The 247,921-nt window shown below is 40.9% G+C and overlaps 20 protein-coding genes across 36 annotated transcripts; 10 read left to right on the top strand and 10 right to left on the bottom strand.

The window, feature by feature from the left end:
- The first annotated feature begins 40,604 nt into the window (after positions 1–40,604).
- apln (apelin) lies at positions 40,605–63,649 on the top strand. Of its 2 annotated transcripts, none has more exons than XM_069170916.1 (3): positions 40,605–41,164; positions 54,999–55,171; positions 59,190–63,649. In XM_069170916.1, the coding sequence occupies exons 1-2, from the start codon at positions 41,098–41,100 to the stop codon at positions 55,163–55,165; spliced, it is 234 nt and encodes a 77-aa protein (XP_069027017.1). In that variant the 5' UTR covers positions 40,605–41,097; the 3' UTR covers positions 55,166–55,171; positions 59,190–63,649. The 2 variants fall into 2 exon arrangements, with proteins under 2 accessions (XP_069027017.1, XP_069027018.1); XM_069170917.1 differs by lacking the exon at positions 40,605–41,164 and adding an exon at positions 47,861–49,315.
- A 21,366-nt stretch (positions 63,650–85,015) lies between these two features.
- On the bottom strand, positions 85,016–102,803 carry vimr2 (vimentin-related 2). 2 transcript variants are annotated; one of them, XR_011179306.1, is made up of 11 exons: positions 102,642–102,803; positions 101,659–101,803; positions 101,397–101,555; positions 100,962–101,081; positions 97,697–97,792; positions 95,527–95,655; positions 92,707–92,838; positions 89,276–89,386; positions 88,948–89,072; positions 85,865–86,032; positions 85,016–85,599 (listed from the first exon to the last, which is right to left on the bottom strand). XR_011179306.1 is itself a non-coding variant. In XM_069170585.1 (10 exons), exons 1-10 carry the CDS (start codon positions 102,749–102,751, stop codon positions 85,930–85,932), a joined length of 1,230 nt encoding a protein of 409 aa, XP_069026686.1. In that variant the 5' UTR covers positions 102,752–102,803; the 3' UTR covers positions 85,016–85,929. The 2 variants fall into 2 exon arrangements, 1 of the variants encoding a protein (XP_069026686.1); XM_069170585.1 differs by having other exon boundaries at positions 85,016–86,032.
- A 215-nt stretch (positions 102,804–103,018) lies between these two features.
- On the bottom strand, positions 103,019–122,964 carry ocrl (OCRL inositol polyphosphate-5-phosphatase). 4 transcript variants are annotated; one of them, XM_069170581.1, is made up of 25 exons: positions 122,841–122,964; positions 122,505–122,763; positions 121,873–121,952; positions 119,159–119,250; positions 118,838–118,876; positions 118,341–118,454; positions 116,034–116,228; positions 115,671–115,926; positions 115,319–115,492; positions 115,117–115,218; positions 114,893–115,007; positions 114,643–114,759; positions 114,108–114,289; positions 113,606–113,717; positions 113,128–113,237; positions 112,737–112,872; positions 112,428–112,538; positions 112,066–112,231; positions 110,555–110,790; positions 109,803–109,826; positions 108,150–108,269; positions 106,882–106,966; positions 106,417–106,544; positions 106,157–106,268; positions 103,019–105,132 (listed from the first exon to the last, which is right to left on the bottom strand). In XM_069170581.1, exons 2-25 carry the CDS (start codon positions 122,544–122,546, stop codon positions 105,008–105,010), a joined length of 2,973 nt encoding a protein of 990 aa, XP_069026682.1. In that variant the 5' UTR covers positions 122,547–122,763; positions 122,841–122,964; the 3' UTR covers positions 103,019–105,007. The 4 variants fall into 4 exon arrangements, with proteins under 4 accessions (XP_069026682.1, XP_069026683.1, XP_069026684.1 ...); XM_069170582.1 differs by having other exon boundaries at positions 122,505–122,759; XM_069170583.1 differs by lacking the exon at positions 109,803–109,826.
- Positions 122,965–124,622: 1,658 nt separating this feature from the next.
- Positions 124,623–130,168, bottom strand: LOC138211644 (protein eva-1 homolog C). 2 transcript variants are annotated; one of them, XM_069171618.1, is made up of 8 exons: positions 130,030–130,168; positions 128,368–128,573; positions 128,131–128,254; positions 126,839–126,991; positions 126,417–126,560; positions 126,264–126,335; positions 126,097–126,177; positions 124,623–125,365 (listed from the first exon to the last, which is right to left on the bottom strand). In XM_069171618.1, exons 1-8 carry the CDS (start codon positions 130,124–130,126, stop codon positions 124,980–124,982), a joined length of 1,263 nt encoding a protein of 420 aa, XP_069027719.1. In that variant the 5' UTR covers positions 130,127–130,168; the 3' UTR covers positions 124,623–124,979. The 2 variants fall into 2 exon arrangements, with proteins under 2 accessions (XP_069027719.1, XP_069027720.1); XM_069171619.1 differs by lacking the exon at positions 126,097–126,177 and having other exon boundaries at positions 130,030–130,167.
- Positions 130,169–133,632: 3,464 nt separating this feature from the next.
- clic2 (chloride intracellular channel 2) lies at positions 133,633–139,464 on the top strand. The gene is made up of 6 exons (XM_069171604.1): positions 133,633–133,950; positions 135,188–135,297; positions 135,849–135,974; positions 136,076–136,176; positions 136,919–137,100; positions 138,395–139,464. The coding sequence occupies exons 1-6, from the start codon at positions 133,897–133,899 to the stop codon at positions 138,554–138,556; spliced, it is 735 nt and encodes a 244-aa protein (XP_069027705.1). The 5' UTR covers positions 133,633–133,896; the 3' UTR covers positions 138,557–139,464.
- A 154-nt stretch (positions 139,465–139,618) lies between these two features.
- Positions 139,619–142,102, bottom strand: urp1 (urotensin-related peptide 1). Its single transcript, XM_069171603.1, has 5 exons — positions 142,000–142,102; positions 141,567–141,701; positions 141,427–141,467; positions 140,862–140,967; positions 139,619–139,834 (listed from the first exon to the last, which is right to left on the bottom strand). The coding sequence occupies exons 1-5, from the start codon at positions 142,100–142,102 to the stop codon at positions 139,803–139,805; spliced, it is 417 nt and encodes a 138-aa protein (XP_069027704.1). The 3' UTR covers positions 139,619–139,802.
- Positions 142,103–145,047: 2,945 nt separating this feature from the next.
- Positions 145,048–148,542, top strand: c1galt1c1 (C1GALT1-specific chaperone 1). The gene is made up of 2 exons (XM_069170444.1): positions 145,048–145,143; positions 146,265–148,542. The coding sequence occupies exon 2, from the start codon at positions 146,279–146,281 to the stop codon at positions 147,230–147,232; it is 954 nt and encodes a 317-aa protein (XP_069026545.1). The 5' UTR covers positions 145,048–145,143; positions 146,265–146,278; the 3' UTR covers positions 147,233–148,542.
- Positions 148,543–148,625: 83 nt separating this feature from the next.
- mcts1 (MCTS1 re-initiation and release factor) lies at positions 148,626–151,321 on the bottom strand. The gene is made up of 6 exons (XM_069170445.1): positions 151,125–151,321; positions 149,659–149,811; positions 149,455–149,552; positions 149,240–149,373; positions 149,022–149,089; positions 148,626–148,927 (listed from the first exon to the last, which is right to left on the bottom strand). Exons 1-6 carry the CDS (start codon positions 151,133–151,135, stop codon positions 148,846–148,848), a joined length of 546 nt encoding a protein of 181 aa, XP_069026546.1. The 5' UTR covers positions 151,136–151,321; the 3' UTR covers positions 148,626–148,845.
- A 1,745-nt stretch (positions 151,322–153,066) lies between these two features.
- Positions 153,067–165,662, top strand: cul4b (cullin 4B). 2 transcript variants are annotated; one of them, XM_069170439.1, is made up of 20 exons: positions 153,067–153,997; positions 155,786–155,901; positions 156,024–156,127; positions 156,248–156,317; positions 157,306–157,379; positions 157,470–157,632; positions 157,865–157,954; positions 159,445–159,527; positions 159,612–159,679; positions 159,800–159,918; positions 160,057–160,249; positions 160,358–160,462; positions 160,548–160,658; positions 160,771–160,841; positions 161,670–161,777; positions 161,874–161,987; positions 162,077–162,182; positions 162,292–162,464; positions 162,554–162,706; positions 164,427–165,662. In XM_069170439.1, the coding sequence occupies exons 1-20, from the start codon at positions 153,502–153,504 to the stop codon at positions 164,520–164,522; spliced, it is 2,613 nt and encodes an 870-aa protein (XP_069026540.1). In that variant the 5' UTR covers positions 153,067–153,501; the 3' UTR covers positions 164,523–165,662. The 2 variants fall into 2 exon arrangements, with proteins under 2 accessions (XP_069026540.1, XP_069026539.1); XM_069170438.1 differs by having other exon boundaries at positions 160,771–160,856.
- Positions 165,663–165,921: 259 nt separating this feature from the next.
- lamp2 (lysosomal-associated membrane protein 2) lies at positions 165,922–179,338 on the top strand. Of its 3 annotated transcripts, none has more exons than XM_069170440.1 (9): positions 165,922–166,085; positions 168,902–169,014; positions 169,781–169,991; positions 170,084–170,245; positions 170,383–170,654; positions 170,780–170,899; positions 172,196–172,250; positions 172,342–172,512; positions 177,261–178,099. In XM_069170440.1, exons 1-9 carry the CDS (start codon positions 166,040–166,042, stop codon positions 177,404–177,406), a joined length of 1,296 nt encoding a protein of 431 aa, XP_069026541.1. In that variant the 5' UTR covers positions 165,922–166,039; the 3' UTR covers positions 177,407–178,099. The 3 variants fall into 3 exon arrangements, with proteins under 3 accessions (XP_069026541.1, XP_069026543.1, XP_069026542.1); XM_069170442.1 differs by lacking the exon at positions 177,261–178,099 and adding an exon at positions 173,804–177,017; XM_069170441.1 differs by having other exon boundaries at positions 165,924–166,085; positions 178,006–179,338.
- Positions 179,339–181,049: 1,711 nt separating this feature from the next.
- atp1b4 (ATPase Na+/K+ transporting subunit beta 4) lies at positions 181,050–186,992 on the bottom strand. Its single transcript, XM_069170443.1, has 9 exons — positions 186,809–186,992; positions 186,564–186,629; positions 185,690–185,906; positions 183,960–184,088; positions 183,718–183,822; positions 183,183–183,382; positions 182,392–182,448; positions 182,179–182,271; positions 181,050–182,097 (listed from the first exon to the last, which is right to left on the bottom strand). The coding sequence occupies exons 2-9, from the start codon at positions 186,624–186,626 to the stop codon at positions 181,936–181,938; spliced, it is 1,026 nt and encodes a 341-aa protein (XP_069026544.1). The 5' UTR covers positions 186,627–186,629; positions 186,809–186,992; the 3' UTR covers positions 181,050–181,935.
- A 3,794-nt stretch (positions 186,993–190,786) lies between these two features.
- Positions 190,787–201,462, top strand: tmem255a (transmembrane protein 255A). Of its 2 annotated transcripts, XM_069170739.1 has the most exons (10): positions 190,787–191,162; positions 193,827–193,969; positions 195,197–195,259; positions 196,863–196,952; positions 198,122–198,187; positions 198,361–198,449; positions 198,643–198,714; positions 199,079–199,241; positions 199,317–199,454; positions 200,006–201,462. In XM_069170739.1, exons 1-10 carry the CDS (start codon positions 191,096–191,098, stop codon positions 200,147–200,149), a joined length of 1,035 nt encoding a protein of 344 aa, XP_069026840.1. In that variant the 5' UTR covers positions 190,787–191,095; the 3' UTR covers positions 200,150–201,462. The 2 variants fall into 2 exon arrangements, with proteins under 2 accessions (XP_069026840.1, XP_069026841.1); XM_069170740.1 differs by lacking the exon at positions 198,643–198,714.
- A 1,347-nt stretch (positions 201,463–202,809) lies between these two features.
- zbtb33 (zinc finger and BTB domain containing 33) lies at positions 202,810–206,598 on the bottom strand. Its single transcript, XM_069170738.1, has 2 exons — positions 206,288–206,598; positions 202,810–205,244 (listed from the first exon to the last, which is right to left on the bottom strand). Exon 2 carries the CDS (start codon positions 205,240–205,242, stop codon positions 203,335–203,337), a length of 1,908 nt encoding a protein of 635 aa, XP_069026839.1. The 5' UTR covers positions 205,243–205,244; positions 206,288–206,598; the 3' UTR covers positions 202,810–203,334.
- Positions 206,599–207,998: 1,400 nt separating this feature from the next.
- On the top strand, positions 207,999–211,342 carry nkap (NFKB activating protein). Of its 2 annotated transcripts, none has more exons than XM_069171423.1 (8): positions 207,999–208,590; positions 209,038–209,118; positions 209,264–209,328; positions 209,416–209,511; positions 209,599–209,638; positions 209,712–209,903; positions 210,533–210,682; positions 210,874–211,342. In XM_069171423.1, exons 1-8 carry the CDS (start codon positions 208,148–208,150, stop codon positions 211,046–211,048), a joined length of 1,242 nt encoding a protein of 413 aa, XP_069027524.1. In that variant the 5' UTR covers positions 207,999–208,147; the 3' UTR covers positions 211,049–211,342. The 2 variants fall into 2 exon arrangements, with proteins under 2 accessions (XP_069027524.1, XP_069027523.1); XM_069171422.1 differs by having other exon boundaries at positions 209,413–209,511.
- An 832-nt stretch (positions 211,343–212,174) lies between these two features.
- ndufa1 (NADH:ubiquinone oxidoreductase subunit A1) lies at positions 212,175–214,081 on the bottom strand. The gene is made up of 3 exons (XM_069170862.1): positions 213,870–214,081; positions 213,677–213,766; positions 212,175–212,337 (listed from the first exon to the last, which is right to left on the bottom strand). The coding sequence occupies exons 1-3, from the start codon at positions 213,969–213,971 to the stop codon at positions 212,317–212,319; spliced, it is 213 nt and encodes a 70-aa protein (XP_069026963.1). The 5' UTR covers positions 213,972–214,081; the 3' UTR covers positions 212,175–212,316.
- Positions 214,082–215,970: 1,889 nt separating this feature from the next.
- On the top strand, positions 215,971–219,469 carry upf3b (UPF3B regulator of nonsense mediated mRNA decay). Its single transcript, XM_069171333.1, has 10 exons — positions 215,971–216,239; positions 216,454–216,560; positions 216,653–216,759; positions 216,862–216,960; positions 217,198–217,308; positions 217,421–217,464; positions 217,549–217,737; positions 217,829–217,986; positions 218,070–218,388; positions 218,476–219,469. Exons 1-10 carry the CDS (start codon positions 216,129–216,131, stop codon positions 218,611–218,613), a joined length of 1,383 nt encoding a protein of 460 aa, XP_069027434.1. The 5' UTR covers positions 215,971–216,128; the 3' UTR covers positions 218,614–219,469.
- A 550-nt stretch (positions 219,470–220,019) lies between these two features.
- rpl39 (ribosomal protein L39) lies at positions 220,020–222,435 on the top strand. Its single transcript, XM_069171529.1, has 3 exons — positions 220,020–220,108; positions 220,415–220,518; positions 222,219–222,435. Exons 1-3 carry the CDS (start codon positions 220,106–220,108, stop codon positions 222,265–222,267), a joined length of 156 nt encoding a protein of 51 aa, XP_069027630.1. The 5' UTR covers positions 220,020–220,105; the 3' UTR covers positions 222,268–222,435.
- Positions 222,436–222,650: 215 nt separating this feature from the next.
- sowahd (sosondowah ankyrin repeat domain family d) lies at positions 222,651–224,504 on the bottom strand. The gene has a single exon (XM_069171528.1). It carries the CDS (start codon positions 224,383–224,385, stop codon positions 223,411–223,413), a length of 975 nt encoding a protein of 324 aa, XP_069027629.1. The 5' UTR covers positions 224,386–224,504; the 3' UTR covers positions 222,651–223,410.
- A 527-nt stretch (positions 224,505–225,031) lies between these two features.
- pttg1 (PTTG1 regulator of sister chromatid separation, securin) lies at positions 225,032–228,319 on the bottom strand. Of its 2 annotated transcripts, none has more exons than XM_069171295.1 (6): positions 228,070–228,319; positions 226,972–227,064; positions 226,714–226,844; positions 226,524–226,605; positions 226,174–226,335; positions 225,032–225,177 (listed from the first exon to the last, which is right to left on the bottom strand). In XM_069171295.1, the coding sequence occupies exons 2-6, from the start codon at positions 227,057–227,059 to the stop codon at positions 225,092–225,094; spliced, it is 549 nt and encodes a 182-aa protein (XP_069027396.1). In that variant the 5' UTR covers positions 227,060–227,064; positions 228,070–228,319; the 3' UTR covers positions 225,032–225,091. The 2 variants fall into 2 exon arrangements, with proteins under 2 accessions (XP_069027396.1, XP_069027397.1); XM_069171296.1 differs by having other exon boundaries at positions 228,097–228,319.
- A 550-nt stretch (positions 228,320–228,869) lies between these two features.
- On the top strand, positions 228,870–247,632 carry septin6 (septin 6). 5 transcript variants are annotated; one of them, XM_069170759.1, is made up of 11 exons: positions 228,870–228,978; positions 231,109–231,223; positions 233,520–233,715; positions 235,242–235,428; positions 237,397–237,558; positions 238,257–238,353; positions 239,836–240,004; positions 240,257–240,389; positions 240,485–240,675; positions 242,027–242,066; positions 243,370–245,266. In XM_069170759.1, the coding sequence occupies exons 1-10, from the start codon at positions 228,949–228,951 to the stop codon at positions 242,028–242,030; spliced, it is 1,284 nt and encodes a 427-aa protein (XP_069026860.1). In that variant the 5' UTR covers positions 228,870–228,948; the 3' UTR covers positions 242,031–242,066; positions 243,370–245,266. The 5 variants fall into 5 exon arrangements, with proteins under 5 accessions (XP_069026860.1, XP_069026862.1, XP_069026857.1 ...); XM_069170761.1 differs by lacking the exon at positions 242,027–242,066 and adding an exon at positions 241,636–241,688; XM_069170756.1 differs by lacking the exons at positions 242,027–242,066; positions 243,370–245,266 and adding an exon at positions 245,817–246,391.
- Positions 247,633–247,921: the final 289 nt, after the last annotated feature.

Below are 247,921 nucleotides of genomic sequence, written 5' to 3'. Positions count from 1 at the left end.
CCATGCACTGACACACGTGTGTTTATATGTATTTGCACATGTACTCACAACCAAACAGGCGCTTCGTCCCTGCCCCCTTTTACAGCGTATAAAAAGCGAACTTCTGTCAAAGTGGAGTGCAGTGCACCTTGTCTCCCTTGCTTCGTAGTGCGTTTCCCATGATTCACCATCCTCTCCTTAGCCCCGAATTCTCAGAGGTAAAGAACACTTTGTTTTTGGGTAAAGGTCTGGGTAAGGTAGGAGTGAGTGTGCTTGTACTGTGTGTGTGTGTGTGTGTGTGTGTGTGTGTGTGTGTGTGTGTGTGTGTGTGTGTGTGTGTGTGTGTGTGTGTGTGTGTGTGTATGTGTGTGTGTGTAGGCCCACACATAAGTTCAGCAGTGCAGTCAGCTTTCAAACTGCATACATCCTACTGGGCTGCGCTCCAATCAGCAGGATTAATGAAGCGGTATCACATTTTACAGTAAAGCAGCATGTGGGGCTCTGGGGAACAAATGGTGAGAGTCTGCAATCCCTCAAGTCTGTCTTCAATAATGTAATCGACTTTCAGGTTATGAGATAGCATAGTTAAGGCAATTTGCAGAACTTTGTGGCACGGTTGAGTTATGTTCCTTAACAAGACCATCACATGCAACGTGCTCCTTTCCGTAGACCGTAGACCCTCATGAATACCTTCTGTGTAAATACTGTGCTGCAGAGTAGAAGCATGGTGGCGTAATGTGTAAGAAGGTATTTGATGAAGGAATCCATGATACTTTAATACAGTTTGTGAAAAGAATTAATACCTGAAAAGTGTTTCATTCGGTGAAACTGCCTCAAAACAATGAAGCCTGCGATTACTTTGTAAAACTAAAACAAGCCAGGAATAACCACAAAATTGCTTCCTACTAATAGCTCAGCTGCAGTGAAGAAATACAAAAGGAAGACTGACCACAGACAGTATTTCATCACAAGGCTTGTCCTGTGGTGAATCTCATGGTTAGATGAGGTTAATGACACACTACTTTATGTTTGTTTGACAATAATCATGCCCACATTCAGGGACTGATTTTGGGAAATGAGACTGACTGTGGCTTGACGCAGACTGAGGCCAGTGTATAATTCCAAGAGCCACTCAAGAAGAAATGGAAAACCTCTGAGCTGTTTCTCTGCTAAAGTTTAATTTAAGTAATTTTTCTGGACTAGATCCCACTGCCAAGGCGGTTCCGGTGGCTCTGTCAAGGGCACAGGCTGCTGTCATTCTGGGAGGCTAAAAAACGCTGGCTGATCCAAGTGCAGCTGGTGAGGTGGTGGCATATTTGGCGGAGTGCAGGATGATAACAGTGTGTGCCTGGTGTGAGGTGACAGAGTCTCGTTCCAATACTCCGGGCCTCTGGACACTCACCAGGGAGACTTGTTACGCATCCATTCGTCTCTCAGAATGTCAAATTCCAAACCGATGAGGGAATAACCCGCCTTGTGTCAGTCGAAGGGGAGAAAATATCAGTGGAGAGTAAATTAGATGAGTGTTGGAGTAGCAGGTTTCAATTGATAGATGATGGAATGAGTGTAGGACAGCCTCGTGCAGAGCAATCCTGCACAAGGCTGACTAATCTTTCATTATCATAAGAGATTGGCAGCTGGTTGACATGAAAGTAGCAGAGCTTTGAGGTGTGTAAGCAAACACAGTATTTGTGTGTATTTGTGTGTGGGCATGTGATTTGTGCCGTCTGGGTTCTCAGTTGTGTCTGATAACACGGTAATGCAAAGGTCACACGGGAAAGGACCAATCAGTGACCCAAATACTGAGTGTGAGAGAACCGAATCCGAGCGATGTCACAACCTGAGGTCAAGAAGGCCATCAGGAGTGAGGCTCCGAAATGTCAGTGGACCTATGGAGGATTCAACTTAATCCCTGAAACTGATAGCAGTGTGTGGAAACACCACAATATGAAACCATAGGTGTTCAGACTGAAACCAGGCCTGCATTAAAACAATGCAAAGGGCTGCGATGTTGAAAGGTGTTGCTTCGGGTACCAGGACACATATATCATCCAGAGAGTCCTGTTTGATTATAACTGGATTTAAATGTGGAGGCAACGGTTTAACGACAAGGGTTTAACCTGTGAAGGGCTTAATATAATGTTGGGCATCAAATTTGATCTTTGTTCTTTCACTAATTTACAAATCGCCTATGAGCACTTAATAAAGAGTAATAGCTATAGAGCTGCATCTAAGTAACGTTTAATGTTATTTCACAGCACCTTGTTATTGATTAGGAGTCTACTACTGTGCAGTCACTGGTTTCATGTTCATTCATTCATACTGAGTTTTTCCTAAACTTAATTAAAGTTGTCTTCACTCTTAACTGTAGGCTGCAAATAAAAAAGGACATAGTGTCTGGTTCTGAAAAGTGAAGTCAATGCTGAAGCATGTTCAAGTGCAAACCACTGAGGGCCTCTTAGGACTGGCTCCAAAAAACCTCTGGCTCTAATAGACTCCCGTTCAAAAAGTGTCAACTTCTCTCATGAAGTACAAAGTCAACACATTTTTCCACAAGTAATATTATGTTGTTATGGTTTCACTCCTTCTGATCAGTGCTCTGGTGGTCCTTCTGAAAATAATTCCATACTTAATTTGATATTAGACCTCAAACATAGGTATGTTTGAAGACGTGCCCGGTTTGATTGACATGCCTGGGAGGCAGCCAGGTTTTCCAGTATAGAGGGTCAGGTGTAGTGTCTTCGGGTTCTCAGTTAGATCAGCCCCTCAGCTCCATTCTCTCATCCAAATATGGTCTCTTCTGGCACCAAAAACCAAGGTGGAGATGGCTAAAATGCCAGACTCAAAGCCTCAGAATGGCAGTTCCCAAACCAATAGGCGTTTGCCATGCTCATAATTGTGAAAAGCACTTCATTCAAAATGCAGTTGAAGGGGATGCCATTAGTTTGGTATTTGGTTATAAACCAAAGTACAAATGATGACCTAATTATGGAGCTCTATGAACACTAAGGGACCACCAGGGTTGCGACAACTCATACTGAGGGACACCATGAATGCACCAAATTTCATGACAAACCATACATTTTTGGGGGGATATTTGACCCTTAACCAAAACCATTGATTTTCCCAGGATAAAGCACATAACTAATCAATAATTCTGATACCTGATATTCTGATTAAAAAAAAAAAGTATCATTTTGATGTACATTTGTGAAGTTTGTCAGTCACTCCAACACTGGACAATTTTTTTCAAACGTCTGTATGAAATTGTTCGAGTCAAAGTTGTTTCTCCGGAGACAGGAAATGAATTTATACTTCAGGAAGTCCTTGGAAATGGTATTGTTTTATTTGGCAATGAAGGCACAGGTGGAAAATAACTACTTCTTACAATTGAATACAGTTAATGTGCAGGAGGCAGCTCTGTGGCTCCAGAAATAGCTAAACCTCAAAACAGCATGATTTCAAAACAATGCACCGCACACTGGACTCCATCAGACTTCCCTTGGCCGATATTTTGAGCGTTATTAATGACGTCCGGTGGACAGAAAAGAGCAGTGAAGCCAGGCGAGAGCGACATGGTCCACAGGAAGATATTGACTTCAGGGACCAAAAGAAAACAGCCAAACAAGCAGGCAGGCGAGTCGGTAAACAGGAAAATACACAGAGGAAGGCACCTGGTTCAAGTGCAGAGAGCCTTCAGGGACAAGGGACACACTGAGCTCATGCTGTGTTGTTTCCTATTGACACACCGTTTCCTTACTTTCGGACATCCTGCGTGTGTGTGTGTGTGTGTGTGTGGTGTGTGTGTGTGTGTGTGTGTGTGTGTTCGTTTGTGAGTCAGTAAATCTGTCATTGTGTCAGCCTGGTTGTTTAACAATATCTATAATTGGTATCATTAATTGCACTTTGGAATTTGCTCCTTTTTTAATTACGTAGGATGTTGGTGTGTATGGAGGATTGCCATTGTGTATGGATGAGCGAGTGATCGCCCACCAACGGAGGTGCTTCTGCAGCCCAAACAGACATTATGTGGCTCAATTCCTGCTGCTTGATTAGAAGTGGATATTCTGCTTTCCCACAAATCCCTAATCATGGATAAGTTTTAAGTAAATTAGGGACAGCAGGTTGGAAGCAAAGGAGGAAAAAAATCTAATGAGAAATCAGTGGAAACATTTGGTGTGCTAGCTAATGAGCCACAACTCTGAACTAATCAATAATTTTACAAAAACAAAGGATCAGATTACTGAGTAATGTGAGGAGCCCACTTGTAGTGATGGATCTACGGAAAATGAACAAACAACTTCAACACTACTAAGCTTTTCAGTGTCTTTCAGTTCATTGTTTTGTTGGTGAATATTGGATATTTGTCAGGTGGTGAGAAAATACAAATATAATAGGCTATAAGGTACAGTAACTGTTTGCTAACTAGTTTGATATACAAGATATCAGTTTTGCATTTTCACGATGTCTCTGCTGCCCCCATGTGGCCAAACAGGACTAACGTTTATAGTCATGCTTGCAGCTCTGTAAGGCTGTATTTAGACATAGTGCTTTCGACTAAACGCAAAAGAATACAAACTAACACGGCCACAACAATAATGCCAGCATGATGATGTTGAGCACGTTAGCGTGCAAACAATTGACACAAGGTGCAGCTGAGGCTAATGAGAGAGTCAGAATTTTAGTAGATATCTGTTCATAAACTAAAGGTTTAGGTAACCAAACCTTTTGGCCTGACTTCAAAGTATCAAAGTCTTTACAAATTATTCTGATGTCTGCACCAGATTTCACAGAAATCCATTCAACAGTTATCAAGATATTCCAATAAAAACAGGAAACGTTGGGAGAACACATCATCAGGGAAGCATAAATGTCCAAAACCATTATTAAATCGGAAATTTTGACCTACTGGTGGCGTTGAAGGAAACATTAAGAGAACACCACCAATATTAGAATTCATCCTCTGGAGACCATAAATATCTGTACCAATGTTTCCGTCCCAAGTAGAGCTAGAGCGTGCCATTAACTAAAAGAACTTAACAGAAAACCAGCTGAAGCAATGCAAATATATCCAAGGCTTTGGTTACGACTTGAAGTATTGCACAGCTCGTGTCTGTACATTCAGGAGCTCATAATAGGCTTGTGAAAGGATTAGTGCAGTGCCTAACTTGACCTCTTGACCCTTCCGAATAAGGCTTCTGCATGACTACGAACAGACAGCAGCTGAAAAAAAAGGGAATCACTTCTCAGTTGCAGGGACTTTTGCCTTGTCCCCACAAATTCCTCTTCGCCTCTGACACTTGTAAACTGCTCCACCATGGCAGGCTCTGACCCCCATTACAAAAGGGAGGGCTGCACGTCAAGTTGGCCCATTATATGCCCTGGTTGGGGGTTAAGCTGTGCTCTGGTAAACACTGAAACAGAGCTGAGGCTGCTGTCACAGGGAGCTTTAAGCCCATGAGCTGCTTTTTTGATGCAGATAGGGCATATTTGGAAAGTAGCTGAAGACTTGACAAGGAAAAATACTGCAAATTCTTATTTTTTTGCTTGTTTGAAAGAAAGTGAAATTTATTATTATTATTACCCTCCACGGAGGCTGCTATTTTACCAGAAAAAGATAATGAGCAAACTTGGGGAAAAACTTGCAGAGAAAGCAAAATCACCTCAAAGTAAAGATGAAATCTTTATAGTAGTGATGACTCACTCCTTTTTAGGGAAAGAAAATATTCTATTTCTGAATAAAGAACAAAATCCAGCTGTTTGATGTTTAATGTAAAGCTACAAATCATTCCACAAACCAAAAATCTCATATTGAGTGGCATATATTGCACATTATAAAAAAACTACAATTAAAATGAACACTTTTACTTGGCTTTACTTGTCATGTCAATCTGACAGAAGAATAGAATTTATGTGAAATCCAGCCCATGTAATGAATGAAGGCACATATTTTAAAGCCTCTCTTGGAAGGAGAATAAAAACAAACCTCTGTGCGATGAGACACTGCTGCTGCAACCCTGTCATGTGCACGACTTTTATGGGTGTCAGCGGTGACCGATGGAAAAATGGGGCTGCTGCAGGCGGCACGCACACGCTGACCTCAGTCGACATGTCATCCAGTCTGCCTGTTTGCTCAAACACCTTCTTCTCCCGTCTCTGATGGCAAATGCTATTTATAGCCGTGTTATTACTGAGCTATACCTTCCAGTGTACCCTTATCTAACATTTTAAAGTGATTAAACCCGCCCACATTTCCAGGCGCTATCACTGGGAACAAATGTTATTCTAGCCTTTAAAAAACTGCCAACACCTGACAGTCTGACAAGCCAAGCATAACACTGAATTTATAACTGGGAAAGAAAAGAGTGGTGAATCTATTGTGTCTGGCGGCACATTTCATTGATGCTTCACCGTTGGGATCTGAGAGGCTGAAGTGAAAAATAGTGGCTGAAGTGGTGTACTGAGCCGGTGTTGAAGACTCTGTTACAGTGCTGCAATTTCACAGATTCATCGTATTTCTGATTAAACATGACTGCCTTTGCACGGTGGAGTTACAATTGACCAAAACTTTTCTATACTGTATATGTATGCATTGCCAGTTTGGTTTGGCAATATGTAAGTTTATGTCTCAGGACACAAAAGACTGTGTTTCAGATTTAGGATTTCAACTAACAGCTACTTTCATTATTGACTAATCTGCAGATTATTCTCTTGATTAATTGATTATGTGTTTTGTCTTTAAAATGTCTGAAAATAGCATGAACTCCCAGTTTAAAATTTTCTCCAGCCCAAAACAATCTATTTCGATCGATAACAGTCTAAATTCCCAAAATATTTAGTTTACAATCAAGAATAGTATTAATACCTGCAAATATATATATATTTTTTCCCATAATAACAATGATGGTGATGGATCACTATATTCTATGATGTGATTGTAACCATGACAAAGACTAAAAGGGAAATTCTGGTTCAAAAGGGACTCCTTGATAAAAGGGCTGAAGCAAAATTCTCTGAGATGATGAGATCAATTGAGCCATACGATCATGAGTGCTCTTTAAATGACATGGTTGAACACTTCAATAACATTCTGTTGTCTGTTTTAAATAATGTTGCTCCTTTAAAGGTCAGAAAGATGTCGACTGGTCGAATTTCCCCGTGGTTAAACAATGACAGTGTGAAAAAGAACAAGAGAAGTTGTCGGGCAGCTGAAAGAAAGTGGAGGAAAACTGGACTCACAGTTGACTGTGATATATACAAAGAAGCCATGGCTTCCTATAACAAAGCAATACGTCTCACAAGAAAGGATTACTTTTCTAAGATTATTACAGAGAATGCTGGGAACTCAAGAATATTGTTCTCCACTATTGAGCAGCTGCTCAACACTAGCTCCGCCCCCCCACGCAGGTCTCGGCTGTGAAGAACTAGTACTCTTTTTCAGAGACAAATCCGCTTCAATCAGAGCCAGTGTTGCTGCTTATGTTAACACAGACGGCCTCCAAAAATCTTGTAACACAGATGCAGGCCATGGAAAAATTCACCTCCATCACATTAACTGAGCTTTGTAAGACTGTCACTGGGTGTAACTGCTTCACTTCCTGTATTGACCCAATACCAACAGCGTTTTTTTAAGCAGGTATTCAACAGAATTTCAAGTCACGTCCTCGAGATTATAAACACATCCCTTCAAACAGGCATTTTCCCAGATGCCTTCAAAACAGCTATTGTAAAACCGTTAAAGAAACCCAACCTTGATGTCAATGCATTGACCAGCTATAGACCAAATATCCAACCTTTCATTTATTAGTAAGACACTTCAAAAGATAGTTTCAGTACAAAGAAACTCCTTTCTTAAAGAAAACAACATCCTGGAGGAGTTTCAGTCAGGCTTTAGAGGACTGAAACAGCACTGAAACAGCACTTACTAAAATAATCAGCGACCTCCGATTAAACTCTGATGAAAATAAGGTCTCGATTCTGATCCTCTTAGACCTCAGCGCAGCCTTTGATACAATTGAACCTGATATCCTGATCTATCGTCTTGCGAAATTGGTTTGTCTGCTTGACAGTGTCTTAGACTAGTTCAAAACATACATCAAAGGGAGGAAATTTTATGTCAGCATCAAGAGATCAAGTGTCAGAGAAATATGAAAGCTGCTGTTGGGTTCCACAGGGGAGCTGCTTCGGTCCTTTACTGTTCTCACTCTACAAGCTACCACTTGTCTGTGTCCCTGCATGGCATGTGTTGCAAGTAGATACCCAATGCTCAGTGAGAAGAGCAAAAGACAAACATTTACCTTCAGGTCTTCGGTTGGTTCTCTAATTTGGCAGCTTGTCAATTTTTAACCACAGAAACAAAACAAGAGTCCACAGCTGAAGCTTGTCCAGTGGCTCAACAAGGACAAAAGCTAACTTACTGATGTCTTCAGGTAAAATGTTTATCATTTTTTGTATCATAAATCAGCATGCTAACAGTTACTGTTTGGCACAAAGTACAGCTGAAGCTGATGGGAATGAGTTAATGGTTATTGGGTCATAAAGCAAAGCATCAGGCAAATTCACACATTTGACAGGAAGCGAAGGGATCACCAAAATTATTACACCTAATCCAGAAAAGCACGTGAATGTATGAATCTGTCTGAAAAGTTTAATGTTAATGCTGGTCGAATCAGACGAAAAGAGAAGCCATAACTTCTAATGTGTATTTGGTAGAATTTTCTGTGTTTGTAGTGTTTTTTTAAAGGCTGCATCTGTGTTGTCGAAGCAGTATTTTCTTAATTTGCTTCTATTTTGTCTACTTGCATATTTTTCAAAAGTGCAGTGAGTTGCAGTATCTGCACTACTGTACTAAAGCCATGACACTAGCATGTTTAAAAACTGAGAAAACCATCATTATCTGAGAGCAAATTTGTACAAAGGAAGCAAATAATAAAACTGGCTTCATAGTCTTTCTTTATTGCAGTCTGTAGTGATGTCTTTATTAAGCGTATCAGCAGAAATAAATCTGATGATCTGAGCGATGATGTTGGAATAAACTACTTATTTACTAAATCTAATCCTGAAATTTGTATAATTACAGTCTCAAAACCCTTTGAGTATATTTATAATTGAGTATTTGAGCTTTAACAACAATCTTTTTTATAATTTGTTTTTCTAAATTAAAACAAAATCGCAACTGTAACTGAAGAAGATGGTGAAACCAGGTGAGCAGCGAGGACAGGCTCTCTGTGGATCTTTAACCCCAGTCCTGTCTGTTGAGTCATTATCTCAACCTGTAGTTTCTAACAGTGAAGCAAAAATAAGCATGACATCTTGGCTAAACAAAAGTATGGCACTCATAAATCTCCCAGAGGCCCCTCTGAGATCCTCCAGGCCATCACTGCAGCACGCTATACCTTCTGGGTTTGAGGGTCATGGAGGAAAGGGAAAGGTATGACACTGTAACAGCAGGCCATCTGACCCACTGCTGAGCTGCTGCAAACCATCACAGAGAATTTCCTGATTGTTTGTCTAACCTTGCAGCAATTTTGGCAGCGGCCTGCAGTGTGTAACATGTTTTTTGTCCAGGGAGAGCATGTCTGCCATGTTACAGACAGGGCCGTTCAAAATGAGGGAAAGATATGCTCTCAAAGAAAGTGATAACATTAAATAATCCATGAACTGAAAAAGTCAACTGTCTGCCCTAGGTAGGTATTTCTATCCAGGGCAATTTTTTCATCCTGAGTTTTTGCAGAGCTGTCAAAGTCTTCATTGAGGGTCTCATAGGTCTATTTTGACTTGTAACACTCGTTCCAGATTACAGAACCAGGTGTCTGTGGAGCCGTTACTGCCCATCGCAATATCTAAACACGGTTGTAGAGGCCTGCACGTTTGTCATATTCAAATTATTATTCTGACAGATTTAATTGCCGATAGCTCCAGATTTGATGCTCCACGTTACTTCAATAGAGACTCTTTAATGTTTGACTGAGCGGGACAAAATAAATCAGAAACAGTGATGATCAGATGTACAGTAGCAGCTGTTACAGCTCAGACAAAATACTAGCGGTGGTGTGGGGCTCAGGAAAGGTGCCATCACGTATCAAAGTCAAATACGGTAGCTATCATCTGACTCTAATCGTCACAGATGCTCAAACACATGTTGGCAGGGAGGAAGCAGAAAGCTGTACATCTTTATTCGAGGCACAGGTGAGGCCTCTGATGCAACCAGCTGCTTTTTGTCTTTGTTTATCAGAAGCTTGTTTACCCAAACCTCTGGCGTGTCTGTCCTCATGTCTACATCAAACACTGCAGCCAATTTTTATTATACAAGTTTTGATTTGTGTTTTGAGCACATACCTTGTGAGGTAATAATGTCATGACATTTTCCCTCTTGGCCAGATGATGATCAGAAGAACAGTAGTAGTGTAAATTACACTATTAAAGACTGAAAATCTGTGTCGCCAACCTAATGCAATAGCTGTGCCACCATTTTATTTATATTAATATTATATGTTATTGTGACGGTAGACTGCATATTGTGTTAGATATAGGACATCATAATATAGTGATAGAGCTTAGTAAGTAAAATTATGTAATTTTCTGAATTCACCAGACTGTTCTAGCTGTTTTATTATTTGCCTTTACATTACTAATATTTATTTATCGAATATCTCATCGTGTAAATACATCAATTGTCTTTCCTACATTATCGATATCAAGATATTTGGTCAAAAGTATTGTTATATTTAATATTGTACCCTACCCGTAACATACCTTTGAGCTTAGATTGTCTTAACAATTTTAGTTATGGCTAGTGGGGCATCTAAACACCCTTGAAGTTGGGCTTACATTTAGAAGAAGTTAACCTTTGGCCATGGTCAGAAAGAAAATCTGAAAATATAAAGTCAATTCAGTTTTTATGAATTGTCATCTGAGCTTAAACTAAATCTGTACGCTCATCCCTCACTCTGACTGCCTTCTCTTTATTTTCCACATCATTTCAAATCCTTAATGGCAACCATCTGTGTCACTTAATCCATTAGTTCAACATATTGAGAAATACGCTTATTCACTCTGCAGAGGGGGATTAAGATGACACGATCAATACCACTCTCATGTCTGTGCAGTAAACATGACAATAGCCAACAGCTGGCTAGCTAAGCTTTGTATAGGGACTGGGAACAGGTGGAAACAGCCTGGCTCTGCCAAAGGTAACAAAATCCCTCACCCAGCACCACTAAAGCTCACTAATTAACACATTTTATCATTTTTGATTAATCCATACAAAGACTAAAGTGTATTAACAAGAACTGTTTAACGAGGTGTTATATGTTGTCATGAACGTTAATATTTTGTTTATTTAGCCATTGGCTGTATTTTTCAGGATACAACTTGTCACAGTTGTGGATTCAATGGTTGTCTTGGCAAACTTTATGAACACAATATTTTTCCATGTGTTATTAAACAATAATAAATCATCTATCATGCTTCGGTCATCACAAACAACCCTCTGACCTTTGCCTCCATATCCCAGTCAAAACAATACCACCACAATTGACCTCGAAAGTATATTAAGTCTACAGGTGCTCAATATCGATGATGAAGAGCCCATTTTTATTAAACAATGGCTGCATTCTTGGCTGTCTTGGTGGATGTGGAGTCAATGCTCGGGTTGACATTCCTCACCGTTTCCTCGACGCATGCTGCGCTACCTTCAGGGGTGTCCAGCCACCCGCATTTTTTCCAGGCAGCACATCCTCAACAGTGATGGAGCAGAGATTCCAGCAGTGTACAAGCAGCAGGTGTGGGGCCAAGGCGGACTTTCCAAGGATGTTAAGTCAATGGAAGACTCATTATGTCCTTCCCCTACCTCTGCAAACAAAAGGACTGGAATGTAGGAGGATGCCTGTCGACATGCCACAGATGGAGGAGATACGATCCTCTGAATAGGATCCTGATCACTGGTTGTAGGTAGTTTATACACTGGGGACTCACTGGGACTTTTTCAGTTGGGCCATAACAAAAATAAAAAGTCCAAACTTCCGGAATAACACCCGTCTACAGCATCATAGAGATTCAATGTTTTTCCCAAAAAGTAAACTCAATACTTTAAAACTGTCCACTCGTAACCGTGGAGCAAAAATTCATTTAAACCGGTGAAAAGGATTAGAGGAAGGACTTATTTGTTTACGAATTGGTCAAACTTCAAGAGAACAAAGAGTGGTCCGCTGGAAAGGAAACATATTACCACTTTCTGTGTCGTCTGACTCTAACCACATTTTAAATATTGCCATGGTGATTGCTGAAGATGGGCTCGAGAGCTGAAATTGCACATAATTGCTCTATCTCTGTGTGAGCGAATTCTCAGAGGGCTTAAAGTGCAGGGAACAAACAACAAGGCTCATTAACAGCAACAAAGACAGAAAATTTATTTTTTTTCGCCAGCAACACATGCGAGTTCTTATTCTAAAATGTTATCATTTCATTTATTAATTCATTTGATCTGCTTGCTATCATCGGAGGCTACAGACCTGTTAAATCAACTAAACACCAAATAATTTTGCTTTAATCTGATTGGAAGTGTGACTGTGTGAAAGTAATTTGTCTAAACTGTATAGACTGATTCTAAATTTTCAGTTTGAGGAGATTGTTTAATGCTCAAACCTCAATAGTGTTAGTTATAAAACCGCAGACAGCTGCGACCAACACACAATCTAATCGAGATTGTAGTGCACACGACCTGCCCAGAGCAAAGTGGATAAAACAAACATTTAGCTGGTGTAGAAAGCTGAAGCAAACTGAGGTACCAATTTACTTTTTCAGGAGTTTGGCAGTCCAAACCAGTGCTGAAAGTTGAATGACTATTGAAAAAGAGTTGGTAAACTTGGAAAAAAAAAAAGAGGACTCAAAAATGACTTTCCATGTTGCTCTGTGTCTGCTGGATAAACAGCATGAATTACTGTTGTTTGAGTCTGTCCACAGAAGAAAAAATACAGCATCAACAAAGCCTTAAAACAAGCTATGTTTACGTTGAACGATGAATGGCGGTCTTGTCTCTGTGGCTGAGACCGAGCTATTGTGACATACAATGCTGTTTGGGTACATGTGTGTTATCTAACTGGGGACTCTGTGCTCAGTCTTTATGTACCCATGTAACCTGTTCTTATGCTGGGGCATCAAATAGGGCCGTTTTGTCGAAGCCCGCTGGCGTCTCCTACATGCACAGGGTGCCTCAGGTTTAGGCACCAAAAAACACGTGGTTCGGTTTAGGAAAAGATGGTTTGGGTTAAATTTGACACGGTTGCAATTTGGTTTTGGGTTTGGCACCGAAACTACAACAAATAGCTATGACAGCAAACATCTTTAACAAAATGGCAGACTGGCAGAAAGCAGGCTGGCCCGTGTTGCCTGTGCCCAAACCACTTAGCTATCGGGTCGTCACAAGACTACAACCACCTCTAACAAAAAGTAGGTTTAGTTGAATATACATTAACATACAGGTGCTATTAAAATGTATGACACGTTAATTACCAGGTAATTTGTCTACTAACTGAACACATACAGGAGTGTACAAAAGGTTAATAAAGAGAGCAAGGCTGTGTAATTTATGTCAGTGACAGTGAATTATTGCTTTAATCTTGGAAGGGAAGTCATTTTTGTAGAAGTAAACACACTAAATGGAATAACCACTAAGATCTCCACTAAAGCGATTACTGACTTCCCACAGGTACAAGCTTCTAGTCACACGAGAGGATTATTCACACAAGATCTAAACACAACAATAAACACAGCAAAACAAATCAACAGTTCCATTTCAGCAGTGTTGTTTTGACACTGACTATTTCTGCAGAACAAACATCAACCTTTCGAATGGTCACCGTGGCCACTGGAGTGGCCTCAGCTGGCTTGTCAAGGTGTTTTAATGGGGCTTGTTGATGGATGACTCCATTACTGTACCACAGCATGCTGTGTCACCTCCAGCTGCACACAGCACTGGCATGCTCCCCTCCCCATCCGAGGATGTTGTCTTATTGTGTGGACTGAAGGAAACAAATATGATTAAAAACAACAAAAAAGATATCTCCTACAGAAATACTTCCTGGTGATAAGAGCTTGATTACAGCGGCCGGGAGATGAGGCGAGCTTTGTTGACCGCAGCGACGACGAGTTGGGCATCCTGTTGGAGACGGCCTTGACATGTCACTCTGTCATGAGGAGCCAGACCACAGCAACCAGTCTGAAAAGAGGTCAGGCAGCTGTTCTTTCATTTGACTGAATCACTGAAGCAGAGCAGCAGCGAGGAGTAGAAAAAGAAGAGTAGAAGGTAAGAGAGAAGTAAAGCCGCCACAACAGACAAGGTATGGCCCAGATCAAGGTGCTCCCCCATCGTCATCCTGCACGCTATCTGAACCATATTAGTCAAGCTTGAAAAGACTCCCCCCTGTTCCCCACAAGAGCCCTGAAGATGTACGAGCAGCAGGGAAGCAGATGAAATGCAGGTAAAGCAGCAAAAAAAAAACAAAGCAGACAGAAAGTTAAAACTTTTCTTTTCTGTTCGAGACACAAAGGCCAAGGCTTTTTGTCTGCATGCAACCACATGCGCTAACTCACTAATAAATCCCATGTGCTCATGTCTGGGAGGTGTTAAGTCTGAGGGGTCCTGCCCTCTGTGGCCCCGGGGCAGTGCTGAGCTGTGCAAGGCGGAGGACCCAAGAGACCTGACCGCACTGTCACACAACATCACATGTTGCATTTATTCTGCGGCTTGGAAATTGAATAAATAGAGCTCAGACGTCGTACACAAGATGCTTTGCAGCTCCTTGTATTTTGTAAAGTGTGTGAACTCGTTGTGTACCCAGATGAAGACCACTGAAAATGCTAAAGGGCATTCACTCTCAGATTGATACAGCTGCACAGCCGACCATCAGGGGTCCTCCGAAATGGGGTGATAAAAAATTTACTTCTTTCCAATAAATTTTTCACTGACAAAAAAAAACTAGGTGAGGACTAGCAAAGTAGAAGATGACGAGAGGATTCATAAAACCTCAAAATCAAGTCTTCATATTTATTGATGCTTAATTGAAAATTATCTGCTACCAAAATCTTTCCATTCATCCAGAAACTTTTACCTTCTGTTGATTGATGGTTTGTATACGCTGTCATTTTTAGAAGGAGAACCAATCAGAGCATGACTATAGGGAGCAAATATTATTCAACTTGCTGATTAGATCGTCGGGATAGGAAGCTTAAATGCATGTGGTCAGGAGACTCCTAAATTCCCTCTCCGATCAATGCTGAGGCTTACAATAACACGTGTTTAATTCATTCCTTTAGGCGAACTCAACAATGCAAACATGTAAATGAAGATGAGAAACCAATTTCCTTTTCCACTTATGCCTTTCACTGAGACTTTTTCCAGTTTGTTACGTTTGCCAAAAAACTGCCTGTGTAATTCAAACAGAAATAAATCAAACGTATCTCGGCGACTGCAGGCCAGGAAACGCGCATTTGCTACAAAATGTTAAAATTTCATGGTGAAGGAGTGCGTTGCTTATATTTACAGTTTGTTACAGGCTGATATGAAACAAGGAAGTGGTAGTGCTGCACTTTCAGTCGTGTTGATGGTATTTGCTGCAGGCAGAAACGTGTGAAACTGAGCCCTACTAAACCCAGCTGAACCCCACTGAGCTGTCGGGGGCACCTGTTCTCTGCAAATGCCAGCATGCTTGCCGACGCTCCCTCCCCTCGCCCTGAAACACTGAAATCTTTTCCTCAGGGGATTCTGACTCCTCTTATCACAATTCTACGGCTCCTCTGTCCTGGATTATTCCCATCCTGCACAGTGACTAGCGGGTGCCAGCAGGCCACGACTGCTGACACAGATGGAAGTGCAGGCCTGTGATGGCTTCCATATGTCACATCGCTCTTGTGAGGTGTTGCGTTTTTTTTTTGTGTATTGTTTTTCTTTCCATCTCTCATGTCTTTCTCTGTTTTGCTCTTTAAAACGGCCCGGGCCGGGCAGGGAGGGAGAGGTGAATGCCGCCGAGGTTGGAGAGGGTCAAACGTGATGCCCATTAATACATTTCAGTGCGAAGTGGGGACCCGCTCCCAATTTGAGGTCTAGCTTTACGCTGAAAGATTATTGTGAGGTTAAAGACTGCCAGGTTAAAACGACCACATTTTACTGCCAAAAAGTCGACAGGAGATAATTTGTACATTTTGGAGTGCCCCTGGTGTCCGCTGGGGCCTTGGAATTGGACCCATGGTGAGATTTCCCACCATAACTCCTTCCTCCATTAACTATCATGGGCTTGAGACGTCTTAAAGCCACCCTTGGGACGCTGTGACATGGCTCTGTGTTGCTGTATGGTAAATATGAACCGATCGGAAGCTGAAAATCTCACTCTGACACCACGATACTGGGAGGTTTCCCCCATCTTGACTGACACATGAGAACACTAATATTCCCTGTCTGATTATAATCCCTGTAGTCGACCTCATTAGCCAGGCATCCGCATTGAACCCTGGCTGAGTAGGGTCTTGGAGCTCAGCTGTCAGTCAACACCTTTTTCTTCAAACAAAGGGCATCAGGGAGAAGTAATCCAGCTCTCTCTCTCTGGAGCTTATGAACAGCCTGTTTTGGGATTTGTGCAGATTTATGCATGCAAGCATGCATGCACTTATGACATCTCTGTGACTAGTTGTTTTGGGATGAAATCAAACAAAAACACTTAACACACATGTGCAGTGAACAGAGAAAACCAGGGTAGCTCACTGACCAAGCGCAGTAATTATTTTCAGTTCCATTATGTTTGTACTTGGCACCCAGAACACGACCGAGATCTCTGCAAAAATGGTCCAAACTAAAACCCACTACCGTTTTCGCTCTAAACCTCTCCTATGAGCCCTCACACAAAGTAATTCATTGTACATAAAGCTCATGTTAATGCAAGTTAACTTATACGTTCAGGTTCACATCCTCAAAGAATGCAATAAAGCCTCCACTTTCCATACTAAAAGAATTAGCTGAATTCCTCGAGGTTCAGATTGTGGACAAAGGTTGGATTGAGGTTCCCCAGTGAACTTTGGGCCGTCTCTCTGTATATGTCTCTCCATTCATTCCAAGTTTGATTCACCACATACAGCAAACACATCAGCATGTAAAGCAACGTGATTTCAGAGCCCTTCTCCCTATAACATGGAGTGAAATAACAGCCTATAAAATGACACCGGCTACGGGCAGTCTGTCGCTTCAAAACACAGAGCTGCCAAGGTGATTTACGGCACACTCACTTTTCCTAAGGGTGACAACAGAGACAGAGGGAGGAAGAGTGATTCGGGCCTTTGTGAGGTCTTCTCATAAAAGGTTGAGCGATGAGACCCCGACCGCTCTCATAACATTCCTTTGTTGTTTGGGTAACATACCCAAACAGAAAATGATATGCCATTTACGGCGTTTGCAGTGTCACCAAACACTCACGCTGCTCACCATCCTGCTCGTCTTCATTAATGAGAGCTTTTCATGGGAAAATCACAGGGAACCAACAGCTTAACGCAGAAACGCACAGATAAAACAAACAGTTGTACTTGTACTAATTCAATAATCTCAATTTTCTGCCTTCTCTGTCTGCATTTTGTAACTTTATGGCTCGGCAATGTGGAGCACATTGTGAATGTGCCAGTCCTCTTTCTTGGAGTCGAGAGGGTGCCACAGACATGAAAAACAGACAGACGATAGACAGATGGGCAGTCTGAGTGGAAGCAAGTTTTTTTTTACATATCTGTGTGTAGCCTGAACGAACCCATTTCGCCTCTACAAACAGACATGGGCGGCCAGCACACACAGTTATGTTAATATGAAATGATGCAATGCCAGTACTGTGACACGGTGGGCTGCTCCCTACTCCCTCGTGCGTGTGCATTCAACGCAGCACTGATGGACCGCCGCCTGGGAGACAGATGGCAGGGAATAACACTGTCACCCACCCTGAACACTGACATCCTGGGCCAGGCCTCTGCCACGCACTTTGCTATCTGTCTGTTTGTATCGCCTCTGAATCCCCCCCACCCCCCTTATCATCCCAGACCCATCACCACATTAGGAGACATACATGAGTGAAACTGACTGGACTGCTGAGCCTAATTAGCCAAACATACGCTTCCATTCTACAATGACTCCGTTTGATGGAAGCCGTTTCAGTGGTACGGGCAGGTCCACTGGGTGGGTGTTGTTTTTGGTTTTGGACAATGGGACTAATGACCAGTGAGCTAGCCCCCATGTGAGCACGTCAAGAAGGAGGAAGAAGGAGGTATCCTCACTCTCCGTCTGGATTTAAACAATTAGACAATTAACTGGTTAAGAAGGACCAATTGGTCCAAGGATTAAGACGAATAGGAAAAGCTGAAACACTTTAGATTAGAAGAAGATTACAAAGGGAACATAATGTTTTAATACTGATTTAAAATCAAATAAGCCTCCTAACATCGATGCGAGACAAACATTTGTAAATGAAGCTACAGCTCACAGTCAAGCTGTCAAAAATGCAAGTACTGGGATGTTTACTACAGAAATATGCTAATATTCATTTGTATATATGATATATTATTATATAAAATACATTTAACCAATGTGCTGGATTTGTAATACTGCATTTGACTGAAATCAAAGACTGGCATCACATTTTTAATCACTTTTTTTTCTTCAAGATACACATGAATAATGTTTATATCAACAAAAATGATTACATCTACCCACAAAGAATTGGAGCACTGGAGCATTGAGAGTCTTTTTCAGCTCAATGTTTTTGGTTTTATGCTTCACAATTTTACTGTTTTGGTTCATTAGCTCTTTCTTTTTTCAGCCATTTTATGCAACTGTTCTAAAAAACTAAAGAAAGTCCTGTACACTACCTGCCAGCCCCAAACAAACAAATTCTATTGTTGCTCCATGTCTACTGGAAGCAACTGTTTCCCATAAAGACATAATATATCAGTGTTGTGTTTGCAGATGGTTCCACATATCCAAAAATGTATTATTGAACATCTTTTTACAGAAAATATTCAAATCTAAAAATAGACATCAAGATGTTACATTTTCATGGCCAAAATAAGTTGTTCTGGGATAAAATAAAAGGAATTTAAATGTGTGTTGGATCTTTGCAGCCCTTGTTATACTCCAATAAGATGTGACTGAGTTCATGGTATAAAAAGTGTTAATTCATCTATGCCTCGAAGATAACAACTAAAGACAAACCAGTGCACTCTAAATTTCTTACTTGGAATTATTACTTTTTAATTAATGATTAATGTTATAAAAACTGTGAACAATCTTAATATTAATCATAATAGTTAACGCAGTATTACAACTTTGCCTAATGTGACCACAAAGTTGGACAGGAAGTGTTGAAATGAACTCAAACAATCCAGTCATATCAAACAAACGTAGACCCTCCCCTCCCCCAAGCCACTCAACATTAAGCACATATATGACATGACAATGAATGTCTGGTACACCTGCCACTGTTACTGACCAAAGGTTATATGTGTTGTTTTGGAAAATAACTTTTCATTTAGGTATGAGGACATGTTGGTCCTAGAGAGGCACTGAAAAGACTCGTCCTTTCAGTATGAGGACGTGTTGAACAAACAACAGAGACACAGACTTCAACTGAAGTCACAACGATTGTTTTTCTGTCAGATTTTCTTCAGAGCAGTTTTTGGGGAGCAATCTTTCCTGAATGTAGGTTGCTCTTGTTCAAAGACTTAGCAGCAGCAGCATGGGTCCTTTTTAATATCAGCCCGCTAAACCTCTCTTTGCCCCCCACCAGCACTTCTAATCTGGTTGGCAGGAAGTGATTTCATCTTGGTGAAAAGCAGAGCGTCTGAAAATCTAATAGACTGGGACATGAAGTGCTGCCCTGGCTATTTGACCTTGTGTGTTCATGCAGGGTTTGAGAGTGGGCGATGGTGACAGCAGGTGGTTTTTCCTCCTGGCCCTCTTAATGCCCTTTGGCAGCACTCTCATCTACCTCCTACATGTGATTTCTGTCTGAGGTCACAGAGGCAACAGGTAAACACAGACCATTCAGAACAATAAAGTGACAAGATATTGTCAAGGTTTGTGAAACGTCATCAGACACAGCTCAGGTGCTGTTCCAATTCAAAGAATTCTTCCAGCCAGGCCCTGATATTGTAACCAGAAGTATTTTTTCTCTACTATTCTATCCAGATATTTTGGGAGTTGACTGTTTGGTCTTGGACAAGTATCTCAGAATTTCCCAGATTTCATGCCAGGCTCAGAGCTGACAACAATTTTGTCTTAGAAGTGCTATTATTAAATTATGCTTCTCTGTTTTTTTTCTTCCAATTAAATTTGGCTAACCTTTGGGCTAATTTAAAATTTAATTGTCTGATAGCTCATTTTACTTAACCTGTTTGACTTTATCCCCAGATTTCCAATCCAAGGCACCACCAATTAACTTGATAACCAGTAGGAATGACTGTCAGAAATACAAAAATAAAGCCCAAGTTGTAACAACTTGGAATTATTCTTCAGCTACATTATTAATGTTACGTTTCAACCATACCACAAAAAGACGATTTCTGGTTGAAGTCAAAAGTCTCAGAAGCAAATATTGTAAGACCACAATAGACAAAACAAAACAATCTCAGGGCCTGAATTCCACTGTAGGATTGCTAGTACAGCACATAATTGAATCGATTCCTGCAAATCTAGCATTTATAATACGGGAAATTCACAGACACATCTGCAGCGATGTCACATTAAGTTCAGCTCACGTCAGCTAATTAAAAGTGCCAAATGGGGGGCGACTGCCTGGGACACTGTATCAGGCAGACTGACTTTCAACCAGCCTGACCCTCTGCTGTTGCAGTAGTTCTGTCTTGCATACACACACAAGTTTCAGTCATGTAAACTTGAAAACATGCCAACATGGACTGCTGGTTAAAACGTAAAGCTAAACCATCCTAACCGGAACCCGAAAGATCTAACGTTTGTGCAAGCGGCAGTGGCAGTGATCTTAACGTTAATCCTTTGGACAAGTAACTGTCAGGTTACTATGAAGCAGCAGTGCAAAGATAAGTTTCAAGATAACTTTTTTAAATATATCCGTGGCTCGAACTTACCAATGGTGAAATGAGCTGCTCAAATTGTAAAATGTGCGGCGCATCACTCTTCACCAGCCAATGTTACAAAACATCAACTTTAAGTAACCACTCAGATGGCGTTTCTCATACAGCAGCCTTGAAAAGGAAAAGTGAGGCAGATTCAGCACAGAATGTGATGGCTAACGCTATCCAAGTTGCTTAGTTGCAGTGTGAAGAGGGAACCAAGAGGCTTCTCAAAACCACCTACTTTAAAGCAAAAAACTAAATGGCCAATTCTAAATTTGGCCATCTGGTTAAATTAATAACAGATATACGGTGTCCTTTTTTTTTTTTTTTTTTTTTTTAAAAGCTGAACACATCAAGTTATAGAAGCTACCTTAATGAGAAAGGTCTGTCAGAAATGCACCAAGCTATTGCAAGTACAAGTCCATGCTCACAAAGATTACCACTAAAAAAGGAGAAAGAGACAACAAATGACAGCAATGTATATAGTTGAGAACTTTAGTTGGAGGAGAGCAATGAAATCCAATCTAAGTCTACAGGTCTTACTTGTCCTACAGAGACACTTACTAGATTGCATTTCATTCCTGTCCTCCAACTAAACTTCTCTGAACTATATACACTGCTGTAATTTGTTGTCTCTTTCTCCTTTTTTAGTGGTTAGGGTCCCAAATCTTCCCTTTGTGAAGCATGAAAAGTGAAATTCAAGCACAAAATCTACATCAGTGTATACCAATAAGTCTGAGCAAGAAAATATGTAAAATGTATTTGTGGTTGTGACCTAAATGAACTGACCCTTTAGCACAACAAAGTTTTCTTATTAATCAATAGATACTGTACACGCAATATTGGCAAAGTGACTCATTTTAAAACCTTCCAAAAGCCACTTGCTCCAGTTTTACTCAAAATCAGCCAAAACACACTCATAACTGCAAACAAGCCATATTTTCACACCAGCCAAATGAATCATATCCCACCAGCTTAAATAAACAAAAAAATACTTCTGACTACACTCAAAGTTGTCAAATGCCAAATCCCTTCTCTGTTACTTTCCTCTGGTTAGTATGTATGTGTATATCAACACTTCTGAAGCGTTAAAGGTAGTGTAACATGTCCTCTCATGTAGGTGCCTCATTCAGAGCTGCCGCTTCCACTTTTCAGTTGGTGTTTGAAACTTTTCAGATTCACTCAGTGAAAAATGGCAGAATACCACAATGGCAGTCTCCATGTTTCATTTTCCTCCGGACCTTGACAGGAGACACTGCAGTGTCTTATATCTCTTGCCTCCCCAGTTTCCGTGTAAACTGTCACGCCACCAGAGAGGCCGAACTCACCTGAAAACCATTGCCACTCAGACCACCAAAGGTGCCCTTGACTCTAAAATGTTGTTCCTTGTACACAAATCATCAGGGGAGTTACAAGTCGAGAGTTATTTTCTGGAGGAATCTTCTCTGGCTCTGTGGCAGGAAATCAGTGTCCCCTTTTTCTCCACAGGTGGCTCCACATCTGGAAGCTCCAGCTGCAGGAGAGCGCGGATCCGGAAAGGCAGATGGATGGATGGATACACCGTGGCCGGTGGAAGTCCTCATTACCCGTCCACATCCTTCTCGAAGAGGCCATTAATCCTTAGCTGCTTCAGGGGTCATGTGTCACTTCTAGTCCATCACTCCCTCGTCTACCACGCCATGACACACACACACACACACACACACACACACACACACACACACACACACACACACACACACACACACACACACACACACACACACACACACACACACACACACACACACACACAAAATGTCTGGCAGGCCCAGAGAGACAGGCTTGTTGTGATGGGTCTGAGTTGACCATGCGTGATGAGCCAATAGGATGTTTTCATCACTGAGAGAGGTACACTGACAACAGACAGAGTGGTAACCTCAACAGGTCAGTCAAACTCATCTGCTACACCCACAGTGTCTCCTCAGATCAGTCACCGAGTATGTTACAAACTTTGGAGAGATTTTCTAAATACCTACAGTAATTTCTCAACAGATACCCGGCAAGAAGCGAGGATACAATTTCCAAGTTGCAGATATGCAGGAAAAATTCAAAATGTATTTGCTCCTTTAACCTCAAAGCAAAGATGCTCTTCATAACTCATCATTACCACGAAAAAACATGGGATTTGTAGACCGACCTCGTTGCCACAGACACGTTAAACACCAGTTTGAACCTTTTAAGGAGAGTGAAACACACTGAATCACAAAAGATTCATCAAAGTGTCACCACATCATGTGGGAGTGAAAAACTACAGCTCTCGTATTGTGCCAAGTGTGGATTCAGATTAAAGATAAGCGAGCAAAGACATCCAGTGTGAACAGGAGAAAGTGGATCATCCTCCGTGCGAAAAGCTCACTGCTTTTGTAGATAGTTTTTCTTACATTAAACAGTTCAAAAATTTAGCTTTTCAACAAATAAATATTTACGGGACAAAATATTAAATATGGTGTTAATACATTCGTTTAGTAAGCCACTAAAATGTACAGCTGGTCCTACATGTGCTTGTGGTGCCTGCCTTTTTTTTTTTTTTTTTTTTTTTTTTTTTAAATAAAAAGCTACAATGCTACTAAATTACAGATACTGTAGGTTGTATTCAATTGTTTGCTAAATCCATCCCACAAACAACATACGGTAATATAAGCAGTAATTGTTAAGTGACCTGCTAACTAACTTACTCCCCACAACAGAAACCCAACCCAGAGTTACTTCCCAAGGCCGAGGAACCAAACCGGCCGACAAGGTAGATCCAACAGTAGCAACTTAGCTGCAGTTGATGAAATCTGCTGAAGGTTTATGTCTCAGTGGGTAAAATAGAGTGAATGAAAACTTACGAACATCTTTAAGTGGTAAATATAGCTACATATGTGTCGGGCAAAGAACAATATCTGAGGGGGCAAGGTTTAGTGATTACATTTTAGTGATCAATCACCTTGTACGTTTCTGACTGAGGATTTTAAAGAAAAATACTAATCGATAGTCATTGGGTCCTATTCGACTATCATTCGATTTAATACATGAGGACGGGCCTGGGTAATTATATTTTTTTTTAAAAAGAAGATCATAGTTGCATAAAATATTTGACTTTTTGTGATTTCATGAAAAAAAAATTAAAGGATCATGCTCCATCCGTACTTCTGACCACATTAAAATAAAATGTCCACCCCCTACTGAGATCCACATCGTAATGATTAACATCTTCAGGCTAAAATCACTTTCTAATTACACCATTATGTTACAAAAATAGATAAGGCCTTGAGCTACTTTAGAAAATCCTGTTGTTCATTTTTAACCAGTTCTTGCACTGTGCTCATCAGCTCTCTGGCAGAAACAATCTGTCCCTGGAGATGTTAAAAGCTCAAGACACAGCAATGCAGATGAGTGAACCAGCTGTCCTTTCTGCGTCTTAAGCCCCGTGTGGAAGTGCACACACACATCTACCTCTCATCTGCCTTTCTGCTCCCCTGATCTCCCACTTGTTTAATGTGTGTCTGCTTGAAGGGAACAGAGTAATCTTACTTCAATGTCAAACGCGGCACATCCACTCTGATCCATCTCCCCTCCCTAGTGTAAAAACTCCTGTCTTGGGAAACACGATATCATGTCAAAACAGTAGAGGAACAGAAGTAAGTTATGGGCTGAAAGAACCTGGGATCCCTTGAAAGTACTCAGTGACACTCGAAAAAAAGATGACGGTCCTCTGCTTTCATTTACAACAGGCAGCTGCTCTTGGCCTGTGAAACTCTAGATAATTGGTTTTGTTTGCAGCGGCTGAATCATTTTTTTCATCCCATTTTTCATCAGGACTGTGGTTTAATCCTTCACCTCAACATGGTGCCTCCTACATGATGCAAACATATGAGGTGCTTTAATAGATGGAAAAGTATTATCTCGCATACTTCTCACTTTTGGCCCGGCACCACACCATGCACCAATCTGCACGTAGTCAATGAGTGAAATCTTAACACTGCACTCCTGCAGTTATTACTACAGCAGGCTGCTCTGGACTGGGATTTGAATTTTACTATGTTTTGTGAGGAAATTAAAACTATATTGCAACATTTGTGCACACTTTTATGTTTTTAAAGGCATTTATATAGTTTTTAGACATATTTATGACAACAGTATACAAACATATAGTCGCTCAGTGGGAAACATCTAAAGGCAGACATTTCTAGGACACATGCTGCCAATGTTTTTCCTGTCATAACCACTGTTGTATGAAGTAGAACTGGACACCAGACTCAAAGATGATGCCCACTAAATTTTGTGAAATTTGTTTGTTTTATAGTTTTCACGTTACATGTCTCAGAAGACTTTTACAAATAAAAAAACTCCATGGATTAAGCATTAGTGATAGAAATAATCCAATTTGAACTTGTTTGTGGTTGCAGGTGTTCTGTCCACAGTTTTACAAAAGTATCTTTTATAATAGCAAACTATGGGGAAAATATTTTGTATTGCAATACCACAAGTTGCCACTGGGACAAAATGGCAACAAAAACAAGTGGCAACACACTGCGATGTGACCTATCAGTTTGTGAACTGCTGTTCTGGAGCTTCAAGTCCGACATTTTGGCATTCTTCGTTTTTTAGAGCTAAATGTGATCATATTTGGATGAGAGGGTTCAAATACGGAACCCAAGAACTCGCCGAACTATACCAACAACTTGACTGCATCTCAAGCATGTCAATCAAACCAGTCACGCCCCAAATATACCTCTCTTAGAGGCCTAATAGCTAATTAATTATGAAATTATTTTCATAATTAATGAATTTCAAAATGCAGACAACTACTGCTCGGTGGACTCCCTAATGGGAGGGAGGATGGTGGGTGGGTGAAGCTCAACACCAATGATAGCAAACTACAACTTAATAATTTATAATCATAATCAATGAGTCCGTAGGACATACAGCACGATAATGTGCTCCTGACTGGAGCGCCCAGAAGCCTGACGCTTAGAAACTGTTTTCACAAGTGTTTGACGTTTTTCTTTTTCTTTTATATGCATAAAAGCGGCAGCATCACCGGAGTTTGTATTTTCTTGAACAGAAAGTGAGAAGAATCAAAATTTTCTGTCTGACTTATTAACACAGGTGTTTCTTAGCAATCGCATGATTTCCAATAAACAGCATCCATCTTTGTTAAATGTTATTTTTCTCGCTCTCTGCGTGGTTCGGTGATAATTTAAGATTCTCCTCAGGAATTTCAGTCAGAACATTAACGCAGCTCATACATCAGCTGCTCACTGCTGGATTATCGAAGGACATCCTATGAAGCAGACATTTGGAGTGTGTCCAACTCATGAACAAAGAGCAGCCTATCTCCCTCTGCACTTGTTAAACTCTGCTGGACTTTTGTCTTTTCTGGCTTCCTGTAGGCCAGTATCGCACTGCAACCACAAACTTTTCGTCTTGCCTTTTTGAATGCGGTTTCTCTCCCCCTCTCTCTCTCTCCAGCTAATTTTCTGGTCACAGTTAGAAGCCAGCCAAGTGGGACTTGGTCAGTAATTGGAGTCTCTGCAGTGACTGCCTACAGCACAGCTCCAAATTATGCACTGGGGAGGCTTCCTTGGGAAAACTCAATAAGCTCTTCACACTTAAGTGTAGTCATCATTAGGATTTTTCCACTTTAGTGAACAGTACATGACTTGTTGGCTACGCCTTCCAATAGGGAAATGTTAAAAAAAAAAAAAAAAAAAAAAAAAAAAATAGATATTAGCATTGTTTGCTTTTGGGTGTATTTCTTTCATCTCACCTCTATTTTAAATTATCCTCCCTTCATTTCCCACGGCGCTGCTTTGTTGTTTGAAGTGGGTCAAGGTCCTTTCTATTCACAACATTGTCTTTTCCCAGTCTATCAGCAGTTACAGACATTTTAAGCACTTCAAAGAATAGAACACAATCACTTGAAACTCAAAACAGTTTTCCTGTCGTACTGTTTGATTCCATTTCAACCTTTCTGGCAATAACAAGGGAATTATGATTAAAACAATCTTGCCTTAAAGGAAGACAATTCAATACAGTTTATGCTTGTTTAAACAGGCGGGAGTTTTGAATTAGAGACCATAACTGGTAGAAGAGGAACACTAAATGTCTTCTGAAGTAGCACAAACAAACTTTCCCGACGCATTTTAGAACCGAGGTACATCACAACCCATTTTCCAACTGCTGGGACCGGCTCTACTCTTCTCGACTCTACTCGCTTTTCTGGATTTTGTTTTCCACTGCAGATAGTACACACACAATGCAGCGTTGTCACTATAGCGACGCCTCATGAAACGTCATCTTTCAGGCCAAATCTTTTCATCGGTGACAACACACCTCCTCAATTCACCACGACGTGGTTCTGCGGGTTGCCATCAATCGAGTAGTCCAGTTAATTAAAAAAATGTGTCGTGCCCTCAATGAAGCAGTGATTGTGATGATACTCTCTGACCAATCAGTGGTCTGCAGTGTTTTTACATGACCTTCAAGTTTAAAATGAGAGGCAGTCAACATTGGGCCAGTAACACTTGCACCTAATGCCACAACTAATTGGACCAAACTCCTCCTAAGTGCTGAAGGTGTGTGCTGTGTTAATTACAAAGACATGCACCAATGCAGTGAAAACACCAAACACAGCGGTTACTACCAATGCAAACCAGACAAATGCCTGGAAAATTAAATGAGACAGGAGGCTATTCTTGAGTGACGGTTATTCAGAAAGCATAAAATCCTTGCTTTTATATGATAATGTTCATGACAGAAAATAAAACCCCACATTATGAAGCATAACTACATGAAGTGTGACAGAAAAAAATTGCCATGTATCCTTTTAGATTCAGTGGCAACAGCCTAGTTGACAGTAATTTAAGTCTGGAATGTATTAAGGGTTACCATCATATGCATATTTTTCTGCTGTGACAGGGGTATTGACTGAGCTATACTTGAGTAATAAAGGGCATTAAATGGTGATGGCCCCTTCCCACTTTATGGATTATGTGCTTACTTCAGAGCCCAGTGGGCACAAAGTGAGAGCATAAACAAAGAGTTAATTGCAAAAAATGGATTCATTGCCAAGTCAGCAGTATGTTCATGCTGCTGCTCCTCCACAAAGATCTAACCCCCTCTTGATGACACAGAAAACAGTCTGCAGGTCTTGTGTGAAGGAAAAAAGATGAAAGAGAATCGAGTCCAAACTGCCTTTCAAACATTTATATTGTCCGGCCTCTTGAGATCTGTCAAAACTCTGGAAAGCGAGATCAGGTCTCCGCTCTGCAGAGGAAACTGATCCCAGCGGTGCAGGTATAGCTCTCAGGAGTGGGAGTATATATTTCAACCTTAAGATGCTGCTTCTGCAGCTCAGCATATATAGTATGACAACCAGACCACACCATGAATCATGGCTGGTTGCGATCATTTCCTGATTAAGAGCCCCTGAAATTCAGACCGCTCTCACACCTGGTAAAGCACGCTGAGAGTCCTGACACGCAGGCACTTGGGTCACATTGAGATGAATGGGTAAGTGATGAAACACAGAGGCTCCGTGACCCCCTCCCAACAAACAGTGCCGCCGCCCCTCAGGAGGACAGAACGTATTACATTCACAACCTTCGGCCTTGGAAAGATGTCAACATGATGTAGCAAAACTGCAGAGATCGCTGCCATTGCTCGATTAAGTCCTGGTTATTTTACTGGTGCTGACAGTTTCATGTTTGTAACTGAGCGGTGGATGTCCAATATAACGTGGAAACCTCCGACGAGAAAATTCAACTGAGGTGTTGAAATTTAAGACACTTTCACTGTCTGTCTAACACAACTTGTTGTCTGTAGTCACTGGTTTCTAATTAAAACAGTAAGAGCGATGAGTCGGCTCATCCTCAGTGACTTACCATTTTCTGGAAATGTCACTATGATGTGACTCAGCTCGCTACGTCTTCCTCAAGATAGCGGAGCTCATCGTTCAGGCTTCCTGACAGGACACATCCTGGCATGTTCACTATGGCGTCATCTCGACAACACACACCCTGCATCATCAAGACACACTGTGGTGCACAACTTGTTATGAAACAGCCACGATGACGCAACATTGGGAGCAATGCTGCCATAAAGGGTATAAACAAAACATTTGGCTGTGGAATGGCAGATACTGTAACTCCCCTCAGCTGAAGATTTAGTGCTCTGTGATTGAATCTTAGCCTCTGCAGGAAGTGGTGGGCGATTTTTGCAATTTTTGAGGTGTAAAAAGAATGCTGCCTGTACAAAATGCCCATAATTCACAGGCTATTTAAGGGCTGCTCCTGGTTTACATAATGCTTAATGAGTTGGGGTGTATTTAAACAAGAGGGTCAACCCAGTCGCATTAATGCAGTCCACTGCTGTAGCATTGAACCACGAACCCTGACATTAATCCTGAGGGTAATGTGGCCCTTCCTGTGGCTAATGAAATCTGAAGCTTTTAAATGGCTGTACCTAATGACACTCCCTGACAGTTTTTGAATTAAGCAGCCATGACTGCTGGGACTGGACTAAATAGCACACAGATGGCCCACACCAAAGTTTGGTCCACCCACCCCCATCGTTGTTTGCCCTGGGGCTGTTACATGTGATGCCGTACTGCCTGAGAATTAAAGAAGCAGAAATCTCCGCTTCAGTTTCTATCAACCGTGATAGATGAGCGTTGAAATTGAACTGTTATTTCTGGACACCTTTGCTCTATGAACGTGTTATAATAACCTACGAACCTGCACATCCACAAACATGTTTTCGCAAACACATTGTTTATTATTTTGAAAGTTGCATTGTTTGCATCCTGTTTGCTTTCAAGTCTTCTCTCCTGCTTTTACTGACACATTTGTACTTTTTTGGGGAATCCGTTGTGATGTTTTAAAGCCTCCAGTCTGACATTTTAGCCGTCGCAATACAGAAGTGACTGTATTTCGACAAGCTGGGGAATTAATTTTGCGAATGACATCATAATGACTTGTGGAACAAATTTAGTGACTTTGTATTTCATGAGAGAAGTTCAGGCTTTTGAATGGTAGTTTATTGGAGCCAACGCCTAGTGGTCCTCAGCTGTATTACAATTTATGGCATTTAATTGGCTTCACTTTGCTGACATGGCTCCATAGCACATGTACCAGTTGAAAACTACACAAAATATCTTCAACTTTATACTGTATAGAAAAGCCCTAGAAAGGCAGAAAAGAGGGATCCTGTTTCATAATTTCTTTTCTCAGCAAGCTTTCGTGTGTGAATGAATTTAAGAAAACATTGTCCTTATTGTGCAGTAAAGACAATACACATGTAATCTAATACAGAATATATCATACCCCCTGCTAATCTGTTGATTTTCTTCTCACTGGTGCTCGGATGTACTGAGACGAGAGCACAGTAAGAAGGGAATGTCAGAGTTGATTGCTAAAGATGTTCAGGAATGAAATTATCCGGGATCAACTGATGAGACCGATAAAGTTATGATTGCATAAAGATTATACTATATTTTAATACCAGTATGTATTTCTGTCACCTAATTACTGTTTTGTTATTATCTTTAGTCATGATGCCAGACAATCTGCCTTTTTTAAACAGACATCATATCCAGCCAGACTTGTCTGCAGTGTTGAGCTTGTCACAGCTGGATCCAAACATAAAATTCGAAACCACATAATTGCTGATTTGATTGCTCCAAATATGTGATGCACGCAATCTTTCCAGACCAAATAAATCAATTAATTTACAAACTGTCAACCACAAAGAAAAGCGGTCTCTTTCCAACTTTTTTTGAAGCAGTGCCATGGTGAATAAACATCTGCAGAAAACAGCTCAGACTCATTTCTTTCATGTGCAACAAACAAACCGTTCCAGCAACCCACAGAGGCACACTGCAACTGCTGCCAAGGGAGGCAGGGTGTGAAAATTACTTTACATGGGTTGAAAACATGTCAAAACCAGAAAATAGAGCTTATCTCACACACCTGAATAATAGCGGACGAGTATGGTTTCCAGAAATCTTTGAATGATGCCTTTTATTCTTTTGCTCACGAAGCTGCTTTTCTTTTTCTTTAATCTTTGCTGATTGCAAAGGACTCAAAGCCATGGAAATCCCCCACGAGGGAAAACCATGCTTTAGTTTCACAAACATCTCCAAAACTGAAAACAATGCTTTCAAACAACAGAAGCAGCATTTTCAGTGCACTGAATGCTTTTAAGTGACACAAACCTGGAGCATACCGGGCTTATCTGAGCTAAAGAGCCTCCCACAGCACAGTTCAGGCTCAGTGTCCAGATAATCAGCGAGCACAGAGGGGCTTTACCACTCATTTGATCACAAACACATCAGGACAAGCGGGGCAAAATGCTTCAGCTGTCTGCTCTCATTTAAACCAGCTGGAGGGGTGATCAGTGAGGGGAACGCGCTGCCATGCCTCGACCCACCAAGGCATCATCCGCTGTTTTCCCGTGGTAACCGAGTCACCTCACCACCTCCTCTGATTGCTCAGGCAGAGATGTCAGAGCGATGCAGTGCTGGTGCTGAAATCCAGACATGCAGATACTGAACCACTCAGCTGGAGAGGCTTATATTGTAATTTAATAATGTATTTCAGTTTTTCCAGGATTGTTTGTTTTTGGCTTTGTACGCACTGAAATAAGCAAATTTGAGTATTTACTTAATGTATCAGAGCTACAAATTTCAAAATACCAGATTTTTCCTGAATGAATGTTTAAACAGATGATGTGATGTTTGACTGAAAACAGCTGTGGTGTATTGGAAGTGACAATGGATTGCGTGTATGATGTGTCTTCAGTTCATGAGACTCAGGTTTGATGCCCAGCAATAGTATTCGACCCTGAACAAGGCTTTTAAATCAACTACTCAACTTTAGCATAACATCTAATCCATACCTTGATTAAAGATCCCCCCCCTCCAACCCTCCAACCCCCCCACCCCCTCCACTCCCCTGTATTTTATAGGATGACAGACATCAGGAGGTAACAAAAAAATTGTGATCTCAATATGCAGACTAAAATGTGGTTATCAAATTCTTATGAAAAGTAATGGAAGCAGGATATTTTGCCATTTAAGAATAAACTGTCCAAAAGGACATCAGTGCACCGCAACATTAAACATGACTGGGAATGTAGTAATCATAGATAACTATCAATAAAAATAAAAAAAAAAACATTTTTTAATTGAGTGCACTGATTTCCTGTCATTGCTGCGCTCTAATCACCCAATATGGTTAAAGAAGCTTAATGTACTTGAAAGTCATTCCATATCTCAAGTTCTTTTTATCTTACTTAACTTTTATTTTTTATTTTAGTTTAAGCTATTTAGAGTCAAGAGTTTGATTATTACATAACAACAAAGTGAACACCAGGAATTTGAAGCTGCTTGTTGTTGGTGTTTTATCAACGAGGAGAGCTGAAATGTGCTGCTAACACTTTCTCATAATGACTAGCTTCCCTGGCACCACTGCATGAGAATCAGTCATTTGCAAACTTCATTTCAGATGTTTTCCCTTCTTCTCAGAATAAAGCATCAACAAATGTAATATGGAGATTTGTGATGATGAAAATGTGATAATTGAATGTAGCTGTTGACATCGCAGCGCTAAAAGGCTTGGCTCCGGTGTGAAAGAGTCCAGCCTCCCAGCGTTGATATGTTAGAGCGATTGTGTGTGTACATGTGTTCTTGTGTGTTGGTATGGAGAGTTTTATACTGAGGCATTAGCCATTTGTTGGGCTGTGTCAGATCCAATGCCAGAAAAACAATGTCTGGCAGTGAGTGAAACCAAATAGCAGGAACTGTTCAATTGACCCTAAACACAATCCGAAGAGTTAAAAGAGCAAGTTAAAGAAGAAAAAAAAAAAAGTTATCCTTCTTCTTTAATGGAACACACGTCTGCTTTAGATTTATAGCTCTGTGCATTCATAGATAAAAATTATGTGAAATACAATTCCTAAAACCAAACGTCTAGTTGCTACGTAACTGAGAGAGGTCAGGCGTTCCCAGTGAAGAGACGCAGTTCCTTCAGAGACGTCCATTCATCAAGTGCTGCCAGCATGCCAGAAGTACAAAGGACGGCATATCCTTCGCTGGCTCCATTTCCCATTTTGTTTGTCTTTCCTGTCTCTTTTCTTCTTTTAAACTCTTTTCTCAGTCGTATTTAACTTCTTTCAAATTGCCACAGTACAAAGGAGCTACCATATTTCTTTTCTTTTTTTGAAAGGAAAGTATACTTTGTTGACGGAGACGCATCAGTAATTGCTTTACTTTTCCAATCTGATTTTAGAGCCGTAAATAATGTGTCCTACTATTTGTCGAGTAAGCAAACCTTCTAAAAGAGAAAACAATCTGAGGAATATGAGCTGTCAGGTGCTCTCCATCTGCATTTCATTGTGGTACATATAAAAGGCTGTTTAATGGGTCTGTAAGCTCATGTCGAGAATTGCCCTTCATCTACCCCAACTGAGGCAGGTGGTGACTGGACTGGGGTGGCTCGCATAAAGCTGAAACAAATTCTGCTCGGGATACTTCAAGTCCACCATAAAACATAATGTGTCATTAATAAAGTTGCCTTTTCTTGCCCTTTTCCCCTTTTTGTTCATAACAATAGCAGCTGGTGAAACAGTCACCAGTTATGCTTAAACTTAACAGTCTGTGCGACCATGAATAATTTACTTTGATTGCACATATCGGAAAAATAAAAGAGGGAAATCTTTTAAATGAAGGGTTGTAGTTTTTTTGTTTTTTTTTAGCTTCTCGGAAAGAGCAAAGAGAATTGGAAATGGGAGAAGGTGACAAGACATCAAAGAGAAATTTTGCAGACAGATAAGAGACCAAAGAACAATGACTTCAAAACACTGCCAGTTTCCCCACTTTGCTCTTTAGAGCCCTCACTTTTCTTTACGTGCTCACATTCACATAAAAGTTATTTTTCCTCCATGTATTTACAACTCCATCTCAAAGTCTGATGGCTTCAAGAAGCAATACAAGTTTAGATCATCTATAAGGATCACAGAAGGAACAAGGAACATTGGAGCTACTTTCCATAACCGTCATAATACAGCATATTAAACTATTGCTAGACTAAATACACTACCAATGATCTTCTGTGTATGAGTTGAAGGAAAAATAATTCTCTATTTTAATGTATGATAGAATAAAATCCAAAAAGTGAACTTCATCCATGTATCTTTACTGTACATTACTCAGTGCAATCTGGTCAGTGACTGCAGTTGACGAGTTAACTGCCAACACATCCCCCAGCCAGGATACTACCATTACACTTCCTCTCCTGACCCTGATTAAACCCTAAAAACTCATCTCTGTCATCAAAATAAGATATTTTGATATTTGACAGGCGCCCCCCTCAATCTCCACCCGCCCCTCTGCTGCTTGCCTGCAGCTCGAGCTGGTAGCTCGATGATAAGGAAAGTCCCACCTTGTAAATTTAGGGGATTGTTTCAGTAAGTATGTGATGTATGAAAGCATGGCTATCTGAATCAATGCTTTTCAGACTTTTTTTTTTTTTTTTTTTTTTTTTTTTTGGCGGGGGGTACCAATAGCTGTCCTGACCTTCCTTCTATTTCTGCGTACTGGTCTGTTTACCCCCTCCTGACATTTTGCAGCCTTTGCTAAGAAGTAGAAACAGCGACCTCTCTGTCCACAAGTGGTAATCACATAAAATTTGAATAGAAACCAGCAACAGCGCTGCACAGAACACATGTCAACACTAACAGACAAAAGCTAGCAAATTAAATCAACCTCACTAAACATGAATTCCTCCGACACAAAGTGATGCAAACGGGTGGAAACCTAGCAAACGTAGGTGAGTGGCAACCGACGTGGGAGCACATATAAGTGGTACCAATATCCGAGGTGCTTTCTAACATCACTTTGAGATGTCTTATTAGTCACTGAAACTCTGTTAAAACCGGATGACCGGACGGTTTTTGATCAATAAGGTAGCGATTCGACAAGTTCACGAACAGCCAAACACCAAGCAAGTTCCACAACACAAGCCAGCTAATATTACTTACTAGTCCAAGTAGTACTGTTTTACTCCTTTATATTTCGCAAAGCTCTCACCAGCTACTAAAAGCCAGTCCGAGATTTACTCTTCCTGTTGCTCAGCTACTCCCACTTTTTGTCTTTTAAGCTTCATCCGTCAACGTCCTCTTTGGTCCCTTCATTACATTTTTCCATTAAATGTATTGGTAATAAAAGAAACTATCACGAACTTACAGATTTCAGAAGATCAACGTAATCACATCATGTGATTTACAGTTGTAGGTTGAATAAATGTGAGATTTGTTTTGTTATTGTATTCTAACGAATATGTCGAGATAACACAAAGAATAAAGACCACAAAAAAAATCAATGGAAAACTGTAGACATGAAAATTTTGTTTGACAGTAAAGCGGTTTATGAGTCAGGGTTTTTCAGTTTCAAAAAAATAAGGTTTTCATAACAAGGTGAACTTCTCTTGCTCCGTAAAACGTCCCACAACTCGTACTAAGGCAGGAGAAATGAATTTAGTGGAAGGTTCAGGGAGTTGATCTTTACCTCCTTCTCTTGGCATTACAGACTTGAGCTTTGTGAGCTTTCAAAAAGACTTCATGTCTGTTTTCAGAGTCTGTCTTCTCCCCCAGAAAACATTTTCCTTATCTTTCATCTGTCAAGTCGCATTTCTCTGTCTCACTGTATGTCAGCGAGACCAAGCTGCAGCATGCTCAGTCCCGAGCACTTAAATAATAAAAAAACAGCGTCCATAAGAAACAAATCGTCCATTTCCAAACTACATGCCGCTGTTCAGACAGATGGAACTTCTGATAACTGCAACAATATTGGAAAGGAAGTGAGCGGTTGTCCACTTTGGATGCAACAAGCCCTCCATTTAGCTTGTTTTGACTGTTTGATCCTCTGCTACAATAAAGGGTGGATGATCGCTATATCTCCTGCATGCTCAGGAAAAAAAAACACTGCGGGAGAATAGCGCTCTCAGGGAGCAGAAGATTGGTATTTTTAAGTGCATGGAAGCGTGTAAAAGTCTGGCATGCCGCCACCGATTCTGCTCCCTGCAGCACATACCAGTGCACATCAACAGCAAAGATGTGCAGTGAAGTTAAAGGTGACAAGTCGAATTTGTTAACATTTCTGAATATTAAAGAGGCGTTCAGTGCTAGCAGTGAAACATAGAGCTGTAAGGGTGATGTCAGAAGGGCTGGTATCACCTGCCACCTGGAGAAAAACCCTCAGTAGATTATTATTACCGATAAGACGATGAAGAGTGCAGATGGATTCAAAAGACGTCCCTTGATTATTGTTTTACAATATCTAAGGAGAATCTGTTCTCGACAGGGTGATGAGGGTGGGAAGCGTGTTTTGCACATGCTTCTAGTCTGATCCTGCCATTGTTGCAAACCAGAATGACAAATAGTATAATATCAGACTGTTTCATGATGTGGAGAACTAGTCTGTGATGTGAATAGATAGTTTTTTAAAAACAGACATCCAGCAGGTGCAACATCACAGGATAAAAATCTGCCCTTCCAGCTTGCAAATCTGCTGAGATGGAAGTCACCTGACAGGGATATTGTGATTAATAAAACCGCTAGTGAAAAGAGAATCCTAGAAATAAAAAAAGTAGCCTTTTTATCTGTTGGCAGCTACAGTGAATTATCATCTCGCAGCGAATCTTTCTCCGATCTGTGGGCCACTGTGTTTCCAGAGACTGACGAGCCATATTGGACTGATTATACAGATAACTGTCTGAGTCACGCAACACCAGCGTTTACTCCCAGGAGATCATTTGTTTGGTCAATTCAGAAAAAGAGCAGCAGTAAAAACCATTTGGAAGCTCATGATAAAGAACGTAATCATTTCTCTTTGGTTATTTTGGATTTCAAATTGCGCTGCTGAGGAGGAAATCTGTCAAAGTAGAAAGAAGAGGAGGAGGAAAAACAGAAGTTAATTTGTATTTATATGATTACTGATGTGTAAATTGCTTTCCTCTCTGGACCGGCAACACTCTGATGTCAAGGGTTTGTGATTATTCTCAGTTCATGAGTTCAGACAAGATAAACCCCAGCTTGTGTGATAAAAGATTTCTTTTCTGTCACGATTTCTTCCCAAAAAGACAGCAACTTCAGAAGTCACTGTGTTATCTACAAATTATTTTGCAGAAGCTATTTAAGATAATTGTTCACTGCTGCATTTTAGGGCAACAGCACCTCTTTATAGGCTTTTAATGATTTCTAGGAACTCAATTCACGAAAGTATGAAATTATATCAAACATGCGCATGTGTGTGGTTGTTCTGAGAAAATACGGCATAATGACTGGCTGGCAGTAAATTGCTGGCCTATCTTCCAGGGAGGTTTTAGCGAGCCCAGAACATTTCTCAGCTGAATTTGCAGTCCTGCAGATAATGTCACGATTAAAGGCAGATAAGTTAATCCACCAAGCCTCTGATTCTTGACACTTCATGATATGAAGCACAGGCCACCTAAGGGGAGGATCGCATTTGTTTAAAGCTTCAGACGAGCAAAAACACGGCTCCGGTTCTATCATCTCAACTTTGAAACATCCTAATGAAGATGTTACACACTCTCTTCCATCGTTGCTGATTGCTCAAAAGAAGCTAATTAGCAACCCCGACCTGACCTCACATTGACATTGTGCATTCATTCAAGCTGATGACTGTGACTCTTATCACGATGGAGGTTTGATTTGTTTTCCATTTTAATAAAGGTGCGCCGTATCTGATGAATGCCCTGGAAATGGAAGCGGATGTGTTGAGTTGACTTTTGGACAAGAATAATAACATGAGCTGCATGCCACTGTTCATTCAATCATCACAACAACAATACAAACAAACATCCGCACACTTCATTAGCATTTCAGAAATCTTTGGCTTTATATAGAAGCGGATGACAAACAGGAAACGCATTAATTGTGAAGACGGTAAATAATGCAGCAAATCTTTTCGGAGATCAGGGTACTAATTTAGTCACAGCTGAGAGGCCACCTGTTGACAATTCCTGCAGTACATGTTGACTTCTATTCGTAAGGAAAACGTGGCTCAGAGGAAAGTCAGGGATACCGTTTCCATCATCTACGTTACACTTATCTTCAGAATGTCTGCCTGTTATTAAAAAAACGCAGGGATCAGGAAAAGTCGTCATCAGTGCCGGAACGTAGACATCCACCGCATTCCTTCATTCAACACTTCCTGTAAATAGCCAAGTGTTTCCTGTGTTGAAACACATGTGGCTGTATTGCTGCCCTGTGACTGCTGTTGCCCGTGTCGAGTTGCCAGGTCTCGCTCTATATCCCTGGATGTACAAAAAAGGGAAAAAAAGGCAATCCTCGACTGGCTTACGCTCACGTCATGGCACACAGTCCACTGATACACTCAGAGGAAACACCATCTGCTACATTTTCATTATGGGCTTTGCTTCAAGCTAAGACAATTAAAGCTAATAGAGTGCAAATGTTTGAGCCCGTACTGCCAACTTTAAAATGTCTCACACATTTTTATCCATATCCATAGTACATTTTAATGACTCGTATATCCAGACTCATAAATTATGGCAGGTCGCACCTGGACTCGGCACATGCTGGATCTCTGCCTCAGTTTCAGTTCTGATCCCCACTTTAACTGTTAATTTGAAATAACTCTGCAGGCAGTTATCCCACATAGCTTTGAAAGTAGTCCTGAATGTTGTATTAAATTGAATTTAGAATTACTCCTAACTACTAAGTGGGCTGGTAATGGCGCAATAATCCCTAGTATCTCTCATTATGTACAATTGGAAAGAATTGCCAGTGCTTTCTGCCGGTGATCAGTGAGCACCTCTGAGAAAAGGCTGTGAACAGATTCTTTTCAAGGCACTTGGGTGAATTATCTTTCGGCTAAAAAAAGGACAGGGTTGGATAAGCATCTTTAGCCCCCGGGGCTTGGCCACCCCTGAGGTGAGAGGATTGCTTCACATGAAGTGAAGGCTTCAAGTGCTGCCTGTAAAAATGGAAGGTGCTCTTGTTGTTGGATCTCAAGTGGGTGGCACATACATGTTGCCCTCTGGGACCCGGGGCCTTAGGGAGACAATGGCCAGGCTGTGTGAAGCGGGAGCTGCAGAGTCGAGGGTCACAGGGCCCCTCTTCACAGGTCTACACCACTAAAGTGACTGTTTAGTGACAACACATAGAAAAGGGGTTGTGTGGAAGACTATAGTAGAGAGGGGGGGTGAGGGGAGGGGGTCTGGAGGTTGTGACCAAAGGCGGTCCATCCATCATGTGTCACTGCAGCCCCTTGGGGACTCAGATCTGTGGGCCCTCAGTAAACTGACCCCACGTAAACAGTATTTCACCCATATTTAATTGTTCAGTGTATTGTCTAACATTTTCTTTCCTATTGTCTCTAAAGACTTTTGTTCACTTGTATTAGTCCTACTGAGTGTTGTTGGACCCCTGTAGTCTTCATGCTAGGGCGGAGTACAACATTTCGTAATTGGGTGTAGTTCAATGTTTCTTTTACATATTATGTATGCATAATGTAAAACATACAAAAATGTATGCTCCTTCCCGAACAATTTTATTCCCAAAAGGAGATGAAGAAACTCGTCGCCTTGATGTTGCTCTGTGGCTAAACGCGATAAGAAAAGTTGTTGTACTTCTCGTGCTTGCTTTACAGTTTTCACAATTCACGGCAAGAAATGCAACCTTTCCTGTTTATTGTCCGATAAACAAATGGAAAAAAACCAAGTTGACTTATTTCATAGCTTTGCAGGGTGGTGGTTTTCTTGCGGCTTTTGTTCGTGAAAAGAATATAATCTGTGTGACAAAATAAAACAAATGACTTCAGGGGCAGTGAAACAAATAGTGCCAGCAATGGAATCAGGCAGAGTCTGATAAGTTTTTTCCTGCAGTTATTCACAGTGTCACGGACACTAACTTCAAACGGCGCCAATGATTTAAGCTATACCTTTAGTAAAACAGGGCTGCCAGTGTCACTGGAGGTAAAGAATAGTGCGAGGAAGAAAGGTCCATACAGCTGGTGCAGATACAAAAGCAGGAAAGCATGAACCTCATCTCACACCTTCCCTTCTTTCATCTACTTCCCCTCATAAGCCAGTATTTTGATTCCTGGATTCCTGGCAATCGGCCCTGTTTGCAATTCAAAGACTTTTCAACAAGAGCATCTGTTTGGGTATTATCATAAACCTGCATGCACTCCCACCACCCACCCTTCACCTCCCTGCTCCCCCTCTCCTCCCTCCCTTCGCTACCTCAGCCATGTGCACTTGCATGTTTGTGGAAAAGGGGTGGAGATGGTGGGTGATGGTGGTGCAGGGGAGGGTGTGTGTGTGTGTGTGTGTGTGTGTGTGGGAGGGGGGGGGGGCTTTTCCGTGACCCACAGAGTCAATGATACATAAGCCACATGACCAAGTAGTCTTCTTATCCACGGCAAACAGGACTCGTCCACACATGCACAGACACTCGCCAACAGACAGACCTGCAAGCGGACTTTCAGCACATTCGCAGCTCCACTGAACTTGGCTCATGTCATTTCTCTGACAGAAGAAAAGAAGACACACACGCGCGCACACACACACGCACACACACACCTCCGTGGGAGAGCTCAAATAGAGACGTGCCTTCAGTCTTGGAGTGGCGCTGTCACACACTGATATACAAATACGCATTTAGACAAATACACAGGCACAGTCAGGGAGCCACCACACGCCACACACACACATACATATATTCCCACAAATTGGAACACACTTCACACACACACACACACACACACACACATACACACACAGGGGAGCAAACAGTCTCTCTCTCTTTCTTGCTCACTCAGCTGCTCTCCCTCTCCCTCTCCCTCTCTCTCTCTCTCCCTCCCATCCACACACACACACCACTACAGTATATCAGCGAGTGACTAGCGGAGAGCCAGAGGGGAGTGCAGAAATGAATGTGAAGATCCTGACGCTGGTGATTGTGCTCTTGGTGTCTCTGCTGTGTTCTGCCAGTGCTGGTGAGTACAGGAGCGGCCAGCCTTGTCGCCGGTCGTCTCCCTCTGCTTTCTATTTCTCTCTCTGTTTGCCTTGGGCTTGTGCAGGCAGCTGTAGTTGATCAGTTACCCAGCATGGTTTGCCTTGTGTAGGCTCTAAAAGGCAGGAATATCAGCACCTGGTTGTATACAGTACTGCACTGCAGTGGTTATACTGTCTGCTATTGTACTGCCATAGCTTTGATAGTAAACTTGAATATAGGTTCTGGCTTAGATTGATCATTTTCCTCTCTGCCTCACCTTGATGTATGCTTATAAGACTTGGAGATGAAATGTAAAGAGGTTTTTAATTGATGGATATTCATGTGTGGAGCTATTCCTGAGTGACAGATATGCCGGATGTTGGGTGACTGTTGTAGGTGTTATGAAATGTAAGATATGCATGGCACATGTTCTGTAAGGTGGAGTGAACCTGATTAATTTATACCTTGATGTATTCCATCTGATCCAAGTGCTATATGATTATTACACTGTGCAAGTGCAGCAGGGGAACAGGGAACCTATATATGCATGCGTGCCTCCTGTGGTGATGATAATGAGGACTGTAATTGTTGTACGCATCGATGAGGGGAATCACAGATCCCAGATGAATGGATCGTCTCTGGAGGGGCTCAGTCTTGATGCCTTGTCACAGTAAAATTATGCTGCTGCGTCTCTGGAACCATTGTTGGACTAGATATCAATTCCCCTGTGGATGTAAAATATGTATTATTTGGAACAAAAACATTGACTTGGGACAATTACTCGTGGGCAGAGCATATTCTCTCTGGTGGCTCAGGAATAAATGGGTTCTGAGAAATGTGGTTGGGGGGGTAGTTTGGAGACCGATGGGCAATCTGCAGATGTGATGCAGGTAACATTGTGGTGTGAAAAAACAACAGTTAGGCCTGTGTAAATGTCTAGACTGTTCTGGGGATTATCACCTACCCACCAACTACAGTTGCTCAGAAAACACACAGATGGGATGTGTTTTTATTTACGTGTACGATGCTGTACAGAAAATAATGTGCCAGCAATTATAAGATTTCACATAAATTACGATTATAAAATGGTACAAACGCTACAGCTTGGAAGATACAGGCCTAAGCTTTTACACTGGAAGATACTCTATAGGCTTTATGTTGCTAGGTGCTGTATGGACTGTGGCTGCAAGATGCTGTGTAGACTTTATGCTTGCAAGATGCTGTCCACTCTGTGTATCGATCCACGGCCACAGCACTCACAGTTCCCATGCTTCCTAGCACATTCGTTACAGCGACAAGCTATTTTTGTCTGAGGGTCTCAGCACACATGAGTAAAATGGGAAGCAATTATCTAGCATCATGGTCAGTGTCGTTTTTCACGCCCTGCGTGTGGCTAAGCATGTTCCACGCCTGAGAGCCCACCGTGCTGCACCAGCGACGGGGAAAACAAGGCTGCTGTGCCTCGGGCTTTCACGGGAGCTTATCCCTCTCAACGTTCAAGTCATGCCGCTTATGTGCCTCTCTGTTCCCTGGCTGCTACTGTAGTATCAGAGCTCCGTTGACAGAAGAGCAAGAGAGAGAAATGGAGTGAAAGAGGGGAAAGGGATGCAAGTGGGTTGCGGCGTTGATGGGTGTGGGGAGGGATGCTAGCTGGAGTGTGTCTGCGTAGCACAAGCCTCTGCTACAGTATGCGCTGTCGCGGGAAGGTGTCGGAAGAGGCTCTGCATGTAGGCAGTGGGTGTGAAGCCTTTCATCTTGAGACAAACGCTTTTCCAGTTCAGTGGGCTTTCTCTCTCTCTCTCTCAGGCATCTGTGTGTGTGTGTGTGTGTGTGTGTGTGTGTGTGTGTACATGTGTGCCTGAGAAAGAAGAGATAGAGTGAGACAGAGGAAGCGCGTGTGTGTGTTCTTGCAGGAAGCAATGAATATAGAGCTGGATCTGACTGATATAGGGTGGGGAAGTGTGAGCTTTGATTGTATTTACGGGTGCAAATGCATTTTAGCAAGAACTCCTCGCGCAACAGGCAATTCACCTCGACAACCTAAACATACTTACAATATTCATTCAGCACACTAAAAGAGCTGCTGTGGCCTTCTCTATGTAATATTAGCATCCTTTAGCAGCGCACTTCAATTACCCATCCTTGAAAAGCACTCTGGCTCAAGAGTGGGCTCCAGCTTTAGACATGTGGTATCCATAATTCATCCCGAGGCCGATCACTCTTCCTCCCTCTGGGTAACTCTTAAAACTGGCACATAAACAGTCCTTATTCTCGTTCTTGTGTCTGTCACAGCCTCTCACAAGATGTTAACGATCCATCTTTCTCTGCCATGGAAACACCCTGCCAATCTTTACCTAGGAAAGAGCAGGATAAAAACAATAGCAGCTGGCTTAGACACACACACACACACACACACACACACACATACACATATACACAGGTGTAATTGTGCAGCCCGGGTTGAACAGGTGAGGCAGTGGTGAGTGTGAGTGGGGCACGAGGCCCAGATCAGAGCCATTATCTGGCAGAGAAATCGTCTGCTTGGGAAGAGGGCGATTTTACGAGAGCTGTCAGCAGTGCTATTATTCCATATTAAACTTTGATGTATTGTTGGGGCTGGCTGCTCTGTGGCACCAGCATGCACACACACTGTACTCCTGCCAGCCACGCTCAGATGTTCAACCAAGTGTTACGGGTCAAAGTACAGCCCAGAAAAAAGGAGGGCCGCGGTAAATACAGCCACTCATTAAGGCACAACGAGGCATAAAAACCTCATAGTTATGTCTGAATATTTTGTCAAACAACATCTATAGATGTAAACCAAACGTAAACAGGAAGCTTCAAATTGTCATCCTCCGTTTTCTAATGTAAAGAAGGTGTTTGTGCCTGCGGACTTGATTATGGTGGCTGTGGAGAAAAGAAAAGCAGCTAAACTTTTCCAGATGTCCAGGGATAACATAATAACAGTGGGCAAACAGTTGTGTCAAAGGGGGAGCAGTGGAAAGGTTATTACAGGATTACTGTGAATCACAGAGCCTTTTTTTTTTCCTTTTTTTGGAGGCTTGTGAGGAGCACCTGGGTAACTCACACACACACACTCGCACACACGCACTACACAACAAACCCACAGGGTCAGATGAAATCCGTCTTATGAAGAACCTGGATTTCCTCTTGATGCGGCATTACAAGGAAATAGTGCCAGCGACCTGCAGCTTCAGTGTAGTTGGTCTGCTGCGCGCACACACACACACACACACACACACACACACACACACACACACACACACACACACACACACACACACACACACACACCGAACAGTCCATGAGTTGAGTTTGGAATCTGAGTAAAGTGTGATTTGTTTTCCTCTTGTTGATTTATCGCATTTATCCTCTTTTGGCTTAGAACTAGAACTATATTTCTGATCCACACACTATACATCCATGTTCTTTGGGTTTGGGAGTGACTGGTTTGACAACTTGTGATATAAGATAATATAAATTTATCAGCTGTCAAAGGTTTTTGGCATATTATTTATACTGTGGTAGCTAGTCCTTTAATATTTCTGGATATATTGTGCTGCATTCGTGTCAGACACTGTAATTAAGACCGGCCAAGAGGGAATTACATCAGGAAAAACAGACATCCCTGTGCAGTTATTATATCTGCTAGCAATCTCTAATCTCTCAATCAAACTGTATTAACATCATGAGATAAAATGATACATTCCGCAATATGAAATTTTATTCATATTGCCCAATCCTTTTGAGGTTTGTGACCTGCAACTCATTTTCTCTGGAGGCTTCAGTGAGGAGATTTTTAGAAAGATTTTCTGTCATAAACCACTACACATCTGTATAATATCACCCAAAATGAGCTCGGTGAATGGCACTTGCAAATAATTGCTCTGGAGTTGGAGTTGAGGAAGAGATTTAGAGAAAAATCATAACTCATTTGGTAGGGATATAAGGCTAACCTTTGGGCTAACTCTCCCTTGAGAGCTCAGCTGTTGAAGACTTTGTCATATGTGACTGCTGGGCTGCTGTAATGTAATTCAGAACCCTTTGAATGAATAAATCTACTCACTTAGATCTTCCCTCGAGAGCAAATCCAGCGAAGGGGAAAAAAAAGCAATGGGGGAGTAAAAGGCGGCTAAGGGACAAAAAAAATGAAAGATCGGACAGGAAGTGAGGTGAGATCTGGAGGCTCCAAGGTTGTGTGAGTTTTTCACAGTGAAGTAAGTTACAACTACATCTAAAATCGTACCGCTGGTGATCTTGTCCATCTTTACAGATTTTATATGTGGGGTAATGACATTTCTTGTCTGTGAAGAGAGCGTTTGTTCAGGTACATTTCCTTCCTTTAAGTCTATTGTACTCCAGACCCCCATTTGAATTTAGAGGGCACAACCCTTAAGGTTTGGGCAAGAGGTAGTGGGGCTGTGGAGGGGTTCCAGTGTTAACCAGACCTCGTGATTACCAGACTCTATCCTCAGGCCCAGGGCACTCCTTACAACTTAATTAGAGACAGATATTTTCAAAAATGTCTCTTTTCCACCAGTGTTCAATATTAAAGTGATTTATTACCCTCTTTTTGAACGTTAAGTGTTACATTTATAGTGGTTGTACCAGCAGATCAGATTCCTGATCAAGATCTGAGCGGACATTTTTATTAACGGGCTGCCAGACCACAGAATAAATATTGCGGTGTTTAAGAATGCAGGTACTTTAATTACTTTCATGCTCAATTTGTAGAAACCCAGAAGTGGAAGTTATGGCTTCTGTAGATTAGTTTTGAGATGTCATTTGTGGTAGAAACTCATACTTAATCAGTTTAAGAGGTATGTGGAAGTGGACCCGAAACACTTTGGAAAATCAAATAAATATGGTTCAAGGCATTGTCGCCATTAATGTCAAACCTCTATAGGCGCTATCATGGATCAGTGAGATTTCATATGTGGCTAAACATGCTGCACAGCTGGCTGTTGTTAGGCCCTTCTAAGTCAGACAAGGGATTTCAATGCTGTGAAGATGGCAGTGTGGATTAGGGCTATGGAAGTGTCGCGGGACTTAGTAGATTTCGGGTTCATTTAGTGACGCTCCCTCTGGGATCTGCCTGAACTCAGAGCCTCAGGCAACAGGATGTGCATGTCTCCCTTCTTCTCAGAGATTTATAGGATGTTGTGGTACACCTCATGCGGTTTCAAACTGTCATGTACCTTAGGTTCTCGCCTTAAATTAAAAGCTTTGAAATGGGAAACGTACAATCTCCTCCATCTTCCACATAACTGGGTCCCTTCTGTGACAACACAGAAATCATTCATTTATGAAATCATGCATTATGCATCACAATCGCTCCGTCTTTGATCACAAATGTTATTTTCCCTGGGAGACTATTTCACACGTGCACGTACACTTAAATGCTGGTCAATCCAATGATCTGCCACTGACTAATAGCATGGATCTCCCCACATACTGTTTCCTGGATCAGGACTGGGCCCCTTGCTGTGTCCCTATGTCTCATTCACTTTGGAGGAGAGGGCTCCCTGCCACAGTCTCTGAACATGAACAGATGTTTATAAAAACTAGAAGACCAAAACAATATATGGAATTCATAAACATGCATCCACATCAGGAAAACCGTTTATCCTAACAGCCGATGAAAACCTCGTGGACACAGAGGACCAATAAACACTGAACGTTAGCTCACCTGCAGCACTCTACAGCTGAACTTGTCAGTAAAAATCTTTATGATTTTTACTGAATCACTAAATATGTCTGACAAAATCGCTTATTAAGTTTCATTGCGTTGCCTTTACCCGAAGGTGGGTTTTTTTCTGTGCACCACATGCTCAGAATATCTGTATTAAAACTATGTTTTCAGAGATGGTTTTCATTACAAATACACAGAAGTGCTATGACAGCAAAACCAGTGTGCTAACTAAAAAGAATTGCCAACAATCTTTTAAAAGAAATTCACTAAAGCTGTATCTCAATTTATTTACATTTTTACTTAAATTAAAAAAAAATCTGCAATTAGTATATGTAATGTAGCCCAGTGATACAAAATTGTTTGTGCTACAAAAGCAGCGGTTCTACCTACTAAACAGCTTGTTACAGGCAAATCCTGGGCAATAAATCAGCTACTGTATGGGTATTGTGTTGATCTGGTCAATTTAGATCATAGTTTTGCATAATTGAAGGATTTTGTCTGATGCAATCAAACAATTGAGCACAGTTTATTGCATTAAACATTAATTAGGCTATTAAAGACATGATTTAATGTATTTTTGCCATATCTCATAAAAAGCAAATATCTGAAATAGTGACTGGGGGCGATGATACATTGTGTTGAGCTTGGGAGCTATTGTTTCGTATCTGCAGTGTGGTCGTGAGGTAACACACTCTGTTGTTGGTGCTAGTTTCCCTTAATAGTGTTTGGGGAGAGGTGATGGTCTCCTCAGGCTTTAAAAGCTGCAGTGAACCCTGTGCAGTGATATTAGTCTCCCTCTTTCTGTTTCCCACATCTCAAATGGGAGAAGGCACACAGGTTCACAGCATGGGGGGGAGTGATGACTCAGGAGAGGGAGGGGCTGTGTTTCACATCTGATTAGTGTGCCCATGGAAACGGATGGTTGAAGGATCCCTTTGCCCTTGACATGCAGTCTCTGGAGACTGGGGCAATGGTTGGTATCCTTACCTACCTACTGTGCCTGCCATGCAGAAAGGTTTACCCCGCTGCCGGTAACGGAAACAGCTACACCAGCATCTCTCTTGCTCCTGCCCTCTGCCGTTTGGGCACACCGACTGGAAAGCTGGGAGGAGAAATCTCCCCTTGGAGATATTTTATGTTTGCTTCTCTGACTGCTCGTGTTCAGTAGGATCCAACCTGCAATAACCTTGTAGCCACAAATTCACCTCTTCTGTTGGAGTGGGATTGTGAATAAACCAACGGGCAGTCAAGTGGTGAGGGGAGTCAGTGGCTTCATTAGCTGGCTCAATGCTGCTGCCGGCCCCTTTGAACTCACAGTGCTCTGATCATAGCAGAGTACGCAGTCTCACACCTCATCATTTCATACACTCTCTAATTCAGGAGCATATATAGCACCACACTTCACAGGCAGCTGACTTACTCAAAGGGACATCTGCAGAAAGCCAGCAGCCAAAAGGCTGCACAGTTTGTTTTTAATTAGCTGTGAACCTTTAGTGAGAGTTGGGGGTAACTTTCAGAGCAGGGTGGACAAGGGGTTAAGTCTAAAAGCTGCAGTAATAGGAGCAACTTTTCATGCACTTTGGTTTCCTCATTGTAGTTTGTATAGACAAAGCCAGCCTTTAGCTGAGCCACAAGCCTAGCATTATCACAGAACAACAATGCTGCATATCAAACAGCCCCCGACAGAAATAAAAGAAAGTGCTCACGACCAAAACAAACCCTCCCCGAGAGGAACTCTCAGAGGCCGAGTGCGGTGGCCCACAGAGGAGGTTAAAAACATGACAGACACAGTCAGGGGGCTGATCATGTATTCAGACTCTGTGCAGAGTGAGATTTGTAAATTGAGAACCTGGTCAAATTCAGCTGACAATGTCATTCTTTTTGCTCCAAACTGAGCGCCTTTCATGGTGGCTGCCATGGTAACGTGGTCTGAAAGTCGGCAAGCAATGGGTACCAGTTTCTGCCAAGGCCCAGACTTACTGGTAGGCACGCAATAAGCAGCATTTCCGAGACTAGATGTTGGATTGTGAGAGATGAACAACAAGGGACGGCCTCCTTAGTTAGGCACCAGTCCACGTGAATGTGTGGGGAGGCTGTCAGGCAGCAAGCAAATCCACTGTACGATGCTGTCGCAGTGCCGCGGCTTATTCCAGGTTAAAAGAATGTTTGGCTTGTATCTGCCACAATTAACACATTTCATCCTTGGCTTAATAACCCTGATCCCCTAATGTGCTTATGCAGCAGGAGCATCTCTGTTCATGGCATGTCACTGTCTGGCTGTGTGGGTTAGTATGTCTGTGGTAATGGCAGGCTATGGAGAGATTCATTAGCTAAAGCTACTCGTCTCCCTTTTAGTGAATGAAGGAGGAAGGCACGCGATGGAGACAGCAGGCCTGCTCATCCAACGTCATGGTAATAACCATGGCTACACACACCAGGGTATTTATTCTTCCTCTCTCCCACTAACACAAATATTGTTCCGTCACCCATAAGGATTATACATGCACATAATAAGCAACAACTTCTTCCCATATAGACACAAATACTGCAAGTGTTTCTTGTTACCGTGTATATGTAGCAAATACCGTATTGTAGTCCTAGATTTCTTTTTGCAATAGAAATGTGTTTTTAAGAAATAAGGAACCTTTTCCTATTATTTATGTTAAGTGCAAAATCACATGACATGTCATTGTGGAAAGAGGACAAAAGCTTTAACTGTGTCGTTCACTTAATCCAATCATGCTGCAAACAGTGAGGGAATCTCAGCCCTGACAGAAACTAGACGCAAGACTAAGAGTCTCCAGCTGTGTTAACAGTTCGGTAAAGCTGTACTTTGACTCAGCGGTGCTTGTAAAATGCTAATGTCAGCATTCTGACATGCTCACAATGATAATGCTAACATGCTGATATTCAGCATGTATAATGTTTACCATGTTCATTATCTTACTTCACCCTGTCAGCATTCTAACATTGGCTAATTAGCAACATACACATTGACAGGATTGTCGCTGATAATGGTGCTACATGGGGAGTTCATGAATCACCACAATTATTAAGATTAATCTCGAAAGGGGCATGAATGCATTTATTAAAGTAAATCTTTTTTGGTGATGTTGCGATTTTTTTTTGTTTACAAAAAAAAAAAAAAATGTTGAACAAAAGTCGTGGGATCTCCAGTGATTAGGATTCATCCACTGAGAACCATGAATGTCTGCATAACAGTTCATGGTAATACATCCATTAGTTGTTGACATATTTCAGTCTGGCCCACGGAGGTGGACCAACTGACGTCCCCATTGCTGCAAACATGGCTCAAGAATCGACTTATCCAGATCTTTTGATGCGTTACGACGGATGGAGCTAACACCGCCCCTCATTTCAGTACCCAGCTATTCCCATCCTCCCAGCTCCTTGTTTAAACCTCAGGACACATCTGTACAAACTGCAGCAGGCAAGACGCAGAGGTGTCTGATAAGTGATGTAGGGACAGGGGACAGTCAAAAAAAAAAAAAAAACACAAAGGAGAGATTAAATTTGAAAAGCTCAGCCAACCGTGAAAACGCATCGATGAGATTGCACCCAATTGAATCATAATCAGTGTGACTGTGAGTGATGAGCAAGACAAGTAAACAAACAGATAAGATTCAAGAGGCCAACAAATCAATTTGTGGTGACAAAGAAAATTAAACACAGCTAGGATTCAATTTTGACAGCCATTGTTCACTGTGCATGTTTACATTTGATGCAACAGTTTCTAATGAACACAGTCCCTTGTGTACTTGTTGCTGTACTTAGACTCGCAGGCTGGTATAGTTTAATCTCTTGTGTCCTAGTGGCATAAAAACCATTATGCTGTGGCTGCATTTACAAGAGCAGACATTTGTTATGTGGTCGTTTTGGCAGTCGATACACACAAATCAGCTTTACAACTATTAATAAGCAGCTCTGGCCCATTTGCCATGGTGTGTTCCTGCACTGACACAGCTCTGTGATATATTGTTTGCTCTCGCCAGCCATGAGGGCAGCTGATGAACTTGGCACTAAACCAGAGGACAGCCATTTCTCTTCCCTCTTCTGACTGGATGGACAAGTGCTGGAAGATGTATAACTCTCTAGGCTCCCCTGATGGACTGTTGCAGAATCAACAGGGATAAACTGTCAGTATCCCACTTTCTGCTGGGCCATAATAAGACAGAGAGCCGACCATTTGAAAAAGATGACATAACAGACATCACCTTAGGAGGTGGGGAAACTAGGGCGGGGAAACGGGGAGCGGCAATGCAGCTATTTATCATTAGTCTGGAAACTGGCCAGTTTGTGACACTGTCAACCACTCTCTTCTCTGCCTGACCACTTCTGCCACTCTTCACCTTTTAAAGGAGTCGGCAGCGACGCAAGTAGCAGCAACAATAACAAGCCATTCCTGAAATTCCACCTTTATGAAACTTTAATTAGGGAATTACCATGTGAGGGAAGAAGTGTTGAGATTTGGTGGGGGGGAAAAGGGCAAAACTGGGGCTCCCAGGTCATCAGAAGTAGAGATAAGATGTATTATTGTGAGACATATATTATCCTGCCATTTTACTGTTTTACCAGCTGAACATAAACATGGGAATCTCTCATGGGAAAAGATCAAATGTAGTACTACAGAGACTGGATCCAATTTCAGAGCAATAAGATAGGTGAGATATCTTTGTTTATGGAGATGAAATGTGCATTATCCAATGATAAACCTGCCATGGAAACAAAAAAAGATCTTATCCGGGAGCAACAGATTCAATCTATAGGTAGAGACACAAAGCTAGCTGTTGATGTGTGTTGTATCTGTCACATTGAGATGCTTTCCCTCCAGGCTGCAAGAGTTAATCTATACTGCCACTGTTATCACGGGTGCCCGGGCTTATTTTTAGCAGCTTTCATTACACTTTTCTATCCTGTAGCCAGATTGGATAGGTCGAGATTTGTCAGACGAATCACGAGATGTTCTCGTTTCAAACCCCAGTGTCGAGCAGTGGCTGACAGATCGCAATGGCAGGAGACATCTAAATTGTCTCATTATGGACCTGGGTTATGACAGGCTGAGCCATCCTGAGAGGAACGGCAGATGAATTGTGTGAGCCGAGGTACAATTACTTTTCCATCTTGCACTGCAGTGTGCATATGTGTGCACAGTGAGTGCAACTATAGGCGTGCGTTTGGTAAAGTAGTCCATCACTCATATATCAGCTGCACTTGGGTGTTGTGTAGCACTGTGTTTATTGGTAAATGGACTGCACTTACATAGCACTTTTTACCTTCACAGTTTACTCTACCACACCTTTCCAAAATTGAGATTGGGGCTCTGGATCCAACAATTTTTGTTTAACTTTTAAGTACTGACAATCGTGCTCACTTCATTAAGCTGTCCGACAGCTGTGTAGAAAGGATTTTAACTTCTTCCACAATCACTTTTTTTCCCTACAGTATGTACAACTGAGTGCATGTCTTTGTGGAGATTCTTTATGTCATTGTGTCTCGTACTTCTCGGTTATGTCAGACTTTTTACCCGACCTTCACCTGTGTCCATTTGAATTGGCTAAAACAATTTCTACCTGCAGACGCTCTCAGAAGAAATGTTATGCGTTGTAGTTAAAGCCAAGCGTGCTCACACCTGAAATTGTGAAGCCTACATCAGTTTGTTTTTGTGTGTTCTGCCTCTACATGCTGATGGTGTTTCAGGAGTGAAAATGGAGAACCAGGACCGCCCTGTAATACTTCTGTTCACCTCAAAATCTACTCAAACGCAGAGAGTATTAACATTCAAGCCCCTGGATTTGAAAGAAATGAGCTGAATGCCTTCAGAATGTGTCAACATCCCTCTTTCACTGTGTATCTGGAAGAATAACAAAAGGATAATGTGCAGATTAGTGTCCCCAGGGGCAAAGATGTGCTTTAGATGCGGAAATATGCAGCCAAGAATTTTCCTGCTGCAAATGAATTAGCCCACTGTTAGCCCACAAATACACTGTGTAATGTGCTTGCGGAAGAAGATTAGCGTGGAAATGGAACTTGAGACGTCTGGCGTTTCAGGGATATACTTTGAAAGCTTTCTGGCTCAGTCACACAGTTCACCATAATTTAAACCTGAAAGCTCAAAGCCCTTCTCTTTTTCAATAGAAGTTGTTCTTTTACAAATTATTTTATAAAGCCACAGCTGAAGGTCATTAATTAATAAAGGCCGCCCCGAGACACTGCCTTTCTTCTGAAGGTGTTTTGAATTCTGCTGTTGAAGAAAGCTGCCCTCTAGTTAAACAAATTGATCTTAGCTATGAGAGAAACTTGAGCGTTTTGAATGTAGTAAACGGGTTTTCAAGACGGAGTCTCTAAAGTTTCGGTCAGGGAAACATCCTTCGGGTCACAGCTGTTCCTTGTTCATATAACAGCGTTTAATATCACGACTCCGCCACAACTGAATACACCAAGTGGTGAAATAAAGCAGGGGACCTAGCATCATCATGGCTTTTCTAAGCCGCTCAACTGCTGTCCTCAGTATACTTTCTGCTTTTACAAGCCTCTGCAGTCAACTGGATGACTTATCTTAAGCTGTGTCCTCACCCGAGCTCTTGTGAAGCCAAGGAAGGTTATTCCTTGGGGAATTCAAAAAAAAAAATGGTGCCAGTCTCTCTGAGGAGAAGAGATGCGAATGTCACGACCTCATGTGAATAATCAATCAGCTATTTGATGGGAGATACCCAAGGAAAGAAGAACTGGTACATGAGCTTTGATGGAATCTTTTCCACACAGAGGGGATTATTGAACATAGTCATTTAGTAAAGAAAAGTGTGCTGTTAAAGTTGATGATTTCGGTTTAAGTGAAGTCTTTCTACCGTTTAAAAAAAAATTAACTCTGATGATGTCTTCATGGTGATGTTGGCTTGGGCTGGAGATGACATTTGAGTCAACAATATAAACTGAAGGTGTGGAGTTTAAAAGAGATAGTTATTTTGGAGTGTTTTTGGAGTCTGCCCATACAATAGACTAGAAGTCTCAATATCTTTATCTTTGCTGCTTTTATTCTTTATTCTTTAAATTTGTCTTTTAATCTGGACACTGAACTTCAGTACTTTTATGGCACTGACCGAATTGGTTCGCTAGCATCTAGTTAAAAAAAACTTTACAGAAGTCAGCTCAATCCCTGGAGTAGCCCTCTAACCACATGTACACAGCTCCATTTCAGTAACTTAGTATTTGTATGAGTAATGATGTTTATCATACATTAAAAAGTTGATTAAACTAAAAAATGCGTCATTCTATATCTAAAACCTACAATGAGGTCGCTGTAATATTTAACCAATTTGATATACCAGAACCAACCTTTTCTGCTTTTCTTCACAATGTACTGGACTAAAGAACTGAGTGTAGTCTGACAAATCACCCTTGTTAAATAAGATATGCTGCAAAAGATTTAAAAAAAAATATATATATATATCTGGATCTCCAAGAGGAGGCCTGTTGGATTGTGATAGGTTAAAAGGTCATGGAGACACTTGGGGTGGACCGAACCGTTTGGAAAAGTGGGGCTTAAGGGGATCAGGCCACACTTATTGAGAAGTGACTGAAAACATCTGGGATCACTCTCAAACACACACATTCCCACACACACCAAAGACATTCACACATTCTCTGAGACACACTGCTATTAAACTCATCCCTAAACTGGGATCAAACACTGTGATGAGTTGCACCTCCACCAGGTTTGGTGCTGTTGGTGTTTGTAATCTCGAGGGAGAGTGACGGAGACATGAGGCATGAGGGCTTGGATTTCTCGCTTCTGCCCGGGCTACGTGTATCTGCCGTGCGTTAGACCACACTTGACTTAATGAACAACAATGCTGGGTGGGCTTAGAGAGGCCCACACACTCTAGCACACACTTACTGTATCTATACATGTCTCTTGTTTCCTCATCCATTACCACTGACCCTGCCTTGGATCTTGCTACATATTTGCCTTGAGCACTGATGGACTTAGGCTCGTAATCAAAATGTGATAGCCTCGGTGAGAAGAAGGCTGTGAAACACCATCTTTGGGAGAAACCACTTTTTGGGTGTCTTAATTGGTCTCTTCTCTGTGTGTGTCCTCCAGGTCCCATGGCCTCCACAGAGCATGGCAGAGAGCTGGAAGAGGCGGCTACAGTGAGAAAGATGGTCCAGCAGAACCCTGCGAGGGGCGGTCAGACCCACAGACCAGCCGGCTGGAAGAGAAGACGCCCACGGCCCCGTCTTTCCCACAAGGGGCCCATGCCGTTCTAGAGCAAGGTTAGTTTCTAGCAGTCAGGGGTGAATAGACGTTCGTTAGGGTTTGTTGACAATAGAACCAACAAACCTGCAGTAAAACGGTCTGTGTCATGCAGTAAAAGGTTTCTACTCTACCATGCCTATCTTTGCTGTGTTAGCCCGTTGGACAAATTTTCTGTCAAGTCATTTCTCAAGAGAATTTGAGCAAAAGCTCTTCCTGATATATTAAATTACAACTGCTGACTAGTGGGGAAACACAACTCAATAGAGGAATTTCTAAGAGGACATTGATGTTGAGTCCTGAAATACTTTGTTGGCAGAATCAGTTCGGATGTTTTCGATGACAAATGGGAAAGTTAAACTCTTGTAGGAGCAGTGGAAACTCTGTTAGTCACCATTGCAGCCAAACCGAACTCCAACTCAAGGATGTTTTTGTTGGCATGGTAAAAAAAAGTGCATGTCATAGCAGGTTATTGGCTTTAGCCAAACAGCTTTCAGGCCTTCCTAGTACAACAAAGGTTGTTTTTAAGTCTTAAGTCATTTATTTCCTCATACTATAAACAGTTATACTTAGAAACCTCATCTTTGAGTCCATTCAGCTGGAATAAATCTTTAGTCTCCATCTCATTAAGTCAATTAAAACCTTTTTTCCAAAGATAATACGCTGTAGAGTTCGGTTTCGTAGCAGCACCAACTTTCTTTCGAGGGAATATTTAACCAGCTGTCAAGTAAAATAAGACTTGGTGTGAAACTTTTTCATCCAAAATGAGAGATAATATTTTACTTATCACCTTTTCACAGTTAGATTTTTTTTTTAATTCTAAACATGAACAAATTCTCTGTATTTCAATAAACCCAGTTCAAACTTCATTGAGAAACAAAACTATACTTCAGCCAATTGAACAACATGATCAAATGTACAGAATATACAGATTTAAACTCGCTAATGTCAGCATGCCACTGTGAATGGAGGCCAATAGCGGTATATCCATGTCTCTCCCAGACGCTGTGCCGAGACAGGGAAACTCAACAAGACACAATATCCCTACAGGAGGTGCCGACCATACAACACTGACCTGCAGAGGTCCACCATAAATTAAATCTATAGTGAGAGGAGGCTGCAGTCAGAAAGTGTGAAGGCATGGTTAATCAGTTTCTAGGAAAAGCGATCAAAGCTTTTGAAGTTTGGAGACTCCATTCTCTAAAGCAACAAGAGTTTTACAATCTATGGCGAATTATGGATGATTATTGTTTATTGTATTTTTATGGACTGGGTTAAAACTCTTTGGAGCTCACTCCTGCTTTCAATATGAGCTTCTGGAGGCTCAGATCAAAGGTGAAAACAATGAGGAAGGATCAAGCCAGGGTAGTCTGCACTTGAAGGACAACGTGGGTCTTACCACTTCCCTCAGGCTGCCAAAAAATGTGACAATCCTCTCTGTGAGTTGAGTGGTCAGAGCTTATGTTCAGTGCCAGAATGCTGGCCACATAATAAGGGGAGCTTCAGGAAGTTGTGAAGCTCTGTAAAAGTGAACGGCTCAGTGAGTCACAATGCTGTCCTCGCAAACACCACTTAAACCACAACACGCTGAAGATTTCCCTGTTTTTGTTCGCTTCCCTCTCTGGTTCCCCTCATTCTTGCTAAGTTCATAGTTCACCTCATTCATGGGTTTCTCGCCACATAGTTTGCCAGTTTACCCCAACATGACCACAGTGGGAATAAGACTGTCTACTAGCAGCATTTTAGTTATAGTGCTACCAACCTTCCCTGACTGAAGGACCCAAAAAAAGTCTGAACTTCTTTGGAAGATATTAAGATATTGAACCTTTTCAAGATCTGTTATCCGTCCAACAAGCCGCTCTTCTGAAACTTCAGCTTGAAGCGCTGTTTTACTCATGAGGCCCGCTTTCGTCTTCACTGTGTGCTGATGATGGGAAAACCACCTCTGGAAACAGCTGGAGTAGCAGTTTGTTTGATCAAAGCTAGAGTTCAATGGATACATCCAGCTGAGGACTGGGACTCACACACAGACTATGTGGATATGTCATTATTTAGCATAACTTCATTACTACACTGTTTAAATAAAGATGAGGAACAATGATTGCCTTGACACTGTCCATCCTCCAGCGCTATGCTACTTAGCAACATCACCTCATTACAGTGTCAAAAACAGCTCATCATTTATTCTCTATGACACCGCAGGCAAAGTTGGATTTTTCACCATTACACATTCCAGATGTGAGCAACTCTTGAGAAGAAAGATGGCGACCGGGGTCATCCTCTTTGAGCATCTGAGAGGACTCAGATCAAACCATGCTATTACAACTCTTGGATCTAAGCCATGCCAGTGACAGTCTAAAAGACGACAGGATATTACAGATTTAAAGCCGGAGGCAATTTGTGGAAAGCCCCAGTGGCCCTGAGTGTGAGAAAGCTCAGTGAATGAGTCTTTTAAAGAGTTTCCCCTCAAAACAATGTGTATCAGGTCTGCGTCTCTTCCCATACACTCTTGTGTGATGTAGTGTGACTTCAAGAGGGCTGCTGCTCTGAGATCATACCATGGACCCCAAAGCCCAAAGGACAACAACAAACAACAATACCATTCATTTGAGATTAGATATACCATACATCAGCTCTCCAGGCCTTACATGGCCACAGAAAAATGCCATCTTGTAACAAGAACAGGCTCCTATCAATGAATGAGCCTTGTTGTCTGACTCTTCTGATATTATCACAGAACAGGAGAAGATAAAAGACGTGGGAAGATAAAAGATTTCCTCACCGATGAGGAGTGATCTAGTCCCCCGAGCGTGGTATAAAGTTGTATTTGTGTTCCACAGTGAGATACACAATTGTTTTTCTGACTCCCTACAGCTCTTTCCCATCAAAGGCCGCAAAATCTGGTTGGAACATGTCTGGGACAGCCTTTTCTCCTGGTTGATCAAGTACAGGATGACATAGGCCATAACATAGGCCAGTAGAAACTCCCTGAGGGACACACTTAATGGAAAGGAAATTGAAATGTCTGCATAAGGCTTGGGGAGGATCATGGCATTAAGGGATACAGACGATGATCTCCAAAACTGTCAAAAACATACACTTTCTATCTCTCTTCTCTCTGTTAATGTGAAATATTGTCGTGCACAACAGTTCCCCCAATTGGCAGAGTAGGGAAGCAATCGAGCCGAGAAATAAAGTGAGCACCGGTGGGGATACAGGACTCCATGTTTGTGAATACTTTGGGTTCAGGTCCAATGATAGCGATGAGGAAAGCAAAACAGACAAGGCTTTGTGCACTACAGTTTTGCAACATGAAAGTTTGAAATAGCTATTGCCAAACCAGCCCACAAATACCACTATGTGAGTACTTTAATCTGAGTGAATATTCAGTACAGTAGAGAACAAAGTCACCACATTAAGGTCCCAAGTAAAACCAAGCAAAGTACATATGCTTCTTTTTTGGCAAAAAAAAATAATTAATGATTAGGTCCACAGGACCTGACCTAAACCACAAGATGATCCTTTATGTTTTGGATGAGGCTGGGTGACTAAATTATTGAGCCTGTCTTTAGTTTTTGTATCTTTTTCAGCCAAACTCCCGCAAAACTACTTTTAACTGAACTTAAAATATGCCTACACATAAGAAATCAATTCTGTTTGCTTATCTATATTTTATGTGTTTGGCATTGAATATTTATGAATGACAATCTGCAATCGTGTTAGGTAAAACATGGGAGGTTTCAATGTGTTTTTATCAATGGAAAGAGAAAACTAAAAATATAATTAAAAACAACAAAAGATAACTTGTGCTGTCCTTTACCTTGTTCAGTGATTTAAGCTATAGAAACAAATGACTGAATATAATCTAGTTTTTACAAATACTGTTATATAGTTTAGACACAGTTGAAATGTTGGGAACGTATTACAGTGTGAAAAAACTGATTAAGCCGAAGGCCTGTCTGCATGACTGAATGATTTTTAGGAAAACCAAACAACACAAGCTGATTGCACTTTGTCTGTTATTTCTCTGTTTTGCAGGCACTGCTTTGAGCGCCCTCCCCCAGGTTCTGATTTCTACGCTCTTCCTTTGCCTTGGGGGGCCTTGCAATGAAGGGCCTACGTTCGCCCAGCCTGAAGAGTGATGTTCATAGCACCTGCTGGTTCTTCAAGCAACTCTGTCCACAAAAAAATCAGGACAAGCCGCTCACCCTCAGCTCGAGGAGGAATTGGGAGCAGGGAAGGGGGGTGGGGGGTATTGAGCCCGAGCTATCAGACTCTATTTCTCTGTCTCTCTCTTTCTCTTTCTCCCTCAATACTTATCTATCTCTGTCTTCTCCCAAGTGTTTTTTTTTTCTCCTCAATTTCCCTATTGTTTGCTATAGAGCCCAATCATAGCAATCTCTTTGAGTGTCTCACACACTTTGCATGACATGTGGTGGAGAGGGAGCCCGATCAAAACAATCTGAGTCTTAAAGCATCTGTTACTTCTCCACGACGTGGTATTCCCATGTTTCAGATCCAAGGTTACTGCAGCCGCTGATTTCATTGCTGTGTAGCTACTTAACAGCTTTACTGACGGGTGAGGGCGCTAATCATGCAGAAGGGCAGTGTCAGTTTTAATAGTTGACAGAAGCAAATACTAAGTCCACTTATGATATTCTGGATTTCTGCAGCGAAAAGGAATAAAAGATTTTGTGTTCAAACTGGACAAACAAAAGGGTCACATCTGAATGACATTCTAATTATCGTTAATGGTGCTTTCCACCGCCGAATGACAGTACTTCCACATGCAAAGTAAAGTAAAAAAAAAAGAGAGCACATATTGTCAAAGCAATCTTAGTGACAAAATAATTCCTTCCTTTAGGAGATTCTTTAATCCAAAGCTATTTTAGTGTTTCTGAACTCATTAACAACTGGGTGGGGAGGGGGGAGTTTATCCACGTGCTCAAGGTTACTGCAACATGTCCCACCTTGGATGAGTCCTTTGACCCCAAATCCCAATCCCAATCCTGTCCCCAATCCCCAGCCCTCTAACCACACTGCTGCCCTGCGCAGCTGCTCTACACGACTGTTAACTGGCAGTGGCGGTCTGCTCCACCGACAGGCCGCCTTGCCTTTTAATGAAGTGCCAAATAATAACCTTCTCCACAATGCTGCCAGGAACGAAGGGATGAAAGGTTAGGGAGAAACGAGAAACACATTACCTCTTGTTTAAAGTCTTGATACACTGACACATTATGCATTTAAAAAATTCTGCAAACAGAAATCCCATGTAAAACAATACCAGTAGGGAGGACAAGTTAAATTAGACCGAAAAAAAAGAAAAAAAAGAAAGAAAAATAAACTGTTTCAAAGCAGACATCAGCTCAGTTAATATGCCACCATGATCAGCCTACCACTAGTGCTCTGGCTGTTTTTAATATTCAGCATATGGCTGGTTCGACCCTTTGACCGATATCTTTCACTGATGAAATGCTATGCCTTTCCATCATACTGGAATATATTACTGTTTATGTTTATCTCTGTGTTATAGTTTTATTTCTTTTTTTTCTCAGGGTGCTGTGATAGAGGCTTGTACTAGAGCAGTCTATTTTGTGCATTTATTTAACACAACACAAACATTCAGTACATTTAAGACTTATATGAGCATATTTTCGTATACTGTATCTTTACTCTCCCTCTATGTATCCACCAATATAGCCATGATTTATCCAGATTCAGTCATTAGTAGTCCTGAGCCCTCCCTTACATTATGTTAGGTACAGTTGCCTTTATAGTCTGCCCTTCCACAGCACAGGTGGTCGTGGCTTTGATCATTATGCTCATTAAATCCTGGAGTTAATCTTTCTCAGATGGATCTCCCCAAGGCTGGCCGGGGTCACTTAGTCTGAGCTCATTGTTAAATTGGCTTAGACTGAAACCACACCCCCTCCCCCTTTTCAATCTCCAAACCCCTGCTGATTCAGTGTGTAACCACGTAACATATTAGGACTGTGACCTGTGGAGCAGCCACCTTGCAATCGTTTGTCGTGTGTTAGGTGTCCCCAACAAATTCCTGATTTTTTTTTTTTCGTTCTAATTTTAGGCTAAAATCCGATTTCAATCGACTGCAATTCAATCAGCAAACTCCCTTATTTCAAATCAGTTTTGACCACATAAGCAACTGGCAAACAGTTAACCTAGATTTTCACCACTTTTTCCCTCTCGCCATGTCTCATGCAAATATTATAATAAAATGCAGTCTTCTCAGTCCCAGCATGAGAAGCTTTTATTAAGAGAGCATCTAAAATCACAGTGGTAATCCACCCAGCCAAGCTCACCTTGATTAAAAATGTATTAAATCCTCGGGCACTGTGAATAATAATAATTTCAGTTCCACCATTATTTTTTCATACCCTCTCAGACAGAGATGTAGATTTCATTAATGCTCCTCAGGAGTGAGACAGCTTTGCTCAGGATGTCTCATGTATTATTGGGGAAGATAGTAGGAAGATATGAGCTGGAGATGAAAGTTCGAAGCCGCAGGAGTTGGGATGCTGGAAGTAGACTGGGTCATGACAAGGGGTTCAAATCAATATTTCCCCATCTCAGAAGTTATTGTTATGGAGCCGAGCAACGTCTGTATCCGCACTGTTCTTCATGAATGTATCCTCACCATCTGCACCAGCCATGCTGCCCTTTCAGAGACCAGAGCAAACCAATGTTTATGTAAAGTACCCTTTTTAATCTTGGTCTGGTTATCAGTTGAATCCAAAAATCAAAAGCCAAATATCCCACTGATCCAAAGCCTCCGGTGTCAACTAGTCCCAACTAATAGACGTGGCTTTGCTCCAAGACTTCTCTGTATGGGTTCGCAAGGCTGCACTTTTGCAATTCCATTATGCTGCTGGAAAAATACACCCCGAAAACAAGAGTCTCTTGGTATGAAATGGTTTTCCAGTGTATTGTGACAATTTTTTTTTGTCTGATTCTTGTCTAGCTGGTTGTCCAAAGCTTACTTTTTGAATACAGTGTGAAAAGCTGTACCTTTTGTGGATGTAACAAAATAGAAAAGTAGTCTGCAGCACAATATGTCATGGACACGTGAAAGCTTTCAGGCATTCTTTTCTTGTAGATCATAGCCCACAGCCCTCCCCTGCACATCAGGTTAATGGGCCTTGTGGTGTGGAAGGACAAGCACGTCCAGGCTCAAACTGAAATGGTAAACCAATACATTATGCTCGGGGAGCAAAACCATTTTCCTTAATGGTCTTTTCCAGCAAGGCTTACACAAGAGAAACGATTCCTATCCTCTCAATATTTCCTCTCCAGTTCCTCTTCTCTGTGACCATCACAAGGCCTGAGTAATGTTCCTATGCACTTGTTAGCATGTTTTCCTGGTAGAAAAAAAAAAAAACGTTTGTTCTGAGAACTTGCCCCTCTGTGTTTAATTATTTTTGTCCAAATGCATTTGGCTGGAAGTGTGTAAGGAGTGGGGATGAGCAGAGATAGAAACGTGTTACTGGTGGAGATGAGAATAAGCTAGCAGCAGGTTTTAAAATATTAGGGTTAGCCATTGATCTGTTTCCCAATAGTTATAGACAAAACCACCCCACAAAAAGATCACAGAAAAACACAAGGCTTTTATGTTTCTTTTTTTTTTTTTTCTTCTTTTTTTTTTTTTTATCTAATTGTCAGTCAGTTCTCTACCAGATAAAAAAAAACAAAAAAAACTTTCACACTGAAGCAAACATTTCACTCGTTGTGGAAATGGAAACAGAGTTGGCACACAGCACATTCCAATGATTTTACCTTGTGAATCTCGAAGCCCATCAAACTGTATCATGTTGGCCTTCAGAGTGGGTGTCTGCAGGATCAAGTGGCTGATATCCAATCCAATGCGTTCACACTTTTCCACTGGCTGGGCAGTCCAAAGGATAACTAGATTTTCTCTCCCATGAGAAATGACTACGATCTGTCATTATCTTGGAGCCGCAAAATGAGACTTCGTACACCCAGAATAGCACAGGCCCCTCCTGCCTTGATTGCGACACATTCTCCATCTATGTAACCACTGTGTCCGAGATCAGCTACATTCAGAACAATCTTAGAGGAAACGCAGTCTGTAGGCTTACACGCCATCGCAACAGTGTTACTAGGTCTCAAGCAGATACCATTTGAAAGACAATGTATTACTCCTGAAACTTATATTCTGTTTATGGTGTGTGCTCATATTACTCACCAGGCCAAATGTACAGTCCCTGTCTCTGTTTTGATGTTGAACTGGGCAAAAATAAATGACATAAATAAATAAATAAAACAAGTGTATCAGAAATGGTTGAAATACTGTGTACATATTTGAACTTTTGGTTTCTAATTTATAAAAGATAAGCTTTAGCTCTTGGAGTACTTATTTTATTTTTTCCTTTCATGCGTAGCTTTGTGTTTTTATTTTCTATTTCTGTAAAGTGTGTAAATATATCTTTATGATAATAAGTAATATTAAAAATCTTATTTTAAGAAAACATGGTGTCCTGTCTTTTTTTTTTGAAAATTAGGAGTTTAGATTAATTAATTAAAACATAAAAAGACTTAACAAGAGTCTACAGCCACACTGAGTGACCATGTTGATAAGCTGAGGTTTATCATTGTCACCATCTCATGTTATTATTTGCTAATTACTGTAGTACAATGACCGATGCTGCATAGACAGCCAAAGCAGGGTTTTCTCCACCATTATAACACTTCAAAGCATCACCCAAGCCCTTTTTTCACAGCTCCTGAGCTGCTGTAGCTTCACTATAAGCTTTGTTTTACTAATGTTTGGTGATTATTATTTTCATGGCAGACAGTGCAGTTTTAAATAAACATCTTGGATCAAAAAAATGCCTTGCCATTATCTCCAAAACTTTGATTAATATGTTATGTCCATAATTTTGTATTAAAATGCATACTTTTTGCAACGTTAATGTCATCAATGTCAGTGAAGCAATACAGTATTTTACCATACATGAGCTCTACTTGAGTGGCCCGCCCAGGCAGATTAAAATCACTTAGTTTCAACTTCTGTAAATCTTTTCTTTTTATTTTATTTTTTTTATAAGGCCTTATCTCAGTCTTTTGAAATACATTTTTAGTCACATATCAGTCAGAGTTGCTTGCGCTGCAGCAACAGGAGACTGGAGGCATTTCTGTGCACGGCAGTCTAGTTAGTGTCGACCAAAGGCATGGAAGGTGTTTTGGGGACATCATTCAATTGGAGACACAGAAAGTAACCTGGGTTACAGTCTAATTCTACACTGCATGAAAGCTAAAGATTAGTATTCATCTGTGGTATCAAATGATGGCACAATGTTACATTTTTAAACACTTCCCAGCCCAAATTAGATGCTAAAACCAGACAAAAAAACAGTATAACACTTGCACTTGGCAGCATCATCAACCTCTCTGCTCAGTGTAGGAAGTGACACAACCTGAACAACATCACTCAACTGTTTAATTCAAATGAGGTGCTCTCATCACTCAAATGCTTTACTTCAAGTCAGCGCAGGTGTTTGTGTATTCTAGCTGTATGTGACTGAACCTGGTCTGAAACTCCAAAAAGGCAGACAAAAACAGTAACATGTTTACATGACAGCTCTGACCATTAACCTTTAGCTTCAGCTGATATCGTGTACAAAAATTCATCCGCTGCAGTGCATTGTGTTTATGGAAATGTAAATCAACTCCTCATCCATTAAGGAACACTTCAACAGTGACAGGTAGCCTTTCCAGAGTTTATAGTGCATACGGAGCATGCTGCACATTAATGCATCACAGCTGCTGAGCACGCATGGAGACTATGGTCTACATGCAATGAGATTCAGTGTGCATACACATCATATCCACACATGGGTGAGGCTCTTTCAGTCCTTAATGCTGGACAATCAAAAGCAAGAATGTAATGTAGTAATTCAAAACATTTATATTTCCGGATTATTTGAGACAGTGTTGAAATAACCGTGTTGATTAAATATGGGTAGATTGCTGCATTTATGATATGCATGCTTAATTCTTACATAATCATTCTATACATGTGACACAATTATAGATTTGACAGCACTATAAACGACATTTTCATTGTTTGGTTTATCTAAAAAGCAGCCTCAGTGAAGCAATGTGATGAAATGCACCAGGCCTGGCATGGGAGCCACTCTTCCTCCCTGACCCCCACTGGGACCACTCAGGGAAGTGTCTGGTTAACGCACAGAGCTGACATGTCATGATGGACAAGACGTGCACCCCTAAGCCCCGACAGAAACCAAAAGACGCCCAAGGTTATATCATCAAGCCTGGGTCAGCTGCATAATTGGGCATGGGGTCGCCAGGAGGATATGGAGCGTGACAATGAGGCTATAGAGTTACAGTTTGTAGCCAGCCAGCGAGGGACGCTGCTGGGGCATTACCGAGAGGCCAGACGTCCCTTTAAAGAGTTCAAGGTCCATCTGTGAGAGTGGCTCCAGTGCTGCCGGAATGTGTGTCACTGCCGGGACTGTGAGGGTGGGTGAAGGAGACGTTGGGAACTGTATGTTGGGTTTGTTGTGAGACAAAAAAAAAAAAAAAAAAAAATGTCAGGATAATGAGTGTCAGACACAGTTGGAAACTCTCGTGAGGTTCTTTAAATTCTCAGCAACATCCCCTCGGCTAGAGAGAGATGAAAAGCAGTGGGATTTACAAGTTGGAAAAATGCAGCGCGCCGTGCCATCTGTAGCGCAATGTATGTATATATGCACTTTATGTTCACCACAGAAACAGAGTATGGGAGGAACATCTGGTCCGCTCTTGGCACAGAGTCCCAGAATCAACTTCTGCCACATCATAAAAACCTTTATTGCAGTTGGCTCTCCGACAGTACCACCAACAAAGCCCACAGAGCCACTGACAAACCCACACTGATGGATGTTACCCAGCTCACTGCTGTCGCTCAGCCACCTGGACTCCACAGGCTCAAATTATAGAGAATGTGCAGGCTGTGATTGCAAATTAAGCACACATGGAACAAACAGGTGTATTATTTTTATAAATGTTATTCTGTCATCACGTAGCAGTCACATCGATTACTCAAAGGTGTGTATGCACTTTTTAAGCCAAGATTTTCTGGGAGCAATATACTTTTCAAACAATTGCCAAGCAGGCTATCAACAATACTGTGAAACCTATACATCAGTTAACTGCTACAAAATAATATTTAAAACAATTATGAGAAATATTATATAATTTACAAATCATGTCAGTCCTGATTCTGTCACAATCAGTGAGTATGACCCTCAGCCAGTATTTTACTCAGAACTGCAACTCATGATTATTTTTACTTTCAATTAATCAATCAGTTTTCTCAATTATTCCATTAATCATTTACAAACAGGAACAAATTCCATCACAATTTCAGTGCACCTCGGTGAGGTCTAAATGGCTCAAAGCCCCCCAAAACATAAAATGTTTAATCCTAAAAGACATAGGAAAACAGAAGATATCCAAATACTGAAACTGAAGATAGATATAATCTACATTAATGTCACAGAGTGTCGTTTCTCTGCAACACACAATCTTTGATTCTACGGTGGACAATACTGGGGGCAGAGAGGCTGTAATTCTGCCTTTATTTCTGAAGTGAACACAACACTGACTGCAAACAAAGCCTGGAGCCAGGTAAGAGGCCGGAACAACAGTCTGTGTAATGCACCTCAGCTGTGTTAACACCAGCAGCTCTGCAGCGGCGACGGATCACTGAAGTGGTCATAAAAACAAAGCGAGCACAAACACAGACCGGGGGGCAGCTGGTAAAAATGTAAAACTGGGATGGGGTTGATATATAGAAAAAGGAACCAGTGGCTGCATGAGTTGCCAAGAGTTCCCCCCTTGAATGTACACATGCTTGGGATTTTACTGTAATTTTCAACTTCCCCTGCTCTTCTACAACCTCAATTGGAAAACACGACAACGGTGTCGAGTGAATTTGCACGTTTCTTGTAACATCAGTCCCTTGTCAATGAGCCAAGACTTCCTTCAGGATTATTCTATACGGTGTGCGGCTTAGCCACATTAGCTTTAGCTCACAAGCCAGGAACAAAGCGAATGCATTGGCCCGTAGGCTAATATAATCAGGGTCATAACTTTCCCATCATTAGAACGTTACACATTGATGACGAATGGACTTAGGATGTAAACTGTTCGCATCCTTAAGCCCTTCCTCAAGTGTCCCCCTTTTGGGGCCAAGAGTACATTTCCTTTCCTTATGCAAAGGGAAACATTGAACCTTGTGCTTTCTTAACGGTGGTAACACAAGCATGAAAGTGTGTTATCCTTGGAGAGGTACGGGAATACCAGTGAAATCTTTACAGTCATATATGAGGTGATAAAAAAATAAAACCTTCGAGAAATTTATGTGACATTGTAAAGCCATTGTGTTGCGCTGTCATTACAAATAACATAATAATAATAATAATTAAAAAGAACCTAAGACTTTTCAGTGAGCACTGACTTTCTACAGGAATGTCTTCTCTTGTTTGAATACTTGTCACATTAAAACTTCCTCATGCCTTCCTGAAGGTTATATTTTTAACAACATAGGATGTAAACAGCTTCAAACAAACTTCGAAAGCATCCAGTTGTCCTTGAGGTTTTTCAACAGTAACCCTACGTATACGTGCACACTGAGCGTGCGTGCTCAGAGCCAGGAAGTGAGGCAGCAGATCAAATGGGTGTCACCCAAAACGACTTGTTTATCAGCTGTGTGCATGGCACAGATTATCTGGAAACACATCCTGGACTTTACAGAGATCGTTGATGACTTCCACTCAAGGTCACGTCAGTAAAGCCCACTCCTCTTCTCCTCTTACCCAAAGCATTTAAAGAAACAATTTGCTACTGATCAGGGGATCTGTGCAGTGTTATTATCTTGTTATGGCCAGTTAAGAGGCCATGTCTCCGAGGGCTGCGCCGACCCCGTCAGGGAGGCGTCGCTTTGCTCTGTGTGCTGCCATGCGACCACAGAGGCTTTAACAGTCCAAACCTCTCACTCAAGGAGACAAACACACACTCAAAAGACAGACAGCAACACCGAGTCACTTCGCTACCCTCGGGGTATTTCCCACATCTGTCAATAAGCTGCTGAGAGGCAGACCCGGCTCGTGGAATAGACGGTGCAGCCGCATGCTAGCGGTACGATGCATCTATAGGGGCGCTTCAAATGAGGGAAGAAAAAAAATTACCTTTATCTTGATGTTTAACTCATAATATTTCAATGCAATTGTCTCAAAATATTACAAAGAACGCCCACAACAACACATCTACATTGCCGGCGGCATCACCACACCACACCCAGTGACTGGTGGTGGAATTGGCTGAATGCAAAGGGCATAAGCTACAAACTGCGCTGCTGAGAGGAAATGATTAATCTTTTGACTGTGCATGCTAAAAATCTACAAAAATCAATTCAATTTGTGATCAAAATTTTATTACCAATAATTTTTTAATAAATTTGTAGAGCCTAAATGATCAAAAACAGTTGCACCAGTCATATTTAAGTCCGAATGTTTCGAACGAATATATTGTGGATGTTTCGCCATGCTATTAATTATGAAAATCATGTCTTATCATGCAGGTGGGACTTGGTTTTTAATGGTTACAGTGTCAGAACAGTTAGAAAGGTGGGAGGCACTATACTTGTGACAGATAATATCAATTTACACAGTCTGTATTGTTTCATAATTTTACTGTAAGAAAATATGTGATTTTATGCTGTGTTTACTTGAGAGGGGAATTGTAGCAGGTACCAACTGGTTGATCATGACAAGGACTTGTTTAGGTTTCCACAAAGACAGACATTTGTTGCTTTTTGTGTTACTTGCAACCATATCTACACCAATCCGCCATTAACATTAAAAGCACTGACTGCTGAAGCATACAAAGTGTAATATAACAGTCCAGCAGTAAATCTTGCCTTAAGGAGGATTATAATTTTCAGTTATTATTCAATCTGATTGAAAGGTGCTGATTTATTTTACTGGTCGTTTTGGAGACTGTAATTTGTGCTGTTATTGAGGTGTATTGGTTTATACTACGAAATGTTCCAAATGCTTTGTCAACACAATTCATTTAAATATGAGGGACAAAATTAAAGAAACACTCCTCAGTATAACTTGGACTATTGAGATATCATGATTTAGCTAGTTCACATATGATTTAGCAAATTACTTTTTCCTTTTCAATAAGACAATCTAGTCTACTGTAGATATTTTAAATTTTCCATCATTAGTTAGAAGTGGATTTCCCTCACTGACCTACAGGAGAAATATCACAGCTATAATGTTTTAGTCAACGAAGTAAAAGTAAAGTCAATGCAAATTAACAAAGTGACAAGTTTAATGTGAAAAGCAATTGATCTCAACTTCACACTTCAAATTACCATCAAACCTTTGTTCAATTGAAACAACAGGTTGCAGGTTTGAATTTCTCAATGTCTATTGATCAAAGTAAGAATCTGATCAATGCTGGAAGCTTCATACTGGAAGTATTTCACAGATTATCTTTAAAAGTTTGCTTGGAAATTGGCAACTCGAACAAAAGTAATTCAGAAAACAGTCATTACTGGATTTCTATACCACTTTAAATAGCAAAGACGAAAACATAACTGATTGCAGCGGGAGCTGGCCCTGAGTCATTCAAGGGGAAGACAACGATGTCGTGACACACACTGACCTATAATTGCCAACAGCAGAGTGCTGAGGGGCAGTGATTGGCCGGCTCTTAGGGCCCTATGGCCTTAGAGGATGAGAGCCATCATGCAATTGCACAGGATCAACAAATCACTGTCAGATGCCCACTGGTTCGACTACTCCAAACCAAGGCTATTTTCCCCTCAGCCTCAGACGGTTTACAGCAAACAATAAAAGCAAAATGGTTACAGTAAAAAGGAGAGAATCCTTGAGGCGTGTTTCAACAAAAAAGGGTTGAAGTCTTAGAAGAATAAAAGAGCGTTTGATTTTTCATACAGTGCAGTCACACTGCATGAAAAGTAATAGGGCTAAGGAAATGTTGGCTTGTGAGTTTCATTCATTCAGTTACACAGAAAAAGGCTGTTTGAATATGTCTAATAAATACATTAGTGTGGAGACAGGGACATCAGTTAGCCAGGAAGTGTTTGGGTGATGTCCAGGCATTTCTAATCTGCCAACACAGATTAGGTGAACTCTATTTAAACCATAATAGCAGATTTCCTTAAATCACTGCCAAAACTCCACAGTTTAACAAGCTTTTGAAGATTTTCTCAAAAACTGTCCCTATTAGCCCGTCAGGCAGTTTCTGATGTCTTAATGCAGGTCAGCTCCCAGACCTGCAGCTGCACAGTGAAAGACAGACCGGGAGAAGAGGGGATGTGGAATAAACCCAGAATCAGCAGCTCTCCCTCTGCCTCCTTTCTTATCTGCTCACGCAGCCAGTCGAGAAGCACACAGACACAGCACTCTCAGACACAGCCAAGCTTTACTGGCATCTCTTCCCCCCACTACGGAGAGATGAGTTTGTCCTCCCATCTACACCTCTGTGTGAAGCCCAACACACATCAAGTAGCAGCAGCAGCAGCCACAAGCCCATTTAATTGGCCAGCTGTCTGAGTGGTCAGAGCTACTAATTACTTCAGAAGCGGCAAACAGCAGTTTCTCAACAGCATCTCAAGACATACAGGAGCACACATTATAAGTGTTGATACAGTAAGAGTGCAAGCATGAGCCATATGCAAATATCGGTGAATTGTCCTTGCCCCTCCATCCCCACTGGAGCGAATCTGCACTTTCCCATTTCTCCTTCAGGACGTTAATTGATTAAAAATTCAACATATGGTAATACAAAGCTTGTGAGTGAGGCTCAGCTTGCAGGCAATAGATGCAGTCGAGTCCCCACACTAAATGAAAGTGACATTTTATCAACTAATTATCTCCACCGAAATGTTTATCAAACACAAACCCTGAAGACGTTTCTCTCCTCTGCTGCTGTTGTTAAATCGCTCTGTGAGCACATACAGCAGTGTCAGATGTGTATGTGTGGTAGGTGATATCTTTGGCTAACATTGCGTGTAAGGCTAATAAACACAGAGCTCAGCAATATACAAAGCACACTGACCGCGGATGCCACAGGGAGTCACAGTGGAGATGAGTCAGGAAGGCCGGAGGGTGGAGAAAATGATGAAGGGCCAGCAGGTTAATGCCGAAACGAGCACACGTCGCTTTTATATGAGATGCACTTACAACTGTTGATGGTGGCTGAATGCACTGTTTCCTAAGCTGTTTCGGCGCAATGTCATATACAGTAATTTTGTCATTTACGTTTTACACTGTACTGTCATCTTATACAACTTAGTTTCTCCGAAAAAAAATTCAGAAGTTTAAGCGCGTTTTCACACCTGAAAGTCAGAACCAGGGTCTTTCCACGCCCTTTCTAAAATATGACCCTTCTCCAAAGGCTGAGAAGAAAGCAGGGAAGGATCTAACCATGCGTCTGTGTTAGACTGTGCATATAGATGGGTCAAGTGCAGGTTAGTCTGTCACCGTCTTTGCTGCCAACGTTATGCCCTACGGGGAAAATTGCAAGCCAACACAAAGTAACAAGCAATACAGAATTCAGCAGAATATGACTGGAAGCGAATGATGGAAATACCACAAAAAAACAATTGACAGATGAGGTTGATATATAAATAGGCAATACCATGGGATTTATGCACAAGAAAACATTCTCCAACAAATTTAGTCTGTGCACAGATGGACTGAAGATTTCTCTGTCGGGCATATTTTACACCGCACACTTGTAGGAAAACTGCAGTAAAGAAAGCTTACAGAAACTTCAAACAGTTTACAATGATGCCATGAGAGTGATACTGTAGGGACCAAGATGGTGTGATGGGATTGGCTGCGGAAGTCAACAGTTTACAATCTGTGCTAAGAAACCTCAAGTATAAATTTATTTGTTGGCTATATAACGCTGAAAAATGAAATTATCTTGGTTTCATTACACATATTATACAGTGTGAGCTGTGGAGACACTGGTACAGCTGTTTCTTAGTGGGACACTAATATAACTTTTAGTTTTATGTGATATTTTTGTCTTTTATCTGGACCCTGACTTTGAAATAAAGTTATGAATTAAATTGAAACAAAGCTGAAACAAAGACTGGAAACTACTTAACGGCCGGGCGAAGCTGGTGAAAGGTGATTCTCAGAGTTTTTTGCATTTTTTTTTTTTTTTATTAGTTATATCTCAAATTCACACCGGGGAAAATACATTGTGAAGCGATACAGTACTTCACAGTCTCAAAAGAAACATGTGGCTCAAAAAGAGAGGTGCCAATCTGTGGATGAATTCCCACTGAAAGATGACAACCAGACAGATAAGGAAACAGTAGCCGACAAATCTTAACTATGTTGTGCAGCTCTACCAATCATACCGGTCAGCAGACTGCGGACGTAAGCCTGCACTGCACGAGACCATTTACATTCAAATAAAATATTTGTTTAGTCATTTAAATGCAAAGGCTTAACCTGAAACCTGCATGGTGTATTATGTGTTTATTTTCTAAGTTGTATGGACATTATATCAAAATTTTAGAATACCTCTCATCATTATGTCCCATACTGTCATACACAAACATACCCTTTGCCCCACATTTGGCTTGTTGGTATCCGGTTGACAAGATGGCTTCCGTTAGTCTTGATTGTCCAGATTTAAACACCTGTCCGTCCTCCTCGCAGGTAGACTCACTAAAACTCAGATATTAAAGGCTGCAGTTCAAACAGGATTCATCATGTGTACATTAACTGAGGAGAACTGAAGGGGAAAAACTCCTGAAACACAGGGAATTCATGCTAACACAGTTTCTTATAATTGCCAGAGAAGATCCAGATTCATGAAAATCTGGCAAGTAGGAACTTTCAGCTCTCGGAGACTTAAAGTACACCTGACCCCTATGACCTGAACCGCATGTCAAAAAACAGTGATATCTCACAAGGAAAGTGAGAGGTTTTTGAGGGCTCTGTGAAGTAGGTTGACATCACTTCACATGGCGGTGTTTGTGGAGAAAAGAAGGGAAAAAAACGTGCTCCCAAAATAAGGTGAAAGAGACAGACTTGGTGGGCCTATTTTCTCAAAGCGCCAGGAAATTAAAATTGAAATATCCAATTCCCTGTTGCTCCTGACTGCACCAAGAGTGTGCAAATAATATTGACCTCCTAAGGTCTAATTCGTCCCTTTGTTGGTTTATATGGATGATGCCCAGGTTGTTTATCACTTTTCTGTATTCTCACATATCAGTTCTGTATTTGGGAACTCAACTAGAACATTTCCAGCTTAATACACGACAACACCAACAAGATTCAAAGTGTCAAATGAGGAAAATTGACCAAACATGGAGACAAATCTCATTGATCAATGTTTAATTTCAATTATTTTTCAATCTTTTGACATGTAAACCATAACTCTTTATGTTTCACATTACATTAAAATTCTAATTTTTACCAAACCATGTTAAATGTGTATGCAATCAGTCATAAAAATTAAATATGTACATTTTGTTTGTTTGGAAGGCGCTATTTTCATAAAGTTTGACTGATAAACAACTCTGAAAATCCAACCTGACCAACCCACAGGTTTACAGTAAGTAACACAGGTTTAAACTGTTCATTAAATCTTGTGTTATGTGTGCCGGGTACACCGAGCACTGACAGCTGCTTTTCCTGGAGAACATCTGCCTGCAACGGGTAAACATTAGAGGAAAACCACATGGATCAACCTGCAGCCAGCCCATCACACGTCAGAAAAACGCTGTGGGGGAAGGTGCTAAGGCATCCAGTGTACACACTGGCTGATAAGGATGACACCGGATTAGGGATGATATGACATGACTCAGATCTCTAAAGGTCAGATGTATGGGCGCCACACATGTTCAGGAGGACCACAAAGAAGTCAAATATTTCAAGATTCGGCCCTTACTGGTGATATTCCCCCTGATCTCATGTCATTTATCAACATGACTGTTCAGTATTATGAGATTTTAAACACAGAAGACTTACATTCAGTGGTGTGATAAAGAGAATACATTATTTTGACCATTAAAGGTCCAGAATTTGCCTTGCAGCTTAGTAAAGTCGGACCACATGGAGCCAGCTCCTCCACTTATGTAAACATGACCTCTGTCAGACTAACAGCAGCCTGATATTTTTTTTTAAAGTAATCTCATTCCAAGAAGACTCGCTGTAAAACCACTTTGAAAATCCCCAAGTCTGTGTGGCGTGGCTCGGCAGAGACAGAGGCAGAAATTCAGCGACACGTTCTCAACTTAAAGATAAATGGTGTCTGTTTGGGTCAGCCAACTGGAGGTGAGCACCATGTGTTCCTGTCATCACGGGTTCAAAACCAGCTCATGACCTCTTCTAGACATCATCTGTTTCCTTCCCAAATTTCCTGTCATGTTCCACTGAGGACTATCCAGTGAAGCAGAGGTTTCCTTAACGGATAATACTGATGCCTCGACTCTCTTCACATTATTTCAATTGATGTTGGCACATCTTAAACGGAAGACATCTGCTATTATTCATTTCTGTGCAGCATGAAAAAACGCAGTGACGTGACGCTGACAAAATATCTTAAATACATTAATCCATCACACAAAAAAGCTTAATTTTAGTCTTTGTCACTGTCTAATATTATTCCACAGTGAATAAGTTGACTGTTTTCAGATCTCTGTGTATTATACTACACACCCCTAAAAAACATGTCAGCTTACAAACTTTATTTTCACATTCATGTCTTTTTATTGAGGAAATTACTGTTCTGTGAACGAGCAGTTCATTTCTAGCAAGGCACAGTAGAGGTGTGATATAGAAAGGTAGAATTATTCTGCTTTGTCCGACACATTAACTTAATAAACACCTTGTTTATGATGGCTGGCATTTTCTGAAGTCAAGACAGTATTATGTTTTTGTATCACGCAAAAGTCGGGTTGTCGGGAGAGCTCACAATGACAACTTGCTGATGTTTAGCACGTTTTCATCTTTAACCAGCAAGTTTTCTTGCATTTATTTCACAGACCAAATTAAAGAGAAATGGCCTACGTGCCATTGCCAAGCACTGCAATTTTTTTCCTTGTAGAAGGCCAACTTATCAAAATTATGGACAGCTAGGACTAAATAGTTGTTTTCAGTTTGTACCAAAATATTGAACGAACCGACTGAAAAAGAGAACAACACGGTCACCCTTATGGAGCCTTACTGCTGCTTAAAATGACATTACATTTTTCCCAATTGCTGCAGCAAATTGGATCAATATATATAAAAGTAAATCCTAGAAGACAGGGCACCAGGTAGAAGGTAGGGACTGCAGGGACAGTGGTTTAAACTGAAGACCATTCTTATGATTTTAAAGGACTTTTTCTCTCAATTACTGCCAAGATCTGCCAATAGAATATGTTCAGATACACTTCTCAGACTGCAGTAACAACTCCCCAGTGGAGTCCTGGTCGCACTGTTTGTATGCTTTGTGTGATTCAGGGAAAGTAACTTTGTGTTCACAGTTTACTAGAAACTTGCACTATAATGACCTCAGCCACTGGCAGCTCTCCACAGACCTTTCACCGTGTGACAGCAACACAACTCGAAAGGCAACAGAAGGGGCACTCAAACAACCTTTAGCATCTCCTGAAAAACAGGGCAACTCTATGCTCAACCTGGATATCTGACAGCTTGTTATCCCATTAGATACGCTTCATTTACAGTCCAGACAATATACGAAAGCACAAGCCAGCCAGGCCTAGAGATAGAGATAGAGATAGAGATAGAGGTAGAGATCAAAATGAATCTCTGTTTAGGGTAGAAAAACATTTTATCTGACTGTTTACGGTGGATTCATGGTTCAAAAATACTTTTATCTCACCTTCGCCCAGCAACTAACTTATCTACTACTCATTGTTTGGACGCACAATGTTTTTTGATGAGAATTTTCAGTATGTTTCAAGAGAACAAAGGTGTGTTTTTCAGTATGACAGTGGAAATTAACAGTGCACTTGTGTACCAGAAATCATTTTCAGGACAGGAAAAACTCTTCATTTTAAAGTCCCGTATCTCAATTGCACTACTTACATAGTTAATAGTGTTTGGCCATAAATCATATTGTCATAAATCATTTTTAAACCATTTAAAATTGAGGCCACTGCATGCGTTTCCATCACCCCGAGGTCATTTCATTTTCAGCACGAGCAAAACGTTCCTCCAACACTGAATGTTTGGGGACTCTGTCAGCATCAAGCTAATTGCTCCACCGTGTAGTGTGTAGTGTGTGTGTGTGTGCGTGTGTGTGCGCGTGGGCATGTGCATGCGTGTGGGCATGTGCATGCGTGTGTGTGTGTGTGTGTGTGTGTGTGTGTGTGTGTGTGTGTGTGTGTGTGTGTGAATGAGGCATGAGGTGGGAATGTAAAACACGTTAAAGAGTGCGGATGACTCTTGGATGCCGTGTATGAACAGATCCCTAAGATGTGTTTTGACACTGCTACATTACAAGATGAGCGAAAGTCAGAATCCTGAATGTTACATGAAGCTGGAAATGAGAAATGTCTGGAGGGGCCTTAGTTCCAGGTCAGTGACTGAAAGCATGTCGACGTATAGAAGATGAAGCGTATGAAATGTAACATAAATCGACTGGATTTTTGTGCAGTTTTTAATCTTTCACCTTTTAAAAAAGGGTTTAAGTTGTAGTTCATGTTGTTATCAGTAAATCAATCACTAAGTCTTTATAGATTTGCTCACCACTGTTGAGTCACTAACAGTCAAAAGTTGTTAACACAGTTTCAATGGGTTTCTCCCTTGATAAGAAAGCATGCAGTTAAAATGTTTTAAGGAATTTATAAATGGTAATAAACTTCAATTCTGCTTTTACTACTTTTTAAATAAACTCCTCAATATAACAAGTGCCTCCCTCTCTGTAACAAGCCACCAGCAAAAGTTATGTGCAATTATTACATGTGAATAAATAACATAAATCGTTGTTACAGTGACTTTAATGCTTTTCCACAAGGTCAAAGGTAAACTGTTCATTGGATGGGTTTCTTTATGATGAACGAATAGTTAAATAAACAAATCACGATTAACAGCAGCACCAACCTGGCAACCAAAAAGTAATTCTTACTGATGGGGTTTAAGTAATTGAGTAATTGAAAACTATATATATATGTATATATATATATATATACCGTAAAGACACACATATATATATAAAGTGAATTGATTCCCCTCTCATGTCTTTACGGTAGCCTGGTTCTGTCCAAAGTTTAAAAATTAAGCCTTAAAACAACAACATTTCACGTGTTGTCTTTGTTTCGTCTGAACAAAAACTGAAGAATAACAATGAAAGTCCATCATTTTATGTGCTGGACTATTTCTTGTTCCATTTTTGTGATTAAAAGACAAGATATCATGGTTTACCAAGCTGTTTCCCACCGTTTCCACCCTTAATGCTAAACTGTTGTTTCATATTTAGCGATATTAAGGAGTGATATCGATCTTCTCATTTAACTCTGCAAGATAATAATGAATGAATTAGGGTATTTCCCAAAGTGTTGAACTATTCCTTTCACAGCACATTATTTACAGTTCCTAGCTCCCGACATCAGATTTCACACATCACACATGTTGTGCAATGGGACACGCTGCACTCTGATGGCCTCATTAGAACATGTCTCACTTGGTCCACTCAACAGTAATATGGACATACACACAACCTGAGTCTCTTCTTATATCTAATAAATTGCAGCCCTCTCAATTCCCTCAAGACATCCTCTTCAATGGGGAGACAGATGTTTATGCAGTTGCCATGGTAAAGGGTGTCCTTTAGCGAGGGAGCTGCAGAGGTGTTGCACGATCCGCATCACCCTTTCAGAGAGTCATTAGACAGCCCTGGTTGTGTCAGCTGCTGAAATGCCGCTGCCTCACCAGGGTGGTCACAGCTGTTCGGGAACGAGGACACGTTCTGCAAAATATATACAGAATTTATTTTTTACATAAACTGCCATTTCCCCCCAAAAGTTATTGATAGCTTCTGCACATAATGAAAAATAAATATTCTCACAAATGAGGGCATGCCACTGAAACAAATACAGCTGAGCTTCAGTATTTTAGATTCTCTCTATTGATGTTAAGGTCTCCTACGATGCAAGGTATTGTATTTCCCAAAACATAATATACATACAAATATATTTTCTCAGAAATGAGTATAAACAGATAAACGTGGACTCCACAGAGGAAACTGGTTTGAGTTCCCTCTGCTTCTAAACTTAGCAGTGCCTGGGATATATCCTTAAAAATTCACAAGGACATTGTGTGGCCATATTTAAGGAGGCCATGGCTCTAATTATCAATTAACTAGGTTATTACTCTCTCTTGGCTCAGCCAGGCACCACATATGTGCTGTTATGTATGCAGGATACATTGATTAAAGCTAATAAAATTATTTTAGTTCTACCATTCACCAGTAATTCCCTCTATGGTTGCGGTGTATCCAGGTTTATTGTTCGTTTCATGGTGTAGCAACATATTTGTAGAAACTCACATGAGAATAATTCCTAACATATATAATGTACTCTATAGTGTAAAAGCCACGCTCGGGGCTACTGGCAAAAGCAGCAGAAAATATCCACCTCTGACCTGTCGTGCTTCGAGTTGGCCAATAAAAGTTGATGGTTTCAGCACCCTGAAAGATTTGAGTTGCAGATCTGGCGCTCTTTCTGGCCCACTCTCCAAACATGTGTCTTCATCTTCAGGATGTCTGCTGGCTCCTGCCTTACTGCCAGCTCCTCATTGCTTGTTTGATGATTAAATACATTTTGATTTTCCGGGCCATGTTGTAAACTTCCTGTGTGGTTGCACCGTCAGGTCTGTGTTCCACACCGCTGCTCCCCAAAGGCCTCGCGTGAACACCATTATTATCCCTGCAAATTAGCCCAGTTAACCTGCCCCTGCTCCAGCTCACTCTTTGTTAACCCCTCATTTTTCACCATGTCTGGACCATGGACCAAAGGATTTTAGAAGCTGGTTCCCCCTCCCCTCGGTCCCCATCCGCCCTTGTCCCGGCAGATCCTAACCCCTGTGAATATTAAACAGCACAGACTGCAGGAATGCCTCGGCTAAATTGGCAGCAGATGTTGTTGAGGGGATTTGGTTGTGAGGTGTTTTGTCTGCAGACTGAGCTGTAAAACATCGCAGGCCTGACAGGTCTTCTGGTGAGCCTCTAAGGTGAACTGGCACAAGGGCAATATAGACCTTTAGTAGCTCTACTGAGGCTCGCTGGTGGCTGAACACTCAACCATCCATTTAATGGTCACTTATGAAGAAAGGTTTCAGGGGACAAGCTGAACAAAGACGCCACTTTAAGCTGGAATACATCAAAGATGGAAGAGCTGTTACCCTTTTTATAAATAATGTGGTCAGCAAATCCAAGATTAAATTTGCGAATAATCAACTTAACACAACATCTTCCTTTGAGTTTGGTCCATGTTGTTGTCCTTCACACGGCACCAAAAGTTGTTTTTGTTAAATAAGACACGGATGTCCGTTTAACATGTGGGAATCCCGTCAATTTACCATCAGATTACATTTTAATGTGTGTTAAAATATACTCTAAAAAGCCTACATGTTATGCAGTGATGGAAAATGTTGCTTACCTGCTGGTCATGTCAGTTTGAGAGGAAGCAGGCCTGAGATGTCTGGGTGTCTGGGAAAAAGATGAATGACTGGTGCGCAAAGAAAATGATTTCGTAGTTTGTTCCAAATTCTAAACCAGCCGTTGCTCCAGGCTACGGCTGCCGACATAAACTGTGACACATGTGATTTCTTACTCCCAGCACAAATTATGATAGTTTGGACTACTGGTGCTCTGGCTCCAAGTCCTCAGAGGCTCAGGAAGAGAAATTGGTTGTGGGCCCAAACGAAACAATAGATCATAACAGAAATAAATGTTTTCATTGACTGAAATTTCACAAGCAAAACAAAAGCAGTTTAAACACACACATTATTTTCTTCGTACGGATAATGGGTCAATGTAATAACAAACCCACATATAAACATCACACAACTCTGCATATTTCAGCTTAGTTTGGGTTTCACAGCTCACAACCTATTGATCCATGATTCAGGCCTCGCTGTGATTGTAGTCTGGAATCTCTGCTCACATTAAGATTCGCTCCATCAATCTAAAGGGCGGACCCATCAGTCACCAGTGAGGGGGCTAAGTGCAATAACATTGAAGTCGAGTGGTTTTTTTTTCGAAATGTAGTTCCAACAACGGCGGCGGTGGTAGAGCTAGATGAAAAGAGACGAACCGTTGTAAAAATGCTCGCAAATATGTAAGAATTAAAGCCAGAGAACCAACAATATATATATATATATTTTTTTTTTATTCCAAGTTGGACATTGGACAAGGGTCACTTTCGCACGAGTACCTCATATGGTGGTTAAAGGCTGCTTCAATAGATTAAAATTGAACCCGACGTCTCCGCCCAGGGAGCGAAATTGGGTCTGCTGATATCAGAACCGTCCTGGTTTGGTTCAAGTCTCACTGTTCTGACGAGCTGTTTTTAGCTTTTCAGCACAAAGCTCTGATAAACCCATCTTACATGGCAGCTCTGCACTCTTGGTGAGTGAGAGTGTGTGTGAATGGGTGGATGGCAAACAGCGTAAAGCTATTTGACACTGCTACGGTGATAAAGCTCTATACGAAGGCCGACCATTTAGGCTACCAAATGACTAACAGACAATTTAGCAACAAGCTAACCAGCACTGGCTGTTCGCTGCTTCAGAGTGCATCAAATACTGTCGTTTTTTTCCAAAGCCGTTCGGGCCTCATTGTAGACACACAAGGTGCCTTCCATTTAGGCACCAAAAACTGCTTGGTTATGGTCAGGAAAAGATTATTATTTGATATAAATGTGACAGAGTTTGGTCAGGAACTAGAACTACTTGGTTCGGGTGAGGAAAAGATCATGGTTTGGGTTACATTTTCATAACCTCGAAACCCCCCCCCCCCCCAACCCCCACCCCTTCCCTATGTGGACTTCACCCCTCTTTGTACTTTGTCACTTAGCCTTCTTTGACTGGCCTCGTCACGGTTCATAAGACAACTGCGACCTTGTGCGTGTCTGGCAGAAACTGCCGTGACCAAACGGCATCATTTGAAGCTCTGCGAATGAAAACGGGTCGAACGAGTCTGAATTTTGGACCGACTTTCATCAAATGTTCAGAAAAATGACTCTAAACACAACTGAATGTGTAAATAGGCAACGTTTTTCCTGCGTTTGCCTCATAAACTGGAATTAGCTGATAATATACCCCCCCCCGAGAAGCCCAAAACTCAACTAATGCAGGTTTAATAAACTCAAAAAAAAAAAAACATTTTGGTAGTAGATCGCAGTGCATTATGTCAAACTGAGCACCCTGTTGGTGGTCTGCAAATATATTTATAATCTATAGTGTTCCTCCTAGAAGAGACGTCACTCTGTGCTGTATTTATAGTGTATTTATGTGCACTCACTGTCCATCGCAGTATTTTTTTTCTATCAACAAAGAAATTCCAGAAACTTAATCAGTTGAAGTGCAGTAGGTGGGAGGACCTTCTGCACAAACCATGTCAAAGATAATTTTTTTTACTGATAAGAAACCATTACATTACCGAGACATGAGTTCCCATATGTAGGGTAAGTGCAGGGAGCAGCCCTTTTACTGACACAATGAAGCTTAACATGAGAACTACATTCAAGGGTGGCCAAGATCCACGCAGGCCATCTGCCAAGAATCCAATACAGCAAATGGTTGGATCTATGTAAGCCCTAAGCTGAAAATAAAGTCACCACGCTTAAAAAGATGCCAACATCCTTTAATGGGTATGAAAGCCATTGCAGGAAAATACAGATCCAGGCTGTTTTCTCTCTTTGTCCCTGTAGCCCAGACTTTTATCCACTTCCATCCAGCATGCCTCGTGAAGCTGATTAATTGAACACTTTGGGACAAAATGGAAACTTTTATCAACTTTGGCCGCGACTAACTGTGGAGTTAGGGGAAATTAAAAAAAAAATCTGCTGTGCTTTTTTTTTTATCGCCCCGATCACAGGACAAGCCGCTGAACTGTTTGCCAAGACATAAAGGTATCAAAAATGAACATAGATGGCGGATCGAGATGAAGAGTCTCGTTTGGGTGGTGTTTGCTACCTGCTCTGGGACAGACGTGAGGGGAGTGTTGGGGTAAGCGTGGGGTCACGGCTGTCAGCAGTCTCTCAGTTATACAGGCCAAGTGGGACTGCAGATATGAGGAGGGCAGAAACTGCAGCGCTGACATGATGAGGGTTACACAACCACTACCACCATCTTCATTAAACGTTGCACGGCTTATAAACCCTGTGACGAGCTCTGTGTGTGTGTGTGTGTGTGTGTGTGTGTGTGTGTGTGTGTGTGTGTGTGTGTGTGTAAACATTCCTTTCATCAGTTTTCTCTCAGGACTCTGGCCTTGTCTCATGTGATGCTCTCACACTGGACGCCTGTCCACGACCCCTATAAAACGAGAGGGATGCCCACTTCCTTCTACCCTCAGGCATGCCAGTCTGGCCTCAAGGGAGAGGGGCCCCATAATTTATTATTTGTTCCCCTCTTGTTAAGGAAATACTTTCTCAATAGCTCTTTCTCCTTTGTATATTTTTACTCTTCTTATTTTCTTCCTTGATCTGACCCCGTCTTCTCTTATTTATTTGCTTTCAAAACACCAGCTTGGCTCGTTACATTCAAGCTGCCACAAAGAGACTTTAAAAAATGACTTTTGTCCTGAGCGAGGACAGTGTTTATTTGTCTGAGTGAACCTGAAGGGATAGAGGTATTTTGGAAATACCTGTGTAGGTGACAGCTGAGCCACACAAGCTGACCTGGGTTACCATTACCTCAAGCCTTAATCAGATTCCTCTGCTGCAGATTGAAGATATGTCAACAGACAGAACGAGCTCGGATGTCATAATTTATCAGCCTGGCCCCGCCAATCTTAATGCAAAGACATTCCTTCCCTATGTGAACTTAATGGAGTGTTATGTACACAGCATATGTTGGGTGAAATGGTTTCTTTCAGCAAAAGCTTGGTTGTACATTCAATCTTCCAACAAATTGTCGTTTATTCCCGACAGTGACTTCTTTGTTTGTTGGTGTTGGGTGAGTTTTGCTGCTTTTTCCAACCCCCACAGAAACCATCAGGGCTAAAAAAAAATTTTTTTTAAAAAAAGTTTAGAAAGGCCAGTGAAAAGGCCAGGCCACTGGCTGACCAGTGATCCATGACTCAGCTTTGAAAGTCTCCGCCTTCAAATCAAATTGTCCAGCTTCAAGGAGGAGAGGTGCCGCAGTCCTGCCCCGGGCCACTCAGTGTCACCGACCAGCTTTGAGGGGTTAATGCGCATTTTTCTCAGTTGTCAAGGACGTGTGATGGGGGCAAAAGAATACAGAGGAGCACAGAGGTCACCGCACTGCAAATATCAAGAGCCTTTCAACTGCTCTGTTGTCTTATAAAAGAAGCTGAAAATACCAACTTTACGAATCCAAACACAACATTTAACATTTTAGTTTCTGCTTTCATAAAAGCATTTCTTAATCTTGTTTATTCACTCTGTACTATGGTGGGTAAAGACAGCGAAATAATGACCAATTTAACATATGAGAAGTTATTAAAGTGATGGAATTACTCTGTCAGTGTCTATTGTTACTTGTCACTTTGCTGTGTTTGTGATTGTAAAGTGCTCAGGGATCATGTTGTATGGTGATTTTACACTCAAAATTCAATTTAATTGAATTAATGGGTAATTTGCCCAACACTGATCACCAGGTTAAAATTTGGATTGTCAAATACTGTTAAGATGCTAACCGTGCGTAATGTGATTAAGTAAAGCCTCACAGCTGGTAGCATGAGTGTGTTCGTTATTCTGTATATAATATACATATAATTATCCTGTTTACTTGTCGGAAATGTCTTTTTCTTTTTAGGATGTTCGTTGTTCGGTTTGTTGGCTTGTTTGAGGTTTGTTAATCATCTTAACATATTTTAGAGGCATACTGTTGGTAATAAACATAATTTTTCTATTATCATGCCCCGGTGTGTTAATACAATACTTGATTAATTGGTCACTAAGGTTACTTGTTTCATGTGAGAAATCACTAAAGGTGTGTAAAAATAATTTTTCCTGTATAGAATTATGACGAACAAAAGCGGGACAAAAATGTCAAATGTTACTGTCCAGAGTTTCTCTTTCACTTTTAAATGACCACACTGTCTACAGTTGAGAAGATAAAAGTGGGTACACTCTAAGAGGAAAAAAAAAAAAAAATGATGCTCATTTTTCCATTTTCTTCACAAATATTTGCAAGACAAATGAAATCAGGAACATTGTGTGACTTTATATTTGATAGATACAGACAGCGCGTCCTCTTCCTGAGCCGGCCATGTTTCATGTCGGGACAATTAAACAAGTCACCGCGGCCGCACAGCCCCTTCTCCACACACTGAACTCAATTATCACAGAGGCTAACTCCTCATCAGCACAAGTTCACAGAGTGTGGCTAATCTTATCTGATCCGTTATTAGCAGCATTTTTCATCTTTATGGCAGAGCTAACAAGCCTTTGAGATCGCTAATAACTGGGAATGTTAAAATCTCACGTTAAGCACGAAGATGAATGAAAGAAGGATCACTGAACATAAATCACTCAGCTTTCTACATAGTTTTACAGTGCGGGTAAAGTTTTAAGCCCAAAGATTCACAGGCAGTTCTCATGAGACAGAGGTTTTCACAAAAGGTGATCTCTCAAGCAAATACATTTATTTCATTTAAATCTAAAATACATTTTGATGCTTGTGCAGAGGCAGGGAACCAGAAATGATTTATCACAGACAGCTTTAACATCGTGTAGGAAATAAGGAAAAGATTACCGAAGAATGTATTACCAAAAGCTTATTTCTGGAAGAACAGCAAACTGGGACACTGAAATAATGAATCACACAGAGTTTTCTCGTAGAAGGATCCAGGTGCTTGTTTTGAAAGAGCCGAAGGAAAACAACTTCACGAACAACTGGAAAAGCAAACACGGTGCTGTGCACACTTGAACGTCGGGACCGACGTGAACGCACGACTTTGAAAGCAAAGGGATGCTTTGAGTTACTGAAAAGAGAGCTGTCGATACGTTTGTTAACAGTGAAGGGTCGCAGGTTAAGAGCTGGTAATCAGACGAAGTTTGAAGAATGGGCGAGGTGGTATCAGAGCGGGAATGTGTCCTCGGTGACGCCCAGTTTGGGATGTGACGTCTGTCGAGATGATCAGATTCAGAAATGTCTTTCAGATACGACAGGAAAGGTCTTCAAGAACATTCAGCAAGTCCAGTTGTCTTCACAGATGTGGTGTGTGTCCATGAGGGGACAAAACATTTATGAATTATCAGTGAGCTGGTAAAGATAAAAACCCACTTAAAAGAAATATCACTGCCAGACACTGACTGGATACACACTCCCACCCATTTTAGACAGCTCCATCTTTCTTGGAGTCTCGGGGTCATCTGCCAGCGACCTGTTATCAGTGGCCCGGCTCAGACCTCCAGACTGCATTAATCTATCATGATAAGTTTACATCTGCTCACGTTGCTGCATTCGTACCTTAAACCTCATCGAAGTGCTGATATGGGGTCTGTTTTCCAACGCTTGCCTTTTTGCCCTGTTTTCTAATCCTTGTGTCGGGGAGCATCCAGCAAGCCAGTCTGAATCTTCAGGCTCAAGTCGCAGGCAGCACAGCACAGCCTCCCCTCCTCTTCTTCCACCAGACTCCTGAACCACAGAAATACACAAAAACATGACACGTTAGAGCTCTCACAGTTAGTGAGGATAAGAACATTCATTCATTAGAGGTTATCAGAGACAGAACTGAAGATTATTTTCTCAATTATTTCGAAGTTTGGAATATAAAAGGTTCAAAACAAATAGTAAGCAATGCCCATCACACTTTCCTTACGGCAGAGTTGACATTTGACATTTTGCTTGAAAATTTTGTCTTTGATTTTCAAAATTTGAAATTAATATTTGCTGTCAGCTAAACATTTCAGTTCTAGTCTACTTGGTGGCTTTTCTGGAGCTTTTGATCATAAACCTCGAACATTGATCTTACAGTAACGTCTCCACGATCAACTTTGAAACAACTTTTAATCCATCATCAAAGAAAAGTTCCCACAGTGCTCATAAATAAATATCACACACATGAGAAACAGCAAACTTCATCTGTTGATGAAGATCAAAAGCTTCAGAACAGCTGGAAACAGAAAAACTAGAAGTGGAAACACTGGCGATAAAGGCAGTGAGATGAAACCTAAACAGTAAAGTTTGGGCTGTAAAACCAAAACAATGAGCCGAGAGATGCTGTGAAGTTCAGAGAACCTGAGGGGGAGTCACCTGATTCATTGTTGATGAAAACATTGATAATAGCAGGTTTAAGGACCCACAGTACTGTGTAAACTAAAAAGGATTTGGTCCTTAGCTGAGCTACTTGTTAGAGTGAGCAGACCACAGAGAACAGCAGAATGAATTACAGTATAATATAGTTCACATTAGCAGTGAGCAAAAGCAGCGAGCATCTTCCCAAACTGCTCCGAGATGCTTTCACAGGCGATAAGCTACCCAGTAATGGCAGCCTGGGGGTCATTAGGGTCTGTTGTGCAGACAGTTTGCCACGGCACGGAGAAAATAAACAGCCACCATTTTCATTTCTTATTCATTGCTTTAATCACGGATGACATAACATCCAGTAAATAAAGAAAGGAAGGCGAAAAGTTGGCATTGACTGTGTGCCTTTCCTGTGCCTTAAATGTCTTTGGGACAGTCTGTTGGGTAATGAGAGGGAAGTAAAACTGTGGCGAATTTGTAAATGCGTGTAAAGGGGGTGGGCTGACATTAACAGGCTGGCATGGAGAAGAGCTGGCGGTGGCCCAGCTCACAGTGACAGTATGAGGTCCTCTCTGCCCATTCTAATGAGGTATTTTGAGGGTCTGAGCTCAGGCCTGCAGCGGGGCCCCCTGGGGGTCAGATGGGCGATGGAGGGACCAGGAGGAAGTCTGCGGCATCGGGCTGGAGTGCGTCACTCCACATACCAGGATGGCAGATGGTTAAACAACCCTGGCGAACGCAGGCAATGACATGAAACGTCTCCAAGGTCACATACAGGAAATCGCATCATATTCAGGAGCTGCTTCCTGTGACCCCAGTCGGTCCGTGATGTCAGCCCTTTGTCTGCAGGAATATCTTGTGACGGACACTGCGGATGTCCAGGTGACATTGTAGGAGATGCTTGGACAATGCTGGACTTGTGCACAGGATCTTACAGAAATATTCTTTGCATTTTTCACAGTGATGCTTTTGTTGAAGGAGAACAGACACATCACTTTGTGTTGTTGAGGGTTCGCTCATATGTGAAGAATGTTAAAAGTAAACGGAGCATCAAGTTAATTTAAATCTAATGAAATCATCCCAGGACTAGTGTGTGCTTTGCCCCGGACAATTCCCTCCTCTTGACATGTATAAATAATGTGGCAACTTATTGAGCACCGTAGGGGACGTTTGTTTTCATTTAACCTCCTATGAAAGAGATGAGAATCCACAATACACATCAGGGAAGGCTCAAATTTTAATTGCAATCAGAAACTACAGCAGCTGACTTTATGACTCGAACACCTTTAACAGGGGAAGACAAACTAATCAGTGAAAATCACCTGGTGCAGTGTTTTTGTTGGAATGAAAAGCCTCCGTGCTCTCTGGCAGACATGGCTGTCCTCTTGACTGACAGTCTGACTAACAATTAAACCATCTCAAAGTCTTCTCATGTCTCGCGTCTGAACCTCGCTGTGCATGTCATAGTGAGCCTGTTTGAATTTTATCCAACTTATAACACAAGCAGTTCTGTCGTGAAGACACAAAGGATCACAGTTTAGCTTTGCATTTATTTCACCTCTTCATTTCATAATGTGCAAACAGAGTGCTTGTACATTTGGCTGCTTTTAATGTGTGATGTTGTGTGTTTTATACTTGTATTGCGTTGTTTTCTTTTATCATTTTACTTTTGTAAAGTGTCTTTGAGTATGATGAAAAGTGCTGTATGAATAAAATGTATTATAATTATGATAATGTTTTGTTGTAGCAAGTTCAAATGTAATTACTGCAGCAAAGTCAATTAAGTAGATTATAAATACAAAAGACGTGAATTTGTAAATGCAGCATATCTGAGGTAAAATTATCTAAAGTAATTATTCAAATTAAGTCTGTATTTTAACTTTTTTTCCAGAATCAGTGTTATTATTACATTAACATGTAGGAAAAAAAACACAGTATTATGACTACTATTGCACAATCACAACTAATATTCACATTTTTGTTTCATATTATATATATATATATATATATATATATATATATATATATATATATATATCAATGGGGAAGCTAACAAACGACTTACATTCAAAGTAACTATATTGGTGAGACAGTTTTGTGTGCATTTTATTGATACATTTTCTGGATTCTTATCAGTCTGTTGCTATGCAGAGTACCTTTAAGTCATCGCAGTGTTTCTTATGTATTTGGTACCGATAGTGTCGATCTTCTGATGGAAATCTTACCTGATCATCTGTTTTGTCCGTTATTCAGTGCGGTTTTAAACACACAACATTAAGAAGATTTACGACATCACACTGTCTGACCTGTACGCAGCGATCTCCATCTCTCTGGCCATCTTCTCACTGAGCAGCTCCTTATAGTCTGCACACTGCTCCTTCATCTGTGCTTTGAAGTCGGTCTCCTGCTGCCTCATTTCGTCTATAGTACACTGAATAGCATGAGCGCGCATACACACACGCACACACACACACACACACACAGAGAGAGAGAGACACAGACACAGAGAGGCGCACACACACACAGACACAAACACAGAGGGTGGGGTGCAGAGGATGATATTAAATGACAGAATTAGCCCAAACCACTGGTCCATTACAGGTTATGATTACATTAATCAGTCCACTCTCATACCTTCAACTCAGCAGCTTCGTCCACATATGCAGCCTTCTTCATTTCAACCTCGTCCTCCAGCTCCTCGTTACACTTCTCGAGCTCAGCGAGCTCCTTTTCCAGCTCTGAAATCTACAGAAATGCAGAAAAACGTTCAACAGCAGTAATTCATTCAAAATATTACCGGAACAAACATGTACTTATTTATTCTGTTAATAATAATCCAATGATGCTAGACTACCACATAATGTTACTTTCATGGTAATTTTCCATTTAATAACAGCAGCTGAAGAGCGCTTCAGCAAACAAGATGATTGACAACAAAGACTTTAAATCCAGGTGCTCTGCTCCAATGACAGCTTTGGCCTTAAACCCCATTTCCTCATTGCACGATAATGGAATATCCATCGTCTGGTGTATGACACTCAACTAGTTACTGTGTTAGCTGGTAAATCGCTGCCTATTTGAAACATCCAGCCGGCAGTGCTACATTAAATATAATTGGACCCGGACAAATATTTTTCTTTGGCCTCTCCCCAACGTCACTAGACAAACAAACTTGCATTTCCCAGCATGCCTTCTTCTTTTGTACGAATAAATCAACCAAAGAAAACGGTCTAGTAATAGAAGTATAAATATATATATATATATATATATATATATATATATATATATATATTTATTTCTAATAAAACGTGCAGTTTTGCAACATTTCAATACTGGAAGTGCCCAAGGTGGGAAAGTGGCATACATACAGTATCTATCACATTCAGTGGAGGTCATTGCAGAAATATAAAATGCTCATTTAAGCTACCAAAAGGTTCACTGCACAAAAGTGCACACCTAAACATGCACATGTGCCCCGATCTATATCAGGTTACAGTGTTGTTCAGAAGACTTAAAGTAACATTAGCCCTCACCCGAGTTGTGTTTCTGGCTGCCTGACAACTTAAAATCCCCCCCTCACTCTTATTCAGCTGTTATGGCATTAGTCCAGTATATTATCCATGCGACAATGGCCAATCAGTCTGGTCCCCACTGGGTATTTTGAATGGATTGAAATTTCACACAAACATTCATTGTTTTCAGATGACTTTGCTGATCCCTTGAAGAGTTGTCTAGCGCCACTGCAAATGGATGCAATTTTGGTTTTAGGGTGAAATATCTCCACAACTATTGGACAGATTTTATATCAAATTTGGTTCACACAATAGCCCCCATTTGTAAATCCTATCTGATGAGTTTTCATCTAATGCCAACATCAGGTCAACATTTGAATTTGTTCTGTAGTTTATGACTCAATACCTCCAAACTGAGGCTATTTCTTTCAGCCTCAGCTGAACTTTGTGTTTATCTCTAATTGAAAACATGGATAGACATTGAACTCAAACAAGCTAACACTTAAGTTTGCCAATTATCCAAGCCAGCACAGGTTACTTTACTTGTACCAGAAACTATCTGCGTAGCATCCCTCCCCCCGATGGCCGAGGCTGTGGTGTCCTGCCCTGAGTAATTACAGCAATCACAGAAGTTCAACAGTTAGCCGTCGCAGCCAGATGGGGATCCAGGCGGTTCTGCTTGTCTGTCAGCCACATCATGTGAGTAAAAGACGACCCGGTCACTACTCACAGAGTGATGACGACTGCTCAAACTGGTCGAGTCCCTTACCCTCCCAGACATGATAAGTGGCGTCTGGCCGTGTATGTATATTTGAGTCGTGGCGTACAACCCATCAGTGCCTGCTCTATTATATACATCTCTGCGTCAGGGCTGATTTCACCGCAATCTGTTTGTTTGGCCATGTTGTGTCTCAGTGAGAAACCAGACCCGAGGCATCCATCACAGGCGAGAGGGGAAACAGAGCAGATCAAGCCGTGCTGTCCATCCGTCAGGCTGGATGGAGCAGAACTAGGGCTGCATATTAGAGGAAAGTAGATGATGTTGGGAGAGTTCTGCTGTGGTTACAGAGACTCGCTGTTTATTTAAAGAGCTGGAGGTAGAGCCACGGCCACAGTAATGAGGACCAAACCACGATGTTTGTTACAGATGTGGTTAAGTGCCAGCTGTGGTCGGACCACTGATGGATCTTAAAGAGACCAAGGTGGACTAAGAGGAGGTCCTTTCTGTTTCCTGGAGTCATCTGGTGATTTTTTTTTTTTACCTGAGTCACAACTTCCTGGTTTGTCTTTCTATTGATGCTTCACTTTGCTGTCTGTTTCTTTCAAAGGCCCCCTTTGCTCTCCTGGCATTTTTTCGCTGGCTGGATGAAAAAATATCCGATGAAGGTTTATTTCCTCTTTTCGCAGAAGAAGTCAGTGTGTGTGTGTGTGTGTGAGTGAAGTTTTAAGACGTTGGGCGCTCTGAAAGACTGTACTTAATAACAGGACACAGAGGGCAATAAATCCCGTCTGAGCTGCAGCCGAGCCCTTCACATCTCCCGCTGAAAGTGTCCACAGAGTAAACACTCTGGTCAGCAGGATCTCCCACACTGTTGCTCTGCTGTCACTCAGCTGCTCTACGCTCCCCTCGCCTACTGTGGGAAACCATTCATTTTCACCATTATGCTGATTTAAGAGCTGATGGCCGATGCAGAGCCAGTTGTGGGCTGTAAGATTAGTCTTTTCTTTGTCAGTGAAGAGGTTAGGTTGAAAAAGTATTATGGGAAGATGTGAATCAGCAGGCAGTAACCAAAGGAATTGAATGATGTGCAAAAATGAGCCTGAAAGGGTCTATTCAACCCCACAAAAATACAGCTTTGATTTTATACTTCCAACATATGTCAAGGCAGAAGTCAAGTCAGTTTTGGTCATGGAGCTCACAGCATTTCAAAAACTACATTTAAATAGTTCAATTACAATATATAAATACTGTGGCTAAATCTCAGAACATACAGTAATAGTTCAGCAATCAGGAACTTTCTCTTTCTTTCCAGGAAGTAGAGGAGAAAATCAATATCACTCTAATGTCTGTGCAGCAAATATGAAGCCATGACGAGCAGTCTGCTAACATAGCTCAACATAAAGACTGGAAACAACCTGATGGACGGCAACGAATAAACTTCAGAAAGAGACTACAGCCAAAGAAGAAATATGCCGGTACATAACCCTTCATAAAACCACAACCAATGTTCATACTTAGGTGTTTATATGTATTAAACGAATAAAATTGATCATGATAATGATTAGTGAATCAACTGGAGATAGATCAAGTAAACAGCTTCAATTACTGCGCTCGCCTACGAGACACATTGTTTAGATTTGGAAAAACTCAAAGATGATTATCTCAATCGAGAAAAAATATAAAAAATTATTAACGTAAACCCCAAAATAAAATGTGCTGTATAGATAAAATTGCTTTGCTTTTGAAGGCTCAACAACACTTTTTTGTGATTTGAATTAAGGTATGCTTTAAAAAAAAAAAATTTTTAAAAGGTGGGGAGTGATCCGACTCACCAGCATCTTCATCTCGCTGGCGTCCTTTATCTCTGGTAAGTCTTTGACCGTTGACCCAACAGTTCCTCCCACTTCCAGCTCCTTTCCATCATCACGTCGGACCACAGCAGAGGAGGAAGCACCACACTCATACTGGAGACAGAAAATGAGGAGTTAGTGCAGTTGTGAAAGTTTGTATGTAAAAAAAACAAAACTAAAAAAACACAAGACCTTTCAGTTTGGACCTACAAATGCACAAGACCATGGAGGGTAAGGCTCTTTTGGGCGGTGAAGTGGACTTTGATAGGGGGAGCAAGGAGCAATCAGAGCCTCTCATACTGGCTGACGGTTGAAGCTCTCTTTTCGTGCACCACATTCATGATTAGATGGAACAAATGAAGCCGAAACAGGCAACATGAGGGGGCACAGGTGTGTGGGAGTCAGCCAGCAATCACCATTACTGTTCAAAACCAATAGCAATCATTTTAGCAGAGACAATTGGGTCTCATAATTGAGGCCAGGCGCAGACGGGACGGTGTCCAGCTGGCAAAGGAAGAGGCTGAGGGGGTAGGAGAGGGTGAATAGACGGGGCTTAAGAGGGGACAACAAACACATCGCCTCATCTAGACAGATGCAGAAATATATAAATACGGCAGATACCCTTCACCCATGTCTCTAAATGAAGGACACACACACACACACACACACACACACACCAGCTTCTACTCCAGTGCTGTTGAGGAGCCTGGGAAGGCGGCCTGCAGTCTGATTACAGCCCTGACCTCTGAACCGGGCAGACATCCCGACAGAGGGGGTCAGACCCACCGGAGCAATAGTCTGACCCCAATGCAGTACCTCTGCACTGTAACACACACACGCACACACACACACACACAGGTGGACAAAGGCATTCTGTTGGGGTCCAGAACTGCACCTCTAGATTCTCAAGTTCTCCCCTGGTGTTGTGTTAAGAGGTAAAAAAAACAAGTGGGAGCTTCGTTGTGTGATTTGTGAAAGCTGAGAATTACGTCTGGACCTGACCGGGCCGTTTCAGAGGGACAGACAGAGAGGGTAATGTGGTGAGAATAGAAGGGGGGGGGGGTCATGTGACCAGGAGGAGTGTGAGGAGCTGGTCTCTGCATAGCGGGTTTCAGATTTGGAAGAAGTACTCAAATCCCTTATATAAGAGTAGTAGTGAAAGCATTTCAAAGTAATCTATTACAAGACCTGCACGAAAAAATCCTACATAATCAAAGTAAAAGTACAGCAAAGTATTCGAATCAAAGAGTATGTAAAGTATCCAATGTAACAGCACTCGTTCTGAAGGAAAATGGTCTCCAGGACTGGCATGGTCTTTTGTAATACATTTTGAGTTTCTTAACACTGATGCATCCATGTGTAAGTGAAATTATACTTGACTTAATGGTGGAGTTTGTCTCCCTGAATGTACAAAGTAAGACTGTGTTTTCTAAAATAAGGGTCGAGTCCTTCCAAAACATCACAAGATAAATCTAAGGGGTTGGTATATTATCAATGACACAGGAAAGAAAGAAAACTAAATTGTGCAACACAACCTTGTTATTCCTTTTTATCTTTGCTTCTCTGAAATATTGGATTGGATACAGTAAATTAAACAGTTAAGGAACCATGTGAAAGCCTCAAATTGTACCGAACCATCTGAGAAGTCGTTCCTGGAAACTGTTTGGAACTTGAAAACAATCGATTGGATAAACCATCTGTCTGTCGTCATCAGTCACAGGCTGACTTTAACCAATCAGATTACTGCTGCTTTCGAACAACCACTTGCTTGTTGTTGACGTCACATCTAAACCATGCCAATAGCTGCCAGTACACTTTCACAGGATGCTGATCGGTCTGAAACATCGTGGTTCAGTCATAAACTCTTAACTGGAAGCCTGACAAGATGCGTTCTTGCAGGATCTCGTGAATCCAACTGCATCGCAGGATAAACTAGTGCGAGATAAGAGAGGAAATCTCTCTGTGGTATGAAAAAATTAATGTGTGTTCCCGCCTACCTGTTTGTGAATAAAACAATCTGAGTAAAACACTGCAAATCTGAAAAGGTGATGCAAACATCGCAGTACAGAGACTAAAAACCATCAGATCGTTATGGATGAGGAGACTCAAACATTTCTCAAGTTAACACAGGAAACAAACCGAGATGTCACATTTCCACTAAGTTTCCGTTCTGGTTTTCCATCCTTTGATTTTAGAGCTCTTTTAATTTCGTCACCTCATTGAACCGTCTTCATCTTGAAGATATTAAGCAGCTGGAGAATTATCTCCTCCAGCTATTTATAATGACGTGCACCGCTCGTAATATTCGAAACGGGCTGCAATTTGTATTTTCTTCTGCTGATTTTCTGGAAATTTTATTAAAAGTTTTTCGACTACTTTTGGATAGAAACATGAAGGACATCTGAAACATGACAAGCTGTTGCTTTTTTGTAAGAGTTAAAAAGGTTGGGAACCAGTTTAATCTTGAATAATGTATGATAATCTTATATCCATGTGGGGTTTTTTTACTATAAAATGTCAATCTGGAAAAGTGAAAAGTATCTACAGCTGTGAGATAAATGAGGAGGAGATAGAAAGTACGAGACTTCTGTCTAAGATGTTGTGAAGAGGGAAAGTAAACTGGTATGAAATGTAAATACTCAAGTAAAGTACACTTTGACACAGTACTTTAGTAAATGTACTTTCTGCCACTGGTGTGTATGACGTCTGTCTGAGTGCATTCATGTGTATGTGGTTTATCTGAAGCCAGAAACAAGATTTTCCACGGTATGTTTTTATGTCTCATGCTGCACTGTGTTGTACCTGGAGGTTGTCAGCCAGCTGGCAGTAGTACTCCTTTATATTCAAGGCCCGCGTGATGTCAGGGCTGCAAAATTTAAGAGCCACTGCTCCCGAAGTCCCTTCATCTGGCTCCACGAGACTCTCCACCGACTGCTCCGACATGTAACACATACAAAACACCCGGAGGTGAGCTTTATTCTCATCCTCTACTCAGTGCCTAAATGTAACCAAATACATTTATTCAATATCATGTACATAAATTCAGTTTTAATTTCATTTCTTAAATCTCAGAGAAAATGTTGAACTTTTTTATATGTATTTCAGATAGAGAACAGGTGACCACTTTATAAAACATGCTGCATTGCTGTTAATTAAAATAGCTCCCAAATGTACCAGCTACAACATTTCCTAAAATAAAATACGTGAGTAAATATACTTAGCTACATTCCACCACTGCACACTAAACATGTTGATGCATTTACACACGCAACAATCCCCTCGACATGTGTCTTCAGCTTCCAATATGTAGGCGCTTTAGTAAAAGCCTCACATCCATTAGAGGGAATAAACTGCTCCAGAGCTGCAGTGACAGTCTGACATTTTTCTCCTTTCCACTGCAACTAAATAACGACATGGCTGCCGATTTGTCAGGGGAATATGGGGTATCTGGAAGTGCTGATAATAACAACAGTTAATAAAACAAAGGGAACTTCTGTTTTCATTTGGTATTCAGCCGCATTTCCCGGACTGTGAGTTATCGACCGTGTCCCAGAGGGAGTGTGTTAAACGCCGGGCGGCCGGGCTTTGCAGAGAAAAACACAGAGTGATGGAGTTGCTCCTGCTTCAGCTGCCTCGCTCTCTTCTCTGCCTACAGCCTCTAGATCTGATACTGGGGCGTGTCTGTCATCTCCTGGTGAGGTGGAGAAAATTGTAGAAGTCGCAGAGAGCAGGGTGTGTGGGGATGCGATATAGGCGACGATGTGTGTAGGATATGGTTGCAAACATGTGCTCATTTTAAAGGAGTAGTTCAACATTTTGAGCTCTACTTACTGTTTTTCTTGCCACGAGTCACGGGAGAAGATTGTCTTTTTTTGTCTGTTCGATTTGAAGTGTGTTCAGTCAGAAAGTGAGGTAAATATTTTCTTCGCATCATTCCCATGAATTTGACTGCAGGACTGTTTGTGATTTGACTCAAACAGTCAGTGCTCAGACTACACAGATGTTAAGCCAGCTGTCAACAGACATCTGTATTCGGGAATTTCTCTGAGTGTTTGTGTCAAACAGCTACTACCACGGCTCGATGCTGAGGCCAGTGTGAAGTACCTGGAAGTGCGACGTCTCTAACTGCCACCAGAGTCATGATGGTCTCAATCGGTAAATTCAGGCCCTCAAATAAAGTGTGTTGGAAGTCATTTTGGAACAATCATTGCTTGCTTAATAGATTTGAAGCATTTTAAGTCTTCTGTGACTGCTGTGTGGCCACTGATTGAAACCTGTGATTAGTGATTGACTGCTGTTCTCTCCGGCTCCTGAAGGGACTTTCAGAGCTTCTCTTTAAAGAAGAAAGACATTTTTCTCTGGATTCATGTTCTATTTTGTTTATGGTTCAGTAGTTGAACCAGAATGACCCTCACGGGATGCTGTCACACAATATTTCGGTAAAGAATGTTTCTTGATGATGACGATACCTTATTATTTAAACAACAAGTAGGAGAATTTTGTCACAGTTGGGCAGAGCCAGGCTTTTCCCTGCTTCCAGTCCCTATGCTAGGCTAATAAGCGTGTTACTGGTCTTTTAACCAAACCTTTTGCAAAGCAAATAAGCACATCTCCTAAAATATCTTCCTATACTGTTAAAAGACTGATAATAATGACATTTAGGACAAAACCATTCAAATGGGCCGAATTCGGACTTGTGTATTTTATCCCTTTCTCCATATTTTTTCTGTTGACACGGTTGTTTTTGGCTGCAGCTCTTCAGCAAGGTGACTGGGGGTCATCACAGCTGTGTTTGTCCCCACAGATCTGGGCATTCCTCCAACACTCCTGTCTGACCTAAGTGCTACATTTTGAGCCACTTTCATAGTTATAAACTGTTCCCGTTTCATCCCACTGCAGCTCTTTCTCTCTCTCTCTCCCCTATCTCCCCCCCCCCCCCCCCTCGCCCCCCACTCCTCCCCCCCTCTCTCACCGTCTTGTGCTGGGCCTCCATGTTGGCCAGCTGCTCCTCGTAGATAGCCACTTGCTCCCTCAGCCCCAAACACTCAGCTGTCACAGCATCCACTTCCTGCAAAGCAAATCAAGTTGAACAGAGAACAACACTGAAAGTAAAGAAGTTCAACTTAATTTCTGGAGGTGTCTGACAGGAGCAGTCGGCAGATTGGAAACGAAATCAAACCACAGGTTGGAGAAACATAGAAAAGGTATTTATTTTTTCCCCCCACCCTGAACACCCATTTTAAGAACCATCAGCACCAGCACATCCACCCTGTCTCACTGAACAGCAAGTAGACACCGCAATGCAGAGGAAAGGGGAGGAGGAGGAGGAGGATGATGATGGGAAGGAGGCTAACTAGACACAAAAGCCCTGTCGCCCAATCCATTTGCCAGCAGGGGTTCTCAGCTCATCTACTCCTTTTAAAAGAACCAGATTAATTGGTGTTAGCTGCAATTGCTGTGGTCGCCTGCTTTTCCATTTGGACACATGAAGCGAATGTTTGGTGTTGCGGATCCTCGCTGGGAGGGTTGCAGGGTCACTGATGTACTGCAGCAGGCAAAAGTAGTCTGGTCCTGCTGCTGCACTCTGTTCAAATAGACACTTGAAAATCATATTTCTGTGCAACTTTAACACCGATGTCTGTGGCCAGTAGAACAAGCACAACACCAACATGATATCCACTCATAAAGTAACTTCAGAAAACATGAGCCTATTTATGTCCAATTCTCCACCAACTCCTGAGGGGAATATGTGGCTCTACCATGTTCACCAGCTATTCACGTGTCCATCTACTGGAGCCTTAAAACCATGCTATGAGAGCAGTGAGAGCGACAAACAGTGACGTCGTAGTGCTTCGTAGAGCTAAAGGAGCAGCAGTTCTCCTTTCACATTGCACCTTATCTTTTGAAAATATTGATAAGTGCTGCCTTGCACTAATGCCCCTGCTGTCCTTTTAGTTTTCAACCCTGATGGAGACCCTGTGAGCTTGATAACAGGAAGCGTGTTACCTGATGTTTCTCCCCGAATAAAGTCATTTAATGTAATTTCTGACCTTGTTTCACTATTGTGTGTCACTATAGCACCTGGACTCACTACATGCGAAACTGACTGGCTTCTTCATTTATCCACTCAAACTCACTGAAGGTTGAGCGCCTTGAAAATGGAGCTGGAGAGAAACAACACAAAAGCCATTATTATACTTTAAAACAAATCAAACATGGCTTGTTTATTATGTTGAGAGAACTGCAGCTTGTTGTGGGCTAATCTGCGTAATATTTGCTTCTCACTCTGCATCTCTGCACTTCCTCTACCTCTCTGACGATTTCCCACCGAGTCTTGTCACCCTGCAGCTGCTTCCAATTCAGAACCGAAGAACGGAGCCAGCATGAACATTACAGCACCGTAGTTCAGCCTGCGATACATCTGTAGGGGAAGAAATGAAAGCCTCCCTCGCATCTGGCCCGGCTGGGAGATGTGCTCTGGCATGTGTGTGTGTGTGTGTGTGTGTGTGTGTGTGTGTGTGGGGGGGGGGGGGGGGGGGGGGGGGGGGGGGGGGGGGGGGGGTCTGGAAAAGTTGGTGGCTCAGGTTGCAGTCGACCACCAGGCCAGACTGTGTGACTGACATCCATTGGGTTCCACTACAGAGGAGCAGCTGCGCCAAGTTTCGGCTCAATTATGAGGAGGCAGAGACGCATGACAACACTGCCATCTAGTGCTGGAAGGACACTATCACAACAAGAGTCTGATAATGTGTCATACCAGAAGTTTATACAGATGTTTTAAGAAATTGATTAATTATTACTATCTATTCACAACCGTCTCTATTAGTCACATCATTTTTACACGTTTTGAAATCTTCTGCTGGATCTTTAAGTCTTAACATTTGTAATTAAAACCATTTTGGAATAAGGTCTAATGTACGACGATCATGTTTGCACTATGGGAAATGTAGGATCAAATGTTTTTGGAGCTTGAACCACACTAAGAACTAAATAAAAAAGGCAGTTTCATCATTTCCTCCTCATATCTTGTCTCTCGCAGGTCTCCCAACTTTATGAAAATAAGATAATAAAAATATTAGTATCTGGTTTGGAGGGAGCAGCAGTCTATCGGATGTTTCTTGAACAGATAAGACTATGCAGGCCAAGTACAGGGATGATAGTTATAGTATTGAGATTAATTTGTATAGCTTATTTATTAAAATAATGAGGTACATTAATATTATTTGTAATATTGTTTTGCTGTACATCTGAATAACATTTTAGGGTTTGTGGCAACAATAAAGCTGTAAAATTAAACCATATGTGATCTCAGTTGCTTTACATATCAATCATTGTATATGTTTATCTTTGTCATGGTTGTATATTCAGGCAGTAAGTTATATTATGGAGAATTTGAGATTTTGGGAGCACAAATAACCCTAACCCTAACAGTTCCAGAATTATGATTTACTCAGTACAATAAACTACTTATGTTAACATGTATTATATATTTATTATTAATGTCCCTTTCCTTTCGGTAATTTTTGTTCATATGGGGTAGTTATGAGTGACTGTAACAATTGTAACAACTGAGTCGGGAGTCTGATTTGAACCCTGAGAAAGTGGAGCTGGGCGTTTACCGTCTTTCCACATAGTTTTCCGAATACAGAAGATTTTCTTGGAAGTGAAATTGTATCCTGATTATCACCCACAGCCCTAAATGATTGGAGACACCACCCCAGTCAAGGATTATGATGTTTGTGTGTTTGAGCCTCGGATCATTACATGTAATCCATTAAGATACTCAAACCAATACTGAGTCTCATGTGACCTCAAATCATTTACATGTGTGCAGTTGATTAGTCGCCGTAACAGTGAACACAGAATTACACATGAAAACAAATCTGTCCATCAACAGCTACTCTATATAAAATACATGGCTCATTTACGTTCAAGTTAATATGTCTGACCTTCACAGCAGTGTTTGGATTAAGTTACTCCAGAGTCTTTTTTAAGAGGGTTATGTGTTATTTCGTCTACTAGCTGTAGGTTAACAGCTTTTTTATTGAGGTGCTGGGCTCCTTCCTCGGGACGTAGCTGCATCTGAGAAGACTGAGGTCACATCCTCAGTGATTATTTATGGGAATTTGGGGTTTTTAAGAACTAATCTAAAAAAAAAAGTTCCATGTTTTCTATATAATCTGGTGTATACATTTCAAACCTAATACCCGTGGATCACTCCTGTTGACAACAATTACCTCAGCAACCTCCTGTCGTTCCTGCTGGATGAAGATCCTCTGCTGTGCAAACATCTCGTACTCTTTTTGCAGATGTTCGAGCTCTTTGTGCAGCTCCTCGGTGTCACACAGAATCTCATCCTGCAGGGAGACACACAGAGGACAGTGATGAATCCTGACAAGGTCATAAATCAGGCCTGCCCATCTCTGTACAATGTGAAGTGGAGCTGATGGAATGTGATGTGCTTGTGGATTGATGAGAAAACCTCATTTACTTCAACTTTAATGTCAATCCACCAGATGACATACAGATAGATCGAAAAAATTGTTTTTCACAGTCCTACAGTGTGCAAAATAAAAGAATAAAACAAGAAAAGTATAAATATATTATGATGAAATAATATTTAGGTGTGCCATCACAGAAATATGCGGCAGACACACCCCGCTGCACCCTACCCTCTGCCTGCGCAGTCTTTCCACCACTGCATCCAGACTGTAGTCAGGCTGCGCCACAGTGGACGTGATGCTGGAGGAGGCTTGTCGACTTTGCAGCTTCTCCTCTAGTTCAATGATCTGACACTCAAGGGACTCATTCTCCTCTTCAAAAAAATGGGCCTAAAGGGCACAGAGAGGTACATGCAGAACAAAGGCATGACACAGCAAAGGGAAAATAAAGTGCCGATGTGTCGTTGGCAGCAGTGGCGGTGTCTGTCCTCACCAGTTCAACAAGCCGGGCCAGGCGGTCGTTGAGGGCAGCGATGATGGTGCGGTCCTGGACAAACCGGTTCAGGCCCTCCTTGTTCAGAGTCTTAGCAGCCACGAAGTCGAACTTATCACAGTCACACTCGTCAACCGCTGCCCTCCTGAGAACCGGACACAATGCCCCAAAGACTGGACTCAGTATTGTTCAAGAGTTTGGAGGAAATTACCAGTTTTCACACAGTATACAGGAATAAATTAATTAGCCACAATTAGAGAGACTTCTGTAGAGAATAAATGAACTACAGCAGCATTCTTTAAATACTTCAGTGGATCTTTGCCCGACATCTCACATTGACTGAACATTGCACAGTACGAAGACATATTTTCTCCGTTAATACACAGGAGTCAGCAACGTTCAAACCTCCTGTTCTTAATTCATTTTTAAATGTCCTTTCTTTTGCCTTATGTTTTGATGCTTTTAATGCTTTTATGTGAAGGACTTTTGAATTGCTTTGTAGTTGAAATGTGCTAATACAAATAAACTTGCCTTGCCTCCCTTCAGTACTAATAATTTACTTTAACACCTTATTTAGCATTCATAATTTATAGTTTATCATTTATTAGTTTTTAAACACACTATTATATACAGCACCTCAGAGACATATTAGGACATTTAAAGGGTTAAATAATGAACATTCTTTATCAACAACTATTACTTGTGCTATGAAGGCATATTTCATATTTCTGCAATCATTGTAAATTATTATTCATTATCCGTTTATACCTTCACTTATGCGTGCCCATTATATGCACATATCTTAGTCACATTATAGTGTGGCGCTACCTGGTTTTCTAATGATTACATACTGCTAATAAACGCTATTTGCGGCAGTGGATGGGTTGAAGTGACACCCACATTCATGCTTTTGGTCAAAAACACATTAAATGCCAAATATATTAACATTTTATCGTCTTAAAACTAGTGAGACCCTCACTGACCTGGCGGAGGCCCGTACCGGTCCTGGACGCTGCACACTCAACGCTCCACTTCGACTCCAGCTCTGTTCCTCGAACAGCTTGCGGTAAGAAGACACTCGGAGCATGGCCATGGCTGCGGATCGGTTCAGACTGGGATGAAACACAACAGGCAAACAGTGGCAGCGGGTCCGAGGTGGGTTTTATAATCGCAGGGAACGAGAATGTAGCACTGAGGTGACGCAGACCAACTATAGCACGAACATCAGCCGATAACAATTTCTCATGTACCTGTGGAATAAGCACCCTAAATCTACTGAGCAGTTGTTGTTCTTCATAAGAGGCTGTCAAAAGGATTTTCAAACAGGGGGCGTTGAAATGGAGAACAAAAAAAACCTGATTTCTACATAGTTTTATTTCTTTTAAATAAGTTAAAAGTACCAAAATCGGAAAAGTTGAAAACAAGTGTTTCCTTGTGTACCTTAATTTTATGACAAACTGGAGACCGAAATCAGCATGAATCCACACCATTACATCAGTTGGTACAGTGGCATAAGACAACACTTAAAATCAGAGGATATTGATTATACTAGTTTTTCTGTTAATTGGATGAGGGTAATATTTCTCAAGACAAAGTGAATGACCAAATATGAATCACCGGGAACTATTCCTTCGGGCTTTAAAGCCAACAGAGGAATAAAGGGAACTGATGGTTGAGGCAGAAGAAACTAAAGAGGAGCAACTTCAGCCGAACGGGCATTTACACAACTGCCATGATTGTCAGCATTTTCACATTACGTCACGAGCTCACATTGTCTCCAAAGGTAAAATCTTCTGACATCCTGGGGCGTCTGAGAAGAAAACCTCTGGGCTTTATCTGGCATCACTACATTTACACAAGACACTGAGCAGAGGGAAATTTATATCATAAATGTGAAATGAATGCTGACATCTCTTGGGCTAAACTAGTAAAGAGGAAATATTCATTAGGCATGGATATTGGTTCCTTATTTCAATAACCAGGACATGTTTTGCAACAGTTACTACAGAAAAAAAAATTGTCCTCTGTGGCACAAATGAGAAAGGAGCACAAAGACTGGCTGTACCCTGCAGAGTAATGAGCCGTTAAATCTTGCTAAACTTGCACCCGGAAAATGCTGCATCACTTAAAGCAAGAGCATTATTCATCACGATTTATCATAACGTCCAGAATGGCTGCGTGTTGGCATCATACAGTCCCGAAACAATGAATAAAGAGCTTTAAGATGTGGCAGAAATGAGGAAAAAGACATGTAAACAAATAGACATCAACAGTACCACCTTCATGACAAACTGTAGACACTGGATCACAGATTCAGACCACCATACAGTCAGACACCCATGAACTAAGGAAACAATCACTATTTACACCATTTAAGACATCGAGAACCAGAGTTAAGAGTACGCACTGGATTCTGGTTGACCAGGAAGTTAGTGTCTTAACAGACGTGTTTTGTAACTCATGAGGAACTGAAAAAAAAAACTAGAGGTAAGGCTCACGGCTGAAGTTACACAAAAACACAGCAAACATTCACAACAAAAAGTGATAAAAACACGTGAAGAATACCTCCAATGAAACGTTTTAAAACCAATGCAGACCTAAAAAATAATCTGTGCTGTAGTAGAAACCAAAAAACTGTTCAGATGGTGCAAACTTGGAAGAAAAAAAATATATATAAATAACAGTTAAAATACAATGGATATGTTAACAAATAATTCTCAAAGCTATCTTAATATTGTCCCCTCAGCTATAATGCTGCAAAACAAATGATTGTCATGATGTATCTTAAACATTCTTAGTGACAGATTTCCATAATTATCCCAAACTATTTGATGCTTTAAACAGTATACTGGTACGTATTCAGTCTACTTTCAGGAAGTCATTTTCCTTTCTTTAGTGTAAGCGAGTCTTTCATTTAGCATCTATGATACATAGTGTTTTCACATTCATACCACTCACTGTTCAAGGGTTATTTTGGCATGAGCACCTACGATAAGAAGTGTCAGCAGAGAACGAGGACAACTCTAGTCTGGAGGCACAGGTCCTTTAGGTCATCAGAAAGTGCATAGGCATCAGTTCAAACATCCCCCAAGTGCTTCCAAATCCTGCAACCGGTCATACCGTGTGTGCACGGAAGATATGACAGTTGCTAAAAAAATCAATCAGAGCATTACTGGAAGTCTTGGGTACCTCTAATGTGATGGTTTGTAAAAGTAGGGTGCAGAACAGCTGCATTGGTCTCCAAAAGATGACAAAATACCAAGTGGATCATGTTACACGGTGTCCTACAGGTCCGGGTCGGGAATGAACTCCGAACCCAGCTGAGGCGATGAGGAACCCTCGACCTCGTTTACTCCTCATCCCCCGCCATGAGGAAACCCAGAACAAAGTCGATGGCTTTCTGCCGGTCGTGTGACGTCTGCCTGCCCACCAAGTTAGGAGGTGGTCGGATAAGGAGGCTGGCAAAGAGGGTAGCTAAAAATACAAGGACGGGGGGAAAACGATTAACTACATGTAAAAAAAGAAAACTTCCTCAGTTAACTATCAAGTAAGAAAACAATACGAGCTGTTCAGTAAACGTTCATGTCACTGTAGCCAAACATTTGTCAGGATATTTAACGGTCTGGATACAATGAAGATAAGGAGTAAAAAGCCAGACGTGCAGAAACTTGAGAGGAAGAATAAGTCAGCCCCCCCCCATCCTTACTTCAACTAAATCTGCATCTTCCACAATGCTGCCACGCTGCAGTGGTGAATATTAAGAGGCTGGTAATTGAATTTTCATCATGCCGTTGCCTGGTAATGAGTTCAAAGTCACCAAAAGGTATGCAATTACAGACTATGTGCAGAAATCTGTATTAAAAAGTCAGTTACGTAATAATGTATATACAGCTACAGTAGGAGAATCGAGAAAATCCGTCCTTCCTGACAATCCACAGGTGACTGATAATGTTTTGAGCTAAATACTCAAGTCCAAAATACTGGCTGTTATAAGTCTATTAATAGATCAGCATCAGCAGCATACAGGTACCAAAAATTGACTGACTAGTTTATTTTTTTCAACTGTAAAACTGCCCTGCTGAGAACATATCACGGTCAGGGTGATACGATTTTTTTTTTTTGATTTTTTTTTTTTTTAAATAATCACTCCATCTAGGTCTACTTAAAAAAAAAAAAAAAAAAAAAAAAAAAGCAGAGTCAGTGAGGGTAAAAAACAAAACAAAAACAAGGATCAGCAACAAACCAATTCACACACTAATGGTCTGATTTTTGTCAGCCAGCGTGCCGTTAGAAATAATTGAGACCGATATATTGATATCATTCTTTCTGTCTAATTCATACATCACACTAATTAAAAGTTTGTTTAAAATTGGATAATATTTACCACATTATACAATTTATTCCCATGTTTACCACATTATCCAATTTTGAACAAACCTTTAATGAGCTGTGAAGTGTGACGTATGGATTAGACAGAAAGAAGCAGCGTGTCTCTTACCTATGAGGCTGGCTGTTAGATTGTTGTTGTGTGAGTGTTTGAGAAGTTCCTTCAGAAAGGCCATTAGGTAGCGGAACACGTTGCGGTGAGCTCGGGGCAGCTGGGAGATCAACTGTCAAAACATCAAAGTGGACAGAGACGTTCATCTTATAAATATTTCAACAATAAACGGTTCCCATACAGTCGCATGAAACGAATGCTTCATTCGCTACAGTTCAGATGTTGCAGTGCGAACAGAAAAGAGTTTGTAATTGTTGCACCTGTTTGCAGAGGCGGCTGTCGTGGGTGCAGTCGAGGCACCGTTGGTAGAGTTCATAACACACCACCGGCTCCGGCAAAGCCTCCAGGAAGATGAGCAGGGCCTCAGCTACAGAGTGGTTACAACCAGCTGCATGGACGGTTAGGGAGGAACAAGCGCTTATGGAGACCAGTGATGGCATTGACACTGGATGGTATTTGTGCATCTATTAGAGCTACAAGACGCTTTGAAACCCGTTTCTGCCAGTACGACTTATCATTGTGTGTCAGGAGGTAGTTGGCAAACTCACTTACAATTTAACACATATCAACAAGTCAACAACCGGACGCAGGAGACCCAGGTGACCCAGGAGAGCCAGGAGACCCAGGAGACAGACCCAGGTTTTGTATGTTCTCTGCTCTGTGGCATTTGATTAAATGCAGGACTGGATGTCGGTGATATCTTGGCTCTGCACAAAAGAGGATACGGATGGAGTCTGGGATGCTGGTGTCCAGACAGTCGATGATGCTCTGCAGCTCCTCTTGTAGGCCTGGTGTCTGGAACAAGTCCTCCTGGAAGACAAATATGGAACATTTAAAACAGTTCCCACACCATCTGTGTCCAATAACAATCATTATGTTGTTGTTTTTTTGTGTCGTGCACATACACACCATAAACCGTAAAATACCACCGCAGTCGTGACACATCTTTCTCACTTTAACATTGCAAACAAAGAACTTCTGTCTCTACAAATAAAATCAACAACCCAAAACAGTTCTAGTATTAAATCCCAGCTTAAGTTTCTTATAAACATTCACCCAGAAGAACTCATCAGTTATTAGAGATGTTCTACCCTTAAAACATCATCATATCATGCGCAATAAAACTTTAAGTGTACTTTGTCTTCAGTCCCACCTTAAATCACAGAGAACAGGTTTTTTTCTTTTCAACGAGGCCAATATACCTGCTTGTCTCTGTAGCTAATGATAATTTACCTGAATGGAAATAGATTGTGGTCATTTTTTTTTTCCATCAGTCAATATGCTTGTAATTTAGATTTGTACCAACCATCATTGCCAAATAAATTGTGCTAAGCATCATGAATATTACACTATAATTCATTTTTTAAAAGTAAAAATAAATAACAACAATGCACTATTGACTCAGACTAAAGGTTTTACCTCACTAAATATCCCAGTTATGTATTTGTGATCTGTTGTTGCTGTCCAGTGAAATCCATCAATCTTCAAATTTGGAAGTTTTGAATTTACAGGATCAAATGTTCTTTTAAAATGATCCTAATTCTACTTAAACAAAGGATTTAAAAACGTATCGTCTGATAGTGATCTGAAAAATGAATAGTCACCGAACTGAAAACAAGGCTTTGTTTCTCAGCTCATAATCGTCCGACATTTTGGTGATATGCATTATCTGTGTTCTCTTGGTTTTTGAGGGCGGATTATATTAAAGCTGTTAGAACATCACGTGTTTGACCATCATATGTACATTTCTAATGTTCACTTCTTCAAATGTTTTGGTCTTTAAACAGCCTTTTCAAGCACCGATAGCCGTACCTTAAAATATCTAATCATGTACTAATACGTCCGCATCGATCAGCTTTACAGAAATATATCAAACGAATTTAAACAAACATTTTAGATGAAACACACAAGTGCAGGTATTGTCCTTTGTGCTGATAAGTTATCTCAGTCTTATCACTTCTCCGTAATAAACATCCTTTGTTGTGGTTCTCACCTGATCACAGGACCTGGTGAAGAGGTGGTTGACCAGAATCCAAACCTCCTTGGGGATCTTCAGAGGTTTGTCCTCAGTAGTTGCTCCATCCACCAACAGCGGGCTCATCTTGGACTTTTCCTGATTAAAGGAGAACCACAATGTTTTATGCCGACACATTGGAGCTGACATTGTAGCTTAGTTTCGGGAACAGGCAATATTTTTTTATATTTGCGTAATACAGTTAAGGATATATGAATAGGCAAGATTAGTCCCACGCAATATGATTCACACTGCTTTTATCAAGTGTAATAGAGAACATAAAAACGACTGCTTATGACACACCTGATCAATTACTGATGGAGCAGGAGCAGCAGCGAAGTCAAGATTATCTCTGGGGTCTGGAGCCATTTTACTAAGAGCTGGATATCACATTCTTTTTGTCTCTGCAAATGGATCTCAGAGACTCAAGAGAGACGTCCTAAAATAACCACAGCGACTGAGGCCGCTCGTACAGTACAGGAAGGGGAAACGAGGAGAGCGTTTAATGAGGGGCGATGCTAACATGCAGAACTGACGTGTGATACTGTAAAATGTTTTAAAACGCAAAGCTTCCGCTGTGATCCGTAAGCATATTTAGAGTGCAGTGAATCTTACAGAGGGGATTAAAGACCAAGAAAGATTGAACATAAAATATGTCAAGTTGCGACACTTTAATGAAATTGTGGCAAATTGCAATTGTCTCTTGTTTACTCATGCAGCGTCTTACTATCACTGATCAGTTTCTAGTTAATAGAAGAGGAGGCTTCGTGTGAGCTGCTCTGATCAGACTCCGATACTTCCTCTCACTGCCTTCAATCATGTACACGAGGCAGCCGTGCAGCAAGGCTGACCTGCTGTGAAATCACATTGAGTGTGTCCAACGCTGACTAAAGTGGTACATCCCTCTCACTGCTCTCAATGGCCCGTGGGAGATTGAATGGTTGACTGATCGGCGCACGCACACGCTGCTCGTATCAGCTTTCGCAAATGTAAAGCGAGAATGTACACATCCACACGTAGCTTTTACCGCCACGTTTTAGCACTTTAAGCTCCAAGTGTCAGCATACAAAATGGGAGCGGAACAACACAGCAAGTTACTAGTACTTCTACTGATTGTATAACAATATCATGTTTTGACAATGGGGCAACATGTGTTCCCAGAGCGAAAGAGTTTCTAAGAGCTCCAAAATGTTTTTACATTTTAGATCCTGAAAACTCATAAAAACTTACTTCTTTAATGATCATCAAAGATGTCGCTAAATAATTTTATGTCAAATTGACAAATACTTTCAGCTCGATTAAATTTCTAGTGGTTTAAATATGAAAGAAGCAAAACCCCATATCTGATAAAAACTGAATCAGTGAATGTTATTTGTAATTATTTCAGCACTATCTGAAATGTATTTGTCCAACAGTATGTGAAATCTTTTAAGTTACACATTACCAGGATGTAACCGACATCTGTTGATATCCATGACTGCTTCTATTCAAACTTGAAGCAGTTTATCTTTATGACATGGACAATTGAAGGTCAATAATGTGTTATAAAGCAGATATCAGATCACGGAAGTCATGTATCTGAGGTGATATTGACTTTGTTGAGCCAGATGGCCATCGGTGTTAATATTTTACCTTTTCCATGTAGCTGTCCTCTCCCTGAGCAAGAAGTCAGCCCACAACCACAGTGAAGAGTTGGAAAGGAATGATCAAGGCAAGCAGAGGCGATGAAGGGAAACAAAAGAAAGAACAGAGTAGATAGAAGTACTATGTATAAACACAGAACAGAAAAGCAGATCGATTATGGATCGTTCTTGCACAAATCATTTGATCAAATCATCAGGTGAGAAGGAAAATGAAACGGTTTAGGTTGAAATTAAAGCGTACTGAATGACAGAAACACTATCTTCCCAAATCAGATCAGATTAGGTCAAAAAATAGCATTATGGAAGCAGACGGAGGTGATTGTCTTGAGACCAGAAGACTATTTATATTTAACGGACTAAAGTGGGTCGAACCTGAGTCAAGTCTTCCTTGTTCTTCAGGAGCTCCCTCCTTCTGTTTTTGCCACTTCCTCATTCCCTTGGCCCATCATGGCCAGAAATATACTGGTTGAGAAATTGTAGACTCTCCAAATATAGACTTTCTCTGTGACTGCGTTTACCCTGAGGGAAGCAACAAGCCTGCACGTGTCCCCACTCAGTTTTCAGGTAGTGAATAGCTCACAGATTGCAATCCAAGCTAAGCTGGTCTGTGCAAGGAAGGTTTACGTTTCACATAAATCAGTTCCAACTAATCTGAGGAAAATATGCCTCTGATCACTAATCCCATTGCTTTTAACTGGCATTATTGTATTTTTCATGACAGCTGGATTAGCTTTCCCTCACCAGGTCAATGAGTTTGGTGATGGGGATCTCTCTGATGGGCTTCTTCATGCGGCACAGAGTATCCAACGAGGTGCCAAAGCAGCTGGGCAGGTAGTTGCCAGATATGGTGATGAAGTAGTCCTTGCCCCGGTCCAGATGGAGCACCAGAATGTCCTCAATAGAGTCTTCCCCAGAGTTCAGCAGCGTGACAGAGTCTTTACTGACATACACCTCCAGATAGATCTCCAGGGTCTCATCTGTTCAGGACGATAAGGGAGAGCTTCAGGTTACCGCAAACTAAAAGAACATTATCTTGTGATTAAACACGTTTTCAGCAACCGTTTGTAGTACTTATTATTAGAGCTGCAATCACACTAAGTTAATTGGTTAATTGTTTTTAGTGATTTTTAAAAGAAGAATTCTACAATTCTTTGATTGCAGCTTCTTACATGTGAATATTTTCGGCTTCTATTATTCCTCAATGAAAATAAACTGAATATCTTTTGGTTGTGACTGTTAAGTCGGGACAAAACAAGACATTTCAGGCTGCGCTGTAGCCTTTGAGAAACACTCATTGACATTTTTCCTCATGAAGCAACATGTAAAGTCCAAACCACTCATCTATGCGAGTTGAGAAAATAATCAATGGATTAATACAAGGTTACTCAAACTGTGGCCTGCAGGCCAGATATGGCCTGTTTTAATGTTTTCTATGGCCTGCAGGCATGATGATGCATGTTGTTGTTCTGGGTTTTTGTACCCTCATGGTTGAAATGCACTTATTGTAAGTCGCTTTGGATAAAAGCATCAGCTAAATGAAATGTAATGTAATGTCTGAATACTGCTTCACTACAAGCACCTTATGTTTGTTTGGGATTGTTTTGACAATATCAGAAATAGGCCCACACTGTTTTACTATGTTCAATTTGTATTTTGCTGTCTAAAATTGATACCATAAAAGGGATGTGCATAATTAGTTTATTCCATGTACAAATATATCTATTAACTTTAAGAGTTATTTGTGGCTTTTAACTGAAAAATATTCCAAGTGGCCTTCGATTCCCCAAGTGATCTTCCTATCTAGCCCTCTGGGTATTAACTTTGAATAGCCCTGGATTAATCCATAATGAAAATAATCATTATTTGCTTTTACAAAAAAGATAACAAACATGGCAGTTAACACACTGAAGAAACAATCAGACATGAATGTTTGAGCATATGATCATATGCATGTAAATCAATAAAAAAAAAAAAATTTTTTAAATTGAAATGAGAACTTCAGTCATTTAGTGTGTGAACCAGTTTGGTTCCATTTGGACATTAAATTCAGCGTGATTCTCGACAACATTCAAACTGACACTATCAGAGGCAAACTGCATATGTAACAGTACAAAGTTGTGGATATATAATCTTCCTTTTACATTTCATTACCAATAATTTAAATACGACATGTACACAGCATATTAAGAGGTAACAAGCCTTACGACTACAAAAAAAAAAAGAAGGGTGTTATTTGGATTAAAAGGACTTACTCGGCTCCAAGAATCCCTCACTTGGTTCGGCACGCAGCCAAGGCTTGCAGTACTGCGAGTCGTTGAGTTTGGGGATGAAGGTGAAGTGACAGGGAACCTGCCCGTCGTTTGTTATCAGGAAGCGCTCCTTTTGAAGCAGCCGGAATTTTACGTTCAAAAATGCAAACTGTAGAGGAAAAAGAACAACAACAACAACATTAATCACCCATTCCTGGCAACTCTAGCACACAAATTTTAGGATAAATTGTAGTAAGCTACTCTGTTTCTGAGAAAGGTTTTAAGGATTATTAGTGCTTTTACTGATTTAATATCGCTGAGGAAAGAGCATAACACAGGCCCTCAAGTAATAAGCATTTTATTACTTCTCTCCTGCTCAAGGACACAGATGGAAGGAAGTCGTTCTCCATTCTATCCATCGCCCGAACGATCTCCTCAAACACCTTTTTGTGGCGTTGCTCATCGACGACCTTCACCTGTTACACAAACACACACACAGGTCCAAACAAAATCCAAACTTAATGCAAATGTAAATGTATTGATTTTTAATCAATCTGCACATTAAAGTTCTGTGTCAAAGTCATACATACTATTAAAATCAATAGTAGAACCCTGAATGTTGCAACTCGTGCCAGTCAGTTCAGGGTCTTTTATTTGACAGCAAAGAGTCTTACCCCTAAACTGAAAAGGGAGCTGACAGGCTTGTGATCACTCGTTTGCAACTCCATGTGACTTCGGTATTTTAGCTGCTTGATATTGTTGCCCCTCCACAGGATTCTGTCACACCAAGCCGGGACACGGCACTTCCCACTGCAGGAAACAGACACACTTTCAGAGGCAGATTCAGTGATCGGACATCAGACACACACACACACACAGTATGTGCTGACTCTGAGTTAGTGTAACGATAAGGTCGGAAAAGATTTGCTTACAAGCATAATTTAATCAGGATCCCAAAAATGCAAACTTAGACTGTATTTAAGTTGGCAATAGCAATTCCAATCCTGGAGTAAGTTTGTGCTTTCATTTATCAAAACAAGATAAAACACAGGGATATGGTTTTACCTCGAGTCCCATCGGTCTGTTTTGGGGTCATACTTGTACGTGGGAATGAAGTTAATGTCTCCCTCCATGAAGTCTGTGAAGGCTCTCTTTGTCTGCCTCTGAATGTTCAGCTACACATCAAAAGTGGATAAAACTATTTCTTAGTTAAACAGCATCCTCATAAGCGGAGTTAAAAAGAAATCACGACAGATTACAAACACATCACATAATAATGTCTTTTCATACGTTGTATTTATGAAGAAATATTTTGTGTTTCAATAATGCTGGAGTTTTCTTTTTTAAGTGATTCTTTTCTTTATTCAATTCATAACTGTTAAACTGGTTGAAGAGTAACTGCATCACGTAGGTGGTACGAATGCTTGTCTGTGTTGTCAAAGTTAAAGGTTAAGTCAAAGTGGTGGTACATTTTTTTCTCAGATGTCTATCAGTGCACAACAATTAAGTGTAGAAAACATTGAGCTGGTTAACATCTCTTTACCTGATCAACCTCCTGGAGCTTCTTTAGTTCCTTCTGAGCTATGAGCTGTTTGACATCGGCAGCATCGTACATAAAGAGACGATAGTTTAAGTCGCCAAGCCAGACTACTACACTGAAACACACAAAAAGGACAGAGAAGGCTTTCAACAACAGCAGTACACTATTACAACAGCGCAAGTTTGCAGTGAATATTATTATTTTCACAAAGTCAGATATCTTGTCAAAGACATTCATAAGTGTCTGGTTTATATTCTAGGAACGATAACAAGGTCACACTGCTATTTAATGATACTTTTGCAGATACAGAAAGTAGCGATGGAGAATACTGTGAATGTTTGTATGGAAAACCAGTTAAACAGAATAAATTTAAAGAATTCATTTACAGTGGTGAAAAAAACCTGAAGCTGATGATGCAAACATAACCAAAGAGGGTGAAGTCAGACTTTGCACATTTATTCAGAGACATGTTTTCAGTCCGGATATAAATGACTGACAAACTCACTCGTGCTTGACGATACTGAGAGGGGGGTGGTCCAGTAAGTGGAAGGTCATGCGAGCACATATGTCTTTATAGTCCTGATTTCGGCGCTCGAAGTCTTCCACGTGTGCTGCTAGATGAGAGTTGACGATGCAGAAGCTGGTGTTGTGGAAAACAAACCTCACTGCAACGCCTCCTTTGTTCCCCTGAAACATAAAGTAAACAAGCCCTTATCTTCATGCACGCAAATACACGCCGGGACAACATCAATGCAAACTGCAAATAACATATTTATCATTTAATTAAGTCTAACAACAGTACATTATAAAGCGCTGTTAGTAAAAAAACTTATTTTTTTTATTTATTTTTTTTAAATGTAATTACCCTCGAAGTTGTCAAAGAGATATTTTAGTTTCATTACAATTTGGTTAAGGTTTTTTTTTAAACATTTTATGAGATTATCATGGTCTGCTGCACATAAAAATATGGCTTATTCATCCTGTGGTTGTGTATTGTTGTGTCTTATGAGGCAGTTGGTCTGAGTTTAGTGTGAACAAACCATTTTTCCCATGATTCCCGTCCCCACATGCTCTGCAGCCACTTCTTTTATGTGATGCTTGTGGATCTTTTTGACAAAGACCACAAGCATCATCCCAACGAGTCGTATGATGCGAATCTGCAGACATGAAAAGGAAAGTTAGTACTTTTACCACCGTATTCATCAACACGACAGGTCTAAATACATTTGCAAAGTGGGAGGGTTCCCCAGTCTCCACAGTGATTTGTACCCCAACTCCTTCCTGACTCACCCTCTTGTACTTGGCTTTTGGGTGCAAGCTCTTCTCCACAGCTTCAACCCACAGCTGCTCCTTGGATGAGTCCATATAGAAGAAAGCCTCAGTGCTCAGGTCCAATTCTTGAAAACTAGAATCATAAACAAAGTCATCACATTAGTTGTTATTCAAGCATGAGCATAATACAACATGTATGACTTCATGGTCAGAAAAGTGCTGGATGACTAATTCCTACTGACCCCAGAGCATAAATATCAGGAGGTTCAGTGTCACAGCAGAGCCACGGCTCAAGGCTGCTGTCTGGAGACTGTCCGTTAACGTTCCATGTACCTGTGAAAAACCTGCAACGCAGCAGTGTAAGGTTTTTATTGTACTAATAATATATCAGAACTATCAAAACAACAAAATTAAAGTCACACAGAACAGAGACACTTCTCTCACCTGAAGGGCCGGATGTCCACAAACTCGTTCTCCTTCTTACCCAGGCGGTGTTTGATGAGGTATTCTCTTTGTCCCGCCTGGCTGGAGGACATGGCCTGCCTCATGCTGTTGGTGGTGGGGCTGTCGCTCCAAGATGGTGACCTGTCCACACGGTCAAACCCTGACCTAAAACTACTGGAATTGAACAAAACGGGAATAATTAAACAGCAGCTAGATTATTGACAGATTCCGCATCGAGATATTGAGCATCCTGAACTCTAGTTATTAAATCAAAATCCAAAAATATTTAGCCGTGATAGCATTTTTCAGTGTTTCTATAAACCTGACAGTCTATTATGAGAGGCCAACTTACTCTGGCTTGGTGTTATACAAGGAGTTATCTTTGGCCTGTAAGGAGACAACTCTGTCTTTAGGGACCGGTGCAGGAGGCAGAGGATTGGTTGGAGTGAAGGAGGCTTTGCGAGGAGGTAGAGGAGGTAGCGGGGGAACCGGTGGAGGCTCCCGAGAAGCTACGATGCGATTCTGGTGATTCTTCTTTTCTTCCACTTTCAGAGTGTGGTTGAATTTGTCCTCAAAGCCAAAGTCTGTGGCAAGCGATTGAACTGGATCTAGTAAGTTAAAAATAGAAGATTAAATCTAACAGAAACAGAAACAAAACTGATGTGTTTATCATTTATGCATCTTTTTTTCTTCACTGCTAACTCACTGTATTTACCTGTGTTATTCTGACTTGCTGAAGTGCTGTTGTTGATGTTGGGAGGCTGTGCACTCATTGATTTGGGTGCGTGGACTGCAGAGCCCACAGAGTTAGCCGTCTTGGGTCCTCTTTGTGGTGGGATGGGGACTGGACCTCGGTGTCCTGCAGGTGTAAGGGGCTCCATCGCTTTGGATTTGGGGAGTTTGGATTCAACTGAGGAAATCAAACAGCACCGTCAGATGGCAATGCACAATGATCAACATAACCGTGCCCAATACATGTCCATGTATTCATGCAGTGAGGCATTCACGAGGAATAATCTTAAGCTATGAAATATAAATAAATGCAGATGCGACAGCTTGCTCAAGGCAAAGAAATACTGAAAAGTTACACGAGCTTCAAATTGTTTTAACAAATGTACATCCTGTTTCAATAGAGCACTGTGAATGTACACTGATGAAAATGAGCCAACACCCAGAGAAGCAATGTTGTCATTACAAGGCGTAGCGTAGAGGATACCAGCTCCCATGCAGCTTGTAACAAATACCACTGGTACCACTGTTACTATCGGACATTACAAGCATGACGCAGGAAATAAAAGAAAATGGTAGTCGTCATTTCCAAACCGGATGAACATGTTCTGAGTAGATAAATAATTATAACTTGACGCACCACCACTATCCTGCATCTAAATGTTTTATCTCGCCCGCATGTTGCTTCCTGAAGTGGCAACCAAAACATTGGTTATAACAGACACAGTTTGGGCTTGAGTGTTTTGGTAAAAAAAAAAAAAGGCAGACGAGTCTCCTTTCAGACTTCAGGCCGGCTGGACTTTACTGTATGTCACTCCACTGCTCTCTATCCCCACATTTCCTGTCTCTACTGCGCTTTCTAAATGAGGTTAATGCGATAAAAATTGTATAAGCCACAGACATCAAACGCAATTACACATTAAGGCAATATAACAACCACAGTATTTATCTATTTACTGTATAAATAAAGGCAATCAAAGGACCTTTGTACAAAAGTGTACTACAGCCCAGCCAAGACCTTATTCATGGTTCATGGTTTCTGATCTCTGTTGTATGGAGACAGATGATAATACACACTGTACTGGAAGCGATTTTTTTTTTTTACCAATACCCATCTTTTACAACTGCATGTGTGGTGTATGAGTACCTTCACTTTTGGCTGATAATATCTGTGGCGATCAGCTGTAAGCATATCATCGGCATCCTACAATTTGACATGGGGCTTATTTTCAAAGTATTACTCAACTCTAGATGTCAGGTGAAATAAAAATGTAAAACAACATGGATGTACAAATCTTTGCTTTTGTGAGCATCGAACGTGTGGGCTATAACTACAATACGCAGACAGCATAACTTCAAAGGTTATAAGTACTCTTTGGCTTTTCATCATTCAAGGAAAATAACACCGATGAACACATAGGTCCTGTAGTAGTTTACACGTCTCCATCCTGAAGTTACTACAGTTACTTAAATCAGGACATTTAACTGTGGAAACAATCATCTTACTGTTCTCAGCCAAAAGGTTGCTTGGAGTTCAGCAACAAGCATGCGAGTCAAACCTCTATGCATCCAATTTCCCAAAATCTGTGCCTAAAACAACAGATTTTCTAACCCCAAACAACCCACAAATATAGGTGTGATAAACCTCAGGAGGATGTGACTGAAAGTGAAAAACACCATTCTGCGACATAAAATGCAAAGCATGTTCCTCGTGCTCCTTTGGGTCAATTCAAATAATGCTAACACCGCCAGTGACTCCGTCAGTAGTCCAGCCTGCATCAACAAAACATTTTCATGTGTCTCTGTTTGAACACAATGAAAATATAAAAAGAAAGAAAAGTTAGTAGATAAAAGCAGTGTTCTTGCCCAGTACATTCTTTTGATATTTACTTCCTTCAAACAACTTTGTTCTAAAAATAAAAAATTGCAGACGGGTCCTTGAACGCACTGCCATTAATATCTTGTGATTCTGATGACAGATAAGTTATTCAACTTTACTCACTCATTTGAAAAGTTTCATTCACACAGAGTGAAACATAATGTAAGAGTGAACTCATAATAATGTAAACTTCAGTCTTTTCTGTCTGCTTTCAGAGGTGGGCTGGCACCTTTATAAGTGGATCTGATTTCAAAATGGCAGCAGGAGGAGTGTTTCCACCCATGTGTGGGTGACGAGAATACACAGGAAATCAGCGAGCGGAGTAATCTACCCTCTGTAAATAAATGTTAGATGAGTGATTAAATAATTTATCATCCCACTGCTTGAGACTGCTGACAGACAGTGGAGTCTTACCTTCCTGCTGAGCACTTTTCACCTGGGCAATGAAAGTCTGAGTCCGATCATCATCCTGGAGTTCCAACAGCAGGTCTGGGGCTTTCTCTCCTTTGATTCGTATCCTCACACGGGCTTGGAGGGGAACAAAAAACACACATGCATGTCGGACACCCTTAGACTTGACAAACATATTAGAAATGCAGACAGTCGAGGAAACAAAGCGAAGTGATTTAACGGTGAACGTATGCTGCATTCTTTCAGAAAGCCCTGGAAACCCATGACCCGAGTCTGCTACTAAATAAAGACATTGAGCTGCAGGCACGCACTAAAAATGTAGTAAGGATAGATAGGTGCTGTTTGCAATGAATGCCATGATTTAGCTCTGCAAGTTAAAATCATCAGCCTGGTTTGCAAGATAAAGAAAACAAAAACAAAAACAAAGCCATCTCTTACACACAATGTCCACTGAAAAAAACAAAGCTAAAGCTGAAGAGAAATTAAAAAAAAGTACTTACAATCTACTGAGAAATCAATGAGAAGAGCTTCTTCAGCTTCTGAAATGAAAGACGAATTCTCTTAATTTTTCCTTACAGTGAAATGCTCCCTGGACTTTCATTTCTACGCCACTGAGCTGTGACTCTGAGTAACACTACAATGGACGGGAGTTAAAGAATGTCGGGCTGCAATCATAAATATGTTTTAGAAGGACACACAGAATCCAGACAGATAACAGCATGAAAAATCCTTAAAATCCAATTATACTTTGCAAACAAAAAACAGTTAATACCACGATTTTATCATCAAGATAAAAAAAAAAAAAAAAAAAAGTTACATACCTCGAACAATTTCAAAATGACCATTGATGGGTATGGACAACTCAGCCACTGGACGAGATGCAACAGCATCAGGGGTCGCAAAAACACGCAATCTGGATGAGAACAGCACAGACCACCACTTAACATCAGCTCTGTGATGTTTAAATATCATTTGAATTTATCAATACAATTATTTAAAACACAAAGCAAATACAAACCAGCAGCAACAATTTGGCCTTTCTTTATTCTCTTGCAATTGAAACTGAGTTTCATGCACAGCACTCAGTATGAAAATATTAGAATAACTAAACATTTGGGATGCAATGTGGGTATTATTAGAAATGGAGGCTAATTATTGAGTGATTAAAATGCAAAATTAAGTAAAAAAGAAAAGAAAAGTCAAAAGCACATGCAGACATGCAAAACTTTCCTTGAGTCTAATCTGCAGTTAAGTTGCTTTAGATGAATAAGCAAAAAAAATGACACAAAAATAACCTAAAAGCATTGTGCTTCATTCAGGTTTTATTGGCTAAAGTCCACTGTAGCAACATGGAGATTAGCTTTGCGGTCGTTAAATAACAGACATAAACAGCTTTAAATCTATGATGTTGGTTAATGCGTGCTGGTTCATATTTCCCTTTCCAACAATGGCTGACTAAGAGCCAGGGTCAAAGCAGCACTCTGGGCACTGCCCACGCTTCCCCTCCACTTCACAATAAGTCTGGTTACGGTTGAGGAGAGGAAACTGATTCAGCCCTGCGGGATTTTATGTGTCAGAGACACTTGCAGTTCTTCAGAATCGGCAAAGAAACTTTTGATTTTGAAAGTTACATGACGTCCAACAACAGCAGAGGTTGGATGTCATGTGGTAGAAACACCTCACAAAGTAGTAACCCTGATTTCAATACAAACGTCGTGTCCCTCATGACGTCACGTTTTAATAGAGACTAACTGTCCAACATGCTGCTTCAATTTGATGTTTATTTTGGAGGCTTTATTGCATCTATCATCTGTCTTCTTTTGAAACTCTGTTGCCTTTACAAATAACCTGGAAATTTGCCTGTTTACACTTCTATTATAGCTGCAAATTGGTACTGGTGCATTAGCAGCGGAGTATGGAAAAGCATGAATTGTCAACAGATTCAGAAATTGCAACAATAAATGCCAAACACCAAAAAAACGACTTGATGAAGAAGATAGGGGGTCAAAAAAAGTCATTCCTCAGCAAAAACGGACTCAAAAGCACTTAACAGGACATTTCCTTAACAACACAAAAGCACCTCAAAAATCAATATCAAGTTCAATTTTTTTTTTTATTTTTTATAAGGAGTCTCAAAAAGAAAACAGCTATTTATGTTCACTCTATAATAACAGCGTCTTGTGCCATACAAGTCCTACCGATTCTACAAAAAGACTGAACACATGTTACTGACCGAGCATTACTAGTTTGTCTATAATATAATAGCTGTAGTAAATCCCTCTCTGCAGCTGGTCTCCATGTCTCCAAACCATTTTCCCTGTCAGGACTGCTAGGTTTTTAACACAGTCAGCCGGGCACGAAGCTTGTGTAACCATGTGAGTCTCATTACAGTCTAGGACTAAGTGAAGAAATTCTGGATTATCTGCAGGGAGCTGGCTGCTGGTGGGACCTAATGCTTCATAGTGCATACCACACTGATGACTTAGCATACCCCCTGCTGTGAGTCACAACATCCCCTTTCACAAAACAAGGACTGGAGCTGTCCAGTCGACATGGATGAGGTTTTGTGCACGTGACTTCCACTTAGATCCCAGCAAATTTGACTGGGGAGCAGGGTGTGTGTGTGTGTGTGTGTGTGTGTGTGTGTGTGTGTGTGTGTGTGTGTGTGTGTGTGTGTGTGCGTGTGTAAGGTGCACGTTCCCTCAGCTGGAGGATATGGATTAAAATCCTTTTGACGCACCACTAAACCAAATGACTACAGCTCCACGGAAAGCGTCGTCATCCAGTGTCTTTGCTGACCTCCGAAAAGGTCAATGAGGAGTCACTTATAACTGAGTCAACAATTTCTTTCAGTTGGGCTACACAGCACCAGTCTATACATGTAACTATAACATTCAACATTTGTTTCAGGTCCTTAGGTCTTCAGCACTTAACAGAAAAGTATTGTCTATTCACCTGAAAAATGCTATAAAAGGCAAACTTTCAAAATTACTGATGATTATCAAAAATCTCGTTATGTAAATATTTTGTGAAAGCAGTAGTCCTCCCTACATTTCAATATCGAGGATAATTGATCAAACAATTTGGATATTTGAGTTCGTCCAATAATTTATATCATCTCGTCCATTGCTCTGTGTGATGTTATCATGGCACAGATCATTCCAAAAAAAAAAAAAAACAGCATTTTGAGCCATACTGATATCAGTTCATATGCATGTTAAAAGCCGTATTTGGTTTGTAAAGCAGCGCAGCAATTGTTTGCTTGTCAATTGATGACAGCAGGATACATAAATATAGCTCCCAAAATTCAAAGACCGTCAGACACTTCAGCAAATATTCGCCCGCAACCAATGACGGCAGTAAAAAAAAAAAAAAAATCTTGTATTCAATCAGAATAAAGCAAAAAGAAGCGGATGTTACAGACGAACACCTTAAAACTGTTTCAACAACCCACGCCGTGACCCGTGTCATCTCACTAGATTCACCTTCTGCTTGACAGAAACACACACACGTTTTCAGGTTCTCTGATACTTACATAAACTCTCCACTGCCCTCAATTAGTGACAGTAGTCTGGGCTCCTTCTGGCCAGACCTCAGCTCCTGACCTCTTACAGTGTGAGCAGCACAATCAAGGAATTATTGTGACTGGGGATGAGAAAGGCGCTTGGACATCACAACTACAGAGCAACAAGACGTGTTCAGCTTTTTTTAAATAAAAAAAAAAAAAGGTAAGTATGGTTAAGACTGGGGATACTTAGAAAGTGTTAGAAGAAGCCATGCTGATTGAAAATTAGGAGGCAAATTAATGTGACACATGACAGGCAGTGAAAGAAGAGAGGAAAACATCCAAGTGAATTAAACCTAAACTATGACTGACGTCATTATGTTAAGCAATAGGTGAGTTTAATTAACATCAGGTCTATGACACTATGTTTGTATGGTTAGTATTGATCTGCATTAAAAAATAATAATAATAATAATCTGATGCTATATTATGACATGGATATTAAACCAATTGCTTACTAAAATATAGTTAACGTTCATCTTTCTTGTGATATTAAGTTTGCTGACGTTACCTTAGATTCAGGACCACTGGTAGCTAACATTAGCCAACAAGCTAAAGCAAACTAAAAAAAAAATAAAAAACATATTCCAAAAAAAGGATATTGCCAAACATTCCTCGTCGCAAATCCCCAAAGAGGACTCCATTCTTACCGGGACGAAATAAATATCAGTTTATCTTTGGCCAGAGGACTTTTTTTTTTTTTTTTTGGACGGTTCAGTTCAGACGTTACGGCCAGAGAAAGTTAGATCCCCGCCCGGTGCTGCGCTGCGCTGCGCCGCGGCGGCGGCGGCGGCCTCCTTCTCTCTTCCTCCCTTTCCCTCCCTCCTTCCTTCCTTCCTTCCGTCCTTCCGTCCGTCCTTCCTTCCAAAAAAAAAAAATAATAATAATTTATCCACACCGGGGGTTCGAGTGCTTTCAGAAAGGAACATTTAAAATACCCGTGTTTGTGCGTGTCCCGCTCGGTGTCAGGGAGCAGGCGGCTCGGACTACATAACGCTATCCGGCCGCAGAGTTTGCCGTGTGGACTTCCCTCCCTCGGCTGCACCTCTCTCTCCCCCTGCTCGGTTCATACGTCCAACTCAAGCTTCATCGTGCTGCTTTTTAACGGCAGAAGGCAACGAGAATAGAGGTATACAGCGCCATCTTCTGTTTCGGAGTGTGAAGGAGAAAAAAAAAACAAAAAAAAACCTGCAACATCATGCAACATCATAATTATTTTTCATATCCGAGATACACTCAGGTTTCAACACCTCTCCTGTGGGACCTTTGGATGATGGATATCAAACGCATGTGTGTTGCCCCAGTTTAAGGCAAATGTGCACTGAAGGTTTAAGCATCAATACAAAAAATGTAATCTGACTCAATTATAAGTAAAAGTCCTGCATTGTCTTGCATAGGTAAAAGTATTATCGGCAGATTTTACTCTCTACTTCTTTGAAGAAATGTGACCCCCTTAAGTACTCTATTACAATACATTGCATTATTAATAGAGATGCAACAAAGCCTACAAATAGTCACGACATGAATATGCTAATTGGCATATCAAGTTGCATAAATATGTAAATAGTCACAGCACAAACTGCCTTAAAACGTACTTCCCGCCACTGCAGATGTGTAAATAGTCATCATAAACGAACCATTAAATCATGTGTCTAATAGTGTCTCCTTTAAAACTTAACACGGTTTAGCTTTTGACTCCTTAAAACAAAGCAGTGTCCCCTTGTGAGTCCTCATCCCAGGTCATGTAATAGAAATGACAGAGGTGTGAGCAGTTCTGCTGAACACTAATTTTCTTTTTTCTACATTGTTTAATTTGAAGGGTTTTTAGAGGCATGAATATGTAAAAGTACAACGCAGGCTATTGGGGAATAAAGAAAGCAAATAAGCAGAAAAGTTTGAAATAGATTCAGAAGATTTTTTTTTTCCCTTTCTTCTCACCAAATGTGTGGTGATCCTTCACATTTCTCTTGGCCTATTCTCTTGAATAGGAAAAGTTCTTTATAAATCTGTCATGTATTTGTTCTCTTTCCAACAAATAGTGTCTATTGCAGTGAATGGCTACATCTTAAACCCAAATTCTAACTAAAATATGAAATGTATTGGAAGGTTACTGTGATATTTTAAAAGATATTTAAAGGGATCCGTGCAGCACACATGCTCCCTTCAGCCATTCAAACAATGTGATTGTTGCATGAATCGTTTTTAAAGTTTGCAGACGGCAATCAAAGACATTAGCCACCTGCGAAGACCTCTTTGCAAACTGCACAAGGTGCGTAGATATTTTTTTGTCTGATAATCAACCTGCGTATTCATTCATTTTCACATTTATTACCAGACTTACATAACGTTAGGATCTATTCAATCCTGCATCAACACGTGCAGATGCTTGCAATTTATTCACTGATTTATTCTTAATGTCTTCCTGAAATGTCAGATTTATTTATACCCTTACTCATCCAGGGACGTTTTGCTTAGAGCAACGTCCTGCTGTCTACGTCTGTTCATTTTGTCGGCTGAACTCGTTTTGCCAGCATCTTTTGTTTTCTCTACCACACATATCTGGGTTACGCTCGTATATCCAGGATTCGGCTTGCAAGATGAAATGTTTCCTGGTCTACTGTGATGACATCCCCCGTGGTGCACTGTGCTTTACTATTTGTAACAATTCAAAAAGTATTTATGAAACATTAAACAAAAGCGTCACAGTAAACAGACCAGAATCTGTATCCATCTAAATCTTTATTATTGGGAAGTACTTACATTGTATTGTATACTGTTCTCAACATTTTTATATCCTAACCAAACAAAAAATAAATACAAAAAAATTTAAAATGAACTTAAGCTGAATCACTGGCACCATGTTCTGCTGTTATTTCATAAGAGAAAACTTTATTTAACATTTATTTAAGCAAGAGTCTGACCACTACTAGGATTTCTTGTATTTCACTAGAGTTACTTGGCAACACCAACAAGGCGACACAATTAAACTGAAATCAAAAGAAACATCGGTCAGCAACTTACATTTTTATAGCAGAAGGATGCTTTAACCGGATCTTCACTAATACATGTGACTTTTCTCAATTGCTGTAGGTTTTAATCTTGTGAATGGCATAGGGGCTGGAGTCCCGGTGGGGCCAAATGTCTCCGTTGGGCAGCTCCCTCGTCTGTTCCACCTCACGATCAACCATCTCCACGGTCAAAGCTGCTGGATTCAAGATGTCTGTTGTGCGGTAGGACTGCGTGAGGCGGCGGAAGGACGACGTGTCTGAGACGTCGTCGTCGAAGAGGTCCTCCATGAGCTCCTTGCGCCGCCTGCGAGATGCTTTCAGCTCATCGTTCAGGTCAGAAACCAGATCTTTCACATCTCTCACGATTGTGGAGCGAAGACCAAACAGGCAGAGTAGGAAAACCAGACCGGCACAGATACCAGAGACAAAGTACAAGGCCACTCGCTCTGGGAGACCTGGAGGAGAGACGTGTGATGATCATTGATCAAACTAAATTCAAAACATGCTGGCAAAAGATACTAAATCACAACTGTCCACCTTGTAAAATATGCTGTATTTCTGCATCAAATTATTCCTTAAAACACCATAAATCAACCTATTTCTACAGATTGCTTATACTTTGCATTGCTCTTGACAATTTACAAAATAACGCTGTACTTTTTTATATTTTTTTAATGCACTTTTAAAAAAAAAAAAACTTCCTTTAATTATATTTATAACTTCATTTTCTGTTAGTGCTGGAAGAAAATAGACTTGCAGATGCCTTGCTCTCAATCCATATCGGCAGTTTATCACTGCAAACTTCTTTTTTTTTTCTTCTTCAGACGGAAAGTATTTTTGCCTGGTAATATCAACATTTTTAGAGCTGGCTCTGGATCGGCATTACAATTGCAAAAACCTGTACATTTTAGATCAATTTTTCCGCAAGTATCTACATTTCCTATTGTTTAGATTTTCCTCCAGCACACAAACACACCATCCAGAGCAATTAAAAAATAGCAGCAGTCCAAGCCTTCCAACTGTTCAAATTTATGATAATGTACCCTTAATAAAAAAAAAAGACCAGACTCTTTACTGATTGATCTTAATCGGTAAGCCTTTATGTGTTTGTGGGAGTTGATTTTATAAAAAAAAAAAAAAAAAAAAAAGATTCTCATCTGAGGTCGACTGGCATCAATACACATACCCAATATTTTTTCAATGATCTCCAGAGAGTTGGTTAAGAGCACGTTTTGAGGCCTGTAGTTGGGGCCAGTGTACCATCCACCTGAGGGTGAGAGGGGTCCGGGCTCAGACGCCAGTCAAAGTCTGCCGCATGCAACTAAACCTGTAAATATCTGGCGTGACTCTCACCGTGTGTGTAGTCTGAGATCATGAAAGGGTCTGTCGACCCTCGACCCACGTCTTCCAGGAGATATCGGGGCACTGAAGAAGAAATTAGACATCTCTTACTCAACAAACTATATCACCTCAGTCACAAGCAGTAACATCTGGTGTGTCACTCACCGCAAGTGAAGGACACCCGCAGGTGTTTCCTGGTGCCTGGGAAGCAGGGGTCCCCAAAGATTTGAGTATCGGCCAATACTGAACAGTTCGCTCTGCCATGACACCTGCGTGACACCTTCCTCAGAGCCACCGGTGACAAACACTCTGGAGTAAATCAAAAGTAGTGACATAAATGATTATAATGCAGAAATCAATCAAATGTAAAATTCAGATTTCGCATATCAGCTCTTAACAGAAACATTATAATGTAAATTAAAAACGACTAATTCTAAGGGAATGAATAATTATGATACATATATTATATTTATTTAATTTATAGCTGCTAATAAACGAATACAGCAGAGAAGCTGTTCTCCATCATGTCTATGCAAGACAACATCAGAAGTTCCACTGTTTTGCCACTAGATGACACTGTTTCAGACCCATGCCAGTCCGTGACCCGGGTTCCTGAGGGCAGTGAGGACTGCCGTGCAGCAGGTGCCCGAACGTGGCGGAGTAGATGGCGAGGACCGTCTGGTTTTTACACATCAGCCTCATACGCTCATTTTCACACACCAGTCGTGTGCGGTGGTGCTCTGAAAAAAAAAAAATAGACGACATGACTCATAAACATTTTGTAAAACATCAGGAACATTCTCTGCTTGTGTTTTTGCACGTCAGGTCTTTATTTGTTTCCATAAATCAAATGTCTGATATGTAATCCAGCACAGTGGACATCATGTCTCCTCATATTACAGCCAGAGCTGATATTATTGTGTGATATGTGTGTATATCACTATTAAGGTAAGCACACGTTCACCTGTTAAAGGTTAGGTTCAAATTTTTCTTAAAGTAGCACTCACATCTTGATCTCTGCACTGAAACGGTTTTTGCTTGCTCTATTTATTCCTCCTGCTTATACTGGCCATTAAAAGATTCATAAATAACATGTTTCCAGTAGAGGAGGTGGGGGACAAAATATACTTTCCTCATTAAATGCACAAATACACCGTATGTCAGAGTTGATCTGAAGTTAATGCGAGCCTTCAGCAGTCAGAGATGCACCTGCTGTGTCCATCTTTTAAAATTACAATGATTTTGAGTTAAAATGGGATTTTGTTATTAAAACATTGCAACGAACATAACATAGTAACCATATCATGTATTAGTAAAAAAAAATAATAATAAAATAAAATAAAATAAAAACTTGTATATTAAAAACAACAATAGTAAATAAATTAGCTCATTAAAGAAAAAACAGAAAAGTAAGAAAGAAAATTAATGATGATGAGCAGTTTCTGTCAACTTAAATCACTTTTTTCAAGTCAATTTTTCTGGATGGCTTTCAATCATATCACATGGCATTTATCAGGAGATGGAGTTTGATTAGATTTTTTTTTGTTGGTGTTTTTAATAATAATTTGAAATGGTTAATTTGCCAACTTTTACCAAATGTCCTAAAAGTGCCGGCTCGAATTTTCACTACCACAGATACATCACCATGATAATAGAGCAAATTCAGTCTGCTGAAATTACATTGTTTTTACAAACTATTTCCAGTTTAAGAATGTAGTTTGATGCTGAGCTATTGAAAATGGTGGACTTGTTGTTTTCAAAACGCACAGATTTGTTGGCTTAATAATCTCAATTAAGCAACATCAAAAACAAAATCTGTTCACAGGTGTTTCGGTGCATGGACTTTCCACACATTGAACCTAGCAGCTGAGTGGAGTACCTGGTCGACACTTGTAGGAGACGAGGAGGTACTTGGTGGTGAGCGGACAGGGGTCCTGGCCAAACACTGGACTGAGAACGGGGATGTGACATGACCTCTGATCCTGACACTCTGACAGCACTTTCTGCCAAAGCAGGACAATATGCGTTAACAACTGTCTTCTCCTTTATGAAAGCATGTTGGGAGGGCAGACAGCTTTACGAAAACATCACATTCATCTCACTGGATGGATTTTACCTCGACAGCAACTGAGGAAGTGCATTCAGTGTCCTCCTCCGCTGTTGTGTTTGTGCTCACTGAGGGACATAAGTACTGATTAGGAACGCGTCGTCCGTAGAAAGCTGACAGGACGGCCACAGACGTGCTGGAGGGACACTCGATGATGAGCGTGTCTCCTTCACAGGCATGAGCCGTGTGGTTCTTCAGGATGGTGTGAAGATACACTGAAAGAGAGCACAAGGTGATGCTCCACTTTATGTGTCTGCTGAATGTGAGAGATCTTTTTAACATTAGTCAGCATATACAGGTGGGAAAAAATAACACAAATCAGCAGGGAGGCAAACCCAGTGAATGACGCTAATTAAAATCTAATATAAAACACTACTCTCACCGCATTTTAACCCACCAATACGTTTAACTCGTGTTTGACTTTCATTAGCATTAAAATCATATTTAGTTTCTTATAAATGAGGTCATTTTCCATACATTAGAAATAACTGGTTGACTCAGTCAGTAATGTGACTTATTAAATACTTTTTTTGGTCCGTACAGCTCAGTCCTGGTTGTTGGCAGGGCGGTGTATCGGTCACTGGGTGTAACTCTCTAAGACAATGTTTGGACTGTGACTACACATACAAACATGCTCAGCAACAGCACACACACACATTGGAGCGAAGTCTCCCCTCCCATGCTCGGCCCCTGTGTTGTGTTGTGTGTGTGTGTGTGTGTGTGTGTGTGTGTGTGTGTGTGTGTGTGTGTGTGTGTGTGTGTGTGTGTGTGTGTGTGTGTGTGTGTGTATTACTCATGCTGGACATAAAGCTGTTGAAACAGCCCCATTGATAGGACCTACTTCCCTTTTAGAGACAAAAACAAGTCCCCATAATGCAAATTATCGGTTTAGGGGTTACAGATATTTGAGGTGGGTGTGTGTGTTTCTATTACTCATGCTTGACAAAAAGCTATTGAAACAGTCCCATTGATAGGACCTACTTCCCTTTTGGAGACAAAAACAAGTCCCATAATGTAAATTTTCAGTTAGGGGTTACAGATATGAAGTTGGCGTGGGTTTTAAGTCTTGAGGAAATTGATGTAAGTCGATGTAATGTCCTCTGATTGATGGAAATGTGTGTGTGTGTGTGTGTGTGTGTGTGTGTGTGTGTGTGTGTGTGTGTGTGTGTGTGTGTGTGTGTGTGTGTGTTCAGGGAGTAAACGTGACACAGTACCAGGCACTCACTCACAATGAGCTATTATTAGAGCCTGTAGCCACACAAAAAAATTTTGATTTCTGCTGTCCTCAGATACAGAAAGCTGACAATAGAGGTGTTTCAGACAAAAGCTACCTTTGGCTTTTTCCTTAGCATTGTTGCAATAATGTTATTAGTCCAAACAACAATGTAACTCAGCTAATAAACAGAAGTCAACTGTAGATTATTTATTGCTTTGGAAGTATCTGGTCTTATTCTGTGACTTTCTAAGTTCAGGACCTGTTCTGCAGCCTCTTCACCCTGATTCTGGTCTGTCAGCATGATCTTTGCCAGCTGCTTAGAAAGCAGGATACGCAGATATATTAGGAAATATTAAAATGTCTTCTTTAAAGCTTCCTTTGGGAAGCATACAAAACTGAAAAGCAACGTATCAGCATTTTGACTCAATTACCAATGTCAAAAACAAAACACTTACTAGAGAAGTCAGGAGCTGAACGGGCAGTGTGCGTCTTCAGAGCCAGAAGGAACGGCATCAGACTCAAATACCAGCAGAGGCTCCATGGCACTGTCATTTTGCTTGTTCTGCAACAGACCCCTGGGTTTTGTTGAAATAGCTTGTTGTGCTATGGACTGCCTGGGAGAGCACAGTCAGTAGGTCAATGATGCCATTGTGTATACAAGAGACAGCCACCCCCATTTAGCAATAAAAAAAAAATCACGGTTAACTGCTTTAAACGGCTGATGACTCAAATACACTGTTGTTTTGGTTGAAGTGAGATTAATAGATTTTTGTTGATGTTCAAGTACATTCTATAATGCACATTTGGTGTTTTGGGGTAGTGGTGTGTTGGTACAAAAAGTGTTATTTTTAATATGTTTACAGAAAATAGCCAAACTCTTTATTTCCACAAATTACATCAGAAGCTAGAAGCCTCTCTCATGTTTAGTAGAAACTGGGAGGTGATTATTTCTCATAAAGAAACAGCTATCTGAAAAAAGTAAAAACTATGCTAACACCTTTTAAACTGATGAATTAATCTGTTGTGTGTTGTGTTTTTTGATTTATTCACAAAATGCAAAAATACTTTGTGATTTTAAGTGAGGTTACACGTTTCAGCTTCTTTTTTTTTTGACTGACAGCATATTAAATGTCCATCCAGCATTTCTGACCAGCATCTCTGGCTACGGCATGGGTTGCCAGGTGTTACAGGTTGTGAACAGAGCTTTTAGTAAAGGTGTTTATACATGCATGATGGTACTACAGCCTTTCTACGGCGACAAGGCTCCACATAGTTACTGGCCAAGAAACAGTTCCAGCATGTAACCCCACCAAACAATGGCAGTGGTATCAATCTTATCATGTTGGAGAAGAGAACAAGTAAAGAATCCCAAATTTCACTTTTTCTTGAATGTCTGACGAAGGACTGCGATCAAAACATTGCTTTTTCCATGAAGGAGGCACAAGAATCCAAAGCAGAGCAGTTTAATTTCCAGGATAACATCTTGACCTTTTCTGTGTCCCTGCGTGTTTGTAATGGCAGAATCGAGTCTCATTCTCCTGGACTCATGTCAACAGCGTAGGTCCTGTTGACGGAGATAAGGCACTTTTTTCCAGGAGGCCACTTCCACGTGCTGTGAGTGTCCAGTGGAGATATCTCTCTCCATGAGAGGGCTTTCCTATCTTTTTGTCTGTAGAAGAGGAAGTGATCATTTCCAGAATCTTTCAGTTTACTATAAAAGCCGTGACTTTTAATTTCCCTTCAATACTTCCTCTTTTTCTCAATACTGTGTGAAGGCTGTTGTCATACCAACGACACAGTGACTCATAAGACACATGAAGTTATTAACCAGCTCAGGACATCATGCAGACGCTTGTGATGATGAATCAAAATTAATTTCTGAATAACACTCCAGTCATTTATCACACTAGTGCCAATAAACACTCCCTCCACTGCAGCACAGTGGACATACTACTGAAGGCTGACCTTTGAAATGGAGAGATTCATGTATTATTCATGTGCCTAAGTGAGAGCAATACTCCTACCATCTTCAGTAAAATTCCACTCCCATAGGAAGTGTGAATAAAAATGAATTAGTTATTCCTAACATGTGTCCACTTTGGCTGTTTTGGAGTAGAGCTTGTTCCTCTTTGTGCCAAGAGGAGGTCCGGTTTCAGATAGTTGGAAAATCTCCGGCCTTAACCTCCCTCACTCTCCAGACATTTAAAAATAATGATTTCCTCCCATTTTTTCTGCTTCAGTTATATTTCCTGTGATGGTCAAATCTTATTCATCAAAGTTCCAGGATTTGTGTGATGGGTTAGGTTTTCATCCTCTGCACAGTGGAATAAATTCCTCAAATCCTATCAAGCAGATAATTGAAGCTCATGGGACAGAGCTCCGTGTCCTTTGGTGTACTTTCGTATTTAATTCCTCGTGATACATTTCACAATCTTGCGTCCTTGTTATTTGTCTTAATTCTTTAGGGAAGTCTACACCGCAGCGAAGAGTTTTTGTCATAAAATTTCCCTTCCCTATTTACAGTAAATGGTATTATATTACAACAAACACTCATACTGAACTGAGCCCTCAGTCCTCTCTTCAAGGACATGTGGTCTTGAGATGAAAGCTAATTGTCAGATTAATTAATTTATCTTCCAAGACAACTTTACTAGTTATTACTAATCACCTTTATGAAACATATTTCATTCAATTGAAAAAAAAAAAAAAATCAATATACCAGTTACTGTAAAACATAAATATTTGACATTTCTGCAAACTTTCTTTGCGCCACAACTCATGCAAAACAAGTCGTGGAACCTCAGAAGGAACCTCCAACTGCTTCCTTTTCATGACTAAAACACTGGGGGGATTCCCACCACCAAATTACCTCAGAAATATTCCCCAAAATATCCCATCATTGTTTTAAAGAATTGAGACAAGTCCAACTACAGCTCTCCTGTTGCCATACTATAGTAGAAAAACACTGTATCAGCAAACTATACACTACACTGAATGATCGAAGGAATAATCAGACCTTTTATTGAAGTGAAAGTAAAACTGCAACACTGTAAATATACTCCATTCAGGCATTTGAAATTGGATCTGGTAGAAATATTTACATGATATCAGAAAAATGTACTGAATGTCAGGAAAAATAAACAGAACTGGCTATCTCAGTGTTACATTACTCTGTTAAGTAGGAACAGATGCACCGTGATAACCATGTGTTCAGCAGTGTTTTAAGCTAAATGCTAACATGCTGAAAACGATAACATCATTTTTCACAGGAATAATTTTTGCTGTGGGCACAATGTTAGTTTAAGTGTTTTAACGTGCTCATTTAGCAAAACAAGCACAATATACAGCTTAGATTGAAGTGTCATTAGTGGTTATAATATTTGGATATATATAACAACTTAAAATGTTGACCCAGTGATGCAAGAAAAGTCAGAGGATAAAACTGTAAGAATATCCCTGTAATCCACTACATTGTTGTTTAGTCTAAAGTGGTGGACAGACCTAAAGCCATGCCACTTAAACTACATATGACATTTTTATAAAATCATTCAAATGCATTTTTATACTGGTTAGTACCTAAATGTACCATAAGATAATAAATCATATTTAAACTAATTATAGCACTCTTAAGTGCACTTAAGTAAAATACTTAAGTAAATATACTTAATTACTGTCCATCAGCGACAATACTCTGTCTGCTATTCCCTTAGTTTTTCTTTTATATCTTATATTCCTGTAATCACAGCAAAAACATTGACTAATATTCTGTAATAAAATTAGACTTTTGTCTCCTGCTGTCTGTCAACACAGAGTAAGACATGTATGTACACAGTACGTGTGCATACATGTCTTCAGCCCTTTTCCTGAATTTCTTAGTGTTGGAATATGACGGCTCGAATTAGTCCGAATTTGTGTGTTTTGAGTCACTGTGTGTTATCATTTCCTGTATATTGCAATATCCAGATGGACCTATTTTAAGCTCTCCCCTCAGAGTTTGGCTCTGGGTATATAAGAGCGTGTACTCCACCCATCTCTGGATCCTCCCCCTCCCCTGACTTGTAAAGTATGCTCAGAGCATAGCCTCCAAGGAGCCCTCAGACTAACAGTGGCAGCCGTGAGGTGTGGTCTCTCTCCTGACACCCCTGACCACAAAAACACACTAGAAACCAGAGCAGCATTTTCTCAAGGGCTCTGTTATCAGCTTCTTCTCTCCTGCTTCGTGGATTTTTGGGGAGCACAAAACCACTGACTGAAGGAGAAGCTTTGACTGGAGCAACAACTTGGACTTTTAAAAAGTGAATACAAAGTTTTTTGGGGTCAACATGGCACTTCGGCAGAACTCGGACAAGGATCCAAGCATTGAGTTGTTCATTAAGGTCGGTCATGTCTTTTCAGTTTCACTTATAACTTACACCTGGATTCATTGTCAAAACAATGTGCTGTGTTAAACATGAAAGGTCTCCCAGTTTGCCTGTTTTATATCCTCTCCTTCTGAGGGAAAACGTGCAGGCAGTCACACAGTCCTCGTTACTGTCAAAGAGCAGAGATCTACACATGTTGCCTTATGAGGAACATCAATCAGAGGACAACTCTCCTCTTGATTGGTGCCACCTCCAGATGTCCTGCAGATGTAGAGGTGTTTGTGTCCCTGCTGCGGGTCACAGCAGGTTGTTATCAGTGAAGTCTGGCCACAGGCAGACAGTCCACCTTATCATGGCACACCCAGAAGGAGCGAGGCGCGGAGGGTGACAAGCCTCCAGCCCCAACCAGGCACACCCACTTTACCTACACCCACGTTCAGATGTCGTCATCTGTATCAAATAGTCACTTTAACACATAATTCTGAATCATGCATCAGGATTTCTTTCTTCTAGTACTGCTCCTGTACAAAAAAAAAAAGTGTATTTGATGTAGCTGGAGCCAGCAGCCAGCTTACCTTAGAATAAAGACTTGAGACCTCTGAAGCTCACTTATTAACATGTCTATCTTATATATTTAATCTGTACAAACGTGTAAAATTATAAATTGTGGTTTTACAGGGATGACACGACTCCAAAAAAAATCACTGTGCATTTATAACTTGGCACATTAATGCTCGTAGAACAACAAATGATAATTTTTACTCCTTACTGTTGGTACAGATTGAAAAAGGTTCAACATAATGAACTTTAGAGATCCTAGTTACCTTTTCACCTTTCACAGCTGTTTCTCATTGTTTTAAGTCTTTGTGCGACGCTAAGCTGACCAGCTGCTGCCTTTATTCCTATTTGCCAGACACGCATGAGAGTTTGATCATTTTTCTCACCCAAGTCTTGTCAAGAAAGCAAATCATTTCCAAAAAATGGCCCATTATTGCATTAACACTAATATGCTGATGATAAGTGGGGCTTTAACTAGACGGTGTTGTCGGGGTTTGAGGTGGCTGGAGGAGAAGACCAAATGTGACGTCTGTTCTTTTCCGCCACAACACACTGAGCTGCTTTTCCCCCCCACACAGAGGAAATATCCCAAACACGCCTTTCACTTCCAAAAACACTTTTTAAACAGCAGAGGAGATGAAACATTTGCGACTCATAAAACTGCATTTTTAACCCTGTCTCTTGTGTTTTTCAGGCTGGACATGACGGCGAGAACGTGGGGAACTGCCCCTTCTGCCAGAGGCTCTTCATGGTACTGTGGCTGAAAGGAGTCAAGTTCACAGTGACCACTGTTGATATGAGGAAGTAAGCACCCCTCCACTGGCAAACACACTTCCTGAGCATCTGGTCGTGGGGACTTTCACACAGAACGGCATTAAGACACAAACCAGAGAGAAATTGAGAAGTTGTTTTCTGTAATCCAAACCACTTCTCACTCGTCAATAGCTGTGTTGCGGATTCTGTTGTGCAGAAGTTGGAGGGAGGAGACCACAAAAGCCAAAGTGTACAAGGAGCTCTGTGTCACCCTCCAACCAACACTTTCTTTAATTGAGGCTTTATTGTGTGAATTTCTCAGGGTCATTACCGACAAGCAAATAAGATCAGGAAACTTTGAAAGGATGCTGATAGTTGAGTGATTCAGAACACACACAACAGGCCTTTTGAACAGGCGGCCACTCCCAGCAATGTGTATTTTCATAACTGAACCAACAGCCAGAGTTGAAATCCTTCATCCAGAGGCACCACGTTTGTTTTTCACCGACACGTTCTCAGTTCTGACAGTCTAAATGCAGCATTGAACAGACGTAAGACAAACTCTCTCCCTCCATGTCTTCCTTTCTCTGTGTCCTCTGCAGGAAGCCAGCTGAGCTGAAGGACCTCGCTCCTGGCACCAATCCTCCTTTCCTCCTCTACAACGGCACCCTCAAAACAGACTTCATCAGAATCGAGGAATTTCTTGAACAAACACTGGGCCCTCCCAGGTACTGCTGCGCTTAACCATTACACACATACCACTGAAGTGTGATATACTCTCACCGAACAAGTGTACTCCCAGGCTTCTCCTTTCTTCTCTCCCCCGCAGGTACCCTCATCTCAGCCCGCTGAACAATGAGTCCTTTGACGTGGGTGCTGACATTTTCGCAAGGTTCTCTGCTTTCATCAAGAACAGCCCGAATAACGCCTGTAAGTTTGGTTTCCTTTAATCTATGAATCACGTAACAGCTCATAAAATACCTGCCCATTAATACGATGTCGCGGTTTTTGTACTTTAGTTAAATATGTCCAGTATATGCAACTTTATTCAGTAAATTTATGTAGGAGCGATAGTTACTGTGTAGATTTAGATTTTATCCTGTGTGATCCACCTCTAAAGAGAGATGAAGCAGTAGTATATAAAGTAATTCAAATTAGCTTGTCAACCATTAAACTGAAATGCTGCTTACATGTTACTGTTTCAACAGTTATGACTTAGTGGTGTGATATTTGTTACAGTACCGCTCTGTAAAGTATGTAATTTTATTTTGAAATTTAAACTACGATATTAATACTTTTACTTCACTGACGGATCTGAATATTCATTCCAACACTGATCAAAAGTACAAGTACTTCAATTATAACCTACATATTACATTATTAGATTATTAATAGTGATACATCATGAAGTATTTTATGTAGCAGCTGGTTGAGATGAAATTAATCTTTACCTACACTATATTCTGTATGGTAAAACTATTGCAAACCATTATATCTTATAAGTCAGTGGGTGAAAAAAGTACTGTATAAAATGTATAAATGGAAGCACTCAGGTTAAGTACAAGTACCTCAAAACTGTATTTAAGTTCATTTACCTTATCACCATAAGGTACATCAACACTGTTACTTAGAGAATAAAGTACAACATGTCTTTGTGTTTCTGACTCTCCAGGCCAGAAGAAAAAACTGCTGCAGGAGTTTAAGCGTCTGGACGACTACCTGAACTCCCCACTCCCCGAGGAGATCAACCACAACTCAACAGAAACCGTCACCGTCTCCGAGAGGAAGTTTCTGGACGGCAACCGCCTCACCTTAGCTGACTGCAACCTGCTGCCCAAACTGCACGTTATCAGGGTGAGACAGTCGTGTTATTGTTGTTTTAGTTGTATGAGCGGCCTGAAAATGAGGATGTGTGCTCAGAGGTAGGAGGTAAAAAAAAATCAATCACATGATCATCTAAACTGGATTAAAAGAAGACCTGTGAAAAATGTCATCACTTAGCTGTTGAGGGGCCTGAAGGACAGACAGACACACGTGAATATTTAGCAGTAGTGTAAAATACCAAGTACTTTTACTTAAGTTTTGAGATAATCGCCACATTTCAGATGTTTCAGAGAGAAATGTTTTACAGCTACAGACTCCACGACGTATAATGAACCGTTACATCTCATTACATCTGCATTACATCTCTAATTAAGATTTTACATGCTAATAATGTTAAACGAAGAAAATATAATGCAATATTACAGATTAAACCAGTGGTTTACAACCTCTTTGATTTCTGAGGTGTAAGCAGTTCCACTCCAGAGAGCTTTCATCTCTAAATTCTCACATGGTTTCATTTAAACAGATAAAGGCCCAAAGAGACACAATTCTCCAACATTTCCCCAACAAAGCAATGACTGGAGTAAAGTCTAAAAAGGAATTTTTGTAGCAGAACTTGACTTCTTTTTTCCTACACTATTAATCAACTCACAATCCTTTGAATTTATCTTGAAACTCCTTGAAGAAGCCCGACACCTTGGCTGGAAACCACCGGATTTCACAACCAAAGTATAAATAAAACAGTTCAAACAAGCTCTTCCTCGACCAGATAAACCAGTGACATGCTGTTAACACGTCAATGCATCTGGAATAGAAATGTAATAATGTAACATAAATGTAATGTAATATAAAGTACATAAATACATGAAATAATATCTCAGTCACGAGAGCAATTTTCTGCATTCTTACTTTTGATTATATGTACACTTTGATGAGTTTCAATGCAGGACTCTGACTTGCAGGAGTATATTTACAGTTTACTTAAGTTTTGTGGTGTTTATATCAGAGAAATATTATAATTTGTTTTAATCCAATGCAGTTATTTGACCACCGTAGTAACTAGTTAGTTCACATATCAGGATTTTACAGGCCTATAATGAGCATAAATTTGTTGTATGGATGTGCAATGCATTAAACAGTATGTAATATAAAGTAATATCTATTGACATTTTACTCTGACTTGTAATTACATTCCTTTATTGGTTCTTTTACTCAGTTAATTGATGTCAGGGCTTCTTTCACCTCTGATCTTTACGTAGGCTACCTGGTGAAATCTGTGTTTCTCAAAATGCCCAGTTTTGATTTTCCTTTGCGTTTATTTCAGGTCGCTGCCAAGAAATACTGTGACCTCGACATTCCTGCTCATTTCACAGGCGTGTGGAGATACCTTCAAAACGCCTACGAGAGAGAGGAATTCAAACAGACATGTCCAGCCAACATTGAGATTGAGAAGGCTTACGTCAGCGTGGCCAACAGGAGGAGCTAAATTTTCATTCTGTCTATATAATGATTTCCTGTATTTATCAAGTGTAATCATGGTGATCTGTAGGGGGCGCTACACACAAGAATTAACTGAGTCAACAACCCCGACAATTTATTCCACCTTAAAAACCTTGAGGTGAGGTTGCAGTCGGACTCGGGGACATGACAAAGTAAAATGCTTTATTGGTTGTATGTACTGACTGTTCATCTACACTCCGTGGCCACTTTATTAGGTACACCTGTACAATCTAATGAAGTCTAATACAACAGCCTCACCAATAACATCTGGCTTTGAAAAGCTCATAATGTTCAGGTTTTTGTGACATTGTCAAAAATATGTCAGTTAAATTACCATATATGTTTATTATTTACAAGTCATCGTTAAAAGCAGAGTTGCACTGGACTTTCTTATAGTGAGAAGGGATTTTTGTCTTTGAGAGTGTCAGAATATTAGAAACACGTATGAATATGATGCAGTCCAGTGGAATTACTATGTCCTCACTGGAAAAACGTACAGGGTATAACAGAATTAATATATCTCATCATCAGCAAAATCTGAACATTATAGACATCATATAAGTAGACTTTATGTCACAACAATTGTGTAGAACTGCAGTATACAGCACACAATAAAGTGGACACTGAGTGTAAAGTGACTCACAGACAAAAGAAAAGGCCAAATGTGCAATTGATTGTTGATTGTTATTATTAGCAGAAGTTTTTGTTTATAGTGTAAATACAGATATTTTCCCATGCTTTTTCAAATCAAAACACCAACATTAGAGTATGTATGATGGTGATAGTGTAAACAGTTAATTTTTATGCAAACTATGAAATACTCTCCTGTATCTTACCATACACAAGTAGAGTTTGGTTGTCCCACTGTCACACTAATAAACAAAATCAAATTTATTTGTCATAATCTGGATTTTTATGTGGTTTATGTGCATGTGTCTGTTCTTAATCCTGAATTGCATCGATCTTTCTTTACTTCTCATACAGTAAACATTATAAACATAGATACTTTGAAATATCACAACTAAAACCAAATCACTTCGATGGCATTTCTAACATTCAAGTTTATTTTCAGCCACAAAAAAAGACCATTTTACAGCTTCAAAAATATATCTTCTGTTGATCCAGTATAGACGATAAATATGCAGTTTGATGGGAAACAAAAATGACGATGGAGAGTGAGAGTTTCCAACGGTGCCACACTAACATCCCACCAAATGTCCTGCTGCTGTGCTTTAGTTGGTCACACAGTATTTCCAGAAACATGCTGTCAGGACATCAGAGAGAGAAGTCAAGCACTTTTTACAATGAAGTCCTTGAAGCTATTAAACCTAATATTTCCTTTGATATTTTCCTAATATTATTGATCTGTTTCTCTGTATTTAAGTGTTTATATTATGCTTATAACATGCATACAGGCTTCTCCTTGTTTTTCGAAAGCATAGCTCCAAGGACAGGCTTTCACATTACATTTCATTTAGCTGACGCTTTTATCCAAAGCGACTTACAATAAGTGCATTTCAACCATGAGGGTACAAATTCAGAACAACAACAATCAAGAAAGTGCAATTTTCTTCAAGATAGCCAAACTTGAAAGTGCTATGAGTAAGTGCCATTTTAAGTGCTACTATTCAAGGTAAAGTCAGAAGAGGTGTGTTTTTAGTTTGCGGCACACACTATGATATCATTGTAAACAGATATGTTTCTTAAGTTATTAATTAACAACCATAGCAATAATAATTTGAGGCTGATGTGTAACAATGACAGTATAATAAAACACACTTCACAGGAGAAGTTATAGAGGCTAACATTAAAATTATAGAACTACATATTATTATTTTTTTTTAAATGCTTTTGCTTATATGCTTATATTAGCTTGCAGCTGCATTACACTCGTTGTTAAATGTTAATGTTTTTATAAATGCCAAACTGTGGGATGAATTAAAGTCTGTAGCTCATAAGCGAAGTCTTCACACATTAAAAGAATTTAAAATGAGGCACCGTTTTCTTATTCTTCTGCAGAGGTTTATAGCCATACATTTATTTCTCCTTAAGAAAGATGTCAATATCAGTTACAAGACTTCTACTTTCTGCTTCCCTCTCTGGCTGTTCAGATTTAAGTAATCTGTCTGCACTTTAAATGGCACAAGCCGAAGTGAAACATCCTTTTGATTAGAACACTTCATCATGATAACATCAGCTCAGATATCATGTCACGACACTGTAATGTGATCTGAACTGCTGGTTGAGCAGGTGTGAAATGTGCTTGACAGAAAATAATCAGAGTCTCTCACCTCTTTTGTTTGTTTTTGGCAGGCTCTGCTCTGATCTGACAAAACCCTGAGAACGAAGCTTGTCGGCCGCTGCCAGCTTCAGGACGACCTCTTTGAAGTCATCCACCTAAAAATGAGCAACACGATGACGGTAGATGCAGATGGTTCGTCCATGTGCACAACAGGATGCTGCAGCCTGAGTTTTAACTGTTACAAATCAACTCTCAGGTGATTTTAAGGTACTACTCCGAAATCAATCACATAATTATGAACTTTTTGGCCTAAATGTACCTGAACTTCAATCCTGCAATTAGATTTTGCTATTAAGCCCCCTGATCATAAAACTAAAGGAGAAGCTTAATCTTATGACCTCATTGACTTCCTTTAATTTCCACTAAAAACACATTTTTATAAACATGCGATTCTTCATTAATGACAGTCATACCTCCTGTTTTAATGTTTTCTTTTTTGTCTGTTCTTTTATGAACTTCTTACTTTGAAAAGATTTATACTTTTTTAATACAGTATAGTGATACATTATTTCTTTGTTGAGATAATGTACAGAGACGTTGATCGTCAGCCTTACCATGTTTGCAAATCTATCCTGTTGCTCTGAATCTTTGGCCCCTGAAGAAAAACATTCAATCAGAATGGAAACAAGGTTATTATTACCGTCACATTTGACTGATTTGTTTTTGTGCTGTAAGTGATTCATGTAGTTTTTACCTTTATTCCAGGAGTCTCTCGCTCCATTGTGCGGCTGCATCAGTAGAGGATACAGATTACTCGCCTCTCTCTGCTCCCCCTCAGCAGCGACGTTGGCTCCACTCTCCACTTCTGAGACTAATTTTTGAATGAAATCTGTCAAGATGAAACAACTTTCTCTTTTAGTTTTGGATTTTGAATGGCAAAAAGCAGTTTTCAAGAGAATATACTGAGATTATGATCAAAATTTATCCATTTAAAGGATATTTATCAATAATATGAACATAATTTGGTTGAGTTTATGTTGTCTGGCACAGCTTGAAATTGAAAACACGCTAAACTGCGGCGCGGAGCAAAGTTCTGAAATGTAAAATCTATCCAAAGTATTTTAACACTAAATAAGATTAAAGAAAAGTGATATTGAAAGCAGAAAACAGTCTAAAAAGAATCTCACCTGCCTGTGGCTCCAGGTTGGGCTCGGGGTACAGGGGCAGAGCATGCGTCCATGTTGCAGAACAAATCACAGCTACAAGGTAAAGCAGAGCTACAGACAGCATGGTGTCTCCACGATGACCACCAGATTTGGACTATTCCTCAAATCGGCCGAGAGTTTCACTTATATATCCTCAGCGGCCATCCATCACGATCTGATCAATACATTATCATCACACCCAGTCTCTTTCTTAATGGTTTTGACGCGATGGATCAGGCGTCATAGACACAATTTAGGAGACCCTGTCAATTTAGCCGAGGCCTATCTGTGCTTGTACAGAGCAGCCAAACAAATGTTTACTCTGCAGCAGTAATCAGCGGCTGTCCAGAGGAGCCCTGATGGTTTGTGTTTGACACCATTTCTGTGTGATGGGTTGTTCAAACGTGCCATCACTCATGTCTGAGATCACAGAGCCAGTGGAAGAGTGTCACTGCAGGTCTCATTTCATGTCGGATGACTAACATTTCTGAGGCCATCGGTTATGACTGGAGGTCACACTGTGGTGAATACGTTATATGTTTTGTTAGTCATGGGTTGTATAGTAAATATGCTTTGTTCCTGTGCTTTTTGTCTGTGTGGACAACAGACTGTGAGTAATTCCAGTTTATACAACTTTATATCTGAACCAAATTTCATCACGGCCCATAGCTGTTTTACTGCAAACTAAAAATGTAAACCCTCTGGTGGCACTACAGGACAAGTCAGAAAATCTCCAATGTCAGGAGGATTCATCATTTGGGCACCATGCAGATCTTTACCAAATATCACGTCAATTCATTAAAAAGTTGTTGAAATATTTCATTTTCAATGGAAGTGATGGATCAAACAGGGTGACAGACTGACATCCCTAAATCTATGCCACAAAATCATATTAAGTAAAACATACAAATGTGCAGAGCGGTGCAAAGGTTTGACTGAAGCGAATGTTCCAGACAAACAGCCAAGGAGATACACAGAGGTCAGATCCTGATGCTTTCAGAGAAACATTTTTCCAAACCCTGACTATGACTCTATACTATGTCCACATTTACCTGTTCCTGATGAAGACACAATCTAAGTTTGACATTTTTTGAAGAAGAAATTGTAAAGAAAGTGTCCAATGGTGTTTTTCTTTAATTGTTAATATATTTTTTCCTATTCATTGAGCCTTAAAATATAAGAACAAAGTCAAACCTAACTGTTTCAAAAACCTAAAAAGAATAAAACCAAGTTTTCAGCTGCTAAAGGAGGCTTTGGGCCGCAGGGCTTTTTGTCAAACTGAAAGGTCACTAATGCTCTTCAGATGAGCGTACCTAGTATCAGGTGATTTATTGTCTCCCCGTATGAGATTGCTGCTGAAAACAACAACATTTGATGCATTTGGCTGCTGAGCAGTCAAAGAAAACAGGCACAGACAGGGCAGAGTTTAGTTTTTAGGTCATTCAAACAAATGGACAAATTCTGAAAGAGTAAAGACACAGTGACATACAATGGGGAATTTCAAGTTAATACAGCAGTATAAAAATACTCCATTACAAGCAAAATTTGAAAAATATTACACATGACAGACACAACCTTTTTGTGTTTTCCCAATCATTAAATTCAAGCAGACACTTTCTGCTGAATCTATCTGCTTTATGATGTTTGTCTGAAGGCTTCTGTGGAAGTGTGTCCAAATTCAATCTAACATACTGAAACTGTAACAAATATGCACTACGGTAAGATAAATTTATGCTGCAATTGTTTCTGCAATTTGTTTACAATAAGATCAGCTACCACTCGTCACATGACGCATCAGCCTTGAACAACTCACAGCACACATCACAGCGTATGAATTATAACGCATGTGCACTACTTTCAGCGGCTCTGATAATGCCGTTAAGGAACAGATTTACTGCTGATAAATAATTACACAATGATATTACTAATTATTATAAATTAAGTATAGCAGATTACAGTGTGTCTGAACATTCAGTCACTGAAATGGATTTCTTATTTTATCATTGTCATCGTCTATCAATATTTCACACAAACCATTTCAGGCTGAAGAGAAATCGTGTTGCGTTGTCGTCACCTTCTGGATGGAACGAGCAAACCAAACACAGTAAGCAAAATCATGCTTAATCTTTTATTTTTCTCCTTTGAATTAGTGATATATACAGGGTGGTGCAAGATAAAGCTATATGTAAGGTACCTGCACTTCACTTTTCTATTTCCATCTTATGCAACTTTATACCTTCACTTTTCACTACACTACATTTGTCTGACAGCTTTAGTTACGAGTTACTTTTAAAATTGTGTAATACAGTTAACCCTGATATCAGATATGATATATGATATATGAGATAGAAGAAACATAAATAAATCAAAACCTTAAGATAATAGTCAAGCAACTAAGTGGTGAATAAGTACAATTACTATGTCCCAAGGATGCAATTACCAATTATTTTCACCATTGAATAATCTGTTGATTATTTTTTTCAATTAACTGTTTGCTCCTCAAAATGTCAGAACATGATGAAAAATGTTGACCGTTGTTTCTCAATGCCCAAGGTGCAACCCAAAAAGTCCTAAACAACAGTCAACAACCAAAAGCTACGTAGTTCGATATGCATAGAGGACCAAAGGAACTAGAAAATGATCACATTTAAGAAGCTGGAATCAGAGGATTTTAATATTTCAATAACAAAATGACCCAAATGATAAGAAAAATTATTAAAACAATTGGCAATATTTTTTTTGCTGGATCAACTGGCCTAATTAATCGAATTAATTGTTGCAGCACAACTATGTTATACTATTATTAATATTGAACCGCTTTCTAAGACGCTCATTATGGAGGTAAAGGTCATTTGACGCTTTGAAATGTCTCCAGCTTCAGCAAAGAATTCTTTAAAAAAACAAAAAAAAAAACAGCAGAGACAAACGGCCTGGGTAATGCTTTACTCTCGCCGGACGGTGGCGGTGTTGCAACAGCTGGGCTAATAGCTGCCAGTATTCCTCGAAAAAGAAGAAGAAGAATAGGCGGAAGAGGAAGAAGAACAGGTCCTGGACGTCAGGGAATCTGACCAAATAGGAACAGTGGGAGCTGAAAGACAGGCAACGAAGGAGCACTAACTCAGCCAGGTGTGTTAAATATGATTTATTTATCGTATTTATGTCGCTAAACAAGATTTCCGGAGTTAGCCGCGCAGTGTAACATGATGAAGACAGGAAGCTAACAGCTAGGTACAGTGTTATAAAGTTACCTGAGGTTAGTGCTAGCTACTTACAGCTGCTACTTTACAGGTGGACGCAAAAGACACCTGTTCGGACTGACGGATGTCCCGGAGGCCTCATTAAAACTGTCAGCTGCGAAATTGTTCTCAACACTTTTGACAATAACACGCGGAGTTGTGTTTATTTACACTCAGGAACTAAAAGCTGCGCGACATAAACCTGACAATTTGGGATTTAAAAAAAAAATTTAAAAAAAAAAAAAAAGTAAATAATGTTTAGGTGCAGTACACAAGCTGCTTTGGGGACCACCTAAGATGAATGAATGCAAAAGTCATTGTAGAGATCATCAAAACTTCCCCTACATGACTTTTCGTATGTTATAGTACTTATATAAGACTTCTTTAGCAACTTTTGTCTTTAAGCTTGTTAGGATGTTGTTTATTTCTTCTTTAATGTACCTTTTCGACATTTTTGGAAAGTTTTACACAGATCAAGTTCATATTAATGATACAAAAATGACGTGAGATGACATATATTTAGATGAAGAACATAACATTTTCTTGGGAGGATGACCCTCTCGCCCCCTGCCAAATATGGGCATCTCGTCTTCCACTAATTTCCATGAAGAGATAATTACACGAATCTAAACATGAGGACATGACAGTCTGTACAATGGTCTTCCTGCTTCTGCTTCCTGCTTCTTTTCTCGTCACATTTTGTGCATTGTTTGCCAACTAGGCGTTCTTTACAAACATTACAAAGGTTGCAACTAAAGTTTGTTTTCCTTACTGATTGCTCTGCTGAAGCTCAAGTTAATGTCAAATAATAAAAAATATATATATATACGTTTTTGGAAGTGTTTTTAAATTCACAAATGACAAAAAAAATCCTCACAATTTTGGTTAAAAAGAAATGACTCATGGCTGTAGCTATACTGATAATGTGTTCAGAAAATCTTCTCAGCTCTGAATATGATATAATTATTCACATTTCTTAACCTACAGTACCACATTTTCTCTCTTGTCCAGTGTCTGTTGCCATCATGTTGTCTGAGGGAAGCTCTTTCATGAAGGGGATGGTCATGGGAGGCTTCTTCTGCTTGGTGCTGTCGCTCCTGAGTAGTTTCAATCCCAGCACTGAGTCCGGGACAGAAGACCATCACCACCATCATGTCAAGGCCCTGAGTAAAGATGAGCTAAAACACCTCCCTGACAGTCGGGTGCAGGAGTTGAGCAATCAAGTCCAGGTCTATTGCATCATCATGGTCCAACCCAAGAACATTGTTTACTGGGCTACTGCTATGGACACCTGGAGCAAACACTGTGACAAGCCTGTGTTTTACACGTCGGAGACCTCCAAGGCGCTCGAGGCGGTGGACCTGAACGAAAAAGATGACTGGGCGAGGCTGCGTAAGGCTCTCGTGCATGCCTACGAGAATGCCGGCGACCTGCGCTGGTTCTTTGTGGCACAGCCCACCACGTTTGCCATCATCGAGAATCTCAAGTATCTTGTACTCACGAAGGATCCGAAAGAACCCTTCTACCTGGGCCACGCTATGAAGTCAGGGGAGCTCGAGTACGTGGCGTACGACAGCGGCATCGTTCTGAGCTTTGAGGCTCTGAAAAGGCTGGTGCACGTGTTCAAGGATGAAGAGAAATGTCCGGAGAGAGGACGTGCCCTGTGGAAGCTGAGTGAAGACAAGCAGCTGGCCGTGTGCCTCAAATTCACAGGCGTGTTTGCGGAGAACGGGGAAGATGCACACGGAAAGGGCCTGTTCAACAGCAAGAGTGTCAACAGCCTGATAACAGACAGCATGAAGGAAAACCCCACTAATGTCGTGGAGGGCTGCTGCTCTGACATGGCGGTCACGTTCAGCGGGATGTCCCCCAACCAGATGCAGGTTATGATGTTTGGAGTTTATAGACTTCGTCCTTACGGCCACGATTTTCACGACTCGTTAACATTTTACCCTCCTGAAGGTTCAGACAATGATTAGAGTCTCGTTCCTTAAAGCTGGATATGTTGTTTAAACGTTTTTGCTTCTATGATGGCAAACTTAACTTTGGGCAGATGGTTTTCTAAGTCTTGTTTGTAAAACTGGATCCTGGATGGGAATAACAATTTTATGTATATTTGTACTTTTTGCACTTGGCACAATCAGCACCTCATTCCTGTGTTGGGTAGGTAAACAAAGCCGATGGGTGTGCCGTCCTGAGAATTCATTTGGAGCAGGGAAATATATCAAACATGCGACATGAGACTAGATTATCTGCAGGTTTTGTTTTTTGTAGGATTGTTGTGTATCTTACATGTCTGCCATTTTTTGATCTTAAGGCTGCATTTGTTATGAAGTGAAACAAATTTCTAAAATGACTTAGCTGTTCTAAGTGCTTGGCCCTCTTTATCTCATTATGAATAACTTGTACTTTCTCCCTTCTGATTTAAAGATGGTCCTGAAGCACCACTAATCGGTATTGAGTCAGATACACCGTGGCCCAGCTCAGCTCTAAATGAATTGCATTTCCTCCCGTGTTATGCTTGTTATCTCCATATATGAGGGAATCGGCCTTTTAAAGCAAAACACATTCAACATACCTCACTGGGAAGGGTAAAGTATATTTCTCCTGACACACAAAAAAGATTGAAAAAAAGTGTCTCGGTTCTACCGATATTTTGAAAAACACACAGGCGTCAAAGTGACCAGATAAAGTGACTTTTGGATAATGAAAGTAATTAAAATTATTGCTGAATAAGCCTAATGTTGGTTTGTGGTTTTGAACGGTGCTAGTCGGGTTTGTGGAACGGGGAAATGTTTTTACAGTCCTGTGATTGTTTTCTATCGTTCTGACCATTTTCTCTTTCTATCCAGATTGTTGTTAAAACTCGTGAGTGCAGTGGTGGATCTTAAATAGCTGCCATCGGGTGAAAATAAGGACATGATTGTGTTTCTCAGTGATGCCCTGGTGCCTCTGAAATGAGGTTAGATTATAACAAAGGTGATTTATCACCATTGAGCATAAGGGACCAATTACATCACCCTGGTTGTCATAAATGGGGTGGACAAAAATATGAGCACCTCTGAATAATACAGTAGTTTGATGCTTCTCAAACAGCTTCAATCAAAACTTAACATTATAACATGCATCATTATAACTGTTATATTAGTTTCACTCTGGTGTACCTTTATAAACTGGCACTTGAAGACATAGGATTTTACAGTCAAAGACATTTATTTGCATTTAAGAGCAGATAAAACGGGTCCTAGAGCTGGAATATGAGCCGACCTGCTTCTCTCCGTCAATGTCAACATGCACACCAACTACATTTAAACTCTGTATAATTTTGTGCGTATAAATCGAAGGGTATCTTTAATTACACAAAACACCAACTGTGATTATGGCTTAAAGCAATATATTTCTTTTATTTTTGCACATTGATGGTTGATTCAAAGCCTTCAGCAGGTACACAGCTAAGTCTGTAGGTGTAAACAGTTGACTGGCAGCTCATGCCTCGCTGCCAAGAGCTCCATCCACACATTTTCTGGTTGGTTGGTTGGTTGGTTGGTTGGTTGGTTGGTTGGGGGGAGGGGGGTTGCAGACGCTGACATCTTCACTTATACGTCTTCATGTGCCACAAGCCATCATTCAGATAGTGAACGTTCTCGATGCCGATTCCCTTGTTGACTTTTTCTCTGTTTGCAAAGCACAAAGACAGTCTAAGATCACATGTGAAATGGAAAAGCAGCCTCGAGGGATTTGCTTTGGTAAAATATACTGAGGTCTTACATGCTTTCTGCAGACATCTTCATTACGCCAACACAAAGTGCATGTTGTTTCCCCTCTGCCATTATGGCCTGCATCCACTTATTAAAGACAAACTCAGGGAAAGACGGTGGCTTTTCAACATTGCAATGTTGGAAAGACAAATGCTTAAATCTAGACCACGGGACAATTTCACAAGTATTATTGACTGTATGGGGATCAAACAATGTCGTAAAGGATACAACTACCGTGTCGCCTTCAGCCGGGTAGAGTTTCGCGCCTGGTGACGTCAGCCCGGGGCACATGATGTTCGCTCCACTCAAAACAAATTTAATGGCCCCTTTGTCGACTTGCTGGTGTGGAAGAATGAAAGGATCTATGACGAGGAGAAAAATATCAGTGTGGGGTAATTAAAATACAACCGTCAAACCAGTCGGCATTAGGACAGCTCGCATACATTTATGCAACAGTCTGAGGGTTGGGTAGAACGGTCCCTCTCTCTGTCTGAAGAACAGCAGCTCTCCATTCACAGTCAGGATTTCAATGTGTTCGTGGCTGGAGGAAGAGAAAATAATAATAATAAAAAAAGTTAAATAAAACCCGTCGGAGAGAGCACACACTACAAACACACTGTTGAGAAAGATCAACAGACAAATCCTACCATCTCACTATTTTGACAGGGTCCTTTTTTGGCATTATGTGGTTGAGCCATGACTCGATGTCGGGAAACTGTTCCAACAGCTGATTTTTGATGCCTTTGATCACTGATGTTTTCAACTGGATGCAGTTGGAAACATTTTCCTTCTCATCGAATCTGAAACAAAGAACAAGAAACATGGTGAGAGCGCTGGAAAAAAGCTAGTACCTGCATATTTTTTTTTTTTTAGTTGAGCAAACATTGTCAAACTAGCAATTCCGTTGAACAGAAATTATCCTTTTTTTTTTTGTTAAATGTTTGTTTTAGAAAACAGTAAACATCTCTCAATCCATTTCATGTATTGTTTTAACCATCCTGTTAACTGTAATGTTCCCAGTTAAAATAAACCCAGAGCATGTTTAACTATCCAAGAGTAAAACGAAATTTGTCTCCGTGAACATTATGTTCACCTCAATAAATATTAATATAATCCATATTTAATTAAAGCAGATTTTTCACCTCTTACAGATCTTGATTTCTGAAAATTCGGTAATTTTTTTTAAAATATCAAAATCATTTCCTGAAACTGTTTTTGTTTTTACTTTGGCAAAAACTAGATGTTAAATACATTTTGTTTTATTGATTGTTATTTCATTTAGACTTTTTCTAGATTTTTTTTTTTGACATATATTCTGTCGTGGGGACATGATTGATTACAGGGTTTTCTCGAGTTTCCAGGAGGGACTTAAACACAGGAATTATATGACTTAAAAACGTATTTTGGACTAATATCATGCCAACATTTATCTAAAAATGGACCCTTTGGTTCCTTCACCGTACTTTGGCATCTTCATGGAGGCTGCTCATCCCAACCAGTATGTCTCCCCCCCCCCCCCTCTTTAAGGACAGGAAGACACCAGGGCGTTTGTAAAGGCAAACTTTAAAGCCTGAGGGGTCTCGTTCTTGATTGACAGCAGTTCATCGAGAAGCTGTGGTTTATTTTTTTTTTACTGTTTTGAAGATTGAAAGCTTTTCGCTTGGCAGACCCGGACATGTGGTGTGGAAGGTAAAAAAAAAAAAGCCCAGAATAAATCAGGAAAGAGTCTAGTTGGGGTCCAGGAACAAATTCTGCGTAAGTGCGTGCGTTTTGGGAGGCATAAGTCAAAAAAAAACATTGTGTCTCATATTTTACAAGGAATTAAATAGGTTTTGATATTTCTACATTTAATATTCTGCTTTCTGACTGCCGGATAAAATCGACCCAAACAGGATTGCGTGCAATACAAACATGCAGTTTAGTCTTATCACACCGGGCTCTCTAATAATATCAATAAAAATAAGGCTTTCTCTCAAAGTACGATAACTCGTGTCTGCTTGTCTCGTAAAGTTGAAATCAGCCTCCTGCAAACTCGCAGACGCGATGGCTAATCTGTTAGCCACCTAGCCGGAGCTACCTAACACTACAACAATGAAATAAAACACCGACGTACTTTTTAAACATCCTCGCTGGTCGCCGTTACCACGTTTATCAACGGTGTCAAAGCTCGTCCGAACTTTTTGCGGCCGGTCGGGAAGAGTAAACAAGAAGAGAAGAAAAAAAAAAATCACAAAATGTGGAATTCATCTACGGAGTAAAGCGTTAGCAGTTCCACGCCTGATTGCCAGCGGAGGGCCAGCGGTGTGGGGGTTGCGTCATTTTGCGACGGTTGTGTGGCTTACACGGCAGGTCAACTTCTGTCACCGGGGTAACTTCCGTAACTGAAATATTTCCGTTTACAAAATTATTATATTTTTTTTTTATCCTTTGCGGTTTACCTTTTATGTACAGTCTATGTTTTTTTTTTTTTTTTTTTTTTTTTTTTTTTTTTTTTTTTTTATCCTAAACAGACAGTTAAAACAGGGATAAGTCATGTGAACATTTGTTGAAAATGTTGCGCCTGTTCAATATTGTTACAGGCAGTTTCCATGGTGACAAAGCAGTTTTTAATAGCTCGCATACATAACTACACGTCATTATTACACCTCAGTTGTGACGTTATTACTATCTTACATTCATTTCAAAGTACAGCTGTGACATTTGAATTGATTATCAATCAAATCTGAACCATTTTCTAAATGTGAATAAACAAGGTTCACTTTTATACATCTGCCAGTAGTCTTAATATCCTAAAATAATAATGCTGAAAGAATGAACTGGAAGTGTTTCTTGTAATCTTACATTTTATATTGAATCAACTTTATTAATTGATAGCCCCCTTCAGAGTAATCACCTCATTTTTGAAGGGGTCCACACAAACCCACAACACCCACACAAAATAATGTAGATACCGCAAGACATATAGTGCATTAATAGCAATAATAATCATTTTCAGAAGATATGTACATATTATCTTGTGATACTTCACATTTTTGTCACACTCGCGCTCTTTTCCAAAGCTTTAAAGCAGTGTATTTCATGTTCACATTCAACTTAAAACACTGTTATTTGTTGGATACAAAAATTTTGCTGTAAAATAATTACCATCTACTAGACTGCTCATAGTGCAAGTCTAACATTAAATGTCACATTACAGAGAAATATACAAGAATATTTTGCACAGTAAATTTGGGGAAAAGGATCAAGAAAAATATAGGAACAAAATAAAAGTGTACAATGCTGTAAGTAGTAAATATAAGTCAGTTATTCAAAGTGACTATGGGTTAGGGTTGAAAATGTAAAACAAATTGAGAGTATGTCCACTGTGACAAAATGTCATATTATGAAAAGCAGCAGAAAAACATAATTAGATGTCAATTCTTGAAATGACATCCATTTGAGACCGCATCAAACATGGTATAAAATTGGTTTGACAAGTAACTATTTGGAAATTATAAAATCTTAGCCCATCAGATGTTAAATTGGCAAAATGTTTATTGCTATATACTGTTTTTGATAAACTGACAACATATTTTGTTTCACTAGTTCATCAACTATAGCTGTTAATGCAGTCAAGTAAGCACACTATTTATTTGTGTAGTGAAGTATAAAGTAAGACGAAATGAAAATACTACATTACAGCACAACCACCTCAAAATTGTAGTTTGATGTAATAATTTCTTTATTCACTTGTTTGATCATTTCGCTTTATTTTTTTTGTTGCACCCGCATTCTCTGAAGACCCGCCCTACTCTACCTCTGATTGGCTAGTGCTTTTTTGTTTTGTTGTTTGGATGTTTACGATCGGAACCAATCAGAGACAGAGTAAGGGTTTGGTGTTCAGCCAATGCGGGTGGGATCAAGACAGTGACGTCAAACCCTGAATCCATGGTTTCGCCGTGGCGCCATCTTGTGGTCGAAATAGTTGCAGCGGTATATATATATAAAAAAAAAAAAAAAAAAACACGCTTGTGCAAAAAAGTACTTTTGTACAAAGTACTTCCGGTGAGGTCACCGACTAGCTTTTATGAGTGAATTTTTTTCCCGTGTTTACCAACGGATGTTTTATTATCATGCGGGCCTGTTTTTGCTGTAGCGATATTTCCGTCTTTAAATAATAGTCTTTAACGGCCGCTTCGCTCCTTCACTCTCAGTACGAGGACTTTACGACGCGGTGAGACAAGCGAGGCAAAAGAGGAAGCAATAGCCGACCATCTTTCTTCTCCTGCCAGCAATAACAAGAAAGAGACAAGGCTAGGTCCAAGTGGGAGCTGTGTAGTTTGCAATTTATTGTCTGTTTTATACGGGATAAAAGACTTTGGGTGAAACCCCACCGTTTTAAGACAGTTAAAAGCTATCGGAGACTGAGCTCTTTCCCCCCCCCTCCCCGGCGAGCCTGGAAGTTTCGGATCAGAAGACTGGCTGTTAAGAATTAGTATTCCCGTTTTTTCATGTTTCCAACAGGTTTATCTTCCCCTAATCCCCCACCACCGCCAACCCAGGAGGCTAGACCCGCGGCTACTGATGTCAAAAACGACAGCGGTAACATCACATCTCCGAAGAAGAGGAAAATAAACGGCTCAGAGAGGGAAGACACTAGCGACACGATCTCCTCTTCGCCTCCCAAGACCCTGAATTCCTCCTCTTCTTCTTCCTCCTCCTCCTCCTCCTCCTGCTGCTCTCTCACTCCGCTTCACATCCAGAAGAAGTTGAGGTTCGAGGATTCAGTGGATTTCATTGGACTGGATGTGAAAATGGCTGAGGAGGCTGCTGCTGCCGCCGCCGCCGCCGCCGCTGCTTCGTGCTCCAATAACAAAAGCAAAGCCGCTTTCCTGGCCGGCGGCGTGGGACACCATGCAAACGGACTGACGAAAACCGCAGGCTCCGCCACCTTCTCCAACAGTAAACCCGGTGCTGCCAAGAAACTAGTCATCAAGAACTTCAGAGGTACCAGAAACACTGATGGATAATGAGATCCGAGCTAAAAAAAAAAAAAACAACAAAAAAAAACATTGCCAGAAATGTAAAACTTAACTGCAAACAAGTCCCTGCTATTACAGTGGTGTGCTCCCTGCAGGCCTGTACCTATATATACACACATATACTGTATATGTAGATAGATAAATAGATAGCACAGTAAAATATAAACTTAAAAATACAATAAAATTCAAAGTTAACAATACACAAAAATGCACATTGGTGTATACACGGGTGCCAAAATGCAACAGTTTAGTCCAATTCGGTCACCACTGGCCGAGCAATGGTAGATGAGTTGTAATCAGTAGCATCTGGTAAGAATAACTTCCTGTATCGCTCCTTTAAACAGCCTGGGTTGGATGAGTCTGTTCCTGAAGGTGTTTTTTAGTTTGTCCATCATGTTATGAATGGGATGGGAGACCTTGTTCAAGATTATCAGGAGTTTTTAATAGTCTTTGGTTGGTCCTAAGGCTGTTACAAGTAGCTGCTAAAATATGAGGGATGCCCAATGTCTGATTTTGTTTTGCCTATATCCAATGTGGCGATATTTTCCACCTCTTTTGGCCGATTGCGATACGGAAATATGTCGATATTCTCTTTGCTCATCACAAATGAATTGTAATGATTGAGATGAGGGTTCTTCAGATAGTGGTGAAGGTATGTGATGTGGCTCCACTGCTTGCATGACCGATGCTGAGCAATTACTACAAATATCAACTTTGCCATGACATTTGGGCACTTAAAAAAAAAAAAAAGAAAACTCCACACTACAGACATATTGTTTTAGTCTCATGCTTAACACAAGAGCTGCAAGTAAACCTTCTCACTGTGCACATTGTGTAGAGTATTCAATGAACCACTTAAGGTGTCATTTTATAGGCGTCGTATCGACTATAAAGTGTTAATAACTTATCTGAGTGAATGAACTAAGAAATGTTTAAAAAAATGTCATAAGTTCTTTCAAACTTTGACAAAACTATAAGTAGTCATGTCAGTATCAATAAGAACGTGACATAGAAGATGTAAGAACAAAATTAGAAACAGAAATTATTACTTATTTAAGAAGAGAAATTGATTGCACATTTAACATACCTGAAACACTGTTAAAATGTCAGAAAATTATAAATAATGTCGACCAAAGTTTCTCAAAGGTGAAGGTGCAGTCACCAACCATAAGATGTTTAGTTTATTATCATGGAGGACTGAAAGAATCAGGAAATATTCACATAGAAGAAGCTGAAAGCAGAGAACGTTTTGCAATTTTTTCATTAAAAAATGGCTTAAAACAAATGATCAATATCAAAATAGTTGGCAAGTAATTGACTAAATGTTGCAGCTTTTGGAAAATGTCCTGATTGATATTGTGATAATGGTTTCAACAATGTTTATCTTTAATTAAATAGTTTCTCTGAGATCAAAAGACAACCAAGTGGCAAGTAGAGTAAATAGTAAAAATATAAAGAGCCCTCAAGTGAATGAAAAAAAATAGCATCAGGAAGTTTTACAGTTCTTTCAGATTAAACGGAGATGTCATGGATCCTGCAGTTTGGTGTACTTATAAAATGAAAATAAGAGAAAAGATGCATCTTGGTTGATGCCATGTCTAATATTCAGTGACTAGATATTCGCTCGACTCAATATAGAAACAAACACAGCTGCTTTAAAATAGCACTGCTGTCAGTGACACTGGTGACACAGCAAAATGGTCCACTGAGGTCCTGCTGTCGTTCACACTTTTGTGTTTTGTTTTGCTCACAGAAAAGCCGAAGTTGCCCGAGAACTACACACAGGAGACCTGGCAGAAGCTGAAGGAGGCGGTGGAGGCCATACAGAACAGCACTTCAATCAAGTACAATCTAGAGGAGCTCTACCAGGTATCGCCACAGACCTGCTGACCTCTCAGAGGAAGCTCGCTGTGTGAACGGGCCGCCAGCAGCCGCTCTGTTGTTATCATCGCCGTTATGACACTTTTTGTTTTCTGTCTCTGTCCCCTCAGGCTGTTGAAAATCTCTGCTCCCATAAGATTTCTGCCAAGCTTTACAAGCAGCTGAGGGCCGTGTGTGAAGACCACATCAAGGCACAGATCGATCAATTCAGAGAATATCCTTTACAGTTTCCATCACTAAATCTTAACAGTTATTCAGTGTGGCGCAGTCGTGATCATAATGTGCTGTCAAACTCTTGATTTAAAGTGCACAGTTGACTTAACTCTGTTCTCACGGATGCTCTGGACAGCGTGCTTTTCCTGAAGAAAATCGACAAGTGTTGGCAAGATCACTGCAGACAAATGGTATGTTTCATACCTGTGATAAGTCCTGTGTTTGTTCTCATCATCCTTAAAACCCACAAAACCATCAGTTTGTTTTTCACGTGTAAAAGTGTATTCCACTGATTTAGTGTTGCATTTCCATCGAGATGAGGGATTTGTGAGAGACAGATTTGAATAAACAATTGTTAAAATTAAAGCAGCGGCATCTGTCATTAGTTCTCAGTTTTGCAAACATCACCATCTTGGATGTTCTCGAGCCAATGAGGCAACTAAAGTAATGCCAACAAAAGCAACCATACTAACAGACTGGTAAAGATGGACAGAAGATTTACAAAACGCTAATCTATTGGATAGTTCAACGGATACAATGAAGATAATCTATATTGTCATTATACATTTTTCACAGCATCTATGTAAGTTGTTCTGCCCGTCATACAGAAAAATACTTTTTGGTATTGTATTTTAATATTGTTAAAAAGCCAAAGGCTGCGTCAGCAGTGTGTTACAATGACACAGTGAAACACATGCAGGATGTGAACTAACGCATGCAAAAACTTCCCATTAATAAGTGATACATGAATTGATCTGCTGGTGCATCTTTCAAACTCCGTGCTCAGACTCAGTGGCATCCGGCGGTGAGGTTGCAACCAAATGAATTCCCCTCGCTTCATCCTCTCCTTCCAAGCACGTAGGAGGATCTATGGTGGCTGTGATTCTTAGCTTCATGTTATTATACCCTCACGAAAACGTAATTATGAATATTGTGTTCCCGCCAATAGATCCTCCTAAATTCTACACGGTGTTCATTTAAAAGCCGAAGTTTCAAACCCAGTTCAAGATCAGGGTTGTTCTCTCAGAGTCACAGTAACACTTCAAGTCAAGAAAACTTTATGTATACGATTGGTGGAATGACCCTTTAATCAAAAATCAAACAAGAAACCGGTTGAAAGGGACTAACGGTGTCATCAGTGCTCGTTTCTAACTGTGAATGTTTGTCATTGTTTCTCAGATCATGATTAGGAGTATATTTTTGTTTTTGGACCGCACCTACGTTTTGCAAAATTCATCGCTGCCATCAATCTGGTGAGTGTTCTGCGACGGTCCCGACCTTTAAATCGTTACGAGGCAGATTTGTGTTGTGGTGGGTGCTGAACCAGCTGCTGTGGTGTGCAGGGACATGGGTCTGGAGCTGTTCAGGTTCTACATCATCAGTGACCTGAAGGTCCAGAGTAAAACCATCGACGGCATCCTGCTGCTCATTGAGAGGGAGCGAAACGGCGAGGCGATCGACCGCAGTCTGCTGAGGAGCCTGCTGAGCATGCTCTCCGACCTGCAGGTAACACACCAACTAATTATCATCTCAATAATGAGCCAGACATTAAGTGATGAATGTGGAAATGTCTATTTAAAGCCACAGATCATTTTGATTTCTCCTTTCACGACAGGAAAAGTGTGTCTCTGGCAGCTGTGTTGTTTGTGATGATAACCTGCACGGGGCTGTGATGACCTGTCGCTTTCCTGTTGACGAATGGTTTTAATGAAACCTGTTCTCTCTCTCTGCCTGACAGATTTATCAAGACTCCTTTGAGCAGCGCTTTTTGGAGGAAACTAATCGACTGTACGCTGCGGAGGGACAGAGGCTGATGCAGGAGAGAGAGGTGATTTATGTCACCCGATACACTCGACACACATTCTGGTTTTTCTTAAGTATTTTTCATGTTTCGGTAATGTGAGATGGCTAAATCTGATTTTACATAATGATTAGAGCTCAAGTCATTTAGTTTAGCAAAAGAGAATTAATTGGCAGATATTTTGACAATCTTCGAATTATGAAACCGTTCACAGTTTTCATCTTAAGGGGTTGAAGATTTTCTTTGTCAGATATTATGCACTGAATATCTTTGAGGAGTTTTGGACTGTTGACTGGATAAAACAAGCCATCTGATTGGTTCATTTTGATGTGGGAAATTATAATGGGCACTTTGCACAATTTCCTGACGTCTACAGATAAAACAGTGAACTCATTAATGAAGAAAATAATCAGGAAATTAATGACCAATGACCAATATCATTAGCTCTAGCACTACATCTGATATTTCCAGTCCAGGTCATGTGTACAAAGCATCGGGTTTTAATTCTCTACACCTCAGAATTAAACAGAAAGCGACTCGGCATGTTGTGCAGAAACCAGGAATCCACCGTAGACGAAGAGAAAACACAAATGTATTCACTGTTCATAACTTCATGTTTTGAATGAAGGTTTTCTTTTATCTCAGCTTGAAAACCTTTTCACTTGATTAAAGTAGTGAAGACAGAAAAACATTCACTTTGCGACTGGCAGCTCTGTTGACATGCTGAGGCGCTGAGACTTCTTTTCACTGTTATTTTTATTTTGATCAAAAGTAGAACAGCTCAGAGGTTGTAGTTTCCCTAAAGGCTGTGAAAACTAATTTTTTTTTTATGTTAGCGAATATTGAAGAAAGCTAACTTTACATGTAGAAGGTAAACTGTGCAATCTGTATTTACCTGCTCAAATAAACATCTGATTAAATTTGTGCTAATATTTAAAAACTACAACACATGAACTCGTTTGAATACTTTTGAATACTTTAACATTGTAGGTACAGTGCTTGAAGACCGTCTCATTTTTAAAAATCTCCTTTCAGATTCGGATTTATTGACTCAAGACTGTAATAAATTGATTTATTTGATCATCGAGTTGTTTTACTTTGCCAACTTCTTTCCCTTTAAATCTTGTTGTCCCTGAAACTATTTCTGGCAGGCGGTGTCACAACCTCTGAAAACAGACTATTATCTCAGGGTTTATCTCAACTCACTGCTTTTATTAACTCGAATATATATTTTTTTTTATAATACTGGATTATAGATTTGATGTATTTTACAGTCTCTAAGTTGTCCATTTGATTGTTGGTTTTAGTTTGCTATCTTACATGAAGCACCACAGAAAATGTGATTTGAAAAGTGCTCATTTAAATAAACATTATTGTGCTGACAGATTGTCTTCAGCTTTAATTGAGAAAGTCTTTTAAAAAGCCGTTGAGACCGACAGTATCTGTACTCAATAAGTAAATGTGTAACAACGTGGTGCGAATGTAAACGTTTTCCTTCGTTGTTGTGTTTTTTTCAGGTACCAGAATATCTCCATCATGTCAACAAGCGCCTGGAGGAGGAGGCAGACCGAGTGATCACATATCTAGACCAGAGCACACAGTGAGTCTTGGACTGCAGCATTCGGTTTGCTACTGACCACTGACCGAGATTCCCGTGTAACCTGAGCTTTCTTCCTCCTCTCAGAAAACCTCTCATTGCTACAGTGGAGAAGCAGCTGCTGGGTGAACATCTCACCGCAACTCTGCAGAAAGGTACACAACAGTAAACACAAACACGTACACGAGTAGCATCGGAGTAGTATGTAGATGTCCAGGGAAATGAAATGTCTGCACTGCACACTCTTGAACGTGACGTCTGACTGTCTGTTGCAGGGCTGACTCACCTGCTGGATGAGAACAGAATTCAGGATCTGTCTCTCCTCTATCAGCTCTTCAGTCGAGTGCGAGGTGGTGTTCAGGTGCTCCTGCAGCACTGGATAGAGTACATAAAGGTATGACAGCTGATAAAAGGCCGAGTATGATGCGGCATGAAGGTGCAGAGCTCTCGGGAGTTGTTTCACATGTTCAGTTTTTTAACCTTTTGACACCGTTTTCTATCGTTTTCCAATGTCTTGAAAATCACCCTGTAGTCTTTTGGAAGCACAATCGTAATCAACCCGGAAAAAGACAAAACGATGGTGCAAGAGTTGCTGGACTTCAAAGATAAGGTGGATCACATCATTGACGTGTGTTTCATGAAGAATGAGAAATTTGTGAATGCCATGAAGGAGGCTTTCGAAACCTTCATCAACAAACGGCCAAATAAACCCGCAGAGCTCATAGGTCAGTAATTGAACACTTTTCTTTGTTTCATAACTGCCACACTGTCAGTAAAGGAGCATATCATTATTACCTCCATGAAATAACATGTAAATAAACACTTATTTACAGCAAAACATGTGGATTCAAAGCTAAGGGCAGGAAACAAAGAGGCAACAGATGAAGAACTGGAGAAGATGCTGGATAAAATAATGATTATCTTTAGATTCATCTATGGTAATATTTCCCATCACGTTCACTTCAGTATTGTATTTTTCCCTTTGTGTCTGTTCCTATTTAATATAATGTGGTTTTATTGTAGGAAAAGATGTTTTTGAGGCCTTTTACAAAAAGGATCTGGCCAAGAGGTTGCTGGTTGGAAAAAGCGCCTCTGTGGATGCGGAAAAATCAATGTTGTCGAAGCTGAAACACGGTCAGTTAAATCCATCACATCTTAACACACAACGGGAAAGAAAAGACAAAGAGGGGATCCTGACATTTAGACTAGATGCACATTGACGTGTGACCTTTTGGTGTTTCCTCAGAATGTGGAGCAGCGTTCACCAGCAAACTGGAGGGAATGTTCAAAGACATGGAGCTTTCTAAAGACATCATGGTACAGTTCAAACAGGTAACACTGTATTAAATGTCCAACAATATACACGCGATGGGACATTTATACTCGATTGATGAGGCCATTAATTGATATGAAAGATCGTGTTTACAGGTAACAAGCACTACATGAAAAACATCCATCTCCTTCAATAATTTCAGTGAAGCTTCAACAAAACGTTGCGTCCAGCAAAAATCGAAACGCCCCACGAAAGCTCACGCACACCACGACATTGGCTTGAACGCAGTAGCGCGGCGAGCGCAGTCGGTGACTAATCAAACAACATTGGGCAGCTGAAGGTCGCGACTTTCTCTGTTTAAAAACAACAACAAAAAAAGGCTCATCTCATCTCATCTTCTTAACATTTAAGTTCAATCAGGGTCTCAGTTGGAATAGAAAAAGCAGAGAAGCCCAGACGTCCCTGTTCCCCACAACTTCCCTCGGCTCTTCTCGGGGGATCCCGAGCCGCTCTGTGATCTTATTCTTTCGGTCATTACCCAAATTTTATGGCCACGAGTGAGGATGAGGATGTAGACCGACTGGGAAACAGAGAGCTTTGCCTCACGGCTCAGCTCCCTCTTCACCGCTACAGCCCTCCTCCCAGCCTAATGAAATAAAAAGCCTTCATTTCAAATGAAAAACCCCTCTGGTGTTTCATACGAAGTCGAGCCTTCTACTTGGTTTTAGCAAGTCTTATTTTGTTAACAGCAGTTTTCAGTTTAAATACCTGCGAACAGATTCGGTTTCTTGGTTTGATAAACTAGAAAAGGGACATTAAATTAGTGCACAAGTTTACAGACAGATAAGACCTGTGTCTCTGTATTATTTTAGTATATGCAGTGCCAAAACATTCCCGGCAACATCGAGCTGACAGTCAACATCCTCACAATGGGCTACTGGCCAACCTATGTCCCGATGGAAGTGCACCTGCCTCCTGAGGTTAGTGCCGGGCAAATATTGAAATTTGTAACATGCTGTGCCACGCAATAAAATTGTTCTGTGTTGCTCTGTAACGCTTCTCTTATCTTCGTCCAGATGGTGCGACTGCAAGAGATCTTCAAGACTTTCTACCTGGGCAAACACAGTGGCAGGAAGCTGCAGTGGCAATCGACTTTAGGCCATTGTGTCTTAAAAGCTGAATTTAAAGAGGTTTGTATCTCTGTTCTAAAACTGGTCTGAGGTGTTTTCAGAGCAGAGAGCTTAATATTAATTGTTTTCTTTGATTTTTCTGGCAAAAGGGCAAAAAAGAGCTACAGGTGTCACTTTTCCAGACACTCGTACTGCTGATGTTTAATGAAGGAGAGGAGTTCACCCTGGAGGAGATCAAACTGGCAACAGGAATAGGTTTGTATCATCACATCAGAGTTTAGTTGGCAGCATATCGATTTTTCATGAAGGAATGATGTCGTCTTTATTCACCACCACTGATCTAAAACACTGTCCGGGTTTACAGAGGACAGTGAACTGCGGCGGACGCTGCAGTCGCTCGCATGTGGGAAAGCACGTGTCCTCACCAAACTCCCAAAAAGCAAAGATGTGGAGGACGGGGACAAGTTTTCCTGCAACGATGACTTCAAACACAAGCTCTTCAGAATCAAAATAAACCAGATCCAGATGAAAGAAACGGTATTAATGTTGTCTCACAGTAGTTTACTGAATTCAATGAACTTTTAACGTGAAGGGGAAATGATTTGAACTTGTGTCTGTTACCTCAGGTGGAGGAGCAAGCCAGCACCACAGAGAGGGTCTTTCAGGATCGTCAGTACCAGATCGATGCTGCCATCGTGCGGATCATGAAGATGAGGAAGACTCTGAGCCATAATCTCTTGATGTCTGAGGTTTACAACCAGCTCAAGTTCCCTGTCAAGGTGATGAGCGCAACTCCCAATCCTTTTCTGGCAGTTTTGCCTTTTTATTACACGGCAGCAGTAGACAGGTGACAGGAAATGAAAGGAGGGGTGACGAGCAGCGAGGGCCCCGGCTGGACTCAGGCCAAAGATGTTAGATTACACGGTCTGTGTCTTAACCACTGAGGCCACCAGGATTTCACACAACTTTAAATCTTTGAGCTTCATTTATGAGAAGTTTTGCATTTCATTTGTGTTGAAATGCGTTTGAATCTTATCTAATGCATCCAGGTGACAAGCAAAGGAAAGTTTTTGAAGGCGCAGCTCAATTGCTGTGAACTACTGAGGATCTATCCACCCATATATTCTATATTCTCTATGTCCTGTGCAGGGATGCCAGTATTATTGTGCTAATGTTAAGTTCAAGCCAGATTGACTTTTATAATGTGTGAATTTCTGATCAAAACCCATCAGATACCGGACTATAAACCAATATGAATATTTAAGAGTTAAAGTCTTCTATTTATTTATCAGGCAGTATTCAGTTAAAGATTCCTCAATATAGTGTTTAAGTAATTGTCAGGTTCTGTGTTGGACAAACCATGAACTGGAAAAAGTTTTTAACCGATATGTACATCATTATCATTGTATATGCCGTAAGCTTATATTGGATGATAATCAGCACAGTAGATTTGTCAGTTTAGCCCTGATAAGGATATTATTTATTACAATAAACAGGTTGTTTGTTTTTTTTTAGCTTTTTTCCCCCTGGAATTTTGATTTAATTACTAGTTGTTTTCATTGAATATTTATATTTACATTTTTCGAATTTAACATTTTTATATATAAAACAAACATTTAAAGAAGTACTGAACACCAAATGTTACGAAGGGAAGAGACAAAAAGACACAAAATGACAACAACTTAGAGTTACTGGTTGGAGTGTGGGAACGTGACGAATATATATTAGCACAATACAACATAATGATGAATTTAAATTTAAAAAGGGGGACAGAGGAATATTGTTGTTTTGGGGGTTTTTTTCAGCCAGCTTGTCATTTTCTCAAGTTGTTCCACTCCTCTGATTTTCATGACCATGTCTCACATTTTGTGGCAGTTGGTAGCAATATTTCTGTGAGCCCGATACGTGTCCCGTTATAGAGATTTAAGTTGGTGAAGCTAGCCAAGAGGCATATTTCAAGATCCACAGGGAAATAAATCCCAAGAATCTATGACATATGACATAAGCCCTCTGATAAAAACAATATATGTTGTGTTAAGACCAGGTGGAAGGTAAGAATGTGCTTTCCTCTATGAAGGCAGAGAGGTGACAGATTTGAGCTTTATGTGTGTAACCCAGAGGAACTAAGGTAACATATGAATATCATAGAGTAGATGTAAACCCATGCGTACACTCGGGGTTTCTTAAAGTAAAAACAATTCTCTACGTAGTGCTTCATATGATCAATAAGTTCACAGGCTGTTTTATTTTACATCTTGCAGACAGATTAATGGCCCTATTTGTTCAGAAGTACTGAGGGAGAGGTAAAATAAAGCTGATTTAAGACAAGTTTTGCAGAGAAGATCTAAACTGGTCTGTATAAAGGGGACTTTTATGTAATAAATTGCTCTGAAGAAGCGTGAAGGCTGATGTGAATCATCTTTACGTCACACCTCAAAGTATAAGAACAAGCAGAAATGTGCCTCGTGTGTTAACTTATGTCTCCTCTCTCCTCCTCAGCCTGCTGACTTGAAGAAGAGGATAGAGTCTCTTATTGACAGGGACTATATGGAGCGTGACAAGGAGAACTCCAACCAGTACAACTATGTGGCTTAGAGAAAGGAAAAGAGACGGTCCAGCCAAGATGAAAGCTGTTCTGAGTGATCGGTCTCTAAAATCTTTAGCTCCAGTGGATGTTCACCATTATCATCTTCAACCCAGTGACCGACAAGTGAATGGCTACTGCTCCACAGGGTTTTTTTTGTCAGGGGTCTTGTGATCCTGTGGACTGCATGCCCATTGAAAAGAGAATATTGTCCGTATTTCTCAGTGCCTCTGAGAGAGCTGGGACAAGGAAGACACACAGATGTTGTTCAGTTTGCTTTTTTTTTAATGGAGAGGAAAAATATTTATTTTCAAACTTAGATTCTTCTTTGTCCATGGTTTGAATCAATATGCTCTTTGTTATCAAGTCTTTTATTTCATTTTTTTTGTTCATCCAGTATCCCAAGCAAATGATGACACCTAAAAATGCTCTAAATGTACCACCTGTTGGAGAGAAAAAGGATAAAAAAAAAAAAAAAAAAAAAAAAAATTAAACTGATGCTTGTTTCTTCAGTCAAAGTGTCAAATGTGGGACTATTGGACTAACATTCAAAGTTGGAGGGACGACAATTTGGGGAATATCTGTGTCAAATGTGTGACCATGCAGCAAAGTTTTACACTTTTTAAGGCCATGTAGCCACTTCATAAAGCTGTGATCATGAACACACACAAATGTTCAAAACGGTTTGTGCCAAAAAAAATAAAATAAGGAGCACTTGTTTTGTTATAGGGTGTATTCAAGCTGCTAAGACAGTTCCGTTGTACAAGAATATGCATTTACGTTTGTTTCTTCTTTGTACGTTTTTGTACATACATCACAAAAAGTGGCATTTTAAATGATCCCATCTGACAGTCAACTGCTTGTTAGGTTTTTGTTAACCCCTAGAAAGGTATACTGAAAGCACAATGCAACGACAGTCCATTTCTGTTGTCATACTACACACATACACTTTTTCTTTTTGTTTTTGTTTTCGTGTGTGTGTGTGTGTGTGTGTGTGTGTGTGTAAGTCTCCCTGTGGAGCTTGCAGGCCCTTGCTGAAAAGTGGAGGGAATATGCCTCAACACGAGGAAAAACTATGATTGATTAGACATGCCCCTTGTTTGTATGAGTCTGTTAGATTTATTGCTTCCGATTAAAAATAACTGTTAAAATCGGGTTTCCATTATTAATCCCCGGGTTACGAACGCATTTCCTTGTATTTGTGTCATGAATCAGCATTTTTTTTTTTTTTAAATCAAAAAAATTCACAATTATACGAGCCTTGAAGAAAAAAAAAAAAAAAAAAACAATCCTGCATTACAATAATTAACTTAGTGAGAGATAGAGAGGAAGAAAAAGAAAAAGGGCAGGCTGCAGTCCACACCTCTCAGGTTTGACACATCGGTCCTTGTCATATGACTCTTCCATTTCCTGGTCCAGTCGGCTGGAGGCTCACACGTCCCAAACCCCGCTGACTGAACGAGCGTCCACGTCGGTTGCTCTCGTTTCTCTCCGGCTGCCGTCACTCCAAACTCACCCGGCGAGAAAAATGTCCCGACGTGCCGCGTCTGTTTTATTCCTGGCTTTTGGACTCGGTATGTACCATCGCATTTATTTATCTTTTTTTTTTTTTTTTTAAAGTGAGGTGGAGGGAAAAAAAAAAAAAAACCCAATGATAATAATTGTAGTCCGAAGTGATTAAACTTCTGGGACACTCCGGGCCTGGTGCCTCTGGTGCCCGCTAAAAAAGAAATAAAGACGAGTAGTTTGAGGACTTTAATTGTGTAGTTATATATATATATATAAATATATATATATAATGTTGTTTCCACAGGCCTTAAAACTAAACCGCTATCAGCTGCTGAGTAAGGGAAGCACCGGTCGTGATGTAGCTTCATTGCTAATTGTTACCTACGTCAACAAGAAACTGCAACGCCGCTAAACGGCGGCTCGTAGCTCCAAAATGTCCTCTCAGCTGCTGTGTTGTTGTTGTTGTTGTTTTGTGTGTTCACACCTACATACAGGAATCAAACGGATAAAAACCAGTCGCGTCTATTTTAATTTTTTTTAATTTTTTTTTTTTTTTAATACCGTTAACGTTACCGCGTTAAGCTAGCGTTTTGGGCATGCGGCGTCAGCTAGCTTAGCTGTTAGCTTTTATTCGTTTTGATGCGCTTGTTTTTGAAAGCTTAAAGTTCGAGTTGATTAAAAAAAAAAAAATAAAAAAAAAGTATTTTGAGTCACGCCCGCTGCTATAAATAACATGGGTGAAGGTCGTATCTTAAATCTGAACCCCTCCCCCCTACAGACATAACGATATGTAGCCCAAAAGGTTAGCATTAGCTTCTTTTTTTTGTGGTAGTTTACAGTAAGTTATCACGTGACAGGTCAAAACGCAGCATGAGTTAACAAAATTACACTGATACATACAAACGTGACTTCTTCACGTTAAACGAGTCACTTTTCATTTCAGATTAACATTTGGATAATAATAATAAACTTTATTTATACAGCACCTTTCATAAAAAAAATTAGTCAAACACGAATATATATTTTTTTTTTTAAAAACCAAGATTGCAATATTAAGCAAACAAACTCGAGATACAAACTGTTATGAAAGCTCAAATAAGAGTCAAGTAAAAACGGTAATGTTTTAAAATACATATTTTTATGCAAACCTGCCTAAAACAAGTTGACCGTGGGAACATGTATTAGGCCTGCACTACTAAAAACCTAAGAAAACAGTTTGAAACGTACTCGGTGGGGGGAAATAAATCAGAAATGTATGAAGTAGCAGAGCCTTAAAAGCAAATTCATTAATATCGACTCTCGGTCAGTGACAGGCAAGCCAGCGCAATTATGCTAAAACTGGAGAGCTATAATCTGTTTTCCGATTCTTGTAAAACCCTGGCAGCTGGATTTTGTACAAGCTGCAGCCTATCAATGTTTTTTTTGTTTTTGTTTTTGTTTTTTAAAAGAAGTCAACTGTGCGTTATTCTGTCCATAGCAACTAATGCTTTTATACATGTAAAAACAACGCTGCTAAATACTGGTTGTGTCACACAGGTGGGGTTTTTAGTTTGCTTAAAATCTGGCAGTTTTCCTCTTGAGGTTCATGTCGAGAGCAAACGGATCCCAAATTGTGTGACCTGTTCGGGAATTTCAGCAATGTTGTCACTAAATGAATTTGACACACATTTTTGCACGCTGTATTTGACAATATTTTATGGTGTGTTTAGGTGTAGAAAACAGTGTGACTCTCCACCTCTCTGACTTTTATTGCTTGGTCGAAACCATCCGCGTGAATTTGAGTGTTGTGTGCTTTATTGGTTTATGTTCTCTTACCTGGAGATTTTGGCAGGCAGCTCAGTTGCTTGACAAAGCATACTGTCCACACTGTAGCTTATCTAAATGGACCTTGTGCCCTGTGTTATATTGTCTACAGTTTCTCAGAGTCAGTGGAAAGTAAAGGACTTTTATTGCAATAAATAGAGAAAATATTTTACTCGTTTTAAATGGCATCATCTTGTCCATTTTAGACAAACTTTGCAACTCAATCCATGATGTTAATGTCCATAGAAGGTTCAAAATACATTTAAAAAAAAATATCAAAATACAGTTGGTCAAATATTAGAATTTAAGAGTCCGGTATAAATGACTCTAATCCTCCAGTTGTGTCTTTGACCATCCCAGAGAAAGCAGTTACAACAAGATGACATCATTAAAAGGGCAAAAGTCAAACCTCATGGAAGTCATGGAAACCGTGATGGAAATGTGACTTTTCTATTCATTTCCTCCAGCTGTTTTTATATAGATAAACGGAAGTGATTTGGACTTTGGTGCGAACAAAATTGCATTCAGCTCATATAAGTGCAATCAGGTGATTATGTAATAACTGTGATAGGCTTGGTTGCATTGTCACATGTGGCATAGGCTGTGGGAGTCACCTGATGCCACCCGTTCACCTCGCCGCACAGCAGGAGGTGAACCTGCTAACTGTGAATGTGAGCGTGAATTGTTAAGACATTTCTATTGTCCACGGAACAACGAGATTCTTCCGTTGCTCATTTTCCTTTCAACTTTAAAGAAATATAGAAAATAAAGGAATACTAATGGAAATAATTCAATCAAAATTAACAGTTGTGTAAAAAGCGGCAGGGAGCATCGATCCTGGTTGTCTGGTTGAATAATTGCCTCGGTGTCTCCCCGGTGATTGACACTTGCCCTGGCTTCAGCCCCCTGTCCCAACCATTTAAAGAATAATCAGTAAAGCCAATGGCCAGAAGACTTCATGAATTTCCACCTGTTATGACTTCATTCTTTTTAGATGTAACTTCCAACTGGAGTAATTTCTATGAATTAATGGGAGTTTAAGTTGATTAAGTGTGTTTTTCTTCTTCCCCCTTGTCAGTGTTCCAGTTGTCATGTGGTACCGAGGTGAAGGTCTTAAAAGAAGACAAGTTATGCCTCTACGCCAATCTAATGCTCAACTTCTCCGTCTTTTATGAAGTGGCTGAAAAGAAGGTGGGTGTCTGGTCTTAGTCACACTAACCACAACGTGTTTGATTCCCAGCAAACTGTATATTTAGTACATCGGCCTACTGTAGTAGAGACCAAATGCTTTGCTTATGCATGAGAGCAGCTCGGCTCGTATAAATCCAACCTCAACAGCATGACCGTCACGTAACTGTCGTGTCATCACGGAAAGGGGAAAATTAAGGGAGATACAAATCAAGCAGATTCTTGCAATTCAGCGTTTTCAGTCGGTGTGTTTTCCTGGTGCATATCCTGCAATTGTTGTGAGTTTTTGTCCTGTAAAAGAAGAATCTCTTAATTTGTCTGTGTAATGTCTGTAAAAGAAGAATCTTTTACAGACATTACACAGACAAATTAAGAGTATTTCTTAAAATTATGTATATATTATATTTATATATATATATATATATATTATATTTATAATTCTTTCTAACTGTAATGGATGCTTCATGCTTAATGTTAGTGGCGTGAGTGTAACAACTGGTTGTTTGATACGTTTGCTCATTTTTATCAGTTAGCCATTGGCTGAATTTATTGTTTTTGTCAGGCATGTCAGATGAACAATTAAACTGAAGTACACTCTCCCTTACTCGCCAGGGGGAAGATGTTTTTTAATGACTCGAACTTTATACTCTCCCAAATGTCACTGTATCTGCCAAGTGTTTTTTTGGTTTGTTTTTTTCTTGAAGTCTGCCTTCAAACAGTTCACTAATTTACTTCATGTTAAATAAGGTCACTCTCTGCTCTATTTCAGATTGAAACGGCTGTGTTCAAGCTTCCTGATGAGGTCACTACAGAAGGAAGTGAATGCCAAGCCACCACCTCGATGCTGAAGATTCATTTTGGAAAAGGACACTCCTGGAGTGTCAACTTTACCGCCAGTGGGAAAGATTACCAGGCAGACCTCGTCACCTTTTCTTACAACCTCAGCGACTCGACCTTCTTCCCTAACTCTGTGTCAAATGGTAACTTCTTCACCTCACAGTGGAAACAGGAAACATAGACATTAGTGAACGCCCTTTTTGCCGATGCTGATGTGCTTCTGAATTTCTTTTAGAAACTGCAAGTGTGACCGTGAAGCCTGAAATTACAAATGTAGGCGTGGACACCTGCTACTCTTGCAACAGTAAGGACTTGATCCAGATTGATTCGCTCAATATGACCCTGTGGAACGTGCTCATACAGGCGTTTATCACCAACGGCAGCAAGAGCGAGAACGGTAAGTACAGATGCAGCGGCATGAATCATCCTGGCTGTAATGTCTCTCTCTCTCTCTCTCTCTCTCTCTCTCTCTCTCTCTCTCTCTCTCTCTCATTTCTACTGACGATCTTTCCTCTCCGTTTTCTCCTCACGCAGTCACATCTTGCGCTGCCGATGTACCCGCAACCACAGTCTCCCCGACCACTGTCCCTACGACCACAAACACAACAACCGCAGCCCCCGTCACAAACACAACGACCGCAGCCCCCGTCACAAACACCACCACCCCGGCCCCGCAGCCCACCCCCACCCCGACGCCCGCCCTCCCCACACCCACCACTGGGAAGTACAGCATCAAGCCTGACGAGAACAGCACTGCCTGTCTGTTGGTCAACTTTGGCCTGCGGATTGGTTTTAAGCAAGGAGAGGTACGTTCATAAACGCGGAGCGGTGCCGCCGCGGTGCCGTTGGGCCTGCTGTTCCTCGCGCAATATGCAGATGATCCTCTTGTCACGCTCGCTGACTTGTTCCGCGTGTCTTGCCTCTCGCGTAGAAATATCAGGAGATGAACTTGGAGTCCAACGAGACCCGAGTGACTGGATGGTGTGGCGTCAACAGCAGCGAGCTCCTGTTGGCGTCCGACTCGATGACCTTCAGGTTCTCCTTCACCAACGTAAGTGAGCAGCAGGTCGTTTTTGCCATGTGGCAGAACAACATTTTCATTTTATAAAACGGTGACATTTTCTTAATTTAAGGTTTAGTTTTAAAAGGATAGTTTAACACTTTTGAAAATGCACTTATCAGCCCTCTTGCTGAGAGTGAGATGAATGGTACTTGCGAAGTTAAAACCACCAGCTCCCGAGCTTTCTGGAGGCTGATCTGGGACTGGACAAGAGATAACCCTTCTGTAAAATGGTGTAGGGCCTGTTTTTCTCTGAGGTTTTTGACCTGATTAAGCAAAAAGAGATACGACATTTAGCTGGCAGGTGTATTTTGTTACCTTTGGACAGAGGCGGACTTGTTGTTTCACCCTTTTTCTAGTGTTTACATACTTACCCGACAGGTGTAATAGTGGTTTGGATCATTTTATCTAAAGTGTCGCACTATTGATGTTCATTTTCACATAGATTTTTGGTTTGTTTGAAGAATTTTGTGTAATTTATTCAATTTTAAAAACATTTACGGGAAATATCAAAAGATATTTGTTGATGTGAGCAGTGGTTTAAAGCCTTTTTTCTGTCTTTGCACCTGCATCCGTATCATCGGATAAAAGCACCTATAAAGTACCTCCTTTATTGTCTTCATTTGATGGATCAGATGACTTCGTGGGATTTTTTTTTTTTTTTCTGTAGAATTTTTAAAGTAAAAATAAATAAGACCGTGGCTGTGGTGACACGTGAGTGTGTTCATGCCTTTTTCACTTTAAGTTGGCAGGGCAGCTACTATCTCTGACGGGTAGAAACTGTCCGTCAAGAATCTCTTATTTTGCTCTATAACCAGTTTTACCACCTGACGGATGCAGACAGAAGATTACCGACTATTGTCACAATGAATATGCCAAAGTCAACCTCACTTCAAATTGTAATGCTATTTGTGTGTTTATGTTTCTCCTGAACGTGTGGGCACACATTTTCTTTTATCATCCTCTTAATTCTTTTTTTTTTTTTTTAAACTTAAAGTGGATATACTACAGTTCATTCCATGCGACTGCGGTTGATTATTGAATTCGATGAAGCTGCAGAGTGGTAACTAACATTGTATAACTGAATTAGACAGGAAGCCGCGAAATGTGCGACGGTGTCGCTCGTCGTCCGAAACGAGGCGCTTGTACGCTAAATGTCAGCGCTGCGTCTTGCCGGCAGCTAAGAGAGCCGCCAGGGTGCGACTTGGCAACGTCGAACATGTTAGAAGATATCAAAGCAAATAATTAATTTCTGTTTCTAAATCTGTGTTGTTGTTTTTTTTACAGGACATGAAGAAATTCCGCCTACATGCTCTGAACGTCACCGTAAATACGAGCTCTGGTAACTTGAAGACTCGTCTATTCAGCCAAATTTTCACTGGGGACCACGTTGGGATGGAAGAGTTGTCTTCATGTCTTTGTTTATTTCCCAGGCGTGGCGTTTTCTCAGGTGAATGCCAGCCTGGCTCTGTGGGAGGCGACTGTCGGCAGCTCCTACATGTGCAACAAGGAGCTGAACCAGACCATCACCGACCAGCTCTCCCTCTTCACCTTTGACCTGCAAGTGCAGCCGTTTGCGGTCAAGAAGGGTCTTTTCAGTACAGGTAGGTTCTTCCTTCATGTGTCTTTTTTCAATCAGACCCGGCAGCTGCTCCACGTTGACCGCAGAAATCAATAGGAATTATATTGGCGGGCACGTAATTCCATAATTTCAATCATTTCCGCCATGGCGTGTAATTTCAGCATGTCTTGTCAAAGTTGTTTTTTTTATAATCACTGTGGTGCACAATATTTTTTTTTTGTCATAGTAGCATCAAATGTTTTTAAGGGATGTTTGCAAAGCACCTTTTAACAATGAGACAATTTAATGTTTTACATAAGAAATGAACACAAGACGATATAAAAAGAGCACAATAAAATAGTAGAAAAAATTTTAACTTGTATAGAATAAGACAGATAAAACACGAGAGTTGAAATTACAATGCTGTGTAAAGTTTTCTTAAACAGTAGGGGTTTGTATTATGACCCTGAAGGAGTAGCACAATATTTTTGGAATTTTTTTTTTTGCCATAACGATATTATAAATATTGAAAACTATTTTAATGTTAATTTCATGAACAATAAGTGGTATAGTTTTATATGTCAGCATAAACCCAGCCTTGATTCAAATGCCCTGAGAATTAATTGATTTTCCCAAATGATCCAACTTTTAAAGAATTAATGCTTTGATTTGTTTTACAATGTAAAAACAATGTGTTCAAATTTGAATGTTCAGTAGAAGAAAATCCAATTTTTGCTTGATCAAATCCTTTCGATTTGTAAAAAAAAAAAAAAAAATCTCAATGTGGATAGTAACAATAATAAGAAAACCACATGAACAAAAATGAAAACTTTTTTTTTTTTTTGTGTGATTTTGTTTTGTGGCCGGTGAAACGTTAGACAATCAAATGTGCAGCTTCACAGTGATCTGTAGCACAGACGAGATTCATTTGGAATTGAAAAAAAGAAATTACCGATTGTTGCAGCGCTTCCTCATAACTAGTACTGACTTTATTTATTAAATGATGACTCTTTTTCTAGCGTGCATCTAAAATGAAGCGCTGCCTTTTTTTTGTTGTTTAAAATGCTTAGAAGCATTTTTAGAAGCCTGAAGAGGTGAAACTATCAAGTAGAACAAGAAAAAAAAAAAAAAAAAAAGCAGAAAATGGAGAGAAAAATAGCAAATAATAGTTCTGCCAAATATTTCCACTCAAAAGGTGCGCAGTCTGCAGAGAGAACTGGGTGTTAATAACATGAACTGCTTTTTCTGCTGCTTCACTCTTGTCTCTCAAGATGTGTTTTCAAATCAGAGAAATCCCTGTTCCACCTGTTGACTGATTCTCTCTTTATCTGCAGCCCATGAATGTTCATTGGATGACACCAGCATCTTAATCCCAATCATTGTTGGCGCTGCTCTGGCTGGCTTGATTCTCATTGTAGTGATCGCTTACGTGATTGGTCGAAGAAAGACTTATGTTGGATATCAGACCCTTTAAATCCAGGTTGCAATTGTTGCTGAAATACGACGGGGTTCCCGAGCCTGGTCCTTGGGCTTCCTGTACAGTTGTTTGATTGGTAAACAGACAAAAAAACAAAAACAAAAAATGAAAGAGTTACAAATCTAAAATAAACTCTCTAATTGACAAACATGAGCTGTGGTTTTATCAAAATGACAGCTGTCAGAAAATAAAATTTTACCGTCTATAAATATTGATGTTATTGATCATAATGAGACATGAATTGCAGTCGTCTCGCTGGTCTTTGATGATATTAAATAAGAAGAGTAAAATCCAAGTAAAGATGGAGGGTTTGTTCTTCTCAAGGACCAATCTTGTCTACCCCCAGTGTGTGTTGTTGTTGTTGTTGTTTTGTTGGTTTTCCTGTTTTTTTTTTTGTTGTTGTTGTGATTTTTGTTAAACGGGCAAGTGCAAGATCCACCAAACATTTCTTTCAAATTAAAGCAATTACAATGAAAGGTGCTGTTCAGTGCACATTATGAGGAGTGGACATTTGAAATTTACAAAAGCATGAACTGCATTTTTTTTTTTGTTCTCTCTTTACACAAGTTTGTCTCCGTGGGATCCTGCACTTGCTCAGCAGACATTCCCCTTTTTGTTTGTTTTTGTTGTTACTGAATCATCGAGAACATTTATGGTTTCACTCTTCATCCCCCCCCGCCCCCCCATAATTTGTAATAAGACTTTCACGAACATAAATTTCCTCGGCATTTACAAATCGAAGCAGGATGGTCAAGCAGTTGTTGTTTTTTTGTTTGTTTGTTTGTTTGTTTGTTCTTTTGAAACTCCTTCACTTTGATGAACGACGGCTCCGTTTGGAGAGTCGTCCGGATAGAAATGCCCGAGCCCGCGTTCGTCCCCCCCCCCCCCCCTCTCGATTCGGAGACTTATTGGAATTCGATCCCCGATCGTGTTTTGTGACGTCAGGCGTGCGTCGGTTTGTCGACCCTCTTCGTGAAAAGACTTCCTCGCGCGCGAAGCGGTAAAAGCCCAAACGGAGCGGACGGCCCCGAACGACGGCGACGGAGCTGCCGCCGGCGTCGTCGCCCCGCACCTGCGCGTTTGCTGCTTTTACATTTTGCACTTGCTGCCGCCAGAGAATACGTGTTTGGCATTAGGTTTAGAAAAAAAAAAAAAGGGATAGCACTTATTGTGTAGATATTCACTTTCAGCACGGGCCGATTCTGAAACGAGGGATATTTACATGTGAATGCACTAAGAGACTCTTACATGTTTTGGTTTTTTTTTTGCTCGTGTTGAGACTTGTTACGTCACGTTTTATCTCGCCCGTGGAAAGGTCAGGGGTCAGACCTGAGCTCGGAGAAAAGAGGGGGGTGAGGGGGGGGGGGGCGTCAAAGCCCCGAAAATACTTCAAATGTTACAAAACAATTAGAGCTCAAGTTCAGAAGGAAAAGTCTCCCGGGTAGTTTGACGTATTGGGGGAATTAGTTGCTTTCTCGAGGACAGCTGGACGAGACGTTTGACGCTCCTCTCAGTGGCGTCTGTTCAACGCGAAGCTCCAGCCGGGAGCCGGTCAGCTCAGCGCAAAGACCGGAAACTAATCAACCTACCCCGCACCTTTTTAAAGATGACAAATTAACATGTCGGCGTCCGGTTCGTTTGATTTTTTTTTTTTTACTATCAGCTCTCGACAAGAAAGTAAACAATGGAAGTTCCTAAAATGTCAAACCGTTCCTTTTTTTAAAAAAAAAATTTTTTATATAAAAGCTCAGCTCGTCTTCCTCTTCAGGACCGCGTGGCTGTATTTTTATTTTGTTTTAATCAGATGTCCTCGCGATTAAACACCCCTTCAGCAGATTTTTGATTGACCGACGATCGGTGCACTGAAATACGCGATTAAATGGAACAGGAAACGGATCAAACTCGTCAGCGGAACGTTGCGTTCTCGTGGTGAGAAGCTGAAAGTCCGGGGGTTTTTTCCCCGAAGCTTTACGTCGGGGAGTCTGAGTGGCGTCGGGGGAGTCTAAGTGGCGTCGGGGGAGTCTAAGTAGCGTCGGGGAGTCTGAGCGGCGTCGGGGAGTCTGAGCGGTGTCGGGGGAGTCTAAGTGGTGGCGTCGGGGGAGTCTGAGCGGCGTTGGGGAGTCTGAGCGGCGTCGGGGGAGTCTGAGCGGCGTCGGGGAGTCTGAGCGGCGTCGGGGGAGTCTGAGCGGCGTCGGGGGAGTCTGAGCGGTGTCGGGGGAGTCTGAGTGGCGTCGGGGAGTCTGAGCGGTGTCGGGGGAGTCTGAGTGGCGTCGGGGAGTCTGAGCGGCGTCGGGGGAGTCTGAGCGGCGTTGGGGGAGTCTGAGCGGCGTCGGGGAGTCTGAGCGGCGTCGGGGGAGTCTGAGCGGCGTCGGGGACGCCAAGCTGAGCGTGTATTTTTGTAATATTAGAAAGCCGACGTGGCAGCGGCTGTATGTTGTTACTCCTCGCAGTGCTCCGTGCTGTTTTGCATTGTTACAGCTCTTTGCTACTTGAATCTTTTTCTTTCTTTTTTTAAGTCGCTTAAATAAATTTGCTTTCCCAGGACATTGTACATGTTTATGAAACTATGGCTCCGAATCAAAAAAAAAAAGGAGCTTTGATTTGTGCTTGTGATTTTGTGGCTGTCCTTTTGTATTTACGCTTTGTGTAAACTCAGTCGTTGCCTTAATTCTGAAGATGGTTTTGCAGCAACCGGTGTAAACATTTTTTTTGCCAGACACTTGAGGTTAAATCTCCCTCGTTCTCAATAAATCATCCGGACAAAGTTTATCTTCGTGACGAACGCGCTTCGCTCCGAGATAACTTTTTTTTTTTTTTTTTTTTGTCTGTCTTCTGCTGCTTTTGTGTGATTTGGCTCTTTTTTTTAAAATTTTATTTTAATTCGCCTCAACATCGCGCGCCCGTGTTCAGCAAAAAGGGAATCTCTGCTGCAAGACCATCTCGGTTAACGCGGATACGAACGACCTGCATTCTCTCTCGTGCTGTTGGCCATTTAAAAATTGATTTCTCGTTGTGTCGGTGGAGCTTTTTAGCATTGTAAGATTAATGGAAATAAAAATGTGTTGCTGTCATCGACGTCTGAGTTCATCCCTTTTGAAAAAAAGCGTTAAAAAAAAAAAAAGTTCAACTGTTGCCGTCCGTGCTTTAAACATCTAGGAAGTCTCTTACAGAAGTAGCAGATGACGTCGTCCTTTCATTCATTCGTTCATTCATTCGTTCATTCATTCGTCCATCTCTGCATTAATCATACACTTTTATTTCATCTGTTAAGCCCGTGAGACATTCACCTCTCTGCTCTCTTCACTCTCGTCTAGCCGAGGAATGCCAGGCCGATGTGGAGAGCTTCCTTGTTCCCATAGCTGTCGGAGTTGCCCTGCTCGTTCTCATTCTTATTGTTCTGCTGGCCTATTTCATCGGGAGAAAGAGAAACATGGCCACCAGCTACGAGTCTTTAAGTTAGACGGGCCTCGTTTCGGTCGGAGCTCTCTCTGCTCTTACAGAGGAGGTTCACGCCGCCTGTTCGCCTCGCTGACTTCCACTAATTGTGAACAATTACCAGTGTGTGTTGTATCGATGTTTCCATGTCGTGTTTGACTGTATTCATAAAGGAAAAATTCTACTTTTTTTTTTTTTGAGGAAGTATTTCTTTTCTTGCCGAGTTCGATTTAAAAAAAAAAAAAGACTGATGCCGTTCTCACCTGAGAGAAAGGTGTCAATCTTCTCATCTGACTCGGCAAGAAAGCATTTTTGCGTATTTTCCTCAAATTCACTTGAACTTTCTGCTAAAAATGAACGTTCATATCGACCAATATTCAATTGAATTGTTCTTACTTGTTGTGTGATTTGACGTTATTTAACAACCCTCTCCTCTAATCCACACTACAGTCGCATTGTTGATTCTACTTCTTTGTTGTTGTTGTTGTTGTAGGTTATAGCCTCCTCTCCGCTGCTCTCGCTCTGTATCTGCCACTTTGTTTCTCGCATCTCTTGAGTAGCCTCCTGCTAAAACACTAACCTGCCACCTCTGTCTGTCTGTCTTCTCTCTTTCTGCCTTGTCAGCTGAGGAATGCTTCCTGGACTCTGATTTAAGCTTTTTGGTGCCCATCGCAGTGGGCGTGGCGCTCAGCTTCCTAATCATCCTCGTGCTTATCTCTTACCTGATTGGTCGGAGGAAGAGTCGCACTGGCTACCAGTCCGTATAATCCGACCGCTTCTGCCTGTCGTCACCTTTCCCAGCTCTTTAAGACACCTCCTCTGCCCGTCGGTGCATCAAAACCTCCCCACGTTTATGCTTCTCTTTTCTTTTTCTTTTTTCCCCCCCCCCCCTCGTGAGGCAGCGTCTCCCTAAAATCGAGCTTATTTCTCGCACCCAGTTTGAAGTCGACCCCAGCAGCCGCCCCGATACTTTGTTTTGCTTCGATGCCAGTGACTGAATCAAGTACCAAAACATTTCTGATCGATATTGCATCGTTTGATTATAGATTGCATGTTTTGAGAATTAAATTTCTGGCTGTGATTAGCCGTCCACTTCCTCCCCACAGAGCCCACCCTGCCTCCTCCTTCCTCCTCCTTCCTCCTCCTCCTACCCCAGAGAGGCTTTTTCGCTCTCTGTTTCTGTGCTGTATAATAGTATGTGTAAATGACTCTCTTGTATAGAATGAATGACATTGATTTTTATTTTATTTTTGATGACGTGAATGTACGAGCAAGCTAATAAAGCCACTGTCATTCATTTCCCCAATATTTTTTCAATCAATCTTCATGTAACATAAAAAAAAATTAACCGCTAAATTAATCTGTTGCACATATAGTCACTTAATTGTAGCTTTGAAAGGGACAATAACTTAACGAGACATTTTAACAGCATTGGGACCAGCTTTCTGTATTTTTTTTTTTTTGGTGGGGGGGGAGGGGAATGCATGATGTTTGTGTCACTCACGATAGGAAGATTTTAAGACTTTTATTTTCTTGAAATGTATGCTTCTTTACATGTGAGTATTTAGTGAATTAATTAATAGTGTTGTTCCCTTGTAATCCCGTGCTATTTCAAAAGTTCAACACGCGCAGTAGCCTCAGGCCTCCACTAGTCACCTGGATCAAAGTTTGTACATTAATCTGCTCAAAATAAAGACACTACCCTCCACGTGATAGTGCAATGACATCAGCAGCAGGAGCGAATGAGGTATGAAGCCTGTGAATGATAAATCTGCAGTCACGCCACTTCATCCATGCGATCCTCGGTTCTGTAGTCTCCAGCGGTTTTGTGCCTTTTCCGTTACGCACCTCTTGAGTTGCTTGCTTGAAGCTTGTCTCCACCTGATGAAGAATGTGATATAATGAGCTTGTTTTAACACAAGCGGGGGAAACAAATTACAATAAAGTTTTGTTCTTGTTTTCGTATCGCTGTCATTCTTCTTGCGGGTGCGTGCTTTTATTGCGAAGGGGTCGGAGGGGTAAGAGGAGTTGCGTGCGAGTCTTGTGACAAACCTGAACTCGGAGGTTGTACACGGCATCGCTGCTCGGTGAACTGCTGTTTGACTTTCGTCAGTTGCGGGCGTTTTATAACCTGTAACGGCACGCAGAGGGATGACTTGACTCCAGCTACCACTGGCAGATATGCGAGTTGACCCTGAGGTCACGCGGGACTGATTACCGAGACCAGTATGAAGACAAACGCTTTACTCATTTAACAGTTATTACAGTTCATCTGACTTTAAAAACTCGAGAAAAGCATAGAAACGGTACCTCTTCCCTTTGCCTCAAACTGTGCTGCTAAAGTTGACAAAATACAGACGTGACCATGAAGTTTTGTTTATTTATGGCAGTGTCAAGTCTGTTGGGAGGTCAGATGGAGACGCTGGGGATGAATCCGATGGCTTCAAGGTGATCCCTTGACTTTTGCTGTAGCGCCGCTGTGGGGTCGGCATTTTTGGTTTTGAGTGAAATGTCTCAACATCTGTTTGATGGATGATCATGAAATTCGGTGCGGGCCGTGAGAGGATTATGAAACCACTGGCCGTTGGGGCCCAGACACGGAAAAGGTCCCCCACTCGTCCCAAAGAGGCATCAAACACTGTGAGACGCACAGATGTGGCTTGCGGATGTTTTATGTCTCAAACCAGACACCTTGGAGATGTTTTGCATCTTTTGGCATCTCCTTGTAGTCAATTTTAGTATTTTCCAAGTCTTTTTTTATTTTTAATTTTATTTTTTATGGTTTTGCATCGCATTGTGGTTGTTTTGTGTCACATTTGGGTAAGTTTCTATTTTCTGTAGCATTAAGTGTCTCTTCATGGTCATTTTGTGTTTCTCTACGGTTGTTTTCGCACTCTTTCTCGGATATATATTGTATTTATGGGATGAGACCAGGACCCCGCAGACTCTTCGGGCCCCTGGGGGGCCTGTACCTGGCTGGCCCCTTCAGTAATCCATGGTGCAGCCCATCATGCTCCTCTCAACATGAATTATAACAACTTCAGTGATTTCTTTACTTTGTATTTAGCGCCATCATCAACCATTCTGTGGTTCACGAGCAAATATCCGCGATACTTGTGATATTCCCTTGATTCTTAGCTGTAATCTGTGTTTTGCTGTAATTAGCAAATGTTAATGCCAACAAACTAATGTAAGAAGTGCGTGAACATTTATTTCATCTGCATGATTCCAAAGTCCAACCTCACACAGCAGCCGCGGTGTTGTTGCACCATTTATGGGTAATATGCAACCTCATAAAATACACGTATGAAAGGACAGAAGTCCAACCACAGTCATGTGAGGCGGATAATGCTGTACTAAAACTTCTGTCAACACCAAACAAAAATGTGGAATGAAAATCCATTGTAAGTATGTAACATTTTATATAAATGAGACAGAAGCTTAATTTTTGTTGCAGATTTCTGAAGCATCAGTTCGCATCTGAGTAAAACACTAATTCAGTCCTGTTTGTTTGCTGTTCAAATGTATTCACCCTCAAAAACATAATGTTTAACAATAACTATAATTTTTGGAGCTCTATTGAAAATTTCAGAGACGTGTTGAACGTGTCTTTAAAAATCTGTCGGCATCGATGCCCACTGTTAATCTCACTCAGAAGAGACTTAGAGTACATACCAGAACATTGTATTTATTGTAAGAACTATAATAGGAATAAATACAACATCGATACCAAGTTTAGTAGCACAGTTCAGGCAGGATTAATACTACCACAATATCGTTATATTTTTTTAAATGGTACAGACCCTTTACAAACTATTTCACAGCACAGTATGTCTCTTTATTGATCAGTCTTGTGTAGTATTTCATTCTCAAAAGCAAATGTTTTTACAAAAGAGAAAGTGGCTTGTGATACTTTTATCATAAATGTATAATACTGCTCTATTCAACAAAAATATAGTAATTGTGTATTTGCATTTATTATGTCTTTTTTTTTTTTTACTGTGTAAGTACAGTACAAGTCCTGCTTTCAGTGTTTGCATGATAGTTCTTTGAATTCTTACAATATACATGTTTGAAAAATATAATGCATAACAAATTAGTACACGTTGTCACACACAAATGTGCACACAAAACCATCATCTAACCTGACAATATAATAGTTCTAATTCTCTAATAATGTTTTAAGTCATAATTGGATTTGCATAGCCAGAAATGTTAACTATTGGGCAGTGTCATTTAGTTTGATTAATCTTGCTAATCATTACAAAATATCAGGAATTGAATTGTAACTCACTCTATGCACTGGTCGGGTGCTCAGCACTGTTTGTTGTGGGTGCAGGTGCCAGTCGCACAAAGATACAACACAGATACAACAGAAACACGAGAGTAAATACCTACTTCTTGAGGATTTTGTTTCACAGCAGAAGACGTGGATATTAAAGTGAAAGATGAGGAGAGGGGAAATTACATATTTCATGGAAAATAATGGTTCAACATAATTCTTTTCCTGCCTCGTTGTCACGGGAGCCTCCTGCCGGCAGCGATGTCTTTGCCTTACGCTCCGACATCCAAGGAGAAGGTCACACTGCCCAGGTAGCGGTCAGTGGATGAATCATTAATGATGCCCTTTCCATTCAGTTTGCATTGCACTTGGATGTGAGCGTCGTACTGCACTCCTTTAAAACGCACAGCCACCACCGGTGAGGAGTAGTTTACCTGCGACAAAAAGAAACACAGAAGATTAACACCTGACGTGTTTTAACGGCCGCTGTCCGCAAACATAAAACTTTCACTCACATGTCTGAGCTTCCCGTAGTACGGATAGTACTTCATGTCAAAAATGCTTTTTGGAAAAAACTGGAGTTCTCCCAAAGCTTCCGGTGGTCCTTTCTGAGGGATGGAAAAAAAAGGGTGACATTTTCTTCACTTTCACTTAATTAGACGACACGTTTGGGATATTTTCCGTCACTGACGTGAAATTACAACTAAAACCATTGGTGGTCACTGTACCTTTACTTCACAAGTCACATTTATTGGTTTGCCCATGCCAGGTAAATAACCAAGAATCTATTGAAAAGAGATGATGAAAAAAGTGTCATCATGCAAAGAAAAACAGAAAGACATGCACTTAAACCCTGTTTTATTGATACGATACACACACACACAAAGAATTTGTTGAATGAAATTATTCAAGCCACACATTTCCATCTAATCAAATCAGACTTATTTGTGTTATCTGCACATGACATATTTATATTTATGTATTTTTCTTTAGCAAGCCAAACATGTGGCTAGTTGATCTTTTTGAGTGTATTTTTGTCTTCAAATTGAACTCTTGTAGGCTAAAAAATGTATGTAACTTTGAAATTTCAATGTGGGGAAAACCTCTAAATTTCCTTTCTATGCTATTCTTTGTTTTGCACTAGTTGGATGTGCACATTATCCACCATCTTAGCTTCAAACTGAACTTCTGCAGGAGAATTTATTAGCTAAATAATAAAAAATCGAATTAAAAGGTTTAATTCTATCTTAAATGAAAAGAATCTAAAATGTTTCCACAACTTCACACAATGTTTACTTCTTCATGAACTCCTCACGGAAAATGTTAACCAAGACAAAAAGTAGTACCAGAATGGCTTCACGCGTCTTCATGTTCTCCCTCAAACGGCCACAAGATGTCGCTCACAAAAATAACTGAGCTTCAACGTTACAGTAACGCTCTGCTCCTGATGTTGTCTGTCATAACCATACTTTATAAAGTTCAGTCTTTTCCAGGTGTTGGTGACACACACTCGTCTTACCCGGTTCATTCGAAGGAGGACGCATGGCCTTCCCTGAGAATAGCCATAGTGAGGGTCCTGCAGCCCTGAACAGTCCCCCAACCAGGACCGCTTGAACTGACACGCTTTCCGCTCTGCACTCTCCTCCAAGTCGTCCTGCATGAAGTAACTGTCAAGTGCGCAGCGAATATTCTTCTTCTCCTGAGCACCGTCGTTATACGCTGAAAACGGAGAGCAGAGAGAAAGAGGCAGAGAGGGAGGGAGAGAGGGGAGCATAAATAAACCTTTGCGACAGCAAAGCGCTGCCAGACTCAGGCCTCTGATTAAGGAAGCTTGACAAAAGCTGGGTGTGAAAAAAAACCAGTACTGAATAGCTGCCCTCTGCCCACAAAGGGGCTTCCCTTCCCAGGATGCCCTGCAAGAACCGAATGGACAGAATGGTACAAAGGCAGCGAAGATGAGGATTAACTCATTGCATGTCTCCTTCATTTTGAACAAACCCAACAACCTCATCAGACCTCCCGGCGTTGACATCATCGCATCAGTGCTGACTTACGTCGTAGATATTCATCCATAGACCTGGCGTACTTCTTCCAGGATTTGCGGTCAGATGCATTAAAAGCAATCTCATGGCCTTCGAGGTGTGGGGCCATCGTCATACCTGCCAGTGGAGACGCAGAGACAGTCAACTGTGCTGAGACTCGAGTAGAAGCAACAGACAGAAGGACGGTCGAACGGAGAGAGGAGAGGGAGGTGACTGTGGAGGGGGTGGGGGGGGCGGACTGGCCTTATATTTACCTGGTGGCATCACTCTGTCATTGTAGGTGGGATGGTAGGGACTAATAGACCACATGAGGCAAAACAAACAGCCGCCAAACATGGCTGCAAGAAACACATAAAGTGCAGCGTAGAAGAGAAGGATGAGGCCTGAAGGGAGAGAGTAAAACATGTGTTATTCGGGTGAATCTTTCTCGCAAAAAAAAAAAAAAAAAACGGCTTACGTAACAGACAACGCATCTCTCAGTGAGTTCTGTCGGATCAGAGAGGAGGGACGTAATGAACCATATGAACTTTAATGAACTTTATGAACCATAAAGAGTTTCCAGTTCTGCTCAGACAGTGTGATCTGTCTGGACTCCAGCTACTGTCCTTGATCAGGACGGTCACTAATTTGTTTACTCATACAAAAGCACCGTCCTCCCTTCATGTCAGGACTTGAAAATAGCTCGTGTAGTTTTGGTATAGGACCCGCTGTACTGAGCTAATGTGAGAACCCCGTAACAAAGAAATCCTGAGACCTAGCATTGTTCTGCAATTTTCAACTAACAGTCCATTAGCAACTAATCAAGCTAAACGTGCTCTAAATTAAATGGCTTTTGCTGTGCGGGCAATTTCACAGAGGACTAGCTGCAGCCAGCCTTGCGTCCCCGGAGCCACAAAGGCCTTTCTGTTTGAGCTCAGTGAGAATTCTCCTAGCTGTCTTTTCACTCAGGAACACAGTGAACCTCCGGTTGCCATCGTAGTGAAGGTCTTTTGCAGCCATAGAGGCCCAGCCAGCTCCAAGGAGCTCCAATCACCCCACTCTGGTATTGTGTCCCCTCTTACACACTCGTCTCACAGGACACACAGAACAGACTTAAACTCAGGGCCTTTTCTTCAGCCGGCACACGGGCCCCACTCCTCGACAAGTGAGCACACACTGGTTATGTGGCTGAAATCAGCTGCGAAGCCCTGCCTGGGGATACAGCGTTTTCCGCTTACGCAAGTAACACACACTTTCCTTAGATGTTTTCTCTACACTCAGTTGGATCATGTTTGGCATTGTGTGCGGTGGAGCGGAGGGAGGGGGCTCAACAGCGTCACATAGCAACTACCCTGAAGAGGCTGCTCCATCATCATTGACTCAACAAACTCGTCCAGTCTGTCGCCTATGCCAAAAAAGTTTGATTGTACCAAAGCTCGACTTGGCAGCGAGATCTATGTAAAAAAAAAAAAAAAACTTGAGCATCTCTACGTGTTTAACTGCAACTGAGGGGCCATAAGCATGTTAAGTTCAGCGATGAGGTCGCCAAGGCTTTGGGAAAGAGGCTGTGGAGAGCATGGTAAGATGTAGAGGAATGTGATTCCTGGCCAATGCGAGGCCTGGAACAGTGCGCTCCCGCTGGGGACACGTCCCCAGGCAGTCTGTTTTTGTCGGGACACTCTGAATCGTCCATGCACCTATGTAAACATTGAGCATGAGGACACACACACACTCGCAGCACAGTGAGCAGAGTCGCTAGACTGGAGAGACATTTCTAACCCTCAAACTATCCTCGAGTGCATCTTTAAAAAAAAAAAAAACTTCAAACACCGTGTCTGCTCTTAAGCTTGTTCAAGATTAATCAACTACAATGCACTCAACATTAGAAATGTAGCTAATGGACACATGCAGTTAAAGACAATTAAGCACTTTTAAGTTTGCATTAATCCAAACGTCCCTCCCCAGAACCCAACAGCACAGACCCTCTACGTCTCCATCAACTCACTCCAGCTCTTTCCGGAGCGACCCATGAATTCGTTGGTCTCTGCATTCCACAGGTATTTCTTTAGGTCGACTATTTTCTGGTGGAGCGTCCTCTGGGGAATCGGCCTGCGCTTCCATCTCTCAAAGTTCAGGTCTTCCTGCTGTAGAGGCTGATGCTCGGCCAACTCCTCCTGCTCTTCCTCCAACTCTTGGCCATGTTTGAGGATCACTTTGTGAGGCTGGTGGAAAGGAGAAGAAGAAGAGAAAAAGCCCTCACCACACATATTCTAAACTGCTCAGCTCTGCAGTCAGCCTATTTTCTTTTCAAATTACTGCAGGAAAAGAATGGCATGCCTTCCTGATCCGAGTATGACCGATAATATCAACTGCCAGACAGTGCTCTGCATATTAATGAACATCACACTGATGGTCCTGTCCCCTGTTTCTGCAAATTATAAACCCGCTGGTGACCTTGTGGCACTCGTTGGGAGAGCTGACCTCCTCCGAGTGGACCCTCCTGCTTGGAGCAGCAGCTGCAGACAGCAGAGCTGGAGGGTCACTCTGACAGCCAGATGTTACTCACTGACTCTCAGCATCAACCGGCCAGGACACACAGATCCCAGAGGAACCACAGGACACTTGAGAGTGCCAGGAAAAAGTCACTTCCTTTGTGAAAGGTTGGTCTCGAAAAGAATTTGCTGTTAATTTCTTTCACCGTTACTGAAACTTTAAGGTTTTTGTTTTGTTTGTTTTTTACTGATAAAACAGTTGATTATTGAGTTAAAGTAAAAGGTAAAAAAAGACTTCAATGTTAGTAGAGTACATGCCGGACTTCTTGCAGCATCTGATTCAGTGAATAAAGAGAAGGAATAAAGTAATTTAATCTCAACACTTACAGGACTTGGATGATTTTTAAGGAGCGTCTCCTCAGCTCCTCCCTCTGTGGAACTGGGCTCCATATTCTTCACATAAGAAAAGGTACTTGTTAAACCAATCACATCCACCCTGTCCACTGAATTAAAATGACATTTTTACACCTGCAAACTTTCCACAAGGAGCCATCTGAAGAACTTAATCTACATCAGACACAACAAATAAAGTTGTAACGAATAAGATTTCAATGAAATAAAATCGGACATACCTGAAGTTTTCTTTTCAATAAAAACGCGAGTTAATTTGTTGAAAAACCCTCTTGACCCCAAGAGAAAAAAATAATATTTGTCAAAAAGTGTTTGGGGATTTCATTAGAAAGTTTTAGGCTTGCAGGGGGGACCGGTTGTGGAGAGCCTCCTTCAACTAGGCGCGCATCGTAGTGAATGAACGCTGGACAGAAAAACTGGGGGTGGGATGCAAAGTTCTTTTTTTTGGGTCCCAGAGACGTTTTGGCAGCGGCCTGGAGCCCAGCACTGCATTCTGTACACGCACACCATCAGCCATTGTCTGCTAAGATGGGCTAAGACTGAAGCAAAGCCTGAATACAATATTTATAGCTTATCCCAACACATGACACCGCCAGCATGGCTGCATACTGTACGTGCACAAAGACGCGCGAGCAAATTAACTTTATTTATTTAAATTTGTTTAACAGGGGGAGTTTATCTAACATAATTCATAAATACAATCAAAAAGTAAATCAGTCATGAGGTATTGTCCGTGCACATACATGCGCACTAATCCAGATGCCAAAGCCAGCCGCACCTCCACCGACTCCTACAGCAACTTTACCATGAGCTCTCCTCTGGTGAAGTTCAAGTAGTCCTCATCCCTGATTCAATCTGCACTCCGGTCACGTAACGCTCTGTTACCCCCATGTTAAAGTGGCAGAGAAGGACTTCTGAGGCTTTTTTTTTTCTTTCTTTCTTTCTTTCTTTCTTTACATGAAAAGAGAAATTGCGTCATGGAAAAATCAGTTCTTTTGAGATTTTGCGCAGCAAAAACGTGAGTCCGTGCGTGTGTGTGTTAAAATTGGTGTATTTGGTGTATATTACGTAGCAGAGGCCACAAAAGAACATTTGCAGAGAAGCGAAACTCACCAGAACATTTTGCAGGGAAACCTATGAAAGGTAGCAACTTCCTGCTCCTGTCTAATGTGTGTTTCTAGAAAACAATAGAACAATGTGCACAAGCCATTTAAACAGTCTTTCCTTTTAGTTAAACGCTGCATATTAACAAGCTGAATGTTCACAGGGAAAGGGCATCTCCACTGCAGCATGTTTCGACCCATGGCCAGAATAACCTCCTGGATTGCATAAGGCACAAATGAGTGGCTGGACCCCCAAAGACCCCGAGTTCATCTCTGTATCTCGTGTTTTTTGCGAAAATACTCCCCAGGCCACAGACCTGATGTGTGGTAATATTTAGCAATATGCAACAAATAAAACAAAAAACTGCTTTAGTGCCCCTTTAAGATCAGGTAATGAAGCAGGACCCGTGACTCTAACTTTTGTGGATATTGTCTTTTATTGGTGCAGATTCCAAAAACTCATTTCAAATCGCATTTTCAAAAACGAGTCAACATAAGGAACATGCTTCAGGGTCTCTGGGTTTTTGTGGCCATGTAGTGATCGTTTCCTCCACAGTTGGTACTCCAATGTTTTGGATGTAAAATACAAGTTAAATAAACAAACATTCTCATAGTTATGAATTTTTTTTTACATTTGAAAGTCAAGAGTTCAATAATAGCCTACATTTTTTATAAATTAAAGTTATCCATAATGTCCATTTTGGGGGAAAATGTTCTTGTCAGAAAAATGAATAGGATTTCTGGACAGGTTTATTCTGTAAGCAAAATGACATCTTATGAGAGAATAGCCTAAATATGAAGTTGTTTTACATCATCTGATAATGTACATCAGACATTATGATATTTGAACTGTCAGACAAAAGATATGGGTACCAAAGTACAATTATTTAACTGTGTAATTTACATTTTAGTTATTCAGCTGACAAAAATTTGCATTTTCTAATTAATTAAATAAAATGATATTTTCTGTAAAGTTATATAAAAACGTCTAAATATTGTTTCAAACTCTTTTCAATAGAGCCAAGAATAAAATCCTAGATGGGAGATGTTGAATCCTACTTAGTTATTATCTTTTGTTTAACGCTTCAAGCTAAAGCAAGGTCAGATAAAATTGCAATCTAGCTTAAAAACATAAAAAATAATTTAGAATAAATAAATATTTGGGTATTGGTGTATGTTATTTTTTACTTTGCTGACTTTTATTTCGCCCTGTTCAGACTGCTATTAAAAGTGCGGTCCAACTTTGTAGCTCCCTCAAATTTGAACATTACAAAAGACAACAAAATGTCTTATTTTGGACCAAAGATTCTCCAAAACTTCATGTTCATGAATGGATCGTTGTATCATTCATTTATTCCCAAAATATCTAGTCGCTCTTTAATGTAATGTTGTATTTGTGACACAAGGTGGCGCTAGATGCTCAGCCTGAGGCTGCCTGTAGCCTCCAGACCTGTGTCAGCTCCACCATTTTCCTCTAGTGGCTCCAAATCTACAACATAAAAGACATTAACGTACACAGTTCATACACATATTAACCCAGATTTTTTTATATTCCATTTGATATATAGCAGGCTGTCGCTCAAAAGTTGTACCCCTGCTTTAAGAGACAAACCCTCGAGTGATGTATGCTCGTGGCCTGTCAACAGTTTACTGTTTTGTTTTTTTCCGTTTGTTCCTCTAAATTGTATTTGCAATGAATTTAATAATATTTTTTAACTGTGTGTCTTGTCAATTTTTATTCATTTTGGTTTGTTCAATTAAATCAGAAGCTTTTGTGTTGTAGCTTGAAGCACATTCAGACCAGAGATTCATGACAATACGAAACTGTTTCAGATTGTTGCAGCAAGTTGGAGCAGAGTGAACTGGCCCCTCTCAGCTCGACTCAAACCAGCTGATAGTCTCGCCTGAGACTTAGTTTGTCAAGTTTCCCGTGGGCACAATAGTTGTTTTAAAAAATATATATATATTTAGAAGAGAGAACAGCAGCCCTAAACAACAGGCAGCGCCTGAAAAATAATTGACAAAATCTTTCAAGTTAATGTATTCATTTCCATGAGCCCTCTGGGTTATTCTGTTTAAAGGTTAGGTTTAGGGAATTTCTACAGTGAGTTAAAGATACAAGGAGATATTGCCATTGTTTATATATATATATATATATATATATATATATATATATATATATATGTACTCAAAGGGACAACCATTTTAATTATTAAACTAAGACTAGGTCGAAACCTAGTGTACACTATGGCTGGACCATGTCTAAGACGCTAGAAGGCTTTTAATTTGAAACTACTGCTTTTGTTTGAAAGGAATACAGGAAGTTGCAACATTCAGCACACTTTTGGTGCCTTCAGCAGTTTTTAGATGCCTGAGTGCTCTTCTAACAGTAGACTAGTTCTGTCATCTAAATAATGGAACATGTTGTTTTGAGGACAAACAACACTATTCTTCAAAATTAAGGAGATGTTGTCATACTTCAGCAGATAAACTGAATTGTATCTGCAAGGCTGCAGGCTCATCGCTGCTAGCAGTGGCTCTAACGCTGGCTTGCTGCTCCGACCTGCATTTATACCGTGTGAGTAGTTTTTTTTCTTCTTACTATGCTCTGCGTTATGCGTGCGCCCTTTTGGATCCAGGCCAACATGGTTTAAGGTTAACCTCACTTGACTTAGCCGCCGACAGAGTAAAGGCTAGTGGCGTGGCGAGTAGGCCCGAATAGAAACAGGTGGACGTCCCGAAGTGCATCCTGGGTAATGTAGTTTATTTGGGGGCCGTTATGAATCGCCCAGATAACCTGACATGAAGAGGACAGAAAAAAAAAAAAAAAAAAAAAAAAAAACTTGTGACTGTTGGCCGTTTGCCACGTTATCTACAGAGATTACATTTCTGGGAGAATATCAATTATATTTAAACATTTGACCTGTCATTTGTAGTTCACCTAAACCTAAACCAGCAGGTTCGTAACGGGAAAATAACGGCGCAATGTTGCGGCGCGTAACGGGAAACCCAGCTGCTGGCACTCGGTAACGGTACCGTGCAGTAACGGGGGAGTAAGAGTACTCTGTGTGTGTGTGTGTGTGTGTGTGTGACATGCGCACACGCAACCCGCAGCGGCACCAAGCGACCTACTGGTCCGACACCGACACACCGGTGGGGACGGAGACCGAGAGGCGCGTCAAGCAGCAGCGGGGATGTAACTGAGACGGACTCGGGCTCAGCCTGCAGGCGACGGAGGGCTGCTGTCAGAGAATGCCACGGCGGGCGCACGCACCGTCTGCGTTAGCTCACGACTCTCCGCCGTCAGCTCTCCGATTAAGATCGCGCAGCATCGAGTCGCGGTTGTCGTTTTGTTGTTGTTAATTTGCAAGAGGATCGGACCGCTTTAAACATCCTCCAGGTAGCATGCCTCCTCCTCCTCCTCCTCAGAGTCTGCAATCCAGCGGACTGACTCTCTCTGAAACAAGCATGGGTAGGTTTGTGTGCAAGGTCAGCGGCGTGTCTGCAGCAGGTTTTTTTTTTTTTTTTTTTGTAATCAATTAAATAACTAACTCACACTGCGGGCATTTTATACTGCTTCTTATAATTATTCGTTCGGTTGATATTTATTACCGTTCCCATTTGGTATTTCTGTCGGTTAAAAATAATAGCAGCCTCTTTTCTTTTTTTTCTGACAAAATCAGACTAAAACACTCGTTGCATCACCAGACGGATGTTTTATTTATTATTTTTTTTTTCTGGTCCAGGCCGCAGCCCGTCACTGCAGGTGCGGCGGCGTTGAGTAACCACAGCAGCCTGCATGGTCGGCTCTGATGGATGATGCCGCACTAACATTTTGGCAGGATGCTTGGTTGCAGCAATGAAAATCAAATCAATAAGCCATCCATTCATTTAAGCGAAAAATCTGCGGATATTTTGTTGTACGTTTCTGTGCAGGTAATTCTCATTAATTAGCAGATTGCGCCTGGAATATCAAAACTACACCATCTTGCCTTTGTGGCACAAAGAGTGCGAGTTTGCTTCAGACTTTTTGTTCCTTGTGAGGCGTGTGTGAGACGGAAAAGTGATCCCTTTTTAGAGCATTTGTCAATTAAGAGAGGAATGACTTGAGTGCTGCACACATGTATATCTATATTTCCAGTCCCCTCCTACAGTCATCGCATTTTTCTAAGAAATCACATAACCGAATCAAGACATGCGTGATTTTGAGTTACAAATCTCCTTTTCTGCGAAAATCCTGCAGAGTGGAGCCAGAGGACACTTGTTAAATCCGTGTTTTTCTGCCTCTCTTCACAGTCCCGTAGTAAATACAGAGGCAAAATTGTTAACATTTGTCCTTTGATCGCGTTGGATTATGTGGTCTTTGAGATGCAGGCATGTAATGATGTATTCTGCCCATATGTAACATGATTGTGATTACTAATTTCATTAATGCAAAACAGACACGTGTATTGTTTCAGTCAGCAGACCAGCAAAGAAACCAGAAATGTCTCATCATGGCGTAATGTTTTATTGTAATTTAACTCTCAGGTCTGGCGACTCGTTCATGTATTTCTGGAACATTAATCTCAGAGGCAGTGTCCTTCATTACGAAGGCACCAAATTTAACTGAAACCATGTGTTTTAGTGACCAAAGGAGAGGGCGTTTTCTTCTTGCTCTCCAGGTTGGAGCATCAGTATTGAGCTGCCATGTGGCGTTCACTTATTCATGCATTTATAAAACAGATCGTAGAGGTGACCCGGCCGATCTGTTAGTTTAAAACGGGCTGTGATGACAGGATGCAACAGAGAGAAATACGATAGAGTCGATTCAATCTTTTCTGTTGTACAATCAGAGACGGGTGAAAGAGGTAAAAATAGTTAAGACCGCATCGTAAATGACTTACCACCACATGCTGTCTCCAATCTATGAAGTTCACCAAATTTGAACATTTAAAAAAAATAATTGTCACCCACCAAATCTCTGAGTAATTGCCTTTAGGAGGAAGATCAGAGGACTGTTTTAAAGGAAGTGTATTCTCTGATGGCTGTTGAAAAGTGACCTTTTGCACCTTAAAGCACATGTTGTTTCTCGTTTATGGCTGTGTATGTAATGATTCAAGTTATTTTTGAACATGTTTCGGTTATTTGTCTACCGCTCCACACCTGTCAGGCCTAAATGAACAATAAGAGACACTTAGGAAAGTTTTGAAACACAATAAATCTCCTTGTCCGCATCACGAGGCCAGAGTGAGACTTCAAGACAACGACGATAACAACTCTACCAAGTTTGATGCAACACAAATGAACCACTTCACTGAATGTACCACACCAGGTTGCATATTGGATACAGCCTGGTCCCAATAAAGGAGCCTCCAGGATAGAAAGGGTTAAAGTGTAAAATTTGAGACATTTATCTAAATGAGGAAATTGGGATAAGGAGGCCTCTTGAAGCACGAGGAGAACCCTTCAACTTTTTGACTAGGATCAATAGAAACAGCCACCTGAATGAATTTATTTGTGTGAAATGTACCTCTTATTTGCACTTTGAAGTAAAAAAAAAAAAAAAGAAGCAAACTTTTTAATTGAAAATGTCCATTAATATTAGACTCAAACAGACATTCAGAGTCTGTTTTGAACAGAGCTTCATAATGGAAGGTTTCTTTTATGTGAGTGAAAACAATTAACTGAAAGATTTAGTTTCCATAATTTGTATCGATTTAAAGTCACATTTCATCCATTGCAGAGTTTTGCTGGCAGACGTCTTCTTGTGGCTCTTATGGTGCTGGGATACCTTTTTTTAAAGCTGATTTCTTTGTATAAGCCCCCTAAAGACACACAAATTACACACAAATTACAGGCCAATATTTTGTATATATATATATACAGCCAATTTGCTGTATCGTCAAAGCAGCCTGTGTTTTTATATGTATATATATATAAAACTTCCTCCGAGACACCTCAACAGAATTGTCCACCAATGGTCAGAGGGCCAGAGGAACTCCAGTCCAGTCACAATCCTCTTTAAGTACTTCCCTCTACACCAGAGCTTCTACTGGATTTTAGTTGCAGGCTCATCTTCTAATTAAATCACTTTTACTGGTCACGTCACAGCATGATGCTCGCGGTAATGTCCACTTATCTGTTGCACTTGCAGGGTCCTTTAAGAGGAGGAAGAGGAAATCCATAATCGTGACGGTGCTGCTGCTCATCGTGTCTGTGCTCATCCTCATCTTTGGCCTGGCAGCGACTACCAGGACGCAGAACATCACAGTGGGCGGTTACTACTCGGGCGCCATTGTGAGTGCACATTCACACCGGCGCGCCTGTTCACTGTCGGCGTTCATAATGAGTGAAGCCGAGAGGGTTTTACAGCGAGCGCTTCCCGCTCCTGGATTCTAATGAACCTCATTACTGAAGGTCTCTGAGGGGAGAATTTTCCCCACATTTATTATTCAGCATTGCTGTCATTAGATGTTGAGTGAGGTCCATAAACTTCTTTTCTTCATAGTACTCAGCTTGTAGCATTCTGCCTTACGTACAGAGCTGCAATGCCGCTCAGATTTTTAGTAAATCACGGAAATACGATAGAAGTCAGAGACTTACAATTTGTGAAGAGCAACACGCAGCGTTCCCACTGGTCATGGAGTTTCTGGAATATCAGAGAATCCTAAAAAAAAATCTACTCCGGACATGGAGATCATTTTTTTGTGTCATGGAATATAATGGAATTGCGTTTGCAGCATGTTTAAATTTTAGTTGCCCGTCGACAAAATGTAATATTTTGAGAAGAAGTATTTTTCTATAGTGTTTTTTTTTTTTTTAACTTGTTTCCTGAATGGTTTTATGGCCTTCCTGGTTGTCAGCAATCACTTCACTCTAGATGCTCTTTTTCTTTTAGTTGCACACCAAGAAAAACATGCCAGGAAAATCCCCCCCAAAAAAATTATAAACCTTTGGCTACAAAACAATGATTTCAAAGATTGGGTGAGTGGACGACAAAAAAGTTAGACATAAAGTTTGTAGAACTACCTTTGATCCATTAAGTTATGAGAGAGGGAGTCCTTTGCAGCCACACCAACGGTGTGAAGCATGCTGCCCACATCACTGCTCTGCTGGCCGCCAGTAGAGGAGAATCTTTAAACAGTTCATTAGTTTTGTTTAAGAAGAGATATTTTGCTCAGTTTATTGTTTATGCAGTGAAAGTTTGTCGCTGAAAATGCCTTTGAACATGTAAGTGAAGCTCTACAATTACTGGGAATAAAATGATGTGGCTGAATTTTGTTTAATCAGCACAAAAGGCGACTGTTTTTCACTTTAAGTTTTACGTCAGTGAAAGCCAGGGAATTTTACATTTGGCTGGGAACCCTGAGCAAGAGACTGAAAGAAGCTTTGACCTCACAAATCTCAGATGACTTTATACATATTTTAAACAATTTCTCAATTAGGCTTTATCAGAGCTTTACAAGACAACATTTTATGTTTAAATTAGATAAATGCCCTCACAGCCATTTTCTTTCTTTCCAGCTGGGCTTTGGCTCTTTTCTGGGAATTATCGGCGCTCATTTGATTGAGAACAAGAGGCAGATGGTAAGAGGATTTCTATTACCTCTGTGCATTGAGATCACTTTCAGTGCTTGATGTCTCCTCATCGCTAATCACAGAACACTGTTATTAAACTGAGACTCAGTCTCAGTTACCTTTTACAACGGCCTGCACAGCTTGATTATGTTATTAATGTGACAAAGCGAGCGGTTGGCCCGACGCAGCCCGATTGTCCCACTTAGCCCGAGGAGGTTCACGGTGTATATCGGAGCAAGTTATCCTGGACTTCGGGGGTGGGTGGGGATGCAGCCAGAAATAGAAATAGGGTGTAAGTGGAGGAGGACAGATGTCTGCACTGGAATGTGGGGAAGGAAACTGCAGATAAGCAGAGCAGGTGGGAGGTGGCGGGACGGGTCTGTCAGAGCAGAAATGAAGAATGAGTTTATACTGTGACTCCTTTTCCATAACGCAGTCGAGTTTGGATGCCAGTCAGCGTCGTGTGTATGTGTGATACAGCTGACTGATCTATGGCACGTTACACCACACTCTCCCCATAAAATGTTATCACATACAAAATGTATTGACATTATTTACAGTTTGACTAATTACAGTCAAACTGGGATGAAAATGTCATTATATAAAAAATATTACTTTGCTGCATCTAAAAATAAATTTCATAATCAACTTATATGCAAACTGATTTCTTGATTAACTAAACTATAAAATGCTTTTAAAAAACGGAAAAAAATGTCTGCGGCGACACCTTTTAATAGATAGTTTTGTCTGATTAACAGTCAAAAATGCAAAGATCAGATCAATTTACAGTGACATTGTTTGTCAAAACACCTGTCAATAATTTTTCTGTCAAGCAAGTAATCATCGGCAAATTGTTTCAACTCATTTAATTTCGTTCATAAAAATGAACCACGAGCTGAAAGGAGAGAGTCAGATAACTCAGCACCTGCAGAATAAGAGCTATAAACAAAGAGTGGTTATAATCAATAAAGCCATATAATTTACTATAATGGAGTATTGTTGATACCCACACATGTAGATACTATAAATGACTGGCTGATGTTGATTTACGGGTCCGACACCACCGGAGGACTCGAGAACAAATCACAATGTGCAGATCTGCATTTTCCAAAAGAATTCAGACGGTAGAGGTCCACGGTACCTCTAGCTGCTGCTGCTGCTGCTCAGTGTGTGGTGGTGTCACAAATGCTGCCTCCCTCCTGCGAGGCGGAGCGGCTGCAGACAGGGTGGGGTGACGTGGAATTGAACACTTGTGTTTCATTGAGGAGTGGAAGGAGCAGAGCGGGGGTGGGGGTGTGTGGGTGGGGGTGGGTTAAGAGTGGCCGTGCCTGTAACGGGCCGAGTACCTTGCCAGCCGTGAACATCACTGGATGAAGAACCCTCCCCCCCCCCATTCATTCATTATTACGCACGCACACTGATATACTTATGTGGAGGCACCCTGGCACATTGCAAATATGATGATGTGGGTGTACTTTGGTTCATTTATAGCCATCGAGAGTAAATCAAAGTAGTGCGTGTTTACATTGAGTTTGTAGTCTACTGTAGAAACCACAACATGACCGTGCGACGAGGAGTGATGAAGCTGACGCTCGTCCGTTGTCTTCCACAGTTAGTGGCATCTATCGTCTTCATCAGCTTCGGAGTGGTGGCCGCTTTCTGCTGCGCGATTGTTGATGGAGTTTTTGCAGCGAGGCACATTGTAAGTATCAGTGACGCTCCTGCTTATTTAACTCAACTTATAAATTATGAATATGGATAACGCTTATGCTATGTCCTATGACAAGCTTATTAATCAATGCCAGCCCCATTAAAAGCTTAATATACCCCGTCTGCATTAGACATAGTAAAACGTAGGCCCTTCAGCAAGGGCACTGCTCACATATGGCAGGCTGAGGCAGCTGCCGCACCCTTCCTCCGTCGGACAAATATATTTTGGGGTAGAGGGAGCTAATTCTCCATTACGCAAAGTACATACGAAAATAAATAACCACTAATGCACCCTTAAAACAATTATGCTGAAATAAGTTATGGCCGAGTGAAAAGGGAGATCCCCATTAGCAGGGTTTCATTTGGCCTTGGTGTCAGTGAAATGGAAAATGGATATTTTCCTTTCAAACAGTGTTTTGTACTCTCAACTCCAACGAGGCGACGTCGATCTGACTTTTTTTTTTATCACATTTATCTAAACTTCTGATGCAGATGCAGGGCTACAAAATTAAATGCATACTGACCCCAGTCATGATCTATATACAGCTGAATAAATGTCTTTTTTTTTGGGGGGGGGGGGGGGGGGGGATTGATTGTTTGAACCCAGTAAAATAAGGCCAAAGATAAAGTGTCTGATTGTCACAGCACACAGACAAAACCAACGTACAACACAAGTCAAGTTTTATTCACATAGATTGTGTCATCAAGGATCAAAGTTATCATAATAATCACAGCAAAAGCCAAACACTATACTGTATGATAGTAGGGTCAGGTTTGCTGTCACATGTAGATTATTGCATAGTTTTGTGACTTGGATTGTTACGATGATTATGTTTATTATTAAAAGATGATTATTTTTTATTTTGATCTTCTGCTCACATTTTGTTAAGACTTTTTACGGTACTACACGTGCAGCTGGTAAATAACCAGCTCAGTATCGCAACCAGCAGTTCGTAATCCAGATTTGCTCACTAGCTATCAAAGGGGTTGGGATTGATTGCTTCTGAATTCCCTATAATTATAATTAATATTGTAGCTATTATTTATACAGCACAGTTGAGGTCTTGTATCTTTTACGTCTGTTTCTTCTCCGTCTCATTGTGTATTTGTAGCTAGAGATGTTTAAAAATGCTCTTTTTTTTTTTTTTTTCCCTACTGCAGGACCTCAGACCTCTGTACGCCGGCCGCTGTGAGTATCACTCCAGTGAGACGGCATCTGAACGTGACGTAAGAAACACATATTTCATTCATCGAAATTCAATCGCCCGTTAAATTCTGCTCGAAGTCTGTCTCTGTCAGTGCTGCCGATACTCGTGTGGCCATGAACTGTATAAAGGCATCATAAGGAATCCAGATCAGGCTCAAAGAAAAGGGGACATGAAATAATTTCTGACCTTCAGGTGTCCTGTCAGACATCATCGCGCACGTCCTGCAACCTGCGCGTGAAGAGCAACACCTGCTACTGCTGCGAACTCTACAACTGCGGGAAGTGAGTACGCCGAGGCGTCGAGCGCAGACAAACCTCTGAAGCTCTCGCTTTGCACTGTTGCTGTGACTGTTTGAGATTTTTATTGTGTACTTTTGTGCCCGTTTTGTGGCAGCTTTTTTTTTTTTTTTTTTTTGCATTGCAGCCTTGATTGTCTTAGACCAAGAATGTTTTTTCTTTTTAACCTTTGTTTCAGAGAACATCCTCTTATGGGACTTCAGAATAAAGATGTTTTGAAAAAGTTTAGGAAATCATCCATGATTTGGAAGTAGGTCCCTTTTTTCTAGACCGATAATGCCCTTTATTGATCAACTCATTAGTTTGTCATGTAGAGTTTTTGATAAAAGCCATCGTAGAAATGTGTTGTAGGGCACCATTTCCTCTGCATGCCCTGTTTGTGTCCGCCCAAACATTCCTTCCATGTCTTCATCTCGGTGTCCCTGCTCTGTAGCAGCATTTATTGAATGATTCAGTGAAACCTTCTGAACTTTTAACACCCATGAATCAAACCCTGTTTTATGTCTGTCAACCGCGTCCCGTTGATGTCGGCGTGTTGTTAAAAGTTGCTGTCAAGTGATGTTTGTGGCTTGACTGGAGGCTGTTTCCCTCTCTGTCCCCACCCACTGGCCCAGCCGTGTAGAGGTGATTGGAGGCTACCACGAGTACACAGATGTGAGGAGCTGCCAGGACGTGGTGCACCTCTACCACCTGTTATGGTCCGCCACCATCCTCAACATCGTGGCCCTCTTCCTGGGCATCATCACCGCGGCGGTGCTGGGAGGCTTCAAGGACATGGTACGTGGAGGGAAGGACGCATGCATTCAAATCGATAGATGTAAATGAAACCGACACGGTTTGCTTCTTCTTCAGATACCCTCGGCTGCCTCAGAGAGTGCACCTGAACCAGAGGCGCAGGCCCCCTCAGAGCCCCCTCCGCCCACCACCTCTCTCAACTCGTATTACAACGCTGCCCCCTGCCTGCCGCCTTACACTGCCTACGACCTGCAGGTACCAGCAGAACTGCATGTTTAAGCACAGGATCATAATTAACTCTGGCTCCAAGTTCACTATTTCTTGATGAATAATTTGCATCAGGAAAGTTTTATAAGAGATGAAGTGTCTCATTCCAAAATGTTTAAACTAGAATTACCGCCTCATGCTTGTCCAGACTCATATAATACATGCAGTGAAGACTTTGAAGGAATTAATGGAATAAAGCTGAGTCTGAAGCAACACAGAGTTGAAGCCACGACAGTAGACGCTGCTTCGAACAGGGATGTTGCTGCAAAGGAGCTACAAATTCTAAAATGTTTTTACGATCTGAACAAGCTGGATGTCTGAGGTGACGTTACCAGGAAAAACCTCAAGTAGCTCTCGGTTGGTGAGGCGACTTCCATCAACCAGCAGTGGCTGATAATGAATTGATTAATAGTTGTGGTATATTAATGGGATGTACAGACATGAAGAAGAAATATGAAATATTACGAGACTTATATTAAAACATTAATTAATTAACAGTTCAAATGTCATTCTATCCGATGCTTTTCTTTGTCCTGCAGGGTTCCCACATGTTCCCCGACTCCTCAGGCCTGTCAGACGACTCCCAGTCTGGAGCCAGCCACCTGTGGCCCACTATGATCCCTCCACGCTACTCGCCTCCTCACAACCACCCCGACGAGAAGCCCCCACCGTACAGCCCGTAGGGTGGCTGCGAGAGAAAGAAAAAAAAAAGAAAAGAAAAAGAAAAGCACCTGAAACACTCTCAGGTGTTGTTTGATGCTGAGCGAGTGGTTTGATAGCGCGGTTCCTCTGGGCTCTTCTTCACAATCGTTCAGAACTGTGATGAAGAACAGGAGGTGAGGAGGAGGAGGAGGAGGAGGAGGAAAAGGAGCACACTAACTGAGCCCAACACAAGGGAGCGAGTGTTTCTCTCCCCGGGCATCACTCACACTCTGGCCTGCACTGTGTGTGTGTGTGTGTGTGTGTGTGTGTGTGCGTGTGCGTGTGCGCCTGTGCCTGTGTGTGTGCGTATGCGTGTGTGTGTGTGTGTGTGTGTGTGTGTGCACATACACATCAAGAGAGAGACAAACCTGCTCCAAGCCGGGACTGTTTACACATCTATCTGCCTTAATGCAAATGGACTTCCAGCGCTGCAGCACACCCGTCACCTCGACTGGTTCCGTGCAAAATCTGTCCTCCAGCTGCAGCTTTAGTTTCACCTCTCCTCAGTAGAAATGCTTCCTGCCTCAAGTGTCGCAGAAGACGGCGTCCTCGCCGCGGGGATCTGAGCTGATTAGCGCAGCTCCGACTCCTGACCAGCGTTGGTTGGTATTTCCCCCCAAAATCTGAATCCGCCAGAAACTTCGCATCTTTAGAGTTGCTGGCCCAATGGAGGTTAGTAATGGAGGTGATACATTCTCATAACGTATGTACAGCAGTATGATATACAGTTAGGCCTAAAGTATACAAACAGATCATGTCGTCTATTAATCAAATCTTCACTTTGGGTTAAGGAATATCCCGATCAGTGTGTGGTAAACTTTGCAGAGCAGCGTTCAAGAAGAAATAACGTATTCTACCTGCAGTAGTCGTTGAGGATACACAGTTAACAATTACACTCTGCACCCTATTTATTGTATCTCCACTAAGAGCTGCAAAGCATGTGTATGTCCGTCTCTCTCTCTCTCTCTCTCTCTCTGTAAGTAGTAGTAATTATCACATCCGAGAATGCGTCGTCTCCGTCGGTGGTGAACATCAGCCGGGCTGCGTCTGAACAGTCGGTGCTGGATTCACTGATGATGAGGCGGCAGATCGTGAAGAACTCAAGGAACCCCTCCGTCGCGGAGGAACACAAAAGAAATCGTGGTAGAATCTTAAAACCTGTCCGTGTCCATGGAAACAGTCTGTCAGCTTTAATCACGGCTTCTTCTTTTTTTTTTATAATTTAAGCAGCTCATTCTCAGGAGCCGAGAAAAGTTCCTTCCTTCCTATTAAAACTCGTTTTGTGTAATTCACATAGTGTGTTTCCTTGTTGTGTGTGTGTGTGTGTGTGTGTGTGTGCGTGCGTGTCATAATGCGAAATTTGGCCAGATGCTTTACGGATGTCGCCTTTGATGAGGTGCGTTATGTTTATTGCCCACACTCCTGAGATAATAACCATGTTTAAAGTTATACCTGCTTAATATTCAAATGTTAGCATTTTCATATTTTTTTCCACCGAGAACTGTGGTGAATGTTAAAGTTGTCGCAGTTCTCTCCATAAGCTTCGTCGAAAACATTTTTGATTTGGAAGAAAGAAGGGAATACATGTCCAAGTTAACTTTAGTTACACAAACATATGCAGTTCTTCACATCAATGCTAATCTGTTTATTGAAAAACAAAACCTGCATGATTTAATTGAATGACAAGACACACAATAGATTCCCATGTTAGCACTACTTTTACTTGTACTAACCAATCACTACCTTCCGACACAAAGGAAAAACAACAGAAAAGTAAAAATATTACCAGAAAAAAGAAGACAAATCTTCTGCCTGATTCAATACTCAGTGCTCTATATATATATATGTGGACCGAAATAATCCTGTTTATGTCAATCCTTATCATCACATTTGCCAAAATCTCTCGCCAACGCCAAGATTTTGGCATTAAATAACATTTGAATTCATAAACAAGATGGAAATGGAAAGAAATAAAAAATATACAGGTGTTTTAAAAAATAAAACAAAAGTGCCTAATTGACAAAAAAATGTAAATGTTTTTTTTTTAAGCCAATTAAAATGTGTATAAATGTTTATCCTCCCTGCCCAAAGACCCACGCATGGCGTTGCTGACCAAAACATAATGAAAAATTGATTTCGGATCATGGTTAACCATCTCGTACAGAATTAAGATTAAAATGGGAATGAAAATCATCGCGTCCGTTTACATCTGATCCTCAGATCCAGACTGAGCTTCATGATTGTGTCGATGATGGATCTGAGCAACCTTGATTTATGTCACTACGAGGCACACGTATCCTGGTTACACACAAGAAAAACGAATGGAGTGAGGTTTCACTCTCTTAAATAGGTAACCCCGTTTCCATTTCATGAAGCGGGCCTCAGCTGGCTGCTCGGGGTCATTTTTCGGATTTAGGCGGCTCGGCCTAAAATGTTAAAAACCCGACGGGAGACGATTCAAATGTCTAACGTGTCACTTTGTCCTTCAGCTGACATCTTCCGGCTCATACATTTAAACCGATGACCCAAAAAAAATAAATCTGGGCATGAAAGAGCAATGACTTCATACCGTGAAAATGACATGATTTCCTGCCTTTTCATTGCAGCTGCTGAGTTATACCTTAAACAACCCCCCCCCCCCCCCGCCCCCACTCCACTTTTGTTTTTCCGGGGCACCTTATAATTTCATATGTGGAATTATAATCATTATTAGGAAGTTTTCATGATTCTGGTGCACGTGAAACACTTCTATGTCTGTTTTTGCTCATGTTTTTATCATTTTATCCAATGATATAAAAGATCAAGGCTATTAGAAAAGCAGAGTAACACGAGCGAAGGAACGGTCACATTACACATCCAGCCTGAAACTATTCGCTCCTTCAACTTCAATTAAAGCCGCCCGACTTGACTCGTGGTAGTTTGCTGTGACCTGCTGGCAGATTCACAGTTGAGAGCCTTCAAAAATTAGTCTAGAGGGCATCATCATCATCGTCGTCACTGTTACTACAGACAGCCAAGTTCATTGAGCTGGAAGTCTAACGTGACCGTATCTTAAGCTGACACCATCAAGAATTACACAAACAAATTGTTGACGCGGAACCAAAGCGAAAAAAAAACAGGAGGGGCACCTAAAAGGCACAGATAAACAAGGAGGAGCACGTGTTGCTCAGTACGTCTCTGGAATAACAAAGTCAAACTCTTTGGCTGCCTGTGCAGGAGTGTTCATGGTCGACCCCGGTTGGGCGCTGGTCTCAGGCGGCATGTGAGCGTCGGGTTCGACGAAGATGTCGTCCCAGTTCAGCATCCTGCTCTGGGTGGAGGAGTGGACGGCTTCTCCGACGGTGGTTATGTGATGCACGCTGCCGTCCTCGGATATGACGGGGACGCCGGGCCCGTCGGTAATCCACGAGTACGACTTCATCTGCACCGTTTTACACGGCAGCAGACGGTACAGGTTGTTGTCGGCGTCGTCTTTCTCTTTCCTGCCGCTGGGATCCTGATTGTGGGCTTGCTTGCAGTGAGTGGAGAGCAGCTGGTAGTTTATGAACATTTGATTGCACAACAAGCACTGGTACCGCCGCTCGCCCGTGTGGTGGATTTCGTGTTTAGTTCTGTACTCGGCCAGAGCAAAGACCTTGTTGCAGTAGCGGCACGGGTACTTCTTTTCCCACGAGTGCGTGTTGAAGTGGCGGCGGAGGCTCGGCAGACACACGTAGGGCCGCTTGCAGACGATGCACACGAAGAAAGTCTTCCCGTCCATGATGAGCTCGTAGTGATCCTCCAGCTCCGTCTTGGTCTTCTTCTTGTTTGGTCCGGCCTTGGGTGACACGGGTGTTTTATCGAAGGGTTTCAGAGGCGTTGCCATCAAAGCTCTCTTCCCTTTGCTGGCTTTGGAGCCTCCTTCGCCCGGATCTTCCTTCACTGGGACAATGTCGTAAGTATTTTCTCCAATATTGGCGTAAACTTTACAGCCTGATGAAATGGAATCGATTTCGGTGGCCGTGTTGAGAGTCACTGTCTTTTTTGCTGCCATAGCAGGTTTGGGAATGTTACTTTGAATTGCTGATCTTTCAGACAAATCAAGGAGCCTTATTTTGGAATCCCCTGCTTGAGCTGAAGTGGAAACTTGCTTCTTGTGGACTCCCATGATGTCGCTGTTTTCAGAGGACTGAGAGGCACTCGATGGCTCCGGGGTTAAACTGCTCGGCCTGGCTGGTGTCGTGGGAGCACTTCCTGAGGAAACTCTTGCAGGGGAAGACGAGTTGTTGGAGTTGTTGGAGTTGTTGGAGTTGGAGTTGTTGGAGCTGCTGTCCGGACTGCGCAGAGGGCTGCTGTTCGGCAAACTGGGGTCGGGAACACTGACACTGGGAGGCTTTGTTTTAACGGGGGTGGTGGCCTTTTCTCCCTCCTTTGCAACGGCTTGATTTGTTTCTTCATTTTGGTTTGATGTGACATTTTCTGAATCAGCTTTATCCACATCAGTGACCTCACCAGAGTTGGCTTTCTCAGTGCCTGCTTTGGTTTGACCGTCCGTATGCGAGACAAACATAACATCACTGTCCGAGTCGTCCTCGGTACCTGCAGGTTTGTTTGTCTGATTGAACTCCTCCGCGGATATGGAGAAGGACTCCGTGATGATCGGCATCATCTCTGTGGCCGTGTCGCTTTTGTTTCCCGTCTCCTTCGACAAACCAGGCAGACCCTTCACTTGCGACAACGGTGAACCCAAGTTTGCAATGAACTTCACTCCCAGTATTTGTCCCGCACTTATGAGCTCCTCGAGCATGTCGGAACGGACACGGATGATCTTGGAGCTGTAGACGTAGTTGAGAATCTGCTCAAAGACTTCTGGCCTGATGAAGTTCAACTCGATCACTTGTCCGGCGACGCTGAAGAGCTGGTGGAAGTACGTGCTGGAGGCAGACAGGATGGTTTTGTGAGCTCGAAATTTCCTGTCCTGTATGATAATGGTGACGTCGCAAAACAACCCATGACTTCGCTGGTCATTCATGGACTTCAGCACAGCTGCCGAATACTGTGTGTCGGTCGCAGATATCAGCTTTAGGCTCGGCATGTCTGCAGAAAGAGAAAACAAAAAAAGGACAAGTGAATACCGCAGTTCTGAATCGACGGGGGCAAACGCTCGAATGGATTACGGCACCGTGCAAAAAAAAAAAACATCGCGCAGGTGCTTGAACAAATCCTTTCGCCAAAGAGTTGGCTGAAGTTCAGTTTTGGACAGCCAATTATCACAGATAAGGCAGCAGGACAAGAATACCTGGACCTCCCACAGGGTTTGTTACAGGAAGTTTTAGTCTCAAACACCTCTGACTTGTTACATACTCTCACTTTCCAGTGTTATTATCTGGCTATAACCTTTGCGGTATCATACTTTCAGTAAACCTTACATCCACGACAGTTGTGGGTTGTTGGTTGTTTTTTTCAGGAAAACTGTCTTGACGGTGTTGATTCAAGTCTGTGATCATTCAGGCTGCAGCTCGAGGTGCTGTTGAAATGTAATTCCGTCATACTGAGACAGCAATAATGTTTACTATCACCGAGTGACAAATTAAACGAGAACAATACCAATAAAACGGCCTCGCCGGTTGCCAAGTTGATCAAAACAGTTTCATCAATAAACTTCATTTGCTCGTTCACTAAACCCTGACTGTACCCGATACATTTACCACTATTAAGGCGCAATTACAAATTCATTGGACAATTAACTTCAAGCTCAGCAGTGAGAAGATGAATGAAAATACCAAGGTTTGTACAAAAAAAAAAAAAAAAAAGACGTTTCCTTAGCTGGCGCCAGCTACAAGGTTAGTTGAACGAGGAAACCGGCTTGAAACTTCAGATTCACGTGAAATTGCATTTTTAACGGAGAAAGCATCTGCTTCGACAAACCTATTCGTATTTTTTATTTTTTTATTTGAACGCAATATTCACCCGCTGATGTTAGCTTGCTAACAAAAGGTAACGCGATCTTAAAGGGGGCGGCGCGGCCTACGGGGTTAGCATCTGGTTAGCATCGTTAGCTGCTACTACAATGAAAGGTTTCCGATCTCTCGCAGCAGCGTGTGGAAAATAACAGCTTTTTTCTTTTTTTTTTTTTTTACCTGCAACCGCGGTGCTTTCGCCAGGACCGGTGCCGCCTCCGGTGTTAATTAACTTTGCGCTGGCTATAAACAATGGCTAACGAGAGCAGCTGATCTTCACCGCTTCCCGTTTAAACCTCATCGGCCGCAAGGAGTCGCCGTCGTGGAGGATTTAACAAAACGTCAAAAAAATCTACACTAGGTAGCGTTAAAAAGACATTTTACAAAACAGGCCGACTCCACACACACGCACCTTTAAAAAAAAAAAAAAAAAATAACGGTGAAACCGTGTCTGGATGTTATTTGAGCAGAAAAGTGTTTACTTTTTCCACACCGGGTTTCAGTCGGGATAACTTCCGGTTCATCCGGCTCACCTTCAAAATAAAAGTGCAAAGCGACTTTACGTTATTGCATTTAGCTGACGCTTTTATTATTTTTTTTTTATCCAAAACGACTTACAATAAGTGCATTTCAACCGTGGGGGTAATATAAGCTCAGAAACATTGAATGATTTATTTAATTACCAGTGGAGCTCTGGATAGGCTCAGGTTCATGTACATACTAAACTTCTCCGCGTGTTTGGCATTATAATGCCGCTTCACGTTATATTCCTTGAATAAAAACTTTCTGTCTGCAGATGAGGCACGTGGCAGTCTTATTCAACTCCGTTAAAAAAAAAAAAGTACTCTTTAGCCAGTTTCTCCTCAGTCGGTTTGTTCACGGGCTGCACTTTTATTTTCATTGTAACTGTATAATTGGATATATTGGTTTACCGAGCTGCTCTTTGTCGTTACAAAACCACTTCAGCCACTTTAAAGTAAGAGCCAGTGCTGCTGCACAGCATCCAAAACTAATTTACTTTGTATGGTTGATGGTCAAATCCCCATAATCCAATTTTTTTTTTTTTGAAGTTCCCGGTAGTGACATTTGTTTCCCAGGATGACGAAGGCATGCCCCGCCCTAGTCTGCCGCTGATTGGCCCACCCTAATTATAACGAGCCAATCGAGGCAGAGTACGCCGGTTCACGCCTTTGCCGTCCTAGGAAAAGATTTAAAGAAGTGTTGAGCATTTAAATGCAACCGGACTTTGTGCTTTTACATCCACAACATAAACACTTTTAGTTACAGAGCTTACCAGTAACACACAGCTAAAGTCAACCACTGTGCCAAGAGGTTAATAATAACACTGTCCACTTTAAAATTATAGAATTTGTTTTCATTGTTATTTTGATACGAATGAAATTTATATTTCTTTCTTATCTTTTGCCCCTTAGTCTGTTCTGTTCTTTTTGCATTTGGTTGCAGTTTGTTTTTGCATCGTCAGATAATACTGTATGTTTATATAGTATTGAATCAGCAACTCTTTAAACATGCTTTTGTAAGTGCTTCATAGGCATAACAACTGAAACAAATGTACAAAGGGGTTACAATAGAAATTCTGCAATTAAAAAAATAAAATAAAATAGAAAAAAAATATTAATACAAACCGATCAAAAATAAATCACATTTTAAATGTAATTAAAAGGTCAGCAGCTGTCACAGCCAGTATCAACTATAGTTTAAATAATACTTTTAAAGCTACATGATACTGAAGAATATTTTTAAGATCTTATTGTTCTCACTAGTTTTCTGGATTTTTTTTATTTTTTTAACAATTTTGACAAATTTATATTATAAGTGGAAGCGGAACGATGTGTGGTATGTTAGGAGGAGCACCGGTGTCTATTTGGGGACGGACGCATCAGCACCTCCGGTTATTGGACGCTTGCTGAACGAAAAGAAACCTGATAGCGACATCTTGTTATTCTCCCTTTAGACATTATATTTGATTTCCTATCTCGGTCCTGTCGTTTCGTTTTAAGTCTACAGCGATCAGAGGCCATGCCTCTGGCGGATAGGTCGAGCTCGGACAGTGGCGGGGAGCCTCGGAGTCCTCGGGCCCGGAGACCTCGGACCCGCTCCCGCAGCCGCAGCCGCCACCGCACCGGCAGCCGTGAACGGAGTCTGTCCCCGGACAGCTTCGGGCCCAAACTCCCGAAGCCGCGCAACAGGGAGAGAGAACGCGAGGAGCGCGAGAGTCGGTTCCGAGAGGCGAGGACTATCAGACGGATCCGCATAGGAAGCCCCCGTCGCAGCCGCTCCCGGTCCAGGGAGCGGCACAACAACAACAACAACAACGGCGGCGGCGGCGGCAACAACAACCACAACAACTGGTCCGAGCAGCGGGACGCTCCTGGAAAACACGGCAGCTTCAGAGATGATTATTATTACGAGCAGCAGAGGGACGACGCTCAGAGACAGAGACAGGAGGCGTTTATTGCCAGGTAGGAAAGTCCTCCGTCGAGAAGAAACTTGTGAGAGAGAGACACAGGAGTTCATCCTTAAAAACAAGATGAGTGTCACAGTCAGGGCCGGGAGATGAAATCAAGATCGAAATATTAATAGATATTTTTTTGACATCGATATGTATTATATCAGTGTAAATTAAATGTGTATGTATATAGGATATTAACAATGAATGAGGGGCCAAATTGCAGTTTAGCAAATGTAGCTGAGGCAGTTTATAAAATAGTCGATATAGTTTCATCAAAGTCCTTGTATGTTCAAAGAGAGAAAACAATGTTCTCCGTTTATATTTTGTGTGTAATTTTTCTTTCTAAGAATCGGTAAGATTCTCAGATGGAAGCCGTCGCGCTAATCTCAATGATGTTTGTTATATTCGACCTGTAAGACGGTTAAACGACGGGGATTTGTCTGTCTTTCTGTTCCAGGCGCCTGCAGGAGAGGGAGAGGATCGGGGAGCTCGGTTGTCCCGAAGTTTGGGGATATTCACCCAGAGTGAAAGAACCAGAGTAAGTCAAGATCCCCCCCCCCCCCCCCCTTCACAATGACATTTTATTTGCATGTTCTTGTTTTTGGAGAAGCGTCAGACGTTTTTCTCTGTGTTTGTTCGGTCGCGGAGAGCTTTCATTCCAGTCTGTCTTTTCTCGCCGTCAGCTCTGATGAATTCACACCCGTTGAAGAAGATGAGAAAAACAGCAGCTCAGAATCGAGCTCCGAAGGTACGCAGCGTTTGAACACCTACATTACAGTGACGCTGTGTGTCAGTTTGAATTTATTAAAGCAAACCTGTCCGTGATTAACAGAAGACAGGAAGAAGAAAAAGAAGAAGAAGAAGAAGAAGTCCAAGAAGAAAAAGAACAAGAAGCACTCGGAGGAAAGTGAGCTGGAGTCGGATTCAGAAGGTGAGACGGTTCTGATTTATTTAAAGTCATTTATGGAAACGCTTATCAAAGCTTTGTCAGCTGAACTCTCACGCTTGGTTCTTTCAGAAGAAATAAAGAAGAAGAAGAAGAAAAAGAAGAGCAAAAAGTAGGTCCTGTTGTGCAGGTACGTGCCAGCGTCGTTCACACGGAGATGTTTTAACCAACACGTTTCTGAACAGGTCGAAGAAGTCCAAGAAGAAGAAGGCGAAGAAGAGCCGTAAGGAGTCCAGCAACTCCAGCAGCGAAGAGTCGGAGGAGGAAGAGGAGGATCTCAGCGGAGTGATGTGGGTGGAGAAGTCCTGCATGGACGAAGACATGGTCGGCCCCGAAGCACCGCTCACTCAACAGTCGCAGGACGACCGACCTCTGGAGTGAGTCTCTTCATCGCTCGCATTTCTTTTTGCATTATGTTCACGTGACTCTGCCCGAGAACTTTCACAGTAAAAGCTCTCTGTTCACAGGGATGTTAGAAAAACTTGATTTTTTTTTTTTTTTTTTCCTGAAGTTAAAAGGTTACAGGAATCTTTTTATATATTTGTGCTGTTTCTGTTGTCAGATTATTACACCACAACACAAAACATGCAGAGAAAATAAGTGACCATGTCGGTATCAGCCAGTTAAAAACAAAATAAGATAATTTGGTATAAAAATCAAGTGCTACAGTTTAAATAATTGAACATTTTTCATGACTGTTTGATCGTTTTAGTCATTTTCTCAAGCAAAAAAAACCAAAACATCGAAGAATGAATTTGTTCCAGCTCCTCAAATGTAACAACAACAAAAAAACATCCTTAATGAAAAGGAATTTTCTTGCTTTTATTTGACTCTTTTTAGATCAAACTGCTGATTGATTGATTGATTGATTGATAACAAGAATATTTGTTTCGTTGCAGCTGAAGACGGTTTCTTTTCCACTGTGGCTTGTTTTTTTTCTACGCCTGTGTCTCATGACGTGAACGCAGCCACTTGTCTTGATGAGATCCTCTTTGTCTTCCTCCAGTTTTGGTCACGCACTGTTGCCGGGTGAAGGCGCTGCGATGGCGGAGTACGTGAAAGCCGGCAAACGTATCCCGAGAAGAGGAGAGATCGGTCTCACCAGCGACGAGATAGCCAACTTTGAGAAGTCTGGTTACGTGATGAGCGGCAGCAGGTACGCGATGTTTATCACAGTCAACTTCCTTAAATGGAGGATGATGGGAATTTTTTTTTTTCCCGTTGCACCGAAGTGAAGACAAGTCGACATATTACGAGTGTAAAGATTCTATAATAACAATATATCTACAAAGTGTATTGCGTTTTAAAAATGCAACTTTTGACACGTCTTCAAACGTCCCCGTGCAGACATCGTCGTATGGAGGCCGTGCGTCTGAGAAAGGAAAACCAGATCTACAGCGCGGATGAAAAGAGAGCTCTGGCGTCGTTCAACCAGGAGGAGAGGAGGAAGAGGGAGAGCAAGATCCTGTCCAGCTTCAGGGAGATGGTGTACAGGAAAACCAAAGGCAAGGAGGAGAAGTGAGCGTCACGTCTCCGCAAAGTTTTCCCTTCGCTCGTCCTCTCTGTTGGACACGTTTTTATTTTCCGTCTGTCGACTTGAGACGTAACGTTTTCTTTCTGTAAGAATACCCCACATTCAGTTTCCACGCCGTGAAGGGAATTTAATGGGAAACAAACATGTCTGAAATGTATTCCGTTGTATTATGGTATTCTCCATCTGTTTTAATCACTGGGACTAATTTTTCATTCTTTATTTCCTCTTGTAAATTTCTGAGAATACTCCCGAACACAACGGTAAATAAAAAATTTTTTACTATCAAGTCCTTCTGTCATTTTCATTTCTGTCTGTACTTTGGAGGAATTTTACTAAAGACAATGTCAATGTAAGGTAAATGTTTCCAGTTATTTGTTTGTAAAAAGGCAAAGATGAGAGAAACATCCGAAAAACTTCAAATTTAACTGTGGCATATATTTTATTTTCTGCTTTCCTGTTTAGTCTATGATAACAGGACCTCTCACATTTAGCTTTCAACCTGCTGGAGGTGTTAAAACTCCATTTCAGGACCACTGAAGCCAAGAATATTTTTGTAATATTACATTTTGATTGACCATTGACCCACAAACTAATCAGTTCAGCCTTAAGTACAAATTAATGTTTGTGCCAAATTTGAAGAAAGTTTCTGAAGATCACAATTATTGACCAGAAAATGTGCCTTCGTCAAAGCATAAAAATTATTTTCATCATCAATATGTAATATTTTAAAGGAATCAATTATAAGTCTGTTAAATGCTCATCGCACCTTCAAATGTCGTTTTGTCATAGAAATACCTCGACGCCGTAGACGAGCAGCAAATCCTCCGATTTTAGAGAAAGTATTTTTCTGACGTGTCACTTCAACTTAATAGTTAATCCTGTATTGATTTTCTAGTGATCATCTAATTAATGAACTGATTAATTCATAACATTTCAACTGTACATTTAAGATGTATCACAGCTCCAGAATGACAGTGTCTGGTCTCTCAGCAGATACTGTGATATTCATACAGTTCTGTCGAACACCACACACACACACACACACACACACTCTCTCTCTCTCTCTCTCTCTCTCTCATCTGTTGCTGGTAGAAATCAACAGAAGGAGCCTGAACAGATTTCCAGTATGGAGCAGTTTAATTAAGAACAACTGCCTGAAAAGACTGGGAAAAAAACAAACAACTGAATGTTAAATATAATCTTTCAATGTACAGCAAAGAACTTTCTTCTCGTCTGGTCCTCCGTATTCTTCCTCATCAGTGGATGTTCTCAAGTCCCTGGTGAGAAAATAGAAAAGATCATCAGATCACAGTTTTTATTCATCAGCGGTCTGCAAGACAACAGATGTTCTTACTTCCACGTAGCTTTCGATTTCAGATCAGTTGACTTTTGTACCAAAATCATCTGTTAACACACGACTGACACCTCCAACCTCCCCTGTTGGATCTGCTATAAATTACACCTTTAGCATCTTTATTAGGTTTCATTAATTCTGGTGACCAAAGTGTAATTTCTAGCAGTCTTCTGTCCTCCACCAAACTCAGCACAGTTCTCATTAACCACAATAAGTGTGCAAAGTTCTGCTCTTCCTGTGTGGTAATTAGGCTGAGAGCATGTTTTTATTTACAAAATGTATATGCTATTGTACGCTTTGCAAAAAAAGAGTCTTTAGGGAGACATTTTATTTTACATTTGATGGTGTGTGAAGGCCAATTTACACGTCCACTGTTCAGTGTACATTGTTCAGCACATGCGGTTCCATTAATTATACAATTTTAGGTACACGTCGGCCCGCTATGTGTACATGGCCGGGAAAAGAATGAATTGGCGTTCACTGAACCTACGAAGGCCGCAAACGTGAAAGGCCCTCTCTGACGCCAGTGTTTGGTTTGTCCCCTCTGGGCTACAGTAGAAACATGGCCTAGTGTGGAGGACAGGCTCCCTACGGAAATACAAAGAGCTCAATGCAAGGTAACACAATGATTCCTATATTTAGGTGATTATACAAAAATGTAAACATCATTTTAAAAATTACATTTTATTTCTGCCAATAGAACCACTTAAATCCTATATACCGGTCTTTTAAAAAATGACAGGCTCTAATCTGATTGTTCAGTAATGGGTCATAGTCCAACTATTAGTTCTTTGCTAACTTTGACAGGATATTAAATAAATACAGATATCTTACACTTGATATCGTTGAAGTGCATCAGCATGTCTCACAAATACAACACTGTTCACAGACAAATTAAGGATCTCACCATTACACGAGACATTTTCAAATATCTTTTGCTCCATGAAGTGATATCCTGACTCTGAATGAACTAAAAAGGTGTTTGTTTTTTTTAAATTATTATTATTTATTTATCCAAAGCAAACATCTTTACAGTTGTTTTTCAAAAATGTGTCGACGATACCATGTCTATTGTCTGCTTTTTAAATATCTACTGTATGGGTTGTTGTTTTTTTAGAAACTGACGGCAGTACAAACGGGGAAATGTATTTAAATCCTGCAAAACCACTGGATTTCTTTGGAGAATGTGCACAAGTAACATTATTATTATTATTATTATTATTATTATTATGGACACATGGAGACGCGTCAATGAGACTCACCTTGGAGTCAAAGTGGCGTCCCGTTTCCGACACTCGCCTGTCTCTCTCCAACAGATACCACTGCCACGGAATCCGAGCGACCCTCTTCTCCTGCGGGGAGGACAGGACGGGACACTTTAATTAAGCTGTTTAAATTAAAGCAGGAAAACACGCTTTACTCGTGAGCACGGCGAGTACGCAGCGTCGCGCTCACCTTTCCTCCGTTGGTGAGCTTGTGGATCTGTGCGGTGGCGATGCCGGGGAGGATCAGACACACGGTCATAATGCCGAGACCCGGCAGGATTTCATACCACATGATGATGACAAGGAGCAACTCTTGAGGCCACCGCAGACAGTTTATTTTTGCGAGGAAGCCAACAAAATGTCGACCGTCCTGACGACCTACGTTCCACCTACCGGAAAAAGGAAGACACTTCCGGTGCATCTTTTTCAAAATAAAAGCGCCAAACCTTAATAGAACTGACTGGCAAAGAGCGGGATATTATCAAGGGGTCAGATTATTACACATACGAAATTGATGGGATTTTATTTCTAACTAGATACTGTAATTCATTTTTTTTTTTTTTTTTTTTTTTTGAAAGATAACATGTGCAGTCAAACAAAGCAATGTCAGACATTTTTGCATTTTTGGAGACTTTATCATATTCAAAAACTCATGAAAGTTGGTGCACACATCTAGGCCCGCACAGGTTTTATGCATGGTTCGCATGGTTTCCTCAATAAACCAGACTATTCACGGGTAAGCCATATGGTACACGGAGGGCAATTCCCTCTAAGGTTAAGCCACACGGGTTTGGGTTTGTACATGCATTCATACTAGTACCAAACCAAAGGTGAACAACAATACAAAACTCAAACAAAAATTTTAAAAAATAGCCCAAAAGAGACTTCTTTTTTTTCCCCACATTTCGGACAACACAGTGGTGCACTGGTTAAAGCAGTTGCCTCACAGTGAGAAGTAACTTGAGGCATGCATGTCAATTCAAAAAAAGGTCATACTCCCAAAAATGATAAAAAAAAAAAAAAAAAGTCATCCAAAATATCCAAAGTATGTTGTCCAAAATATTCAAAAAAGTCATAATATAGTATGTCGTCCAAAAAGTGTCCCAAAATGTATTTTTGTATATAGTATATAGTATAGCCGTGCGATGCAGCCAAGTTTGATGTTTCGCCGTGACACAGGAAGTTGAAGTTTAAGGTCCAACGATGCTCCAAACTTCACGAAACTTTGCACATGCACCAACTTTCATGAGTTTTTGAAGATGTTGAAGCCGCCAAGTTCTTTAAAGTAGAATAAGGAGCGAGATCGAGAAAAAAAAATTTAAACTGCAAGCAGGAATATGCAGAAGACAAGCAGACATATTATGAGTATAAAAATTTGTGCTGCACGTCGGGGAGCCGGCGGCCCTGATCTGCTGGATCCCTGACGTGCAGCGTGCGAGGGCCATCATATCACTGCTTGCAGTTTTAATTGAATCGGTTATTTATCTGAACACTTGATTAACTGTGATTAAGTATTTTTTCCAACTTTATTTGTAACATACAGGAAAAAAAAAGAACAAATAACTCAGTGCTGTACGATGTGAATACATTTTCTTTCTTAGCAGAATCACAACTCAAAATATGATGTGAATAATAACCACTTATATTGAGAGAGTTATAACAAGATCGTTTTTCAATATTGAAGAAAAGGGGGGCATTAAAATAACAGTGCATTGCACAATGGAGAGGATTGGGTAAAAAGGCACAATATATAGGAATAGTGTTTTGTCATAATGATGATATTATTGACAAAAAATTCAACATGCTTGCTTTGCAAGATTGCATGAAAAATAGAAGGAGCCAAAATCTATATGTAACCTATATTAATCTAGATATTTGCCAATTGTGCAAAGATTTCCACAAGTCTTTAACTGTGTCACAAATATGTGCCCAATTGTTCAATGTATAAGTGAACGCATCTATCAATAAATTAAATATTTTTCTGATGAATCCATTTGTTTTCCACGTTTTATTTACACTTTGAAAATGCATTTTATGTTTCATAAAAATGTACTTTTAAGACGATTGGAACTTGTGGCCTTTTATTTTGAAGGGGAAAAGCGGAAGCTCTATTTTGCCGATTTGTAAAGCGATTATTTTGTTATTGCACAAACTAACGAACAAAAAAAACAAAAAAATCCTTTCAGTTGGGACACTCAGAGGAAACAAATACAAATAAAATATATTTTATGTAAGAAATCAAATTGACGCTGCCCCGTTGTGTCTGTAGCGCCCCCGTCAGGCGGGAAGACTAAACTGCAGGTCCAACCGTCAAAGAGGAAGTTACGGTTAGTTCGTCTGCTACGAGCCAGTGCTAACTTGCTAAAAAAAAAAAATAAAAAAAAAAAAAGTAAACAAGTCTGCTGGATGAGATGAGATTCAATTGCGGCTCACAGTATACTTTTCAACCATGAAGGAAGACAAAGAAAACACTCGACCGAAGGAGAAAAAGCTGGAGATAAACTGTGAAGATGGAGAAAAGACGGAGAAGTCGAAGGAAAAGAAGGAGGCCATGACAAAGGTAAAGCCTGCTAGCTGCGGGAGCTAATGTTGCTATCACCGTCGGGTTATGCGTATCGACAGTTTTATTAAACAGCAGCATGTTTTTTTTAACTAGTTGTGTTTTGTCAGACGCAACATGTGTAGTGTAGTGTTGTCAGTTTCCTGCTTCCCCCCCCCCCCCCCCCAGTCTGATTGTCCTCCTCTGTTTTAAATTGTCGTCTTTCGCTTCCTAGATTGTGATCAGACGATTACCACCAAGTCTGACTAAGGAGGAGCTGGAGGAGCAGCTGCAGCCTCTCCCAGAGGTGGACTACCTGGAGTTTTTCTCCAATGACACCAGGTGAAGTGACCTGGAGCCTGCTGTTATTACCTCCTAAACATTTTTTTTTTTTTTTTTTTTTTTTTAATCTGACTGATGTTTTGTCCTCGCAGCATGTACCCTCACCTCTTCGCAAGGGCTTACATCAATTTCAAGAACCAAGACGACATAGTCCTCTTCAGAGACCGATTTGATGGATATGTATTCATTGACAACAGAGGTGTGACAAATATTAAGTCGAAGTTAAACGTACACGTTGAAGGGATCTCCCGGAAAGGATCTGGAGCTTCATGCTTGTCTGCGTACGGTTTTCCTTGAACAGGTCAGGAGTATCCTGCCATTGTGGAGTTTGCACCTTTTCAAAAGACTGCCAAGAAGAGGAGTAAGAAAAAGGATGCAAAGTGTGGAACGATTGCTGAAGGTAAATATAATCACTTCTTCCACAGTGCAACTTTGATAGAAGAGTGAGATTTGATGGTGGTTCAGTTTATGGTGGATACAACTTTCCTTGTGTTTTCTCAGTTAATATCAAAAGAAAACTGTCCATAAGGCGATAGGTTGATCTGAAAATGCTCTTTTAGTTTAAAAATACTTAGATACAGAGAAGCAGTCTCACCAGAATCAGCTAACATGTCTGTATCTTATGTATTTCTTTCAGATCCTGATTACAAGAAGTTCCTTGAGTATTACAACGGAGACGATGAGAAGTTCACTTCCACGCCTGAAACCCTGCTGGAAGAGCTTGAGGCCAAATCAAAGGAACTCGTAGGTATGTTAGAAGTCCCTTAAATTATGGAGGTGCTTTTTAAATATCTCTGTATATGTTTTATAAAAGACACAGTGCAGGAGGCTGGATTTAAACATCTTTTTCTTTCTTTAAGCGAAAAAAACAACTCCTCTGCTGGACTTCCTGAAGAACAAACAGGTGAATTAGTACTGTATGTAGGTATCGTATGTTAATTTGCACGATGAAGGCCGACCTCACACATCCTGTTTTAATGCCGTTCAGAGAATCCGTGAGGAAAAGAAAGAGGAGAGAAGGAGGAGGGAACTCGAGCGCAAGCGACTGCGTGACGAGGAGCGTCGTAAGTGGAGGGAAGAGGAGAGGAGGAAGCGCAAAGAGGCAGAGAAGATGAAAAGACTTGAGAAACCACTGGATAAAGACAAGGACCAAGTTAAAGAAGAACCAAAAATTAAGGTGCGTGTGTGTCTCAGTGGAGCAAAGCAGTTTAAAACGGCGTGATTTCCAATATCTCATTTTGAATCTGTCTTTGTTTTCTGTCACATAGCTCCTGAAGAAACCAGACAGAGGCGACGATGCTGATTCTGAGAAACCCAAGGAAAAGCCCAAGAAACCAGAGAAACCAAATAAAGAGGACAGATCCGCGGGGAACGCTGATCATAAGAGGCGTCTGAACATTGAGAACAAGGAGGATCGAGGAAGGAAGTCAGTTACTTCTGTCTTTTCTCCGCAGTCACCCTTCTCACTTTGAGCAGAATTCTTAAACAGGACTTGTGTTTCACAATCAGAGGCGACGAAGACGGGCGGAAGGAGTTCAGGGAGCGCGACGCGGATCGAGACAGAGACCGCGAACGAGAGCGGGAGAAGGAGCGGCGGCAGAGAGAGAAGGATCGCATCAGGCGGCAGGACGAGGACCGGCGGAGGAGGAGAGAGCGGAAGGATGGAGAGAACTCGTGCAGGAAGCGGGAGGAGGAGGTCAAAAAAGAGAGAGCCTTGGAGAAGAGGGGCGAAAACATGGGGGACTCGTCTCACTCGGAGAGGCCAGAGAAATCTGCCAAAGACAACAAAAAGGAAGACAGCAGTAAAAGAGAGCGGCTACGTAACAAGGTAATGACTCTTGGCTCTGAAATCATCTGGTTATTTCTTACAGTTCTGTATTAGTGTGTGTGTGACGGGACTGTTCCTTTGCATCAGGACCGGCCTGCTATTCAGCTGTATCAGCCAGGGGCCAGGAGCCGCAACAGAGTCCCCGGAGGAGGAACCGAGTCCAACTCTGCCGACAGGAAACCAGATACCGAGACCAAGAAAGTGGCAGAGAAAGGAGACGACTGAGCACATTTCCACCCAACGGTGTTTTAAGTTTGGTGGGGAGAGAGGAGACAGGCCTGTGAGGCTCAGAGCAGCAGGGTGGTGTCTCGGGGGCCACTTGCATCCAGCCCTCCCCGTCTCAGAGGCAGATGTGTTGATGTGGAGCCTCTTTGGTGCCTGAACGTGACACTCTTTAGTTTTATTTTTTTAGGAGAGGTAACAGTAACTTTTGGAAAGAGTTTGGCTGTAGGGCACGTTAGGTGAAGCCAAAGCTCTGTTGGACCACGTGAACTCAAAGTGACCTTACTTCTCTGACAGAGAAAAGTTGTACAAACTGCAAACATTCAGGTCTTAGTTTCTAAATCACACTCTGCAGGTATAAAATAAATTCACTTATCACTCAATATGTATCTATTTGCCAAGCTCTACATTTCCTTTCTTGAACATGTGTTTTGTCGTAGCTTCACCATTTTAAGTTTGAAGTGGACACATGCAGGTGACGTCTCACTCTGCCGGGGGAGCTCAGCAGTATGTGTAGAAACTTGTTACGGTCTGTCGCTCTAAAATATCTGTGCAACATCTACCAAAGGACATAATTCATAATTACCCGGTCTGGTTTGTTTATCCATATATACAGTGACAGGAGAAATAGCCATTTCTTACAAGACTGCCATGTGACAGCCTGCATGCAGACTTGAGGTACAAAAGTCAAATGATTGGAGTGATCAACCTGTGGCCTTCTCCCCTTTTCTAATTTGAACCTCCTGTTAGACATTCATCTGTGATGCACTAAACTGAACGCAGCATGAAAACAAATCACTGCAGGTGATGCTAACACAGTAAACACTTCTGTTTGGAAATAAAAGTGACCTTCGAAAAAGTGCTGGTGTCTTTATTGCTCTTTTATGAAACCTTGATGATGATGATGTTTTTGTTGTTGTTGTTTTTTTTTTTGGGGGGGGGGGTAGTTTAGTGACTATAAACATTCAAAATCAAACCAAGAAAACAAAAAGGTATTAAGTTTACTTATAGAAGGCTATGAAACCAGCTATTCTTTGCATTTTAAGAAACGGATACCTGTGAAGTTGGAGCATTTGTGTTTAAAAAAAAAAGTTCATCACCTACCAAATTCTTGCCAATTAATTTTTTATGTCAATCGCCATATTTAACGAATAGCCTTTTACAGATTTAGAGTGCTGGTGGTTTACGGGTGCTTGAGAAAATATTAAAACAGCAGTGCACCGTGGGGTGAATGGGAGCCCTGTGAAAAACGTATGATTAAGTAATAAATTCACATGAATGAAATAAATCAATTCGATTTATTTAAAAAAAAAAAAAAAATCTTTTAAGGGTCTTACGGTGAAGTGAATGCGTCTAATAAACAACTGCCCACTTGGTGTCGCTGTTTGCAAAACGGAGAACCTGTTTCGTGGACGCTGATTGGTTAAAGGTCCTGACGTCACGTCCTTCTTTCTCTTCGACCATCGTCAAGGTGGGGGAAAGGACTGTGGACAAAATGGTAAATATAAAATCTTTAAACATCCACGTCAGAACGGCACAAAAACCCGCTTTGGTACATTTATTGACGAATACATATCTTAATAGTCCATCAAAAGTCTGTATGTTGTGTAAACTACTGAAATACGAGCATATTAAATCGGTTCAGCAATGCGAGCCGGTACGCTCTGTAGTGCTGCGCACGTTAGCTTGAAGCTTCCCTCCTAAGTGTTAGCAACATGCTTGTTTACTTCAGCTTTGCAGACACGTTGTGTTTGGTATTGACACGGTGCTAACGGGGTACTTTTATTTTATTTTATTTTTCCAGTCGTCCCACAAGACTTTCAGGATCAAGCGCTTCCTCGCGAAGAAGCAGAAACAGAACAGGCCCATTCCTCAGTGGATCCGGATGAAAACCGGCAACAAGATCAGGTGAGTTCATCACGAGTCGCATTTTTGTTTTTATACATTCATATAAAGTGCACGGAAGATGATAAAAGTCGATGTAACTCGCTCCTATTTGCATTTCTTTGCTCAAGTCACTCGTCTTAAAGTGCTGGCTCAAACAATACGTTGCAGCTTTATTGCCGATTTTTAAATTTTCAGACGTAATCAGTAGGATGCACACAAGACTCTGGGTTTGATGGCTAATTTAGAAACGGACTGCATTAATCATCCCAATAGATTTGACCAGTTCAAATGTCTTGTCTGTGTTGAATACGATTGGCTTGCCAGCAGCTGTCTGAAGTCCTGTTTATTACTTTTCAAGTCAGGTCACTTTTGAACACAAGCTGTGAAAGCAAAATAGAGATCGCTTACACACAGGGAGGATCAGCCAGACAGGAAGTTGGAAAAGAGTATTCAGTCCATTTTTTTTTTTTTCAAAATAAAACGCCGTCGTGCATCACATCACTAAATAAATGCCCAAGGCGCTCTGAAATAGTTACAAAATACTCCCCTAAATTCTGCAAACTTCTGCGATGACACCTGAAAAGCACCACATAATTTCAACAGCGACGCTTTAATGTGCGGTCGAGATGAAGGTTCCTTTTTAAAGGTGTTGAGGCCGTCTGAATCTTGCGAGTTGCGTGTCTTGTTTTGTTGGCTTCAGATTGTCCTGCATTTTATCGTTGAGCTCTCGACGTTATCATCATCAGCGCAGAGATGTCTTGACTGGCTGACTTAACGCAGGGAGGAAGTGGGAAATCTTAATTTCATGTAAAGCAGGTCTGCAATTGCAGCACTTCCTTGCATTGGAGTGCTGTCATTAACCCTGCTGAGAGTATGTTTCTGCTGTGGAGCTCGTACTCCTGCTCGCCGCGCTGGTGATGAAGGACGCTCTGTAGCCGAACACCGCAGCCGGATACGCCGCGTTTTCCTGAATGACCAATCGTTATCAGCGTTGTTTGTTTAATCGCTGGGTCCCAGGCGAGTCCCAACGGTTGCTGCAGTAGCGTTCAAACTGGCCTTTTAAAGTGGAATGGAAAACTTTTTAATTCGATAAATCGCCACCAATCCTATTAATGACTCAAATGAAATGTTTTATTACCTCCGGTATTGATCGGTTGGAGTCCCTGAAACTAGAGCAGCGTCGCCAGAATTTGCACGCTTTCAAATGAACCCTTGAATGCGGTCGTAATTATAATGTTTTCTTGTTTGAACGTGTTGGCTGGTGCTGTTAGTATCAAGTTTGTTGTACTACTAAGTCAGTCTTTACGTTTACAATTAAATAAATAAGACGACTGTTTTTTTTGTTTTTTTTTTACAAAACTCAGGAGAAATGATCAGAATGTCTTTCTAGGAAATCTGGAAAATCAGGAAATTTGTACACCTCGGTAGTAAGAGATGCTCCACAACATTTTTATTTTCAATAAAATACGTGTCAAAATGGCTGCTGTGAAAAAGGTCAATTTATTTACATAACTTCATAGTTTCCAGTTGAAACATCAGTACAATGAGAACACATTTTAATCTGTTTTACTAGGACGGTCATCTGTTTGTTAATTAGAGAAGACACATTTTCAGAATCAGATCACCTCGCTTTGACAGTTTTTGTGTTTTTCCATCATGTGAATCTCACTTCTTTTTTTTTTTTCACTGACTTGCTGTATTGTATTTCTGTTTCATTTCAGGTACAATTCCAAGAGGAGACACTGGAGGAGGACCAAGCTCGGCCTGTAAGCACGAGGGTCTGTGGATCCCAGTTTCCCTCCATCCTAACATCTGCCAGGACCTCCAGCTGCTGGGCCTGAGGGAGGGAGCCATGTTATCTGGAGCAGCAGTCGTTTTGTACAGATACTCTGGTTATGCTCATGTTTGACAATAAAAGATCTGAGATCAAACTTGAAATGCTGCTGTGCGCTCTTTTGTTTTGTTCCTCAAACTGTGTCTCAACAGTCCATTTCCAGGCTGAGTGTTTTGCAAGGCAAACCAAACATGAGATGAGGAGGGGCCGTGCTGACGCAGCTCGGCAGACAGAGAAGAACCGACTGAAGAGTTTTGAGCTTGTGACCACACGGCAAACACTTCTCAATTACTGTTTCATGGAAGATTGTATTTATTTCTAGTCTGGCTTGAATTTAAATTCTGGCTTTGTTACCTATGCCAAAAAAATGCAAGACTATTCAAGAAGCCTAAAGATAAACAATGAAATGTTTACTTAAAGTGCTCGAACTGGGGAAAGGAAAGTTGCCACGTGAGCAATTACTAATATTTAAGTTGACACGAGCAGAAATGTGCCGAGCTATACCAGAAAAATAGACGGCAGCGTTTTTGTAGGTTTGCTGACACTGCAAAAATTATTTACACAAGTGTCGGTAGTTCATTTTATAAAGTACTACAATGAAAGCACTATATTAAAAGGCACTAGCAATGTACTTGGTGACCCCAACCTCAGTTTGGGAGGACATGAACAGTTCTCCCTCATGATTGTGCTGTTTGAAGGAGCGTTGGAAGCTGGGAAGGGTTAAAGTAATGAGCATTTGACAAGAAAACGTTCGTGGAAAAAATGTGTGATCCCTTTTAATCTTCATCTTACTGAACTGTGTGTGCCTGAGTAAATCCTATAAACAAGAGCTTCTAGTAGAAATGAGCCTGTTTAAAAGATATTTACCAGGAATTGGTGCCTACAACTTGGACGAATGCTGCTTGCCCTAGTTTCATTAATTTGATTTAAATAGGAAAATAAGACATCCTCGCTGCACTGTCAGACATCTTTTACTTGTTTTGAGGACTGAAATCACAAGAAAAACTGACCTGGTGAGAACATGACTTATTGCAGAAATAATTAGTGCCCATATTTGAAGACTTTTGTGAAACAACCACTCAGGTTTTGCTTCCATGAAACGAAAAGGAGGTCAGCAGCTTTCTGAAAGACCCAAATCCCCAGCTGCTCCCCCTCGTAGTCCGGTCAAAATCGTTCACTTCTGTCTTTCCACCATCGACCTCGTCACATGCGCCCAAGTTCATTGCGCTATCACAGTTGTTGTTGCCATTCTTGTTGCCATTTTGCGCACATCCGCCGCTGTGCTCATCATCCCAGGTCCCCAGCAGCTCCTTCATCTCCGGAGGGGCGTCTCCCTTCAGATACTGCCAGGCTCTCTTTCCGTTGTAGTCCATGGCATCGACGTTGGCACTGAAAGCTCCGACCAGCAGCTTGATGACCATAAACTGGCTGTGCATGCTGGCGACGTGCAGCGGGGTGAGCCCGCCGCTGCCCCGCACGTTTACGTTCACAGGGATGCCCGCACTGTCTGCGTACCGCAAAAGTTTGAGCAAGGTCTCGTCCTGTCCCCTCTTGGCCAGCCAGTGCAGGACTGAGTATCCGCTGATGAAATCCCTCCTGGTTAAAAGATACGGGTCCTCGGAGATGAACTCCAGTATGGTGTCATAGTTTCCCTCCACCGCTAACAGCATCCACGCGTGCTCCATAGGGGACAAAGCCCAGTCTGCGTCCTGCTGAGAGGACACGCTGTAGGTCTGCGAGGACAGCACGCTGCTCAACCCGCTGTGTGACGGGTTACTCAAAAGCAACTCCTTCAGGTATTTTTTACGCATAGCCGGTGTGAGCGACGCTCTCTCCGGAGCCTCTTTCTGAAGTCCTCCCGGCGCTGAGCCGTCACCGACCTCTTGCTGTCTCTGCAGCCTCGACCTACGCTCGTAGGCACTGGGCATGACCTGCGTGCCATATCTCGCCGGTCGCTCCACAACGGTGCCCTGTCTGGACGTCCTGCTGCCGTGGGCGTCGGCATTGCTGACAGCTGGTTCAGATCCAGCATATTCTGATCTGCTCTCGTACATGCTGCTCGGCTTCCTCTGCAACAGACCTCAGGGATACTTCCCTTTATTTAGACAACACCCCGAATATAATCTGCCCAAATATAAACCAGGAACCATTTCCCTCCGCTCTGCTCGAATCGTTCTGTCATGGAAAAAAAACAAAAACCATCCCATTAAACATACTAAGTGCAATACCCTTATTTTGCAAGCACGTTTAGAGGCATATTAAATTAATTCCTGTCCCACAACCCCTAAATATTACTAGTTGTTCACCGTTTTGTCAGACTGTCGACACGCCAATGTTACTCACCTGTTCTGTATCCAAATCGCACGTCGACTTGCGCTTAGAAGCGCATACACGCTTCAGTTGCTCCGATCAGCGTTTCAGTCCACGTGAAGCGTCACGGGCGAATTGATGAGAGCACGGATTGATTTTTCTATTAAAAGGATGTATCCCACATACCGAGTTACAGATTCAAGCAGACACTCATGAGTGTTCTGCAAGAGGAACTGAAACAAAGTTCACTCTTATCTCAAAATCAATGGCCAGAAGCCCTCATGTGACTACTGATGGACTAAAAGCAGGAAGTAATACAGTATATATGCTTCCCTGGTGCTTTCACAGCCTGTCAATGATCAAGTGGTGCCAAATAGATGAGACAGCAGATGAACAGCTAAAACAACTTTATTAAAAAGAAATAAAAGGTACGTCAAAGAAAAACATGTATTAATAGTCAGTAACAGATTCTGGAGGAAGCTCAACGGTCAGCTCATCAAGTGTTTGGAGGAATGCGTCCAGCTCCGAACGGTAATCTGAAAAGAGGAGATACAGTAAAGTTAATGATACCTGTGGTTAATGATACTGGTAGCTTTCAACCAGTGCACCAGACTCAAAGGCTACAATTACAGTTGCTAGACATTAGTCATGTCTGATGAGGGCTGCATGCCATTTTGAAATCAGTCTTAATTTGCAAATTTGGCCATGATTCACATCATGATAATATTCAACTCAGAATGACTATTCCACAAAACTGTTCTGGTTATTTCCCCCATTTGCAGTTAGAATTTGTTCCTATGTTTTAATATACAGTGGTGATAATGCTGAACAAAGTTTCAGAGGTTGTGATTTCAGAATTTATAAAATATTGTGGGATCAGTAATCTGAAACAGTGAAGATTTAGACAGCTGGATTATTCGTAGTAAATCAGGAGTTCATTTCTGGAAAGATCAAGTTGCTGTTGAATTGAACTTAATGAACTTTAATGTAGTAAGAAACAATCCACCAGCTTTGTAACTGGGTGGCAGCAGATATCCCAAAATATGAAGTACAAAACCCCTAAACCCAGTGCATTATAGGTAAGGTGACCACCTAAAGTCTAAATCTACAAATCTACCCATTCACAGTTCAACAATATGATGATACATACCAATATAAATGTGAAACAGAGTACCTTTAATATCTGATGGAATTTGTCATCGTAGAAAATTGGAATGTAAATCTGTGGATACGGTTTTAGGTCTACACTGGATTTTTTTTTTTTTACCACTTTTATTTTATGTGATGAAGTATGTGGATTTCTTTATTTAATTGGATTAATTATCCTACTCCGATGATCCCATTTGGTTATCATGTTTCGATAGATTATTCTAGAAATGTAACATGTTGTGCAATGAAGTTGCATATGTGATCGGTTTTAATCCATACCAGCTACCTCAATACTTCATTGTATAAACAAACTGACACTTAAAAATGCATTTTTCAGTCTTTAACCATATTTGTGATTGCAGCCCTGATCGGGAACTTGATACCTGAACGTTTTGGGATCTTCACAGGTGAAAGATCTGGGAATGGATCAAGATTTTCCTGCTCGTCTTCACACAGCTGTGGAGCTGGTGGGAAACAGACCAGTCCAGGTAGAGCCAAGCCGCTGAGAGGAATCAAGTCTTCAGGTATGCTGTACTTTTCAAACTCTGGAAAAAGGATATCAAAGTTGCGCCTTAAAAACATGAGGCAAAACACTGAAAAAACAAAAACAAACTAAACGTGATTCTATAAACTTTGCCTTAAAACCCACTAAAAAGGTTTGGTTGAACCTGAAGGATAAAAAACAACAACAACAAAAAAACCCAGAACTGTTACAACTGAAGATATGAGTTACCTAGAGGATCATAAGGGATGAACTTCTCAATTTCTGGATATTCCTCCACTTTGGCTTGAGATGCATGTTTGACTTTGGTTTCCTGGAACAAAACACAGCCTTAGTTCACATATAATTTGAGTTACAGAGCAAATGGGTCCCATAAGAGCCTGATATTACATTTAAAACTCCATTATGTTATTATTCCAACCTGTGGCTTTAGTAGTTTCTTCTCTTGTGTATTGACAGCAGGGGTTGAGATTTTTTTGTTGACAGTACCAAAAGCTTTACGACCAGATGGCAGAGGGGTTTTGGCAGTCATAGGAGAACCTAGGAGTTTCTCTGGTGGGGGAATTAAAAAAAAAAAAAAAAAAAAAAAAAAGGTTAATGTGGACTTCCTCACAGACAGAGAGGAATTTGGTGTTGGAAGAAAAACAATAGTTGAGCACAAAAGTTGACATTTCCCAACCTGGAGCAGACTGAAGCCGCTGTCGCATCTTCAGTGTTGGTGCATGAAGAAAAGCATTTTCACGGTCTGCAAAGATTATGTTGGCCATTGTATCTGAAAACACATGCTGATATTAGCTTCTGCAACACATTGCAATCAGTCACCATGGAAGAAACACTTCTGCGCCAGACACATTACAGCAAGGAGAGCGATGGTATCAACAGGCGTAATAGCTCTATTCCTTCTACATTCGTCAGTGCACCCAAGCCACCATAAATAGTTTTAGGTCTGAAACTGTTAGTTCAATTATTCAAACAGAACTACCTATTTATTTATTTTTTTTATAATCACTTCATTGCTTCAAGTAGAAATGTGAAATATTCAGTGTTTTAGCTTTTCTTTGTCATATGGCAGGAGATTGAATAACTTTGTTTGTACTGTTAAAACAAGCACGATCAGTTTTGTCAATTGCTGTTGAATGCAGCCTGTAATGTTTTCGTGAAAGTCAAGTCTCGACCTCGGAAATAATTTGGCAATTTAACCAACTCTTTCTTTTTACAGATACGGTAATAATATTGCTAAAAAATTAAAAAAAAAAAAAAAAGATATAAAATTGCACATTTTTAATTGCAAAAACACAATTTTCTTAAGGGAGGACCCCTCAAGCCCCCCCCATCAAATACATGCACATATTGCATGAACATAAGGGAAATCCTTATGTTCATGCAAGATGAATCAGCCTAAGATACTACACATTTAAGTAACAGCAAGGACCACTGCCACTGATGGCCGACCTGGTCCTCCTGTAAATACCACCAGGATGATCTTCAGGGTTGCTCAAACCTCTCGGGATTAATCAAACTTTTTAGAGACCACTGATCTGTGACGACATGGTATACGTCACAGAACCAGTTTCGCAAAAGTTCGTTCAAATTAGCTCCCATATAATTTTTTTTTTTAACCATAACTTGACCGTTGACCAGGTCATGTTAATCTTTTTTTTTGGGGTGTAATTTTACTGTTTTATAATTATACCGATTCAAAAGTTTACCAAACACGAATTAGCTATAAGAAGCTATCTAGCTTTGGTGTTCGACGGATATAGTATAATAAACTTACTGGTATTTAGCAGTGACTTTGACACACCGGTAATGTTGATGTTAACTCAGGTCGGTTGCGTTAAACGCCGCCGGTTGCTCCGTTTTCTCCGACAAGAAAGTTGTTTTGGTATAAAAATCTGATGCAGCGAGCGCGGCTCCTTTTTAAATCCGCTGCCTTCATCCTATTGGTCCCCGCAGCACATATGACTTCAATGGGCGTCTCCCACATATTTATATCAATAATCACGTAATCATTTACAATACTTACAACTGAAACTTAGGTAATTAAAAAAACAAAAACAAAAACAAAAAGTAATTCGAGCTTTTTGTTTTATAAATTTACTCCCTGTAGTTTATTTACGGTTATAAGTATATTTCCCTTTAATTAACGTAGTCATCCCTACTTCCTCTATTAAAAAAATCGTATGTGTACGTTTATGATCGCACCTCGTTTTAAAAACAAGTCATATTAAAACGGATGTCTGTCACCTTCAGAGCTTTAATTCCCGTGATTTTGCTATTTGCTGTTGATTAATCTCCGTTTGTAAAACGTTCACTGACTGCAGTTCACTGTTATTACCACCGGACGGAACCATGTGGACGCCCGGTGGGAGGGGTGATGGTGGGGTGGGGGTAACTCAGAGGGTAGCGGTCACTTAATCGCGTTGATCTGGAGGAAAATATCCAAATCACACGATTCCGTATGTCTGGTGTTTGCCGTTTTCAAAACTAAGAAACGTCCGGTGTGAGTACAGCTATCACAATACCGTATCTAAAACCCGCCCTGTATTTGTGGTACGCTCCACCGAGCCATCTTTCGGTGTAACGTCAACGGTGCAGCTTCCTTTGCTCGACACAGAGCAGCAGAGGTTTCGTCCTCCGGCTAACAACTAGCACCATGGCGTCAACTGAGATAGCAAGGCAAGCGGTAAGGAGCCTATTTCACCGCGAGATGCCTTTATCACTATCACCGCGGTTATATAATATGTTTTAGTGGCGTACTATTGCATATTTAGGGTTTAATAAGACGATGTAGTTTAGCCAGTTTCCCCCCCCACCCCCTCCGATTTTTATGGCTTCCACTCGCTATTCCATCTAAAAAAATACCGCAGCTAAACTAGACTTAATTATAATTAAAGCTATTTTAAAAGCTGATTATGAATTCCTTACAAATCAAAGACCCCCCCCCCCTAAATCTCCCGAGTCGGAAGCTTTCTTTTAAAAATTTATTTTCAACCCAGTATTTTCATTTTCGTTTGCTAACCAACGGCTGCACATTTCCTGTTCCCCTGGTTGTCGTTTGTTAAATTATCTCGCAAAAAAACAAAAACGAAAAGACGCTTTACGGATAATTATAAACGCTCAATTAAAGGAGTGGGCGCTGTATTAGCTCGTGTGTTAACGATCGGGAGGCCATTCATTCTGAACGCCCCCATTTTTCAGCACAGCTCCGGTGCTCATTTCCGTTATGTTTTGTTTCATGTAGGTCCCGTTAACTTTCAGTCGGGCGTTGTCTGAACTGCATGCAAAAATATGAGCAAAACAGATTGTAACTAGGCATTAAAGCATGCAATTTGAACAGCGTGTTTTTTTTAAAAAGTTTTCCTGTCTTTTTTTTTGTTGTTTTGTTTTTTTGGGAAAAGGAAGCCACTAAACCCTGAGGGAGTGCTCAGAATAGCAAGGTTTTCCAGTTTGATATCCCTTTGCGGCCCAATGAATGAAAACCCGCTGTGTGTAACTTGGCTGTGACTGTCATGAAAAGCAGAGCTGGTTTCAGGAATGTTGCACTTGCAGCTGAGGAATATATAAAAGCTGTTTGACCAGTCACGTTGTTGTTAAATTTCCAAACGCCCCCTCAGCTGTGCAAACCCAATTTCAACTATTCAAATAATCCACAACTGTTTAGTACCATCATCTTGCCCAGTTATTTTAAATTGACCCTCAAACAGACTGTTTTTTTTTTCTTTTTTTTTTTTTTTTCCCCCCTCTAAGCCTTCTCCACTTTGGACAGCAACACTGTGTTATGTTAAGCCACATAATGGCCGGTTGTCTGACGTTTAACTGGTTGAGAGCTTTTGCTTCTGCTATGTAATCTAAATTCTTTTCTTTCCTGCACCTCATAATGTAGACGTAGGCTGCAGAAATGAGATTCACAACGTTCGAGATGCTCAGCACCAGCCACACGCCCCCACACGCATGTAACAACAGTGCTTTTACACTTTAGTGCTTGGTGTCGTTTTGGTCCAGAGATAGACGGTGTACAAACAGTGTAATCTTAGAAATAAATAGAAATACGAGCAGCCCAGTATTGGGATTTTAATGGTTGAAGTCAAACCCTCAGCACAGACAACATTAAATGGTTTCTTTACATCTAATTTAGTCATTCTCGTAATTTCAAAGTAATCAGCTTTTAAATTATATATCTATTCTCAAAGTTTGTTGTTTTTGCAGTTATTGTGACATGAACGGCAACATCCTTTCATATTTGTACATTGTGGTTTCAAACTGTCACGACTGACAGAAACGTTTCAGGTCAGGAAGCAGGAAGTGAGTTGCACTGCACCTGAAGTCACGCAGACATGATCAAATATGGTGAAGAGTTTGGTAATTTGAATGCTGTTTGGTAATGTGTGTTATTGTACAGTTCAGGGTGCGCGTGAAAATCCTGTCGGGCTTCATCAGTTATTGTTATGATTGATTAGATGATTCATCCATTAGCTGATCAGCAGAAAATGTATTGTCAATAATTTTGATTATAAATTGTTCATTTTGAACAATCCTCCATGATAATAAACTGAATATCTTATAGTTGTTGATTGTTGGTTTGAACAAAGCAAACCATTTTAGGTTGCACCGTGGCCTTTGATAAACTCTTGTCAACATTGTTTGCCATTTTAAAATCCAAACAGCTAATCAGTTCCACAGATCCTGAAAGATCCAGATTTGCAGCTCTGGGATCCTGTAAATGTCTGCAGGCGAGAAACGCGCGCTCCATCAAGGCCTATCAACATGTAAGGTGTTCATTGATTGCTTTATGCCGATTGATTTCATTTTTTAGGTTGAAGGAGCTCGTGCTGTCCCCCTGGCAGGCCATGTCGGCTTTGACAGCATGCCTGACCAGCTGGTCAACAAGTCCGTCAACCACGGATTCTGCTTCAACATCCTCTGTGTTGGTGAGTGTACCATGCATGAACACGCTCTCCCCCTCTCTATCCTCAGGCCAAAAGAAGATATATTTGCTTCAATGAAACGCAGGCAAGATGCAATGTGGTTCAGTATTCGACTCGCTTGGATTCCGTTGGCCCAGTCAGCCTTGGTTACCATGGTGACTAAGATGCTTTCCGTTCAGATAAGGAACTGCAGGTGGTTATTCGGGTTTCTATGTACATTTGAACTCATCTCGACAAAACAAGCACACCAGTCTCATTAAGTGCTGGAATTATCCAGTCACATTCAATGAGTTGCCAATTTATTAGTATCCTGCTGCAACAAATGCTGTCTGATACAGCAGTTCAGCAATAAAAGTGCTCTGGAGGACATAATGTTCAGTTATATCAGTTTTTGGAGGCCTTAGTGTGTACGCTGTTTCTTTACATTGTACTGTATTTATGTTAATATAGAAGTGTTCCTCGTGTTCTGTCTACCTCATGTAGAACACTGAATGTAGACTGCACCAGATATGGTGGTTTTAGGCAGCACTGCAGTAACACCTGCTACACGCAATCAAACTCGTCTTGCTACTGGGACGGTGTACTTAATCTGCCCTTTGACTGGGAACGTTTTGTTTTTCCTTTGAGTTGGCAAAATACTTGTAATTTTATTATAGACAGAGAGCAAGACAAGGGGCATTTGTTCATGAAGTGCTCACAAACAAGTTGGACACATCCTGCAATCTTTATCTATTTCTTTATTTGTTTTTAAAGAACTCTCTTTATTACATTAACCAAGTCTTACTGGGTTATATAAGAATTATCCCAACAGACACACACAGAATATAACTTCAGTACAGTAGACAATACATCTGCTCCATGAAACCAATCCTTCCCTCCCCAACTGGCTACAACGTTACATTAAATAAAATAATCCTTGGAAATACAGTATAACTCCTCATTCAGAGGACCTTTCATACCTGCATATAACGAGCACTATTACACAATTTTTATATCAGTCACCATGAAAAAAACCAAGAGAAAATGTGTTCTTAAAACAATCAGATGTTCCTTTTGTGGTACATTTTATTTCGTGAAACATGACTAACTTCTGCACTCTTGCTTATTATTATATTTTGCAGATTCAATTGTTGCACGTTAGAGAGCGAGCTACTTTACTACACGCTGTGTTGATGTTGTTTAAAGATTGTGATGGTGGGAGGTTTCTGTTGGAGCTCTTTAGTATCATGGTTTTAACTTTCCTCCAAGCTAAAAACTTCTCTACTGTTTTGTTTGTAGTAGATTCCACTTATTTCAAAAGGAGTGAAAAGTGGAAAAGGCCAACAGTGTTTTTCTTCTAATGTTTATTAGATTAAACACTTGGGTGCTTTTTATCCCTGCCTTTCCACACACACGCCAGAAAAACATTAATATAATCCATTCAAAATATCCAACAGCTTTTGTTGCAAACAGTATAAACCGTTGTGTGACTCACAAGTACAACATTTCACAGTAGTATAAGCATTACTTGAGACAAAGGCATGTGATTTTTTTTTTTTCAGATTTTTAAAAATAATTTGCTTGTGGTCTAAAATTCCAGGGAGGGTCGTAAAAATGTGACCATGTATGGCTCAAATACGTTTGATATTTATCCACAGGGTTTTTATTATGTTAATTATGATTTCAGGAGGTTCGTAGATTACACATTAGCCTGTCCTGTCATTCCCAGTTGCTCTTCAGGTTCTTCAAACACGATTCCAAATTGCCTCGAGTAAGAGAGACTTCTCTGTAGTGACCTGAACTTTGCTCAGACCCTCTACTCGTCCTTTCATTGGATTTTGAGAGGAGGACTGGAAATCTGGTGCGTAGTAAGATGTCCCACAAAATCGAGCTAACATGCTTAGACTGTGGGTCAGGCTGTGGCGAATAAAAATAGATTTTAATACAGTGGGAGCTCTGTATCTGAGTCATCTTAACAGCCTCCAACAGTAAATGGATGTCAGAATACATCACCAAGAAGCTTACTTTTGCTGTTTTTGGGGCCGCAAGCATTAGAAACTAATTTCCTTTGTTTGATGCATCTTCAGCATGTCTCTTTTAATCGACTCCAAATTGATCAGATGCCTTTATCTTCTTTCTGATTGAGTTACCTTAAATAGATGTCAATAAGGGTGACTATCTTTGAATTCCTGTTGGTTTGAGCGTATGCAGGGTGAAGTCATAAACATTGGCATCTACGCGGGGGTGAAGGCCGTGATTTAAATGACATAAAAGTGAAATGAAGATCCCGGTGACATGGTGGATTTTCTCTGCTGTGTAGGTGAGACGGGCCTGGGCAAGTCCACTCTGATGGACACCCTGTTCAACACCAAGTTCGAGGGCGAGCCCACCCAGCACAACCAGCCGGGAGTCACCCTCAAGTCCAACACCTATGAACTCCAGGAGAGCAACGTGCGCCTCAAGCTCACCGTCGTCAACACTGTGGGATTCGGAGACCAGATCAATAAAGAAGACAGGTAAAGCAGTCTCGACGACAAGTTTTACATCTGTGAGAGAGGGGAAGGTCTGATCCCAGCTGACAGGTTTCTATTACGTGGTTCTATTTTTGGGAGCAATATTGCAGCGTTTAATCAGAAATCCACACTTGATTGTGCACATTCCTGACGCACAGCACAGTAACTCTGTGGGCGCATGAAGTCTTTTCAGAGCTCAGGGGTCATTTCTGATCTTTATGCCATAGGATGTGGAATCCATCCCAGGAAATTTCATAGTACCCACTTCAGAAACAAGAATCAGATGCAGGTACTTTCCAGCCTGGCATCAGTAGGATATCGCAGCCCCGGGGTTCATGCTGCCGTCAAAGGACATTTTTACCTGCTGTATATGCCCATGAGATTTTGTTACCAAGCTTGCCCTCCAAAATGTAATTTCTCCCTCTGCTCCTGAGGTATGTTTAGAGAGAGGATGATTTCATGTGAACTGCAACTCAGTCGGCTCTATGTAATGGAAATGCTGCGCTTGTTTCCAGGTTTTACACCGTTCAAATTGGAAATCACAGAGGAAGCACTCACTCGCTGTCATGTGAACTGTTGTAGGCAAAATGTCTTCCACTATATGCACACAAGTTGGGTTTTTCTGTTTGGAGTTTGAGCTGTGGAAAGATGATGATGACTTTTGAAGCTTCTTGTAGTGCTCATTACACGGGCTCAACATCTTTCTCTAATGTCTATTTTATGTAGCATGCATCCTTTTCAGATTTAAAGGTAGTGTTTACGTAATTATTGTACCGAGTGATTGGAAATTAACGGCAATTTTCAAAATCTGTATCTTACGAGTCATTTATAAAGTAGAACTCCAAATATTTGGTTATTAGACCTTTTCAAATGGCCTTTGAGGCCGGACTTGCACCTTCTCCGCAGATCTACAGTCTATTCTCACAGACACCAGAAGTGATCATTTATATCAATTATGTCAATGCATTGAGTTAAAGATAAAACAATGTTGACCAGAAACTTGGTCTCACTTCAGAAAGTGTAAAATCAAGGTCATGAGAAGTTCCATGTTAACTGAGTTTGCACGATGAGTTGTGACATCAATACATCAAGGAGCATTGACAGTACAGTATCTTAATAATGAATATAATGGCTAACTATATTTCCATCCTGCAGTGGAGTCATATTTTAGCTCATGATGACCAGCTGAACACAAATGCCCTGGAGAGACGGTGCATTTTCACAATATTTTACTGAAGTTGATGAATCTAAATTGAAAGGTGCACAGTGGATTTTTCAGATACCGCCAGCCATAAAGAAAACTCTCGTCTGTTTCACCTAAATTCAAATTCAAAGATGTTTCCATTTCTTGTTTCCATTCATCAATCGATAAATCAAGACAAAAAGTGGCAGATTTAGTTGAGGGAAAATAATCACTGCCCTATGAATCTAAAGCACTGTGTTTTGTTTAATAGCCAAACATGATAAGTGTTAATATGGCAAAAGAAAGAAATGCTCATATTGCTTCCCTGCCGCCTCTGCTTTGACAGCTACAAGTCCATCGTGGAGTTTATTGATGCCCAGTTTGAGGCGTATCTACAGGAGGAGCTGAAAATCAAGCGCACGCTACACAGCTACCACGACACCCGCATCCACGCGTGCCTGTACTTCATCGCTCCAACGGGACACTCACTAAAATCCCTGGACTTGGTGACCATGAAAAAACTTGACAGCAAGGTGAGCCTCGCTTCATTTAATCCAACTGCTGCCATCAGCCAGACGCTGTTTTATGTTTTCTCTAGAATTTGTTGTGCTGTTGTTTTGGGGTGTTTTCTTTCAGTTTCAGATGAGTTCCAATTAATGTTAGAGTTTACTTTTGGTTCTCGTATTATTAAAAGCGTCATTCAGTTAATTTACAATTGTGCAGGAATTCTGGTTTTAATAGCCATGTTGTGACTTATTAGCATTCGGTGAGAAGGACAGTAGCACTGCAGCAGAGTGATGTTAAATAGCTCTTATAAGGTGTCGTAGATATACTGTAGGTAAATCCTTCGCATGTCTGTTTGCAGCATTTGTTCTATCGACTCTCTTCATGGGTCGTAAACCTTTTCTAGGCCATCTGCCTGAATACAAATGAGCTCCAGCCTTGTCACTGCGTCGGTGTAGGTCAGCTGTGAAATGCAGTGTGCTCAGTGACCGCTGCCTCTGTTTTGTGAGGTCTTTTCCCCAGTAGCTTGTTTGTATGGACCTCCTGGCTTTTCCACAAAGAGCTGGTTTAGTGTTTGCCAGAGCAGCTGTGCCCTCCAGCAGCAAGCGCTCCCATCAGCGTGATCCAGAGCTGAGCTTCCCCTGTTTATACGCTCACCTAGGAGGGCATTCAAACAGTGCTCTGCTGAAGTGTCCATGAGCAAGACTTTGAATCCTCACCAGACTTGGAAGTTCAGTGTGAAGTAATTTTGTTCACCTGACCCGGAGCATCCTTTGCTGTACTCATCGCCATTTGACTCATTTCATTGTTGATTTTATTCAACAATGGGTTAAAGGGGCCCACGTTTAGAGAACAAATAATTTGAGGTTGTGTGGGTGACATTTCTCTGCGAAAACAGCTGTGTGGGAGTGAAATTCTCATTTTCCACCAGCCAGTTGTGAGCACATATGTGAGAGTGACTCTGCCCTTTTTTTCCCGCCTCTGTATGCGCTGTATTACTGTCACTGTTTGGATAACATGGACATCATAAATGTTACTGAAATAATTTAACTGGCTGATAACACCGTGTTTGGAGGGTTTTTTAAATGTTCTGGAGCAGGAGATGGAAGCCTGCTGCTCTCTTTGCTGCATTTACTATTTTTATCTCTGCACTTAAGAATGTCTAATTGTCTGGAACACACAAAGGCCTGATTTGTAGAGCGAGGTACTGTGTTGAAATGATGAAGCGAGCGCTGGCTATTCAGGACCCTTTCCTTTTTGAAATTGTCTTTTCAATTACGACCACAATTTTGAGCAATCAATGACTGAAGGGCATAGAAAAGAAAAAGGTATATTTTATACTTTTACTAATGCTAAATATTATTGAAACGGAGCCACTACTACTGATTTATTTAATTTGTAATGTGTTTGTAACTATAGCCCTCGATCACAGGTATATCCGAATGGGCGTATATGTTGGCCAATATCAAATCTTTATTTTGCAGAACATAATTCAGAAAAAGATACTTTGGATAATTTAAAATGATTCTATTTGTGGTTTTTTTTTTTCCAAGTTATTTGATTATTAATTTCCCAGTGACGTTAACTGGTTTGAGTGCAGTGATGTCAGTGTGGACAACAAACTGAAAAATATTCTGACTCCATAACATATCTTTGTCATAAATGTTCATGATGTTATAAGGACACTTGAGGAGTCATTGCAAAATTTAAAAAATGTGTTTACATATTCTGTGTATGTTTACAGAATATCGACCTATAGCTTGAGACCAAAACTTTTTTCCTTCCTAATGTTTGTATTGGAATCGGTCCCTAAAATCCAGTCGCTGGCTCTTGTAACCTTTTAGTCCTTTTTAAAAGCCCATTGATTGTTTACTAAATTTGGACCACAGAGATAGAAATGAGGCCTTCGCTCTATATTTAGCTGCATATCTGAAACGGTTGTCTGCACCTTGCTATTTTCAGCCAACATCAAGTCTTGCCTCATTTCTCAACTGCAGGTCAATATTATCCCAATTATTGCCAAGTCAGATGCCATCTCCAAGAGCGAGCTGGCCAAGTTCAAAATCAAAATCACCAGCGAGCTGGTGAGCAACGGAGTGCAGATCTACCAGTTCCCCACCGATGACGAATCTGTGGCAGAGATCAACTCCAGCATGAATGTAAGGCTCGCTTTCTCTCTCTGTCACATCACAGAACATACTGCTTATGTTATTACAGAGATGATGCGAGTGTTGATGTGATTCGGATCTTAAGTAAATACAGTAGTTTAGCCAAAACATTTCTTCATAATTTGATCGAGGGTCAGGTCAGGCTTCGTTTGTGTCTGCCCAGGAAAGAGTGTGTTCAGAGCAGCACAATTAGTCGGATCACTCCGCAGGAAGCCGGCAGTGTGGGAAAGGGCCTGTGTCCACTGACAGATGAGTCAAGGCTCATTTAGCTGTTTATGAACCCTGATCTGTGCAAATGCCTTAACTCTCCTGAACAGACTCGATTAGACCGCTGCCTCTCGGCTGTTGTTGTACGGTCTGACCACGACTCTGTTCGGATAAAAGGTCACGCAGTACGTCTTCCCGTCAGAGCTGTTGCTGTGAAATCACGCTCTTGATGTTCACGTAACATAAATAAAAATCACAGCTTTTTCTCATGTTCACATATTTTCTTTTCTTGACATGAACTATGATGAGGAATGTATCCTAAGTTTTTTTTTCTGATTCCTGACAAATAAGATCATTGCAGTAATACTGTTTAATGACATGTTTTGTTCGGGACACAAGGTTTTCTGTGGTGAGAGGTTGAGGAAAACTCGTAGAGCTCTCAGGTGCGTCTGTCAGATGGTGCTTTTCCCTTTGCTTCACAGAGCCATTTGCCGTTCGCCGTGGTGGGGAGCACGGAGGAAGTGAAGATTGGGAACAAGATGGTGAAGGCCCGGCAGTATCCCTGGGGGACGGTGCAGGGTAAGCCTGGGTTACATCCTGCACAGGAAATGAGAGCGTGCCCTCTCTCGCTAGAGTGGCTGCTGCTACTCCCTCCCCTTGTGTTGCTCATCAGCTCTATCAGCTGCTTCAAACTAGCTGATAACCGGTTATACAACCTCGTTTTGCTGCAGCATTTACCCTCTCTGCCATCATACTGAATATCAGCGCAGCAGCTTCTCTTAGCTTTACTGAAATTTAATGTCACTAATGACGTTTCATTTGATCTGGTATTGACTTCCTTGATAATGGAGAGTGTTTAATGTATTGTAAGTGGACAGCACTATCAATACATTTTGCTCATAGGGCTATCTGAAATGAGTGGCAGCACTCAAATTGGACTAATTTGCTCTCAAGCTATTTGTTACAGCCTCATAAATGCTGTTATTATCGTGTGTGTGTGTGTGTGTGTGTGTGTGTGTGTGTGTGTGTGTATGGGGGGGGCGGGCGTGTAGGCTGTTTTCCCCATCTGACATTTGCAGTAGAGCTTAAATGCCAAAGAATTTATAAGAATGTGGGGAGTTTTTGGTTGATTTTATACGGGGCTGCAACTTACAATTATTGTAATCATAGATTGATCTGCAGGTTATTTTCTTGATTGATTTGTTAAATTTCTTGGTCTATAGAAGGTCAAGAAGTGGTGAAAACTATCATTTCCCAGAACTCTAGGTAACTTTTTCAGTCGTCTTGTTTTGTGTGAAACATAAGCATATAATGATGGACAGCAACAAAATCCTCCCATTGGAGAAGCTGTAACCACCAACTGGTTTGCATTTTTGCTTATAAATATGTTTAACAGTTAATTCAACAAAAATAATCTGTTTGGTTATCTGGCACATTTAAAATGTATTGTTGAATACATCGCCTTCAGTTTCAGGGTGTTCATATCCACACTCAGTGGATGTATGAGTACCACCAATAGAGTAAACAAGGCTACAGTTTCTACATTGTTTATTCAGTATGGTTATGAGCACGCCTCAAATATCCCCTAAGCTTCTAGTCAGCACTTTCACCTCACCGTGATTGTTTCATTTGGAAATTCAATATGCCGGGTTACAGCCAAAACAATGAAAAACATATCACTGTCCTGATGCGTACAGGCTGCACTGTGTAATATTTCTGACCGACGGCGTTATCTGACATTGGCTGGGTTTCATCCCAGACTGTCTGCAGGCATTCATGGGTACTCACATGATGTCACACGGTCTGTGGAGGCGTGGTGCTTCACTCAGTCCAATAAGAGAATCAATAGAGAAACCACAGGACATGAACTCTGCTCTATTTCGTGCTGTCACCGTTTGTAAAGAATTTGCACTCTAAATTTATGATGCGTTAAAGTATTAGCTGTAATATAATGTAAACATTATGGTACACTTCCTGCAATATATTGAGTTCCTATCGACTAAGACGCCTCCGATGTGTTTGGTAAAACGTGTGTGTCACTGTGATCTGTGTTTTTCACAGTGGAAAATGAGAATCACTGTGACTTTGTCAAACTGCGAGAAATGCTGATCAGAGTGAACATGGAGGACCTGCGAGAGCAGACTCACACGCGTCATTACGAGCTCTACCGCCGCTGCAAACTGGAGGAGATGGGGTTCAAGGACACAGACCCTGACAGCAAGCCCTTCAGGTAATAGATGAGAGAATACTTTCTGGCAGCTGGATCTGTGATTGTCTTATTTTTCTTCTTGCCTGCTGCCCACATGGACGTATTTCTACTCCACTCCCTGTTTCATTTTGAATTTGACTGCTTCCATTTATCATTTAAACCGTTTATTTTCTTGTAAAAGTTTGCGTCTACATCTGTTGTGTGATACACTGCTGAATTCAGTGTAATATTTATATTCTTGGCATTTATTACCTTTTCCTCTCTGTTTGCCAGTCTGCAGGAGACATATGAAGCTAAGAGGAACGAGTTCATGGGTGAACTGCAAAAGAAGGAAGAAGAAATGAGGCAAATGTTCGTCCAAAGAGTCAAAGAGAAGGAGGCTGAGCTCAAAGAAGCAGAGAAAGAGGTAAACATCAGGCACATTGCTGATCTTTGTCTGTTTAAAGCACATTTCTGCTCCTGTGTGATTAACTGCTGTTTCCTTTTGTCGCCGCTACATAGCTGCACGAGAAGTTTGACCGTTTGAAGAAGCTCCACCAGGACGAGAAAAAGAAACTAGAGGACAAGAAGAAGTCCCTGGACGACGAGCTCAACACGTTCAAACAGAAAAAGACTGCTGTAGAGCTCTTGCAGAACCAAGCTCAGCAGGCAGGGGGCTCCACCACACTCAAGAGGGACAAAGAGAGGAAAAAGTAAGTATTGTTCTCTTCCCCCATGTGTTTTTTCCCCCCTCACACTACAGGTGCACGAGACCACCTTTGGCTGTATGAATATGGGAAAACCTATGATACGCTACAGTCAAGGGATGTTTACAATCCAAATTAGTTTGTAAGCGCTGCTGAAAGAATTGACTTCAAGATATGTGTGAGTTCACATTGGGGATATTATAGTTTTTGTCCTACTAATATCTCCAAGCACTCAGTGGTTTCTATTTCACCCCTCATTAATAATCCACCTGAGATTTGTATAATTTGAAGTGTGCAGTATTTATAGGCCTTGGCAAATCCTTTTAACTTGGATTTAACTGTTTGACTTTCACACTGATCTTTATTTCTTAGAGGCAGATAAATGCTCCAGTTTACCCTCCATACAATAACAAGAGATTATCATTAGCAGTAAATTCCACGCTAAAGAGCTGGCCAGAATTCATAACTCATCCCCAATGTGGAAAAATAAGAGGAGGCGGGAGTGGCGGCAAAAATGACATCTAAATAGTTGAAAGGCAGCCAGCTGTCAGCTGAGTTTGACGAGCGAATTCCAGTCAGAAATCATTGCTCTGCAATTAAACGCTGCCGCCGGCTTGCCACAAAATCATTTACTCTGAGCACATAAGCAGCTTTGTTCCGAGGCTGTTAATAATTACAGTTGCATTAACTTGAAAAGGAACTGTTTGTCATTATTCCGACTGCATTGTGGGAAATATTGTGCAACTTCCTTCATCCCATCAGCTAACAACCAGCACTCTCACTTTTCCCCCGATCCTCGACTGGTATATATAGTTTATACCAAGAGTTGTATGAGACTGTTCGCTTTGACCTGTTTCATGCTTAGAGACCGCGTGTGCAGCCTCATGTGTTCAACTATATTTCCATTGTGCTGTTGTGATTGTTTGGTTCCCTGTTGGTAATCAACTCCTTGGTTGTGTGTTGAAGCTGATGTGACTCCGTGCCTGTTAGAAAAGGAAGAAGACACTTGCACTGAGAAGGTTCTTGTTGCTTTATTTCTCCCCTGTTGATTTATTTCCTTCACAGCCACTTTTTTTCCTCCTCATGAGCTCTGCCTGGAATATTTCTCTTCCACAAGAGGCGGCTTTGCAACTTCAGCTTTGTCTGTGGGTCACTGATTAAAACCAACTCGTGAGGTCTTGCACTTGAAGTGTTAATAGAATATTAACTGTGCTTATCTGTGTTTAACCTCCAGGCGAATGTCTGTGTTTTCTTCAGTCCACAGGAGACAAAATTACTTATCACTGCTTGTTGTGTAGATGTGAATGTGTCCTGTGAGTGCACGTGTCACCTATGTTGCATCCATAATGTTTTCCAGTTAACTCCTCCCCTGCATGCTGCATGAGGCTCCTTTTCTGGTAAGACTCTCTTCCCGAGTTACACCACCAAAAGAAAAAGACAACAATTAGGTATCAGTGATTGGTTCAGTAAAAATGTTATTTACTTATATCAAAACTAATAAAGATTTGGTTTTAAGTGCAAGTTAAAAAATAAGAAAATATTTAAAGGATCTGTGCACTGGAGTAAAGCATTGCATTTTCTTTCATTTGACTTTGATAGTTTGTTTGGAGATTTTATTAGGTCGTTCTTCACTGTTTTCAGTGTACTTTTTTTTTTTTTTTTTTTTTATAGATAAAGTGATTAATAAAAAGGTATCGGCAGATTAATCAGTAATTAGTGGCAGCTCTACATCTACATGAAATGTATCCACAATCAAATGAACCTTTTGAAAGCTGTTAAACATGATTTAATTTGCGTGCATTTAATTTGCCCATTAAAGCTATTTAAACGTGACACAGTCTGAGAAATGGCTAATTCAGATATGTGGGCGCCGCAGCATCGCAGTATTTCACAGCTAACATCTGTGCCGATCATATCCTTGAGCTGGCAGTGTTTACTGTCCCTGTGCCAGCTTCTAAATCAACCAGTTTATTAGATCCCCACACACCCATTTGATGTACTGCTCCATCTGCCTCCCTAAAATCCACAACAGTCTCTTTTTTTTTTTTTTGTGGCCCTCCCAAGTCCTTCCCTGCCCGGGCCCTGCTGCCGTCACACAAAGAACCATTCAAGGCTGAACTGAAGAGTGACTGAGACTTAACAGGTCACAGCAGAGCAGCAAACAGCCTCAGGGCCCATCTTTGTTTAGAGAGATGGCATGTTTTGTTGATCTCAGAGCCATATGACGACCTCCACCACCAACCCCCCCCCCTCCCCTCCGTCCCTCTTGAGTGGATACAAAAGCCAAATCCACAGAGACATGTTGTTGAAACTCAACCACTGGGGAGGGTAGAAGTGAATGAAGACATCTGTCTTGCAATCTGTAGACTCCTCAAGCATTTCAGGACTGGAAGCAAGATGCTGTTTGATGAGGGAGGCACCTAGGGAGACAATGCAGACACATTGTTTAAAACTCAGCAACAGCATAGAAACCTCGAAAAGAGAAAAACGTGTATTAAGTGAGTCTTATTCAAAGATGTAGACGACTGCACTACGCCCTCACTTGTACACTCAAAGATTTTGAGTTGCCTCGAAAAGCACGTTTTCATCTAAATGCCACCTGGTCACTAATGTCGATGTGATGTCACCGATGTGAAACTGTATCGTGATGATGTTTTAACTCAAAAGAAAGCAATAACAGCCCTTCTCTCTTATTTCCAGCTAAGGATTCCTGTAGAAAAAGTTCTCCCTTGTGGCCATCCTGCTGTGAATGAGTTTCCACCCCCATCATCCTTTACAGTACCCCTTCCTCACCCTCACCCTCACCCAACCCCCCCATAATCCAACCCTCCTCATGCCCTCCCGCTCTGTGGAAGACGCTGGGCATTGCTATCAGTTTAACATTGTGTCGTTTTTGTTAAAATGCTGAATGATGCTTGTCGGTCGTGTGGGTTGCACAAGCGATTATTCAACTTGTCCTTTTAATGCAAATTTACAAAATGCATTCCATGTTTGTTTTGTATTCAGTGATTCTTTGCATGATGTGAGCTTTTTTTTTTTTTTTTTTTTTTTAAATATTAACATACATGACTACTGTTGTGATGGGGGAGAGTTGTACTGAGGCTAAAGAGAAACATGCATCAAACAGAAAGACCCCAGTGCGAGTGTTGGGCGTGGGATCTGCACTGGATTACACAGGAGACTGAATTAATTGTAGATTTAGCTGTCATTGATATAAGGATGGATTAAATTAAACCTCTATAAATCAGATTCATCTTTACGGCAATCAATTCAGTGACTTTACAAACGGCATGCCACAACAGCTTTGGAAATAACTACTCACTAACAAATGTTGAAGGAAAATCATGCTTTTGTAGTTAGTCATTGGGCTAATTTGTTATTAGTTTAAAGTTACAATTCTTAAAGATCCCATATTTTACACTTTTCTGATGTTTGTGGTCTCGATATCCACTCGAGGATTTGTTTTGTGGTTTTAAGCAACAACAAAAAAAAAATCTCGAACTAGTTTTAGATGTCCTCTCTTTGGCTTCTCTCTGGAGATCTACCAATAACAGACTGTTCATCTGTCTGTGTTTTTAGGGTGAGGGCGGACAGGACATAAGTGTGATTTTCAATGATCACAAATTTATGGAAGTCAAAACGACACAGTTTCCGAATACAGACTGTGTGCATTTCTCCCTGAACTAAGCGTTTTGACACTTTCACAGTGTGCAGCCAAACATTAAATCCACAAAGAAAAATGTATCAAGAGTTGGCCTTTTTCCACCGTGGCATGACCAGCTATAATATAATTGTGTGCAAGTTCCGGTACAAATCTTTTCTTGATAAATTTTCAATGAACAGTCTGTGTCAATGCTAATTGATGAATACATTGCATTTCCTTCACAGTGAAAGCCACCCAGTGTTTTCGATCATTAAATCCTTTTAATGTGAAGCAGACAAAGCCGTAAAATAAAAGTTTCATGGCAACAACTCCTGGTGCGATCAGAAAGACAAAATTGCAAACATTAAAGCTGGATTAGAAAATTGTCTTGTGATTCCTTCATTTGTGTGAATTTGAATCCAACATAAGACAAGCGGACCTCGACGATAACACTGCAAGTTAACTACAGAATGTAAACACCAACCAATCTAAAAAAGGGTTTTTAATTCCATTGCAATCTCAAGGATTAAACATTACAAAGTTCCTCTAGTTATTGCCTCAGCCATATAGACTTTGGACTCCCAATAAGAATTGAATTGGATGAATCATTTATGTCCCTTTGCTGATGTTGTTTCACTTTAGCCTGATGCATGTGTAGATGTGAGCCTAATCTCTTTGCCACTTCTCCTATACCTCATTCATTGTCATGTGCCATGTGCATACTTGTATTAGCTTTCACATTTGCACTTTGTCTTATACTCAAATGTGATGTTTATAAGTATATATTAATGTTGTCAGTGCAATTGTAACTTTCTTTTTATCTACCTTATTATGAAGGCACATTTAAGTCCGTCATCGTGATGTCCATTTGTCCTGCAGGGACACGTGTTGTTTGTATCAGTTACGCATAAAAGAAAATTCTCAAAAGAAAATAAAGGCCCATTTTTCACCAAATATTACAACTGTGGCCAGAATCATTGTGTTTGACAAATATTTCTGTAAATTAGGAGATTAAGTGAAAGTTTAATGAAGCAGTGGGTATGTTTGATTTCTATAATGAGCCATTTCAAATGATTGTTGATAAATTGCAGTGAATTCATGTTGATGCCAGTAAGCATTACGTTAATTAGGGTCCCCTTTGCTCACGACTATTTCTAGAGAGCACTGTGGTCCTAAGATTTTGCAATGCTTTGGTGTACATCTCCAAAGCAATGATTCTTGTTGCTTCTTCTGAACTTTAAATCTTCAGGTGTGTCTATTTCTTGACACTCAGAACAGTCAAGCATCAGCTGACCTCGGTTATACTTTTTTCTTTTTTGACACTTCAAGTTTCAAGGTTGCTTTATTGCCTTACTAAGGGGAGAATTGTCTTGGATTGAAGACACTGCTGTACAAACACACTTGCTTTCACATGATACCAGGGTCAAAATATATGAGTAGAAGAGCTATTCCCTCCTCCTAATCCTCCGCTCACTGGTCTGTGTGGTTTCACTTTCCTTTGCAGTAATCCCTGGCTCTGCACTGAGTAGGTCCTCAGCCCTCAAGCTTTGCTGAGGGAACCGGCCTTTGTGGGTACTCAGTACCTCAAATGTGACCAGAGGCTTTGAGGACCCCATCATTCAGGGTTTCTTAATTATTACTTGCTCTGCTATAATATGGGTTTATGTGTACGTGCTTCACTGCTGCTTTAACCTCACCTCCAGCGATCTAATTCTTGATGAATTGCCTCTGCTTATACTTACATGTGTACTGTTTTTTTTTTTTTTTTTTTTCTGACTAACACCTTTTCCACTTCAGTTTGGACGTGCACTTGTTCGTTTATTGCCGTAGTTTTATGTTATCTAGATTTTTGTGCACTTAAATGGACCACAGACAAGATGATCATGTGGAATAATAACACAAACTTCTTCATGTAGTGGACAATCAATGTTTTTTTCTTTAATGTACAGTTTAAATAATCACAGGGATTTTACCACCCTAAATTTGTACTTAAACTTAAAGCTGTTCTCTCCCAGATGTCAAATACAATACTAAATCATTGTGCTGTAAGGGTGTCTGCTTTGCCATCTTCTCTAACTGCTGGCTTTCTCTCTCTTTGTCTCTATAGCTTCTTTTAATCTTGTCTTGACCATCTGAAGAGGGGATTGCAGCTTCAGCAAGAACTAAGCACCCTTTTACCTCTTCCTGTTTTTCTCTTTTTATCTCCCCTTCGCATCTCCTTTTGTTGAATATGGCCTTATGTGGACTCGCATGGTATTTCTGACCACCTAATGAAGCTCTAAACCCAGGCAGGTCGGGAACCGGGCACAGTTTAAATCTGCTGTTATGTCTTAATGTACATAGAGAGAACTTCTGTCGTGACTAGAAGTCTTCAGGTGGGGTTCACACATTTGCAGGACTCGCAGGTGAAGTCATTATGTGATCTTTACTTGAAATAAAACTACTATGACCTGCGCTATGCACTCATCATCTCAATAGGATTCTAAATACGAAACGCACATTAGAATAAAACGCTACCGAAACATCGAGGCTTGCTGATTTAAAAACATACAAATCAAGGGCAGAAGCACTTAATGTAATGTGTCATGAATGAGTTGACATATTTTTTTTTAAGTCTAGTCCACTGTGAAATGAAAAAAATGTCCTGCTTTCAGGTTTTCTCAACATCAGAATTAGAGTCATGACCACGCAAATGCCAAAGCAATGTTTCCGGTGCCCATGTTTACATGTCACTGTTGAATACCATGGAGGTCACATGTCATGGCCTTTTATTACACATTGTGCTTTAATAGTCACCAGCCTATTCTATATTTTGCATGCATCTGTTTTTTAAAATTTCATTTCTGCTGTGATCTTTGACCTGCTTGTTTTTATCCCCGGAATAATGCCGTTTTGCAGTTTGTTTCCTTCATTGCTGTTTTCTCAAAAATGGTGCATATTCTTAATGTATATTTGCCCTGTCCTATGATTTCAGCTCACATTTTGCCAAATATTAGTATAAGCTGGAGCTGAACTGAATCCCAGATAGGAGTATGGAAATGAATACTCATGCATTTATATAATTTATAAGGATATATTTTGTGTATTGAAGTGGAGACTTGTTGTTTATTACCTATGATCTTTGGACGTGACTCTGAGTGTAAAGTAACATTTTGGTGTCAGGAATTGCCATACATTTTTCTAGTATCAGTCATCACCTCTTGTAGTCAAAACCTCTCCCACACTACAAATTATTCAATATCTTACTTTAGTTTGATTCCATTGATGTACATTTTGAATAAAAAAAAATGATCCAAATAAAATAAGGGTTTGTCTTTCAATTGCAGCGTTGTTCTCTAAAACATTTCCCCCTCTTCATGTTTCTTCTCTTATGCATTAACACGGTGGCTTTTCTGTGCTGCGAAATGTCTTTTTTTTTTTGTCATTTTAGCATTTCCTGTTTTGTGACATATTTATGTCTTTAAAAACATTTTTTAAGTATGTAGTTAAAAGTAAAATATGTCACTACTCAAGTACAAGTAGGCCTATAGCCTACTTCAAAAACATACTTAAATAAAAGTGCATGGACATCACACATTACAGCTTTTAACAGACAGTTTTATTTAAAAT

This window comes from Embiotoca jacksoni, unplaced genomic scaffold, assembly GCF_022577435.1.
Source record: "Embiotoca jacksoni isolate LCO1_2020_lvr unplaced genomic scaffold, fEmbJac1.0.p SCAF_5, whole genome shotgun sequence".
Classification (NCBI taxonomy): Eukaryota; Metazoa; Chordata; class Actinopteri; family Embiotocidae; genus Embiotoca; species Embiotoca jacksoni.
This window is presented reverse-complemented; position numbering and strand designations above follow the sequence as displayed.

What these genes read in the sequence shown, in the direction of transcription:
- lamp2 (XM_069170440.1), top strand. Translation starts at nt 166,040, where the DNA reads ATGTCCCGACGTGCCGCGTCTGTTTTATTCCTGGCTTTTGGACTCG. An exon ending in ATTCCTGGCTTTTGGACTCG is followed by an intron (nt 166,086 to 168,901) that starts GTATGTACCATC and finishes CCCCCTTGTCAG; the next exon opens with TGTTCCAGTTGTCATGTGGT. An exon ending in CCCTAACTCTGTGTCAAATG is followed by an intron (nt 169,992 to 170,083) that starts GTAACTTCTTCA and finishes AATTTCTTTTAG; the next exon opens with AAACTGCAAGTGTGACCGTG.
- mcts1 (XM_069170445.1), bottom strand. An exon ending in CTGAAGGCGACACGGTAGTT is followed by an intron (nt 149,090 to 149,239) that starts GTATCCTTTACG and finishes AAGTGGATGCAG; the next exon opens with GCCATAATGGCAGAGGGGAA. An exon ending in AAGATGTCTGCAGAAAGCAT is followed by an intron (nt 148,928 to 149,021) that starts GTAAGACCTCAG and finishes CTTTGCAAACAG; the next exon opens with AGAAAAAGTCAACAAGGGAA.
- ocrl (XM_069170581.1), bottom strand. Translation starts at nt 122,546, where the DNA reads ATGGAGTCCTCTTTGGGGATTTGCGACGAGGAATGTTTGGCA. An exon ending in CAAAAGCCAAGTACAAGAGG is followed by an intron (nt 114,760 to 114,892) that starts GTGAGTCAGGAA and finishes TCATGTCTGCAG; the next exon opens with ATTCGCATCATACGACTCGT. An exon ending in CTCAGTATCGTCAAGCACGA is followed by an intron (nt 113,718 to 114,107) that starts GTGAGTTTGTCA and finishes TGTGTGTTTCAG; the next exon opens with TGTAGTAGTCTGGCTTGGCG.
- clic2 (XM_069171604.1), top strand. Translation starts at nt 133,897, where the DNA reads ATGGCACTTCGGCAGAACTCGGACAAGGATCCAAGCATTGAGTTGTTC. An exon ending in GCATTGAGTTGTTCATTAAG is followed by an intron (nt 133,951 to 135,187) that starts GTCGGTCATGTC and finishes TGTGTTTTTCAG; the next exon opens with GCTGGACATGACGGCGAGAA. An exon ending in CCAAACTGCACGTTATCAGG is followed by an intron (nt 137,101 to 138,394) that starts GTGAGACAGTCG and finishes CGTTTATTTCAG; the next exon opens with GTCGCTGCCAAGAAATACTG.
- cul4b (XM_069170438.1), top strand. Translation starts at nt 153,502, where the DNA reads ATGTTTCCAACAGGTTTATCTTCCCCTAATCCCCCACCACCGCCAACC. An exon ending in AAGATCACTGCAGACAAATG is followed by an intron (nt 156,318 to 157,305) that starts GTATGTTTCATA and finishes ATTGTTTCTCAG; the next exon opens with ATCATGATTAGGAGTATATT. An exon ending in TATCTAGACCAGAGCACACA is followed by an intron (nt 159,528 to 159,611) that starts GTGAGTCTTGGA and finishes TCCTCCTCTCAG; the next exon opens with AAAACCTCTCATTGCTACAG.
- urp1 (XM_069171603.1), bottom strand. Translation starts at nt 142,102, where the DNA reads ATGCTGTCTGTAGCTCTGCTTTACCTTGTAGCTGTGATTTGTTCTGCA. An exon ending in CAACCTGGAGCCACAGGCAG is followed by an intron (nt 141,702 to 141,999) that starts GTGAGATTCTTT and finishes TCATCTTGACAG; the next exon opens with ATTTCATTCAAAAATTAGTC. An exon ending in AGGATAGATTTGCAAACATG is followed by an intron (nt 140,968 to 141,426) that starts GTAAGGCTGACG and finishes GCTCATTTTTAG; the next exon opens with GTGGATGACTTCAAAGAGGT.
- ndufa1 (XM_069170862.1), bottom strand. Translation starts at nt 213,971, where the DNA reads ATGTGGTATGAAATCCTGCCGGGTCTCGGCATTATGACCGTGTGTCTG. An exon ending in AGCTCACCAACGGAGGAAAG is followed by an intron (nt 213,767 to 213,869) that starts GTGAGCGCGACG and finishes TCCTCCCCGCAG; the next exon opens with GAGAAGAGGGTCGCTCGGAT. An exon ending in GACGCCACTTTGACTCCAAG is followed by an intron (nt 212,338 to 213,676) that starts GTGAGTCTCATT and finishes TTTTCTCACCAG; the next exon opens with GGACTTGAGAACATCCACTG.
- tmem255a (XM_069170739.1), top strand. Translation starts at nt 191,096, where the DNA reads ATGCCTCCTCCTCCTCCTCCTCAGAGTCTGCAATCCAGCGGACTGACT. An exon ending in TCTCTCTGAAACAAGCATGG is followed by an intron (nt 191,163 to 193,826) that starts GTAGGTTTGTGT and finishes TTGCACTTGCAG; the next exon opens with GGTCCTTTAAGAGGAGGAAG. An exon ending in TTGAGAACAAGAGGCAGATG is followed by an intron (nt 195,260 to 196,862) that starts GTAAGAGGATTT and finishes TGTCTTCCACAG; the next exon opens with TTAGTGGCATCTATCGTCTT.
- c1galt1c1 (XM_069170444.1), top strand. Translation starts at nt 146,279, where the DNA reads ATGTTGTCTGAGGGAAGCTCTTTCATGAAGGGGATGGTCATGGGAGGC.
- vimr2 (XM_069170585.1), bottom strand. Translation starts at nt 102,751, where the DNA reads ATGGCCATGCTCCGAGTGTCTTCTTACCGCAAGCTGTTCGAGGAACAG. An exon ending in AAAGACTGCGCAGGCAGAGG is followed by an intron (nt 101,082 to 101,396) that starts GTAGGGTGCAGC and finishes GTCTCCCTGCAG; the next exon opens with GATGAGATTCTGTGTGACAC. An exon ending in ATGGAGATCGCTGCGTACAG is followed by an intron (nt 86,033 to 88,947) that starts GTCAGACAGTGT and finishes TCTGTGGTTCAG; the next exon opens with GAGTCTGGTGGAAGAAGAGG.
- rpl39 (XM_069171529.1), top strand. An exon ending in AAAACCGGCAACAAGATCAG is followed by an intron (nt 220,519 to 222,218) that starts GTGAGTTCATCA and finishes GTTTCATTTCAG; the next exon opens with GTACAATTCCAAGAGGAGAC.
- pttg1 (XM_069171295.1), bottom strand. Translation starts at nt 227,059, where the DNA reads ATGGCCAACATAATCTTTGCAGACCGTGAAAATGCTTTTCTTCATGCA. An exon ending in CATCCCTTATGATCCTCTAG is followed by an intron (nt 226,336 to 226,523) that starts GTAACTCATATC and finishes TCCTTTTTCCAG; the next exon opens with AGTTTGAAAAGTACAGCATA. An exon ending in GAAGATCCCAAAACGTTCAG is followed by an intron (nt 225,178 to 226,173) that starts GTATCAAGTTCC and finishes TCCTCTTTTCAG; the next exon opens with ATTACCGTTCGGAGCTGGAC.
- LOC138211644 (XM_069171618.1), bottom strand. Translation starts at nt 130,126, where the DNA reads ATGACAGTGCCATGGAGCCTCTGCTGGTATTTGAGTCTGATGCCGTTC. An exon ending in GATCTCAGACTACACACACG is followed by an intron (nt 126,178 to 126,263) that starts GTGAGAGTCACG and finishes TCTCACCCTCAG; the next exon opens with GTGGATGGTACACTGGCCCC. An exon ending in GATCATTGAAAAAATATTGG is followed by an intron (nt 125,366 to 126,096) that starts GTATGTGTATTG and finishes TCTCTCCTCCAG; the next exon opens with GTCTCCCAGAGCGAGTGGCC.
- atp1b4 (XM_069170443.1), bottom strand. Translation starts at nt 186,626, where the DNA reads ATGGAGCCCAGTTCCACAGAGGGAGGAGCTGAGGAGACGCTCCTTAAA. An exon ending in TTAAAAATCATCCAAGTCCT is followed by an intron (nt 185,907 to 186,563) that starts GTAAGTGTTGAG and finishes CCTTTCCACCAG; the next exon opens with CCTCACAAAGTGATCCTCAA. An exon ending in TCGCTCCGGAAAGAGCTGGA is followed by an intron (nt 184,089 to 185,689) that starts GTGAGTTGATGG and finishes CTCTCCCTTCAG; the next exon opens with GCCTCATCCTTCTCTTCTAC.
- septin6 (XM_069170756.1), top strand. Translation starts at nt 228,949, where the DNA reads ATGGCGTCAACTGAGATAGCAAGGCAAGCG. An exon ending in CTGAGATAGCAAGGCAAGCG is followed by an intron (nt 228,979 to 231,108) that starts GTAAGGAGCCTA and finishes TTCATTTTTTAG; the next exon opens with GTTGAAGGAGCTCGTGCTGT. An exon ending in CCTGACAGCAAGCCCTTCAG is followed by an intron (nt 240,005 to 240,256) that starts GTAATAGATGAG and finishes TCTGTTTGCCAG; the next exon opens with TCTGCAGGAGACATATGAAG.
- zbtb33 (XM_069170738.1), bottom strand. Translation starts at nt 205,242, where the DNA reads ATGCCGAGCCTAAAGCTGATATCTGCGACCGACACACAGTATTCGGCA.
- apln (XM_069170916.1), top strand. Translation starts at nt 41,098, where the DNA reads ATGAATGTGAAGATCCTGACGCTGGTGATTGTGCTCTTGGTGTCTCTG. An exon ending in GCTGTGTTCTGCCAGTGCTG is followed by an intron (nt 41,165 to 54,998) that starts GTGAGTACAGGA and finishes TGTGTCCTCCAG; the next exon opens with GTCCCATGGCCTCCACAGAG.
- upf3b (XM_069171333.1), top strand. Translation starts at nt 216,129, where the DNA reads ATGAAGGAAGACAAAGAAAACACTCGACCGAAGGAGAAAAAGCTGGAG. An exon ending in TTTTTCTCCAATGACACCAG is followed by an intron (nt 216,561 to 216,652) that starts GTGAAGTGACCT and finishes TTGTCCTCGCAG; the next exon opens with CATGTACCCTCACCTCTTCG. An exon ending in CAAATCAAAGGAACTCGTAG is followed by an intron (nt 217,309 to 217,420) that starts GTATGTTAGAAG and finishes TCTTTCTTTAAG; the next exon opens with CGAAAAAAACAACTCCTCTG.
- nkap (XM_069171422.1), top strand. Translation starts at nt 208,148, where the DNA reads ATGCCTCTGGCGGATAGGTCGAGCTCGGACAGTGGCGGGGAGCCTCGG. An exon ending in GCTGGAGTCGGATTCAGAAG is followed by an intron (nt 209,512 to 209,598) that starts GTGAGACGGTTC and finishes TGGTTCTTTCAG; the next exon opens with AAGAAATAAAGAAGAAGAAG. An exon ending in AAGAAAAAGAAGAGCAAAAA is followed by an intron (nt 209,639 to 209,711) that starts GTAGGTCCTGTT and finishes GTTTCTGAACAG; the next exon opens with GTCGAAGAAGTCCAAGAAGA.
- sowahd (XM_069171528.1), bottom strand. Translation starts at nt 224,385, where the DNA reads ATGTACGAGAGCAGATCAGAATATGCTGGATCTGAACCAGCTGTCAGC.